Source organism: Gopherus flavomarginatus, chromosome 6, assembly GCF_025201925.1.
Source record: "Gopherus flavomarginatus isolate rGopFla2 chromosome 6, rGopFla2.mat.asm, whole genome shotgun sequence".
In the NCBI taxonomy this organism is placed as follows: Eukaryota; Metazoa; Chordata; order Testudines; family Testudinidae; genus Gopherus; species Gopherus flavomarginatus.
The window spans coordinates 45,277,269-45,547,209 of NC_066622.1; the positions used below are offsets into that span (position 1 = coordinate 45,277,269).

Consider the following 269,941-nt stretch of genomic DNA (forward strand, 5'->3'; position numbering starts at 1 on the left):
ATAAACTTGAGGAAGCACGAAATTAACAAATGAACAGCAAATATTAACTAAGATTCCCCACTCTCTGAAGTTTCTTAGCCATTCAAAACTGTGGGAAGACTGAAGGTTAAGATTATTGCCAATACATTCTAGCCACTTTCCTCCCCACCCTCTGGCTCCCCACTCATGGTTGTCCAGGATTGGCAGAGTCTGGGGGAGGGGTGAAAAATCCAGCAAGTCCATCTCCAGCCCATAAGGGCTGCCTCAGCAACTCCAGAAGCTCTTCCACCCTGACGCAGCTGAAGTAAGTTCAGCTTTGATTGTTGAGTGGGGAGGCCTACCCTGTAGTCCCTCAATGGCTATTCTCTGCCACTTCAGGCCAAAACACCCGCCTCGGTACTGCCTCTGGGCCATGTACCACCTTAAAGTTGCTTCAGCTTTATACTACATCTTCAGAGCAAAAAAAAAAAATCAGCAGTACATAAAATCCTGAGGATAACAGCATTGTATTGCCCCATAACTGAAAACTTAACTGTTCACCAAAAGATGCTAGCAGACAGACCCCTCTCCTGTGGAGTTCCTGCCCATTGTGAGTTCTCAGACAGCTCTGGGCTGCTCTTCTCCTTGGTCACTAACAGTTGTCAATAGTGAGTTCCCTACTCTCTAGGGCTTCAGGCTTCAGGGCTTTGATAAGAGAGTCCAGGGTTTTGCTATTACTTGTAATTACACTGCATTAAAGTGTACAGGCAAATAACAGAAAACCCAATATGAAAAAAATGTACCATGTACCCTTAATAGCTGACACCCTGTAGATGACTCTTCTCAGTCAATTGATAACAACGTGGGTTTAAAATGGACAATATTTACATAGAAATAAGTATGTCCAAACTTGACAGACAATGATTTTCATTTATGAACACATATGTCAAAGATGGTAACAGCCATTTTTATGCTGATAGACTTGGTGCTTGTAAATGCAGGAGAGAAATCTGAGACAGACAAGCCACAATAGAGATGAAATCTGCAGAAAAATGTCATGACTGGTGAATGTGAAGAACTGCAAATAGCATGCTGAAGAACAGGAAGGATCAACTTTCTTTGAGACAAAAAGGAGAATAAATAAATATAAATATCATTGTTCCTGTGCAAACAAAGCTTGGAAAATAAGGTTGCATAAAAGAGGTTATATAATTCATTAGTTTGGTTTACAAATACATGGGGAAACTAATTGGAAAGCTATTAAATTACCAGGCTAAAAAGCCCCAGGAAGGAACAGATGTTAGGGAGCGTGTTTAAATGAACTTTGGGAATGTCAATGCAACAAACAACCCCCTCTGTCTCTCTTAAGTAGTTAAACTTTAAGAAACAAAAACAAGTAGAGGTGCAGGAACAAAAACTGAATGCATGTGAAAAAACACACACTCTACATCCCACTGGAAAAAGGAATTTGCTTTATGTAAACAAAAAATAATTAGCAATGCATTATTGACCCTAGGTAGCACAGATAGGTTGCTTAAGTGGATACCACAAAGTTAAGTAACAGTAATAAGAGGGAAGGAGAGGGAGGAAGATTAGCCATAGAAGACACAAAGGAGGAAAGTGGCTGAGCAGAGATGCGGATTTGTAGGTGGACCGTGATGCAGCCGTACCTTGATTCATGGTCTTGCAGAAAGCCACAGAAGAAAAGAACCCATCCCGACTCTTGATTCTGGAGAGGGTATTTGTCTCACTAGGTGTTGAGTTGTGTTCTTCATGAAGGATGATTTGGGCTGTTTCAACAGCTTTCTCTTGAAAACGGTTATCACTGCTGAGGCTGATTTTCTAAGGTGGACTGGAAGAGGGATGTCTACTAGCCACAATTTGGCTGATAGGGTGACAGTTTGTTTAGGATTTGAAAAGCAAGGTGACAGGTTGTACCAGAGGAGGTAATTTTGTTCCAGGACAAGCGTATCGGTGATGTAGATGCCTTGGAGTGCTGACATCTCCACCGAATAGCTGAGCAGATTCTTACTGGATCCCAACAATATCAATGTAAGCTTTTGTTTTGGGATAAGCCAAGATCAGGTGATGGAGAGATTAGGTTGGCATTTTGCTATAACTGAGGCCTTGTCTACATGGAAAGGTTGTACTGGTATAACTTAAGGTGTGAATTTAAAGCTCATTAACCAATGCAATTCCATGAGTGGACACAATTATTTCAGTAGGAGTTGTTTTTTTGTGGTTTAGGTTAAGTCAATTGGGAACAGATTTAAAATACACTTTAAAAAGAATGGCCACATATAGGGTTGCATTGGTCTAGCTATACTGGTTCATAAACAGATTTAATTTAAACAGGTGCAACTTTCTCATGCAGAGAAAGCTTTAGTCCCAGTTTTCATCCAGCAGGATAAGATCAAGTTCTTCCTCCCGTTTTTTCCTTAGTAAAAGCATATTTGATTACAGGCATTTGTAATAATTGCCAGCAAGCTGAGGCACTCATGTCTTCTAAAGGCAACAAGCTGACATCTATGTTTCCGGTGACAACAGTCTGTGCACAGATGTAGCCAAAAGGGGAGACATGAGCCCAGGAGTTAGTATTTTTTCTTAACTTAGGAGAAGGTTATTTTTGGAGGCACGTCTCCTATACAATGAATACGATGAGTTTTCCGGTCCCATGGTCCTGTTTATAAAGTGGCCTTAGAAGAAGTGTGTTGGATTCCTCTTGGGTTAGGGCAGAAAATGAGAAGGTTCTTCCTTCATTGTACCTCTGAGAGAAGCTATGCATAGCAACTGACTGAGGATCTGCCATGTCTAAATGTCACTGTGTCGCAGGCTTTGCGTGAGTCACATTATTTCTGGTCTCAATCCAAGCCATCATTCATGTAGGCATATGCTACATGCAGTCACTCATCCAGGAGAGACTCGGTGTGTTTATGTTCCCTATTCTTGTGGTCAGCTCTTGGAGAAAAATTTCTCCCTGCATGAGGGGCCGTCGGAGAATCAAATGGGGAAGCAGTAGATGTGATATATCTCAATTTTAGTAAAGCTTTTGACATAGTCCCACATGACATTCTCATAAGCAATCTAGGGAAGAGTGGTCTACATGAAATTACAGTGAAGAGGTGCAAAACTTGTTGAAGACTGACTTAAACAGTAACTATCAATGGTTTGCTGTGAAACTGGGGGGGACAGATCTAGTGGGGTCCTGCAGGGGTCAGTCCTGGGTCAAGTACTATTCAATATTTTCACTAATGACTTGGATACTGGAGTGGAGAGTGTGCTTATAAAATCTGTGGATGACACCAAACTGGGAGCAGATACAAGCACTTCGGAGGACAGGATTAGAATTCAAAACAACCTTGAAAAAACGGAGAATTGGTCTGAAATCAACAAGATGAAATTCCGTAAAGACAAAAGTGCAAAGTACTTCACTTAGGAAGAAAAAGAAATCAAATGCACAACTACCAAATGAGAATGCCGAGGCAGCAGTACTGCAGAAAGGGATCTGGGTGTTACAGTGGATCACAAATGGAATACAAGTCCACTATGTGATGAAGTTGGGAAAAAGGCGAATATCATTCTGGGGTGTATTAACAGGAGTGTTGTATGCAAGACATGGGAGGCAGTTGTCCTGCTCTATCCTGCACTGGTGAGGCCCCAGCTGGAGTATTGTGACCAGCTCTGGGTGCCACACTTTAAGAAAGATGTGGAAAATCTAGAGGAGAGCAATAAAAATTATAACAGCTTTATAAAATCTGATCTATGAGGAAAAGTTTAAAAAAATGGCATGTTTAGTTCTGAGAAAAGACAACTGAGTGGGGACCTGATAGTCTTCAAATATGTTAAGGGAGGATGGTGATCAATTGTTCTCTATATCCACTGGAAGTAAGACAAGCAATATTGGGCTTAATCTGCAGCAAAGGGAAATTAGTTCGGATATGAGGAAAATGTTTTTAAATATAAGGATAGTTAAGCACTGCAATAGGCTTCCAAGAGGGGTGTGGAATCCCTGTCATTGAAGGTTTTTAAGAACAGGTTGGACAAACACTGTCACGGGCAGCCTAGGAATACTTGGCTCTTCCTCAGCACCATGGGCTGAACTACACAACTTCTTGAGGTCCCTTCCAGCCCTGCATTTTATGGTTCTATAAAAGCTTGTGCTTTAGTCACTCATTGACTTAATAAATGATACTACAGCACCAGGAATATAGAGGACCGTGTCTGCTTCCAATTGCCTCTGGTGCAGGTACAGTGGGGAAAAGTGAAGCTTCAGGGAGGTCTCATCTGTCTCTTCAACATTTGGTTGCAATGAGGCAGCACAACCTAATTTTGTATCAGATGCAGTACAGTGATAGTTCTGTGTGGGGCCACCCCATCCAACCCATCTCTGCTCTTCTGTCCTCTCCCTGTCACGCGCTACTTGCCAGTTCTGCCTTCTGGCTCGAAGCTGCAAGGACCAGGATGTCCTAATTTCAGATTGACCAGGAAGGCTGGAAGAAGTGCTATATATGAGACAATGTATTTCTAGACAAAGAGATGCAGTGGCTCCTAGGGAAAGGCAAAGACTTGCAATCAATCAGTCAGAAGTTTGTGCTTCACTTTCCTTTCTCACTCTCTGTCTTTTCTGGTCTTCAGACAAAAAGGTGGGAAACCAGACATGGTCTGACAGTTAGAACAGGGAGCAGGGGCCAGGATGGCCAGGTTCTACCCCAGCCTCTGGCACTGATTCAGCAAGTTATTTCACCCTTCTGTACTTCAGTTCCCATAGCTGTAAAATGAGTACAGTAATTCTTACCTACCTCTTGCAAGTATGTGGAGCGAGTCTCAATTAATGTCTGAAAGCACTTCAAGCTCCTTCAGGTGAAGGGTGATATAAGAGTACAAATCACAACTTTTAGTATGAATAACAAAAAGTTACTGTTAGAATTCCAAGTAAATCTGGAAACTTGAAGCTGTTTACCTTGGTATGTCATTCTAAGAATGGATCCAGTGACTGACAAGCACTTTGAGCCATGTGGAATTTGTCCACTGCATTTAAGTGGTTGATTAAATGTAGCTTTTTAGCGTGTCCTCTTGTAGATGGCAGTTATAGTGCTGAAAAAGTGAAAACGTTAATGAGACCACTAGTGAGGGACTCCTATGTAGAATACAGCAAACAGATGGTTTAATAGTGCACCACAATGCTATGCAACTGCCTCTGGCAACACCCAAAAGAGAATACCCTACCTGATCAAAGCTGCAGGACGAATTTGGCTGGGACACAGGGGTTAATGGATGCATTTCCCTTCTCCCCCGCCCCCTTCCTCACTCAAATGGCCAAGTCTGAAAGAAATCGAGGTGACATATTCACTGTCTAGCCCATGGTTCACAACAATGCGGTGGTAGAATGAACTTAGAATAGACAGTGTTGAGAACGACAATATGCTCTGTTGCTAATTTAGAGGTTGCCTTTACATACAGTGCAGCATAGGGAAAGTGGAGAGCACTTACAGATATTTTCAGCAATGTCTGTCTTCGTGCGTCATTACCTTCTATTGTGTATACAGCTTGGTAACCGTCTGGAACCACACAATCTAAACAAGCCGGGCTTCGTGCTCAGGCCTCCCACATAAAATGGGTGGTGCCGCTGATCTTATCCAGGCTTGTCTTCACAGCAGTTTTAACCTGGTGGGAAAGCGTGTTATAGCCCAACAGTCCCCAGAGCGTGTTCTACCACAGTCAAGTCTTGTATGTGTAGATGACACCAACACATGATTTAATCAGCTTACAGAAACATGTTCCTGTAATGCCCGAAGCTGCTGTAGGTTTGGTGACATGGTTTATAACAAGGGATGTGTCCTATCGACACAGGCAAGACCAACCTGTGTTAGATAACTTGAGTGGCCTGATGGAGAGCTAAAGTGGATTGGCTCCAACCCCAAGTGTATACGAGGCCAGAGTCAAACACGGACAACAAATGGTTAGGCAACTGGTGTGCTTCTGCAGCACCTATCCCACTGGGTCCTGGTCCTTGACAGGGTCTCCTAAGGGCTATAAATAACAACAACAAACAACACAGAAGGTTCCAGAGGAAAGAACGAGAGATGAAACTGTCTCTAAGACTGACGAAGTGTCAAGTTCATGGAAGTCAGTGGCGTGTCAGTAATCAGAATGTCGCCTGGAGCACACACAACACACTGAGAGGGTGTTCAATGGAAAAAACCCTATCCATAGCTTTGAGAGCAGGTGACCAAGGCACCGTGCACCATTTCTGATTTTATCCTCTGGTGTGGCACTCTTATGGCTCAGTGTTAAAACCTCCATGCTGTTAATAACAGGACTGGGTCCCTTTAGCTATCCAAGAGCTGCAATGTGGCCCTGACTGTGACCACTCCAGTTTTAAACCAGCAAGACTCTACTGCTTTCCAGATTCACACTAGTGCAAGTGACTGGAGAATCAGGACCTTTAGATATTGCTTCTGTATTTTTAAAGCAATAGGAATTTGAAGCAAGCACTCAAGAAGTAATTAGGTCATGTTTAGGTAATAATTGCTGGGTTAGTGTGCCATTCCCTTCAGTACAAGAAAAGCAATGCAGCTGTGTTGAGAGTAGCAAGAAGGTGCCTGTCAGAATTACCCAACAGCCTGAGATTGAAAATCAGCGCCAGATGCATGTGTTTCCCTTTATGCATTATTATGCAAGGGCCTGGTGAGGTGACTGTTAATGATCTGCATCTTTGCTATTGATTAACTTATCACCATCCAGTGTTCCACTTCCTCACTGCAACAGGAAGCCAAAATGTCACTTTAAGCTTGGCTAATGCTGTTTTTTTCTGGGAAGAAGAAAGCGCCATTGAGCGACTATTGAAAGGCCGTCATGTGACCAGAGAGCAGAGCAGAAACTGCATGAAGCAGAGGCTGCCTAAACAGAGTCAGCTGGGGTTTGTTTATAATCCATTAAATGTCAGCTCAGCTGGTCTTTACAGCTGACATGCAAGGGGATCAAAATGTCATTGAGAGAGAGCAAGTCTTGTGGCTAAAGCACAGGGCATCTAAGGTCTATTTCCAACTCTGCCACAGACTTTATTGCGTTACCTTGGCTGAGTCACTTAATCTCTCTGTGGTTCTGTTCCTCATCTCTAAAATAAGGTTAATAACATTTCCTTTTTCTGTCTTCTCCTGTCCTGATTGGGGGAGGGGGGCAACCGGGTGATTAGTTAACCCTTCCTATTCCTCTGGGCGGAGACTAAAATTATGCTCTCTCTTTCACTTAAAGGAAATATTTATGAAAAGAAAAATATGCCCAGGCTGTGTAGGTTGCAGAGAGGAGACTAGCACCATCTGCAGCAAAGGAAATGTGCCAGACATGGTGCCCAACAGGACAAAGGGGTGATGCCAAGGGATATGGTGCCCAAAGGGCCAGAGCAAAATACAGGACTGAGTCAAAAATAAAACAGAAAAATATTCTGAGAAGTCACTTGGATCTCCCCTTCCTCTCTGGGTACTCCCCTTATTTGCTGTTGCCCTGGCATAATGGCACTGTATTGCTTCCCTGGCGAACGTGTCACCAACCAGCTCCGGTGTTAATGGGGCTATTCAGCAATATAACCATGCCAAAGCGCTTTCCTGCTGGCATAAGGTCACTACAGGACAATGTGTTTTCCACAACATGAGACAGCGGGCCAGATTCAGTCTTCTCCATCCGGAGCCATCCTTCACAACTCAGAATGAGCCTGTAGACCAATGTCCCATCCCCATGATCACACCCCTCTATATACGATGAACTTTCAGAGACTGAAGAGTCTTTGGGGTAATTTTGTGTGCATGTCCCCTTCCACCCACCCCCACATGTTCAGCCCACCACCAGCACCTTCATTACTGAAGTGGAGTCCACCTGTTTGTGCTGTGCAATGTCATCAGTATTTCAAAACAACAATCCAAGGGCCAGTTCTCCATGTAAGGGTTGGAGGCTGCAAGGTTTTTATGTGCAATCTGATAAATGGTCTCTGACCTTTCCACCAGTTATTTAACTACAGAGCCCAGAGAAGCCAGCAATATTAAGAGGGGTTAAAATAACACAATAAGATGAGCAATCTAGAGGGAAGGAAGCAATCCCCTGGTTACTTATTGACCATGTGAGCCCAGGTCTTATGATAACCAGCAAGAGATGGACTTCAACAATTCCATTGTGTCTGGCACTGTCTTCAAGTGATGTTGCAGCTCTCAGCTCCTCCTCTGCATCTGGTTAATACTTTGCAGAAGGAGAGAGGAGACTGCAATGGCAGCTGGACTAAGGTTTCTGGGAATGTCCAGTTGTTCTGGGCCTCCTTCCAGACTCCTCCACTTACCCAAGCATAGCAGGAGTGCCTACCTTCTCAGGAGGCAGAAAAAAACTGGGCCTCGTGCCTCACCCTTCACTTGAGGCATGTGTGATATAGTGCTGCAAACCTCTTGTGCTGAGCCTGCATTCCTTGAGCTCCCTACACTCCTACTGACGGCTAGGGGAGTTTTATGTAAGTCAGGCAAGCATGATTTGGCCGCATACATATTTATTGCAGCCATAGAGGGCAGGGCTGTATTCTGTCCTGGACAGGGCCCACAGAACTCCCCCTGAACTCAATAGGTTGTATTCTGCCCCTAGTTACAGCACTGGAACCCTAGTGAAATCAGTGGGGCTGCATGCATGTAAAAGGATTTAGCCTACATGGTGTTGTACAGACTTTTTGAGAGGAGGGTGGGCAGAGTATGTGGCTCCCCCCAAGGCGGGTAGTGTAGTCCAATGGAGAGAGCATGCATGAGAGGCAGGAGAAATGGGTTAGATCCCCAGTTCCATCAATGACTCAGCATGGCCTTGAGTAAGTCATTTAAAGCAAGGTAGTGATACCGAGCACCAGCCCCTTGGGGCAGTGACTGCCTGTTGTTTGCAAAGTGCTTTGCCAGCTGTGGACTAAGCATTATGAGGTTAAATCTAGTCTACAATATAGAGGGGCTGATTCTGGTCTCCCACTGAGCCAGAGGGTGTATAAAACATGGCTTGCAGGGGAGTCAGTCCTGATCTACCCTGGGGTGAAAGCACACAGTATGAGAACAAACATTTCCAAAAAGGAGGGCCACCCGGGGGGGGGTAAGTGGGGCAATTTGCCCCAGGCCCTGGAGGGGCCCCACAAGCCCTGGCCCAGTGGCAGTCCAGGTCTTCGGCGGCGGGGGGCCCTTCAGTGCTGCCGAAGACACGGAGTGACTGAAAGGCCCCCCACTGCCAAAATGCTGCCAAAGACCCAGACCACTGCCGGGTGAGTACAAGCACCGCAGCTCCCCTGCTTTGCCCCAGGCCCCCTGAATCCTCTGGGCGACCCTGCCAAAAACTCCTATATAACCACCAGGATTACAAAAAGCCCAAACCTGTATTTGATCCCAGTGTGGAGTGGGAGCCGTAATCATGCTTTTTAGATGATGGAACGGCAACAAGACTTTTAAAATTAAATTGCAAATAGGACTTGACCTCATGTTTAGAGAAAACAACATTTTACTACACGAAAGGAAGGACGGGCTTGTGGCTAATAGAGTGGGTTCAACCCCAGGTTCTGACACAGATATCTCATGTGACCTCAGACAAGTCAGTTAATCCTTCCGTGCCTCTGTTTCCCATCTGTACAATGAGGACACCAACCCTTCCTTTGTCTGTCTCATCTATTACAATGGTAAGCTCTTTAGGGCAGTGTCTGCACAGCACCCAGCACAATGGGGCCCTGATAGTGGTTATGGCCTCTAGGTGACACTGTCACACACATCTGTTTTAAAACAAAGCCTCCTATTAGCAGCAGTGTCATTTCCATTGCTGCTGTTTTCAGGCTACTGTAACTATCAGATTAAAAAAAAAGAAAACTCTTTGGGATGAACTCGCTCCTGCACATTGCCATCCCAAAGATCATTAACTCAAATACCCTGCAGCTTTTTTGATTTACCACAGCAAGTAGGAAATTGGTGTTTTTCATTCATTAAGAAACTTTTCAGGTTCATCAAGTTGTCTTGGGTAGCTCAATAGAAAGTGTCATCTTTAAAAACAAATTCACAATAGCCTTGGTCATCATTTGGGTCTGCAGCCTTTGACTGTTAAAAGTGACTGCATGTTGCATTGTGGCCTAAACGCTGCGGTGATGGGCACAACAGACATACAGATAAGATCAATGGGTAGCAGTGTCATTTTCTGTGAGAGACAAGGTGGGTGAGGTAATGTTTTTTATTGGACCAATGTCTGTTGGTGAGTGAGAGAAGCTTTTGAGCTGCACAGAGCTCTTCTTCAGGGCTGGGAAAAGTACTGAGAATGACAATGCTAGATTCAAGAATCCTTTATTTCAGGGTGTGCTGCTTTAGCTGTCTTCCCTCTTACGAATTGCACCTCGCTATGTGAAAATAAGTAGTCAGCACAGTGATATTCAGACCTCAGTGGTTCAGGAACCAAATGAGCAATCAGTATTGCCCAAAAGAGCCCCAATAGTGTGAATTCAGTGTTTCATTTACTATAGTACTAAATATTCATATTTAAACAGTATGATGGGAAATATTTAGTGTATATATATTATTCTCACAGCAAAATGACTGACCAAATATTATTATTTAATCAACTACAATTGGTTAATAACATAGTAATAGCCTCCTGACTGGTTAATAATTAAAATCACACAGTATTTTAAATGCTGCAAACAGCTGCAGGACACATTAAAGAGTCACTTGCAGCTCACAAACCTCAATCTATCACTGAGTTAGCATATATTCTAAAGGACCATTCAAGATGAAGTGACCTGTTAGCACCTCTGCAGTCAGTCATCGGACAAAAAGCAGGTTACCGCTTTCCAGGTTGTTGTAATAAGTCATAAATCCTAGTGTTGAGCAAAGTTATGAATTTAAGTGCCCAGGCTCGTTGTTTGAAAGCGTTGCATGGGTTACCTTTGAGGATCTATCACTCGATGTCTGACCCCTTTGGGATCACTTCTTCTCTTTGGCATTTTAAAGCACACAGATTAAACATAGCAAGATGCAATTCATAAGAGGGCAGCCCGCTAGAGCGCCACACCTGCAGTAAAGGAATGCTGCTTATTTCTAAAACTGCAGAGTCACTGCAAGTGCTTACTTTGAATGTAAATCAGTTTAAGGACTTGCTAGGCAAACAGAATGGTTCTCTTTTTGGTGCTGTCCCTTCCTATTCCTAGGTGAGGGAGCCACCTGGTGGCTATATTCCTCTCTTGATTTCCAGCTGCACTATTTTTATATAAATAAAAGTGTCTCTTGAGTGTTTACAACGTCCCTTATAGGTGTTGGGACCAGATTTCTCAGGTGAAAAGCCAGGACCACTGGACAGGGTGCGAGCGTGTGCGAGGGAGTTGAACCAGTTTTTATCTATGCAGCCCACTCACCATTTCAATGTCCCCCTTCTCTCAAACCCATGCTGCCCTCTCCTCCAAACTAGTCCCCATCTCCCTCAAAACATGTTGTTCCCCTACCTGGTTGCAGATAGTATCAGTGCTGCTGCTGGCCCATCCGTGCTCCTCCTTCCTTGGTCTCCCAGCCCCTCCAGGGAGAACAGTCTCTCCAAACCAGCACAGGCCCACTAACAGGGACAGCTGAGGGCTCTAGGCATGTGACAATGGAAAGCAATCACAAAGGGCATGGCTTTCTTCTAGTACTGAACAAGGAACTTTGTTACAATAAGGGAAACACCCTGATCCCTAAAGCTACCCTGTCTGGCTCTCCTTCAGTGCAAAACTTCAGCCTAGAACCTTTCCCGGCCCCTCTCTTGCCTGGCCTCCTGCTGCAGATTTAAAGGGCCAGGACACAGGGTTCTCACAGCTGTGTCTATATTTCACTGGGCCATTCAGAGAACAGGTTCCTTGCTCTGGGAACACACCAGATTCATTTTGCTATTTCTTCACAGATGACATGATTTTGGCTGGGGCTAGTGACTGTCTGATGATGACAGGAGACGCTCCATCTCTCCCCCAAATTCCAGCCAGGGAAGAGCTGAAGAGAGGGAGGGGAAAGGAGACAATTGTACCAGGGTCCAGAGCTCTGGGTGGGTCCACAAAGTCTATGTAAATAAAGTGAAATGGGAGTGGGGACCCAAACAAACATGTTGTACTGGGGCCCCAAATTTCTCTTGACTGGCCTGCCCGGGGGGATCCCCTCTCTGACTTGCCCACCTCCTGGGGAAGAGCAGCCATCCCAGGATGCTTTGGGAGGCAGGCAGGCAGGCAGCACATTCCCCACAGAGTGAGATCAAGACAGCTGATGTTATAAATCTGGGCCCTGTCTCAGGGACTTTACTTATGTTCTTTTCTGCTGTTATTACTCTAAGGCCCTGTTTATTGACCTACGGAAGAGGAATAAGCTATAGTGGGGTAAGACCCCCTTATATTGGTAGGTATATCTCCCCCTGAAGCAAAAGGACAGCGCTCTCCCATGGAGTAGAAGGGGCGGGCAGACCCTTAGCTGATCCCTGTGGTGCTGGGCTGTAGTCAATGGGGCACACTGGCAAGTGAGGAGGAAGTTTGCTCTCCTCATACCATTAGGGATACACAAAGGAATCTGTCCCGAGGGGCTGCTCACCCAGTGCAGGGCTTTGCAGTCCCTGTGCACCTATCCCAACCTGTGCACACCCTAAAAGGACAGGGCTGTGTCACAACCACTGCCACAGCCAATTCTCACTAGAGCACAGATTCCTCTCAGTGAAATCGCCAACAAAACACCCAGCTCGCACCTCAGTGAGATGAGGGATCCACAGAGACTCTAGTCCTCCTCAAAGGGATTGTTCGCCCCTGAAACTCAAGCTTGCAGGGTCAGGAAGAGGCCCCCACAACCCAAGGCTCAAAGAGGTGGAAGGGTTGTGAGCTGCTGGGGTGGCTGTGAGGGGGAGAGGGAAAAAGAGGGTGAAGGGTGGTGGAAGGTGGGTGGAGGAGTCTGGAGGGAAGGTGAAGGTCAGTGGGGCATGGGCACGGGCTGAAGACCTGTGAGGGGGAAAGATTGCGGAGGTTATGGTGTAGCTGGAGGGGGATGGGCTGTGAGGGGGGCATTAGAGTGACTGGAAGGCTGCGGGGGGGGTGCTATTATGAAAGAGGATGGGGGAAGCACCAGAAAGTTTTTCCCCAAGCAGTGAGAATTGAGATTCAAAGGGCACAACTCCCCCGGGGAGGAGAGATGAGAGAAACTCCGGCCCGGGACAGGGAGAGAGATGGGCAGGGCTGGATTACAGGGCTGGCAGCGCTTGTGATGTTATTGGGAGTCTCATGATCTTGGGGGGTTGCTTTGTTTTTTCGTCAAGGCCCCAGATCATGGAGTCATGCAATTATGTGAGACTCTGCTTTCATTTCAAACAAAGTTAATTGCTAGCCCTTTGGTGGCAGAAAAAAGCTGGCAGCATCAGACTTGCTTTATATACAGTAAAGCAGCCTTTCAAGTGCTAGCATCATCTGGGGGTATTGCTAAACCACCCTTGGTGAGGCATGGCTTATCTCCTGACTCATACAGTTGCTTCTGTAGACCCATTATCTCCTCTTTGGAATGCAGCAGACACCGGGGATGTCTAGAAGGCTGAGCCTGAGTCCCCTCATCCATTGCAATGGCTTCACTCCACATACATCCCCTCCACACACACGCACTTCCACTGGAAGTTATTCATGGGGATACTAAAAATATCAATTTGCAGGAGTCTTCAGTTGCCTGAAAGCACATTACAATCCTGAACTGGTAAAGGCTCCAAAGCAACAATCAGCGAGTCAGCAACATGCTCGAGTTTAGCACAGTTAGAATAAAGCTGGACGGAGAAGAAATATTTCCATTTTTTCCCCTGAGTTTTAAGCATTCTTCTTAATGCTCACTACATAATATTTCCCAATGCACAAAACCCCCAGGAGGAGATCAGCACCACAGCAGCTTGAGCTTGGGTCTTTTTTTAACTGATCTTTTTCATGCTTTAAAATATGTATCTACAAAGGCAATTAAAATGCACAGGCATCGTTACACACTGTTTGACTTGAAAGGAAGTTGTGGCGTTGATATGAGGTATGTGAGAGACGGGTGAGAGCCATTCATCCCGCTATACTGTACAAATCGGTAAGGATGATATGGAAGGGTTAAAATGAACCAACCTAAACCAGGAAATGTAGAGTGAAGGACAGAGTTTCTTCCTTGGCTCAGCACATACTCCAGTACACATGGTATGGAAAAGTGGTTTCCTGTACTGATCTGAGATCCTCTAAGACACCAAGGCACAGAAATTAGAGTTATGAATGGAGCAGCAGTCTTACCTCTATGCACTTCATTATGTCAGGCTTTTAGCATTAGAGTAGCAAAAGAGTACTTTGTATTTAACGGTCTCTTCATCCAGCAGAGATTCAGGTGCCCCAAGCTTTACAGCACCACGTACACATCAGATGCCTCATATTCTTAGTATCTGAACCCTACTGAAGCCTCAAAGCATGGAATCAAAAGGATTTCCACCCTCACTCTCTAGTCTTTTCCCCCGTGAAAACTGGTACCACCCAGGTAGGACTCCATGGGACAATGGAGGCCCTTGTTCTACCAATGGGGATATGTAATATGGTACCAGCCACTGTTCTTTTACCCTCAACACCTGCAGACATGTAGCATTGCTGCTTCCCCTACTCACCTTAGCCAAACATCATTAATGAATCATTCTCCTATACCAAAGTCAAGTATCTCTCTGCTGCTTCCCACTATTGCAGCTCAGAATCATTCACAGAGCCAAGTGCCATTGACCCATCCCCTTACTGGAGCACAGTAATACTGCTGCCTCCCTGCACTCAACCAGAGTCCAAAATCTCAAGCATTCCCCAACCTTGAACCCATACAACTCTCACTGTGGTATAGTAACCTCTGCTTCCCCAGCCCTGGCTATAATCCAGTAGAGTTGGTGTGTTTATTGTTTTGATGGCAGTCTGGCATTTTTGCACTCTTCCCAGCACAATAGTGTATGCGGAGACACAGCATCTCATTAATATTAGCAGTCAGGTGTGCCAGTCCTGGTTCTCGTCAGTAGGTAGACAGTTCTCCTCAATAAATACTAAATTCCCTCAGATCGGGTTTGAAATCTTAACTAAATGATCAATATCATCTTTCTGTGCAAGATCTTTTGATGGTCATATGTGGGACAACATATATTTTATGACTCTGTTGATAGGATCCAACAAAGAGGACTTTTCCCCCACTCCAAAAAAAATTAAATTCTATTTGTCCATCTTAAAAGCTCCAACTGAATTATATGCTGTACAACCTGATTATCCTTGCCCAAGACTGTTCATAACTTGCCCCAAAAATACTGCTGCCCACAGGGCTTCTCAGGCCAGAACAAGACTGTCCTCCTACAGAGACATTTCTGAAGCTGAAGATACTTGGATTTCTTTTGCATCTTCTCCAGCAGAATTAACACCACTACATCCTTTTTGTCCTCCAACAACCGTTGCTGCGCCAGGTGAAAGGTAATTCTCAGGATGCTACTCATGGACTGGAACTTGGAAAGCACAAAAATTATTTTCTTGCTCTTGTGGACTGAATCCCACAAGTTTTCCATCAAGGATCTTCCTGGAATCCAGTCTCTTTCTTCAAGACAAAATTTGAACAGAGCGAGGCCTCTCTCTTCCATTCTGACTTGGAGTTTGTTATAGACCCAGTCGGCTACAGCTTTCTGATCTTTGTTGAAAGCCATAAAGGCATCATATTCCACCTCTTCTGCACTACTTTTCTTCACTGAGCATGCCCGGAAATGTGCCAGCACAGATAGAAGGTGTGCCAGAGGTCCCAGCCAAAGAGGCATTCCATGGTAGGCACAGCCAAGAATGCCAAGGTGAAAAGCACAGAAAACCCAAACTGGCAGAGTGAGACAGAGTCTTCAGAGCAGAAAAACAGTTCATGGGTGAAGATGCTCTTGCCCTTTACCTCGCATGGAGAGCCAAAGGTGACTTCATTAGTCAGGCTGGGTATTGTGGTGTTCATAATGATGATGAATTCAAACAGTAAATCGATGTGCAGCACAGTGGGTTAAATCTGAGGTCCACTTCCATCAGGTTTGGGAGACACTCTGAACTGATTCTTATCAATATTTTGGAGCAAATTGTAGCTTAAGTCCAAATGAGTGAGCATGGTCACATTGCAAATACTTCTTTGACGGATACTGTCTATCTTTTTTTTGCTCAGAAACAGCTTTCTAAGCTTGGCCTTCCTGGGAATGCTGCGGCAGGACAAGAAGGGGAGATCATTCCCAGTCCAGCACCTCCAGGTTAGGCAGGAGCTGCAAGTTGGTCCAGTTGAAAAAAAAAAGTGATGTGATTGCTCCTAACACACAAAGATCTTTACAGTCTTGGGCAGGTTTTCAAGAATCTGTAAAGGGAGGCCCGTCAAGTGATTACTGGAGATATCTAACTTGATTAAATTGGTCAGATTCTGGAAAAACCTAAGGTAGATGTCTTCATACCCTCACATCATCTCTTATTGGTTTCCATTGAACATCAGAGCCTTTAAAGGAGGTGCTGCTGATAACCAAATTACGAATAGAATAAAACAGAGCTATGAGCCAAACTAAGGTACCACAGAGATTTGAGGTGGGCTATGAAATTTGGGTTGTGACCAATACCCTGCATCAAGAAGTGGTAACCGTTGTAACGGAGATCCAAGGCCTCCAGGAGGGGGAGCTCAGTAAAGGCAGTTTCAAAAGTACAAACTGATTTTATTGTAGGAAAGATCCAGCATGAGGCAGTTGTTCAAGTGGGTGAACTGCAAGCCATTTATAGATTGACTTATGTTATTTTTGTGATAGGTCAAGGCACTTAATGCAAATCAAGTTCTTAAACATCACTGCTTTCACAGCCACAAGATTGTTTCCTTCTAAATTGAGAATCTTGCTGTAAATTCTGGTAACTGGGTTTAAAATTTTCCAGACTGGTGGAGTTCATAGCAAACTTTGCATTTGTTCTGCCTCTTCAAAGTCACTTTCTGTGTCTATTGACACAAGCAATTGCCTGCTTAAGCCCAGGAGATGTGGTTCCCCAGATGTCCTGAACTCATTCCTATTGTTCGGTTCTGTGATACTATTCTTTGACAGATCAATGTAGTTTAGTCTAGGGAAGTGGCTAAAAATTGACATCTCAATATGGCTGATAAAGTTCAAGCTGAGGTGTAACTTAGTGAAATTCTTTAGCCCCATAAAGGTTGCATGTCCTCTTCAGTGAGCAATTGGAAGAAAAACCCATTGATCTCCAGTTCTTGCAATGACTCCAAGTATTGGAGGATTGGGTCAGGTTGAGCATTGTAAAGGTGTACTTCTTTCGGTAATTAAAAGATAACAAAAGCTTTTGGAGCCTGGTGAGCCATTTGAATGTGGTGCTGCTTGTGATGGTGTTATAGGGATAGTTATCAGTCAGGTTGAGCGTCTTTAAGTTCCCCAAAGACTGAAATAACCAAGAATCTAGTTCATGCAAGGAATTGTCCAACAGCACCAACTCCTCCAGGGACCTCAGGGGAAGAAAGGAATCGGGGTCTATTTGGAAGGAACCATTGCACTCTGTACACAAGTTCAGCACGTGGTCACATCTGCAGTTCCCTTTCACATCCAATGTCTGGAGATTGGCGAGGTTTCCAAAATCACCTTTTGAGATGTGAGTAAAGGACAGAAAGATTTTCCAGCCGGCTGGAAGGTTCTGTGGCATGCAGGTCAGTTTGTTATAGTTGAGAGAGAGCAGGATCAGGTTATCCCAGGTGGGACAGGACTCCTTCAGGAACAGCCACCTATGTGCTACAGGGTTTTTTGTAGTAGCAGCTCATCCATGCTGAGCATGCTCAGGCTGAGCAGATTAGTAACCTCCTTGGGTTCCAGCCTCAGAATACTGTGCGTAACAAGTTCAGATACTGCAGGGTTGGAGGTAGAAGTGGAATGCATTCTAAATTGTGTTTGGACAGATCCAGCTGTTTCCAATGAAGGCTCCCAGCTGGATGGTCATGCAACACAGGACAAGTGAGATGCTCTGCCCTGGGGGTAGACAGTCCACTCTCAGATTCAGTTTGACCAGGTTGGGGAGATGAGAGAAGGAATCATTATGCACATTTTTAATCTGGTTGTCCATTAGCAACAGGATAATGATGTTAGCCACACAAGAAGAGGCAAAGGATGGGACGCCCTCCTGTGCTTTCTGCAGTCTCTCTTATTTGGGCCTGTAGTGAAGGGACAACTCACTGCTGTGGCGCCTCCTGCTGGTTGTCTTTGGAATTAGCTCAACTCCAGCTCTGGAGCACCTCTGCTGGCCAATGTCTCGCCTGCCTCAGGCCCTGTGTCCCTCCCGGACCCCAGCGCCCTTTTACCTCAGGGTTCTGCCCCAGTAGTACCCCCACACTCTGGGTCTCCCCTCCCAGGGGAACCCCCAATCCTCTAAGCCCACCTTGCCTCAGGGACCACTGCCAGTCATCACCTAGCCCCATCACTGGGGTAGACTGCAGTCTGTAATGGCCACTCATCATTGGCAAGGGGATCAGACCAGCTGCCTCTGCATAACCCTGGGCTGCACCTCTGTAGCCCCAGTACCCACATAGGCCTTTATCAAGGCCTCCCTGGGTAGTTGCCAGGTCCTCTTGCCCTTCCCCAGCACTGCTCTGCTCCAGGTACCCTATTCCCCAGCAGCTAGGTCCTTCCCACTCCAGGGCTAGAGTGAGATTCCTCAGTGCCTGGCTCACAGCCCCTTTATAGGGCCAGCTGTGGCCTGATGGGGCTGGCCACACCTGTGGTCAGCTACTTCCTCAGCTGCTCTCACTCCTTTAATCACAGCCACAGCCGTCTCCAGGGCTGTTTTTAACGCCTGTTCTGCAGGAGTTGGACAGCCACCCCACTACAAGGCCATTGTAGCTGCAAGGCAAGAATTCTGAGAAGCCACATCTAGCAACGTTACAGGGTCACTGCTCCAGAATAAAAGTGTTCACACAGAGCTAAATCAGGAACAACTCCATGTGTAGACAAGTCCTTAGATTTGTTAATGCAGAACTGTCCCTTATGGAAAGTTTACAGCTTCCTCTGCAGTGACTAGTACTGGTTACCCTCAGTATCCATGAGTGGAGGAGATGGAGCAATGATCAGATCGACAACAGTCCTATGTTCCTACAACCGAGAAAGAGGAATGTAGGCAATACCATTACTGTCCTGAAATGCAGAAAATCTATCCAGCAGACAGCTTTTCCAGCACTGGGTCCTCCAGAGAGCTCCTACATACAGGCAAGTGAGAGCAGGTACCAGCAGGCAGATGTTTCCCACACTGGGCTGCTGGCTCTCATCATTGGGGCTCTCTCTCATGAGACATGGCAAAAATAAAATCTATATCCATTCAAGAGGCTGCATGTCACCCCTCTTCAGTCCAAGTTAATCACAGCTTTATTTGACTTGGTTCATCACCGCTACCTATGCATGGATGTTGCACTTCTCCCCATACACCTCCTGCGCCGTTCAATGCAAATTTCTCCCTCTCCTCCCCCACAAACTACTGGTCACACTTCTCCTTCCACACTCTTTTTCTTGGTATGGTTTGTAATGCTTGGGAGAAGGGGCTTAACCCTTTGGTGAATGCTGGAAGGCACAGCAACAGTTTTCAAACAACGTGATTCATTTGACTGACACGCCACAAGAAAGTGCCTGGCTACATCAGGCCACACTGGAAGTCAGCAGTGGTACATTTCTGGCCACATAAGAGCCCCCTTTCCCTGTAAGATATTTCCTGCCTTGAGGATGGGTGCATTCCACTGAACAACATGGAGTTCTAGTACGAGGAGGGCCTCTGAATGGACAGGACTGCTCCTGGTCTATCATTCACACTTGAGATTAAATCCCAAAGACTGTAACCTTCTTTATTCCCAGACAAGGTGCAAGGAGAATGGCCATACACTCCTCAGCACACAGTTACAGTTTCAAAGCCTCCTCAAAGCTAACAAGTACCTTTATCCAATGCTCACATTCTCTCTTTCCAGGTGCATCATCCAGGGCCTTTCCCAGCACTGCCTAGGTATGTCCAGACGTTCTTGTTTTCCAGATATGCCAACTATGTTCTACTACCCTGAAGGATCTCATTTTCCAGGTCTACCTGGCCTTTCTGGATGTAAGGGAAGAGCGTCTTTCTAGGCTGAACCTTATTCATCATGAGTGGGGTCAGCCTGTTCTATTAATGCAAGGCCAGGAATAGGATGAACTATCTCATTGTCAAACAGTGATGATGAGCCCATGTTAATAAATGAGCCCGCCAGGATGGAAATGCATGTCTGGGATGGTAAATGTTGTCCCACGGGCCTGTGATCTAGCCCAGCTGCAGCAGCCCCACCCTGCCTGGTCCCAAGAGGATGGAGGGGGTCCTGCAGTTATCTGTCTCTGTTCCTTTTTTAGAACTCTGCTCTTCAGTAAATTCCCCCCTAAAAGGGCTGTTCTAAGCTGCTTGAAATTTTTGTAACAATTGCTCATCTGAATGTCACCCTGAGCTGAGCACATCAATGGATCCATCCAGGTTCTGTTCAGACAGGTGTGCTGCAATAAACAGTCGGTCCACAAGCAGCCTGCTAGGCACCATGACAGCACATGCAATCCCTCTCTTCCATGATGTGAAGAGACAGGAATAATTCTAAACACAATCTTTTTAAAATGTAACAGAACACGGCCAAAACCACGAATAGATCATTGTACTGTCTGCAGTGCTTGTGTCAGCAGGTGTCGCCATAGAACTGTTTTCCATGAAAACCTGCTGTTGTGTCCTGCTCGAGAATTTCAAAGCTCTCTACTGAGGTGTAGGGCTGCCAACATTGTATTTCAAAATCATTATTAAGAATAATAAGCAGCACTCACCTACATTAGCCAGAGATATTTCTTGCTGCTTTTTGAAGCCCTCAGCAACTCCCAGTCTTGTTGTACAGAGATGAAAAAAAAAAAAAGAGATGTCCCTTGTAATAAGGGACGGTGGGCAACCCAACCCAGTGTGATAAATCAGAGACCCAACAACCAGGCAGCTAGAGGCTGTGGCCATTTTACAGATGTGGAAATGGAGCCATGGAGAGATTAGAGATCAAATTTTCAAAAGCAGGTTCTAATTTTAGGTGCCTCAAGTGTTGGATGCCCAATGCATAAGTACAGATTTTCAGAAGTGGACAGAATGTTGAAAGCCTTGAGACACGTTAACATAGATAGCTGTTTTATATAGTAAAATGTGAAAGTTCCTCTTTAAAGACTTGTGGACTCCTGACGGAAAAAAGTGGTAAGAAACAGAAACAATCCTGCTGACTCAGTCTCGTTTTTCTTCTCTTTTTAATTTTTGTTCAACCTTTGCATGAAAACAGGATCCTTTCTTTTATGAGAGTTTCATATGCTGCAGCTCTTTATTCTCCTTATAATATCATGATCCTACACTTGTGACATCATAATCACCATAGCAATTAACTATAGTATTAACTGTAGTAAATAGATTGCGGTAACTTCAGCTGGGACATATGCATCTGAAGCAGGGAAACTTTTATTGATCCAAAGTCCTGGGCTCAATTCACCAGTGCCTTGACCTTTGTGCAGCCACTGACACCAGAACAACCAATCAGAATGGTAACACTTTTACACCCACTTTGCACTAGTAGGAGTGTCTATGCAATAGGCAGAGCAATGTGGAATTACTGTCTCTTTTGCATGCAAATCTTAACAGATGGTAAGTGAGAAATAAATACAGAGAAATATAGTTGTCCCTAAAAGGGATGTGTATAAAGGGTGAGCTGCACTGAAGTCAATTGAAGGTATGCCCATTTACAACAGATGCAGATTTGGCTCAATGCTTGTTGAGAAGTTCCATAAAGTCCTATTGACTCTTTAATTCAGGGATGTTGTTCCCAAGCCACCTCTTTGGAGCATGGACTGGGACCGTCTTTTTGTTCTGCTTTGGTACAATGCCTGGCACAATGGGTCCTGGCCCATACCTGGGGTTCTCAGGTACTACGGTAACACAACAATAAGCAGTCTGGAGAAGGAGAGGCAGTAAGGATACTTTGAAGTGAGGGTGGTGGACAATGATATCATTAGGAAATCCTTAGAGACAGGAGTGGGAAGAACATTAGGTGAATGTTATATCCAAACCCCACCAAAATTAGATTCCATCTTTCAAATGATGTGTAGTTAGGGCAGTTCCCAACCTTAAAACTACAGCACTTTAGCTGTGAGTGCTCAAGTGATCAGTTGCTGATTAAAATCACAGTTCCTTTTCTGTGTTGCTTTGTTTTCTGGACCCAGTGATGTGCCTTGAGAATGGCTAAAATGTCTTTTAATTTAATTCACTTGGCATCTTTTCTCCTTACTACTCTCAGCATTTTACAAACGTTAATTACTCCTCCCAACAGCCTTTTGAAGTATTACTCCCCATTCACAGATGGGGAAATCAAGGCAGGAGTTCAATGACTTGCTGAAGGTCAGAGAGTTAAGCCTGGCCTTCACCTACAAATTAGATCGATCTAGCTACATTGCTCAGGGCAGTGACAGATTCTGTGCATTGTGCAACATAGTTAGGTTGGCCTCACCCCCACTGTAGATGCAGCTCCATCAGTGGAAGAATTATTCTATTGACCTGCCTCTCAGAGAGGTGGATTAACCAGGTCCTGGTCTACACTACAGGGAATAAGAGTGGGGAAAACAGGACAGATCAGGAGCTAGGAGAAAGTGAAGTGACTCTGCTGGGTGACCCAAGAACCTACCCAGGACAATGATCAGAGGGGTAACCGTGTTAGTCTGGATCTGTAAAAGCAGCAAAGAATCCCGTGGCATCTTATAGACTAACAGACATTTTGGAGCATGAGCTTTCGTGGGTGAATACCCACTTCGTCAGATGCATGTCATGCATCTGATGAAGTGAGTATTCACCCACGAAAGCTCATGCTCCAAAATGTCTGTTAGTCTATAAGGTGCCACAGGATTCTTTGCTGCTTTTCCAGGACAATGAGTTTCTCCTCAGCCAGTTGGATACTTTCCACTCCCCTCCAACTGCCCACTTTGTTCTTGGAAGCAGGGAGATGACTCAGATAGGTAGAAAGCCTGTTCTGTGAAGTGTTTATAGTCAGTGCCACTCAGCTGAAAGCGCACCACCCAACATCTGGCCAGGCCCTTTACTCACACAATTAAATTGTTCAAAACAGGTTTCCAGCCCCACTGATGGAAGAGGATAGCTTTGTACAACCCAAGTGTCATTTCGCAGACTTTACCTTAAGGAATTAGCGGGTGGCAACAGGCCATTATCTTTAAGAACCAGCTATTAAAGAGAGGCAACACACTCTGAATGAGCAGGTGACACTCCCATCCAATTTAATTCCCAGAAGGATTCATACAAGCTCTTCTCAAAACAGTATCAATGTTGTTCAAGGTCATTCAAACAATGCTTTGCCAGTGAGGTGACCAATCACACAGCATGGACTAGAAAGTCTCAGAAGAACAGTCCTGGCTGGCAATTTGTGAGCAATCTACAGGCCACACCTTCCTTGAATTGTGAATCCCACTTGTTTGTAACAACATTGCATCCCTGCCTACAAAGTCAGCTGTTTCCACCAGATCACAAGCAGAGAAAGTTGACTGAATGGCTACAATTCCTTTGCTCTGCTCTGCACTGAAGTGGGTAGGCCAGCTTGTGTGTGTATGAGTGTGCAAAACACGCTCAGCCTTTTCTGCACCCACTTTGCTACCTTTTCATTCCCTCCCCCGTCGCTGCTCTCTGCCTAAGGAGAGCTACTTCCCTCTCCCTCTAAACTCCCTGGTCACACGACCGTCCTCTCTGCAGCCCTCCCTGCCCCCGGGAGCCCCCCATACCCCTTCAGGAGCAGGCTCTCCCATTTGCCATGGGCTCTATTGCAGGTGTCAGGTGGAGGCGCCGCAGAGCACTCCCTCCACCCCCAGGAAAAGGAAGGCGAGGCACCAGTTCACAGGCAGGTGAGGGCTAGAAGTGGGCGTGTCTTGGGGCGCGTGGGCGTGGCCGGCAGGTGAGGGGCCGGCCGCAGGTAGCCGAGGCCGGCATGAATGGCAGCGAGAGGGGAGCGCGCAGTCCTGCTCCGCCGAGCACCGGAGCCGGAGGAAGAGATGGGGCAGCGGCAGAGGTAACGTGTGCTTGCTCCGGCCCCGATCCTGCCCCCGGGGGTGGGAGCGATGTTCGAGCCCTTCGCAGAGGCCGGCTGGGGGCGCGGATCCGTTTCTCTCCGAGCCTTGGCCCGGGTCCTTTGTCTGGGGGAGCAGCGACCCCCCGTTCCAAAGCCTTAAACCCCAGAAACTGCAGCGGGGGACCCCCGCCAGAACAGACACAAAACCCAGCGAGCCTCAGCTTGGGAGTTTGTGTTAGTTTCTGTGGAAGGTGCAATAGCCAGACACTCAGCTGCCACCTCCGGGGGGGTCCTCCTTTATTCCCCATTGTCACCGCTCCCCCTCCCCTTCCCCAGCCTCTCCCGGAGCCCTTTGTTGGGTGGGGGGATGGATCCATCCTCACTCGGGGGAGGGGGGTTTCTGTGTTCCAGGATGGAAGGGGGTAAGTCCATTGCAACTTGCTGTTGAGTTGGGGCTATATTGGAAACCCTTTAAGCGGCTTCCCCTCAATCCTGCCAGGAATGTCTCAGCTAAGGCCCCGATCCAGCATGTGGAGCCACTGACCTCTATGGGGTTTGGAGGTTGGTCCAAACATGGAGAATCCATAGGTGCTGGAGCTGGGGGTGCTACTGCACCCCCTGGCTTGAAGTGGTTTCCAGTAGATAGGGTTTTACAGTTTGGTTCAATGACTCTCAGCATCCCCACTGTACCAATAGTGCCAGTATCCCTGGCAGTCAGTGACACAGACCCTGATCCTAACACCTCACACCAAAGTCAACTTTGTGGCAGAAAATCCCTGAGCTGTCTCGCAGCCCCAGGCTAGCCCTGCCCCAGTGAAGAATTAGTGGTGGGGCATGTTAGCCTTTCTCAAACACCTTCAACAGAAATGGAATCTATTAAAGAACAGCTGGTTCTAGAGGAGAACCTGCTGGAGCTGTGAGAGTTCTCACTGGTACTCACTGCTGGAGGACCTATGGCTGGTCTGGATGGTTATATGAAGCCAAGATACTGATTGCATGTCCAGTCAGTGCTGGCCCATGCAGTTGTTGAGGCAGGCTGCATAGAGAAGCAGAAGGCATGTTTTGTCTGTAGGTACAGGACACAGAGGATGGGCAATAAGGCATCACAGGATCTGGTTAGCCACAGCTGGACAGGGCCAAATGGCAGAAGTCAGATCAGGCTCTGGAACGCCCCACAGGTCAGGCACTGCTTTCCAGCTCCCTGGTTTCAATTAAGCCCATTTTAAAGATAAGGGCCAGCTGCAAACTGTGTTCCCAACCTCATCCCATACACTAGGGGGGCCTGGCCATCCCTGGTTGCCGCAGGTGCTGAGGCCCTGAGTCGTGCTGCAGTTCCTGTGCCCAGTTCAAAACCGATCTGGGTCTCACCACCATGGTTAGGGCAGATTTCATCCAGAAGTGAACAGCTACTGAGACAATTTCTGCCCTCACGGCTGCTTGGAGTTCAGCAGCAGTGGGACTGAGTGCAGAACTCAGTCCAGGAGTTCTCTGTAGTTAATGATGGTCCTGGTGCTGTTCTAACTCATGGCAGTAGCCAAGACGTCATTCTAAATCCATCCACTTCTTGGTCGCTCTGCTCCCTTTCTCCAGGTGCTTTTAAACCTGGCTCCAAAATCAGGCGCCATCAAAAGCAGAGGAGTTTCATCTGATCTTCCAGATGAGGCCCACCCCTAGTAACCTGGCTGGTAAATCACTGGAGTCTTGTACATGGGTGTACTGGTGATTCTGGAGAGCGATCACTGTGCTCGCAACAAGAGCAAGGGGAGTAATACAATGAAGTGTAAGGAAATGTTCCCCTGGAAAAGAATACTCTTCAGAGAAATAAGACGAGCAATAAATAACCAAACCCCAATGTGACAGCTACATTCCTTCAGGTTTCAGAGTGGTAGTCGTGTTAGTCTGTATCAGCAAAAGGAATGAGGAGTTCTTGTGGCACCTCAGAGACTAACAAATTTATTTAAGCACAAGCTTTCGTGGGCTAAAACCCACTTCATCGGATGCATGCAGTGGAGAATACAGTAGGAAAATATATATATATATACACACACACACACACACACACAGAGAGAACATGAAAAAATGGGTGTTGCCATACTAACTATAATGAGAGTGATCACTTAAGGTGGGCTATTATCAGCAGGAGGAAAAGAAAACTTTTGTAGTGATAATCAGGATACAAAAGTTTTTTTTTCTCCTGCTGATAACAACCCACCTTAAGTGATCACTCTCATTATAGTTAGTATGGCAACACCCATTTTTTCATGTTCTCTGTGTAAATATATATATCTTCCTACTGTATTCTCCACTGCATGCATCCGATGAAGTGGATTTTAGCCCATGAAAGCTTGTGCTCAAATAAATTTGTTAGTCTCTGAGGTGCCACAAGGACTCATTCTTTTTACATTCTTTCAGTCACTCAGACCCTAAACCTTTGGAAATGCTTGAGTGCTTTTAAGACCCTGCTGGAATTCTGCCAGAGGCCTGGGTCCCTACAGTTCAAGGGGCAGCCTCAGTGCCTGCTATAAAAGTATCCTTGACTGTGTCCAGAGCCCTTCAGCTATTCAGGCCCAGACCTGCCTGTGATCAATTGTCAGAATCTTCCTCTGACAGCCGCCTGTATTCTCTAATCCTAGCCACCAAGCAGGAGTGAGGTGAGTAAGAGGGGATGCTAGATAGAATGAAACTTTATGAGTGCATCTATTTTGTTTCCCTTGCCAGAGTGTTTGAGGAAGGCTACCTGCAGCCAAAATAGCTTGGGACAGATATTTTGCAAGAATGGTCCAGAATATTAAAAATACTAGGTGGAAAAAACCAAAATGCAGTAGGGAGTGGGGTTTTTTTCTGGTTAAGGTATTTTACAGTTTTGCATAGGTCCTCTGCACATGGGGTGAAATCCACTTCACCCACACTGAGCCTGAGTAATTGCTCTGGCTTTATAGTTGTTGAAGTGTAGGGAGCTGGGGAAGTGAAAGCCATCCCCTCTCTAATCCAGAGCCAAGTGCCGAGGTCCCATTCTAGAGTTCTGTCCGCTGGCTCCTTAATAAGAGTCTTGCATTTTTCAGCAGCCATCCCATGCATGTTTAAAGGCCCATGAGTAGCAGAGTCAGGAACCGAAGCCAGATTTCCTGGCTTCTGATCCAGTCACAGAAGCAGCTACTCTAGCTCAGCACACACTAGATAAGAATTTTATCACAGATATTTGAGAGATTCAGGAAAATATCATTACCAAAGAAGTCAGGGCTTGTGGCAAAGGGAAAAAAAAACAAAACAAAACAAAAAAGCAGTAGTAATGAATTTTACATTACAGAGCTAGCATCTACTCCAAACATGAAAGTGATTCCTTGCTGAATTTCTAGATAATAAGCATCTGTTTAATTTTGAATTAAAAGGAATTACGGTAAAGGATAGGGAAACTGAAAAGGGTACCAGAGTGTCTAAATAAGATTAAATCTATAAAAAAAAAAATCAGGGTAGCATTATACTAGAGAGAGAGAACAATGCTGCACGCACACACACACACACCCCCATCAGTGCAGCATTGTTCTCTCTCTCTAGTACAATGCTACACTGATTCTTTCTTATACACACACACACACACACACACACACACACACACACGTGTGTGCTGTTAGGGCAGGTGCTACCAAATTTTAGAGTCAGTATTAGAAATGCCAGAAGGTGGAGGTAATATTGGGCTACATACGTGCAGTGATGGACCGACTCCCATTCTCTGCACACATGATTCAATAGGAGAAGTTAAGTGGGGCCATAAGCCTGCATTTGGATCCACTGAAGCCAGCTGGGCTCTGCAGGTGCATAGGGGTCTGGCCACCTGGACCAATTGCAGCCTCAAGGCGTAAAGAAAGAGTCAATTCTTCTACACTATTTCAGCCTGGGCTGCGTTTTGGGTCAAAACACTGTGGAGCTTGGCAGATTCAGGGTTAATCTAGGTGAAATGATGATTTGGGCTGAGTTTGGCATTGGCCTTTGGGGTTTGTTTAAAGCTGAAACTCAAAAGGGGCCATAGGACCTTGTTGGTAGCACCATGGTTAGAGATGTATGCCAGCAGCATCACACTGCTTAGTTAAGTTTAAGGTGGAAAATAAGAACCTAGCTGCAGGTTTTGTTACATAAATTACTATTTTTGATTTATTAAACTGGGATTGGCTTTTCTTTGGGTCTTTTGTGGAATTTGCTTTAATGTTTCTATATTACTGAGATTTGCATCTAAAGGCTGTGCATGCTGATAAGCATTTTTTAAAAGGCTAGTGTGCATGCTGGAGAGAGAGATATCTTTAAAGGGCCATTTCTGTAGTTTAGGTTTTGAGATTATCACCTAGGGAGGCGGAGGAAGCTGAATCTGGTTTGAATTAGATCCACATGGCCAAATTTTGGTCCCTGACTAGATCCACATTAGAAACTTTTGCCCATATAATAATGTCGCCAGTGTCTTTTTGTATGACATCACGATGCTGGCAAAAGCCTCAGTGTATAGGCAGTGATAGCAGCTAGAGTGCTTTTGCTGGTATAGCTTATTTCATTCAGGGACTGGTATAAACTGCAGAGGCAAAAGCACTCCTTTTCAATATAAACTGTACCTACAGTGGGCAGGTTTGCCAGTATATTGCAAAACTGTACCTGCAATGCTTTTCTAGTGTAGACTAGACTCAGTTGAACAGGTGTAAATCCAGAATAACTCTGAAGTCAGTGGAACTATTCCTGGTTTAAGGCCCATTGCTTTAACATCTCTTTTAAAATTGCTCAGCCAGCAGTGGCTTTTCCTCTGTGTCTTTTATGGTTGTTTACTTCCTTGTATGTCAAAAGGATCTTGTGAGGCAATCAGAGATGTCAAAACTGTTCTGGTGACAGGGTTCATTACCATGGCTGCCTTTGCAGCAGAGCACAAAGCTTGCTGTCATCTAGTATAAATACAACTTCTTATTTCTCAGTGAGACACCAGAAGATTAAAAGTTAGGTGATTGCATATGAAATTTTGAATTAGCTCAGATGCAAAACTTGTCAAGGTCTCCCAGCTGTTCCTCTCTGCACAGAACGCTTTGTTGTAGCCTATGCATGATGAGAAATAATTACTCATTCGATAGCTGGATGTATGTTTATATGCACCTCACTGACCAGATTCTAAATCAGTTCTTAACCAACAATTGTAAGTCAAAGGTAGTGCTTATATTTAAGTTGCTACTAAGCTTACCTGCAATGCTTTTCTAGTGTAGACTTGACTCAGGGTGACCAGATGTCCTGATTTTATAGGGACAGTCCCGATTTTGGGACTTTGGGATTTTTCTTATATAGGTTCCTATTACCCCCCACCCCCATCCCAATTTTTCACATTTGCTGTCTGGTCAGCCTAGACTCAGTTGAACGGGTGTAAATCCAGAATAACTCTGACGTCAGTGGAGCTGGGAGGATGCTTTCAGTACAAACCTGTAACTTGGGGCAGGTTTGCCAAGGTCTCAGGACCTGTCGTGAATGCATGTGGCCTGACTTGCAGGAGAAGCCTGGCCCATTTGTGGGTCAGCATGAATCTGGGTGGTTTCAGTCAAGTTTTGCTTTGTTTGAAAAAAACAAACCAATTTTTTCTGTGCCACTTCTCTGTGCTGGGCTCAGTTTCCAAGGGTTTGACTCACCCCTTGTTCTGCAAACACTGGCTCCTGAATTTATTTTAGGGGTGGGGACATAGCATTGTTGCTTAATGATATGTCATCATGAGATATTACTTTGGCACATAGTAAAGAAAAATAGGTGGGAACTGTCCTGTAAGTGCCTCTTTGATACTAAACACTTGGACATACAATAGCCAAAACCATTTAAGAAACCTAATGCCCACCTAAGTCAAGCCTGTTTCATATCTATTTCTATTGACTTCAGCCAGTGCTGGATCAGACCCTCATCTTGTACTATTATGACCACATTGTGGGGAGAGCCTCCCACTTCACAAGGTCCTAAAGCCTGGGCTCCTGCTGAGCCCAGATGTCTATACTGAAACGAAACAGCCCCGCAGCCCGAGTCAGCTGGCATGGGCCAGATGCAGATGACTAATTGCAACTATAAGATACCTTTAGCATCTATAGAATGGAGAACGTCAAGATGTGAATGAACCTGAAAACTTCTCCAGTTATAACTACCCCAAACCTCAAAGGTTACTGTAGCTGGAAAAGCTGGATTTAAATCCAACTCAATAAACCAGAGCACAGTGCCATGCACAAAGATCCTTCCAGGAAAGGTTCTTCTAGGAATTGGCATTGACCTGCGATAAGTGCCCCTCTTTGCCACAGGGTTAGGTTCAAGAATCTCTCTCTATTGGCTGAGTGGCTATGGGGACTGTGCAGATTTGGCCTGGATCATTAGTCACCAAAAGTAGTTACTATGTGGCAGCTGCTAAAAGACTTTTTGAACTCTTTTTTTCCCCTGCCACTCCCCGCAAACACATATAATCTATCACTCTCCTAGCTATCAACTCTTTAAAAAAACCCAGTTGCATCTATTACCCTATGTCCACCCTCTGATAGTTAAACCACCACCACATCACTGACATATTTAATGGAGGAGTACTAAGGGCCACCCAGACTCTGGAAAAAATAAAAAACGAACAACAATGATAAGTAAATAAAAAGATTTTAGAGTCTGTTTAACAGCATCAAACAGTCCAGATTTGGCCCACAGACTATCGACTATCTCTGTCCATTCATGCACCTCACATTGAACATAGAAGTATGTTGGCAGCTAATAAGTAGCACAAAGTCCTGGGAGTTTATACTCATGCCAGTCTGCCCAGGTAAGAAGGGATGGCATTTGCCTAAGCTTCCAGGATCTAGCCAAATACAGCTTACGACCAGAATCCACCCTGGCGGTGACAAAGGCTGAGACCTATATGGGAGAGGATAAAGGCAGGTAAATCTGTTGCTGAATTTAGCACAGCTCAGCTAGCTGGACCCAGTTCCCAGCTAACACCAGCTGATTTATGGCTTTACATCTCTACAATACATTGACTGTTTCCATAGGCAGGCCGCTGACATGAGATTGTGGATTCATTGGAAACCAAACTTCAAGGGACACCTAAGAGGGGAGGGGAGCGAATCCTTGAGGCCTGAAATCAAAGGCAACATTCAGACAGAAAAGCTGCATTTGTCACCGCAATTAGCCCCACAGTGCTGCTGGTGAAACTAAGGCACTGCAAGGGGAAGAGCAGCAAGACGATGGCAGAGCTGGGAAGACAACCCAGAGGTCCTGACTCTACTTGACATGCCTCTTCTTTGCTGGGTGCTTTCCTTGTTCTGCTGCAGCCTGATCACCTGGCAGATTTATGCCTCACTCCTGGCAGAGAGCACTTGGCTACAGTCTTGCTCTGCTATTATGTGAAACTAACTCCCTAGACAGCTGCATTTCCAGACATCTGTTAAGAGATCTCCATTACAAAGGGAATCGCTGGCTCACAAAGGCAGCAGAATATTGTTGGCTGCAATTGACTGAGGAAATTACTCTCTCCCTCTAGAAATGTTTTGCATAACTGTGCTCTCCAAGATCTGCTTTAATATCAGAAAACGGCCCATGGTTCAGAGTTCCTAGTAAGTCTCCATCCCTCCCCAGTCCTGGGGAGACAAGAGAACCACAACTGGACTGGAAGTTCTCCTTCCTGAAGCCACATCTCCCACCCCCAGCCCTGCCGGGGGGAGAGTGGGGGTCCACTCCCATGGAAATGCATTGCCATTCATGCACCTACATATTTATTATCTGGCTCATCATTAGGGGCCCAAAAATTGCTTTCTAGTGAAGTACAAAGCAGTTACAGGAGGATTCAAAAGTTTGAGAAGCAGATCAGTCACCCCTTCCCCAAAATCATGAGTGACTTAAAAACCAGATTCCCCTCTTTTTATTTGTCTCCTGCTTTCTCATCCTACATCTATGGCACTGGAGCTGTGCTGCTTCCTACAGCAGCCACAGGGTTTTCCCATTCGCTGTAGTTAACCCACCTCTCCAGGAGGTAGTCGCTAAATCAGTTTCAAAGTGATCAAAACGAACGTTCACTTCCCCAAGCCATGGTTTTATGCAGAGTTTTGGTGGACCAGCTGGGCCTTGTAGCAACTAGGCTAATGGGACCTGTGCCCTGGGGCCATGGCCAATTAGGGGGGGGCCTGGAAAAATGGATGCACCCCAACCCACTCCACTCAGCACTCCTCCTGGGCAGCAGGGTCGGGGCACGGAGGCTTGCCTTGTTCTGCTCGCCCAGCATGCCTGCCAGCGAGCAGGGCAAGCCCCCAGACCCCAACCCCACCCCTGGGCAGGAGCAACAAGGGGGTGAAGAGGGGACTGCAGATGGAAGGGGTGAGGAGGGGGCTCCCACTTGCTCCGGCCCAGGGCCCCATAAACCCATAATCCATCTCATAGCCTTCCAGCACATCAAGTGCACCTATACTCAAACCTCCAAAAGCCAGGAAATAGAGTTGTAGGAGGCTGGCCTGTACTGTAACTGGGGTCTAGAGCAATCTGTGGGTAAAAATCAGCTGCTCACTGGGGAGCTGAATCTGAGGACACGCTTGCCCAAATGACTACAAGTTTGCCCCTGTTAGGCACAGCAGTCTCCAAGGTGATCTTATGACAGATGTGAATTACAGAGCCATTAGAAAATTAAAAGATGCTCAAATGTGGGGAACTGAGTAATGAGAACCCTTTGATTTAATGACCCCAAATTTTCACCCCAAACACTATCCCAGCCCCAGCTGTGGCATACCAGTTTTCAAGACAATCTTCCTCTGTATGTGGATTTTATAGCACTATCTTTATTTAATTTAATGGGGGGAGGGCTTGCATCTTGGGAACCCTTTGACTAAAGGGCTTCAGCTTGCATCCCTAACCTTACCCCTTACCCCAGTGTTACACATCAATGTTATGTGGGGCAGTAGCATACCCCAGTTAAAATGGAAATTTGGGTGTAACCTTAACAGGGGTGAAAAATTCTCCAGCAATCCAGTCTTTTGGGTCAAAGTATATTTAAGGTTTAGTGCAGCTTGTGCACAGCTTGATTTTTCTGTGGCTGTTTGCGGGGGCTGGGCAGAGGGCTGTGTCTAATTATTTGCTGTTTGCTATGACTGCTTTAAAAAGGCCACACAACTAACAAAAAATACAGTACTTTGAAGAGTGAAATTGATAGTTGTGAACACTTACATCAAAGGGCATGCCTGCCCTGTAGCACCCCCTTCTGGCCAGTATGGTTCTGCCAAGGCTGGCTTCAGTTTCCCCTTCACTCAGGGACCCTTACAAAGGCCAAACAGTCCAGATATTCAGACTATTCCCCTGCTGGCATCCACTTGATTAAGTCCTGCACAGTCTTGCAAAATAAATCTCAAACTTACCAAGTCTTCATCCCAGTCTCAGCTGGTCCCAGCCCCTCCTCCCTGAGGGTCTGTCTTTCTCCCGACACCACTTGCCTGGAGCATGGCCTTCTCCATAGGCTTTCCCCCTTGATGTCTTTCCTCTGCTGCCTCAGGGCCCTGCAGGAATCTTCTTACTCCCCACAGTTTCTCCCCCTTTAAAAGGCTCAGGTGCTGTCCCTTAGGCCTAGTAGGGCAGCAGGTAATAAGCCCAGGTGCACTAGCATGCCCTTCCTCTAAAAGATGCCAATCACTAAGACACCTTGGTTTGTGTGGACTGGATGAATTGCTCCAGAAACCTATTTACTTTTCATGATGAACATGTTAGTGTTTTGACTGACAACAGTCAATATTGCCCACATACCCACCCCTAGAATAGGTCTTTCATTATGGGTGCCTTTCTTGATGCTCAGCAACCCCTTTGATCATGCAGATATTGATGAGAATCACAACTACTTGCTTTTCTTTGATCACACCCAGTCCCACTGTTCAGGACAGGAGTGAGGAGCAGGCAGCATGATTACATTGCCCTAATGCTGCTGCTCGCTAGAGCCTTTCATCTTCTATCTATTTAATTAATGCTGTTTTCCCTAACAGTATTTCCAAAATGAAATTTGAATAATAATGTGGCTTGCAGGGCACTTTGAGATATCAGGTCTCAATAGAAGCTTTGACCTTAGGGCTAAACTTGCAAGAGGCAAGTTTTGTAGAAGGCAGGTACAGAGCAACTAATGTTCACAATGTTCTCAGAGAGCTGCTAAGGGCAGGGCTCAGACTCAGAGCACATGGATACTGGGTGGGTTCAAAACCACAGCACATCACCTTGAGCCAACCACTTATTCTGATGTCAGGCAACTGGCAAACACACTGGCTTGTACCAGAGCGCCAGTCCTGCTGTAAGCACCAAGTGACTTTCTTTGGCTCATCAGCTTGGCTCAAGCCATCTGCTAGAATAATCTTTTAAATGTTGCTTCTTCAAAGGGGCAGTGGGTGCCAGACCTGAGCTGAGATCGGTCACCACAGGGTGCTGCTATCCAAGTTTTGAGAGTGAGGCAGCAGAGCCATGATTGGATGTGAACCAAAAATGTTAAGAACCATAAACATTTGTTTGACATGTTTTAAGGTTCTGTTTTGGGAACCCCTTACTCAAGTTACCTTGAGTTCTGAACACTCTCCCTACCCTCGCTCCCCAGAGGGTACAGCAACTGACAGGACACTGACTGAGCACGTGGAGCGCTTTGAAATAGCATCTGTTAAACAGTAAGCGAGTCTCAGCCTTACTGATGGTGGGACAGTAGCACCCCTCTGATAACACTGCTGGTCAAATCCCCATCCAAGTCAACAGAGAGACTCCCATGGACTTCAATGGGCTGATACAGCTGATATTCCACTGTGAAATCCCCCCAGGTATAAGGGAGGATGATGGTGCAGAGCGCAGCCAACCCTCATGTCTGGCCTTTGCAAGCCCTCTCCACACCCTAACCTGCAAGCAGTCAGAGTGAGAACAGAGGGGCTGCTGCTGGACCAAGATGTGGGGATGGAAGCATGCTGCAGAGCTGCTCTGAGACCAACGGCTGGGTTTTGCAAGACATTGCTCCTCTCTGTTCTCCATGGTGGAGAGGCTATGCAGAGCAGGCCATCATTTTTAATTGGCATGAACTGGGGTCTGTCTGGGGCTGCTGTCAGCCTCTGGTAGCCCCTTGTTGTTGAGCATGGTGATGGCCGAGTTTCCCCTTTATTTAGCCAATCACTATTTAATCCATGGCTGGTAGTTCTTTGCTATGCCTCCAACCAGGTGGTTAATACTGTAGTCTCTGTCTTCCAACTCAGGGCAGCAAAGAGTCTGGTAGGTCAGGAGCCCAGTAACCTTAGCAAAAGGTCAATAGACTCCACCTCTTGGGGTTCGGGCCCCACTACTCTGCTGGGGAACCCAGGCTCAACCACTCCTTGGGGACCCTGCATGAAGAAGTTGGAACCAGTTTTTCCCAGTGCCTGCCTGCCTCTGACCACACCTGTCCAGCAGGCTGTTTCCCAGACTTACTCTGTGAGCATCCGCCTCTGAAGGTCCAGTTCCCTGGTTAGCTTCCCATAGTTCATTGCTAAAGGGCCCTGATTTCAGTAGTTCCTCAGCCACTGCTGCCCTGCAGCCTTTTTAATGATCCCAGCTGTTGCAGAGCCACTACTCAGCCCCAGTGGAAGAGGCAGCTCATCTCCCTGTTAACCCTTTAGCAACTGGGACAGCATGACAGGGTTTAGGCCAAACTGGGTCTGACAATAATCAAAGGGCTTCAGTTCTGCTGCCCACATTTCAGTCAGAGCTATCTTTAAATCAAATAGAGCTGAACTTACTTGCTTCCCTCCCTTAACTCCTTAAGGCCAGGAAGATATTTGAATTTTAGTAGGTTAAACCATCAGAGGCCATCGGGTAAAGTGCAGTGGGTTGTTCATGCACTGTCTATGTCAGGGGGGATTTGCAGGGTTAGCATTATAGGTGGGTCAGACATTGGAGACACTAAGGGGTGCATGGGCCTAGTGCTCTTACCATACGTTCCTCCCAGAAAAAGCTTGTTAGATTTTGTTTTGTTTAATTAACATGAGGGCACCCTGGTGCCCAGGGGAGAGAGCAAATCGCTCTTGTTTGGATGGCGCTAGATTGTGAAATGAAGCCCAGCAGGTGGGGCTGTCCTGTGTGAGTTTCAAGAGATGGCTTCCCACAGATGTGGTGTAGATCTCTTCTTTCTTGCTTCTGAGGCTACATCTACAGCTTCCCACCTCCCACTCCCTTTCCTTTTCCCCCACTAAACTGTGAAGGCTTTCTGGACAAAGGTGTTATTGTCTCTCTTACAGTGGGAACCCCGACATGCTGGAGGGCAGGACCGATGGATGATGTGCATCACTCATACATTGGTAGATAACTGTACAATTGAACACAGCTTATGCTAATGGTGTTAATTCCTGGCTTGCTCCTCTTGGGGTCTGATTTTCCTGGAAGCGTTGTCATTGCCTTGCCCTCAAGTAGCTGAAGACTTGGGGGATATTAATGCTGGAGCCGCCGTCAGCTTATGGACATTCTCCTTTGGCTCAACACTGGATCCACAGTTCAACTCCCAGCAGGGACAAATTCTTTCCCACCTCACTGACCAACATTATCCTGCGCTGCTGACTTCCAGCGAATGCCCCTCTTGGCACAATGAAGATTCTGACTTAGTGGCTGGCAAACTACTGTAACCCACAAAAGCCAACCCATTCCATGCCATTGTTGGTGATGGGCACGCCATGTGTCACTGGATGAAGCTAGTTGGAGAGACCCTGTAGAGTGGTTGCCTCTCTGATCATCATCAGAGTTTAGGTGGATGTTGTCGGGAACCACCAGAGACAGTTATCCTCTGCCTTGTCATTTCACAGCATTTCCTTGGCAGGGAGGGAGAAGGCCATACTATACAAAGACACTCATGTAAGCTAAATAGAGCACTTCATTATTTAAACTTGTGTCAAGTGGCAGCAACTCATGCTCTCATCTGGCACAGCGCTGATGAACATGGCATAGTTATATATTCCCGGGACTTCCATTTAAGAGACAGTGCCAGCTCAATTTAGGCCCCAGATTTAGGGGCAGTAAAAGCAAAGTATGACGTGGCTTAAGTCCAGCAGAAATGCTTCCAATCATTTATATTTTTAGAAGAAGCAGATTTATTTGGTGTGGACTGAAATGTTCCCCTGCAGCGGTCGCAACCTGAATGCAATGTTGTGCTAGTGTGTGAGAGCCAGATCATCACACTGAACCTGACTGGGAACAAACACGCGTGTCAAACTAGTCTATTTGCACTGCCCAGCCCCACCGAGGAGCACAAAGTAACTCACCCGTGTCCATGGGGGAAAGCAAGTGAGAGTCTGTAACGTTTGGGTCATAACCCAGCTAAGCACTTCTTTGTTTCAAACATGATGTAAAACCCAAGTGTCCCTGTTCAGAAAGGGGGCGTTAAGTCATGGCCAGCAAACACAGGGGCATCTGTGAGGATGGCAGTCCAGCATGGGGGAAGGACAATGCCTGGCCCATAGGAGGCCATGCAGCTGGAGGCTCCAGGAGGCATAAGAGCCCAGATCCTCAAAGGAATTTAGTCTCCTCACTTCCATTAAGTTCACTGGAATACTTTTCAGGCTCTGGGCCAAGGAGCTTTCCCCTCACACCCTGTGTGAGTCTTGGGAGGGCTAAGGGTAACTGCACAGTGGGGAGAGCAGGGGCCACAGCCGCTGCATGGTGCCTCAAATAGATCAGATGGCAGTGCAGCTATGGCCTCCCCACCCCTGCATGGCACCCTGGAGTAAGATGTTGCACCCCTACTGGATCCCCTGCTCCTTCCCCTTATGTGCTGGGAAGTTCTGAGAGGCATCCTGAAAAATATCTGCCAGGGATCCTACAACATAGCTCTGTGCCATGGACTGTGCCTTAAAGAGCAGGGTACGTCCTTCAGCTTGATGGCTCAAGAGATTGGCAATGGGCTACCGAGGATTTCATCACTAGGCCACATTTCAAATCCAGCCCAGTTCTGTAGCAACTGATGGTTGTTACCAGCCTGCTGTGCTTCAAGGGCCTCTCTGAAATCCCTCAATAGCAAGGAGAGTTAACGGACTGGCACAAACAAAATAGGCCAGTGCTGAGGTGTCAGCACTCCAGTCCACTAGACCCTCACACCAACTCCCTGCAGCATAAAGGGAGGGAATGGGCAGGAGCTCATTAGCAGGGTGTGTGAATGAACATGTAGCATCAATGGGCAAGCCAGGAGCATGTGAGCCCCAGCCACGCACAGAGTCATTCACAAAGAACCAGCTTAGCTGTTATCCCCTGGCTTGAAGGGATCTGCACACTCTGGAGACAATGCAGAGAAAAGCCCCAGATTCCCTAGCTAGAGCAGCTCAGCTTTAAATGATCTCATACACTTTGTTCTGACAGTGCCTGGTTCTACGCTGAAAAGGGACTGTGTCCAAACAGAACCGTCCTACTGAAATATCAGCTCCCCAGGTGAGCCTGGAGTCAGCTCCACCAGTGTCAGCAGAGACAGAAATGCAATGTCACTGCTTTTCATTCCTGTTAGTGGGGCTGGCTGGCTCATCATTAGAAATAAACTTGGAAACAGAGCCCATTTGATCTGGGGTCCCTGGGAGCCGATATCCAGAGACCCAGGCCAGTCAGAATCACTTATCACGGTCAAGCCAGACTATTTGAAACCCCCTTACCATCTAGAATGTGTCCAAAACCTGCCAAGCACCTAGAGCAGGAGTGGCCAACCTGTGGCTCCAGAACCACATGTGGCTTTTCAGAAGTTAATATGTGGCTTCTTGTGTAGGCACCGACTCCGGGGCTGGAGCTACAGGCGCCAACTTTCCAATGTGCTGTGAGATGCTCACTGCTCAACCCCTGGCTCTGCCACAGGCCCTGCCCCCACTCCACCCCTTCCTGCCCCCTCCCCTGAGCCTCCCGTGCCCTCGCTCCTCTCCCCCCACTGCCCTGAACCTCCTGCATGCCACGAAACAGCTGATCAAGAGGTGCCAGAGGGGCTGCCAGTGGGTGGGAGGCGCTGGGAGTGGGGCGGGGGAGCTGATGTGGGGCTGCTGACATATTACTGTGGCTCTTTGGCAATGTACTTTGGTAAATTCTGGCTCAGGTTGGCCACCCTGACCTAGAGTGTATAGACTGAGCATTGGTTCCCTCTGTTTTTTAACCTATCAAGACTCTTGCGTACCAACCTAATCTCAGTCCCAGGCATGCGAGTGGGAGGGTCTCTTCCAACAGTCTTCTTTCCCCGTCTGCCAACCAGGGCCTGAATGAGTTGATCGTAGTGGAGTCTCTATGCAACTGAATGAGCACACACACCACAGTCAAACATGAGGATAGCCTGGAGAAGGTACTCATAAACATAGCTGTTCCAGCAAGCACACAGACATGGATTGTACCACTTCAAAGGCAGGGGTGGGCAGCCACAGGTAGACCCCCTCCCCTGCAGTTCTGATGGTCTTAGCATCACCTACTTAGTGGCTCTCAGCGCAAAACTCATCTGCAAATGCATCTGAAAGTGGTGCAGGCGAGAGGCACTGAACTACCTTGGGCAGCCTGGGAGCTGGGAAATCAATGCAAGCCAGAGTGGACCCACCCTGGAAGCTGGGTTAGCAGGTGCCCTGATATTCCAGGTCTCAGCCTTAAAAAAAAAAAAAAAAAAAAACTAAAAAAAATTGAAGGGCAGCACATTAAAGTGGTCAGGGCACTGCTGGGAGGAAAAAGAGGGCGAAGGGACAAGCTCACGGCCATGGCTGCAAAACCCCTCTGGTAGGTGAATCCATCTCTCTCTCTTTCTTTCTCTCCGTTCATTTTCCTGCTAGGTTATTTTATTACATTGCTTTTCTTCGAAGGCAAGGGAGTGAAGGCTGTGCTTAAAACCTTCAGGATTCACCTGTCGGAGCTCGCACAGCAGCAGCAGTTCTCTTCCAGCTCCTGGACCCAGGGCAGCTGAGAATAAGATGGGAGAGGGATATTACCCCATCCATCAGCTGGGGGCGAGGAAGGGTGAGAAAGAGGTGCAAGTTTTGCAATGACCCAGGATGTTTCTGCGACTCTCTCTCTCTTTCTCATATGCACACACATCCGGCAGGTAGAGGCAATTTCCACGCTGCCACTGCTCTCTGTACAAGTGCAGTGCACAGTAAGTGAGTTTAAGAGCCAGGAGAAATTGAAAATAAGATATACAGTGTAGCGAGAAGGGGCTGGGGAAATTAGCTGCATAGATCAGTGGTGGAGTAAGCAGTGATCTAGAGCGCAAAGGGGGAGCCAGGGAGATTACCATCCTCTCCTCTAAACTGTCTCTTTCTCTTCCCTGGTTTTGAACATGCCATAAGTTCCTGGACTAGGCAATGCATTTTCCGTTCCTCTATAGATTTTTCCCCCCTCCCAGTGCGGTTTCCATTATCATTTGCTAAATATATGATGACACTCTGGCCATAGCTTCCTGACCTATGTATGACTTCCTCCCCCATAGGAATTGCAGATACATTTCTGGCTACAAACAGCTTTTTATTGATCACCAAAGTGACGGCATAGCAAAAAATCAGGGACAACTGTTTTTTAAAAAATTATTACTTGATGTGCAAATAATGTTGTTTTCTTGCTACATTTAAGCAACTTATGCTTAAACATGTGTCTTCTGGGGACCAGATTCTGATCTGATTCCCATTTTATATCCATGTAACTCCATTAATTTCTGTGCCCTTTCTCCTGATTCACACCAGGTTTTAAATAAGCTCAGATTCTGGTCCTGAATATCTTTCACGGACACAAGAAATATTTAATGTTGATTTTTTTTTAAACCAGGAAAATCATACGTCCCTCTAAACTTGAGCAATTATTGTTAAAACAACAGCTCTGTAGTTTTGTTTTTTCATACAATAATCTAATTAGCAGATAGCAATTTTCTTTTGAATCATTTTTGTTCTTTCCACCCTGTATGGAAGAAGCTGGGGAGTAGGTGTACAGTAAAGGGCAGGAAAGGAAAGGCGTGAAATAAGAATGAAAGAGAAATAATTTTTAAAGGGATGAGATATTTGTGGTTTCCTTTGTACACTTGCATGGAACAAAATTCTGCGGAGTAGTGCAGGACCTGGCTGTTCATGCTGGTGTGTAGAGCATGTGTAGTATTCAAATCTGTGTTTTTCCCTGGGAAAAACGTCTAAAGAAGCTCATCCAGAGGGATGGATGTGGTGGTGAAAAGCACAGAGGTTGTTAGTGGATGATGGTATTCCAGAGTTTTCGTGCAGCTGTCTCCTTAAAAACCATACACCAATGGCCCCAAACGCTTCAGCTGCCGCTGCTGTTAGGTTGAGGTTGGAGCTATTCCTGTAAGAGATGTGCATGGAGCAATGGCAGAGGAGTTGGGAATTTCCCACTGGAAAATGGGAGAGTTTGAGGGTCATTTTGTGCATTTGTAATATAATCCCAGGCAAAAATCTTTTATGTCTGGCCTTTAGGGGGAAAGAATCTGTTCCTGCATCCAAAATGCCCTTTAGAGAACACTGTTCTCTTCTCAAACTCACATGTGTGAGATGAGTGCCTTGAGAATCCAAGAGAAGAGCTTGCTTTACAACATTCCAAAGTACAGGCCTGCAGTCACCCAAACAACCCTAACTCTGCTCCCCCAGAAGCACCATACTAATAACATAAACACCCAGAAAGAGACAGCAGTATCCATCCATCACATAGGTCCATCTCATTCGTGACCCCAAAAGTACTGATATCTTAATGAGCCCATGTGATCGATGGGTGAGGTTGGATCACACCAACCCACTACCGTGGCCAGACACCTCTGGCCATGGACACTTTACAAAGTGATAGTGATGCCTAGATAAGCATGCATCAAAGTGATGAGTGTATATAATACAGGTGTTCTGGAATGTATGGATATGTCTTACCCAGGTGTTGCCCTTCAACCCCACCTCCTGACACAAAAAAACTCACCTGAGTTTAGTGGTGCTTTCAACCCTGACTAGCTAGCACAGCTGGGGTATGGGTTAGAGCCTGGGTTCTTTTTCCACTTGGGCAGGTAGTCCACCAGCATTGCAACGAGGAAGCAGGCTAAATTACGTGAGTGCTGATCGTCTTCCAAAATTTCCCCCATGTACCCAGAAGGACAGACAAGTTCTCCCACAATTCACTGGGAAAGACTCATGCAGCAGTTCAGATTTCTGCAGCACACAGAACCCTGGGGGTGTATCCCATAAGACCTAGCAGTGCACAGAGGGGAGTGGGGACCAGTGAGTAGAGCTGGGTCAGGAATTTTTTTATAAAAAGAAATTGTGTCAAAAATGCAAATTCATCAAAACTGAAACTTCTCGCAGGATCATGCTATTTTCAATGATTTATTTGATAAGGGAAGGTAGATTGGGGAATGTCAAAATAGCCCATGTCAACAGTTTTGGAAGGAAACATTCTGACTTTGGGTTCAAAAAGACATACCTTTTGAACTTTTAGTTAATTTTAGTTATATTTTTAACTGAAACAAAACATTTCAAAGTTATCAAAATGAAACATTTTAAAAGACCCAAACCAACATTTTTTTCAGGGTTTCTGTTCAGGAACATTTTCAAGATTTTGACTTCCTGTCCCAGTTCAGAAGGGGAATATTTTTCAAATTCTTGTGAATCAGGAAAACCATTTCCCACCCAGCTCTATCAGTGAGAGCATAATATACAGAACACAGTAATTCAGATTCAACTTTGCAGTGTGGCTGCTCACACCTGGGCTAGGCTAACTTAGGTGCTCAGTCTACCTGGGGGCCAGACACCTAGGCTAACTCTGCAGTGAAGACACCTGTCACAGCTGGGTCATGTGCAGCCAGACCTAGTGGTCAGAGCTGGAGTCCACAGTCATGAGACAGGAGTCAAGAGTCTGCTGATTCAGGCTACCAGCAGGTCAGAAGTAGGAGACAAACTTGAGATCAGAACCACAGGTCGGTAACCGGAGTTGGGCTAGGGTGGGATGTCAGGAAGTCAAGCTCAGGGAGCAGGAGCAGGGTGGACCCTAGTTGTTCAGACAGATTCCTGTTCCTGCTTCTGACTTAAGTAGGGCCAGCAGGCCAATCAACTGCTCAGGGACTCTGCCAATAGGATCTCGGGGTGGAGCCTCAGACTCGGGTTGATGAGTCCTAAGTAAGCAGTTATCAGCAGGCTGCCAAGTGGAGGGGTGGAGAGGGCTGATCCTGCATACCAAGGTTTGAGGCCCAGGGTTCATGACAACACTCTATGTGATAGCGCCAAAATAATTGTTACCTCCCCCGCAAAACCAGTCCAAAGCATTTCTCCTAACAAAGGACATCGGACTAAATCCAGTCTGATGGTTGTACATTGAGAGAGACAATGAGACACAAAGCCATTGGAAAAATGTTCTGAATGGTGAAATCTGTAGTCTCAGCATCTCAAAAATGTCTTGTCTGAGTTTTGTCCCAACCTTTCCAGATATAGTCTCCCTCAGGATGAATTGTGGTATATAAAATTTTGGGTGGTTTGGATTGTTTTAAAGGCAGTTTGTTTGTTCATATTAAATTGGACTTATAGTTGGGAAGGAATGAAGAGAAAGGAAGAAGAGAAAACCATATATGAGTCATGTCACTTAATGCACTACTGGAAGGGCTCAGACACTTTGGTGATGAGGGAACATTAAGGAATAGAATAGAATCTCTCCAAAAATACAGCTTTACTGTAGCAACCTTCCATTTGAGCATCTCCACCTATCAAAGGTGAGGATCTAAATCTTTTATAACTGATTTGGGATCCTCTGGCATATTCCAAAACCCTGGTCTAGCACCACTTGTCACTGAGTCAAGCAAAACCAAGAGAGAGATCTTTGCCTCCTTTGAGGGGTATGTGAAGCCTTCCCAGACTGCTTGGGTTTCTGCCGGTAGCCACGCCTGAAAGCTAGTTGCTGAAATTGCTCCTTGTGGCCTTCCTTTGAGGAGATGATTGAACCTCCTTTAACGCTGTAGTTCTTGGGGTCTTTAACTTCTCTAAGACCTCGTCTGTCTTAGCACCAAAGACGGCAGTTCCTTCCAGAGGCAAATCCAGTATTTTTTCTTGAACCTCTGTGAAAAGATCTGAACTCCTGAGCCACAGATTTCACCACAGATTAAAGGATGCTTCAGATTCAAAGGGCACGCAGGTGAGTCTTAGCCTGTATCCCTCCATGTGGGGCCAGATAACCATTCCTGTGGGAGTGTATGCCTCCTCTTTGTACCTCTCCCCACTTTGTACCCTCTCCTGCACTTCTCAGGGAAGAAGGTTCTGTGCCACCCCCCTCGTCCCCTGTCGAATCCCCCTGGCATTACAGTTACTGCTCCTGGAGCTCCTGCCCCAGGCGCAGCTGAGAGCAGCTTTTCCTCCTTGACTGCTGCTCGTTCCACTCCTGGGCAGGTGTTTAGAAGCAGTGAGTGTATGGCTGAGGGTGCTGAGCTCCCTGTTTTGCTCCTGGCTTTGCTGAGCATTGAGGTTGCTGGAGGACACCCAGCACCTCACAGAATCAGGCCTTTCACTTTACAGTAGAATAAAACAGGAAAGAACAGGGCCCTGACTATCGGTATCCCGCACCTCAGAGCACTACTGGTCACAGAGCAGTTCATTCTCCCCAGCTAACTTACATTTCCACAAAGCTTTTCTAAGGGGGGCGGGCTGGAGAGGGGGAAGAAGGTGGTTGCCATGGTTAGTCTGCTATCATTAACTCAACCAGAAACCTGCCAGGGGTTCTGGGTCTCATCTGCAGGAGTCGCCGCTGCTCCATTACAGTTTGCATGCTGTAATTAAGCGGCAAGGGGGTCGTGCCTGCTGACACAGTGGCAGGAACCTCCGGCTGCTCATGGAGTAGTGAGGCTGCTCAAGAACCATGGGCCTGTCACATGCAGAGAGTGCTATCCATGGCCAAAGTGTCGGGCTACCAGTCCCCCTCTGCTGGGAGACAAAATAATCCGGGAGAGGGTGGGGCGGAGGTCACACAGGCAGACTGTGCCTGGAATAAACGGATGGCTCTTTGATGTCCTGCACATGCAGCTAGGAATCCTGGTCCAGGGAAAAACAGGACAGTCCTTCCAACTTTTGCACAAGCATTATCCGGGTAAGGCAAAGTCTCTCTGCTGATACGGGCACTGAGCATGTGGCTTGAGGATGCTGGCTCAGACTCTGCTATATTTACATGTATTCACTACACGAGTCTATTTCAGGGAGAGCTGGTAGCTCTGAGGATTGGCAGATAACTGGCTTATAGAATCTTTCACCTCTAGGGTGCTAGTTCGAATACAAGCCAATAGTGACTGTCACTCATCACCAGCTGATGTCTGTTTATTGGCGTGGGCAAAATGAATTCAGTGACCGCAGGACAGATCCCAGCGGATAAGTGTCCCCTGTGTTGGGCTGGTTCATGCCATCTTTGTGCTTTGCGAATCCCAGGGGCCAGCAAGGAGGAACTTTCACATTTGTAAACTCTGACAACTGCCATCCACAGCAGCTGGAGCTCAGAACACCCCCTCCCCCCCAACTTCACCCTCTCCCAGTCCCTGCAGCTCATCTTCTTCTGCCTCACTGTTCTATGCAGAACACTGTGCCTGCCCCACTGCCTTCTATCTTTGCTGCTCTGCTGCATTGTTAGCTTCTTCCCAAGGCATTTTGATAGCTTTCAATTCTGCTTCTATTGGGTGTTTCCATGTTATCCTTGGTCTAGTCATCTCTTGATCTGGGGGTTCTAGTCCAACGTCTGTCTAGGTATGTTGTTCTGCTCTTTCCTCCATGTATGTCCTAACCATCTCCATTTTCAGTCTGGAATTTTCTGCCTATCGGTTTCTGTTTCCTCCTCCTCTGGAGTGATTTTTTCTGACCAGCTGATACTGAGATTTGTCTACAGAATCTTGTTTTGGAAAAGCTGGAGTTTAGATCGTAAGAGCTTACTAGGTTTCTTGAATACACGTATGTTATATGGGCCCCACACCACCCGTGCAAGGGGAATTCCCAGCCCAGAACTGGAGGGTCAGAATCTCCTTGCTCCCCAGCTGTTTTATTCTAATTAAGGCAGCTGCTCACTCTGTTCTCCCTGAGCCAATCATCTCTGCTGCTCTGCTGAGTAAATCCTGCCTCGTGGGAGCCAGGCAGGTTCCTCCTCAGTTCAGCTAATTGCCTTCAGAACTGCAAAGTATATTAAACCTGCCCTCAATTGCCTCTCTCTTTGAGAACAAACTTCAGGACAGTTTCTCCCTCCTGCCCCCTAACCACCCTCCCTGCAGAGATAATCTTAGAGAAGGCTCACAGGAAAAGGCAGGAATGGAGCAGCCCTGGGTGCATTGGCACACTCAGGTCCCAAGGACCAACACTAGGGGGATGGAGGAGAGCTGATGGATGACGTATTAAAATAAAAGGCTACCACTAGTAGAATATGAACTTGCTACCCCTGCAGAACAAGGCAGAGGCTTCCACCACCAGGCTGCACAATCTGTGCTAACAAGGCTTAAATTAGATACAGGTGAGCTCAGATTTTCTTCTCTAAGGTCCTGCTCCTAAAAGGCCTTCTCCTCTACCATTGACTGGGGTGAGAGCTGAGGACCCTCAGAGCCTGCTGGAGGGGCTCTTGGCACCTTGCACAGGGGGTGGAGGTTTGTAAAGAACACAGATCAATGGGGTTTGCAAAGTACATTGTGAATCATCCCAGCGGGACCCACTCCACTAACCCCTTTGCTTTACGGGGCTGGTGTGCCCCTGTGTCTAGTGATCTAATCGGAGCCTTGGCGATACAGGGCTATGCTCAGCAAGCACCTGAATGCTGGTAGGGTGGCAGGCACCAGCACTCTGGTCGGCGGGTGGTTTGACTGCTGCTCTAGTAGATCAGCAAGGCCTTAATAGCGTGGAGGCAGGCAGGGCAGAGACAGCCTAGTACAGGGTAGGCAAAGGCGGCACATGAGTTGATTTTCAGTGGCACTCACGCTGCCCGGGTCCTGGCCACCGGTCTGGGGGGCTCTGCATTTTAATTTAATTGTAAATGAAGCTTCTTAAACATTTTAAAAACCTTATTTACTTTACATACAACTATAGTTTAGTTATATATTATAGACTTACAGAAAAAAAACCTTCTAAAAATGTTAAAATGTATTACTGCACCCGAAACCTTAAATTAGAGTGAATAAATGAAGACTCAGCACCCCACTAAGGTTGCCAACCCCTGGCCTAGCGCTTAGCAGCCTGCGTGAATTGCACTGAAAGCTGATCAATGACCCCAGCGCCAGAAGAAGAGCATCCCTCACTCATCCATGCACATCTAAATTGAATTGCTCTGCAAATTAGCAAATTAGGAGGGCAGCCTGTGGTGCAGAGGCAATTTGCAAACATAAGGGTTCTCCTGGGGAGCCCTTTTTCCACTCCAGGCCCAGGAGAACAGTAATGCTTGAGATTAGACAGATGCTTTGCCACTAGCCCCCCGTGCTCCCACCCCCGCGAAGAGAAACGACACACAGAAACATGAGAGCCAACCCAGAGCAGGATTGTATTGTGCTTTTGATAATACTGTCCCCATCTGCAGGGCTTTACAAGCACTCAGAGAGGTAGCCTTTGCCCTGGGATGCTGACGCTAAATCAGAGTGAAAGATTAGGGTCAGGCATGGGTGCAGCTGGCATCAAAGAGGAGACAGGGGTGGTGAGGCAAAGGGAGAGTGTGTGTGCCTCAAGAGGGAGAGATGGGGCAGTTAGGGCAGCAGATGGGGAGTAAGGTAATAAAGGCGGAAGGGCCCATGGGAATTCGTCACCTAAATGTCTATGAGGATCTGGGCCAAGGTCCATTTGTGGGAGGAGGAGCTAAAGGGAGCACTTCAGAAGGGGACTGGGGAGGGAGCACAGGGGACAGAAGGTGGAAAGCAGAGATGTAAGGGTCATACATTTGTACAGCTCCTCAAAGGGGAGGAAGAGCAGCAGAAGCAGATGACTGCGAGGGCTGGGATGGCATCCCCATCCACCCATGAGCTAATGTGCTGTCATTAGCTAAGTGCCTGGTGGTGGGGAAGAAAGGAGACCTGGCTGGAGGTAGGGATGGTTTGCTGAAGTATAGATTGCCTGGCCTTCTCTTCCCTGGCTGGGCCCAGCCCGGGGTGAGCTGTCGGATTCCTGCCCACGTTCCTGGACTGACTGACTGTCTCTTCCACCCTTCCTACAGCAGAGTGGAGCAAACTGCAGTGAGGCCCAGCTCAGGCAGGCTCCTAGCATGGAGCTTACTGTCCTTCAGGCTACACAGGTGCCCCCTCCACCGCACCATCTTGCTGCTTCTGGTCCTGTGCCCCGAGCTGCCCAGAAGTCATAACCTGAAGCCATCCTTGCCCCCCATTGTGACAGACAGGCCCTTTCTGGTGGCCTGGAATGCGCCAACGGCTCGATGCTGGACTTCCTATGAGGTGCCCCTTAGTGTGGCCTCCTTCAGCCTCCTGGCGAACGCGCAGGAAGACTTCACAGGCGGGAACATCACCATCTTCTACTATGATCAGCTGGGTCTATACCCCTACTACCTGAACAAAACCACACCGCCTGTAGCTATCAACGGTGGCTGCCCCCAGAACACCAGCCTGCTGGACCACCTGGACAAGATGGCCAGCGACATTGCTACAGCCATGCCCTCGGCGTCCTTCGCTGGCCTGTCTGTGATCGATTGGGAGAACTGGAGGCCCCAGTGGATCCGAAACTGGGACAAGAAAAATGTCTACCGGACCATGTCCACCCAGCTGGTGAGGCTAAGGAACCCACGCTGGCCTGATGAGCAGGTGGAGCTGGAGGCTAAGTGGGAGTTCGAGACGGCTGCGGCCAGGTTCATGGCGGAGACCCTCAAGCTGGCGCAGTTGCTGCGCCCTGGCGGCTGGTGGGGCTACTACCTCTTCCCCGAATGCTATAACTACCATTACTGGGATGACTTTGAGAACTTCACTGGGGGCTGCCCCCAGGTGGAGGTGCAGCGTAACAACAAGCTGCTGTGGCTGTGGGAGCAGAGCAAGGCGCTCTACCCCTCCATCTACATGGAGGAGGTGTTGAAAGCCTCCCCGCAGGGCAAGAAGTTTGTGCAGGCCAAGCTAAGCGAAGCTCTGCGCGTGGCTCAGCTGCCCTCTGTCAACCACTCCCTGCCTGTCTTTGCTTATGCCCGGCCCTTCTACAGCTACACCCTGAAGGAGCTAACCCAGGTGAGATACTGCCCCTCCTCCTCCCCACTCTCTAGGCGTAGCAACCGCTGAGACTAGTCAACAGCAGGGACTGAACCCAGGACCTTCGGCCCTGACAGCGCTGGGAGCTGGGAAGGAGCAGGTGACTCTGCTTTGTGCATCAGGCAGGCCTGAGAGGGTGGGAGGGGGACCGTCAGGCATTTAATTCTGTATGAACAGTTTAGCTTCATGTGATGGGGACAGGGGAATGGCTGGGGGGAAACCTCATCACAGCTGATCCCACATTAAATGCCAGCCACTGTCCACAATGGGGTCAGGAATACTTTTTAAATTCTGCTATTCCCACTAATGATTAACTCCCAGTCTTGGCTTGGGCATGAATCCCTACTCGACTCCAACTAGCAAAACACCAGTTGCTAGCAGGATTTCAGCCATCCCATGAGCCTGGCCTAAGCCTTTGCATAACTGAACTAACAAAGGCAAATCCTTCCCTCCAGAGGAGCAGGATTTCCTCAATGCTCCTTTTATCTCATGCTTCATAGCACCTCATCTGCACGGCGCAAAGGATCAGTGTGAAGCTGGCAGGATTGGGGGTAACCACTGCTCTCTGCCTGTTAGGAACTTGAGAATGCAGAAGCCTGAGCTGCTGCCTAAATAAGGGCTAGTCTACACTGGCACCATTACAGCGCTCAATGAGGGGCGTAGCTACCAGCGCTGGGGCACGGTTTACACTGGCACTTTACAGCACTGCAATTTGCTGTGCTTGGGGGGGGGAGGGGGAGAGGGGTTTCACACCACTGAGTGAGAAAGTTGCAGCGCTGTTAAGTGCCAGTATAGACAAGCTCTTAGTTTTTCTGCTTGCATTAGAGAAATTCACCAGAAATTCCCATGGTTCAGCTGGTGGCTGGGACTGTTTCTACCACTCTTTTGCTTAGCTTTGCTTCTCTGCATTTTTTTTTTTTACTCAAATAGTGTTAAAAGTGGTTCCAGGCTTGTTTACACTGCAGTTTTGCCACAAGTCCAGGTGAGCATTGGTGAAAATGTTTGATTAAATACAGTAGCCTCTGTGTAGACCCAGCCTGTCCATCTAGGATTCTCCATTCGCTCCCCCACAATCCCTGTTCATTTGCTGTCTCACAGACACTGCAGACAGTCAGTCCTTCAGAGCTGAGGAGGGAGGGAGTATAAAGATGGATGGTCAAAGCGAGGCAGTTAACATAAGATCCCCTGCTCTGCCAGCCATCACCCCACTCTTCCACCAAGCCTCTCTTGCTGTTTGATGCCTTTAAGCACTGTTAGATTCATGTTAACTTTCATGCATCTCTCTGCTGTTGGTGTCTGGCTGGGACCAAGAGTGGAAAAGCCAAAACCAGGCTTTCCAAGGCTCACAAGATTTCCAGCTGAATCTGGCAAGCCCCATGCGTTGGACAAACAGCTATCTGCATGGAAGCTCTGAATGGTTCAAGGTATTGCTAATTACACCAGCCAAAAGAACATGCTCATGGGGATTAGCAGATTACTGGTTCAAATCTGGTGCAGATAGGGACCAACCGAAAGCTGTTTCTAGTTTTCCCCCCCCTTCAGCCCAGGCCTTAGTCAGAACCTCTGGTGGCAGTGCCACAGGAACTCCACAGAGCGAGTGGGCTATGGAAGCTATTCTCCCCCTTCCCTACTCATAGCCCCTTCAAATCATGGCTCAGGCACAGCTGCAGGATGCTATAGGAAGCCTTGTGCACCTCTGCTGCCCCCTCTGTCCCTGTCCTGTGGAAAACCAGCTCCTGTTTCCAGCACTGTTGCTCACTCATCCTCCATAAATTCACGTTAAGTACTTGTCCTGCCCCTCCCCCCCCCATAGAGTGTTCTGCACACAGAGTCAATGCTAGGCGCCTATTACCCCATGCTCCATTTCCCAGCACTTTACCCGGACCCTGGCTCAGCCCCGTTGTGTTTTCATGGTGCTGTGGGGGCTCTATATAGAATACAGCCGGCTGTGCCACCGGAGCAGTTCTACACTGTACAGCAGCCCAGTCCCACAGCAGCACCATTAGTAACCCCCGTTCTTCAGCAGCAACTGGCACTGGGTTGCAAAAACTCACTGCGGGCTGCAACCTGGTGTATTCTGCCTTTCCCTCCCCTGAGGGCCCAGCGTGGTTTGGACTCACACTCAGAACCATGAAAGGGAAGAGGCCGAGCTGATAGCCTGCCCTCAAGGGGGCTATCACAACCACAGGGAGGGCCTGCACTGAGCACCTGCTGGGCAGCAACCCCACTGCATAGGCTGTTGTTGCTGTTTGGCAACATAACAGGGAAAGGAACTGAGTCAGCTGGATGCTCACAGGCCTGGCTTTACCAGACTCTCTCAGCTGCCCAGCCAGCTCTTCTGTGCTTGGTGTTCTCACTGTGCTGCTGGTTTCTCTTGTTACAGACAGACCTTGTGCACACGATCGGGCAGGCAGCAGCCATGGGGGCTCACGGCATCGTTCTCTGGGGAGGTGTGGAATATTCTCGCAACCGGGTAATAAAGGCTACTCATGGAGTTACCATTGTTCGCGTGAGTGTGTGTGTGTGTGTGTGTGGGGGGGGGGAACAGAGGGCATGCATGCACACCTGCATCTGGGATTGGGGCCCCCCAAATGAACACCCCTGAGCTCCTCCCTGCCTTAGCAGCAAGGGGCTAGGTACACCGCCCCCTGAGCACTGCTGTTACATACTGCTGAGCTGGCCCTAGGGGTTCTTGAGGGGGGACATGGGACAGATCCAGCAGTAGCAGCAAACTAGCCAAGGACTGAGCAGGCTGGTGAAAGTGCACTCCCTGCACCAATGATCCCTACACTTAAAGGCTGAGGTGGGACCCAGCAGCTGCCAGCTAAATACCAGTTGTTGCTAGAGGGCAGGTGACATTTTTTCACTAGAGTATTGTTTAGAGCCCCTGCCAGCTCATCATAGGGGCAAGCAAACGGCTCTCGGAGGTTAACTGCAGCCTGGCACACTGGCCTGGAATTGGAGCAGACAGCGTGCCGTGAAGGGAGCCACAGCCCATTAAGGGAAAGCTGATGTTCTGCTTAATCCACTGAACTAGGCCTCAGGAGAGCTGGCTTCAACTTCCAGGGCAGTTACAGAGATCTCGTGTGACTTTGGGCAAGTCACTTGATCTCCTTGCCTCAATTTCCCCTCTGCAACATGAGGAAAGCAGCACTGCCTTTAGCTATCTTGTCTGTTAAAATCTTCAGAGCAGGGCCTGGCAAGTTAGCTTGGGATGATCTATTTGCCATAAGCCCATGCTGATCCCCTCTTTAATTCTTTATTATGAAAGTACACAATGGCCATTCCCCCATTTTGCCCAGGATCAAAGTCAGGCTGACAGGTCTACACTAACTCAGATCATCCAATTAACTCTTCTTAAATACAGGCACAACAGTAGCTTTCTTCCAGTCCCGTGGAGCTTGGCCCTGTTCCAAGATTTATTAAAAATCAACAATAGATGCAAATGATCAAGAGCTGCTGGTTTAAAGATGTCTAACTTAGTAGTTGCTGTTTAACATCCTCCTTAATGGTTTGTTATTGATTTTCCAGTAGCAACAAGAGGCTTCAGCTGGGATCGCTAGGGGCTCCTGATCCCAGCTGAGATCTTTTACCTACTACTAGCAGACTAACAACAACCCAGGGGAGAGAGATTAAAAGTAATTTACATTTTTCAAATGGGATTACTCAATCCCACAATTGAGAGGATACACTGCTTTAAAAAAAAAAAGAGATCTAATATAACAAATAGAAAAAAAAGAAGGGATGTTGATAGCAATTAATGTAAATTAGAAGCCAGACATTTTAGAAAATTGATAAGAGAATCAAAAAAATGAGAGGAAATGTATCGCCAGTAGAGTTAAGGACAGTAAGGAGATTTTTAAATATATCAGAAACAAAAGAAATCTTAACAATGGTATTCAGCTATTACTAGGTGGAAATGATAGAACTGTCAATATTAATGCAGGAAAAGCACAACTATTCAAAAATATGTCTGTTCGGTATTTGAGAAAAAGCCAGATGATGTATTGATATCAGATGATTATGGAATACTTTCCATTCCAAACGAAGGCGGCTATTAAACAGCAGCTCCTAAAGCTAGACATCTTTAAAATCAGCAGGCCCAGCCCATTTGCACCCAATATTTTTAAAAAGAGCTGGCCCAGGATCTCTCTGGACCCTTAATGTTGATTTTCAATAACTCTTATAATACCGGAGAAGTTCCAGAAGACTGGACAGAAGCTAACATTGTTTCTCTATTTCAGGGTAAAACAGGGTGACCTAAGTAATTATAGGCTTGTCACCCTGAATTTGATCCCAATCAAAATACACCTCTACCTCGATATCACACTGTCCTTGGGAGCCAAAAAAAAAATCTTACCACGTTATAGGTGAAACTGTGTTATACTGAACTTGCTTTGATCCACCGGAGTGCGCAGCCCCGCCCCTGCCAGAGCACTCCTTTACTGTGTTATATCCAAACTCGTGTTATATCGGGTGGCATTATACTGAGGTAGCGGTGTACTGGAACAACTGATAAGGGACTCAAAGAATTTAAAGGAGGGTAATATAACCACTGCCAAGCAACATGGTTTATGGAAAATGGCTCTTGTCATACTAACTGGATATTAACTTGATACTGTATTACAAGTTTGGCTGATAAATAGAGTTGATGTTCTATACTTAGACTTCTGTAAGGCATTTGACATGGTACCACATAGTATTTTGATTAAGAAATCAGAACGATACAAAATCAGCATGGCACATGTTAAATGGATTAAAAGCTGGGTGGCTGCTGATTCCCAAGTTCCAAAATGTATTTATCATCAAGCATGTATGTATGTAATGAGGTCCTGCAGAGAGTGGTTCTTGACCCTACACGATTTAATATTTTTATCAATGACCTGGAAGAAAACAAAATCATCACTGATGAAGGGTTAGGAATAGGTGGTTATATTACCTTTCTATTTGGCAATGAAGTAATCTCAGTGGGACAGCTACTGGAATCCTGTGCCCAGTTCTAGTCTCCTGAGTTCAAGCCAGACGTTGATTAATTGGAGAGGGTTTAGAGAAGAGCTGCAAGAATGATTGCAGGAGTGGAAAATATGCCTTATAGTGACTGAGCTCCTGGACTCAAGTCTATTGACCTCATCACAGAGAAGGTTAAGGAGTGACTTGATCACAGTCTATAAGTACCTACGTGGGCAACAGAAATTTGATAGAGGGTTCTTCAACATAGCAGACAAAATGAGAACAAGATCCAATGGTTGAAAATTGATGCCAGACAAATTCACACTAGAAATAGGGCACTATTTTTTAATAGGAGGGTAATTAAACATATCAAAAGGTTGAAGTGGATTCTCCAGCACTGGAAGTTTTAAAGTCAAGCCGGGATGCTTTTTCTAAAAGATCTCGTCTAGTTCAGTCATAGCTTTTGGACTTGAAGCAAGAATTAATTCAGGGAAGTCCTATGGCCTGTGTTACGTGGGTGGTCAGACCAGCTAATCACAATGGTCTCTTTTGGCCTTGGAATCTAGAATAGCACAGCCTGGCTGTGGTGAGTAACTGCTTTAATTTTCCTTCTCCAGCCCAACTGTGTAAAGATCCAGAAATATCTGACTGGCACCTTGGGCCCTTACATCATCAACGTGACCACAGCAACCAAACTCTGCAGCCAGTTTGTCTGCAACAACCATGGCCGCTGCCTTCGCAGGAAGATGGATTTGGACAGCTACCTGCACCTGGATGCGAGCTCCTTCCAGATCCGAGTGGACAAAGCCGCCCATGGACCGCGTGTGTCCGTGAAAGGAGCCCTCACCACGCAGCAGAGGGATAGGATGAGACAAGAGTTCACATGTCACTGCTACCAGGGCTGGAGGGGGGAACACTGCAATTCCCGGGGTCACAGCAACCAGCTCTGGGCATGGGACTTGTGCATCCCCATGATGGTGATGTCTGCAATGTGGATGTGGGGCATGTGACCCACTTTTGCAACCAATTATTTTCAATGTGAATTTGTGAAGCCTGTGATGTGACATGAACCCCAGAAAGAGGAATGACAAGGAAGAAGGAAAAACCAGCAGCAGGTTCTGTGTGGTGGCAAGAGATCTGGAAAGTTTCCAGACATTTGTGAATCCCACCAGCTCCTATGACCCCCAGTACCTGACCCCTCCCTCCCCAACGGGGGTCACGTAGTGTGGATTTTCCCCAGCTTTCTTTGCAATATTTGTAGGGTGCTATTACATTCCTCACTTAGTTCAGTGACTTTCTACAGCACAGAACCAGCTTTAAAAATACGTATGGTGCAGATCTTCCTTAATCACAGCCAGTCATAGGACAGTTTTATATTGCTCCTTTTTAAAATATCACATTGGTCAGGATTAGTTGTTTACAATAGAGTTACAAATGGACACACTTTTGCCTCTTCAAGAACCAGAAACATTTAAAGTCCTTCCTATTTATATGCAGAGTGGACTTATCCTACTCAGATTGTTTTTAGGTGCATTCCCAATGTGACCGGTGCTATTTTAACTCCTGGATGTGTGTGTTGTGCTGCATTCCCTCTCTTTAAGAGTCTGGGTTGATTATTTTGAATTAAATATTTTCCATGCGAATATCATGTTTGTGGCGTATAGGCCTGGCCCCTGGCTGCTCCACCTAGCCTGGAAGTGCAAGCTGCCTAGGAATGATTTCCAGCCTAACTTGGAGCAATCCCCTTGGTGATGGGCAGGGAAGCTGCTAACTGACGAGGACTCCTGTCCACTAGGAACTGCCATGAGACTAGGGAGGAGACTTTCCAAGGGCAGTCAGCCACCCAACTCCCTTTGAATTTCAAGGGAACTTGGGCATTTACCTCCCTTAGGCACCTTTGAACAGCCGAGCCTAAACTCTCTTCCCACAAAGTACCTCCCAACTAGCAAAGGCTGAGGTGGTCTGAGTCGTATGAATTCTTTACTCACCTAACCAGGAGATTGCCTCTGACTCTATTCTACGCAGTCCAACATCAGAAGATGCTTAGGCCATGTCTACACTACTAAGTTCTATAAGCGTAACTACATCAGTTGGGGGTATGAAAAAAACCACTCCCCCCAGCCGACATAGCTATGTCAGCAAACCCCTCAGCATGGACACAGCTATGCCAGCAGAGAAGAGAGGTGCTGCTGTCATAGCTAATGTCATTTGGAGAGGTGGTGTTCCAACACTGGCAGAAACCCCCCTTCTCTTACCATCCATTACATCCACACTAGGGGCTCCCTCAGTATAGCTATGCCAGTAAAGCATTTACAGCATAGACAAGGCCACAGTTGCTCCCCTCCCCTCAACCTGCAAACAACAGCACTTCCAGACTGAGAATGCAAGACTTCCTTTACCTTTGCAGACTGCCCTGGAGCTATCACCCCCACGGAGAGACAATGAAAACATTCCACAGAGTTAGCCACAGCTGGCATGTTTACACCTTCTGTCACACCATGGTATCAGGGTGTGCTCAACATAGGCCAGTCCAAGAGACATTAGGATGCATCGAGGGGGGGACAGGGCAGAAGACATGAGATCCAGGCATTTGTCCTTACAACAAAAGAATGGAGGTATCATTTCCCACCGTGCTTTAAATTTTCAGCAGAGACTCAACCGAGCACATTGAATAAAGCGACTCCTCCACATTATCCTGGACACAGGCAGCCAGGCTTGGCCCTTAAGCCAGTCTCTTGCTACCTCTGCATCTTGTCTGCACCGGGGGAATTGCTAATTAGCAGCAATTGGCATAGCTGCACCAGACCTGAGCCTTAAAGGTTGAAAAAGGCAAGCTGGAGATACTACACCTGTTGCGCTAATCAGTTTATTCCTGCTTGAAAAAGGGGTAAACACCAAATTGGTGCAAACTCTGCCTTGCCCTTGTCTACACTTAAGAGTTCATCTGGACTCAGATTTAAAAGTGGGGAGTTAGACATGTTAGCAGACATTCTATAACTCTAGAGTAGAAGAGACAGCACAGACTTTAATGTGAGTTAATTGGTAGAGAGGAACCCAAGCCTATAGCCTAGGATTCAGCTCCATCAGTTTAGAGCATGTTAAAATCGACAGGGCCTCATCTACACTAGTTTTAGAACACGCTAACCAGCACCTTTGAAAGACACACCTTCAAACTCTAATTGGCTTGTCAACAGCCAGCTGCTCAAACTTGGCTCTTCCTGAGGGTAAACCCAGTCAGCTCAAATGGCTATATTTTAGTCACCCTGGCCACGCCCTTTAAAAGCATGGAGAACTGTGAGTGGAGGGGCAGGTCTGAGCCACCCCTGGGAACTAACAGGCCCAAGTTCGAGAGGGAATTTGGAAACCCACTGCAGAGGGGGTCCTGCCTCTACCACGAGCTGGGATCTGCTCCCTCTCTGTGCACTGGTGCTCACACTTCTAGTCCCAGGCCTTCCAGGAAACTGGAGCAGGGTTAATAATGCATTGACATGTTTAGAGTGATTAGTTTGATCCTCCTGGTGTTTTGCTGCCTGAATGCCCAGCCTCCTTTTTACAAGGATTTCAAATACCCGTTTGACAAGGGGAACATGGTTTTACTACTCACCCATCTGCTCTGTCCTCTCATCCACACCAGGCACCGCCTTCCTCTGCCACAGGACAATATTCTCTGCTGCAGGCGGCTGAGCCCCGCGGAAAAGCCTGTCCACACTGGCACACTGACTTTGCTGGAGGATTGTGTGGGAACCAGAGCACACCCCAACTGTGTTACAGCGTGGCGTGGGAGTGGAGTGAATGAGTGGTCACAGCCACGCTACTGATGAGTTACACATCCTGGCCCCGGGAAGCTACGAGTTAAACAAGCTCCATCCACAACACTGTTACGTATAAGGTGACGGTGGGTCTACCTAGGTCTGTATATACAGTGACAGCGAGTTTCCAGGTTTTCCTCCCAGTGTGGGTGCCATATTAGTGTCCTTTTGGTCCTTACAGTATCAACAACAGAGCTTCCTCAGAACTAAGTGGACAACAGGTGAGCTAGAACAGACTCCAGCTCAGCTACCCATCACTACACAGCACAGCTAATGAGTCAGGCTAGTCCAGCAGCGCCTCAAGCAGATCTGTTATGAAAATGCCATTTATAGCCTGAGTCTCTTAAGCATTCTGCTGTATGGGAACTACAGCAGGGTCAGAACTAGCCCAGTTCAATTTGAATGGCTATAGCCTTTGGGATGAGGCTCATTTAAGAACAGTTGTCCAGACCCTGAGATGGACCAAGGGTCCTTGCAGTCTTGGTATCACAAAGCAGATCCTCAGCCTGCCTTTTAAAATGTTATCCAGTTGTTAAAGGACAGCTTTGTACAGCCCTCTGCCCCAGGGGGATTGTTCTGTTACAGGAGTCCAAGAGGAAGTCCTCCATGAATCACCAGCGCAATAGCGGTACAGCATCTGGTCTAGAGAGATGACTGCCATGAAAGTCAGAGATGACTGGGTAAGGAAGGTGTCAATTAGTGCAGGGAGCTGGGTAGCTGACATTAGCCTAGTTCAGGAAATAAGTGGACGGACAGAGGAGCTGTAAAAGCCAGCAGATCCTTGACAGAGCATGCTGACTTGAAGCTGCAGATACCCTTGGGGAAGGGAATATATCCTCATATACATTTGTTCAGGGTCTATCACAACAGAGACCTAGTCTTGAGGGCGGCTTTGGTCATTAGTGTAATAGAAAATATTGAACAAGAGTATCCACACAGAGACTATGACCTGTTAGAGAAGAGTCCAACAACATAGTAGTGAAGGAAATTGAGTTTTAAATCAACCCACAGAATCCTACAGCAGGGACGATTAAAAAAAATCAAGTTCTATAGAGCAATTTTAAAACTGTTGAAAAGACTCAAGTCCCATGGGTTTCTTAGGTAATTTCCACCTGGAAACTAGCCACTTTCTTATAGATTAGGTAGATTTTTAGAGAGGATGTAGAACAGACATGAATTATCCTGCTTCAACACTGCTAGCAGCTAAAAGTTACCCTGACTGGGAGAGAGAGTTAACGATGATTTAAGAGGTGCAGAGGAGAAGGAACAAGGATTTCCAGAAGTCAGTCTGGTTTGGTTTCTCCCCTCCCACCCCAAAGTTTTCTACCGAGGAATTCAGCTCTGGCAAATGTTTTGAAGAAATGTAACTAAATCCATGTTTTTACAGCGACTTGGAAGATGATGGCAAATAAACTAGCAAATCTGAGTGATGAAGCTGTTAAGGGGAGAGAAGAGAGGGTTTATATTACAAATTGCAGCATGACAGTGTAGACTTCATAACTTTCATTTCATCCCTGGGTTACCGTCACTGCACCTAGGGCTTTTGCCAGGTGAATTATGGCCCAATCTGGTACCTGTCAAGTGGAGGTGCACCAGGCCCTTCACGGGAAGGAGTGTGTTAGCACGAGATAAGGTGCGATAGCTAGAGAACTTCCACTCAAACCACAAGCAGTCAAATTGTTTTAAAAATATTTTATTCTTTAGAAAATACAGTGTTGAATACAGTGTGTTCTGCTTCTCCTTGCCTCAAGCTCAAACCCACACTGCCACCCAGCCTGCTCCCTCTCTCCCCCACAGGCTGTCTGCCACACAGCTATCACTGATTCAGCTGCGCAGCGGCAGCTCTTGTGCACATAAGGCAAAGGCTGCTTCCAGCACATGACCTGGCAATTTTATCACCATGACCTAGTGGTAAAATCTCCAGAAGCTGCCAGAGTCTTGCCTAGGGCTGCCCCTGCTGCAGCTGTAGAGGCCGATAGCACCAGTAGGGAATTTCCCCCCTAAAAGTCCTTAGTGTAGTCAAGCTCACAGTACTATCGGTGTGTGCCTTTTGGAGTTTGGGTAGGCACTGGAGGACTTGAGGGCTGCTGGGAGCCCCAAGAAATCCCCCATCCTCCTACAGAGGTGGCTCATATCCAACTGCCCTTAACCATGCAGTCGGCAGCTGAGATAGGCCCCAGATCAAAATCAATTCAATTTGGTGCTGGTTGTACCAAGTAATTCCTTGGCTTTCACCATTCGGCAACACCTGGATGGCCTATGCAACTCCCAGGACAGACTGGAGACCAGGTCTTTGTAGATGTGGTGTCCACAGGACAGACGCCAGCCTGGTAAGTGTCCTAGCAGGAGGAATGGGCACCTTAGTCCATTGCTCGCACACATGCCAGCTCTAAGTAGGCCTGGCTAACCTCAAGAATGTTCAGGCTGGTGTAGAAGGGGACTCAAAGGGCTGGGGGCTACAAAGCTGCCCCATGGTAGGGACTGATGGAGCTATTCAGAGGGCAGAGTTCATGCAATGAGCTCTGTGGTCCCACTCTCTCCCCCATCCCTCTCTCTAGGGAAGGATCAGAGAATGTGACTCCAAGGCTGCTGTGACATATACACAGTAGCCTAGGGAGCGGAGGACAGATCCATCAATGTGCCCTCCCTAAAAAAAAGCAACTTGAGGGCAGAGTGGGGGTAGGTGGTTCTTCCTCCAACTCACCCAAGAAAATGGGGGTGAGGAAGCAAACTACTGCAGACAGCACCATTGGGGAAGTGGCAGATCTTCAGGCTACACGACTCCTTTAAGTTCCTCAATGAGCCTCCAAAGATCCCAGCCACTCTCCATGCCCAAGGCCTGCCAGACATCATTCCCAAACGTCTGGTGGTCAGTCACCAACTCCAACCCAGGTACAAATTTAGAGTGGGGAGAAGAGTGGCTACATAGCTACCCCTTCATCCCACATGATTCCAGCTACTCCAGGACCAGAATTTGCCTTAAGCACGGGGTTACTTTATGGAATAATTGGGCGAGGAGTACTAATGCTGGCTATGGGTTTTCTCTTCCTTTACTGAAGTTCTGATAGGTCCTATAGCTACATTTGATCATGTATTAGGAGAGTATCAATTGGACCTTCGCCGTTATTATATGGCTACTTTTTGCATCAATAGAGCACAACAGTGGGATCAAAACTAACTGACGAGCCAAACAACATATGTTCTAGAGACAGTCTGAGTGACCTAGTTTACATTGTAGACTTTTTTCTAAAGTGGATTAACTTTTTTCTAAATGGGGGAAGAGACTTGGGAGACAGAAGTCAGTGAACAGGTCAACAGCTACCACCACCCTAGATACTTAATGCCTACAAGATGACCAGGTCTCCATGTCTTTTCCTGGGATCAAGGGTGGCCAGAAGCATGTGATCAAACGATTCCCATGAACCCTCCATGTCCAGATGAGGATGTGGAAATCAATTCCTCGCCCAGAGAAAGAGACTAGAACTCTCCTAACACAGCTGTTCCAGCACTTGCTATCCTGGCCAATTATACACTCCTGAAAAGTGGCCTGTGCGCACATTCCTGATGGAATGGGATAACATGAGGCACCAGCTTGACAAATTAACCCTCTGCCTTGATAGAACTAATACAGATCACTTATTCACTGGATCTCACCATAGCAGAGGGATGCCCCGGCAGGTGTTAGTGTCCCACAGCACAATATAAAACATGGGTTGAATAGGTCCTTGCATGCATAGGATACCCACCCTGTATGTGGACCCTTTCACGTAACTTTCCCAAAAGGTATAGATGAACGGACAGTTCAGCAACATCCAGAAATGTCAGCAATGGCTGTGCAATTAGAATAGGAGCCACAGAAGATGCAATTACATCACTCCACGAAGAAAGAAGGTGTCCAGGTCCGTAAAGCCATTGACTTCTAGAGAGTGGGGAGGAAGGGATACTCCCCTCCCCCACATGGCTAGATATTTCACGGTTTGGTCACAAGAGAATCCCGCTGACTAGTTCCCATTACTATTGGCAGGAAATGCAAGAGTTCTACTGAAAAGCCAGGGAGGTGAAAACCCAGCTCAGACTGGGACCTCTTGGATAGTCTGTGCTAGGGAAGATGAGCAAGGCCCCTAAGCTAAAATCCCCGGCAATGACTGCTTATGTCTCCTGCCAGGTCAAGACTTACCCCTAACTTGCTGGCAGGCATCAGGAAGTCAGCTGCCCCAGCGCTGCCACGATCAGTTCCAGGCGGTAAGGCCAGCAGCCAAACTCTTGGGGGTTAAAGGACTGCTGAAAACCTCGCAACAAGGAGACAGATGGGCTGAGCTGGGAGCTGGTAAAATCCCTTCCTCACCACCTCCCTGTCTTGTGCTGTAGACCCAAGTCACCATTTCCTGCCTGGAAGGGACGAGTTGACCTCAATCCAGACTCTTCCTCCTCAGAGACTGGGACAATCCCTGCTGCAGAAAATCAACCTGGCTGAAACCTCCTTTAAAGTTTCCATGGCAGCCAAGAGAACAAAACAATGGCTTCGAGTCTAATGGAACACCACACAGTTCTAATATATACAGAAGGCTGAGTCCCCTCAGATGTGGTACAAACAGACAAGTCAGAGGCCGCCCAGGGGCTGGAATGACGTGTGCATTAAATACTGTGACCCACGGCAACAAACATCTACTAGGTGGATTTTCAAAAGCCACAACTCTCCCCCGTTCGCGGCAGTGGTCCTGATGCTCTAATGTATGTGGGCCCAGACAGCACATGCTTTTTCCCCATCACCACCACAGCTCACCTCACCTTTCCTCATGGGCCACAGATCTCATCTGTGTCCCTGGGAAACATTCTTACATAGACACTTCTTTGCCCACCTGGTTTACGTGGATCTACAACAGTCTTTTTCAAGCACCAAGCATTCCCGGTCAGGGTGAACGGACAGCCCTGCTAACCAGAGTGCAGAATGCAACAGATAAACCTGCTGATGTTAATGTTTTCCCAAACCATCAAAGCTGCACCGATAATGATCAGTGTGACCGTGTACTGTACCCCACAGCTATAAGTTGCTACCCCCACTGCCCTGGTAGACGAGTGCAGCGCTGGAATGAAAGATGGGGATGCAACTACTGGGTATACTGAAGGGTTAAACAATCATGTGAGGATGAATGAAGTTACGGGTTGACTCGGATCCACAATGCACACCTGGTTGGCTGTGGGTTGCTACCCGATGTTCAGAAATCCCTGTGGCTTTGGATGGTGGATTCAGGACTGAATGGGTGTCAGAGGCTCAGGAATGGATCTTGGTGAGTCACGGCAGGATGCTAAATGCAGCCGTAGGCTGGGAGTGAGTGTCATGAGATATGTTCCTGCACTGATGCAATATGGTGAGGCAGCCCAGAGCCAGGTACTGGAGATCATGGGTCCAGTGGATCTGCCTGGGTTCAGATCCACTGGACCCATGATCTAGGGAGGTGGCTGGAGCTGCAAGAGGATCAAATCCCAGGCAAAGAAGAGCTGCCAGCAGGAATTGATGGCTCAGGGCTAGCCTCCCTTGTCCTCTCAACTCAGCTGTCATGAAGCAAACCTGCGACAAAGGGAAAACTGCACCTGGTTTAACTGCCTGCCAGAGAATTTCATGTATCACAGGTAGGATACGGCTTGAAATTCCTTTAGTAGATCAGAATCAAGTGCCACAGACATAGGGCTTCTCCTGGGCTGCTCTGTAAGCCAGAGAAGCCAATGGGTGTAAATGGAGGTGACTAGAGGAGCCTTTACACCTGGATACACAAATCTAAGCCAAAACATGGACTGTGAAATATACAGAACAGCTCTCCAAAAGCCACTGCCTTTCCACATGAGGTGAGGAACTGCCTGGCTTTCACTCACTGAGAAAGCATGCCATTGTTCTTGGGGAGGTGGTGGTGGGGAGTCACTGATCACAGACCACCTGCCCATTGACTGCGTTCATGCCAAGCCTGCCAGCCTCAGGGTGAAGTTGCCCTGCCGTGGCTGGGAATGCCAGGGCAGCATTCCTGCCCCATGCTCCCCAGATCCCACACACCAGCAGAGCTGCTGGCCCCCTTCCTCGGGGAGGCAGCTGTTTGGCACGTATGTACCAGGGCACTGGCCAGCTGAGGAGACCATTCCATAGAGGGGAGTTTTCAAGATTTAGGGACTTGGACACAGATAGCGGAGGTCTGTAGCAACACATTTAAGGGGAGGGGGAAAGCTTTTGGTTTTCACCATCAGATCAACCCCAACCAGGATTTCATTCCAAGGCCACTGCATAACACGGCTTATTGGTAAGTGAGCCCTTCAGTCAGTGCAGGCACCAGGTAAACCAGGTCACAAGGCAGGTGAAGTCGCAAGAGCATCAGTTTAAATCTCATTTCAGACTAGAACAATCATTCTGCTCAGGAGTTACACAACAAAAGAGCGAGGGGGAACAGAAAATAAACACACGCACAGATCCCTCCCCTGCCCCAGATTCTTTGCCCCCTGCCCCCCGAATGAAGCCAGGTGTTCATGATTTTACTAAAGAGGAGAGGGAGGGAAAGCCTCTCCGGGCTCAGTGGGCAGGCTCAGAAGTGGAGACATGGATCCTGTTGACACGGCCCTTCTGGGCGCCATTCGAAGTTCACAGTCCTATTCCTGACCCGGCTTCCTGCCCTTTGGGATCTAACTGTCCTCGCCGTTCTCCCCCGGCCCTTTGATCAGTCGCTTCTGTCCCCGTTTCCCTACGGGGCCCTTGGGCTTGGCGAATGCCTGCTTGAAGGCGTGCTGCTTAGGGTGGACCTCGTCATACAGGAACTCTGCAGTCAGCTCGGCTCCATCATCAATCTCGATCTGGCACACAAAGGGCACAGGAGGGGGGGTTAACACCACAATGCCGGTTCCTGACGCCCTCGAGCCACTGTGGGGAGAGAACGGGGGCCTCTCCCCCACAGCTCTGAGACAAGAGCCCCTCACCGCTGCCCTCTGCGCCTCAATCACCCCTGGAGAAAATCGACTCCCTCCCTTCCGCCCACAGCATTCTCTCCACTCTCACATCCGACTGGGCTCAGGGAACCGAGACTTCCTGTTCTTCAGAGCTACATGGCTTCCTGGGGTGTCACTGGCACAATCACCATGCTCCAGGCAGCCCTTGGTGGGAAGCAATTACCTTGGCCCCATGCCACCAGCCAGCCTCTCCACCAGCCATTCAAAATGCTTGCTCTGCGGCCGCCCTTGGGACTGTGGCAGCTGATGTGACAGACAACATCCCTAACACTCACACATCAGTGCAGGTGAACACTAGTTCAGATTTGCACCCGCTGTGAGGAGATGGATCAAAGGGCACCAGAGCCTTGCAGTGAAAGGCTGTGAAACGCAGGAGGAAGGACAGGGGCAGCTGACAGCCTCACATGGCTGAGCTGGTGCCTGACCCCATTTGAGACGAGATTTCAGGCCACACAGAAAACCATCTCAGACCCAAAAATAAGCCCAACCTCCATTGATTTGATGCTGGTTTTTAAATCAGACATTTGAGATGGGAAGAGACTTAGGAGATCCTCTAGTCCAGCGTTTCTCAACAACTGGTCTGTGGACCAGCATCGGTCCCTGACATCTCCCTGATGCAGCAAGCTAGTCTCTGGGATCAAAAAGGCTGAGAAGCACTGCCCTAGCCTACCCCTGAGTAAACAGTCCTGCATTGGCCCCTTTAGTATGTTCTCCTAGATGCTCCGCAGGTCACTCTGAAATGACTGAAGGGATGGGGATTTCACTACTTCTCTTAGACATCAGTAGGTCTGTGCCCTTGGATGTTCACCTTAAATGTTCCCTTGCTCAGCTCTCAGGTGGGTTCCCTTTGGAACACCCGACAATTCCACTCCCTCTTTTTTTACGCCCTCCAGAGACTGGCAGAAAGGTGTGCATCTGCTCTCTCCATTGTCCAGTTGGGGGGCATGACGTGCTGGCCAAGTGTTAGGAGACAAGGCAGGAAACACGGATTTACCTTCTTTATAATCTCCAGGGAGAACTCCTGCTCCACAGTGTCGAGCAGCCGGCTCTTGCAGCTGGAGTACAGCATACGCTCCTTAATGCCGCACTTGTACCCAGGCATGGAATAGATGAACACTGCAAGAGAGTGCAAGACAGTCAACATCACCTCAGACTTAAAAGTTGAGGAACATCTGCAAACTGAGATCCAGCAGTGAGAATTCAGTCCTAGACCCTGCCCAACTCGCCCCTGCATGCCCACAAGAGTGCCACACATGCAGTCCCATGCCAAGCTTGCTACCATAGACAGGACTGAGACAGTAAAACCACCATGGAGAAGAAACCCCCCCCCCCCCCCCCAAAAAAAAAAAAATCAAGAGAAAAAGCCTCCTGCAGCCAAATAGTGTCCTCCTCCTAGGACTAAACGTTCTGGTGCCTGCAACTGGACTGCCCCAGATACTCGTTGGCATTGGCTTCCACAGCACTTCTTCAGCAGTAGTGTGGGTCAGGGGCCCTCTGCTGGCATCCGAGGCGCTGGTGGCAGGTGAGTGAGCAAACACCCTTTCATGCTCTTCCGCTGAAGAGAACTGGTTCAAGATCCCAAAACAACTGAGGATAAGAACAGCATGGCAAGAACAAAACAAATAGCCGTCTGCCTACCAGAACGACAGCAGGCCAGCAAAGGCATCTGCCTACTGACTCATTCACTGGAATAGTAGTAGCCCGTGTGGAGGGGAAGGTAGGCCTGGCTCCAGCCAGAGATTACACAGGAACATTGCACACTTGAGCAGAACGCAGAACACCACCACATCTGCCTAGGGCAGGGGGAACCCATCTGACCCAAGCATTCTCTCTCCTAGGGGGTACAGGTCGAGAAGGCTGAGCTTACCCACAGACTCCAGGTAGTCTCCCTCATGAGAGTGCTTGTACAGGAAGAAATGATAGCGACCAGAGTCCTGGGGGATCCTTTTGGGGAGGTCTGCTAGCTCCGTGGCATTTGTATGGACCAGTTCTATAGTCTCCCGCTCAAGATCCAGTTTCTGGTTAAAGGGGAAGGGAGAAAGAATTCAGCGTAAAACACTGAAATCAACGCTCAGAGGCTCAGCAGACACAGGGAGAGCTCGAGGGCAGGGGCAGGAGCTGGGGGAACTGAAAAGCGCAAGGGTGACTGCCACTGCCTCCTTACCAGCTGGATGTAATTGATTTTCTTCTGCTTTAACAACTGGATGGCCTGCTGCGCATCAGGCTGCAGTGGGAAAGCCAGGCCCTGCAGAGTCTGGTGTTTACTCTCCACGCTGATCTCAGTCTTTACCTGGAAACAGAGACCCCAATGTCAGACTGGTCCGAGACAAAGCCAGTGAGGAGGAAAAGGAGGAGGGGGGTGGCATAAAGGGAACAAAATCAAAACACAAATTGTGCTACTCTAACCCAGCCAGAATGGGTCACTCACAGCTCACTGAGCAACAGGATCTCCTGGGCAGCCCTCACCAGGAGAGCAGCACCTGCCAGGATGGCATGCCCACAGGGATACCCACATGCCAGCTGCAGTGCTTTCCAGGATGATCAAAGCTAAGGGAACACCCTTTGCCTTGCCTCACTGAGAACCTTAACCCCAGGGAGCAGGGTCATAGCCTACCTGCCATGGGAGACAAGTGCATGTTGTGTGAGAAACCAGTCCCCACACCCCAGAGAACATAGGGGGCCAGGGCTGCAGTGAGGAGTGATCCTGAGCAGCACACAGACACCCAGTCAGCAGAAGCACTCCAGAATCCATGCAACTGGCCAAGAGATTGTACACTCCCATCCCAGACAAACAGGCATCCACGTGCCGTGGCCCCTTGAGGCTGCACTATTGCAATATGCTGCCCCTGGGGAGGACTCTGAAGGCCACCTGGAAACCAACAGCTCATGCAACATGGAGCATCCCACCTGCATAGTGCAGCGAACCATCTGGAGATCACGCTAACTCTGCCGGACCAGGTACATCTCAGAGTCCTGCCACTTATCTCTCAGGTCCTAAATGGAGTTGGGCAGAACTTGGACATTAGGCACTCATGCCCTGCGGCAACTAAATTCAAAAGGGACAAGCAGGCTCATTCCCACTGGTGCCCGGGACAGGGCACTCTCCAAAGAGGGCCCTCAGTTATGGGATTCACCACTGATGGAGATCACATTGAGCCTGGATCTCGTCACTGTTAACACAAGCAGGAAGACAGGCCGCTTTCAGCACCTCTGCTCTTAAATTTAAGGGGATGACCCTGCTAAGGGTTGAGGAACTAATCTCAGAGATTGCACCAGTAAGGAAGCTGCTGAGAAGCAAAGGGAGAAGGGATAGAAGATTTCTCTTCCCCATCCTTAGGATTCACTGGAACGTTAAAGCTAAGCAACAACTCAGACACCACCATCACAAGCACCTTAAGACATACTATGTAATAAAGTAGGTGGGTTATTGACCTAGACACCCCTCATGTCCCTTATTCTCATTTGAACGACTTCAGAAATCAGTAGCACCAGCCTGTTGCCCAGGATCGAGAGAGAGGCAGGAGAGATTCCAAGCCTGCTGCACCATTCAAATCAATACATTTACATGGACATACAGGGGAGAGTCCTAGCAAAAGTCACAGATGCCACGACAACAAAATTCATTAGTCGTCTAACTTCACCAAAATTCTCAGTTTTCTAATAAAACTACAGCTGTCAGACAGCCAACACTAAACCAAACACTGGGCACTGGACTGCTTGGCCCCTTTAAGACTTCCCAAGGCAGGGGGATTCTTTGGTATCAAGCAGCCCTGCTGTTCATTCTGGAGGGCTGGTCCAGAGATTTATGTGGCCATGCGAAGTGAGAGGCAAGGACCACAGAGAATCTACTCTGAGTGCCACCTGGGAGCACCATCTTCCCACAGACTTCCAGGGCATCTTGTTCACGTGGGCTGCTGTGTGTTTAGAGAAAAATCTCAATGATGAGGTTTTCCCCACAGCTAATCTCTGCCTAAGTGGATGAGTGGTGAGGAAAGTTTTCACTGGCAGAAGATGCCCTCAGCTTGTCATTTTGCGTGGCCAGTTATAAATAACTGGGTGCATGAGAGAGACAATCAAGCACATGGGATGCTGCAGCTGTCATTGGGGGACTTCAAATGAAACAGGAATGGGAAGAGACCATGGTATTTTCTTGATCAAACTGTACTTCCATTCTCTAGCATTTGGGGGTTTGGGGCCCACATTTCTCAGCCACAAAAACCCCTTGTTGCACAATGGCTTTAGCCAGTTTTGCCATGCGAGGCCATCTTCAGTAGAGCTCTGAGGAGAATCTGCTTAGGGTCTCGTGAGACGGCAACATCTCTGGTTGCCAGGTCCTCCAGTGCCATCCCAGGACTTGCTCTGCAACTCTCCAGCTTTGTTCTGTGTTTGTACAGCACCTAACACAATAGGGTCCTGGTCTTGACTGGGGTTCCCAGATGCTACTGTAATAAATAATCTCTCCTCCAAACACCCACTGTTTTTCAAATTTTGGGGTGTTATGACATAGCAAGATTTTGTTTGCAATTTTTAATTCTCAATACAGCCTTCCAATAAAAAAATCAACTGTAGCATTTGTGCACCATTAGCTCTGGATAAAAAGTGGTAGTGCAAACCCATCTCCCAGACTCCCACTGAGAATGCCACAGGTGATGGGAAAAATCCATCAGAGCAAGCCCTGGAAAGTGGAGGTAAGCCACAGGCACGTGACCCTTTAGGTTAAAGGCTTACAGTGGACCACCCTAAGAAGGAATACTCTGCATCAACAAATCCACTCTCCAGTGCACCCAAATCCACTTCAAAGGGGGTGGGGGGAGGAGAGGAGGGAAGCAAAAGAATCAGATTTTTTTTCCATTCGAAATTTAACTTCTCCCACCAGGTAAGCTTACTCTTCACATCTCTCTCAGCACCGTGAGAGGCGCTGCTCAGAGTACAGCTTCCGTGTGCAAGTGTTTAAAAAGAAGAGACAAAAATCCCACTCAGAAGAGGAGGTGAAGAATGAGAGGAGAAAGAATCCCTCAGACACAGCCTAAAGCACAACACATGGCAGGCAACACAGCGTACCTCCTCAGGGCTGGGGAATTCTACCAGCGCGGGGCAGCACCAACAGCCCACTACTATCTGTCATATGGAATACAGGGAAACGGGAGCCACATCAGTGACAGAGAAGGCAGAGGAGAGAATGGCTCTCTGAAAAGCCTCACACACTCGTTTCAGCTTGGTGACTAGAGGTTGCTAAGCACTGAGAGTACCGAATGTGCTCTAAAAGCCACGTGTGGAAAGGCTACCTCCCATTGGGGCTGTTCCACTTTAGCTGGTGCTGGTTGTAAAGTGATTTCCATTGTGACACCCAGATTCAGCTGCTCGCAGCTTTCTGAGAACACCCATCTTTCAGGTTCAGGCTCTGCTTCCAGGGGAAGGTATTTTACTTGAGGAAAGATGGTTCAGCCATTTTTGAGTGAGGAAAAAAACTCCTCACTTTCCCTTAAAAAAAACAATGACTTTTTAAAATAAGTGACAGTATAGCCAAAATGGCTTCGAATCTACAGATGAAAAGTGCCATGGAAATAGTCACCTCTGAGTACCAGCGCACAGCCAGATCTCACAGGGACATGGGTTCGATTTGCTGCAGTTATCCACATTTGCAAATTGCATAACGAGCAGCCAGAGTGACTTTTGTATGTGCTAATCTTAATAGTGCTGCAAAACCAGCGAGATTGTGTGCACCGCTATCTGTTATGGATAGCGCTGTTAAGCACTTTTCACCCATAGTGCTTTATACAAGGGAGGCAAGTAGTATTATCTCTTTTATACAGATGGGGAAACTAAGGCACTCGAAAGATGAAGTGACGTGTCCCTGACTCCAGTGTGACTGTGGGCAAAGCAGGAACTGGAACTCAGGTTTCTCAACCACACACTGAACGTACTGCCCTGAATTACTCAAAAGTGACCAGGAACCCTTCACAAATGTTTCAGTAATAAAGTATCTGGCAAAATGACAATCCCCCTCCCCACACACACACACACCTGCTTTCCACCCCAAACATGGCCCCCTTGGGAAAATATGCACAGCAGGGCTGGAAGCATGAGGTCCCACTTCTTCCTCCCCTAAAATGATTCTCTGGCCTTCACCACCTTTATTTAGTGACACCTCAGAGAAAGAGGAACAGGTGCAGAAAAGAGCTACGAGGACGATCAGGGGAATGGTGGGCCTATTCTACAAGAGGCTCATTCAGGCTAGCAAAAAGAAGATTGAGAGGCGATATTGCTGCGCTCTATAAATACATTGGGGTAAATATCAGCGAGGGTGAAGAGCTATTTAAACTAAAGGACAAAAGTTGGCACAAGAACAAATGGATATTAACTGGCCATCAGCAAACTCAGGCTGGAAATTAGAAAATTTCTAACCATAAAGGGGGTGAGGTACAGCAGCCCTGGAGCTCACTTCCAGTTTGTGTCTTATGGTTTTAAAAGCTCATGCTTCAGAACTTCAGCAGGAGGGGTCAGACTAACCCACTCCACTCAATGAATTGTTTTTTATATCTCCTTTCTCTGAAGCATCAGGGATGGCCATGGCTGGAGATGGCACCCTGGGCAGGGAGGGCCAGGGCTCTGCGGTGACACAAAGATTCTATGTCTCAGGTGCTGGGCTGGCTGGTTCTTGTCCACATGCTCAGTGTCTAACTGATGGCCATGTGTGGGTTTGGAAAGGAATTTCCCTCCAGGTCAGATTGGCAGTGACTTTGGGTGTCTTTCCCCTTTGCAGAGTGTGGGGTGCAGGTCAGTTGCCGCGATTATCGGAGAATAACTCACTTCATCTCCCTGCCGCAGCGGGGATCTTGGTCCCTCCTATTCTCTACCTGTGGCATACAACAGTCTAGTCTCCCACAGGCTGTAATACTTTTGTCTAATTTGGGTTGCCGGGTTTGGTAGGCGGGTGGTTGGGTGGTTTTTAATGGTCTGTGAGATGCAGTAGGTCAGACAGATGCTTTGGCGATCCCTCTGGCCTTAAACTCTGACACCCCAAGGTTAGGAGGTAGCAAATATGACCATGAAGTGACTTGCCCGGGGTGGGTTAGCAGCTCATTCCCTATAGATAATAATCCAGAAGGAATTGGGAGCATAGAACTGAGTAAAGTAGGCACAAAATGAGATTCCTGAGTAAGACAGAGGCATGGGGAGAATGCACAAAATGTCCAGAGGCCAGCCTACCATCTCAGTGCTAGAGTCCTGCAAGCAGGCATCCTGGGAGCATGGGGAGAGGAGAAATCAGATCAGCAACTCGGAATAAAACAGAGGGTAGCTCCCCATACATTTCTCAAACTAACGAAGGGGGTGGAGAACACTGACTAAGGAAGGGGGGTATCTGGACAAAGTACGGCACACAGAGGAGATTGTTTTAAAGGAGAGGAGGGGAATGGACACACCGGAGGAGAGAGGCCTACCATCTCACTGCTGGAAGCCAGGGAGCGCAGATCCTGGGAGCACAACAAAAAACAAGCACAAGGAAAACATCAGCACCAAGCAACCCACCTCCAGAAGGAAGAATCCATTCACACCTGCTAATGGGATTATGCATGGGTCGGGTGGGGGCTGACAAAGCTAATGCAGAGGGAGAAGGAGGATGATGACGACTAGAAGAGGACTCTGGACACCTTCAGCAACTCTGTTGTGGCCCTCTCGGCTCTTCAGTCACCACTGACCCCTCACACATTTTGGATGGATTCTCTCTAGAGCAGTGGATCCCAAATTGCAGTCCATGGCTCAGCTGTGGTCCAGAGCACCTTCCAGTGTTCAGGGGAATTAATCAAAGCCAAGAAATAGGCGACTAGGGAGTTAAAAAGGGAGGTGGCTCTCTTCTGGAAGTAGCTCTCTTCTGGAAAAAAGTGTTTCAGGAGCAGTGATCTAGAGGCTTTGAAGAATCAAAGACCAAACATACCACAGTGCCACAGAAGGCAGATGATCTTCAGGCCAGGCTGAGATTTGTATAGTGGAGCAGTGTTAGGTTCTCCATAAATAAATACTATTGGGGGTCTGAGTACCATCTCCTGCCCAGATAGACGCTCACACTAAAGGGTGGCATCTCCACAGGCAGGACTAGCATGAATAGAGAGCTAAGGATTCAGCATAAGCTGTAGAAATCAGTATTAAAAAAACTAATGCCCTTTGATTAATCAGCCCATTGCTCTCTCAAGAGCTACCCAGAGTATCACCATCCGAGACCTAGATCCAGGTACATTAAAATGGGGTGAATATCTTAATCCAGGACATCAACACCCCACAAATGTTACCACCAGAAAGCTCTTTTGCTACTAACTGCAAACAAAGGCTTGAGGCATGTGCAATGTGTTGTAACAAACTGTCTAGTGCAGGGGTGGGCAAACTTTGTGGCCCGAGGGCCACATCTGGGTATGGAAATTGTATAGTGGGCCATGGATGCTCACGGAATTAGGGATTGGGGTGTAGGGGAGGTGAAGGTTCCAGCTGGGGGTACAGGCTCTGGGGTGGGGCAAGAAATGAGGAGTTCTGGGTGCGGGAAGGGGCTCCAGGCTGGGGGTGAGGGGTTGGGGATGCAGGAGGGTAAGCCGGGCTGGGATCGAGGGGTTCAGAGGGTGGGGGGGGGAAATCAGGGCTGGGGCATGGGGGGGGGGGGTCAGGCGTGCAGGCTCCGGCCAGTGCTTACCTCACGCAGCTCCCAGAAGCAGCAGCATGTCCACCCTCTGGCTCCTATGCTGCGACCTGGCCAGGCAGCACTGCACACTGCCCTGTCCGCAGGCGCCGCCCCACAGCTCCCATGAACTATGATTACTGGCCAATGGGAGCTGCAGGGACAGTGCTTGGGGCAGGGGAAGCATGCGGAGCCCCCTGGCGGCCCTATGCGTAGGAGCCAGAGAGGGGACAAGCCATTGCTTCTGGGAGCCACACGGAGCAAGTCAAGCCCCCGCCCTGCTCCCCGGCTGGAGCTCGAGGATCAGATTAAAACATCTGGAGGGCCAGATGCAGCCCCCAGGCCATAGTTTGCTCACCCCTGGTCTAGTGTGTGCATATCACTGCCCCCTACTGAACGGAATGGGCACTGACTGTGTTTCATAAGCTCGACCATGCTAAAAGAGATGCACTCTCACAGGAACAGCAGGGATAAACCCAGATCCTTCTGCTGTTCCTGTGATGTTTCAAGTGATGTTCCTGTGATGTTTCATAGCATACAGCAAATTGGCAGCTTCAGTGGCCATGGATGTTAAAATATTATAGAACCTAGGAAACTTTCAGTTTCCAGCCACTAACTCAAAAGTGTTGGGCTGAAATTTTCCATTGCTGGTCTCTGCCTGAAGGTGAGAGAGTTGCAACAAACTTTTATCAAGAGATTTTGAGTGGAGGGAAAATAAATACACTTCTTCCATTTAAAAATATTCCAAAATAAATCATTTAAAAACAACTTTTAGACAGGGCTACAAGACAAATGTCTGAAGTTTGAGGTCTATGACCATGCCACATTTCATGGAGCTAGTGCTTACCTTAGTTAAAAATGGTTTGAATGTAAACACTACATTAGTGTTTGAAAATTAACTGCATGTTAGGTAAGGTGCATAATTCTAGATAAGTGCACTTCAAACAGAGGCAGTGAAGTTAGGGAAGTGGGCATGTTGATTCAAAGAGCATACATGCTTGTCTGGCAAAACTAGTGGAGCTATAAGCTTCAGAAAGCAAACTGGTGGGGAAAAGGAAATTCACTAGCACAATACCTCCAGATTCTAATTTTCCCTTTAAATGCGTAGGAAATTAAACCAAGGTGAAGGGGATCAACATTAATACAACAGTAAGGCTGAAAGATTGAATGCTCAAACGTCAGAAAATCCCAAAAGGTTTAAGGTTGCTCTGGCAACGTTAAATCTACCACATACTATAATCACAGTATTCTCTCCTCCTTTCCCTTGTTAAACGTAAGCCGTAATCTATTATCTATAGACACCATTAAACATACAGGATGTGCAGTGAGGCTGAGTTAACTTTATATTTTGGAATTCCTGACTTGGAGTCTTTGCATCAATGCCACAAAGTTTGCAAGATCGATGGTTTTTGCATTTAAATTATCAGCTGATTAGATCCATTCCCAACTAATGCAGCTCTGGCTGGTTTTGAATCCATACACAAAGCTGGTATTCCAGAGAGACATTGGCTGTGGTGTCATTAAAAACAAACAGGTGTGGGGTTTTAAACTACAGGATAACAAATGTGCATTAGTTATCACACTGTAAAACTGTAGCGGAAACACAAGGCACCTGTAGTTTTTACCATGGGACCAACCCTACACCCCTCACCTTTGGTTCATCTCACCTAGCAACCTCACAGTAAAAACTACACCACACTTATTTTGGCAGTGAAAACCAGGCCTCCATTCACCTGTTCTCTACCACAATACCCAGTAACTGACAGGTGTGCTCTAATAAATCAAACAGCCCATCCTCACTGCTGCACCTTCTACATTCAGACCCCAACCAGTTTTGGTTTGAATTCTTTTGCCTTGTTCCCACGGCTCTTAAGCTATTTTTATTGCTTATGGGATACCACAGATGCCTCAAATTCCAGGTATATTATAACAGCAAAGAGTGCAGGATTCCTACCCTGTAAAGATGGGATGTATGCTGACTCTTGTTACAGACCTAGCAGCAGATCCATTAGCAAACAGCTATATAATATTTGTTTCCTGCATGTCCGAGATATAATTTGACCCAAGCTTAAGGCCACCACTGGCCTGCAAGCTGCATGGTATTTCAAACTCTAAAAATGAAATCCTATTTTGTGACTGTGTAAGCAGTGTTCAAACCCCCAAATGCTTTCACTTTTTTTAGTCTCCCCACTGCATTTAAAAAGCAACCTAATAGCAGCTTCTTATGGACAAAAGGAAATTAGCTGTTTCCATGTATTTCACATGAGCAACAGAATAGTCACGTAAGATGCATGAAAACATTTGAGGTCTCACACCTTATAAGAAGTTTTCCACGCTTTCTGCAAAGCAAACATGCACAGAACTCATCCTGTCAACATGAAACCCATGGATATTTTGCTTCTATGAATTCTACAAAGCACAATTATATCTACAGTTCTCATTTCTTTTTGCCTACATCCTCTTCTGGGCTGTGTGCTTTACACTTTCTCAGGCTGAAGCCTTCAGTCTTACCTTCTGCTGATTCAGCCTGATTTTTTTTTTTTTTTTTAAATCCCTGCTCCTTGCAGAGTGGTTTGATGTGTTCCAGACATTTTTTATATAGATAGTCTTGTACAGACAATTTTTGTAGAAATGTTTTAAAATAGCATGCAAATTGAGCACGGATTTGAAAGTTAACATGTCTGGCCTTAGCAGCAAGAGACTCAAACTGTAGTTTATCCTACTGGAAAACCTACTTTGGCTTGGGCAGCAAACTATACTATCGCTTGCCTTTCTGATGAGAAAACGGTCACTGAACTATCTGAGAAGCCCACACAATCTCTCACCTCTGCTGTCACCAGAGATCTCTATCAATGCATTAACACATTCAACTAAGCCCTGGTCTACACTGGGGAGGGGATCGACCTAAGATACGCAACTTCAGCTAGGAGAATGGCATAGCTGAAGTTGACGTATCTTAGGTTGACCTACCTCGTGTCCTCATGGTGCGGGGTCGACTGCTTCCGCCTCTCACCGCAGTAGAGTACAGGAGTCAATGGCAGAGCGATCAGGGATCGATTTATTGCGTCTACACTAGACATGATAAATCGATCCCCCAATAGATTGATCACTACCTGCCAATCCAGTGGGTAGTGTAGATGTACCTTTAGGCTCAGCCTCTGGCTTGTTCACCTGTTCCACGGCCCAATCTCTTGTCCTAGGGCGTTATTTCTGTGGCTGACATCCTCCCCTTTGACTAGCAGCTCTGTTGCTTTGCTCACTCCCTTCACCAGCCACTGCCTTTGAAGAGATTCTGTTCTCTTTGCTCAGCAGCCTGAGCTCCTACTTCTTTGACAAGCAGCTACGTGCTGTGTCTGAGGTCATTGTCACTAGACAGGGTTACTTGCTTATCCAGCACTTCTCCTTGCCCTAGGTTTCTGGGCAACAAGACTTTCCCAGTCTGAACCAATGAACCAGAGCTATGAATGACACTGCTGATGCTGGTTTGAAATTATTTCAGTGACACAGGAGGACTTATGAACAACAGGTGGGGTCCCAGAAGACTGGAGAAGGGCAAATATACCTATCTTTAAAAAGGGGAACAAAGAGGGCTTGGGGAATTACAGACCATAGGCTTAACTTTGGAACCTGGAAAGATACTGATCAAGTTATTAAACATTCCATTTGCAATCACCTACAGGATAACAAGGCGATAAGGAATAGCCAGCATGGATTTGTCAAGAACAAATCATGCCAAACCAACCTAGTTTACTTCTTTGACAGGGTTACTTGCTTGTGGGTGGGAGACGAAGCAGTAGACATGATGTATCATGATTTTAGTAAGGCCTCTGACACAATCCCACATGACATTCTCAAAAGCAAATTAGAGAAATGCCAGCTAGATGAAATTACTATTAGGCGGGTGCACAACTGGTTGAAAGACCAAACTCAAAGAGTAGTTATCAACAGTTCACTGTCAAACTGGAAGGACATACCTAGTGGGTTCAGACAGGGTTCAGTCCTGAGTTCAGAACCATTTGATATTTCATTAATGATTTGGAAAATGGAGTGAAGCATACGCTCCAAACATTTGCAGACCAAGCTGGAAGGGGTTGCTAGCACCTTGGAAGACAGGACTAGAATTCAAAATTGGTCTGAAATCAGCAAGTTGTAATTCATTAAAGACACCTGTAAAGTACTTCCCTTAGAAAGGAAAAATTAAATGCACAACTACAAAAGGTAATAACTGGCTAGGCAGTAGTACTGCTGCAAAGGATCTGGGGGTTCTAGAGGAACATAAATTGAATATGAAACAACAATGTGATGTAGTTGTGAAAATACACCCCAGAATATGAGCCTTAACTGGACTATCATTATGTAAGACATGGGAGGTAATTATCCTGCTCTACTCAGCACTGGTGAGGCCTCAGCTACAGTACTGTGTCCAGTTCTGGGTGTCACGCTTTAAGAGGCAGACAACTTGGAGAGAGTCCAGGCAGCAGCAACAAAAATGATTAAAGGTTTAGAAAACCTGCCTATGAGGAAAGGGGCATGTTTAGTCAGGAGAAAACAAGACTAGAGGGGACTTGATAAAAGTCTTCAAATATGTTTTAAAGATTCTCTTATAAAGAGGATGGTGAACAATTGTTCTCTGTATCTAGTGATGATAGGACAAGAAGTAACTGGCTTAATCTGCAGCAAAGGAGATTCAGGTTAAGTATTAGGATGCTTTTTAACAATAAGGATCGTTAAGCACAGGAAAAAGCTTCAAAGGAAGGTTGTGGAATTCCCATCTTTGGAGGTGTTCAAGAACAGGTTGGACAAAAACACCTGTCAGGGTTGGTCTAGGTTTTCTTGGTCCTTCCTCAGTAAAGGCGCTGGACTAGAGGTCAATTCTAGCCCTACATTTCTGATTCTAGGAAGCTGAACACCAAACCCCACTCCTGGCACCTACACCACCCTTCTATTTATGGAAGTTCGTCTAATTGTGAAGGATCCTCAAGAATGAGAGTTTTTTCCAAACAGATTAATGTAAGAATCACTTGAACCCCCCTCCACCCCTGAGAAATATAGCCACCTCTGAGGTGGAAGGCAACAGCAACACTACACAACAGATTCGGATCAGATATTATTCAGTCAGTCACACATGCATTGGAACAGAACGTGAACAGAACAGAGATGCATTTGAAATTGTATCTACAGGAAGAAGGAAGAAACACATGGGAAACAGTGTGGGTCACAACACACCCCAAATCCCCTCCCCCTTTTTTTTTTATGATAACAGTGCCCCTTGTCACTTACAGAATTCTAAAGAGTTTAGAAATTAAGTTTTGTGGAATTTGTAGTCGACTTTTTCCTGGTGGACTGTACAATCAAGTCCCAGCTACTACTTATAGCTGCCAGCCTTGATCTTTAATTTACACATTTTCTTTGTGCTCCAGGATCAAGAAATTCTCCATGCCTAAGTCCAGCCCAGCTAGCGCTCATGAGCAACCTGACATAGCAGTGGTACATGTGATAAAGACAAATGAAGGGAATGATTCACCATCAGGATTGCAAATTACTAATGAGTAAAACCAGATACATGTAAATGCAATGCAATAAGTGCAGTTACCTGGCATTATGATCAGTGTTCCCTCAAAGGACATTGTTTTTTAAATTTGTGTGGGTGGAGGAAGTCAGGAAATTGAAGTTCTGGGTCCCAAAGCAAGTGTAACTAAGTCACATTGTATGTGGATACACACTACACATCTGTTCCCCTAACATCTCAAAATGCTTTACAAATATTACATAATTCAGACTGACCCCCATGTGGGACAGAGTATTAGGCCTTTTTTAGTAACAGATAAAATGAGGCTCAGAGGTAAAGTCAAGTGTTCAAGCACACAGAGAAGAAGTGAGTGACAGCTGGAAATCAGGAGGCAGATCCTGTGCTAACCACTAGACTACCCTTCCTCTCTAAAGAGAGAACGGTATCTAGATCAATGAGCCAAGGTACAAGTGCTTTGGGAGCCATCATTTAATTTCCTGGGGTTTGTGTCTTTAAAAACCCCAACCAAAACACCGCAGTGACTACTTACATTCATGCAGACGGCATTTTTTGCTGCTGTTCTAATATTTCAGTGGTTCAACTTTAGAATTCTACACAAGGGACATTGTATCCTTAGAACGTGAGTTGTGACACACCATGCACCTAGCAGGACACTTATTGAATACATGCCCCATTATTCAATGGGGGAGGGCAAACACCAAAGTCAGCAATCAGAAGACGAGAATCAACAGGAGGCACTTACCTGGGCAGCTTTATCCTGCAAGACACACCCAAAAAGCACTTAATCCAACAACATTGAGCGAGCCAGTCGGGCAAGCATGACAGAGGCCAGAAGGAGAGGGCGCTACATGCAAAGCTGCAGAGCCAATACTAGCTTGATGCTCTCGGAACACACTAGCAGCAGGACGCGCTCTCGTTTGCCTCCGCATTTAGCTACAAAGCTAATGCTGATCCAATTCTCTCACTAAACTATATTTGCTTCTAATCAGCTTCTCTTCTATGTATTTAATGAGAGATTTCTGCTTCCCTGATGGAACCCCTTGTCCCTACCTGTTTGTCTATTACACATCATCTGCAGGGTGTCTTGATGCCATTTACTGCACATAAAGTCACATGTTCGGAACACCTTTGGCATCAGCTCCCATCACCCAATACAGCTGTCCCCTAACCCCCAAGAACAGAAACCAGACCTAGAGAGACCAATAATTAAGGGGCTCCCAGCATCCTCAGACTAGGAAAATGGAGCACAAGCACCATGCTCTAAGAGCTACAAAACCTGGGCTACGCTGAACTCCCAATGGGAAGGATTACCAGTGTCACGGCCCCCCAGAGAATGCCACGCTACTGCCTCCTGATAAGCTCCAGGCTGTGGATCAAAAGCTACTGTGAAAGGGGCAAGTCAGAGATTATTTAGGGCTTTATAGATGGAAATCAACATTCTGAACTGCATCCAGAACCGACATCCTGTTCACTCCCTCCACATTTCAGCACCAGGTTACAGGGAGCAGTGGCCTGACTCAGGAGATAGGATTCTCTTTGGAGCATGTCAGCATCACCAACCCATCAAAGGCAGGCTGTAGCAGAGCTGGGAGCCTGATGTCAGGAGTAGGGGAAGAAAAATCAGAAACACTGATAGGTACATTTTAGCACCAAGAGTACTACTGTAATAGATCTTATCTGACAGATGGGCTAGAATCTCAAGTGCTTTAACTGAACAACTCGGTGAGGGTAAAGCAAGGTCTCTTCTGGAGACTGTACCACAGACTGATGTGCTGAGTGAAAGAGCATGATGCTCAGGGGGGACAAGAGGTCAGACACCCTCTCAAACTAAGGATTACAATACAAAATGTGTGTGTGGTGCTGAAACATAACTATAGTTCTGGCGCCAATCCTACTGGAGTGCTAGAGGGGAAAGGAGAAAATTACTCCAGGGGAAGAGGTGATAAGTGTGTGTATCTGGAGAAAGGAATAGAAATGGGGGAGGTCATCAGGATTTGTATAAGTTCTGGAATTTTACCTGGGCTGAGCTCCCCAGTCTCAGCAGCACCCCAGAACCTCAAGATGCCTTCAACATGCCCTGCAAAGCTCAGGCAGCTGAATTCAAACCCTGCCTGGTCCACCAATGACCTTGAGGGAAGAGGCACAAACATTTGAGTTTTCAGAGGACACAAATTTAAGGGAGCAGCAAATGTGGAGGAACACAGCGAACAAATCCAGACTGATCTGGAGAGATTAGGTTTATGGGCTGCGGGAAGCAACAGGGAAGGGAACAATGGGACCAGAAGCCGATTAGCGACTGCAAATCTGTAACACTGATGTCACCACTCTAACAGAGACTGGTTTGAAATAAAAATCTGAAGGGAAGACAGACAGGTGAAGTGAAAAGCAGAAAAGTCAGAAGGCTTCTCCCCACAGTGAATTGGTACAGACTGAAGAGGTAAATATCTGAGTATGACAAGATAGACTGGCTGAGAGATCACTGGCAGAAGAAATCGCCAGCCTTGCATCCAACACAAATACTGGAATCGGATCATGTTGTTTTCTGCACCTCTTATATAGGGCAGGCTTCAGAAATACAGACAAGTAGTTCTTATGCTCCCTACTTATCCAACCCTGCCTCTCAGATCAGCCCTCCAATAATGCCATTGTTTATGGCCTGCTTGTCTCTCTCTGTTAAGTCTTGGTGCTATTTTTATGCTGCCTCCTATACATGGAATGTTCCACTTATCCCACAAGCCGCTATCCACTGAATGAAATTCCTCCTGAAATCTCACTCTACCCAGGATGTCCTCCATAACTGCATCAATAACATTCGCTGTCTCCTCCCTACATTATCTGCATGCACATGCCCACACACAGAACCACCACGAAGTACAGAGACCAGGAAAGTATCCACTTGATCGTACTGCTGTCATCCCATTCCTCCTCGGCCCAGTCCCTCCTTTTGTTTCACATCCCTGCCCATCATGTCACACCTAAAAGTTTCAAACCGAAGCCCCTTGTGACAGGACTGTCTTTTCAGGAGGTGCCTAGTACATTTCTGGGTGCTAAAAGAGAATGGTGTCAAGCACATTTCAGAAAAAACATGGCTGAAAATCGTTTCTTCCTGCCCTTCCCCTGAAGTACAAGTTCTGGGTTCTGCTTGATAACAGTGCTAATGTCTACAGCAGTGTTCAGAATGCAGCTTCCTGTTCTGCTTTGGATGTTAAACCATCATTTGCCAACCAACTACAGCAGGGGAAATGAAACAGAACTGTGAGCAAACGTGTAAGCATATAAAAGGCTTCAGTGAGTTTATTTCGTGCATTAGTTTTAAAGAACACAGATGGCAAATTTTGCTTTCAGAGATTTAGCTAAACATAAAATGGCAGTTGTAGCTTTAAAAATAAAGGCACAAAATAATTTAAAGTGAAACTGGCTCAATTACAAGGTAGCTTTGCCATGTTTTGCTTGGACCTTTCTGCTTTGGCTACTGGTATTTTTTGTTTGAGTCTTTCCTGTCTGTCTCCCTGCACTGGCTGGGTGTGGCTCCCACGCCAAGGCCCACACAGAATCAGAGTGTCACATACAGTCCATCTCTCTGCCAACACAGGTCTAATTCCCACAATACGTTTGCTGGCATTTTGTAGAGTCTAGTTGTGTATATTCCAAGTGAGGAGTAAGCCAGTCTTTCCCTGGAGAGGCTACTTCACAGCTTAATGCATCTTGCTGTCTGGAAGCAACAGCTCCCAGCTTTAACTGTTTTGCACCCATTGCTGATACAAATCCTTTTCCCATCTCTCAAACCCAGCCTCTCACCTCATTAATGCGGATTTGCTGGAGCTCCTGTTCAGCTGCAGTCAGCGGGGCTGGGGCAGAGCAGGACGACACATGCTTCTGATAGCCGCTTAGTGAGATGTCTTCCTGCAGCCACCAGACAGAAGCAAGAGTAAATGTCATTAGCATAATTATTACAGAATGAAGATTGCTCCCTCCCCTGACCACAATGTTCACCAATGCATGAAATGGTGATGGCTTGAATCTGATGCCAGAGTTGCCTTCTCTTGTGAATGTCTGAGGCTGGTAATTGCAAAGAGGATCCTCCCTGTTCTTGGAATGTTTTCGATTTGGCCTTTGCAGTAAGGGGCAGCTCTTCGAAGTACTGCTATAGGATAGGTGTCAGCCAGCTCAGGACAGGCTACAAACAGCCAGCTAGTAATGGCCCGTTGGTACCAGATTAGACTAATTCAGGATGCCCACACTGTCCAGAACGGAGTGACTGGTGATGCCACAGAAACCCTGACCTTATTTTCGGTTGTGATCCTTTTGGTCCACTCATGGTTTTCCTCATTACATGCTGTATGAAAAGATGAACAGATATGGAGAATCTTTACTAAGTGCCAGGCTGGCTTAGTGGAAAATCATTTTTCCAGTGCTTATCTCAGCCCTTGTGTCTTCAGCTCTCCTTTTTGGGGACTCCAGCATTCAGGGATTCAGGCACCACCTTTACCTGCCCTGTTGCCTAGTCCCAGATTCATAGGCATGACTTTTCAATCTGGCAGGACACAGCAGTTTGTTACAGGAGTGGGTGGGTGAGATTGTGGCCTGCGTTGTGCAAGAGGTCAGACTAGATGATCACAATGGTCCCTTCTGACCTTGAGTCTATGAGAGAGGAAGAGAATGCTCTTCTGGAAGTTCTATACTACCTCTGCTTTAGACTCTGACCACACAATCCACTACAATATGATCTCACATGGTTCCCCAGATTTCTCAAGGAAGCACAGCACAGCCTGTAAACAGGCATTATAGGGGCTCCACATTTTTGGCTACTATAACAGGGGGGCTAATTGATACAACAACAAAAATCACAGAATGAGGCTCACCTATCGGTCTCTCAAAAGGGTCAAATCTTTGAGTGCTCAGGGAGTTCTCACTCTTCCCAGGAGAACATGACAAAAGGACAGTGATCCAGTCAACATGGGGTATCTTTACAGAAATGGCATATGTGTACACACTACTGCAAGCTGTGTCCACACCTCAACTAACCCATTATTACTATTAGCTCCATATAGCAGGGTAACACATTGTGTAGAGTAGAGTAGCACATCCATTGTGGCACTATGACCTATATGAAGATGTAGATTTGATCCCCGCTCAGGAGAACTTACAGTCTACACCAGTTGTAAGGGTTTGTCTACACTGGGAAACGTTACCAAACAGTTATTCTGGAATAATTAATAGGATATGAATAGCTACTTCACTGAAGTGTCCAAGCATAGACAAGCCCTAAGTCTTCTAGAAGTTAAACAAAAATCTTAACTAACTTTCTCCACATTTCAAATAATCCCCCATCTGGAAGTGGTTTCTCCTTCCAGCTATCTGACTGCAACAGAGTTTACAATCTGAGCAAATCTGTGGCAGCTGGAGATATTCCATCTGTAACAGGTCCTTATCCCAAGCTCTAGCCACAGAAACAGCTGACCCACAGAATGCAGGTTGGCCGATGCCAGCAATTGCAGATATTCCCAGCTCACTAAAAAGTGAGCTCCATCCCCCATCACGCCCCTTTGGGAAAAAATCCTTGAAAAATAAGCCATGTTGGAGCATGGTCTGAAAGTCAGAAAAACGTGGGCTATGTTGGACCATGATGGGTGGTGGCTATTAGCGCAGGTGGCTGCAGTTAGCAAACAAGTTCTACTGTATAGCAGGCCTGCACAACATGTGGCCCGCGGAGGCTCACTGTGCAGCCCACGGCAGGGAATCAAAGGACTATCGGCTGGGATTCAAGAGGCTCTGAGCTGCCCGCAGCAGCGGGGAGCCCAGAGCCCTTTAAATCTCAGCCGCAGCCGGGATTCACAATGCTCTGAGCTGCTGACAAGAGCTCTGGGCCCTTTAAATCCCTACCCCAGCCCCGCAAAGCTCCAGGTTTCCCCAGCCGCAGGAGCCCCGGGGCCCTTTAATTTGCCCCCGACAGCTCCAAGTCACCTCTTCAGCTGGGAACCCCTGGCTGGTTTAAAATCAAGTATCACCTCCGCATCGCAAACCTTCCTTTTTTGGCCCACAGCTGTTTTGGTGGGGTGGTGCTGGGGAAGGAGGATTTGTTACCACAGGGCTGGGCAGCCCTGGGGTGGGGTGTTTCCGCGGGGCCCAGAGGTCCGTGGGGCTGGGAGTTTCGGCCCTCAGCTGTTTTCTTTGTAGTAATGTGGCCCTCGCCGTTTTACGAGTTGTGCAGGCCTGCTGTATAACAACCTGGTTTCATTTATTGAGACAAGCTGCCACCTTGTGGCATTATTTAAAACAGCACCTTTATAAAACATCCTGTACATCCCCCCCACCCATCTCTTCTATAAATGTAATAATCGGTTTTCTTTGATGTTCCATTAGATTAGCAGAAAAGAAACCTTCTCTTCTGCTTAGTGCCAAGGGGCAATATGATTAATCGTTTTATAAATGATTTCTTCATTCAAACAGAACAAGGGCTAAGGAAATTGCCAGGATAACCCTGAATGGATAAAGATACAGCCTGTAGGCAGTGAAGAGGTTAAAGGAACCAGCTCTCTCATGAGTGAGCAGAGTGAAAGCAGCCTGTTCCCCAGCTGCCAAGGTAGTGACCCACACAAATCACAGCACCCGCTGATGAGCTGAACAGGGAAGGTCAAAGATCTGAATCAATTTCACCTGTGTGCAAGCACTTCAAGAACAGAGTGCCTGCAGGCGCTCCCTTCAACCTTAAAAGAGCAAAGACAGACTCTAAAGAAACAAGGACAGAGAGCAGTAACAAAGGTGGGAAAAACCCAGTAGTGATCCAGGAATATTTTAACCCCCACTTGCGGTATCCCAGGCAGTTTTGGCACTGGTTATTGCATCTAGCCTGATCTACACCTAAAACTAAGCTCAACCTAGCTACAGTTGCTAAGAGGTGTGAAAAATTCACACCCAAGAGACACAGTTAAACCAACCTAAGCCCTGGTATAGGCCCAGCTAGGCCATCAACCTAGCTACCACCTCTCAACGGGGGGGATTTACTCCAGTGATGGAAAAACCTCTTCCTGCTGCTGTGTAGCCATACCCTGAGATGTTAACCAGAAGGTGCTGTGGGCTTGCAGTCCATGGCATGAGCAGGTGTCCATACCTTAACTGTTCCAAACAGCTCATCCTTTATGTGTCCTCCTCCAAATTCTTTTTTCACTGTTGCTCGGGTCGCTGCATACAGCATCTTCAGCCTAACCTGGAAAAGTAGAGAGTGAACAAGATCTATTCAGTGAGGTAGAAAGTTTAACAGGATCGGAATCTGGGCTCCTGCCCTCTGCTAATTCAAGGGCATCAGTTCTGCAGCTGCTGCAGTGCTAAACTTCTACCATTGGTGATACTACAAGGCATCGGAGAAGACAGAACTTCTCTCATAAACAGGAATCCACCCCTATCTGTCAGCAACTGCACCATCAGGGCTAGGCAGGCACATTCACTGTCTTATGATGCATTCCAACAGACTGCCCTATCAGTCCAGGGTTTCACTTCCACACAGCTATAGAATTAGTAATGACAGCTGAGACTGACAAGACATCGAGATGCTAGTCAACCCAGTTCAAGAACTTTACTGGCATAACAAGCCATACAAATGTTTCCCCTACCTTTAAAGGGCTAATCTCTACACACAGATCATTTCTAATAAGTGCTCCAAAATTGTAGCTTGCAGTTGGATTTCAGTACCCCACTAAACTGGATCTTTTATTTGATTGATCTCCCTGTTTAAAATTCCACTTTAAAGCAACAGGCTTGGTTTTAATTGAAGCTCATTGTTCATAATCTTACCACATCTAACTCCAGAGAATAATTTCTCCAGGCTGTTTTGGTTGCCTCTTGTCTTGCACTTCGAACCAGAAACAAATTGCCTTCCTCCCCAAGCCTACACACACACCATCACAACAAACTTGATTTCTTCTGTCCATCCCACATAAGACTGCTTTACTAGCCTTTCCCTCCCCACCTCACCCCCCCCAAAAAAAACCTGCCATTAGTCAATGGCCCCCATTACAGAAGAATTTTGGATAGTGCTCTGGACATCCCAGAATGGCTTAAATGCAGCCAGTAGTCATCTTACCACAAAGCAGAACCTGACTCAGTAGCCAGTGGCTATAACAGAAGTAGGATCCTGGCACTCCTGGGGGAGAAGGGTTCTGTAGTGAATTTAGTTCTGGCCAGCACAGGCAACAGCAGTGACAGCTTTAATAATACCATGTAGCCTCTACACTGTTCTTTTCACCAGTAGATCTCAGAGCACTTTACAAAAGGAGGTCAGCATCATTATCCCTATTTTACTGACGGGGAAGCAGAGGCCAGCGTGGTGAAGTGACTTGCTCAAGGTCAGCCAGCAGAGCTGGGAATAGATCCCATATCTCTCGGGTACCGTCCAAGTGCTCTACCCCCTAGGCCACGCTGCCTCCCAGAGCAATCTGCTACTGTGATTCAATCTTATTTCATTCTAATTCTCTACAGCTGGCTTGAGATGACCTTGGGTTAAGTCACCAGCTGTCACTTTCCCTCCTCTGAAAAGTGGGAATGAGAATACTTATCTTACGGGGAGGGGGGCGTAGGGGGGAGAGATTTGGGCTTCAAAAAATGTTAGGTGCAACAGGGTCAAGTACAAACATTAATATCTTGACTGACCACCAGGCGTCACTGTAGCACTAGAGTAAAGTTTTATTTCTTGTGGCATTTGATGTGTGTTCATAGAGTAATACAGACTGGTAATTGGAGAGGGTGTACAGGAGAAGGAGTCTGGCCCACACGCTTAGGGTCTAACTGATCGCCATATTTAGGGTCAGGAAGGAATTTTCCCCCAGGTCAGATTGGCAGAGATCCTGTGGGGTTTTCACCTTCCTCTGCAGCGTGGATCATGGGACACTTGCAGATTTAAACTAGTGTAAATGGTGGATTATCTGTCACTTGAAGTCTTTAAACCATTATTTGAGGGTTTCAGGAGCTCAGCCAGAGGTTAGGTGTCTGTTACAGGAGGGGATAGGTTAGGTTCTGGGGCCTGCAATGTGCAGGAGGTCAGAATAGATGATCATGATGGTCCCTGCTAGCCCTGAAAGCTGAGTCAATCCTGCTGTAAAACTCTGCCTGCATGTGGTTACATGTCAGATCTCCAGTAAAGCAGGACTGGGCTGGGTCGTGACTTGAGTGGCCAGAGGATTCTGCAGGTAGCTCTCTTCCCTCGAATCAGTACCGGATCGACCTGAGCAAGCTGGGAGGAGGCATTGCTGACAGGAACAGCTTGCAAATGACACCTAAAACTTGGGTCTTGACCCCTCATGCTGGCACTTTTTGCCAAAGTAGGAGTGTAAAATCTTGGCCAAATTTCCTCATGGATAATTACATTCCATTCCCTACATTCTCCCTACAGGCTGGATTCACTCCTTGCCTGTATCTGCCATGTAGTTTACAGTAGTCTGTTGAACAGTAGCCAAGCTTTCCCCCAGAGGAGAACTGATGCGCACAGCTTTACACACGCACGCTACAGAACAGAGCATTTGCAGAGCATGTTAGGGTCCATCTGGCTAACCAGTGCTACATGGAAGTTAGATGATTAGCTCTGCTAAGCAAGTCTTCAGAAAAATGATACACTAACCTTTGAACAATTCCAATAATTAGTCCTTAAATACAGCTTTCCACTCTCTACCCACCACACAAACATTCTTGCGAGTGCCAGGAAAATTACAACCCTGCAAAGAGGAATTTAGAGAGACCAAAGGCTTACAGGAGAACTGTCAGGGGACCAGGAGATGAAGAGCCACTCAAAGCCCTGTGCATTCTGGGTGTCCAGCCGGTAGAGGATATAACATGGCTGTTGTTCATCCAGCAGCGGCAGCACGAAGGAGTTATAGTCTTTATCCCAATGGTGAGACAGTTCTTTGTAGGCTCCCAGCACTAGCTGCTCTGAAAGCAAGAAAAGAAGAACTATGAATTACAAAGCAAAGATTAGCACAGGCCATGAGGCTGCATGACTCATTGCTTTGCACAAGATCTCACAGGTGGGAGAGCAGAGAATAGGGCTGCAGCATCTGAGCTCTCAGGAGTGCAAGGCATTAGAGCAATCTAGAAGCTATTCCCGTATGTGCTTTAAAACGTGGGGTGACCGTGTGCTCTCAGAGCCTCTGGGGGAGCAGAGTGCATAATACCACTTCCATAAACATGTGCAGATGTTTCAAAAGTCCCACCCACTAGGAGGTAAAGGGGAGGAGCAACGTTACATGGGATGGCAAAGGGGCTTGGTCTACCCCATGCCACGATTTCTGAACACAAAATTAACACTGGAATATGAAGCTTTTACCATATCAGGAGAGCAGGGCTCAGGAGTTGCAGCTCCGAACAGCTGGACTAGCTACCTGTTGCATTAGAACAGGCACCAACATGCTCAGGTTTTAAATTAATCCAAATGGCAACTGCTCCGCATCACCTTCTGCATCCATGGTGTCTGCTGTGCTGGAACATGCTCGGTGGCTGCCTCCTCCCAGAGACCTTCCCCACAGCGAGATACAGCCTCACCCAGTCTCTCAATGAGCGCACATTACAGCAGGCATTACCAGGGAGGAAGACAAGTGGGCGATGCTGCCATCACCAGGGCTGAGGAGTGGGCACACAGGCCAGTGTCAGCTCCTCAGGGAGGGTGGAAAGGCTAGGATACCGCAGCCTCACTATAGGCACTGTGGGTGTGTGGCCAGCACAGACCAACACAACTTGTGCGCCTCCCAGCTACAGGAGGCCACTGCATGCTGCAAGGAACTGATCTGTCAGCAATCGCACCAGCTGCTTCTCCACATTGCAGAGCAGTTGATTTCCAGGAGGCCCAAAGGCAGGCTGGAATCCCATGCTCAGCTAAGCTCCTCTGGACTCTCCCCTCTTCCAGCTACTCCTCTTACCCATACAGCCTCCCTGGCAGACGTGATGAGTGAGGCTCTCACGGGATCCCCCCTGTGTGATGCTACCAGCGTTCCTCAGCTCTGCAGACTAATCAATGTGTGGATAGCTTCCTTCTCCCCACAGCCACCCGGAACCCTTCCTGCCCGCTATCCCCACTCCCATCCAAGCTCAGGTTCCCCACCCCTCCTCTAGGGTCCTGTGGTCACTGGTCCAGACTCTAGGTTTTCGGCTGAACAACTATGGACGTGACAGAGGAAGGCAGCAAAGAGTCTGGGGCTTGTCCCTATCACAAGCCAGGGCTGGCAACACATTCTCAGAAACCTCAACATCCCCTACGATGCAAAAAGGGGAGAGAAAACACCACTGAAATACGATTGCCAACATCAGCCACTTCCTGCCCTTAGCCTGCTGCTGTGGCTTTGTCCAAGCACACGTACTACCATCTAGGGGCAAAGGAAGTTATGGGCACATCTCGCTGACGCAAAGGGCCCTGATCTCGCCGTCACCATTTTGATGGTGCCATGGTGCCACGCAGGGCAACAAGCCGCCCCTCCTGCGCTTCCTCTTCCTGCTGAGCTTGTCATCAAGGCTGATGCCACACCACACAAAAGGCATCCAAGGTGCCTGGGAAGGAAAGCACTGAGCATGCAGGGGAGGAGGAGCAGGGCAAAGCACCATTCAGGAGTGAGAGCCAATGAGATGCTAGCTCGTAGAACTGGTGTTTCCCTTCCCCTTTCAAACACCTTTCTGCTGCACTGCAAGGAGGGTGACCCGGGGGCCATGCTCAGGGCAGGTAATACTGGGGAATCAATGTAAAGGAAGGGTTGGAGTGTGCAGGAACACACTGTCCCCTTGTGCTCACAGCATGACCACATCTTCACATGAGCAAGGCACAGATTGAGGAGAGGTGCTGGGAAGAAAGGCAGGCTGGAACCCACAGATCAGCTTTCATGTAGTACCTACAAGTCAGACCCCAACATGCACCACTAGGGCCTTCCGAAGCAGCAGGGCTTCTGCAAACAGCCCCAGCCAGAGCCCTTAGGGAAAGGGCTCACATGCAGCTAGGGAGCATTCCTGAGCCCTGCAGCCATCCCTGGAGAGAGGTGACGCTGCCAGTGTGTAACAATACAGTGCGTGCGAAGAAAGCAGGGACTGTCTTCTCAGGGCCACAGCTGCCCCAAGGGGCAGAGCAGTCTCACCTGGCAAGCTGCAGCCATTCAGTCCCTAGGATAACCCAACCCCATCAGACTCACAAGTCGAGGAGCCTTTGTGTTCCAAAACAAACGATATGCTTGTGGCTAAACACAGTCCACTAAGTACAGGGTACTGGCAGGTGGTGAGCCAGAGCGCGAACGGGAGCACAGAGCCTGCAATTTGCACTTCACTCATGCCCAGACCTTCCAAGAGAGGCCACAGTTTCCTTCTTTCTTCCGGCTTCTTGCCGCATCCCAGGACAGTTCCCATTGGTTTCAATGGGAATCTCAAGTCAGTACTGGCTGAGGGAAGATTTCTAGGGATTTCCATTGCTCCTTCACCCCGGGCTCCAGTCACTTAGTGACGTGCCAGGGCATTGTAAGGTTCCCACTCATGCTGTGATAACCCTGGAGACGGGTTTCCCAGAAGCTGAAAGCAAAGCAGCCTCTGCAGGGTTGTCAGGAAGCTGGGAGTTGGATGAACACAGCTCCAGGTGGAGCAGCCTACCTGCTCTGCCCCCAATATCCTTCCAGCGCTTTCCCAAATAACCACCATTGATATCCCCTGGGGTGGGGAAACATGGCCACAGGCATCTCCCCTGTGTCTTGGGATTCCCCAGGAGGATCTTCAGAAAGCCACCAAGGAAGAAGGTGGAGTGCACCTCCTGAACACCACAAGGGTAGCTGGTGAGGGAAACACACTCGGGTCCACCCAGAAGTGCCTCCTAATCCCTGGTTTCAGAACACTGGGGCACTCAAACAGCCATCCTCTAGGAATTATGGTGCACTGCTGCTAGGGGACCTAAGTATGCTCCCAAGCTACTGCCTGAGCAATTGTGGGGAACCTCTCCATGTAGGGGTTTGGGAGACAGTAGCCTATGCCAGGTGGGACATGGATGAGCCTGCTGGATTGAAGAATGGACCCACAGAAGGGAGCCACCAAGTCCAGAAGGATTAGCAGGAGCCCTGAGGCTCCCACCACCTTTGAAGATGCCCTTTCTAAAGCGACAGTTAAAGGCTATGCTTGTATAGGGTTTGTGCTTCTCCCCCACTCCCTGTCCCACTGTACAAACATTCAGCCCCCGCATGTGCACTGTCAAACTCAACGGGACTGGGTTTGAGGATAACTAGGGGTTTCATACAGCCCTAATTTCCACCTACCCTCTTCACAGCTGCATCCTTCGGCATATAACCCCATCCCACATATCCACTGCACTTGACACTCCAAGGGACCTAGCAATTACAGTTTTTCTCTTGAAATCACAGGAATTCAAATCCAGCAAAATGTATTCCATTTCTATCATGCACCTCAGAAAAACCAAGTCCAGATTTCCAGAGCCATTTACAGACACACACACACACACAAATAATTTCTGCACACATATACTAAAACTGCTTGCAAAACAGCAGTCGTGCACTACACACTCCTTTGGCCTGTGAGTTTAGCAGTCCTGGACTCTCAGTAAGTTACAAGTGGCACCATGACACAGCACTGTTAACACATGTGTGTGGGGGCGAGGGAGAGAATATTAAGTGAACAGTTACCCCTGCAGCTTGGCCCACATCCAGTGACCTTCAGCTCATCTCCAATACATCACTTGATTCAAAACAAACATGCTCACAGTATAGTTGGCTCTTGCTTCTAATCAGGAAAAAGAAGCTTTCAGGTTTGCAATCAGCTCTGCTGTACTTCTCCAGCAGGATTCATGCAGGGCCGCCAAGAGCGGGTTCGGGCCCCGGTGGAAAAAAAGGCGGACCAGCTAAACAGAGCCGACAAAGCCAGGCCCTAGACCCCCATCTGGACAGCTGGGCCCCAGTAATTTGTACCGGCTTTCTGCCCCCACCCCCCACCTCGTCAGCCCTGGGTTCATGTGATCTGTAGGGTCAGGTCGGCAGATTCCCAGATTTCTTTTGCTTGCAGGGGGCAGGGACATGTGTTCCTCAGCCTTTAGCCTCCTCATCCACGTCTCTGGTACCAGGCCATCCTCAAACCGCTTTCCACCACAGCTGAATTAATCACGCACACACAAACCAGCAATCTGTTCTGCTGCAGTCGCAACTTAACCTGTTTGTTCCCAGCTGGCAGATCAGTGGGAAGATCTCAGGAGAGCTGAACGTTTCCCTGAGGAATGGCACTACAGCAGGCCTGCACAACATACGGACCGCAGGCCACATGTGGCCTGCGTGGGCTCACTGTGCAGCCTGCAGGGGGTGAGTAGGCAAGCAGTGGGGTGGGGCAAGCCAATGGCTGGCGGCCAGCTGGTGGGTGGGGCAGTGAAGAAGCCAGTGGCAGGCTGGGGAGTGAGGGTGAATCGCCGACAGGGCCAGTGGCAGGGGGAGCAGGCAAGCCGGCGGTGGACAGGTAGGTGAGCTGGCAGCGGGGGGGAGGGGTGAGTAGGCGAGCCGGCGGGCGGGGGGGGTGGCAGGTGAGGTGGCAGAGGAGGCAGGCTGAGGAGGTGAGTGGGCAGTAGTGGGGGGGCTGAGGAAGCAAGCAGGCGGGCAGTGGTAAGCTGAGGAGGTGAGCGGGCGGGGGAGTGAGTAGGCAAGCTGGGTGGGTGGGGGGCTGAGCAGACAGGCAGTGGTGGGGTGGGGTGGCTTTATACTGGGGGCTGAGGCTGCGAGTGGCGAGTCGGTGGCTGACCTGTTCTACTGATCTTGTCTCTCATAAAAATTGATCTTTTGCTGCTTTTCTCTGGGCTGGGGGTTGTCCCAGTGCTGCAAAGAGGGTGTTCCAAAAGGAAGGTGCTTGCTTCTAACCCCCGCCCCCACCCCCCAGGTCATCAGTATGTCTGGTCTCCTCTAGTCAGCCCACTTGACAAGCTTAGTTGCTCTTGGTCTGGCTCCCAGCCCCTTTCCAAGGGTTGCAGCTGTCTGGAGGTGCTGCCTTCCACACCTTCCTCAGTCACACTTCATTCATTCAACAGGGCAATTGATTACAAAGTGGGGGGAAAGATCTTATTCTACTTCTAGCAAAAAGACATTTTTCTTTTATCTTAATTATACTACCTTAGGGGCCTGCTATAACATTACCACCAAGGTTCAATACCGCTGTTTCGGCGGGGCGGCCCTGGGGAAGGAGGGTTTGTTTCCACAGGGTGGGCGGCGGTGAGGGGGGTTGTTTCAGGGGGGCTGGGCAGCACTGGGTGGGGGCGGGGGTGTTTTGGGAGGGCGGTGGGTTTCAGCCCTCAGCTGTTTTCTTTGAAGTAATATGGCCCTCGCTGCTTTACGAGTTGTGCAGGCCTGCACTACAGCAATAAAGAAGTCAGACTGGGGAGAACTACTAGGGCATCTATCCATTCACCCACCCCCTTCCGTCAACACAAAATTGTTCCCCACAGTAGCGTACCATCCAGTGCTTTGTCCAGCCTCATGGCAAATGACTCAAACAATGGCCAGCCCCGTTATCTCCTCCAGGAGACTATTCCTCAGTCCGGCAGAGCTACCCGCTACATCCTCTCCGATATTCAACCTCACTTAATTTCAGTCTGCTACCCCAACACCCCTCCTGGGTATCAACACCCTTTGCCCTACTGACAGATGCGCAGTTCCCACTTCGTCCTGCACCCAGGCCGTTTGGTTCCTTCCTCCCGAATAATCCCTTCACGCTCTAATCATCTGTGCTGCTAAGACATCCAGAGTCTCTGGAGGTGCTCGCAAGCTCACACACACACACACACACACACACACCCCTCAAGTCTCTAAAGTACATCTTTCCCCACAGCAACGAAGTACACAACTATCAATAGTACAAGATAGAGGGAACACGCTTCACATGCAGACCTGTCTATCTGAGCAACTGTCTCTATCCCCAGATAACCAGGTTCTTGTGTTAACACAGCTCCACCCAATTCGTATGAATGAAGAGAGCGGGGATGGGGAGGGGTCCGGCAGGATGTTCTCAGAGAGGGGTCCTGGCTTTGGCATTTGTTTCCTTTCCCTTGCTTTGCTAGAACCTGGATCAGGGAAGCATTAGAACATACTGCCAGACCCACCTGTATTGCCCTTAAAGGTGGGGTGCTGATGACTGGGGGCTGGGTGAAGGAGAAGGGAGTGTTTGGAGTTGAAGAAGGTCTCACCCTTTAAGTTTTACTAGCATTGCTCTCTCTGTGAGAGAGTTTGCTTAATAATGGTGTTGTGGGTTTTATTTAATTTGACTCCAAAACAGACAAGTGCACCCCACCACCCCATAAGGAGCTGATGGATTTTACTGGTTACACTAATACTGACCCTAACATAAAGGGGAGAACAATTCTGGATGCCAGGTCAGGCAACCAAGAAGATACAGCAGGGAACGGAAACCATAAGCAAGTACAGGCCAGAGAGCCACTGCCAATTTCAAATCAATGGAAATTAGTCCACTAAAAAAAAAAAAATCAGGTGTGGCTCATTTGGGTGCTGAAATTTTAAATATTCTTTCAAGTTCCATTTTTAGACTTCCTAAAGGGCTTTCTGCCCCTTTGGAAGGGACTGAATGCAGGTCAGTATACTCAAGTCCAGGCCTTCCTTGGTCCCCATGAGATGGGGGGCTCTCTCCCAGAAGCAATTGTCCACAGCCTCAGACAAAGTAAACAAAAAGACACATACTGACAGCACTCACACCCTGTAACAGCAACCAAGAAAACGACCTAGGCACATGAGACTAGATCAGACACAGAAGATCACCAGTGCTAGGCAGTGTGCTGTATGGGTCTCTCAGGTTAAAGACTGTCCTGTCATAGAGCCTGATCAAGAGCCCACTGAAATCCATGGGAGTGCAGCCGTTTGGGTAGCGAGTGAACCTGAAGCGAGGCTAGAGACTTCAGCCAGTGGGAGAAGCAGCAGCCAAAGCAAGGTCCTCTGGACAGTCATAGAACTTTCTCTGCCAGGTGCTCATTGGCTGTTTGTTCTGACCTTCTCCCTCCCTCCTTGTCCTTTCACCTCTGCATCACATCTCCTGCCCTTACCTACAGGACAGTGACAGCAGATAAGAGGCACCTGCTGTTTGGTCTACAGGGAGCACCTCCAAACTCCAGACGCGCAGAGGTGAAGGGACAGACACCCATCGGGCAGCACAGGATTTGGAGGGCTGTGGTGGGGACTGAGTATGTAGGATCCCTTGTCTACCTTTCTCTCGCCAGAAAAATGGGTTGTACAGGGCAATTTTTTCCCTTTAATTTGAAGACCAGCTCTCCGGACAGGTAGCTCCATCAGTCGAGTGAGACCCTGCTGGCTCTGCAAGTGCGAATAGGCAGGAACATGATTAGAAGTTGTACAGTGGCTAGGACTTAACGATGGACTTCTGTCTGATTCCAGGGACACCTCAGTCCCATCTACACTGCCATTTTCACCATTTAGTAACCGGTCAGGGACAACAATGTTGGAATTGAGTCTCCTGGTTTGGTTACAGATGTAGCGTAGACTAGCCTGAAGCTCCAAGTGTTTAGGCAGCAGAAACAATCCTGAAGAAGAAGCTGACGGGAGCTATTCCCAGGCACCTGTCAAACAAACATGGGTGTTTCCAGGCTTGAAAGGAAACTAAGCCACAGGAAATCTGGTCAGGGAGAACAGTGTATTACAAGTCAATTTCCTTAGGAGTCCTGATCTCACCAAAAACACAATTGCCAGTGTCAATAAGAGAAGACATTTCAGGCGCAATTCTCTAAAGTGCTCAGCATTGGCCTAACTCTGCTCTCATTGAAGTCAATGGTAAAACTCCCATCAATTTCTAGGGCAACAGAGCTACATGGATGCTGAGTGTTTCCTAAAACCTCAGCCTCTGTTTCCATTAATCCTTGTTTCTACTGGATGGATTTTGGGGGCAAACAAGACAGCACCGACTTCCAACTATTCAGAAGTCACGCTGTCCCTGATCCTTGTCTCACCTTTAGGAATTGCCAGCGAGCATTTAAACAAGCTGTTGAAACAGACAGATAAGAAAAAACTGGTAAACCGATAAGTATTTTAGCTTCAAACTAGCACAGCATATAGGCCTGAGATGCACAAGATCTGAACTGTACAAAAAAAAAGTACCAATCCTTATGTCACTGGTCAGCAAGTAGCTACTGCCGTTACTAATAAACTGTTTATTCTACAGGTGTTACTCTGGAGAAGTATTTTAGTAGGAAAAGGAGAGATTAATTTATCAACCTGAAATGGCCTACAATAAATCGTCTGCTACAGCAGCATTTTAATTTCTCTGCAAAATTAACCGACAGTAGGTGGGATTTTCTAAACTCTGCACATGCAACCATCCACCCAATGTGCACTGCACAATTGTCACAGATAGATATGTAAATTGAGTCGCTTAGCATGCAAGCAGCCAGAGAGATGCATTTGAGTATCATCTGCACACTTGATAAGATTAGTCCATAGGTGTGACTGTTGGCAGAAACCTCAGTTTCCTCTGAGCTCTCTCTCTGCTTTGATGTTTTAATGATGCCCATGCTAATTTCAGTCCCTGCTGTATCAGTTTGCCTTTCCTGCTGCTGCTGGAGGAGTCTCTACCACTGCTGCAGTCAGATGCATCACTTATCTTCCACTATTTACCATGCTTCCTTCAATTGCTACAGTAACTAATGTGATGATTTGCCATGCAAATCCATACTATTGTCTTTGTTCCTTTCTCAGCTTTAAAAGCTTCCTTCTTCTCTTAAGATCGCTCCAGTCTAAAGAGAGAGACCAAAAAATGAGAGCAGACTCTTAGGGCTGGGACACTGCATGTTTTTATGATTCACTTGGCCTCAGACTTAAATAGCTACTTCTACCTCCCAGACTGGCAGCTCCCCATCTCCTTCCTTCCAACCCTTAACTGCAGAAAAGCTCTGCTATTGAGCTAAAGGCTGCGTGATTCCACCCGGGGCCCATGGCATGGCAAAGGCAGGCAATTAATCGTGCCGATTCCTACAGAGAAGATTTGAATCATCCCCTCAGTATAATGTTCACTACTAGAACCCAGCCTGGAAACCAATAGGTGGGTATTAACTAGGGTTGCCAACTCTGACTAAAGCTATTCCAGGACATTCCTTCTCCCACCCCCCACCCCCCCCATGACAATCTCATTTTCTTAAAATATCCTATCAAAATCTCCCAGATTGCTTTCAATAGTCACAGGGAGGGCTATGCAGATTTTGGGGTTGGCAACACTACTATTAAATACCAAACAGCAGTGGAATGCCCTGTTCCCACCTCCATAAACAACGGGTTATAGATGGGAGGGAAGAAACCAAATGGGACTGGGTCAGTGGAGCAAGTGAAGGTCAGGAAAAACTTTTCAGACAACAGGAGCAACCCGTGGGTAGACAGCAAACCCCAGGGAAGCAGTGAAAGTCCGACGGCATTAAAAAAAATGAAGCCAGGACACTTGTTGGCACATTTGCTAGGGTCAAGAAGCCGAAATTCACTCACTCTTCCCCCAGTGCCATTAATGCCAGCTTCTGCCTCAAGCAGGTCAGAGAGCAGAGGGTTTTTCTGCCCAGTAACTGCGTGCTGTGAACGGAAGAGTAACGGTGCAGCTGAAGACTAAGCAGAACAGTTCTGGTCATGTGTACATTCACTGTTCCTTTTGCCTTTTCACTCCTAAACATTCAGTGCATTCGCTGTGATGCTCCACAGCATTGTTCGCACCCAGGGAACACAGAGCACATGCTACCACCACAAGAAGGCAATTTGAATCAAAGCAGTTAAAGAGCTCTACCTACCTAATGGTAAACCCACATTTATCTTGCACTTCCTACTTCTCGTCTACACAAAGCAGCACACCTCAGCGTGTTTCCATTGAGGAACTGAGTTTTAAACACATCCTTCCACTTTCTATCACTGCAGTCAGGTAACCCGAACAAACATTTCGAACGTTGAAATGAAAATCTGGGGCCCTGCAGGGAAAACCAGGCAGATGTCTCTTTATGTGGTTTGTTACATTTAAAACTGGACTGGATAAGCAAGATGATGTGCCTTTGAGAGCAATGCTGCATTGGACGCTGGCGAGCAGGTTCCATGAAACAAGAGGAATTAGAGATAGAGAATTAAACCATCACTCAATTACCATGAGAAACAATCAATGTCCCCTGGCAGAGCAGAGATCTCTGCGGGTGTCCTAAGATGGGAAGCAGCCATTTGTTAACATTTTACAAGAGGCATACACAGCTGAGCAGCAGTGGCTCTGCCCCCTATCACTGGGCGCTGGCTCTCACCACTCCAGCACAGTACATTCCTCTCACACATTGTTCCTGGCTCCAAGAACAGAGTCTGGCTGCTTAAATGCTGATCATTCCTTCCCCTCAACCCATACATGCACACAGGCCGCAGGCGAAGGGCTTGGCTACACTGGAGAGTTGCAGCGCTGTAAACCCACCACCAGCGCTGCAACTTACTCACCGTCCACACTTGCAAGGCACATACAGCGCTGCATCTCCCTGGCTGCAGCGCTGGTTGTACTCCTGCTCTGCCTCGGGTATAAGGATTGCAGCGCTGGTGATGCAGCACTGCTCTGCAAGTGTGGCCATCAAAAGCACTGTAATTACCTCTGAATACCTCGGAGGCCATTCCAGAATGCCTGTTCAGCCACTCTGCTCATCAGTTTGCACTCTACAGCCCTGGCTTCAGGTGACCCGCCCTTTAAATGCCCCAGGAATTTTAAAAATCCCCTTCCTGTTTGCTCAGCCAGGTGTGGAGTGCAATCAATCAATCAGTGAATCTTTCCAGGTGACCACGCCTCCACGCGGCAAACGAGCCCCAGCATGGAGCAATGGCGAGTTGATGGACCTCAGTGTTTGGGGGGGAGGAAGCTGTACAGCCACAGCTGCGCTCCAGCCATAGGAATTATGATACCTATGGGCAGATCTCAAGGGCCATGCTGGAAAGGGGCCATGACCGGGACGCGGTGCAGTGCAGGGTTAAAGTAAAGGAGCTGCGGAGTGCCTATTGCAAAGCCTGCGAGGGAAACCGCAGGTGCTGCTCCCCACAACCTGCCGTTTTTACAAGGAGCTGGACACAATACTTGGGGGTGACCCCACTGCCAATCCGCCGACCATGATGGACACTTCAGAGCGGGGAAAGGAGGGGGGGGAGGAAATCAAGAGTGAGGGTACTGGGGTGCGGGGAGACACCCCGGAGTCCCAGGAGGCATGCAGCCAGGAGCTTTTCTCAAGCCAGGAGGAAGCTAGTCAGTCACAGCAGCTGGAACTAGTTGGAGAAGGACAAGCAGAGGAGTGGGTTCCCGGTAAGCAGCTTTTAGTTTCAGGATGGAAATATTTTGGGAGAGGAGGTGGGGTTATGGCTGCATGCATGGCTAGATGTGGAATAGCCCATTGATGTGGTCTATCACGTCGCGGTAATCGGCCTCGGTAATCTCTTCAAAAGTGTCTGCCAGAGCGTGGGCAATGCACTTGTGCAAGTTTATAGGGAGAGGGAGAGCCACTGTGGTCCTTGTCCCAGTCAGGCTAACTTGTCCGCACCACTGTGCCGCGACGGGAGGGGGTGGGGGGGACCATTACTGCACACAGGCAAGCTGCATGGGGGCCAGGGCGGAATCCGCATTGCTGTAGAAGACCCTCCCTTGCTTCCCAGGAGACCCGCAGCAGCGAGATATCTTCCAGGATAAACTCCTGTGGAAAATGTTGGGATAGTGTTCAGTGTAGGTCCCCTTGCAGCTGTTTGCTTTCCCCAATGCACAGAAACCCCAATACAACCCTGAACCAATCAGTCCCCCTTCCCAGGTGACCTGCAGCAGCAAGATATCTTCCAGGATTAATTAACACCTGCACCCATTCCCCTTACTCACCATTTCTTCGTTGCTGTGGGTTCTGTGTGCTCTGTTTGGTATGTGGGAAGTATGCTAAAGAGACTGTAAACTCCTTCACTGTGATTATACACAATGCTGCCTTTCTGTTAAAGGTTTCAATTTTTGTCTTTCTAATAACAGTGTCCTTGAATTCTCGACTGGCCGTATCAGAGACTGCTGAGAGGCTACAAAACCTGAGGAAGAAGTCACGGAAAAGCAAAGAAGATATGGTGAAAGCAGTTATGAATCAGTCTGCCAGAGAGAGTAAAAAACTGCAGGAATGGAGGGAAAAAATGCAGCAGTGGAGGGAAAGAGAAAGCCGAGAAAGGCAGTGGCTAAGAAGAAAAGCACGAAGCAGCTGATAAGAATCCTGGCGCGTCAAACGGACTGTATCCAGTCACTTGTAGCCATGCAGGCAGAGCACTACCGTGCCGCCTCCCAGTCCCAAAGCTCTTTCCCTTGTGCCCCAATGTCAACTCAAAACCCCTTCTCCAGCATCCAGGTTCTTACCACCACCAGCTGCCCCCAACATCTGTACGTTCACCTACCAGCCCTGAGAACTACGTCTCTTACCCTCTGCACTCAACCCCCACCATCATGCAGTATTTTCATCCTGAAGTGCAGCAGTCATTGCACAGCACTCCAGGCAAGACATATTCAAACCTCTGACTGTACAGTTCACCACCACACCCCCCTGCCCTTTTAGTTATTTTCTTTTCAATAAATGAATTATTGGCTTTTAAAACAGTTTTTTTTTATTGCAGAAAGTGAAAGATATCGTAGCCCCAGAAAAAAACAGGCACTGCAAATCATTGTAACCATTGCACTTCACTCCCGTGCAAGGCACCAAACATTACTGTCGGTATTCAGCCTCAAATTCCTCCCTCAAAGCATCCCTGATCCTTGTAGCCCTGTGCTGGGCCTCTCTAGTAGCCCTACTCTCTGGCTGTGCAAATTCAGCCTCCAGGCGTTGAACCTCGGAGGTCCATTCCTGACTGAATGTTTCACCCTTCCCTTCACAAATATTATGGAGGGTACAGCACGCGGATATAACCGCAGGGATGCTGCTTTCCCCCAAGTCTAGCTTCCCATAAAGAGATCTTCAGCATCCTTTTAAACAGCCAGAAGCACACTCCACAGTCATTCGGCACCGGCTCAGCCTGTAGTTGAACCAATCCTTGCTCCTGTCAAGCTTCCCTGAATACGGTTTCATGAGCCAAGGCATTAATGGGTAAGCGAGGTCTCCAAGGATCATAATGGGCATTTTGACCTCCCCTACTGTGATCTTCCGGTCTGGGAAAAAAGTCCCAGCCTGCAGCTTCCTGAACAGGCCACTGTTCCGAAAGATGTGTGCATCATGCACCTTTCCAGGCCAGCCTGTGTAAATGTCAATGAAACGCCCACGGTGATCCACAAGCACCTGGAGAACCACAGAGAAATACCCCTTCCGATTAATGTACTCGGATGCTAGGTGGGGTGGTGCCAGAATAGGAATGTGTGTCCCATCTATCGCCCCTCCACAGTTAGGGAAACCCATTTTTGCAAACCCATCCAGAATGTCCTGCACATTCCCCAGAGTCACAGTTCTTCTTAGCAGGATGTGATTAATGGCCCTGCAAACTTGCATCGACATGATTCCAACAGTCAACTTTCCCACTCCAAACTGGTTCGCGACCGATCGGTAGCTGTCTGGAGTTGCCAGTTTCCAGACTGCAATAGCCACCAGCTTCTCCACTGGCAGGGCAGCTCTCAATCTTGTGTCCTTGCGCCACACGGTGGGGGCGAGCTCCTCACACAATCCCATGAAAGTGGTTTTTCTCATCCGAAAGTTCTGCAGCCATTGCTCGTCATCCCAGACTTCCATGATGATGTGATCCCACCACTCAGTGCTTGTTTCCCGAGCCCAAAAGTGGCGTTCCACGGTGCTGAGCATTTCCGTGAATGCCACAAGGAATTTAGTGTCATACGCGTCAGGCGACTCGATATCATCGTCTGACTCCTCACTGTCACTTTGAAGCTGAAGGAATAGCTCAACTGCCAAACGTGATGTGCTGGTGACACTCAAAGTCCTCAGCAGTTCGGGCTCCATTTCCCACAGAAATCGCGCAGCACAGACACCGCTGGGAGACTCACAATGGCGCCAAATGTGGACAGAAAAACAGTGACTGCTGGGATGTGAAGCGATGCACCATGGGGCGTTGGGACAGGAAGCGGAATGACCCGCACCCTTCCGTCCCCTTCCCACAACCGACGGTGCCAAAATGGGACGAGGTGCTCTGTGGGATAGCTGCCCACAATGCACTACTCCCAACAGCGCTGCAAATGCTGCAAATGTGGCCACACTGCAGCGCTGATAGCTGTCAGTGTGGCCACACTGCAGCGCTGATAGCTGTCAGTGTGGCCACACTGCAGCACTTTCCCTAAACAGCTGTACGAAGACAGCGGTAACTCCCAGCGCTGCACACCTGCAAGTGTAGCCAAGCCCTAAGTCACCAAGCACAAGCTAGTCTGTCTGCAGCCAAGAGAGCTGCACTGCAGTAGCTGTGGATGGAGAGAAACAAACCACTTAGCTTTAGGCAATATCGCCGACTCTCTCAGCATAAGTTTAGAGTTAAGGCCTCATTATGCATCCTCTTGCTACAATTACTTGCGTCTTGGACTTGCATCTTGAACTGATGCTAAGCATTTTAACCCTTGGGAGGACAGGCACAGAATTCAGCAGTGATAGCAGTGACATGCTGCCCCACTGGCTGGCAGGCAGGTAAAGGAACAGACAAAGTATTTAAAAATAAAAAACTGTGGGGGAACGGGGGACCATGTGCTCCCACAAAGACTAAAGTAATAGGGCACAATGGATTCCTCCAGCTAGGATTCATGGGTGGCTGACAGTTGCTTTGCCTCATTTGCTGGGTCTCCTGTGATCTCACACACATTCCAGTTCATTCTGTGGTGATGCTGATCTACTCAGAGTTCCTTAAGAATCAAACTGAAACACAGAGCTTGAAACAACCCAGATTCCTTAGCATTTTTGTCCAGAACTTCCAGGTCCAGATCTCAAGTAGGCTGGAAGATCTGCTTCCTTTCTCCCTGGACAAGGTTCTGCCAGGCCCAGCATGGATGGTCAAGGAAGCAAGGAACCTTCATGAGCAGGAACTGAAAGTTAGCTTGAATTTCTGTCAAGGTCACAGGCTTGTCTGATCTCAAAGCTAAGTGAGTTTTGCAATCGATGTATCTATTCTAAAAAGAAACAGGGAGACTGACCGCCAGTCATTTCAAACCTAGCAGGACTGCCTCTATTGTGCTGGCTTCCTCCTAGTCTTCCTACTTTCAGTGTGCGCTGGAGTTCTGTGTTCAATGACCACTAACAGTCATGACTGTGCCAAGTGGTGCTTCAAGAGAAACTTTGCTTCCTTAAAAAACATGCAAGGGTTTGCCCTGGGGAAGAGGAGGGTTCTCCCTTTGCTCACTGCCTTCACCACCACTTGCTTCCCTCCCCCTAACCGTCACTTCTCAACTTCACATGCTCCCCACTGCTTCATACACAAGCTCATCCCCGGATTTCCTTCCCTAGTCCTGCTTCCTTGGGCTTGTCATTTTGCTACACCTGGTCTCTAGTGACAAGGATTCTGTTATTTTGGCCAACCAGTTCTGCAGTGACAGCTCTCAAAATACATCACAAGTGACTGTTCAAATGGAGCAGTGCAACATTCAGACAGATTTCAAAACTTCCAACAGATCGGGCTCTGGGGAATGATAAAACTTTGATCAAGAAGCACAGCAATGGAACTAGAAGGCGGATGGAACAAGAACAGGAGACAAGTATCAGAGGGGTAGCCATGTTAGTCTGGATCTGAAAAAGCAGCAAAGAGTCCTGTGGCACCTTATATAGGCTAACAGACGTATTGGAGCATGAGCTCTTGTGGGTGAATACCCACTTCGTCGGACATGCATACAACGAAGTGGGTATTCACCCACGAAAGCTCATGCTCCAATACGTCTGTTAGTCTATATAAGGTGCCACAGGACTCTCTGCTGCAAGAACAGGAGACACAGCTGGGATAGAATTGAACCGCGCCAGGCTTAAAGCCCAGGATCTGTGGAGATGTGAGAAATAATAAAGATGCCTCCCCGACTACTGCATGACTCAACTGCGGAGAGGGTTGCACAGCCTAAGCCTTTTTCAGAACGCCTAATCCATTACACAGCATACTATTTACATTTGGGAGAATGCTTTGCTTCCTGACCCCTTTTAGATTTGCTCACCAAATACCCATCAGCAGGCTGATTCACTTTTAATTACCTTAAAAGGCAGGCAGTCCACAGCTTCAGTGTCCTGCATACCGAGCTGGGCAGCTGTTCTGCAGTGATGTCTGCAGGAGGAAGGACAGACCTCAGAACAGTGGCAGGAGAACACTATAAAGCAGGTGTCAGCAACCTTTCAGAAGTGCTGTGCCGAGTCTTCATTTATTCACTCTAATTTAAGGTTTCATGTGCCAGTAATGCATTTTAACGTTTTTAGAGGGTCTCTTTCTACAAGTCTACAATATATAATTAAACTATTGTTGTATGTAAAGTAAATAAGGTTTTTTAAATGTTTAAGAAGCTCCATTTAAAATTAAATTAAAATGAAGAGCCCCCCGGACTGGTAGCCAGGACCCAGGCAATGTGAGTGCCACTGAAAACCAGCTCATGCCATAGGTTGCCTACCCCTGCTATAAAGAGAAGTCATCAGACTCAAGATTGCCTCTGGAGCCATCCTGCCTGTTTTTCCAAGCAAAGTCCCAGGACGCAGGTACTCCCAAACTCTAGTCCAGGATCTGACAGACGCTGGGCAAATCACAACCTCTCTACCTCAGACTTCCCATTTCCGAAAAAGCACAGAATTGTCCAAGAAGCAGGGAGTGGAGAGCTCTTTGGGGCATTACTAGTGTTATCCAATACTGCTGTGTTCAGAGCTACTGTGGTTAGTGGCTAACTTAAACCTACCTTCTGCACAGGGTGCTGGGCACTCCTTGAAGATGAGAAGTGCCAGGTAAACACTAAGTATTATTATACCCTGAACAGGACAGCCAGTGTCAGGGTAAGACTTTGGTAGAAATCCAAACTCTGCCTAACACCTAGAAGCAATCAAGCAGAACCCATAGGTGCATGATACAAAAATGCTTTGCAATAAAATTAACTTTCATAAAGTTAGCATCTTCCATCTAGCCCAGTGGTTCTCAATCCACAGGCCGCTTGAGGCCTAATCAGCACACAGCTGTGGCCCATGGGACATCCTCAGGGCCATACAGGTAGTATATATAATCAGGGGTCTCAAACTCAAATGATCACGAGGGCCACATGAGGGCTAGTTCATTGGCCCAAGGGCCGCATCACTGAAAACCCCTCACTTGCTGCTCTCGGCCCTGCCCCCCCCACCCCTTCCATGAGGCCCCATCTCTTCCCTGCCCCCATTCCAACCCCTTCCCTGAAGTCCCCACCCCAACTCCTCCCCTTCCCTGCCCCCAGAGGGTACATGAGAGGTGTGGCGGGGTTCAGGGCAGGGAGCTGAAGTGCAGCAGGAGGTCAGGGTGAAGACAGGGGGTTCAGGGTGCAGGAGGGATGTGGGATGCAGCAGAGGGCTCAGGGCACAGGGTTGGGGTGCAGAAGAGGTGTGGGGTGCAGGGAGGGGGCTCAGGGCAGGGGGTTGGGGGCGGGGTGCAGGAGGGCTGCCGGCCCCGGCCCGGCAGCAGCACACATCAGGGCCAGGGCAGGCTGATGGCCCCGGCCCGAGAAGTTGCTGAAACCATGTCCCTGCAGCCTCTGGGAGAGGAAGGGAGGGATGTAGGGCTCTGCTGCTTTCCCAGCCTACAGGTACCTCCCTCAAAGCTCCCATTTGGCCGTGGTTCCCTGTTCCCGGCCAATGGGAGCTGACGGGGGACGGTGCCTGGAAGCTAGGGCAACACACAGATGGAGCTCTCTGTTTCTCCCACCCCCCACCCCCCCAACCACAGGCTTGTGATGCCAGCTGCCTCAGGAAGTGGCACGGGGCTCGAGGGGGGCAATCCTGCGGCTGGATGGTGGACGCATGCAGGCAGGGTCAGCCTGGCACCATATCAATCCATTTCTCAGCTAATGTGTCCATTAAATTTCAGGCCATTTTAGCAATGCCAGCCTATGACAGAATAGCTGAACATGCATGCTTTCATTACTCATTTGCTGAGCTTGCTAACCAAATATGAACGGAGCATATATATTTTTAAATAAGCGTCACTGCACTGGATGTGCTCAGGACAGCAATGGGTTGGTTTTCTAATACGCTCCTTTCTCCCTAATCAGGTAACTCAGACGCCATTCCTGATGCAGACACACTTGGAATGGTATTGCAACAAAAGATGGAATGCCCCATCCTCAGCCTCCTCCCTTCCCCATTCCCCTATGCCAACTCCCATTTAGGCCCCCAACTCTCCTCTCAGATCCACACAGATCTCAATCCTCCTATTCTGCTCTCCCTACATATGCAGAACGGGAAAGCAGAATACTGGAATACGACCTCCAGTTATCTCGTAAGTATCACTTTCAAAAAGGGGAAATCTAGACTGAAGACTACCCTAGTTATCCTAGACCTCCAGCACCTCACCATTTAATTTTTTATCCTAAAGAGTCCCCTGTGAGGCAGCGCAGTGCTGCTAGCCCATTATGCCCCAGTTCCCCCCATGGATAGACAGAGGAAGTGATTTGCCGTAAGGTCAGACAGGGAGTCAGTGGCAGAGCAGCAATTCAATCTAGGTCTTCCACGACCCAGGGAAGCATCTCAACCACGAGCTCCTCTTCATTGCAGGAGCTCCCCCTTCCTGACTCCTTAAGAGAATTGAAGAAGCAATCCTCAGCCCAAGAGTCAAAACCAGTATCAGAGCACTGGCTCACTAGATGGACTCAATTGGCAGCAATCATACCTTGATCACTGGGTCTTGCCGCTTTGTGCGTGATAGATAGAGCCAACTGCTATTATCCCTCAACTCACCTTCTAGCCCAACAACTCCTAGTAAACTGGGTGAAATAGGTCTCTCCATTTCATGTGACCATCCTGCTCAGATACGGTCAGGTATTTCTGATGGGTAAAAAGCCATTTGCCAATTTTCTCTGCTGTACTACAAGAGCTATGCACAATTTAAGGACTGATGATGATTCCAGGTTAGCTGCTAGCAATTCTACACAATCTCTGTTGATCAGATGCTACGTCCCATGGTCTACACCTATTCCCCTCTCTACTGTCAGGAGCTTGGGCTATACACAGTCCCCCACAAAAATCATTCTAGGAAGATTCACACAGGAAAACCAGAACTCCTGCCCTGCAGATAAGGGGAGCTCACAGTTGAGGACCCCATAGGGAACTGCATGGGAGGATTTAAGTTCTACAGCAACACATCATGCAGATAAAGATATCCCATTCAGTTTCTGCAGTGATGACATGAGTACGGCTCTCATAAGTGGTGACAAATGTATCCTCACTGAGATCACCAGTTGCAAATAATCCAACACTGAATCAGCTGCACTGAGGGGAAAGAGTGAGCACCCTGCTTATGCATAAACCTTACTGAACTGATCTTACCAAGAGCCCCATGAGCCAGGGAAGGGTTCTCTCTTGACACAGAGGAGGAAATTGCAGCGCAGAGAGATTAAGAGCTTTATTTTCAAAGATGCCGAGAACACTCAGCTCCCATTAATTACTCTGAAGGGGTGGGCGATCAGAACTTCTGAAAATCAGGCCCCAGGTGACTCTGCCCAAGGTCACAGTGAGTCAGTGACAGAGCTGGGAATAGAACTTGGAACGCCTTACTTCAACCCATGGTTTAGTCACAAGACCGTCCTTGTGGTTCCCAACATCCAGCCTCTACCTGGAAAATCCCTGGGTATTGCAACACGCCAGGGCACTCAGAAGCAGGCAGAATCTGCTCAACATTAGCAGCATGACTTGCACTAGTTCCTCACTCAGCATGGAAAGGATACAAAACTAACACCGAGCAGAGAGAGAGACTGACCCCCATATGAGAGGTTGAAGGGGACAATGGAACATCCTGGTATATCTGGGTATAATAATCCTTGCAAGAGAAAGCAAAACAGCTGATTGGTCTTAAATTCATTACGCCTCCTGCTCCATGGTAGCAATAACTAGTCAGTTTCCTATTATGCACTCCGGGTCAAACACTGTGCAGCACCTCTGCCAGGTACCCCAGCGAAGGCCTCAGAACGGGTCTTAGGGTCTGATGTGGGAAAGAAAGTAGCCCCTTGTGTGAGTGAGTACACCCTAGCTGCTTTGACTTACGCAGCGCAACTCATATAGCACCAAGAGCTATATGCCTGCTTTCTCCTGACCCCTGCACATCCCCTTATGCTGGGGTCGGCACAGAGGACAGCATAGGGCTGTTTTTAGTGGCTCTCTGCAGTATGTACACCACAAGAGCCAGTCGCAGCTCCTTTTCAGCCCCTCTATACAGATAGAGAAGTATGTAGGGGCTGAGGTGAGGCACAGAATCGGTCTCTAACATGTACCCCCACAAATTCATTGAGAGCTACAGTGCAGATTTCATGCATTTCCACATGCCCTGGCAGTACTGCAGAGAACACACCCTTGCGATGCTGAGGGATCGAGCGTACAAAGCCCTGGCCAGAAGAGAACACAGATACAGTGCACACTGCTGTATTCTATTACAGAATAAACAGACATCATCTTTCGCCAGCTGATTTTGAAGTCTCCACCTGATGGAGCCAAAGACAAGCCTGCCCGTCACCCCAAAGAGAAACATGCCATGAACCCTTCTGCCCTAGCAAGAAGCTAATGGGCTGGCACGGATTAACGTCTACAGTGGAGATTTTACAATGGTCAGCTAGCTAATCAGTAATGCAGCCTGCTGTGGGACATATTGCAGTTAGGGCTATGGAAAACCTACCAAAAAGTAGTAAGTTAGCAGGCAAATCAATGCCTTGTTCCATTTATTTATTTGATAAATATGAGCTACCGAAAGTTACCTTTTGATCTCTCAAAACCAAAACATGCCACAGATTGATTTGCTCCACTCAATTTTAACCCAAAATAGAAAGAACAGAAACTGGAAAAAATTTTAAAAGGACAAGAAACTGGGGATGTGAAAGCCATAGAACACATTGCAACCAGAAGAAACGCAGACTAGGATCTGGTCCAAGTGAACACCTTCACTTACTCTCTACACATCTGGGGCCAGTTCCCAAGCAGCTGTAAGTCGCAGTCCTCCACTGACTAAGTGAAGCTGAGCCCGTTTACACTAGTAGAGGATCTGGCTCCAGCATTTTGCTCACCCTATCCTATGCTGCTGTTAGGTAACGGAAGGAGAAAGCAGCCATTTGACTGACTCAGCCCTGGCCCACGCTACAAACATATGTATAAAGATGCCGCTCAGAGATGTGGACAAGGCAGTTATACCAACCAAACTCCAGAATAGATAGCGCTATGTCGAGAGGGCTTCTCCCATCAGCTGAGCTGCCACATCTCGGGAAGCTCTCCCTTTTCAGCACAGCGCGACAGCAGCGCAGCTGCACCGCTAAGTGTAAACAAGCCTTCAGGGATGTTGCTCTTCTGAGGTTATGTCTACACTACAGCTTATGTTGGCATAACTTCTGTGTCGGGGGCGGGGGGGGGGGGAAATAAATCACCCCCAAGTGACATAAGTTGCACTGACGTAAGCACCAGTGTGGACAGCGCTTTGTTGGCGGGAGAGCTCCTCCCGTTGACATAGCTACTGCCACTGGCGGGGGGCTGGAGTAGTTAAACCAACGGAGCGCTCTCTCCCAGTGGCTTAGAACAGCTACATTTGAGAGCTTACAATGGCGCTGCCGCATTGATGCAGGTCCACTGCTGTAAGCTCTCTAGAGACTAAAGGCACAGCTACACTAAAGAGACTGCTGAGGAAAAGCTCAAGCACCAGAATAAGGAACAAACTCCTAGACTGGGAACAATCCTATACCCACTCACCGCCTCATTGAAAAAGGCTACGTTAACAGTCCAAAGCACTGCCATTTACAAGTATTACTGCCACATCTGGGGCAGTTATCCTGCTCTTGGATGTTTCTATAGCACCCATCACCCAGTGGGGGTCTCCTTCCTGTAGGATTCTTTCAACGGCAGTTGGCAAACAGCCTCAGGGAAGCAGAACAGTCTACACCAGCAAAGCCATATTGTCAGGACGCAGCCGCAACATCCAAGAGACCTGACAGAGAACAGCAAACCAGATACCAGCACTGTATCAGGCCAGACTGACTGTGAACCCCTTCCTGCCACTGCGAAGCGGTTACTGGCTGCCTGCACAAGTGACTGCTCCCCAACGGAAACAAGTGGGTCCCATAGAGATACTACTGAAGAAAATAAAAGGCATCAGAACTCTGCTCCTTTAAAATGTCAGCTGTGTTCACTCCGCACCCGGCAGTCTATTCTGAGCAGCTGCATTCCAGGAGCCCCTAGCAGGATTTTCCATCTGCAGCAGCACGGTCTTGTCCGTTATAGCAGGATCGGCCACAGCCCTGAAGAAAAGACGCCGACAAGGGAGGGAAACAAGGCAGTGCAAAGAAATGGAATTAAATAGAACTTACCATCCTCAATGACGACTTTGATGAGACGGATCGAGCCATTCCGGGCCTTGGCAAAAAAGTCCTTTAATTCTGTGGTGGCTAAAAGAACCAGAAACATCGTGATCAGACTTAGTAGACAAACCAAATGTTATTCTGCTCTTCAAATCAAGTAAGGGGGAAGTGGGAGGGGACAAAAACTAAAAAGAACTAAATGGGGGAGAGTAAAAAAAATCCCTGATAGTAAAAATGGACAGAATAAAAACAAAGCAGCTGATTTCACTTGCTGTATGACCTACACTGTGGAGGATACGAAGTCCTGTCTCTCAGAGGTTCAGAGTTAAATACTGGCTGGGAGCACATGTGATCCAGAGAACTTGATACTTGGACCGGGTGAACATAATCGCCCAAATTTAGATGATAGTTTGGCTGGGGCAGGGTGGACAGGATCAAGTGTCAGTTTATTAAGTGCGCAGCGTATCCCAGTTTGCATGTGGGGCAGGGGAGGAGGGTGGCTGGAAGGTGTGATGATGGGCAGAGGCAGCTCTCTTGCGTTCAGACACTTGCCTTGGTTACGTTTTGCTTTGGATGCTGTATGCCAGAGCGTGTGACCTCCAGCGGGAAGGCTGCATAATACAGAAGCTGCCAGAATGTTACAGGAATCAGAACTGTAGCCACTTTGAATTTCACTCTCTGCTTGTCCCAACGTGACCCCTCAAGGATGAGCCGTGATAAACCTTGGGAATTGAAGACTCAGATTCTGCAGAACGGAGACCTGTTTGTGTGTTAGGCTTTCCCCCAGGGCCTGAGCAGCTTTAGTTATAAGAGAATAATGCAGGCCAGTTTGGCCTAATTAATTGGTAGCAGGTTTAAAACAAACACAAAAAAGTATTTTTTTCATGCAATGCACTGTCAACCTCTGGAACTCTTTGCCAGAGGGTGTTGTGAAGGCCAATACTATAACAGGGTCCAAAAGGGAGCTAGATAGGATTCATGGAAGATAGGTCCATCAATGGCTATTAGCCAGGATGGGTAGGAATTGTGTCCCTAGCCTCCATTTGCCAGAAGCTGGGATTGGGTGACGGGGAATGGATCATTTGATGAATTCCTAGGACGCCTTCCCTTCCTCCCACCAACCAAGGTTACCGGTGACTGTGGATACTTATCTAGTTAGAATCAAAATTCTAGGGATGCTAGCAGACAACCCCAGTCATTCATCCCAGAGGATCCTCTAGCACTTTATATGCTCTCAGACATACTAAGGATCGCTTCACCCCAGGCCTCACTGAGAGGAAGCCATCTCTAAGTTAAACTCACCAGCTGTTTAACAGCATCCAGCAACATTTGTAACAACAGCTTAGGGCAGGAAGTGGAGAAGAGTCCCAGCCCAGTAATGACCAGAACTAGTATTTAAGCTAGGAATCTGGGGCTGGTATCCCTATTCTTGCTTGATATCTTAATAAAAATGAGCAATCACAGCTTTAGTTACATCTAACCTGCAAGAAAGCATTTCCAGCAGACAGCGCCCCAGACTACCTAACACAAGGGTTTTCTGCTGGCCTTTGAAATGCTACATGTTGGTTTCCAGGTAAAGAAGCCACCATAAATATTCAGAGAGGGGAAAGACTTGGGTTAGAAAAGGAAGTGCACCATACAGCAGTAACCTGGTTGGTACCACATCACTACTGCATGTGGCCAGTCATCCCTAGTGCACAGAGGGAACCTGGCTGCTCTGTGGAGTGACAAGACATGCCAGATGGATAGCTGGGATCAAAGGCTACCTCAATACTGCAAAACACACCACAAACCAGGGCAGTGAGTCTCTAAGTCTGGGTCAACTGACTCAGGCTCAGACTACAGAGCTAAAAACAGCAGTGTAGACATTCCCGCTGGGGTTGCAGCCTGGGCTGTGAGACACACTCACCCACGGCCCTACACCAGGTTCCAGAGCCCAGGCTTCAGCCCCAGCAGAAACATCTACACTGCTATTTTTATCCCCAGAGCACAAATCTGAGTCAGTTGACCTGGCCCAGACTTGCTGCTGTGGTGTGTTTCTGTGTTGGTTTTTTTTGGCACAGTGTAGACATATTCTAAGGAACTTAATGAAGTATTAATACATGCCTAGAGTTTGCAATTTTACTGAGGACAGATTGACAAAAGGGTCAGGGAATACCACCAACTCTGACTTCCCATTATATTTACATATAGAAATGTAACAACGGACTAAAGCCTGCAGCCAAATGGAGCATTAGACTCGCTCAATGAGATTTTTAATAATGTCAGTGGACAGTCACGGTTACAGGCTGCCTTTCCCAGCCCATTCAGTTTGATTGGACGAGGAGGAGAAGGAAGAAGAGGTTACTTTAAGTTCAAATATTGACTTTTCTGGACTTCTGTTCCAGCTGAGGTTTCATTTGTCACCAATCACAGGAAGTGCCTACAAGGCTTACTTGTCTGCATTAGAGAGACTGACCACTCTGCTTTGCTCTGCTCTCTTACAGCCCAGGGTCAGAACTGCAAAGGCAGCTTCCCTTGAACTCCACAGTTAACCTCAGAGGCACTTCTTAAACCTGAACAACATGCAAACTGGATGTCTGCAAAGTCTGGCCCCACACCTACAGTGTTTCTAGGCTTTTTTGAGGGTGCCGTGTCTCAGAGCTGGGACCAAACAGAAAGGGATATTTTGGACAATAGTGGGAGGTGAAAGGAAAGGCCATTACTGTTCCAAGCATCAGGTCTTTCTAAGCACCATCCGGTCTTCCCCGGCTTAATCTTTCACTAAACATGCCAGCCAGATGGTCACAAGCCCAGCTCTGTATTTTATAGCACAGGTCCAGACTGCTTGATTATGATGTGGAGCACATGTTCTTTCCCTCCATGCTTCCAAGGGCAAGGAACTCTCTCGAATGAAGTCTTCAAACCACTGGGAATCAGCAGCAACAACAATGGTTCTAGCTGGGGAGGACTTGCTTCGTTTCTCAGGGACAAGCAAAGATCTCTGGAGCTCACCTTTCAACCAAGTGCCTATGGTATCTACACCAATATTGGGAAGGGCCTTTAAAATTTCTTCCTCCCACCCCTCTTCACTGAAGATGCACCTCTCATGTTAGTTATGGGGTATATCACAGTCCTTGCAATGGACAGCCCTTTCAAGCAGCCCAGTTAGTGTCTATATTACTCAAGTGCATCCTGTTTGGTGATTTGGATGCTGTGCACAAACACATTTCTAAGCATTGCCTTGGTAGTCAGCCAAGAACACACCAGTGCTGTAAGTGTCAATTATATGATTCTCCACCAGTAGGCCGTGCTGATAAATCTCCATTTTGTTCCTCATGAGCCACCTCGATATCAACACTTTGATTTGTCAAGACCAAATTTTCCCCTTCTCTTGCCTCCCCTCCCAGGGTCACAGTACAAGTGCTCATTACAAACCTCCTTGCGAAAGACAGATTTTAATCAGACTTTGTAACAAAAAGGACTTGCAAAGCAGCTGCAGAGGTGGCCAACAAATGCTTCAATATCCACAGGTAAGTAGCATTACAAAGGAAGCTGTCACAATCTCACTTGTTAGCAAAGAGCTGCACTGAAAGGCTGCTGGTCATGCTGAGTGCTGGCTCCAGTTCCCTTCCAGCAGGGGCCATCTCTCTTCCACTTGGTCCTGTTCACATCACAGGACCATCAGACACCTGGGTTTTAACATAGAAACACTGCAACAAACTTCAATCCATTCCCACAAGCCTTCTTCCAAAACCTCAGGGGCAAGGCACCGCTTTTGAAGTACAGTGGGAACTGGTGCAAAGGATTTTGGGGCACATCTGAGAACCATTTACAAGGGAACACATGGAAAGAGGTTGAGAACTCATTTGGAAATGAAATATTCACAGAAAAGCTCTCTTAGTACAGGATCTTCCTTGTAGCTGCCCATCAAACATGCCAGGGCTTCTCTTCTCTCTAATCCACAGGCAGAACTCTTTGTTAAAGCAAATGCTAATTACATGCCCACGTGGACAGGCAATGACAGCCTAAAGCACTAAAATGTTACTTTTTACGTAAATTCATAACAGCGACAGTTTTCAGATGCCACAGATTAATTAATAGAAATTTCTCAGAGGCCACTAACTTCTCTCTCCCTTCACTTCCCAGTTGGAGGGAATGGGAGAGAATTGTCCATCAGGCTGGGACGCTGTGAATTACAGCAGTTATAAGCCCCTTAGAAATGTATGGATTTGAAATAAACTCCAGAGACTTAATGCTTGCAGGTTGGGGTGTGTGACTTAGGCCATGTCTACATCTAAAATTTTGCAGCGCTGGTTGTTACAGCTGTATTAGTACAGCTGTATAGGGCCAGCGCTGCAGAGTGGCCACACTTACAGCAACCAGCGCTGCAAGTGGTGTTAGATGTGGCCACACTGCAGCGCTGTTGGGCGGCTTCAAGGGGTTTTGGGGAAGGCGAGAGCAAACCGGGGAAGGAGACCAGCTTCGCCGCGGTTTGCTCTCGCGTTCCGCGAACCACCCTGCAAACCGCAGGGAAGGAGACCTGCTTGCTCGGGGGTTCGGCGAACGCGAGAGCAAACCGGGGAAGGAGACCAGCTTCGCCGCGGTTTGCTCTCGCGTTCCCCGAACAAGCAGGTCTCCTTCCCTGCGGTTTGCAGGGTGGTCCGCGGAACGCGAGAGCAAACCGCGGCGAAGCTGGTCTCCTTCCCCGGTTTGCTCTCGCGTTCGCCGAACCCCCGAGCAAGCAGGTCTCCTTCCCTGCGGTTTGCAGGGTGGTTCGCGGAACGCGAGAGCAAACCGCGGCGAAGCTGGTCTCCTTCCCCGGTTTGCTCTCGCCTTCCCGGAACCACCCAGCAAACCTCAGGGAAGGAGACCTGCTTGCTCGGGGTTCGGGGAACGCGAGAGCAAGCCGGGGAAGGAGACCAGCTTGATTACCAGAGGCTTCCTCAGGTATGCTGGGATACCTGCTTATTCCACGGAGGTCAAGAAAAGCGCTGGTAAGTGACTATACTTGATTACCAGCGCTGGATCACCAGCGCTGGATCCTCTACACCTGAGACAAAACGGGAGTACGGCCAGCGCTGCAAACAGGGAGTTGCAGCGCTGGTGGTGCCCTGCAGATGTGTACACCTCCTAAGTTGCAGCGCTGTAACTCCCTCACCAGCGCTGCAACTTTCTGATGTAGACAAGCCCTCAGTGGGGAGAGCCCCATAATTAAGATCCGTTGAGATGAAATAGCAATGCAGGCAGTGTGACTGGGGGCAGACCCGTGAAATTAAGGTATTTTAGGGGAGACAGGAACGCTATAAGCCAAAATGGTATTACAGCCAGAAAACTGCCCAAAGAAACTGGAAACGTGCTCTGTATAGCTGCAAGATGATCTTTCCGTTTCAAGAAGACTGCTCACACTTTCAACCTATCCCAGCACCAGCTCTGCTGCCAGAGACACGCTAGTTTTAACATATTCACCACATGAGCTTCCTCTGATATTTTTATCACCTTTCCCATACCTGAGCAGGCTGTTTCCTTCCTACTCTGTTTGTGGCAATCAACCACTCAACAAGATCCTCTGAGGGGATTAAAAAAAAAAAAAAAAAAAAAAAAAGATATAGATAGTTGTACTCACTGGAACCCATGAAAATGAACAAGACACCCCAGTAAGTCTTTTCTGACCCAAATTTCTATCACACTGGTAAAGCAAAGAGACAGTAGTGTCTAGCTTAGGTATTTATACAGCTCTAATCACTGAATCACCAGGAGAGCTCTAATGCAGAAAAACAGGTTTTTCTTCATTCTTCACCCTAAATAAACCTTACAGTTGGGTAAAAGGTGCTGACAGCCCTCAGAATTTATCCATTCTATTTAGCCGCAGATCAGGAACTTAAAGTAGAGAGTATTATTTTGCTGGTAAAAACTGTGGGAGAGCTTTCCAAAAGCACAAGAGTGACTTTGGAGCACAAATCCCATTGCAAGTCACTGGGGCAAGTCACTGGGGCAATTTTCAAAATCTCATCATGGCTCCGAGGAAGGTCAAATAGCAAATAAACCAGAGGGGAAAGGGAAAATGTTAGTAAGAGCATTTTCAGTATGAGCGCAGAGTGCCTGAACTTGCCCACTTCTCTTAGCAGCCTGTAATAAAACTTGACAAGTGTTGGAGGTTGTCCCACTCATCTCACTTCCTAATAAGTAGGGCCCTACCAAATTCACGGTCAGAGGATTTTAAAAATTGTAAATTTTGTGATTTCAACTATTTAAATCTGAAATTTCACAGTGTTGTAATCGTAGGGGTCCTGACCCAAAAAGGAATAGTGGGGAGGGGGGTCAGAAGGTTATTGTAAGGGGGGGGTTGCGGTACTGCTATCACCACTTTTGTGCTGCTGCTGGCAGCAGCGCTGCCTTCAGAGCTGGGCAGCTGGAGAGCGGTGGATGCTAGACAGGAGCCCAGTTCTGAAGGCAGAGCCATCGCCAGAAGCAGCGCAGAAGTAAGGGTGGCATGGTATGATATTTCCACCCTTACATCTGTTCTGCTGTTGGCAGGGGGCTGCTTTCAGAGCTGGGTGCCTGGCCACCAGCCGCTGCTCTCCAGCCACCCAGCTCTGAAGACAGCACAGAAGTAAGGGTGACAATACCACAACCCCCCTAAAATAACTTTGTGAACCCCCTGCAACTCCCTTTTGGGTCAGGACTCCCAATCTGAGAAACACTGGTCTTCCCTATGAAATCTGTATAGTATAGGGTAAAACCACACAAGAGACCAAATGTAATGGGGAGAGACCAGATTTCACAGTCCATGATGTGTTTCTTCATGGCAGCAAATGCGGTAAGGTCCTACTGAGGCCATGGCTACACTGGCACTTTACAGCGCTGCAACTTTCGCGCTCAGGGGTGTGAAAAAACATCCCCATGAGCGCTGCAGGATACAGCGCTGTAAAGCCTCAATGTAATCAGCGCTGCAAGCTACACCCGTAGGGGATGTGGTTTACGTGCAGCACTGGGAGAGCTCTCTCCCAGCGCTGGCGCTCCGACTACACTCACACTTCAAAGCGCTGCCGTGGCAGCACTTTGAAATTTCAAGTGTAGCCATACCCTAAGAAAACATTCCTGAAAACCTGCTAGGACATTACCATATTCACCTAAAGTTCTGGATGAATTTTGTGCAGAGCAGTGACTGCTTTAAATAATAGGATGTGTGAACTACAGTGCCTCGTATTAAGTGACAATATTGATATAATAGGCACCACAGAAACTTGCTGGAATGAGGATAATCAGTGGGACATAGTAATATCAGGGTACAAAATGTATCGGAAGGACAGAACAGGTTGTGCTGCTGGGGGAGTGGAACTATATGTGAAAGAAAGTGTAGACTCAAATGAAGTAAAAAATCTTTAATGAACCAAACTGTACCATAAAATCTCTATGGATAGTAATTCCATGCTTGAATAATAAGAATATAGCACTAAGGATATATTACTGAGCACCTGACCAGGATGGTGATAGCAACTGTGAAATGCTCAGGGAAATTAAACTAAAAATAACTCAATAATAATGGGGGATTTCAACTATCCCCATATTGACTGAGTACATATCACCTCAGGACGGGATGCAAAGAAAGTTTCTTGACACTTTAGATGACTGCTTCTTGGAGAAGCTGGTCCTGGAACCCACAAGATAAGAGACAATTCTTGATTTAGTCCTAAGTGGAGCACAGGATCAGGTCCAAGAGGTAAATATAGCTCGACCACTTGGTAACAGTGACCATAATATAATTAAATTTAACATCCCCGTGGCGGGAAAAACACCAGTGGCCAAACACTGTAGCATTTAATTGCAGAAAGGGAAACTACACAAAAATGAGGATGTTAGTGAAACAGAAATTAAAAGGTACAGCACAAAAAGTAAAAACCTTGCAAGCTGCATGGAAACTTTTTAAGGACACCATAACAGACGCTCAACTTAAATGTATACTCCAAATTAAAAAACATAGCAAGAGAACCAAAAGAGAGCCACCATGGCTAAACAAATTAAAAGAAGCAGTGAGAGGCAAAAAGGCATCCTTTAAAAAGTGGAAGTTAACTTCTAGTGAGGAAAATAGAAAGGAGCATAAACTCCAGCATATGAAGCATAAAAATATAATTAAGAAGGCCAAAAAAGAATGAGGAACAGCTAACCAAAGACTCAGAAAGTAATAGCAAAAAAGATTTGACGTATATCAGAAGCAGGAAGCCTGTTAAACAACCAGTAGGGCCACTGGACGATCGAGATGCTAAAGGAGCACTCAAGGACAATAAGGCCATTGCGGAGAAACTAAATGAATTCTTTGCATCGGTCTTCACAGCTGAGGCTGTGAGGGAGATTCTCAAACCTGAGCCATTCTTTATCGCTGACAAATGTGAGGAACTGTCCCAGATTGAGGTGTCATTAGAGGAGGTTCTGGAACAAACTGATAAATGAAACAGTAATAAGTCACCAGGACCAGATGGTATTCACCCAAGAGTTCTGAAGCAACTCAGTTATGAAACTGCAGGACTACTAACTGTAGTCTGTAACCTATCATTTAAATCAGCTTCTGTACCAAAAGACTGGAGGATGGCTAATGTGATGCCAATTTTTAAAAAGTGACCCAGAGGTGACCCCAGCAATTAAAGGCCAGTAAGCCTGGCTTCGATACCGGGCAAACTGGTTGAAACTATAGTAAAGAACAAAATTGTCAGACACATAGATTAACCTAATTTGTCGGGGAATGGTCAACATGGTTTTTGTAAAGGGAAAATCATGCATCACCAATCTAATAGAATTCTTTAAGGGGGGGGTCAACAAGCATGTGGACATAGTGTATTTAGATTTTCATAAAGCCTTTGACAAGGTCCCTCATCAAAGGCTCTTGAGCAAAGTAAGAAGTCATGGGATAAGAGGAAAGACTCTCTCAAATTGGTAACTGGTTAAAAGATAGGAAACACAGGCTAGGAATAAATGATCAGTTTCAGAATGGAGAGAGGTGTCCCCCAGGAGTCTGTACTGGGCCCAGTCCTATTTAACGTATTTATAAATGATCTGGAAAAAGGAGTAAGTAGTGAGGAAGCAAAATTTGCAGATGATACAAAACTATTCAAGATAGTTCAGTCCCAGGCAGACTGCAAAGAGCTACAAAAGGATCTCTCAAAACTGGGTGACTGGGAAACAAAATGGCAGATGAAATTCAAATGTTGATAAATGCAAAGTAATGCACATTGGAAAAGATAATCCCAACTATACATATAAAATGATGGGGTCTAATTTAGCAGTTACTACTCAAGAAAGATCTTGGAGTCACTGGGGATAGTTCTCTGAAAATATCCACTCAATGTGCAGTGGCAGTCAAAAAACCTAACAGAATGTTGGGAATCATTAAGAAAGGGATAGATACAAGATAAAAAATATCATATTGCCTCTACATAAATCCATGGTAGGCCCACATCTTGAATACTGCGTGTTGATGTGGTTACCCAATCTCAAAAAAGAGAGACTGAAATTGGAAAAAGGTTCAGAAAAGGGCAACAAAAAATGAGTAGGGATATGGAACGGCTGCCACGTGAGGAGAAATTAATAAGACTGGGACTTTTCAGTCTGGAAAAGAGGCGACTAAGTGCAGACATGACAGACAAAATAGACTGACAAAATCATGACTGGTGTGGAAAAAGTAAACAAGGATGTGTTATTTATTCCTTCTCACAAACAAGAGGTAGGGGCCACCAAATGAAATTAATAGGGAGCAGATTTAAATAAACAAAACAAAAGGAAGTATGTTTTCACACAACGTACAGTCAACCTGTGGAACTCCTTGCCAGAGGATGTTATGAAGGCCAAGACTATAACACGGTTCAAAAAAAGAACTAGATCAATTAATGGAGGATAGGTCCATCAATGGTCATTAGGTAGGATGGGCAGGGATGGTGTCCCTAGCCTCTGTTTGCGAGAAGCTGGGAATGGGCGACAGGAGATGGATCATTTGATGATTACCTGTTCTGTTCATTCCCTCTTAGGGTAACCAGAGAACAAATGTGAAAAATCGGGATGGGAGTGGGGGAGTAATAGGAGTCTATATAAGAAAAAGACACAAAAATCAGGACTGAATTAATAAGGATCAATCAGCGAATAAACAGGGCAGCCATTTCCAGACAGTAATACTAAACTGAGAGGCTTGAGATGAATCAGGAACCAGAGCCATGGGCCTGAATGCTTCTAATGAAGGGCCACTACAAGAACAAGGAAGAGCCCAAGGGACAGAGGGCTACAAGTAAAATGCACAACACAGATTCCCAGGAGGTACCTCTGGCAAATCTATTTGCAGCCATTAGAAGCTGGGCAAAAAGTCTGTTTTTCAAAAGCCTTCTAGACAACCCACTGTTCCAGTCTGAGCACTAACACACGTCGAATGTAGTCAGAAGAACAGATACAACTTAGATAATGTTTTCACCCCTCTTAACATGAGGCCAAGGGGCAAATGATAACATGATTGCACTAACCAGAGAATGACATCAGAGCACATCGAGCCCTGCTGAAAGGGTCACGTCTACACTGGGAAGTGTGATTCCCCAAATGGGTAGACAGACACGCTAGCTCACCTCTGCTCCAGCTAGTGTGCAAAAAATAACAGTGTGGACGTTGTAGTATAGACAATGGCTCGGGTTAGCCTGCCTGACTCCCTCGGTCTAAACTCAAGTGGCTAGCCCAAGCGGCTGCCCATGCCACAACGTACACACTGCTCCTGAGCTAGCGCAAGTCTGTCTATCCAGGCTGGGAATCACACCTCCCAGCTACAGTGCAGACATACTCTTGGAGTGGGCAGAAGGTCTCACTGCCTCAGGATGCAGGCGCCAAGGCATAAACAACCTGGAGACCTTAGAACTAGAGCCACTGTGATCAGTGGCTAGAGTGTCCCACTACAAGAACACAATAAGGGCTCAGTAAAAGTGAAAGCCCCAGACCTCCAGCTACCTGAGGGACAGAGATGCTGTGCATGTTCCATGGGTGAGATGCTTATTAGTCCAAGTGCAGACAGACGGCAAGCTTGTTCTGCTCAGAGCACAGAGAGAGACAACTCCCTCATTTTGCACTGATCTCTACATTCCAGAGAGGATTAGAGGCCATGACCAGCTCCATTTGTATTTCATTTGCCACCCAGACCCATTGGATGGTTAAAAAAAAAAAAAAGAACAAATAATTGCTCAGTAAGTGGAAAGCTGCACCTACAACACAGAATCCTTTTCCCAAAAGCTGATACACCTTCCCTCTATCATTTAATACCAAAGGAGCCCTTTCATAGACGGCTTCTCTCTCATATAGACTACCAAGGCTTTGTTTATCAGTCCACTTAGATGCCATTTTACTCCGTTCATTAGATATCTGAGCTTGGAAACACCTTCCTCCCTCACAACTCACCTAGCCTATTTGATGGTAAAGATATAATCTCTCATTTATGACACCCTCATTTTGATGACAACAGACCAGTCTCCCAGTGTAACCGGTACCAGCGATGAGGACTACTTAGAAATGCCTGTATTACCATAGTAAGAACACAGGTTGAAGCATAGGCCATGCCCAATGTTCACCCCACCACCAAGTGGGGACACTCACTGATACAAAGATGCCCCAAGCCACTATGTGCCCCTTCAGAGGAGGACACAGGTCCTGGTGTCCCCAGACCCACACCAAAGCCCCATGGCACACAGGTAGATTGGTGCCCAGAGCTCAGCACTCCAAGAAGAGCAAACATAATAATAAATGCCCCAAACTGCCCAGATACATGTACCAGTAAAGTACAAGCTCCCTGCCTGCTCTGGTTACATTCCTTCTAGACTCACTCTTCTCACACATATGCCTACTGGGGAGAAAGGGAGCTCAGTTTTGTTTGTGCAAGCTTCACCATCAACCCCTGTCCCAGTGACAGCTCAATGCTTCTGGATCAATAATACATGCCCCCTGAAATGGATGCCTTTCTGAATGCGTCAAGTCACTCTGTCCTCTGACAGGTAACTTAAGCCTCCCGCCATCAATCTTTCATTTACTGGACATAATCCTCACATTAGAGTGATTCCAGGCAGCTGCTTTCATTTCACTTTCACAAACCCCGAGTTCAGGGTCAGAGATACACTGCTCCCGTGCTGCTGCAAAAACAAGGCCTGGAAGGACAAGAGGCAACAATGCACTGAAGACAAATTAAGTCTTGTACCACATCTTTTCCCAGGGTATGTTTACACTGCAATAAGGCATGACTGTGGCGGGGCCAGCTGACTCAGGCTCACGGGGCTTGGGCTGCAGGCCTATAAAACTGTGGTGTAGACATTCGAGCTCAGGCTGGAGTGGGGGTCCTAGCAAGGTGCCAATATGCTGTTTGGTGTCTCAAACTGTGAGCACTCCCAGTGTACAGGGTCAAGAATGGAAGCAGCTGTTGGGTTGTCAGGGTGTTATCAGCGCAGTTACTGCAGTAGCCATAAGTAGACCTAACATAGGTCGACTTAAGGTTGTAATGTAAACCTGCCTTCGATAGCCATTCCCATATGGAGATCACATACAGCAAACAGTGAAAACATTCCAAAGCTACTGACTGCTCCGCTGTACGCAGAACAGGAAACTGCACGTAGTTGCACAAACTGATTTACCACAAGAGGTTTTAGGAACGTAAGGTTAGTCAGCCCCAACTTACCTGCCTGATTTTTGTTACTCTGAATCCAGTCCCCCTATTTTTCACCCTATCCCTTACTCCTCTCCTTTCCTAAAAGGAAACCCATCTATGTCTTTGCTTTGGTCCCCTTCCTTGGTGAGATATAATTGCATTTTGCATTATTCCTTGGATAGGTCTTCTCTGCAGAATAAACTCGAGTAACTGGCAGCCAAGTCTCAACACCAGTTAGCCTAGCCTGGGTGTGAGCAGCCACACTGCCAAGGCTTATCCAAGTTACTGTGTCCTCATGGCTGCTGCACTTATCTGTGTGTGTGTTACTTGGACTGCTGAGGCCGTATCCCATGGGGTTGTGTGTTGCAGTATGCCAAGCCACTCTGATTTTTTTCACCGTGAACTGTGTGAGAACTGTAGGGTAACCATACATCCCATTTTGGCCGGGCCAGTCCCTTTTTAAAGCCCATTCCCAGCAATCCCAACTTTTCTTCCCCCAAAAGGAATCATTTGTCCCATTTGCTCGTACTGACTTGCTCAGTTGGCAACAGCAAACAGGACAAATGTTCACTTTTGTCAAAAAAGTGGGGTGTGGTATGGAGGGGGCGAGTGGAGATGCCAGTCCCCTGCAGGGGGATGGGGGGAGCAGACAGGAAGCAGTGTTCCAGCATGTGGGGCACCAGCAGGGTTTCAGCAACCTGGCAACAGCCTCCTGCGGGGGCACTACGGGATTCAAGGGACTGGGCAACAGCCTTGCGGGTGGGGATGGGGGAGGTGGCAGTGGCGCAGGATTCCAGCAAGGGGTAACAGCCTGCCAAGGTGGGGGGGGGGAGGAAGAGGAAGAGGGGGCATGGTTCCAGCGATCAGCAACAGCACTGAGAGGGAGACCTCTCAGACGAGTGGCTCGGGGTGTTCTGTTTTCTCCTTGGGAAAAATGGTCACCCTAGAGAATTGTCTATCCTTCTAGGCACACGGCAAATTATGCGAGGGCACTGGAGGACTAGCAGCACTGGAGTGATTTAGCCTGCATCCTCACTGCAAAGGGAGTGAAAGCAGAACCCAAGTTCTAGCCCAAACCCGCAACTGGACCAGCTAGCCTGGGCGTAAAGCACCACTTATCTAAGATGAGAGGGGTGAGCGTACGGGAACAGGGGTAGGGGCAATACCTGGGTAAGGGCTCATGCTAACTCCACGGTGAAGTCACACCCTGTGTGTGAACAGTTCTGCCCAAGTTTAACATTTACTAATGCTCGTCAACATTTTTTGAAAGAAAAATACTTTCCTCAAGAAGGGCCTTTTTTCCAAAACTAAGGTTTTTGCAAGTTTTCCATTTTCCAAAATTTTGCAAAGTAACTCGTTAACAGAAGTATTGCCTGTTCACTCTGCAAAATGCTATTTCATTTGAGTGCTTTCATATTGACAGTTTGGATTGAAAAAAATCCCATTTGATGTTTATGACCAAAGTCAAAAATGTTTTCCTTTTAGAAAACTGATTTTGAAAACAAACAAAAAATACAGCAGCAAATGGGAAAAAAATCTGTGATGAAGAAAAGAATGAAAACTTTTTTGAATTTTCCATGAAGTCTGGTCCTATTTTTTTCCTATAAGCTCAAATACGTATAGCTCCTTTCCTGACTTACAAATCACACCCCTAATTCGCAACAGGTGACTGGTTTAGGAACTATTTACCACTAAATGACTAGCTTTCCCTTGCATAAATTCTGATAGCCTTGCCACCTCAACTCATCCTCGTCACCTCAACTCATCCTCTTTTCCAATCAGAATTAGTTCTACCTTTCCTCAGTTGCCTGACACAAGACTAGTCTGGCCCACACAACCTTCATCAGGGCTCAGTCACACTCACTATAGCATCTGTATTGTGTTTGCTGGGGAATGGAGAGAGATTACAAGACAGACCCATGCTGTTTCAAACACAGGCCTAATGAGACAGTTTCGGAGAAGAGCAAAGAAGTCACCCCAGTATATATATTACTGCCAGTACTACAACCCTGTAAAACATTCTCCCTCCCAAATCTCCCGATAGTCAAGCAATGACTGGGAGCTCTGGATGAGGTGTCAGACACCCAGGACCCAAAGGACAGACTCAAGTTGTGATCGCATTTCACTTAAAGGTTCTCAGCACACTCTTTCCAGCGGATTTCCTCTCCTCTGGTGCCTGTACGTGCCTTCATAGGGTTTTAATTATTTACACATCTACAAAATTACAGCTCGATATCAAGTGAAACTCTTCTTTGGTTTAAAAACTTCTCTCAGTTTCTGAACCATTTGTGTATTATCTGTCCACGCTAAATGGTGCGCACAGCCACCTCTAGGTGCCCAATGTACAAAATAAGAGCTGCACGTGGTACAGTCTTGGTGTGGACAGAAAAAAAAATGGACCTACCTGTCAAACAGGTCCATTACAGACTGCATTTCTGCATTTGCACAGAAAGAGACCCATTAGAATGCCTGAGATGGGAGCACATACTGCTGTTAGGTTTGAGATTAATCCATGGTAGGACCTATTGCAAAGTTACCCACTGTGAAATTCTCTCATTTACGAGCTCCACAAATGTAAATGTTTCACATCCTGTGGCTAGGAGGCGGCAGCTGCGGCTTATTGAGGAAGGAGTTTCTATTTAAACCAAACACAAAAAGGGGACTAGAGGGCTCAAGAGACAGGTAAAATTGGGCTACAGAGCCTTTTACAGCTTTGGTTCACCCCACTCTAAATCTAGCCTAAGTCACTGAAAGTCGTGGCTGTCAGACCCCATGGGCTATGTCAGACATGGTCTCAGACTAATTCCTTGTGGACAGATGTCTACATCATAACTGGTCCTCTTGCTAGTAGTCTCAGCAGAAAGGCCAAGAACTGGATGTAGCACTGAAGCTGACCTATCCTATGTGAGGTCAGAGCAAGCCACACTGGCAGGGTATGGGTGGCAGAAGACAGCGCTGCTGCTCTTGTTATCCCTACTCTGTGGGAAGGGAGGGACCTCTAGCTTCAGAGCTATCAACATGGGACCTTTCCCTAGCAACAAGTCAGCTTCACATTTGAAGACCACAGCAGCCCTATTTGTATGTTCTGACCACAAGGAGCACCTGTCACAGCTCCTGCCACGTGAACTAGATGAGAACATCCTTCCATGTCACCAGCCATTCTTGTGTTTTTCTAACTCACACTAAGGAGGTCCATAAACAAAACTGTTCTTTGCAATACACTGGGCTTGCAAGCTATGATGAGATATCATCCTCCAGACTTCTCTGAAGAGATGGTCTCACTTTCAACTTGCAGCGATTTAGAGCTTGGATTAAGAACGACTGAGAAGAGCAGACACTTCATTGCGCTGAAGGAACTGTGCAAGTTTTCCACACAGATATGTCAATGCCTCAGAGACTGTAGGGATATTAAAGAAGGTACTAACAGTGATTCCCCCAAGTGATAGTGACCCCCCAGTTTCACCAAGTACAAAAATATTTTAGTTCTGTTAAAACTTTAAGCTCCTGTCTGCAGAAAACATTGACTGTATCTGTCCTGTGAAAGATACTCTATTACTAAGTAAAACTTACAAACAAGTTAATTGACTTTGTTCTTGAAGTGAACACTGTTTCCACCCCTGCTGTGAGCCTTAAGCCGTTAACTGATTCTGCCTAAGATATGGAATGTATGTTGATGAATGCTTAATGTACGTGAATGGTTAGGGAGGTGCCAGCCTAGAAAGGATCCATCGGCCGAAGAATGTGTCAAGTGGACCACCAGACAACCCCAGGAGGGTAAACTGGGATCCAACCCAAACACCTGGAAGGAATGTGCCACTTTAGACATTGTGGAGCCACCAGAAATTAGTATATAGCTCCCATAGACTAAAATAGGAATTAATTCCTATAAGAATCACCTCCAAAAACTGAGGACTGAGTCTCTGGTTCTGCTGCCAGCCTCCAGAAGCATCAGGTGCTACTGACACAGACTCGGCTCCATCCTCATGACCAAGATACCTGGCCAGTAACTTGGCATGAGCAACTTCTAGGCTGGTAACTATAACACCTATACAGAACCTGAATGAATGATTGTGTGAAGGAATATATATGTGTGTGTGTGTATAAGAAATAAGTAGTAATAGGAATAAGTGGTCAAACAACGTTGTTTATTTTTATCTTTTGTCTTATTATATTTACAATAAATGTGGCATCTTTGCCTTATCCCTCTTAATAAGTTCCTGCTGGTTTTTATTATATTGGTATAACAAGACAACTTGCAACTCACCCTCTATGATACACCACATCAACTCCTTCCACACACAGATCTGTCAATATACCTCAATCCCAAACAGTAGCCGCGTTCTACATTTTGTGTCTTAACTAAGGATAACCTAGATCTCAAGTCTATTTTCAAAAAAGAAGATATAGATGACCCAGATTTATTCTGTAGCCAACACAAGTTGTGTTGTATATCTGCCGTATTTCTGATCCACAAAGAGAAGCTGGTATCCTGATTTATGCTTTGCACCTTCAATGCACAGCACATGCATTTTTTCAGCTAAAGTTAAAAAATTAGCCTCCTGCCTCAGTTTCCTTGTAACCAAGCCCACATTGCATTATGGGGAGCACTGACAAATAATTAGCCCCAGGCATGATTCCTGAAAGGCAGGAGCTGTCAGATGAGGAATGTGGTAAAGTAACTGGCTGGACACATGAATGACTCCTTACTTCTGCCACTTGGTGATGTTTACAAGAGGAAAGCAAGGGACTAATTTTCATTTGCTGCCTCAAGTCACACACTGCTTGGAAATCATAATAAGGATTTTAAAGTGCTGATCAGCAACTTGTCTGGCAGGCAGTAAGCAATTGTTTCACTTGTTTAGACTGGCTTTCCTAGGATTTTTCCTAATTTGCCTGAAGCAACCTGTTATAATCCTGAGTCCATACACAGATCTGTCATTGCACTGTCCACCCCCACCACAGGGAACAGCGGACTCTATTCTATCACCTGATGAGAACACCCCCTTCCCCCAAACCCAGCAAACTCCTATGGCTGAGAATAGAGGAAGCATAAGATACTACTATACATGACCAAAAGAAGAGTGCTTTGACTAGACTGGAAAGCTGAAGTCAATCAACTTCTCCTTTTCACTATGAGCAGACAAGAGGAAGTGTTCTCCACTCCATCTTGACTATGACTGACTGCTCCACCATCAGAGGGTGCTTCAGAGTACAGTTTATACCAGACAGGCTGGTCCTTCTTTATAGCCCTCCAGTATATCCATCATGACCTCTTGAAAGCAGAAGCCCAGCACTGAACATACACGGACACGCCATGCTCTTAAGTGAGGGAAAGGATGTGCCAGTCATGTTACATTTATAGCAAGCAAGGGGAGGAGAGATTCCTGGGAGGCACCTTTCTGCAACAGAGTGTTTTGTGGAGTTTTCAAGGCCCATGAGTAGAAGTCTCTGATCCGAGCATGAGCACAGAGTTTTGGTACAATGAAATGGGAAACAAAGTCTGCGATATTCTCAGCAGTGCACAAGCAGTTGGCATAGACTCAGACTAAGTCCAGAAGGGACCATGGTGATCATTTAATCTGCCCTTCTGCACATTGCAGGCCACAGAACTTCACGCACCCACTCCTGTAATAGGCCAAAAAGCCTCTGGCTGAGTTACTGAAGTGCTCAAATCTTGAAGACTTCAAGTTACAGAGAATCCATCATTTACTCTAATTCAAACCAGGAAGTGACTCATGCCCAACAGTGCAGAAGAAGGCAAAAGAGCCCATGGTCTCTGCCAACCAGATGTAGACAAAAATTCCTTCCTGACCTCAAATACCTGTAGAAACTCAGAGCCCTCCCCATCTGGTGTCCCATCTCCAGCCATTAGAGATGTTTATAATAGTAGTCACAGATGGGCCACATGCCACTGTCGGCAATCTCATCATACCATCCCCTCCATAAACTTATCAACCTGAGACTTGAAACAAGTTAGATTTTTTTGCCCACATTGCTCCTCTGGGAAGGCTGTTCCAGAGCTTCACTCCTTTGATGGTTACAAAACTTTGCCTAATTTCAAGCCTAAACTTATTGGTGACCAGCTCTATCTATTTGTCTTTGTGCCCACACTGGCCCTTAATTTAAATAATTCCTCTTCCTCCCTGGTGTTTACCCCTCTGAGGTATTTATAGAGAGCAACCAGATGATGGCTGGTCTAAAATACAGTATGGTCTTTGTTCCTTTATTCCCTCTTGGTTTCTTCCATTCTTTTCCTTCACTTTGTTTCCCTAGCCTACTCTTTGGTGGGTTTGTTGTTTTTAGTTTTTCTTTTTCCTCCCTCCCAACAAAGAAACCAGGGTTGGAGCTCAGAGCTTTACAATATTTTCTTGCAGCCATGTATATAAACAGAGCCAGGTGTCAATGCTGGACTTAGTTCACATGTAGTCTTTCAGCTTACTAGTCCTGGGGCCCTATACTCCTATCCTAGTGAGAGAGAAAGTCCCACTGACATCCATGGGAATCACTTAAATCTACGGGTGGAGAACATGGCCATCGGAATTTCTTATGCATTAAAGAGCTCTATAGTCACTTCTAATTGCCAGGCGGTGGATGTCAGTGGACGTGAAGAGCCACTTGAAATTGCAAGTCCTCTCAGCATCTATCAGGGCTGGTGTCAGGGCCTGGCCATGAGTGGCCTGCGTGCACGGGTCAGTTACCAAGTTGCAATCAGGAGAGGAGTTGCAGAGTTAAGGGTTCATGGCAAGGAAAGGTCTGGAGCAGAAGCAAGCAGGCAGTCTGCATCATTGCTCAGACAGCTCCCTGAGATGGCTTCCTGGTTTGTATACTGCCATGGGCCAATCAGTGGGCTGCAGGGGCCCACTACAGAGGCTCCACTGGGTGGTACTTCCAGCAGTATCTAGCCTCACAGCATCCCCCAGCAGAAACCCAGTTTGAGGTTCTGGTGGCAACACAGAAGTGCTGGCAGTCCGGAATGTCCACAGTCCCAAGTTTTAGTCCTGCAGACTCGTACAGTGTCTATGAAAGCTACTGTTTAGATCGGGGTCTCCAACGCAGTGCCGCAGGCGCCATGGCGCCCAAAGGGGGCATCTAACTACCCCCGCCTCCTGGCCGGCGGTCAAGCATCCGCCGAAATGCCGCCGAATTTCGGCGCGACACCTCTCGATGAGGTGTCATCAAGAGGCATCACCGCCGAAATGCCGCAGAAATTCGGCAGCATTTCGGCGGATGCTCGACCACCGCCATGGTCCTTCATCAGGCGCTCGCCAGACGAAAAGGTTGGGGAGCGCTGGTTTAGATGGACAGCAGTGAGGTGGTGGAGAGGGGGATTGACACAGGAACAGGAACCAGCAGCCACGGGGGAGGCCATCTAATTCGCTCTGCTTGCTTTCTTTTCACATCCATTGGTCTTTCACCGCAAAACTGGAAACATGCCACAGTTGTAGCAATTTCTAGGGAAGTGTGTTCACTCTGGGATTAAATCTGCATTTTCAGTTTCCCTTAAAGAGTAAAAATTGGGGGAGGGAAAATATTCTGTGTTCAGGTCAGAGTATGTTAGAGCCTCTTTCAAAACCCAGTGATGCTGATGAAAAGCCTCCCAGGACATCAGTAGGCTTTGGATCAGGTCCTATATGAAAGCCATCGTCTCTTTTAGTAAGATATATAAGATCCACAGATTTTAAAGCATAAAAGAACATCTAGTCTGAGCTTCCTGCATAGCACAGACCACAGAATTTCTCCTAGTAATTTCTGCATCAAGCCCATAACTTCTGTCTGCACTTTTAAGAAAGACATCTCATCTGGATTTAAGAATTGCCATGATGGAGAATCTACCACATCCCTTGACAAGCTATTCCAGTGGTTACATATCTCACTCTTTAAAGTTTGCATGTGATTTCTAACCTGATGAGAAGCTGGACACTCCAAGTAGGTCATTTTAATAACCAGCAGATTCCCATTAACAAGGGACAATTAAAGTGAGACAAACCTTATCTAGCCACAGCTTCATAAAACCAGAAAGGTAGCCTCAGATTCAAAATGAGGTCAAACTTCTTGAAAAGTCAGCAATGGAAAACTCAAAGGATTCTTTCTTCCAGGACACCCAGCTAGGCTGCTTTTACTTCAAACTGACCACCCAGTCAGCCTGTATTTAATTGTCACTTCCTCCTCAAGCCCTCATGTGGAATTTCCATAAGACAAGTCACAAATGAAGTCTAATGGATTATCTGAATCCTGTAATAAGAGATCTTTTCTTATTTACTCTGTGCCATCTGGCAGCCCAACCCTGTCCTCTAATGTCGTAGGCATTGACTGTGGAGTAAACAAAGTAGCATCTATTGTTTCAGCAAAGCAGGTACTGCAAGAGCAAGCACTAGAGAAAGGTCACTGTGAAACCCAATGGGATCAGAGGAGGAAAGTTATCCTCAGCTACAAAGAAAAAAATATCTACAGAATAATTTGCAGGTCCTACCTAAGTTATTCTTGGGAACAATTTGTTTTGCTGTGTTCAGCTTCCACAGCAGAGCGGGAGGGGGAGGCGTGCAAGTCAGAGCAGTCTGGGGGCTGCTCTAACTTATGCCAGCGCATACAGTTCCCTAGTGACTATATGCCATCTGAAGATAAACACAGTCCAGTCACTCCCTCTCCATCATCATGCCCATCCCATGCACTGGGGGCTATGGGGAAGGAGGCATAGTAGCCAGCTCTATGCCTGCTGGCAACTCCTCCCCCAGCAAGGGACTTAGGGGAGCATATTTGGGCCAAGGTTCCATGCCATTATTTCTGCAGCCTTCCTTATACGCAAGCATGTCTCTCTGCTCTCCTTCCTTGCAGACACAAAATTTAGAACAGTCTCACACAAGCCTGCTGAGCTGGCACCTTGTATCAGTGTCGATTTTTAGATATTAGACATGCTGAATCAGGGAACAGAGGCCCTGAAAAGTTTTACCTACCTTGAAGAAATTATTTTCACATCACTTCATGCTTTCTGTTCTGCTAGTATTTGACCCTGGCTCAGGGCCTTGCCCCAACTGTTGTGTCCTGCCAGATTGAAAAGTCATGCCCACAAATCTGGGACTAGGCAACAAGGCAGGTAAAGGTGGCGCCTGAATCCCTGAATGCTGGAGTCCCCAAAAAGGAGAGCTGAAGACAAGTGCTGAGATCAGCACTGGAAAAATGATTTTCCACTAAGCCAGCCTGGCACTTAGTAAAGATTCTCCATATCTTTTCATACAGCATGTAATGAGGAAAACCATGAGTGGACCAAAGGGATCACAATGGAAAATAAGGTCAGGATTTCTGTGGCATCAGTTACTCCGTTCTAGACAGTGTGGGCATCCTGAATTAGTCTAATCTGGTACCAACGGGCCATTGCTAGCTGGCTGTTTGTAGCCCGTCCTGAGCTGGCTGACACCTATCCTATAGCAGTACTTCAAAGAGCTGCCCCTTACTGCAAAGGCCAAACCGAAAACATTTCAAGAACAGGGAGGATCTCGAAAATTCCTCTCTCTTTGCAATTACCAGCCTCAGATATTCACAAGAGAGGGCAACACTGGCATCAGATTCAAGCCATCACCATTTCTGATATGATATTATCCATTCTTTACAGGAGGAAAAAGACAACAATAATAGTACCATGATGGGAAATCTCTCCACAGCAGTAGAGGACAAAAAGATATGAAACACACTCAGCAGATTTCCTTAAAGAACTGTCACAGCCTGAGCTCGGTGTCTCAGGCATTTGATAGACAGTTTCTTTTTAAATATAAATCTGCTTATCTCCTGGAAGCTTTAACATGAAGCACTGAATGTGCGTGGATCCATCTGTAATTTACTACCTCCCAAAGGACAGATGAAGGCTCAGGTCAAATAGCACTGGGTGCTTTAGCCTGCAATGGACAGAGCGCACGCTAAGACTTTCCCCCTCTGCCACCTTCTACACTGGGGTGAAGAATGCCATTGGAAGTTCAGTAGCACAGTTTGCATCCACATGATTCAGTTTTGAAACCACACTACAAGATTGTCCCACAGTAACATCTGAGACTTGTTAAGGGAGATAGTTTCAAACATGATTCTGATTTGGTTCCTGGCGGGACAATCTGGAAGAACTAACCCAGATTTCACTCTCACAGCTAAATCCTACCAGAGGAAACTTTAAACCGGGTTAGCTTTCCCCAGGCCACACAGTGCTAGAGGCAGGCAGCTGCACCACTATATGCTACTGACTAGACAAGGTCAAACTTGGTGAGATACAAAGGGGTTCTACCTTGATCTCCTCTGTCATTGTGGTGCTAATCTGCAATTACTTAAAAAGAAATTCAAACCTCCTTCCTGTTAACTTGTAGGTTGAAGAGGGAAAGGGTGTGTAACTGGGTTGTAAGGAAGACAGGAAGTGATGATGTGCATTGCCCTGGAGAGAGATCAAAACAGCGTCAGGTTCATGGCTGACTGTAAGGGCGGGCACTATGAGTCACTTCTCAGGAACGCTACTGGCTGACCACACCAATGCCTGAGAGATTTCAAGGGGTGGGGGGAGAAATAAGATGGACTAACTTTGGAATTAACTCTATTCTGCACAATGAAGAATGCACCTGGTCTGAGAGTTGAAAGAATAAGAGAAGGGGGGGAGATGCTAGGCTTAATCTACTCTCGTATTTTTCTTTATTTCTGTGACCTACTGGGCTACATTACAATGCTGTGCACATGACATGGGATATGGAGCTTCTCCTCCCCCTCCTCACCCAGGCCATCAGCTCAAATTCAGCCCATAATGACTGCAACTTATTACTGTCTGATAAACTTCAGTTTCTGGTAGCAGGGATCCAGCATCTAAATTCACACTAGGGTTGGCAGCCTTAGCAGAGATATATAAGACTGGATTGGCCATGGACTCCCCTTATTCCAGATGAAGGAGGCAGCACTCCGGCAAAGCACCATGGATAGCCCAAGACAAAGAGGAGCGTCCTAGCCACTGGATAAGAACATTGATGGTTATGCCAGAATGCTGAGATCCAATATAATGAGTCACAGATCATTGCATCAGGAGAGCTAGAGTAACAAATATGTAATACCCTCAATAACTATTTCTCAATACAGCTCTTTCTGGAGCATACAAAGGGAGAGACTATTCTTGGCTTTGTCCTTGAGTAACAGAAGTTTATACAGGAAGAAAGCGGTTGAGCCACTAAGTAACAGCAACCATAAATTCAACACACTTGCAAAAAGATCATGCCAATGTGTTTAATATAAGGAAACATTCAGTATTACTGAGATCTATTATATTGCCCAGTCTATCCAGGGTAGTGGAAGAAGCATCACCGCTTGATTCATTAAAATCAGACTGGACAAAACACTGAAGTATATACTTTAGAGAACTGTGCCTTGTCCAAGGGGATGAGCAAGATGACCCCAGAGGTTGCATCTCTAACTTCTATGCTCTCATATTGACGATGTTGCTTAAATTATGCAACCTTTTAAGTCTTGATTAATATTATAAGTTAGTTGCCAGGTAGAAAAACAATATAAAGTAATGAAAAGCTTCATACAGTTAGGACTCTTAAATCTGAGTACAATTACCATCACCTCCCATGGCTCATTTAGCCACGCCCCCTCAATTGTCTGGCTATTCTTTCTGAAGCTGCCTTCTTCATTCAAGAAGAGTCAGCTGCCTCCAAAGAGTTCTAGAGGACATTAAAAAGATGATTCTTACTAATTTCCAATAAACAGCTGCACCCTCAGGCTACTCAGGGCTTGGAGATGCTTCCAAGGAAATTCTAGGGGACATGGGGGTGATACTTAGAATGCTTGAAGTAAATATGGCACCAGGGCTCCACAGCCATATTAGGGGGCATGGTGGTAGTGGAGGGGAGACACAAAACCAATACCCTGACCACACATGCTAATTAAAGATCCATGGCACTTTGTGCTAGAGTATGGCTGGTAGCTCCAACGTGATGACCAAATTCTAAGTTAAGGAACTATATTCTGACTACTGAAATTCCCCCAACTGAACCCCCAAGGGAAGGCATTCCTTCCTCTTGCTAAAACAAACAAAAAGCTGTGGAAGTTTGCTGGTGCAGATTGGTGGTCATGTCCTCCCCCCACCCCCCAAGAGGCACCTGCAAATCTGTAAAAGGTGAACACACAATTGGCACTTAAACAGTAGTGTAAAGAACTTTGGAACAAAGTTTCTAGAATATCTGGTTGGGACCTTTGTTCTATCAACTGGGATGGGACTTATCAAAGGACTGGGAGTACACCTGAAGTCCAGAAGGTTAACTCTGGCTGGTCGCATGGAACGTTTGGTTGGCCATAAGACAGATAGCCTCAGCAACCAGGGACACAGTGACACAGCCACAAACATATCTTTTGATTGCATTCTCAGTTGTTAATGCCCATTCAGAACTTGGACCTGCTTTGGAAGGACGTGATTTGCCCAAACTTGTACAGCTGAATAGCTGAGCTAAGGGCTTCTTGTAGATTACATAACCACCATACCAATGCACTTCTCTCTGCCATCGAGAGGTGTCCATGCTAGAATATTTGTATTAGTAGCATAGACAACCAATACAGGGATTGTTCCCAACAGTAATAACAATGGTCTGATTTAGCCAAGTTTTTAAAACACTCAAGGACGCACTACCATGGACACAAGAATGGCCATACTGGGTCTGACCAAAGGTCCATCTAGCCCACTATCCTGTCTTCTGACAGTGGCCAATGCCAGATGCCCCACAGGGAATGAACAGAACAAGTAATTATCAATTGATCCACTCCATCACCCATTCACAACTTCTGGCAAACAGAAGCTAGAGACACCATCACTGCCCATCCTAGCTAATAGCCATTGATGGACCTATCCTCCATGAATTTATCTAGTTCTTTTTTGAACCCTGTTACAGTCTTGGCCTTTACAATATCCTCTGGCAAAGAGTTCCATAGGTTGACTGTGGAACAGATGTATAGCTGGGCCAAACCAGAGCAGTGTGGGGTCATGTGAGTACCAGGCAGGCAATGTGAGTGAGCAGAGCTAGGCATCCAAAATTGGGAGGAGCTCCCCCAGTCTGGGAGGGCTGCAGAGTGCTGAGCATGAAAGACCCCGATGAATCCCAGACACAAGATGGGAGTGTTGGAGCCTGCGGCTGGTGAGCTGAGGAACTGGGGGAAGCAGTGAGTCGGATGTACGTCAGAGCTGCTGGGATGTGAGTGAGAGCAGTCAGAAGGCTGTTTGGGTATATGTGGACAGCAAGGGGCATCTGGGGGTCTGTGAGAGTTGGACAAAAGGGCATTCTGGGGTGTCTATGAGGTGGTGTCACTTTAAGGAAGATGCCCCTCCTCAATTTCCACAGCACATAGGACCCCAAAATTCTTTAATCTTGGCCTGATTAGATATTAGTGGATCTTTAAGTGACCCTGCTGGGACAGTGTCTCATGCAGTTTTGAGAGATGTAACGCATTTTATCATCAAGTCTGGCTTTGTGTGCCTGTCTGCTCCCTGGAAGTTCTTTGTAAAATGTTACAAATAAGAAAACAATAAAAGGTATGGGAGATTAATATTTCAAACTCTTCCCCTGCCCTCCAACCCAACATTAGCAAAGCACTGCTGCCTTTAGTTCTGGATCAAACCCTGCCCTCTCTTCTAACTTTCACAGCCATGACACATCTAGAGTTGAAATGAGACCCAAGTAAATCTAAACACATGGATACTATTTAAGCTTCAACTACACTTTTGAGGGACCACGTTAAAAAAAAAAAAAAAAAAAAAAGACACACACACACACACACACACACACACACACACACAAATCAAGCAGCCGCCTGCTTTGCAGAAAGGGAAATGGTTCCCAAGATTATGATTCACACTGCAGAGCTAAACATGTTGTTATGAGATAATGGAGCAGCAAAGGAAAAGCAAGAACATTTCAGATGGACAAAAGTTACTGATAAACAGCTTACTAAGCACAAAGACAGGACACTAAGATATCTATAGGATGCATTTGCACCCATTTTCTATAGAACCAAATATTGGCAGGGAATATTTATAGAAACCATAGGAGAGAAGATCCTGCAGCCATACCAAGCTCAGTGCTGTAGAAGGGAAGATACTGAAGACTTAGTGAGAGGCATGATGTTTAAGCCATCAAGGACTGATGCCCCAGCAAGTCTATAAGCTTTATAGCCAAGATACTACTACATACACACGTCCAAGAATATAAAAACAAGATGCCAGTGCAAACAGCACAGCACGTACAGGCTCTGTACTTGGGCTTGTAAGTGCTTTGAGGGAAGGACTCTCTTTGGTCTGTATCTGTACAGCAACTGGCACAGGGGGTTCCTGGTCTACATCTGAGGCTCCTAGGCACTACCGCAATACAACTACTAAACAGCAGAAACGTGACTGCCTGCAGGAGGACCGAGTGGGATATACAGCCTCCCCAAGGTCATCTGTTGCTGTGAGTCTACGGGCTGTATAGGGCCAAGATCTGGAGAAGGGGCGCTGCTGTGGGTTGGGCAGTACACAGGACACATGGGGAGCCAGGTGCGCCGAGGAGACATGCAACCCCCCCTAGGGCAGAGATCCCGCTCCAGAGTCCCGCTAAAAGGGCATTAGCAAGGGAGAGAGTGGGCTGGGCGCAGCCCGGACCCCCAGGGAGCCGCGGCAGCCCAGCAGGGCAGATCCGGGCGGGGCGGGTATTGCGGCCCCGCCGCCCTTACCGTGGATGCCGGTCTGGTGAGCCATGGCTGCGCTCCCGCCCTGGCCGCTGCGTCCCGGGCAGGAAACAGCTCTGGCAGAAACACCGCCCGCTTCCGGGTTCCGCCGCCTCCGCGGGGCGGGGCCTGGCTGGGCTCCGCCCCCGGGTAGGGCAGAGCGGGGCGGGGCCGCGAGGGGCCCGGCCTTCGCGCAGCCCAGAGAGCAGGGGAGCTGTTGGGGTCGCGAGGGCTGCTCGCTGGCAGGGCCGCTATGAGCGGAGCACCCGGCCTCGCTTAGCCAGCTGGGTGTGGGCCCTGTGGGGCCCCGGTACACGGGGAACGGCCTCGTGCCAGCTGGGGGGGGGGGTGGGCTGGGCTGTGCTGGGCGCTGTACACACAGCTCGTCGCAGCTCCTGCCCTGCCCAGTGTTGGATGCTGCACATGCACCGTGTCCCAGCTAGCCCGCTGCACACTGTGCTAGGCACTGTACACACACCTTGTCCCAACTAGCCTCCTCCATGCTGTGCTAGGTGCTGTACACACACCTGTCCCAGAAAGCCCCTGCCTCACGCTGTGCTACATGCTGTACACCTTGTGACACAGCCTTCGCCCCACCCTGTGCTAGGTGCTGTATGCATCTTGGCCCAGCCCCTCCCCCACACTCTGCTAGGGTCTGTACGCACACGTCATCATAGCCTCTGCCCCAGGCTGTGCTGGGCGTTGCACACACCCCTTGTCACATCCCCTGCCCCACACTGTGCTGGGCACTGTACACACATCTTGTCACATCCAGCCCCTGTCCCACACTCACCCGAGAATAGAGACCAACACTGCAGCTGGCACATGCCTGGCAGAGCCAGGAATAGATCCCCGGGTTCTCAAGTCCCAGGTGGGTGCCCTACACACTAGGCTATGCTACTGCTCAGACCCTGCCCCATGCCTGCTCGAGTGAAGGGCCACTGGGAGGCTGAAGCCAGGCCCAATAGGCTGTACCCCAGATCGGTGCCCACTGAACTTAGATATCTGCAGCATTGACAGGAGAGCTTCACTATGGTGGGACCAGTAGAAAAAGTGAACCAACATCTCAGCCTTATTATACCCTCAATAGACCCTGCTGGGAGCTGCCTAATAATACAGAAACCTTGACCCTCAGGGCCAGTCCCAAAGGTGCCCCTTCAAGTCCAGCCCTCTCTCAGAGAGCAAACAAACTGGCCTCAGAGGCCTGGACTGAGGAGCAGCCCTAGCTGAATTGCTGACCAGGGTGAAAAACGTTTTCAGCGCTGCCCCCTCAGCCAAGCAAAAAAACCCAAACCTACCAGCCAGGCAACCAGCGAGAAAAATAAGAAGGGTGGCCAATCAGAGCAGAGGAAAAAGAAAAAGCCCAAAGCACTGCACCCAGTGCAAGTCAGTGTCCCGCCTGCCTACTCTCATCTCAGTGCTGCTTGGGCTGATCTCTTCCTCTAACCACTTGTGACTGCACATCCTGCCAGCTGGGGTTACTTCAGTGCCAGTTTTCTCTGCAGGCTCCTAAACAGACTTTCCTGACCCTACCACCACATCCTTGACTTTGACTTCTCCAGATCCACTGGGCGGTTACACAGCTGAGCTGCTCTTCTTCCCTTCTCAGTCTTGCTGTGGGCCAGCTCATGACCACTCCTGGCTCTGACCCTTTAGGGTTCTAGCTGCTGCTGCCTCATGGAGATTGTTCCTTGATCATCCCTTTGCAGCCTCTATCCGGATGCTCACTATAACCCTTCCTGATCATGATTGCTGAATGTCACACTGGGCCCTCTACTGACCAGATGCCGATCTGGGTGTCTTTCTCCTTCCTTAGATAACTTATGGCTTGATTCATCTCCTCCAGCTCATCACAGGGTTGAGGACACCTACTTATGAGAACTGAGTCAATCCTTCACACCTGTGGCTCCAGGGAACCTAAGCATTTCAATCCTGATGCCTGGCATGCTTACACATCCCCTCCTACCTAACCTCTAGCCTTGCAGCCTCTTATGCCTCTGCTCCAACTTTTATAGCTGGCTGCCAGAAGGGGCATGGCTTGATCCATCTGTCACGCCTTCCTCTGCCAGCCAGGGGAAAGGAAGGTGCTATGGGGATACTAGGCAGCATTGCTAGCTTTGGGAGGGAAATTGATTAAGTTGTGGGGCATACTGGCAGATGTCTGTGCATGTTCCATACATATTTCATCCTTAAGTGGAGGTTGTGGAGAAAGAGGAGCAGCAGCAGAAGGGGAATAGGGGCACAAGAGGGGAAGGAGGGCAGAGTAAAGGGAGATTAGAGGGCAGAGTAGCAGTAGGAGATGTTGACTCAAGCTTCTCCCCCAAGTGGGTGACCTAAGGGCAGTGATGGAGAGTTGGGATGGAATTGAGAGGAGCTGTTGGATTTTGATAGGGAGACGGGTCCAGTAGGACACTCCCTTTGACATGTATGCATATTGCATGCAGATTTAATCTGTATTGTAGCCACATTTTTCAGGCTTTTTGCCTTACCAGCCTGGTCTCTGGTCTAGATAAGGACATGAGGAGTCTGAGGAGAGACCTTAAGATTCCTACGGAGAGGAGGCTGGGAACAGATGGCAAAAGAGAGAGTGTATGGGGGAGGCAGAGAAGGGCAGTTGAGTAATCCTGCCAGGGCAACATGGTATCAAGAGATGTTGTAGGAAGACATAAGACAAGGACCACACTGGAAAAAAAGGGGACATAAGAACAGCCATACTGGGTCAGAACGATGATCCAGGTAAACCAGTTTCCTGTCTTCTGACAGTGGCCCATGCCAGGTGCTTCAGAGGGAATGAACAGAATAGGCAATCATCAAGTGATCCATCCCTTGTTGCTCACTCCCAGCTTGCGGAAATCAGAGGCTAGGGACACACAGAACATGGGGTTGCATCCCTGACCATCTTAGCTAATAGCCATTGATGGACTTATCCTCCATGAACTTATCTAGTTCTTTTTTGAATCCTGTTATAATCTTGGCCTTCACAGCATCCCCTGGCAATGAGTTCCACAGGTTGACTGTACATTTTGTGAAGAAGTACTTCCTTTTGTTTGTTTTAAACCTGCTGCCTGTTAATTTCATTGGGTGAGCCCTGGTTCTTGTGTTACGTGAAAGAGTAAATAACCCTTCCTTATTCACTCTGTTCACAAAAGTCATGATTTTACAGACCTCTATCATATCCTACCTTAGTCATCTCTTTTCCAACCTGAGATGTTCCAGTCTCTTTAATCTCTCTTCATATGGAAGCTGTTCCATACCCCTAATTATTTTTTTTTGCCCCTTTCCGTACCCTTTTCCAATTCTAATGTATCTTTTTTGAGATGGGGTGACCGGAACTGCATAATATGGGTGTACCAAGGAGAGTCTCTCTTCCCTAAAATTTAGCAAGGCCAAATCTTAGAGCACAGCATGCAGTTTGCTGCTTCTCTCCCACTCCCTTCATCTTCATCTCCAGAAAATCCCCACTGCAGGCAGAGCAGGTTCTTTGCTCTCCCTGAATGAACAGCACAAAGATGCTCAAATCAGCTAGCACCACCTACTGGCAGTGACACCAGCTTTGCTGCTTAAGGAACAGGTTGTAAGTCACAAGACATATTACTCTCTTCCATGAAAGAATGTGTAGGAGGGGACATGGGAAAGAAGAGGAACTTCACAGAGGCCTTGTCTGTATTCAAAAACTTCCACTAGTGGAACAAAATGGATCTGACAGAGATTCAGTTAAACCGCTGAAACCGCACTGTAGTTGCACTTAAACCATTTTAAGCCCTTGCCTTTATACCAGTTTAGCTTAATTCAGTAAGTTACCAAATTAATACAAGGTGAGATAATACCTTTTATTAGACCAACTTTGGTTGGTGAGAGACACAAGCTTTCCAGCTTACACAGCTCTTCTGACCTCATCAACAGAAGCTGGTCCAATAAAAGATATTATCTCACCATCCTGTCTCTCTAATATCCTTGGACCAACACAGCAACACCTACACTGCATATAAATGAATACTTATACAAGCGACAAAAACAAAGGAACAGGGATTATCTTTGTATTGTGTGCCTGTACAGTGCCTAGCTCTCTGGCACTCACTGGGGTATCTGTACGCTGCCTCTGCCTCACTACCATAGCCAAACAAGCATCCTTCTCTGCTGCATTACCACCAACACCTGGAAGAAGTCAAACAGAAAGAATCTGTATAATCCAATGTGCTTTTCACCACTTGTTTTCTGCTCTTGACTCAACTTGACAGTGAAAAGAGTTTCCCTTTTTGCCAATAGTCACTTTCACTTCCTGGTCCTAGCAGAGTGGTTATTTGGGGGTTGTGAGAGGAAATGTCAAGCTAAACAAGAGGATGTTTGACTTCCAAATAGGAAAATGTTTGCAAGAGCTGATGGCAGCATTTAGCTCAAACCCCACATGCGGGTGCAAAATTATCTGACATGTGTCTTTAAGTGAATCTTTTTATTTTGGTAGGCTTTCATGCACCTCTAGGAACAATGCAAATATAAACTGCAAGCCTCTGTGTTTCATCATTCTCTCCCCGGCCCTCACAAGTTTCACTTCTGCTTTTAAGTTTCATCAGAATAATTATTTTTAGTATATGTTTCACAGCAACACCCAGAGCAGCCCTTGCTCTCCCACAATCTTGGACTGGTCTGGTCCCAGTCCCATTCTCCGGTGTAGCCCAATCATTTACATTGGCCTCTTGGAGATGTCTTTTCGGGGGCACAGAGACGTTGGTAAACACACAAAAGGGGAGAGAAAGGAACAGCAGGGATAGAAAATCCATTTCTGTCTTTGATGTTGATATTCCTTTGCAATCTTACTGCTGAACAGTTTGGGCCCAGCACCCAGTCTCATTAGCCACTGCAAGACCTGGCAAGCTGGTACCAGCATCTGGCTGTTGGAATCATTGCATTGAGCTGCCTTTCTGGTCACAAGCTTACATCAGTGCTGCAAAATATACAGTTTTGGCTGGCTAAGACAGACTTGGATTAGATAGAAGGAAAAAGGAGACGGATAGGAAAGAGAAGAAATAAGGTGGGAAGAAAAGGGACATACGGGGGAGACAAAGTCTCATGTCCCAGGTGGCAGTTGGGATTTAGTAAGAGCCAGTGGAGGTGATAATGTCACCTGAGTCCCTCTGTCTGGCCTGCTCTGCTCAGGACAGCTCCCAGGATTAGGACAAAGAAGGCACAATGGTGTTATGCCATATCCTGGGGTCCCTCGTGTGTAGCTCACTCTTTCTCTTGTCTCTATCACTCAGCACTGCAGTAGCCAGATTTCCACAAAAAGTCCTTCTTGGGGACCCCAAATGGGAGTGATGGGTGGAATAGCTCAGCCTCTCATTACTTTGTTCACCAAGTAGGCCTAATTTCGGACACAGCAATTTTGCTTTATTGATTTCCGGTCTCACACTGTTCTTGTTTACCAGGCATGATCTTAACACGGCTTGAATTATATCTGTCAGCCTTTGGTTTGGTCTAATTCAGTTCTTCTGTCTCTTTTTTAGCACTTTTCCCCATCTACATTTGTTATTATAGGTTATTGTGATCTCGTATGAACGTTCACTTACTTTTTACAGCTCACAGGGTACTTTGGAGGCCCAGGATGAGTGTGATCATCTAGGCTGTTCCTTCACTCAGGAAAAGGGGTATTTTTAACCAATGTCACAATCCTAGTGCAGACAAGGCAGTTGTAGTTTTAAGTTGCATGGTGTTAAGGCAAACTCTCAGCAATACAACTTCTGAGTGAAGACAATGCCAAATTCCTTGTTTTCAGCTGTTTCTCCTTGAAGCCTGGAAAAGCAGCAAGAAGCAAGGGATAAAATCCTAGTGGAACTGAAGTCAATGGCAAAACTCCCATTGACTTTATGGGGGCCAGGACTCCACCCCAGGAGATGGATTGGGCTCGAAAGAAGAACTACCGAGTGAAGTTCTATGGTCTGTATTGCACAGGAAGTCATGCATGGGGATATGTCTACACTAGCCTTCACAAGTGGGATAAGTATCTCACGTTAATCAGCACTCAATAAACTCTAGGTGAAAATAGGCTAGTGATGAAGACAAAACCAAGGAGGAGATGAGCCACTGCCACATCACCAGCCAGTTTTCCATAGGCCATTATTGAGTGCTCTGGGGGCCACAGGTGGGGACTGCTGGTCTAGTAGGTAATGAAAATGCACAACCCCAAATGTGTATTAACTGCCCCATTTTCCATGGTGGAAATCATAACAAATGCTCTTGGGAAACATGGGCATTCAACAGCCAGGGGAGGCATCTATGTCAGATCTGGTGATAATACTTAGCACTTAGATAACTTTACAGACACGACTTAATCCCCACAACCTTCCAGTCCCCTAAGGTAGGATGGTAAATATTAGCTCAAAGGGGGCGGCACAGACAGGACAATGCAACAGATTCAGAGCTGGAACAGAGTCCTGCAATGCAGCAGGATTGGGCGCTAAGAGATCCAGGCCTGGAAATCTGCTTGGAACTCATACAGCCATGAGTTAGTGAGAAACCAATATGCTCTCTGGGCTGGGGAAGGAAAGACTGTAGATGTGGGGTGGAAAGATTTGTGTAGGAGCCCGGAAAAGAGCAAGCAGTGTGGGAGTGGAAGAAATTGCTCAGTGTTTCGGGGGGATCCAGTAGTTTTGGAGGGTCAGAGGCCTATTTAATTTTAATTTGCCCCTTTATTAAATGACTTACCCAAGCCCACAGACATAGTCAGTGTCAGAGCTAGCAGGAGCCTCAGGAGTTGCTGACTCACAGTCCTGTGATCAGACCACTACCCTTTTCTAACCTACATCAAGGACCTCTTTCATTCTGGTTTTGTCCTTCAGTGGTTGCTCAAGTTTGTACAGTGCCTTAAATGTGTCACTTTGACATCATCTTTACTAGCCATGAGGAAAACAGCTGTTCTACTGTTCCCTGTAGTGTCAAATATCACCAGGACCAAGGAAGTCTTCTCAATGGTTAGAGCACTAGCCTAGGACTCAAGAGATTCAGGTTTGATTCTTGGGTGGGCAAGTTACTTCCTTTCTCTCAGGGCCTCAGTTCCCCACCTGCATAATGGCCATAACACCACTCCCCATTTTTTAGTCTCTAATAGGGTGACCAGATGTCCAGATTTTATAGGGACAGTCCCAATTTTTGAGTCTTTTTCTTATCTAGGTTTCTATTACCCCCCCCCCCCACCCCCGTCCCGATTTTTCACATTTGCTGTCTGGTCACCCTAGTCTCTAAGGTGCTACAAGGGACTCCTCGTTGTTTTTGCTGATAGAGACTAACATAGCTACCACTGAAAACACTCCCCTGTCTGTCCTGTTTAGATTGTAAACCCTTTAGGTAGGGACTGCCCCTCCCCATGTTTGTACAGAACCCAGCATAATAGGGCTGCATTCTTGCCAATGCAAATGACCAAAGACTTCCGTTAAATAACAACGGGAACAGCCTGTGTGCGGTTCTGGGTATTGCGGGGGCTTGTGCAGAGCGGGGGGAGAAGCAGGGGGCGGAGTTCTTGTGCAGTCAGCGCGTGTGGCTGACTCTCAGGCACTGAGGTCACTGATTGCACAGCGCCTTGTACTAGCATTTATGACGCGTCCCACAGCAGGCAACTTCTGTGTTGGTCCCTGAGCTGTAGAGAGCAGTCGCGGGCAGAGCACGAAGCTGACGTGGTTTCCTCCTCGCGCTCCTTTTTAATGTCTTCAGTCTGGTTCAAGAAGCATTTTCTGAAAAGCGGATCCTCAACAAACCCAGGGAACGCCGAGTCCCTCGGGCGGGGGGCGGAGCAGCAGCTGCCAGCTGCCTCCCTGTACAGGCGGCCCAAGTTCCTGCGCGGAGTCTGCTCCGGGGAGAGGCTTCCGGGCAGGCGGCCTATTTACTGTCCCCCCCGGGACAGGCCGCTGCAGTGGGGGACGGGCTACGCGGAGTGAGTACCCTTTGCTCGGGGTTCCTGGGGGAGAATCCGGTGCTGGCGGAGCCTGGAAAACGCGTGTGTAAGAATTTGGGTCTGCTTGCAGCTGGGCGGGGGAGCAGGAGCAAAACTGATGGAATCAGCAGCTTTAATGCCACAGCAGCTTTATACTGAGTATTCTGAAATCCCAGCCTGAAGCTCAGGGGAAATGCAAATGCCGGCTCTTCATCCTATACTACAGCTTACGTCCCCTCCCCTGCCCCTCCTTGTGTCTGTTGTTGACCCTGCCAGCAGATCTAATGTCTAACTGGCTATAGCCACCAGTCACAGTTCTAGTAACTAGGGTTTGGGGCTAGAAGTGCTGAGAGTCCTGACCCCTGTGGGAACGCACCAGGCTGTGCTAGGGACACGAAAGCAGGACGTCAGGACGGGGTTAGAAAGATCTGCAAGTTTACTGCACCATGGTGAAATAGGAGCTTTCTGAAAACGTGCAGAGCAGTCAAGTCAGATCTTCCCCCCATTGCTGCAGAGTAGGGGAGAGAGAGGGTTCTCCTGTCAGGGGGTGTGAGCATGTCAACAGAAACAGTGCCTGCATGCTGCTGCTCGCACAGCCCCTGGGGCCAGGAGATGGACTCCCCGACCTCCCTTACAGCTGCAAAAAGTGCAGCAGAGGCATAGATGATCAGAGAACGACTGCCCAGTTAGGAGCTGCTTGGAGACAACCAGTGTTGTCTTCTAGGACTGCCACACGGCAGGGCATCAGCAGCTGGTGCCAGGCCAAAGACTTCTACCCTGAAGGCTCCAGATCTTCCTGACTGCTAGAAAGGAAGCAAGAGAATTAGGATGCCATAGTATTTCCATTTCTCTCCTGCCTGTCCTCCCAAAGGACTCAAAGCCCTTTCCAGGGATCCCATCTCCGGTGAAGCTCGGCTGCTTAGCAGCACCATACAGCTGCTCAGGCAGGAAGGGAAGAAAAAGAAAGGCACAATCACTTGAAACTGCAGGGAGAAGTTTACAGGCAGAATGTAACTATCACTGTTGGAGTTTGGCCAGGGTACCAGTGCAAGAGAGATGGCACCTTCTGGCAGCAGACAGCTCCTTAGCCCAGGAGCGGGCAAACTATTTGGCCTGAGGGCCACATCGGGTTTCTGAAATTGTATGGAGGGCCGGTTAGAGGAGACTGTGCGTCCCCAAACAGCCAGGTGTGGCCCTACCCTCCACTTCTCCTCTCCTGACGGCCCCCTGGGGACCCCTGTCCCATCTGGCCCCCTGCTCTCTGTCCCCTGACTGCCCCCGGACCCTCCACCTCTAACTGCCTCCCACTGCCCCATCCAACCCCCCCCCCCCGACTGCCCCCCCCAGGACCCTTGCTCCCATTCAGTCCCCCTGTTCCCTGTCCACTGACTGCCCCAGCCCCTGTCCACCCCCCAAACTCCCCTGCCTTCTATCCAACCCCTTACTGTGCTGCCTGGAGTGGCAGCCGCGCAGCACAGAGCACCGGATCAGGCCTTGGCTCTGCAGCTGCGCTGCCCAGGAGCTCACTGATCCACTGCCCAGAGCATTGCACTGGTGGTGAGGTGAGCTGAGGCTGTGGGAGAGGGGGAACAGCAGGGGAGGAGCCAGGGCTAGCCTCCCGGGCTAGGAGCTCAGGGGCCGGACAGGAGGGTACCGCGGCCGGATGTGGCCTGTGGGCTGTAGTTTGCCCACCTCTGCCTTAGCCTGTACTGGGGCAATGGCTCAGGTGGGCGGGGAAGAGTGCCCCTAGTGAATCAGTAGCATTGCTTTGTGTAGCACACAGGAGATTTCCCAGCCAAGTGCTCTCCACACCCAGTGCTGCTTAGCTGGGGAGATTTGACATGATTATAGGCAAAGGTTCCATGGCTGTAAGTAAGAGCAAAGGCAAGGGTTTAGCCCACCTTGCAACGGTGTCCTGTAAAGCCAGCCAAACCAGGCACAGGTGAATGGGGAGACAGACAGCCTCTCAGGTGCCAGGATCCAAGCTCATCACAGAGCAATGTCAGCACCCCTGCAATTGCACTCAAATTAAGAGGGAGCCACTGTGGTCTTTGGAGGATCCACCCCCCAGCTTTATTCATTCACGCATTTCCAACAGGCCTCAGCCTCAGTTCCTGTGCTGCCATCACTCTTCGACTCTTGGAGACAAACCTTGAGCTGCTGTAAATCCATTGGTGTAAATCCACACTACTTCAGTGAAGCTACGCCTGCTTCCTTCAGCTGAGGAGCTGGCCCTTCCTTTTGAATGTTCCTCCTATCTTCTGTGGTGACTTTGTTTATATTGAGTTGCACAGGTCTACTAGAAACCTCAAAACTGCAGAGAACTGGTCAAATGAGGCTCTTCAGAGTAATTCCTAGCATTGGAATAGGCAGGCCGGCCTGCGCTGAGGTGTTGTCAGCCAGACTTGCAGGCAGGAGGAGGAGACATTAGTTCTTTGCTCCAAGGAAAACAGCAGAATTATTCCGATCATGCAAATGCCAACTTGAGGAAATAAATCAATGAGGTGCTCGCTGTGCTCAGCCCCCCCAAGAAGAGCAAAGCGACTGTTTGGGCTTTGGCTGCTTTTTAGGGGTAACAATACTGCTGGTTGCAGAAGCTGTTCACTTCATCCCTGGCCAAGGAAGGGCCAGGTTCTCTGGCTTACTCTACAGTGCAAAGGAAGCGGAAACCTACCTTGAGTCCCCTGCTGAGGATTCCCCTGGGGGTGTGGGCTGAGTCCCCAGCAGGTGAAGAGCGGATGGAACTGGCTCCTGTGCCCCTTTCTCAGTGTAGGAGGTGTGTTTGGGGTGGGGGGGCTTGGCTACACTAGAGAGTTGCAGCGCTGGTGAGGGGGTTACAGCGCTGCAACTTAGGATGCGGCCACACTTGCAAAGCACAGCCAGCGCTGCAACTCCCTGGTTGCAGTGCTGGCTGTACACCCGGTCGAGCCTCGGGTGTAGGGATTCCAGCGCTGGTGATCCAGTGCTGGTCAGCAAGTGTGGACGCCCACTAGCGCTTTTATTGACCTCCGGGGTATAAGGAGGTATCCCAGAATTCCTGTCCACAACAAACCGGAAGAAAGGGAGAGCTCGGAGTTCAGCCAAACTGCTTATTTAAAAAACAAACACAGCTCCTGTTTGCTGAGCCAGCTGAGGCAGGCAGGGGAATTACTTTGGAATGTTCACAGCTGTTTGCTTGAAGAGGGAAACAGCACGCTCACACGGCAGGGGGGGAGGGGGAAGTCCGTGTTCAGCAGTTGCTGATCTTGTCTGATGAGTATTTAGCAGTACATAATTTGCATTTAGTGAATGAGAGCAGTGGGGGAAGGGAGTTAGAACTTTTAAAATGATTGAAGGTAGGCACAGTCCTTAGAACTTGCAAGGAAGGGAGCTGAGAACAGTGTCAACTCCAAAAATCCATCTGTCTGTCTCCTCCAGGCTCCCTGTCACATTCCACCCCACCCCCCTCTTTTGAAAAGCACGTTGCAGCCACTTGAATGCTGGGATAGCTGCCCACAATGCACCACTCCCAACAGCACTGCAAGTGCTGCAAATGTGGCCACACTGCAGCGCTGGTAGCTGTCAGTGTGGCCACACTGCAGCGCTGGCCCTACACAGCTGTATGAACACAGCTGTAATTACCAGCGCTGCAAAACTGTAAGTGTAGCCATACCCTCAGGCAGATAAGGGGAATGGCTGGAGCACAAAGCTTCTTAGGGCCCCAGCCAATTAACATAATTCAGAGCAGCTCCCAGGCAGCTGTAAAGTGTGCTAGAGCCAGGACCAGAACTAAAAATCAAGGGTGTGTTTTGGCTCCTTGCCATCTCCCCCTCTGCTGTGCCAGGAGTAAGCAGACAATCGCTTGAAGCATCTGGATGGTAATGACTGCCTGTTCTACTCTGTAGAAGAGCAATGAGGGTTTAAAAGCAGTAAGACTGGCTGGACAACTCACAGATAATGAGACTCCAGTAGTCCTGTGCTGCGACTTTAATGGGCTTTATCGTTGGGCCACATGCTCCCGTGGCTGTGTAGAGCAACTTACAAAAACCGTCTCCAAATCCTTACCTGATCGGGTTCATCTTGACGCTCAACACGAACAGCCCTGCACCACCCAGGGAATCCTTTAGGGGTCAGTTATACTGGCATTACAGCTGCTTTGTACTGCCAGGGTGGTGCAAGGCAGTGTAGCAAAAGCACGAGTCTGGCCCTGCTGGTGTTAGGATGTGAATACCAGACAGACCATGGAGAGAGAGGCCTTTAAAGAGGGCACACTGGGACAGATGCAGGCAACCACAATGACCATGCAGGGACATAGACGCAGCACAAGTCCTGGCATAGGTACTAGTACCATGCCTGCCAGAAATGCCAGTGCTCCCGGAGCCAAGGTCACAGAGAACTAACACAGACACTCCATGCTGTACACATAATAGATTATCACACTAAAATTGTCCGTATCTCCAATCACTTGCTGACATTTATGCTCTTAATAAAAAGCTTTCTCCCTCCCAGTTCAGCTCCTTCCTTGTTTGTGCAGTGACTGCATAATGGCCCCGTTTGTTAGATCACTGTCACATGACACAGAGATGACTGAGGTTGAAAAGGGAACGAGCGTGGTCTAGTGGTCAGAGCACAGGACGGGGGGGGGGGGGAATCAGGAGATCTGGATTCCATTCCTTGCTCCACCTTCGCTGTGTGACCTCGAGCAACGCCTACGTTTCCAAAAGCCTGCACTGATTTGGGTGCCTCTGGTTTAGGGTGGCCAACTTGAGACATGGTGAACTGGTTTTCAGAGGTGCTGAGCACCCACAATTGCAACTGACTTTAAAGAGAGCTGGGGGTGCTCAGCACCCTGAAAGTCAGACCTTATGGATCTCAAGTGGGGCCCCTTTGGAAATGGAGACCTTAAACTTTGTGCCTCAGTTTCCCCATCTGTAAAGGGTGTGTGTGTATCTAATGATACACACGCCTCTGAGGTGGGACAGTGAAGCTAAACTCACTGAAAGTTTATAAAGCATTTTGGAATTTTGAATGGAGGGTGCTAGAGAATTGCAAAGTACGATAATTATCCATATAATCATTCAGGCTTTGCACCAGAATGGATCTGGAACCCATACCTACGTACACACCTGCACTACCAAAAAGGGCAGTGACTGTGTGCAATGACTGACATCACTGACTCCTAATGCCCAGGACACCTCCATCTCCAATAAATGACTTGAGGCTCTTCCTGGTAATTAGTTATCTGTATTTGCTCAGACTCCTAGGAGATCCATCCCTAGAATTGACTTGCCCTTGTGTGCTTCACAAAGCATTTCAGAATCATGATTCACTGTCCCCCCAAAACATGAGACTAACTTTAAAATCATGAGATTTTAAAAAGCTAAGTGTTGGATTCTTTGTATTTGCCTTCTGGCATTTGAGCTATTGGGGGTCATGTTTCCCAGTTTTTCTCTGCAGCCAGGAGGGCCAGAAATACAGTTTTTTAAACAAATGCAAGCTGAGATTCTCACAATCCCATGACTCCAGGAGCTGGGGTTTGAAGAACAGCAAATGCCATCAGACTCATGATAAAATCACAAGAGTTGGCAACATAGCAATACTATAATATTCCCCAGAGGCTCTTTACACAAGTGTCTTGGACCTCGCATAATGCCACATGTGTATGTCATTTCCCAGTTAATTGGAGTGTCTGTCTCCTCAGAGTCATCAATGCAGAGAAATCGGAGTTCAATGAGGACCAGGCGACATGTTGTCAGATATCTGTCAGGAGGAGGGAGATAGGCATGGAGGAGGAGCAGGATTGGTTGATTCTTTGCTCCAGTCAGGTGATTCCTTATGTTCTGTCTAATCTACCTGTATCACATGTATGGATGTATGTCTAGTTCCCCACTCACCATGGAACCTAGCTGAGTTGTCTGATCCTTCATATGCTTCTGTTTGGATGATGAGCACCCTTGCCTTGGGGTTCGGCTCAGGGAGCCTGTTCCAGTCCCCATGGGAGGCAATGGAAAGCCTCCCCTTCTGTGGGTTTTGGGTTAGGCACTGAAAGAGAATATCTGAAGAAGCATGGCAGTGCCCTGGGGTGGAAGCAGCCACAGGCCACATAGTATAGGTTCCACCATCTCTGGCTATCTAGATGGTGCAAGGACCACCTGCTCTGACTGTACAGATGGTATGAGTCTACCTGCTGCTGCCTTTCAAGAGTCCCATTGTGGGAGACAAGCTGTTCTCAGTGTATATCGCATTGCTGTCATGTGATCAGTTGCTAGTAAACAAATATCCTTGATATCCCTAACTATGTGGCTTTCATTAACTACTCCAACCTGTTTTGCCATGTCATTTACCATCATTGGGCTGCTGTCAGTGGACTGTTTGTGTCTGCATTGTAGCCATGAGGGGAAAGGCAATTGTGGATGGCAAAGGATGACCAGCTTCAGCTGTGAGTGAGAAATGCTGCCTCACGGTTTTTAGCCATGCAGTGAAAGCGTTAATGGTTTTGTTAATGTCCTGAATTTCCCATGAAACACTACAGGAAGCATGAACTCAGCATTATCCCTGCAGAGCACCACTGCGATTCTGTGCCAGGAGTAAAACAAGAATGTTAAGAAAACTTCCCGGGGCTCAGCACAGTCTGTATGTTGGGGAGGCCAAATGATGCGCTAGTGAATCTGAAAAAGACATGGGTTATGTATATGCCATGCTGGCAGGACACATATATATGTATATATAAAACCTGTCATCAAAAGTTCCAGGCTGTGCTACTGTCTGCACACAACCCCTCTCACCTTCACTCTTCTTCTCCCACTAGTATCTGATTGGTTATTACTGGGCCCTGTTTGATGGCCACGGTGGCCCAGATGCAGCAATAATCGCCTCCAACTACCTGCATTACTGCATCAAGCAGAAGCTGGAGGAGGTGGTGGAAGGCATCACTGAAGCTCAGCCCCCCATGCATCTGAGTGGCTGCTGCATTTGCCCCAGCGACTCCCAGTTCGTGGAGGAAAAGCAAATCCAGCAGGAAGATGTGGTCATTGGAGCACTGGAGAACGCCTTCCAGGAATGTGTGAGTGATCCTTCCATTGGTACCCAGAGAATTGCACCACTGCTGCTCCTCCCATGCCCAGTGTCAGGGATGGCCACAAACAATGAAGGCAACTGCTCAGGCCCCAGTGATACTCAAACTGGCCCCGTTTCTCCCTGCATCGCTGCCGCTGGAGGATAGTGAGGCAATTCTCCTCATCTAGCACAGTGAGGCCCAACTCTTATCTGGTGTCCCACAAACCAGTCTGCAGTCACACTCCCCAAACTTGAATCTGAAGCCTCCTGCAGGCCAAACACCTCCCTTCTTGCTTGATCTCTCTGATGCCACCCAAACACGCAGCGGTTTAGGCAACCCCTCTATTCACACTCTTAGTTTGGTTTAAGAGCAGCTTATTGTAGTTTAGCTTAAACCTGATCCTAACTGACATAAACTAATCTGAAGTAAACCTGGTCCAGACCAGACTGTCCACACAACTGTTTTCACTGGGTTAACTGAGTCTGTGTACATCCTGCCTGAACTAGTGCAACTGCACATATTTACAAGCCCTCAACTGGCCTCTGTTGAGACGTTAAGGGGAGACATTCAAGGGTATAGAGGAGATAGGTGCACAATTCCCATGGACTTTCAACTTTGAAAATCTTCCCCTCAACTTGCTACAAGACATTCAGGTGTCCAGCGGTTCTGAGATCTGTCACGTACTAGGGTCCTGCAATGCTCTGGCAGCCAGAGCAATATCTTCATACCCCACTATTGTTTTATCAATTCTGTAGTTACCATCCTGGATTTAGTCTGTTGCCTTTCCTGAGAGCCACACTGCCACAGATCAGGTCACTAAGTGGAGTTGTTCACATCAACAGGATGAAGTGATTGGTCAAGAGATGGAAGCTACTAATCAGTCAGGCGGCTGCACTGCTCTGGCTGCCCTCTACCTGCAGGGAAAGCTCTATGTGGCTAATGCTGGGGACAGCAGGTGAGTTCAGACCCCAGCTCATGGTGCATTTTTGCAGGAGGCTCAGTGAGTGGGTACAGCATGCTGGCTTACGGGGTGCTGAGCACATGGATATGGCACACTGGGTTACCCCATCAAGATATATTCCTTCAGGCAGTGTGCAGCCCCTACAGAATTCCCTTACATCCACAACGTGACAGGTTTACAGACAGACTGGCAGGGCTATTTCTAACTGGCAATGTGCAGATAGCATTGGGCTATTGAATATGAAAGGAGCTACCAAGCCAAGGGGCCCCAATGGCTTTGTTGGTTCTAGATCCATTAAGCTGCAGCTAATACCACGTTCAGCTGCGCCAGTGTGCACAAGCATTGTATATGTCCCTTCTTCCTGATCCTGGCCTGTGGGTGCATTCAAATACAGAGCAGGGGAGGATTTTAGAGACTCCTTATCAGTTGTGAGTCCATTGCTTCCTCCAACAAAGTTGTGTCATTCTTAAACTGACTAGGCCAAACTCTGCTCTAGTGTAAGAATGCAATTGCAATGAAATTATGGAAGTTACATCAACACTGAATAAGGCCAGCTGTGTCCATCTGCCCATACACCAAATTCATTCCCGGTGTAACTTTGACCTCAGTGGACTTTCACCTTCTGACACCAGTGATGAATTGGGCCCCAGGTGTTTTGGTGTGTACCTGACCCTGGGGAACAAAACACTCAGTAGGGATATAAGGGAGGAGGGAGCAGAGAGCGACTGTACTGCAGTTACTGACTCAGAGGAGGAGTACTGTAAATGAAGATTAAATTCAAGGTAAGAAAGCATTTTCCTGATGGCTATAAGCTTAGAACCTCCTCTTTTCCATGCAGGGCAATCCTTGTTCAGAAACAGAGTGTCATGCCCCTGAGCAGTGAGTTCACCCCAGAGACAGAGCGGCAGAGAATCCAGCAACTGGTGAGTGGTGCCTTCTTTTAGCTGCCTGCATGTATTGTAATGATGAATGTGTGTGCCTGTGAGATTGTACAGGTGAGCATGTGCCCTTCACCAGCCACTCCCTAGTCAGTGCCCCCAGCATCAAAGCTCCTCCAAACGTCATGGATCTTGTCCAGGCTGTCAAGAGCATCATTGTGGTGCACTGCCTCTTTGGTGCTGGGGAATTGGTAAATGCAGTATGGCCAAATTAAGAAGGAGATCACCCCCTAACACCAGCTTGAGTGGGTGGTAAATGGAGCTCAGAAAATACAGGTTCTGTCAGCCTGCACTTCAGCCATAGTAAATGCTGGAAGGTAAGGGGATCAAGCCCCCAAGAAGGAGAAATGATGGCTAAGCCACAGCAGATCATAGCGCATAATACCACTACTTAGCTCTTACATCGCATATTCAATATGTAGATCTCAAGCATCTTAAACTTAAGTGTCATTATTTCTGTTCTACTGATGGGGAAACTGAGGCACCGAGCGATGACAAGACTTGTCTAAAAATCACATGGCACATCAGCGAAAGAGCAAGGAACAGAGCATAACCCCACTGCTGACTTCCAGCCCTGGGCTCCATCCAGGAGTCCGGGGAGAACGTTGTCCTTAACCCTTGAGATGACAATTCCATTTTGATTGCTTTTCTAGGCCTTTCTCTGCCCCAAGCTCCTGGCAGACGAGTTCACGCGATTTGAGTTTCCTAGGAGACTGAAAGGCAATGACGTAGGCCAGAAGATCCTGTACCGGGATTACTCCATGGCTGGTTGGTGAGTCTCCAACGTGTAGAGATACCCTTATAATTGCACTCCCTTCCCCGGGTGTCTCAGTGAGCTAACTTTTGGCAGTGAGGAGGTGTGCAAAGAAAGGGGAGGTGCTGGCCTGAACCCTCTGATCCTGAATGCTACTTGTGAGGGGACAAGTGAATTTAACACTGATGACAGGAGTTGGACTGATGCACTGTTGTGATGGAGAGGGGACGTCAGGCTCCAGGGTAAGCTGCCCTGCCAGTGGGCCTCAACATTTGCCCAGGGGCAACTAGCCTTGAGGAGGGAGTTTACATTAAATTCTGGACTCCTCTACTGCAAGTGCCAACAAGAGAGACTTGAGTGAGGCAGAATCCCAGCCACCAATTTGTTTTGTCACTGCATAGCTGTCAGATGGCAACCAGTGCAAAATGCTTATAGCCAGCTGATTCCCACATTCCTTCCCCCAGCCCCTTTCCTTGCACAGAGTAGGTTGGTGTGTTTGTACTGGCCACATGCAGTGCAAGCAGTAAGGATAGAGAGACACACCTGAGTTCAGTCTCCCTGGGCAATGCTGTTGCCTCACAGGAGGCTGCTTGCCAGCCATTAGCAAGCCCCCTGTTCTCGTCTATCTACGAGGAAGGGCAACGATGGATTCAGGACAGAGAAATGACCGTTTACAGCATAAAAGCCATTCTGCACCTCATCTCTCTAGATATATGGCCAGGAAGCCCAGTCTTGGTGCACCAGCAGGGTGCAGATGGTGAGAAATGAGAGGGGAAGGGTCTGGTCTTGTCACTGAGGAACTGGAGCAAGCCTCAAGAGAGCTGGGGTCAAATGCCAGCTTTGTCAGAGTTCTTGTGTAAGCTCAGCTGTATCACTTAGTCTCTGTGCCTGTGTCACAGGCAGTGTTGCAAGGCCGAGTTCACTGTTGTTGAGAGGCTCACACACTGGGTGATGGGCCCCAAAGAAAAGCCTTTAAGTAAATGAAATGCAAGCTGATGACATATTTATTCTAGGGGATACAAGACAGTGGAAAAAGCTGACCTCAAGTACCCTCTTATCCATGGCCATGGGAAGCAGGTAACTGAATTCGCTACAGACATCTACCCACGGGGAGGGCAAGAGCCTTACAGAGAGCAGGATGAGACCCTAGGCCTGAAGAAGAGCCTTGAACCCAGCCCTGCCTCCTGAAGACTGCATCTCCATAGCACCCCATGACGTTTGGTCCAAACCAAGGTCTAGTGGATGGGTGTATTCATGTCAATGAAAACATGCCACAGGCATTTGGCCCCTCTGACTTTTTGCTCATATTGGGCCAGGCAGAATCAGACTCTGTCTCAAGGTTTCTCTTCTCTCCCATCAGTCCCATGCTCTGTGCCAAGCGGCATGGCCTATGGCCTTTCTGCAGTTCTGCCTGGGAAGGGGCACTGACACCCAAAGTCACAGAACTCCTTCAGAGCACTGAGTTGCTCTGACACATGGCTTTGTTCCGTTCCAGACGCGCTTGCTGGGGACCCTGGCTGTGTCACGAGGGCTGGGGGATCATCAGCTGAAAGTTATTGACACAGACATTGAAGTCAAGCCATTCCTCTCCTGCATCCCCCAGGTAAGTGACTAGGGGGAAGTGAGGATTGCGATGGTGAACATAAGAGTCTAGCTGCCAGAATTAGGGATCCCAATTTAGTAGAACTGGGTCATGGAACCTCCCTTCTGAAGCAGCAGGACTCAGCATAACTTGGTATTGGTTTGCATACTGCACAGCTTCCAGCAGGTGGTATTAATCCAACAGCACAGGCTGGGGCGGAGAGGACGGGGATAGGGAAAGTTTCACATATATTGGTCTGTTTTCATAGCCCAGGATTCTTTCAAAGGAGCAATCCCTTGCTCATTCTAAGATTACCCATTCAGTGGTGCAGTCACCAGCCTTTTATAACAATCCCCTAAAATGGTGCTAGTGTCTCAGCTTGTTATAAACCATGACGACTCATTTAGTTTGCGATTCAAATGCTCCTCAGGTTTCCTGACTATGGCAGAATAGGCCCACCCAAATGGACATATCCTAGCCATCTGCCTTTAAGAAGTTCATTAAGCATGACCACCCTTAAACAGTGAAATCAAAAAGATAGAATTTGCTTACATTTTTGAGGCCAAACGTACTAGAAGAAACATGGATACCATTTGCTATGAACTAGAGCTGATAGTGATTTACTTAGGTTTCCCCCAACTGTTCTCTAGGTGAAAGTGTTTGACTTTGCTTCACGTAACATTAAAGAAGATGATGTCCTTGTCCTGGCAACTGATGGCCTTTGGGACATTCTGTCCAATGAAGATGTGGCCCAGATTGTCAGGAGCTTTCTTAAGGAAAACAGAACAGACCCATACAGGTAGTACTGATCTTTTCTAGCTGTTACTACCCCATGCAGCTGGCATGGAGATGAGAGGGCCTCTCTCTCCCCTTGCTTTGGCTGTGGGACTACTCATGTTCATAGTGAAGACAGTTTTGAAGTCACAAGTCACTCCACTCTCTGGCTAACTTGTCTTGCCCCTGTGTGTTAAATTCAACTCCTGTAGCATTAGCTGCTCTACTCAGACCACACTGGCTTATCCTCCCCCTCTCTTATGGAACATTGTGGCCCTTCTGTACCATTAGTCAGTGTAGTCTGGTCAGATGTTCATCAGCATTCCTGTAACTATCTCAACTCGCTGCTTATTCCCAAACCCATACACCAGTCACGCTTCTGGAGACTGTAGATATAGACACATGGGGAGGTAGCATAGCTCAATGGACAGAGCATGGGCCTGGAACCAGGGGACCCAAGGATTCCTGGCTCGGTCAGTCAGTGGCTTACTGACTGACCTTGGGCAAGTCATGTCACCACTTTGTGCCTCAGTTTTCTCATCTGTAAAATGAGAATGATACTGACCTCCTTTATAATTATGATTAGCATCTGTGACAAAGCTCTGTCCTTGTCTCTGTGGGTCCCCCTTTTTCTGGCAGATTTCACTAGCCTCAGTGGCTCACTGTGACCCTCCATGTAGCCCTTCTCTCTCTCTAGAGGCAAGGGTCACAGCCCATGAAGCTATTTTCATCATAAGCCAGTGCGGGAGGTGAGGAGAAGCTATCCTCCCTTGCACACACTCTGTTGGCTCCCAGTCTCAGTGATTAATTGGAGGGGGCAAATGGATGAGCCTGGACCCACCCTCTACTCTGGGCTCCAGCCCAAGGACCCTAATAGTATCAGCCAGAGTAGCTGACCTTTTAGAAACAGGATGCGTACAATTCCCTGGGCTACTTCCCCCCAGCAGCCCCCACTTCACCCTTACCTCAGGGCCTCCTTCCTTGTGCCTGATATAGTGTGTATTGCTCAGTCTCTCCACCAGGGCAACTTCCTCCCACAGCTCCTGACATACATGCATGCCTACCTGACTGAGAGGTTTTTACTAGTTTCAGCCAGCCCGATTAGCTTCAAGTGTCCCAATAACCTAGCTGTCTCCACTGTTTTCTGGAAGGATCTTAATTGGCCCCAGGTGTCTTGATTAACCTGCAGCAACTGCTATTTGGTTACCATGGTAACAGATTTGTTTAGCCTAGGGCTAACATACCTGTTTCTCACTACTTTCCTATAGCCATCTAGCCGAGCCCTGTCACACATCATTTGTGGCCCCAGTGACATGAAAAAGAGGGGGTTGGTCTGAGCAAGTGTGTGGGAGCTAAAAGCACTTAACTTCTACCTCTGCGTTGGAAGACCTTTCAGCGGGCTGGGGAAAGCCATAACTTCTTTTTGCCCCTCTGTGAAATAGGGAGAATGATGCCTCCTTCATGGAGATGGTAAGAGGGTGTCTCTCAGGCTCCAGGTCATGCTTTGAACAATAGCAGTGCCATGTATTAAGTCCTTGAGAGAGAGATCCATTGTAAACCCAAACTAACCTGGTTTTCTTGTTGCAGGTTTTCAGAACTAGCCAGGTGCTTAGTTCACACAGCAAGGGGGAAGAAGAATGGCCATCAGTGGATTTTGGATGACAACAGCCCAGCATCCTATGATGATATCTCTGTGTTTTTGATCCCACTATACAACAGGGATGAGGACTGTTAGTGTTGTGAGATATGAGAGAGTCATATATCCATGTAATATTATAGGTCTTTGAGGCCTGGTATTAATGACACGTGCTTGACATGAATGCATGCATTTCAAGTTAGCAACCGAAGCAAGGACTTACGGTGAAGGTCTATTAGAACTCTGTGCAAAAACAATCTTATGTTCCAAGAAAAATACAGAAAGTCATCAAAAAAAAAAAAAAGAAAACAGCAGATATAAAATTGTATAAGAATTGGAGGAAATTCAAATGCCTTGAATTATGGCAGCCTTCCCAAGATTCTCTCTTTTGAATTGTGCAAGTAGAAGGCCTAGTAAACAAAGGCAAAGAACGGATGACACAAGGGAATGGACTATAAGTGGATGCTTATGATTTCTGCAGATCAGAATAATTTATTGATCCAGAGTTCTGTATGGATATAGATGTGGTTTTGCCAGCTCCCTACGTCTTACCATTTTATCCTGATGGAAGGAAACTTGACTAGCCCTTGGGCCCATTCTGACCTTTGCTCTCTGGTATAGTATGTTTAGGGTGTGAATGTGGACTGAGTAAAGATTTGTTTTGTAATCAAAGAGCATTTAGAGTATTATATACGAACTCTGTGTCTGGTACGTGCTTGCTCCCCATCCCGTAGGGAGACCTCTGTTGCGGGTCTAACATTAGCATCATACAGAAGCTCTAGAACTCTTGCATAATGGGGTTTTATGACTAAGTAGCACTAAAGGAGACAGGTGTACTTCAAAGAACACTGTATGCACACTTAGTAAGAGGAAGTGTTACTCTATAATCAAGTACTGGAACTGTGCCAGCTTGAGGGGAAGAGAACTTTCCTTTTGCTCAACCCACCGACAAAACAAAACTGATACTGGCCCACTCTACCATTTCTGGCACTCTGCTTCTGTGTTACATCCCCTCATTCCCTTCCAACCTCACAAGAATGGACAAGATCTGAGGGGTAGTACTGAATATCCAAGAACATGAATTGTCCTTTTCTGAGGCTAACCCAATGTATGATTTAACTACACCACAGCAGGGTCAAGCTAAAATGGGGATTGGCTCACTGAGAAACACCAATGAACAGGGTGAGCATTACCACAGCCTCTGAAAGAAGTTAGGCACAGTTAAAACTTGCCCTTAAGCTGAGTCTTTGAACAATAGTAAGACATCTCTAAAGGAGAAACAACCAGCTTATGGTGCCACTAATTTCCTGACTGTACCTGTATTTAATCCTTTCCAGAGAAGCCAGTCACTTACTAGAATTGCCTTTGTTCTTTAATTCACATGGATTCTTTCTTTTATGCACAGTTCTCATAGCTTGTCTACAGTTGAAACGCTACAGCTGTGCCACTAGTGCTTCAGTATATCTCCCCCTTTGGCACAGGGTGGGTAGGGAGCTCATAAGTTATTTCTGTAAATCGGGGGCTCAAGCAGACTACAGTAGCTGAGTGTTTTTTGGGAAGGTTTGTATACATTACAAGCCCTCACAGAATGCAGCAGTCAGCTAGAGCCAAGTTCATGCCTCATGGATCAGGCATTGCTGGAGTTGGGGATTTACAGTTCACTGGAAGTGCAGGGGAAGCTGCAAGGAAGGACTGTAGTGCTAGGTCTGGGACCCATGCATATCTGAGCAACAGCATCAAGGTCCTCCATATCAGTAGGGGGCCTCCACAGCCAATGCCATTTTAAATAGAAGATGCTGTTTGGTAAAGGAGCCCTGAATAATCCAAAACAACAAACTGAACTTCAAAAGATGCACAAGAAGTTTTTTGTATAAAAACACATATGTTCTTCAGTTATAAGAATTTGAATGGTATATTTTGCAATTTAATTTACATAATTGCTATAATAAAAAAATTATCTATATGCAAGTCCATAACACTTGCTTAAAACAAAGAGCATTGTTCATGAACCCAGGCCTGTATAACCTCAGGGCCTTGAGCTGTCATCAGATGCAAGTGGCTCAGCTGGTTCAGTTAATACATAAATTGAAAAACCTCAAGAGAGGACTCAGGCTGCTTGGAGTAGAGCTGATGATTGAGGTGGTGGTATTTTGTCACTGAATCAATGCAGAGACCAATTCCCCACGATGGTAGGAAGGCAGACTATGGTGCTGAAAGTACCATCTTTCAGAGGTGACAGTACTGCTTTTTTAGGTTCTACATCTAGGATTCAGCTCAGATTTGGGCAACTATTTGTCTTGTTGAATTCCCTCAGCTGTTTTAGGATTATCTAGCCTAAATGTCTGCATACTCTTAAATAGATGGTGCATTTCACAACCGCAACTGCCAGATTTCTGTGACAATAAAGAGTCTCATATACTTTGTAGAGTGCTTTAAGCTCCACAGGGATAAGAGGAGCTAACTGAAAAAATATCATTTCTGAACAGATTCCTTCCACCTAAAAAACCTGTTACTGCATCACTTCCAGTCAGATGATCCCTCCTCCTTTTCATATCTTTTAACAGCCCTTTCAGATGTAGAGCAGGACATTGGAGAATTGCACAAGCAGTGTTAGGGGTTTTCCCATTAGCAGACATGCCTTACTTTTGCTACAATCTGTTAACAGCTTTCAGGTGAATTCAGTAGGGAAATTTATCTTGACAAGTTGTTCTTTCCGGCCTGCTTATGGACAGCCATTACCATAGCACCATATTTACATAACATTGTATGAGCAAAATGTAATAGATTGGCAGGTTAGATAAGTTAAAGAATCTTATTCCTGACCATCTGAACAACATGTTAGGATAGATAAGAGGCTCAGGGTATGTCTACATCTACAATTTTGCAGCGCTGGTTGTTACAGCTGTATTAGTACAGCTGTATAGGGCCAGCGCTGCAGAGTGGCCACACTTACAGCAACCAGCGCTGCAAGTGGTGTTAGATGTGGCCACACTGCAGCGCTGTTGGGCGGCTTCAAGGGGGGTTTGGGGAATGCGAGAGCAAACCGGGGAAGGAGACCAGCTTCGCCGCGGTTTGCTATCGCGTTCCCGGAACCACCCAGCAAACCACAGGGAAGGAGACCTGCTTGCTCAGGGGTTCGGGGAACGCGAGAGCAAACCGGGGAAGGAGACCAGCTTCGCCGCGGTTTGCTCTCGCGTTCCCCGAACCACCCTGCAAACCGCAGGGAAGGAGACCTGCTTGCTCGGGGTTCGGGGAACGCGAGAGCAAACCGGGGAAGGAGACCAGCTTGATTACCAGAGGCTTCCTCAGGTATGCTGGGATACCTGCTTATTCCACGGAGGTCAAGAAAAGCACTGGTAAGTGTCTACACTTGATTACCAGCGCTGGATCCTCTACACCCGAGACAAAACGGGAGTACGGCCAGCGCTGCAAACAGGGAGTTGCAGCGCTGGTGATGCCCTGCAGATGTGTACACCTCCTAAGTTGCAGCGCTGTAACCCCCTCACCAGCGCTGCAACTTTGTGATGTAGACAAGCCCTCAGAGTAGCCACACTTTAGGGGGAGAACTTTAGTAGAACTCATTTCCCAGATTCTGTTTTTTCCAGTTTCTCAAGGTAAAACAATAGAATTCACCTAATGGTTTAACTACTCAGATTTAACCCACATTAGCTTAAAACAGGTCTTTGTCCTTCTCTAGCAGCCAAACCATGTTAAGAGGTTTGTGTCTCCCATTAAAATTCAAGCCAGTAGACCTTTTGTCAATAGAGAAAGCAGCTGGGGCTCATGCTTTTAAATCCAGAGATCACAGGTTCAATCCTAAACAATCACCTGACCAGGGGTGCAATCACACACAGATGAGAAAAGAAGTCCTAGTACAAAACTCATGTCTAGTTATTCACAGTACTGGTATATTAAAAGGCAAGAAAATCATCTTAGTACAGCAATAGCTTAAGATGTCGGTTTCCATTACAAACCCTTATAAGTGGGTAGAACAAACTCTTCAGAAGCAGGGAGCATTTTTAATGTAATAAAATAAATCAGTTTTCCCCATCCCCTCCAAGCAGTAAATAAATATGCACTGTAAAACTAATCAAGTAGTAAACGCAGAATCTACATTACTCAAAAAATCAGACTACAAAATATTTGATAACAGCCACAACACTGAATTTTCCACATCTGCAGTATTTTATGGCATCTCATAATTTGACATTAATGTATTTACACTCCTCCAATAGATGGTCACCACCTAAAAATTAAATTCACAAAACCAAGCTCACAACCAAGAATATAGTCAATAGGACAGCAGTTGCAATGGACAGCCTCTCTCAAAGGCAAACAGGATCCCAGCCTGCTACCCAGAAATCCTGTTGCAGCTTGTTAAAGTGCAAATATAGCCAGAACTGTGATCAGAAAAGAGATTGTAGCTTCCCTATTTATTCTCAGTTGCTTATCAAATCTGATTAGATTATAAATCAATGCCACAATCCTGCAAACTTTTGTACACATGCATCAACGGCATTATTCACATACTTAAAGTTAAGCACCTGTGTAATATTTGCAGGATTGGGGTACAGACAGGATTTTTTTTTTAAAATAAATATAAACTGCCTCCTTTGCAATCTCATATATGGATCTGAGAAGAGGTCAAGCTGGGCCCCTTTCTACTACTATTACTGACACCACCAGTAATGAAGATTTGGAATCAGAACTTCCATTGATTAGTGCCTGAAGCAAAACAGAATCCAGCTCCCTCTCCAGTATTTAACACTGCTGGGCCAACGAGAGTCAAAGTGACAGGGTATAGCCACAGAGCTCTCACACAGTAGGCTGGGTAAGGTGGTGCTATTTTTAGAGGAACTTTTCTGATTATATCCAGTTTCACCTAAAAGTACTGAAGTGTCACTCCTAATATTCTTTAGTTTTCAAACCCTGCATATTCCTTAAAAGCCTTTTCCCCTGTCTTTCAGTTTGCTCTATGAAAGCTAATGAATGCAACTGAATTTGCTTTTTTAAAGGTTTCCAGGTAATTGTTCTGGCAACACAGTCAGTTCTCTTTCAGTTTTTTCCTAAAACCCTGTCAGAAACCCATTAAGATTGTGAGAGACTCATGCAACAAAGAAAATCAGTCAGGGAAAAATATCTAGTTCCCTAGAGACAAAATACTACCAATTTTACACTGACAATCAGTGCCGCCTTGCGTATGATCCTGCAAACTTCTCTTGACCTGAAAACGTTTGTTTCTGATGTGCAAATTCTTCTATCAACATTTCAGCCCTCTATAGTGTTAAACATTCCATGCAGCAAATACACATTGAAAGGGTTACAATGCGGAGGGGGATACCTAACACAGCCTTATGAAAAGTGTTTATAGCAGGTTTGCAAGTGGCACTTCTCAGAAGAAAAATCTTCCGAGTCTCTTCCCTGCCTAAGTAATATCTGGTGGGGACTAACTGTTGATTTCACTCATCTAAAAGCACCGTTGCAAAATCCTGAATGAGTTTGCTTCAGGTTATCATTGTTCCAACCTCAATTTTTTTTTAATTTTAAACTCACCACCAACATAAACATGCTAAGTTATAAACCTCTGCAAAATATGGCTGCTCACAGAAAAACTAAATGGCAGCTATAGCACCAAACAGCCCAGAATGCAACAAGAACAGGCTGAAAAAGAAACAGTTGCAGAAGCCTAGTCCTGTGAGAACAGATGTCCATCTCCCTTTGCCCTTGGCTTTTTGAGGTGAAATCAGCACAGTATTAGCCAGTAGGAGGAATGCTGGTGCAGCCATACAAAGGAATCTCTGATCTGGAACTCCTGCAGCCTAAGTGTTTGGCGAGATCAAAAGAGAGTCAGTCTGTCATCCCCACCAAGTGAGTATAATTAGCACAGAGGCACATCACAGAGTCTAAACAGCATTTTTAGTCACAGCATAGGTTCAAACAATTAACTTCTCAGACTGTCTCATGCACAGCAGCCCTTTTGATGACGTACAGTGTCTGTCATAGATAAAGCGGCAGCACAACATGCACTAATACCTCAAAGGAGACTGGCAGTGATGAGAAACCCATTCTACACCCCTAGCCCTTGCTTATGGAAGTGTGTGTTATGCTAACAGTTTTAACAAGCAAGAGTGGAGCAGAGAAAGGGGTGGGCTGTACCACAAACCCATATATTATTCCAGTGGAACATGCTCTGCGTTAGATGCAAGGCCCTACAGTGGAGATGGAAACTACACAACACGGAGCATCAAGATCACTATTACCAGAGGTGTAACAAATTATTTTCAGATATGAGAGAACACTAAAATGGCATCCAGGATCAGCCTATTCCCTGTTTAGACTGCCACCTTGACAGTCTCTTGCATTTTTGGGAGGTTGAGGTCAGCAGCAGGAGACAAAGAATGGATTTTCCAAGCAAATGTACCTAGGGTGTATGCTCAGCCTCTAGGTTGCAAGTATTTGGTTAAGATGAGAGCACAGTGCATAGCTCCATGTACATTGTACTTTTCCCATCATGCTAATGGAGATGCAGCAGACCAATTTTACAATGTGATGACTTAGGAAAAGAAAGAAAAAGTGGAACAATACCAGCTGGTAGGCTTGGTTTATTTTTTGCATTGCCCAAAAATGGACAGCAGAGTGCAGTATATCCAACAGAGGTATAAGACTTCTGCAAGGGCATTCTTTACAGAAATGCCAGGGCAAAATACAAGAAAAAAGGGATATCAGACATCTCAAATTCTCCATTTGGCTTTGGATAACACCCATGCAACTTAGGGGAGCCACAGTCTTTTAAGCAATTGTGAGAACTTGCACAATGTGTGAGTAAATGTATAATGGAATAAAATCTTGTGTGTGGAAGTATTACTAATAAAAGGGATACGGGCCTGGACCCAGTTTGGAGAGAATTTAATGGAACTTATTTACAGAACAGGAGGAGAAAGCTGCATCAATGGAAGGTAAACAGCCTGAACTCATCCCACAATACTGGCCCACATCATACTCTTTAATACCTAAAAGTAAAAAAATATGACCCTTCCCTATTATCCTCCCTGCAAAATATTTACAAGTAAGATCAGCAAAGATGATACAGAAGGAAGATGTATTGGAGACTACTGCAGTTTCAGTCTTTGTTTTAATTGTTTTCCTGCTGACAGACTCCTTTATTGCTTGAGATGCCCACCGGACCTCTTCAGTACTCTGTGTGCCTTGGATGATGAATGGCACAGAGGCTGCTTCAAGCTTTCTCGGCCAGCAGGCAAAACCTGTATGGTCTTCCAGACACTAGACCACCAGAAATTGATGATGGATGCCATGATGCGAATATGCAGCCTTTGCCTAAGTGTTCAATAGCAAAAGAAATCTCTGTGCATCTGACATTTGGGTTAAAAACAGTCAGTCTGCTTGTATTTGGCACAAATGAAGTTTGTATTTGTAGAATTCAACAGTGACGCTGTAGAGATCCCAGGCGTGATAAACATGCAGGTGTGGGACAGAACTGTACGTCCCACTCACCCACCGCAGTTTGTCTGTAGCCTTGTGTGTTTATAGTAAGAGAACAAAACACAATTACACCTTAGAGACTGCAGCAAACTTCATAAAAATCAGACTTTCCGTTATTTCTCCACCACGTTCTCAAAAGTAACACTGTGCCAGTTACAAGTTCTGCTGGAACCTATTGGACTTTGACTGGAAAGTAGCTACCTGCTGCACCCAGCTTCTGGGTACAGCATGATCAGACTCTCGGAAGTCAAATGAAGGAGTCCTCCTGAAGGAATGCAGAAAAAAAAAAAAAAGACGACATACAGGAACGTATGGGGTATGATGGATGAGAACATATAGTCCAGGAGGAGTAGGCAGCTCCGACACCATCTTCGCAAGAACACGCTGCTATTAACAGTATGGAAGCCACCCAGCGGGCATTGTGGTTTCAGAATTAGTCATCTATGGTTGGCAACCAAAAGGCCTAAAAGAAGAAGAAAATGTAAGCATAGTGCTAGAACAGGCGTCTGAAATTCCTCACCCAGTAAGCTCCAAAGCTAGCCAAGGAATCTGATACATGCTACCAGCAGTTTAGGATTAGTATCCCTGCTTGGACTGGTTTGGTTTGGGAGGCATGTCACGTTGATGCTGCCAAAGGCAGCTGCTCATTCTATATCTTACACACAATACATGGGCAAGCTCAGGCCTAGCAGTCCTCCCATACCTTCCTAGACTGTTAAGAACTCTACTGCCTAGCAAGACCCTAAGACTGAACCTGAACAGGACCTTAAAGCTTGCAGTGTTTATGATAGAGGTTCATGAAATGTCAGCCATATTACGGTGGTGTGAAAAAGCCCATCTTTCTGTGTGCATGCACATGCACTGCTTGTTCTCAGTGCGTCCATATACATTGTTCCTTTTTGTCCCCAATGTACTGCCACACTTCCATCCACCTGCCAGGCTGTGGGAATCACAGGGAGGGCAGGATGCAAGTTGGACTGGCTCTTCCTGAGCTTAGAGAAGGACCTAGCAAAGGATGACTACCCTCTCCCACACAGTCATCCAGGGCAGCCCAGGAGACAAGAATTAGAAAATTCTGAAAACCAGCCACTTCCCCAATGCCCCCGGCCTGAAGCACAACCTCTGCACCAGGGGCTGTGAGAAGGGAAGCATATGCATGGCTGGGCACTCCCCCAGCAGGGGCCTTGTGGGTGGTTTCCACTTCTTTGGCACTGAGCAGCGCAAAGGAAATAGATTCTCTGCCCTATTCTACTTTAATATTAAATTCTGGCCCACTGACCTACCAGAAATAAGGTGTTGGAACCTCAGGCTGAAAAGGATGGACTTGTGTTCTTACCATGTTTGAACACGCACTGGCAAAGGTCATGAATTTGGGATTGAACTGCAGACAGGTTATAGGACCTGTGTGTTTCCCATCCAACACAGCCACCTTCATCCCACTCTCTCCATTCCAGACATGAATTTTTCCATCCTCTGAACCTGTGGGTTGGAGAAGACATAACAAAAGAGCCCAACACAGCTGACAGAAAGTCAAAGTATCACTGGTAAACTGTAGTTGAGGCACCAGAAGAGAGTTATCAGACCTACAGGAATCAATCTCCAATTGCCAGCTTTTTAAAAAGGTTGCAGAGCCAAATGCTGCCCATACAGAGTGCCACTCAAAGTCAGCAGAATTTGTACCTGCAAGTCTGAAGGGAAAATTTACCCCAACTTGTTGTGGGGGGCATACTCCTTCTTGGTAGCTATATGGATTTGATCAGAATAACTCTTTATATACTCAAGTCTGATGCAGCCTAACAAACCATCTTATTCCGCAGAAGATGACAGTTGGCATTAGCAGAGTGAAATCTTGCCTACACTTAAAATGCTAGTGGTACAGTAGCAGCTGCACCAATGTAGTGCTTCAGTTTAAATGCTACGTATGACGACAAGAGGATTCTCCCATGGGCGTAGGTAATCCACTTCTCCGAGAGGCGGTAGCTAGGTCGACAGTGCTGTCTACGCAGGGATTTAGGTCGGCCTAATGATGTTGATCAGGTGTGTGGATTTTTTCACACCCCTGAGCAACATAGCAAGATTGACCTAATTTTCTAGCGTAGACCAGCACTGTGAAGGATAGAGTTTTGCTATGCACATTAATGGCTTGAAGACCAATATCAGAGGATAAAAGGCATTGTTAAAAGGTAGCTGTAGTGCTAAATAAAACTCAATGGCATCCTAAAAGCCATCTGATTACAATCCTGCAATTTGCAGATCAAAGGCCTGGTTTTCAGCAAGCTGTGCACATATCTATGCATCTACTTGGAAGATGGAACACAGTATCCATCTGCACAAATTCTCAGTTCACACACAGAGCAAGGTAAGCATCTTACTAGTTACATGCAGAATCAAATCAAGGATTCACACACGTGCACAGCAGCTTGCTGAAAATCAGGCAACAGAAGTGCAATCAAGTCACTGAAAATTGTGCAGTCTGCAAATAATCAAAGGGTATGATAAACCAGATTTCAGTGAGTTACACTAAACGTGACTGGCCAAGCTTTTTAAAGACGTTTCAACTCTCATGATCACTAAATACATGTTTTTATAGCAGAAGTCTACAAATTTCCATTTTAATGGGACACGTTGAATTTTTAAAACTAACCTCTTTTCAAAAATATTTTAGTCTTTGATATAACCCCCTTTACATAAGATATCCTGATTGTTTAACAAAATCCCTAAAAAGAAGGTGGTTTTTTCTGTTTCCTTTTTGTCTACATGGGCTTTTCAGGAAAGAAACCAAGTGGACACCCAGGGTAAATTAGTCAACCTGCACAAAGTAAAAATGGGAAAAAATGCATTATTCTGGAGTTAAGCAGTTGTAGGGACAAAGTTGAGAAAGAAGTGAATCTGTTCAACAGCAAGAGGACTGAGGATACCAAAGAGTTAGAGAAGGGATACGTTTCCTGGCAAGAAGGGTAAAACATGCAGAACTGAGATGTCCAGGAGGATAAAATGAGGGTCTGTAGGATCAGAAGGGAAAAAGAAAACATTCACTAGAATAAAGAACCACTACCAGAATGGTCTTTCCTGAGAGACCGAAATACCGTCCTAGATTTAACTTTAGTTATTAAGGAGAATTTATGGACAGGTTACTGATGACCAGCTAGATTTCAACAATTAGCACAGTATACAGGATAGTTTCATGTATATATGAAGAATTGAAAGAAAGTAATGGGGGAGGCAGTACAATATATAGAGAGAGATAGAGATGGTAATTGGCAATGTTGGGTAGTAAGTTAATAATGCAGTGTTATAACTGTGCGTATAGTATATAGATTATCCAGAACTGCCTACAATCTAGCCATAAATCAACCAGTTAGTTTCTTGTAATCATGACTATAAGGAGGATCTTTAGGAGGAATATGAATGTGGAGACAGTGGACTTGTTTTGCAGATCAGCTTACATTCACTGAGGGCAGTGTATCCTAGGATATCCCAGCTGATACTGTGCAGATTACCCTACACAGGTAGCCCAAAAAGGTAAAGAATGTAGTCTGCAGGTAGAATGGAGGGAGGCTGCAACATTCTAAACTACTTCAGCTGCTTTTTCCTACTACACAACTTTACCCATGCTGCTCTGCCGATCCATCTCAACAGCAGCCTGAGGGGACCAACTCTTGGGGTGACAGTAAGAAGGAAGTTCAGTCAGTAGCCCTTTCTATTCTTCCTCTTGGCTGAGATTGCCAGTCAAGCTATCAATTAGCATCAGCTGTAGTGGTAATATATGATGCAAAACACTTGGCCAGCAGGAAACATGGACAGACCTACCTACTAAATTAAACATTGAAGTACATTGTATTGAAATGACAGAATTTTGAGAGTGTTAAGTGTCTCCCACAGCATACTGAGGAAAGCATTTTGTAAGTTCTAAAATAGCCTGTTGCAGCCTTTAAACCAACTTTCAGTTTAATTATATGAATACCCAGTTTCACAGCACTGAAATTGCCTTGTAATAAGACCGACAATGGCAGGCTACAAGGGGGTAAGGATATCTTACCAATCATTATGAACTGGGAATCTGGTGTAAATGATGCCTCCAACGTGACAGCCTTACTGTTGTTATAACCCTACAATACAAAAGAGGTTAAATGCCTTCAAGCCTGTGGCAAGGGGGACATGTCAAACCATTCTTCTAGCTGAAGAACAGGAGTCCCTACCCCAAGCATTACAGACTGCACTATGCAAAGCCCTCCAAGTACTACAGGAGGGGACCGAGCACAGATGTAAGGATTAGGAGTGGGCAATAATTTATCAAGTACTAAACCAAACACTTTCCCCTCATTAGCAGAGCTTTAAAAGCTCGTTAAAAGGAGTTAAATATCACAAGTAATTTCTAAAAGGGAAGAAGGAGAGAAGTTTTCAAGTGAGCCAAGATTAAGGGCTTGTCTATACTACAAAGTTAAGTTGACATAAGGCAGATTACATCAACCTAACTCTGGAGGTGTACACACTACAATGCTCCTCCCACCGCTTCAACACACCTGCTATGCCAACCTAATACCACCTTGATGAGAGACTTAAAGCTTAGGGCGATGTAGTTAGAGTGACGCAGTGTCAGTGTAGACTCTGCATTGCTTACTTCTACCTAAGTGACCTCCAAGACATGTCCCACAACCCCTGCTATGGGTGGTCTAGTCACCATTTTGAACTCTGCTGCCCTGCAGCCAGGTATACAGACACACACTTCCTCCCCTTTTAAAGCCCCAGGAAGTTTTGAACTTGTTCGTTCTATGAGAGCTTGCCAACAGGAACTGCCCAGTTCACCATGCTGGCTCCACACAGCAAACGCGCCCCTTCCTGGGGTACACAGGAGGTCCTGGATCTCCTGGGTCTGTGGGGAAAGGACGCCATGCAGTCACAGCTCCACCCTAGCCTTAGAAACTTTGACATCTGCAGGCACATTGCTTGGGGCATGGAGGAGAAGGGCTTGTAAAAATCAAAGACCTGTGGCAGGCATACCAGAAGCAAGGGAGGCAAACAGTTGCTCTGATGCAGAGCTGCTTCTATACATGCTCCATATATCTTCCAGGATTACAGCAGTATCCAAGGCACACTACCCCGCAGGAGATTAAACACAATAACAGCCTCACAGTCACGCAGCTGCGAGAGCCTCATTGGTGTATGTGCTTGTGAATCCCCGTTCCCCAGCCTTTAAAGATACTTTCCCCAGCATGTATGAAGTTTACCTCAGCATTACATAGATAGGTTAGCATGGGTGTGGAATAAAAATCACTCTCTCTTATAGCCTTGTATTCATAACACACAGCACAATACCGAACAGCAGTGCAGGTTCGTGCTTTCTGATAGAGATGGCTGGCATGCAGGTTACCAGGGCAATTGAATACCCATGGAATGACAGGATTGGAAAACCTGCATCACGTAATGCTGAACCTGCCCCCAAGAGGCAAACCCTTCCCCAAGACACCCTGTGACCAGTTGTACAGTGGGATAGCTGCCCATGGTGCACTGCTCTCTGTGTCAATAGAAGAGTTGCTACTGCAAATGTGCTCCACTGACACAAGGAGTATAGGGTGGACATGCAACAGTGGTTTAATTACAGAAATGGTTGTACATCCATGTAATTTAAGTCGACTTAACTTTGTAGTGTAACTTTGTAGTGTAAACAAGGCCCAAGATAAATCAATGGATCAATAAGCACCAAATTAGTAAAGAAGCCCTCTCCTTAACACTTGTCTCATCCACAGGGCATCAGCTATCTGTATTACTGAAGCTTGAAGGGAGCTCCAAGAGACCTGCCCCTGGAATACATGGAACTGGGGTGTTTTATCTTCCAAGCTAATAATCCCACATCATCCCATCCCTTACAAGGACGTAGCAAAGACAGAGCAATTTCCAAGAAGGCAACCAAGATAGCATGCTTACCCCAAACGTATGCAGTACAGCTCCCTTGAAGGCATCAATCAGTCGAAGGAACCCTCCGTTGGTTGATATGAGGATAAGCTTCCCATCGTTACTGAACTTCAAGCCTGTCCACTCACAGGTTCGATCGTACTGCATCTTGAATGTAGCAAATGGACCCTTCCAAAAATAAACAAAAGTAAGTGGTGGTGGTGGGAAATGATTTGTATGCATGCGCACCCAAACATTTACTTTGTTGGTAAAAAATAATAATAAAAAAAATCTCCAGCACAGGAAAACATTTTAGATTCCTAAAAGGAAACAAATCAGACTAATATTGAACAATCTAGTACTAGCTGCCACGCAAAGGATGGCACGGGAGAGTAGCAACAACCTGTCAAATTGTGATGCAGCAGTGTTCTGACATGCTACGATTCTGTCATCTCCAATAGCAACCAAACCACAACAGGAAGTTTAGGAAACTTGTGGTTTCACCACCATAAAGGAAATGTCAGTGAACAAACATCTGGTTCACCACTACAGTCACCAGAGAGAACAATCAATTCTCACATTACATCTGATTGTAGAGAGACAGATTTAATGTACAGTATAGTGGCCATTTGCTAACAAGGCCCCCAAACATAATTTAAACTAAGGGCTGGAGCATCAGCACTGTTGCTCTCATCTAAAAACAGAGCTGTTCTCCACCTATTTGCAACTACTGTCGTCCAGTTACAGTTTTCCTTCTCTCTCTGATGTTGCTGCTAGGTCCACCTGACCTAGATGTTCTTCCAGCACAGCCAGCAAGGAGGAAGAAACATTAACTGCTGCTTCCCACGTGTTACAGGAAGCCTGAAAAATGGGTTGAAGTTCCCACCTGACTCCTATCAGCCTCCCTACACCCAGAGGCATCACCAGCATAAGGTAGCAATGCCATTCAGCTCCTCAGTGATGATACCCCATAGGCTTGCTCCCAAGCCCTCTGTCTAATCTCTGATACCAGTTCTCCTGGGGCAGAAGACAGAGAACAAGTGGATTGTGCACTGGTATATTGTGCTTCAGACCCCACTCTGTGTAGCAATGTGCCTGGCCTCTGAGGCAACAGCTCAGCCTGAACCTCAGAAGGTGGACCAGATTCATAACCAGTCTTGGAGATACTTTTATCAAAGACCCTAAATGATGCAGGAAAGCGAGGCTAAAGAAATTGAGTATAGTTCAGTACTGAGTATGTTGGTGGGGGAACACGAGGATGCAAAGGCATATGATAGGGGACAAAACGTGTTGGGAGAGCAAGTGTCTGAGAGGAAGAGATAGGAAGGTGAGAAGTGGTTGGGTCAGGAGACGGGGCATAACCCAGGACAAATGCTTTTTATTGCTCTTAAGTTGACCTGGGGACTCGATTTTAATAATTCTCTGGCTCTGGGGTTAACTAGAATGAATTTAGAGGCAAGTCCAAAATGGGATTTAAGGATCTGGTGGTGGCACCCACTTGTACAAGAAACCCTTATACAAAGCTCTCTTCATATAAGAAGTATTAACTCCTTGGTGCTGCTGGCTGTAGCACATGGTAAGATGTTTCAGGGGATGCTCCAAGTCCAGGGTTGACATGCTGTTTCTTGTAAGCTATGAAGTGTCAGAAATGCATCTAGCTTGTCTCTTACCTTGTCAAAAGAGCGGAGATCATAGAGCTTCACCATTTCAGAATTGACTCCAGCAGCAAAGATCAGGCCCTCTGGGTCAAAGGAGCATACAGGCTTCCCCTGAAGATGCATTAAACCCTAGAATATGGAAAACAGTTAAATACGAATTCAAGTTGGGAATACAGGCGTATGCATTTAAGTCCATTCCTGACAGCTCCCTCAGCCGTGCACAGATCCAGCAGGGCAGTCTGCTGGTAGAACAGCTGGGTTTTCAGTTGTCAGTCTTTGTTCTTATTAAGAATCTTTCAAAAGGTGGCTTCTCATGTCCCACACTGGCACTAGCCTCTCAATTCTGTACATAGAGTATCAAAGAGTTTGGAGAAGTGGCTAAGTGGCCATCCATCCAGAAAGGGTATGAGGAACTAAATATATGGCCTCAACTCATCCTTAGTGGCAAGTGATGATCATGGGACACCGTGAAAAGGACAATCCTAAGAGGTTAGTCAATTTAATGCATTCTAAAGTTAGAAGGTTTAGAACAGAGATGAAAAAGACTTTACATTAACTTCACTATTTAGGTGAAATAATCCAATTGCTTCTGCGAGGAAGGAATTGACTGGTCTAAATTACTGCTGAAGAAGTGTAGGAAAACAATTCAGATACACCCCCTGCTCAACACCCATCTACATCTCTTATAGAAAAGAAACTTGCATCACAAGAACAAAAAGTAACCAACCAGAACAAGAAGTGCTGCAGAGGCAACATACTGCAATTCTGTGGGGAAGGGAGACTCATCTTGTATTGGTAACAACTATCACATCTGAAAGTTTCACAGAGCACTCCTGCTGGAAGTGATGGCAACACATGGCTGGAGGTTGTGGCGCTAAAACACTGACCATTCAGGAAGATGAGCACCCACGTGCAGCTCTGACAAACACTGTCACTGCCTACCTATGCTGATTTAATACAAAAAACCAAACCTTCCAAACGCTACAGGCAAAAACTGTCAAACTAAAAAGATCAGATTCCACACAAAGGTTAGCATAACAGTAATGGACAAATTCTCTCACACTGCACAAACTTTGCACTGGTTTGACTACAGGTGTTACATTAAATAACTTAGATAACCTAGTGCAGCTTTGTTTAGTGACAGGTTTCAGAGGCACAGCCGTGTTATTCTTTTTGAGGATACAGACTAAGTACTTGTGGCACCCTAGAGAAATTTATTTGAGCAGAAGCTTTTGTGGGCTACAGCCCACTTCGGGCTGCAGCCCATGAAAGCTTATGCTCAAGTAAATTTGTTAGTCTCTAAAGGTGCCACAAGTATTCTTGTTCTTTTTGTTTAGTGGACACTCTTACATCGATTAAGTTAAACTGATGCAACATTGTGTTTAGACAAGCCCTCTGCATGAACCTGCAAAGCAGGGGAAATTAGACATTTAAAGAGAGCATCTTAGGGAAGACTGGTAAATTAAGATTTTTACAATGTCAAAATTACATAAAGTCGCACACAGAATGGAAGTGAGATGTGGAGAACAATGTCATGTCAGCTACATCTGCTGACTTCCCATGAAGACCAAGTTAAAGTTTAGAAAGTAAGAGGCTCTTACCAATATGCACACTACCAAAGAAAAAAAGTGAGGTTTCTGATTTAAAGGGCTTATTTCTTAAGCAGGTATAACTATGTTGTGAGTAAAATTTAAAAAAAAAAGAAAGTTTTCAATTTGTGCTTTACAGCTGATCCTCATGAATCAGTGACTGTCTCTCTTTGTGCTCCCAGTGAGAATGGAGGACCTGCCAGCCTCTTCCACAAACATTTTTCAACACCACAAACACTACAAGAGTCAAGCTGTGTGAATGCCAGGTACTTTCAGTGTCCATTTTATGAGAAGGCCTATTCAAGTTTCTACTTTGGAGGGATTTTACTATGAAACCAGAAATACTAAGTACAACATAATGGAGTTAACTGGTAATAACCAGAGATGTTAATAAATATAAAAATGTTATGGTAAGCTTTAGACAGCATTTTGGAGAATTGTCAAATTAATTATAACTTGCTCAGCACTTGAAACAGTAAGGGCTTATTCTCAAAGTTGCAGTGTTAAGACAGGGTGAATCTTCCAGCTTCATTAAGTTTAACATAGCTGGGAAACCCTGGAATCCTCGTGGCTCTAAGTCTGCCTGTGTATTTAACTGCTTAATGTTTTTCATTTTAAAAACAAACAAAGTCAGAGCACTCAAGGGGTTCATTCTGTCACCACTGATTCCAAGGTACATGGGAGACTTCTAGAGAAGACTGAAGACTGTTTGAGGCTACAGTGTCATTAACATGCTAACAACATCCAACCAGCATCTTGTTTCATCAGCTCCAGAAGTTGCTGTTTTCTTGCATTTTCCAGCACTTCCCCAAGATAGGACCCTGGAGGAAAGTGAGTGAGGACACAATGTATGCACAAAATGAATATCAAAAGGGGGATTCTGCCTGAGATGACTTCTTTTAAATTCCAGGAGGTGCTGATGGGAACCAATAAATACTTCATGATAATATAAAAACCAGACCACCTATTTAATCTACAACCCATTTTTCATCATTTCAAACTAGAAACTCTTTCTTGCACATTTCATGACAACTGTTAGCAGATAGGCAAGTGAATTTGGTATCCCACCTGGCAGTTTGGAGACCGGAGATCCCAAAGTCGGATGGTTTTATCAAGTGATCCAGAAATAAAGGTATCATCCACTGGAGACATGGACAGGGCAACCACTCTGCAATACAGAAGATTAGCTGTATCAAGTATTACACAGGTATGCAAGAAAGTTAGCAATGTAACTATTATCCTCTTCACTTCACACAAGTTCAAAATACTTAACATTTTTTATGGCATGAGAAGTAAAGTGAATTAAGTCTAACATGGTTTAGGTTCATTACAACACTGCTTTAGCCTCTCTTGTTCTGTTTTATAGCCACCAAGATCTTGATCACTGAAATGTCCCCTTGTCACATCTCTTACCTCTTGCTGTGCCCTGGAAAATATCGGATGTATTTATTATCATGTAGGGAGAGGTAACGGATTGTATCTGCAAGAAAATATAAGAGAAACATAAGCATGTATCATATAAAAACACCTTCTCCAACAGATAGCAACAATGGTCTGCTGTGTCTTCAAGAGGGATGTTAAAATGGGATCAACTGAATGAGAGACTGAAATGAAGTAGTCTGGAAGAAAAACAAACAGTAGAACTAGTGAGGATGTTCCCAATGGTCTGGAGATAATACGAATACTTCACATAGTGTAAATGAATTGCCATGAGACATGTACAGTTTTCTGCTCCAAAGTTACTGAAGCAAAATAAAAAATCAAGTAACTGTCAAGTTTTTACTCAAGCATTTCTCACTAAACTACAGCTTTCTAAAAGTTGGTGCCAGCATTTCTGTTAGAAAGTGAGTACAGATTTATCAAGCAAATGCCATAGTCCTGTTAATGCAGCCATGCAGGAAGAACTGTCTCCAGTTAAATAACCACTGCAAAGGTGTGAACTCTGCCACTCAAAGCGACAATGAGGCCATGTCTATACATACAGCATCTGGTTAAGACGCTCTATGCCAATAGGAGAGAGCTCTCCCGTCGGCATAAAAAAAAGCGCCTATCTCCATGAGTGTCATAGACTCTAGGCCTGGAAGGGACCTCGAGAGGTCATCGAGTCCAGTCCCCTGCCCTCATGGCAGGACCAAATACTGTAGACCATCCCTGATAGACATTTATCTAACCTACTCTTCAGTGTCATAACCTACGTCAGTGGGAGAAGCTCTCCCTCCAACATAGTGCTGTGCACATTAGCTCTTTACGGTGGTATAACGTATGTCACTCAGGGGTGTGGAATATTCACACCACCGAGTGACATAAGTTTTGCTGGCATAGGCTGTAGTGTAGACATAGCTTGAGATGTGAACGTCAAAGCCAGGCTGGGACCATTTAAATATTAACTGCTAAGCACAGGCATTAAAAACCAAACTCCTCAGATGGAGAGGTTTTGTTTTTTTTTTTGTTTTTTTTTAAAAGCCAAACACTTGTTGCCTTTATGCTTTCTTTGCACCTCTTCCAGACTGGAAAAAGCTTTGGGGGTAAAGGAGGAATACGTGATGAGAACAGAAGAAAGGACCCTTTTAATCTAACAGCAATTTCTTTACAAAAACATAATATAGCACAGGACAGAACTGATCACAGTATTTTGAAATCAGTAATTCTTTTAAGTGGCCTTCACTGAATATAGATTGCTGTACTAACAGCATTTTTTCTTTTGGAAGATTCTATGGAGATTTTTCACCACAGAACAAAAGAATTCTGTAGAACATAAGCCACTTGAGTACAAGTGTTGAGAATATGAACCACTTTTACTTGCACATACATTTGTGACTAGAGACATGCAAATAAGACCAAATTAAGCCTCCAGCATCAGCAGGTAACTTTTACTGGGGGAGACAAAAAGAAAGAACGAGGGAAAAATAAAAGCATCTAACTCCCTCCCAATTTCTCTCTTACATACACCCTGTTTTAGAAATACAGATGGACAAAAAGACTGATATTATAGGAAACCAAAGCCCCTTTTTTGTTGTTTGTTTTTTTAAGCTTTGACACTTGTTGAGTGTTTATTCAGGTTGACATGTTCAATACTGTTACATTGACAAGTGGTGCTGAGACTGCAACATTAATAACTAATTAAAGGTGGAAAATTCTGTTTTCACCTTTGTTATTGCAATACTAGCTGGTGGGCTAAATGACTCTTCTGCAAGGCAGGGCGAGGATAATGAATTTGTCATCTGTAGGGAACATTCTTGACATCTGGAAGGCTAGAATATTTTTCTAAACGCCTTTTTCAGTAGAATACATGTTACGTGGAAAATCCCTCAAATCCATCAATTTTTGACAAAGGTTTTCCATTGAGTCAGCTGAGGTCAGAGTTCTGCACGGTCCCCCAGAGTTTGGCAAGAGAAATGTAAGGGTAACTTTGTGACCAAGCATGAATAGGTCAGACTGAGGCACCATTCTGAAAGGCTTCTTCTCCTTTGAGTACCTCCAGATGATCATCAAATGACGTAAGTCAATCCACCAAAATCAGCAGTTTTACATCCCATTATTGTTACTACTTACCTGTTTTTACACAGCAAATTTAGTGCATATTCCTAGTTTTTCTGCTAAAAACTGCAGTTACCTGTTTCAGAAGAATGCAGGTGGAATCTCACCTTCTTCTGCTAAATACAAACCATCTGTGAAGCATGAGTGGGTGATCCTTTTAGCCGACAGTGCTCTGTCCCAAGCAAGGCAGTGGCCTGTACAGTTATCTCCTGTACCGGGTGGTATCATAGACCCTCAAACTGTACAAACTACTACCTCAGCCTGGAATTAGGCAAGAACAACCAGGTTTGAAGCTCCTGAGGAACCCTTCAGAAAGAACTGGATCAGAAGCATATGTGTACTTGTGTGCAAATACCAGTATTTGTACAGTAAAGGAATGGCTTCATTTCACCCTTCTTTCTGTAAATGCAACATCCTGAAAAGTTAACATCCTGTACACTTGCCCATAGTTTCATTCATTAGGGACTATGCAGAGTATGGACCAGCATATGGACCACCACAGGAGGGAAGCATACCAGTTCTCTCAGGCCAGTTTACAATTACTTGCAGTACAAATACCAGTAATATATTTTTCTCATCCATTTTTATCACCAGTATATTTGCTTTAAAAGCTAATCAAAGGGAAAATTACAAAATGATCATCAACTTCAAACCATCAAATTACAAATACCACCTTAATAAAATGGATTTAAAGAAACTACAATATTGTACCAACTCAGAGCTTATCTCAATGAATGATACCACAGTGGGGATTGATGCAAAATTAAAACACTATCATTACTATGAGACAGTCAGTAAGTGCACAAAATAAACTGTAACCATGAGAGAAAGCTATAGGAGGATCAGAAAACTGAATGGGAATTTCACCAAGAATGAAGTTCTCTAAGGATTCCTGACATTGCAGCACAGCCATTTACACCAGCTGTTTCTGACACAGAAGAATCCCCACTTTGCTGAGGAAAGAATGTGTACCTGTGGGAGTTGATGAATTAAATCAAGTCAAAGATTTTAACACCCAACTAATCCTTTCACCCCAGGCTCTGAAAGCAACTTTTTAATTCATTGAAGATTATGAAGTGCAGTTATGATGAAAAATGACTATGAAAAAAATGACACTTTGAAACAGATGGGTTGCCCATGTATATTATACTGGGAAAGCAGAGGGGCTAATGGACAAAGCCAAGATTGGACACAGAAGAGATGTGTTCTGCACCAGGCTTGCTTAGTGATTTGCTATGTCACCTCAGTTTCCTGCCCTCCATTCTGTACGAATAAGGAGAATACATCCCTATCTTTGTAAGGCACTTTGAGATAGAGGTGAAAGATACTATAGAAATGCTACCTATTGTTTTGAGTCATCTACTTGCTTTGACAATTTTTTTCTTAAGCTACTCTTTACTCCTGCTGGTACTGCAAAGCCAACACAGCCATAAGAGCACACCTGCATGAGCTGGAATGGAACCCACAGAATTGTTAACTAAGTTCCAGATACTGAATCTTAATCAGCAATGAAGCACTAGCCAGAACAAAGTTTGCCTCCTCATCTCAAATTGAATTTGAAAGGCTGTCAGAAAAGAAAAACAAACAAAGTTTTTAAAATGTTAGCTTGAGCATCATTTGCTGTGGAGTCACTGAAGGGGTGGGGGGGAATCTTCACAATGGCAATTTTCAAGGCATAACTATTCAAAATTCACTAATAAAGGTAGTAAATATGCTTATTTGAAACAGTCACAGAGAAGCTAAATGACTGGACCAATACGAAACAGCCAGTCAACAACAGAATCAAGAATAGAACTCATCTTCCTTCAACTATCAAATCATATTAACTCTGGTTATTATAGCAAAGGGGAACAGTAATTAGCAACAATAGGTCATTATATGTTAGGGAATGACTGAGTTATACTTTAAAGATGAACATGTCTGTTTGCCACCATTCTGGAGGTTGCTAAGAATGAGCCATTCGTGTCAGTCAAGACCAAAGCATTCCCGGCACTCCACTACGGTTTATCTGGGTGTGCCATCTAAGTGCAGAAAGATTAAACATGGTCACTTACCGTCTATTTTGTTGGAGCTGTACACCACAGTGTTGGCAGCATGTGTGTATCTGATTAGGTCCACTCCATACTTTTTACTATACAGTGTTCTCTTTGGTCTGTCAAAAGAAAATACAGAAATAATTATGTCTACTTCAACACACAAGAGCTCAAGCTGCAACCTACCAACTATTAGTTTACTTTTTAGTAACACTAAGTCCTTTGAGATATCCAGGTCCTTTTATACGAGGAAGGAAAAAACTGTTGAGATCTTTAAAACCAAAAAAGAGAACCATAAGGGACCTTGTCACATAGTGCACTAATGGATTAGCCTCCAACCCCTAGGGACCTATATTAAAAATCTAAGATAATTAATAGGACTCATTTTAGTCTCTAGTGAACAAGATATCACCACAACAGTCACTGTAGAATTTGACATGCTCATGCCAGCTCAGGAAACATGTGGAACTGCAACTGCAGGGGTGTTTTAAAATAGGAATGGGCAACAGTTGACAAAGTTGTGTGGTATAAGCTACTGCATGAGACACTAAACCTAGTACAAGTTATGGCAGTCTGTTCCTTGCTTTCATTAGTGCTACATTCATGCACACACCCCCTAAAGAAGTGTAACTTGGATTCTTTTCCAATACCTTAAAAGAACCCAAAGCTCTCTTTTTCATTCGTTCTTAAGCAGTCGAAGACTATCTGCTTTAGGAAACGTTTTGGGAACATCTTTAACATTTCTTCCACAAGTTAAAAGGCCAATACACAAATGCAGCAAACAGTCCTGCAGCATCTTACAGACTAACAGACGTATTGGAGCATGTGCTTTAGTGGGTGAATACCCACTTCATCGGATGCATATATTCACCCATGAAAGCTCATGCTCCAATATGTCTGTTAGTCTATAAGGTGCCACAGGACTCTTTGCTGCCTTTACAAATCCAGACTAACATGGCTACCCCTCTGATACAATACACAAATGTTATGGGGGGCGGGGGAGGAGAACCCACACATACTATTTGCTTTTAGCACTCCCAAATTTTAGTAACCTCTATCTAAATTTTCTCTGATAGCCTAAAAGTCAAATTCTGACATGTCAAGAGCCTCAGTAAATGTCTGAATATGCTACAGGAAGTTTTTCCATTACAGATTAATTTGTTTTGTTTTCAGAATACAAATGGACAAACTAACTGCAACATATTACAGTGGAAGGTTTCAGTTTCTGCCTACAACCAGAGGGAACTCACGGAGGTAGACTGTCTGAAACGGAACAATCTGACAACCACCACATTTTATGTATAAACAAGTATTCATTCAAAGTTTCCATAGATACTGAGTGAGACTTCATATTAAAACTCCCAATTCCAGTAATCAAACCTGTTACTAGCCCACTAAATCTTCTCCCAATTCCATGTCCCTCTAATTTACCTTGGCTGCACCACTGATCAAATTCTCAAGCATTTTTTTTCCAAGTGTTTGACGTTTAGCCTCTCCACTGGCTCCTCTTCCCCATCACATCAAATGAAGATGTTTTGTCCACTCTTTAGAATACCAATTCAACTCAAGCCAGGCTGGGAAAAATCATATTGCTCAGAGACCTAGAACAAGTACAAGCCGGAAGGTTGAATGACTTCAGGCACAGTAGCATAGAGCTGCTAGAGGGAGAGTGACCAAAGGAGCTAAACTGGAGTGCAGCAAAGAGTTGAGCTGCTGCACAGACAAGGAGACCCAAAATTACTAAGCAGCGAAGAGTCCTGTGGCACTTTATAGACTAAAAGATGTACTGGAGCATGAGCTTTTGTGGGTGAATACCCACTTCGTCAGATGCATGTGAATATGACTAAGCAGAGCAATAAAACTGAGCTGCCAGGCAGAGGAGAGGAAATGGGCCTAGTTGATGTTAGCTATACAAGTAGTGCCTTGGGAGAATGGGTGGGAGGAGTGAAATACTTGAGCATGCCCAAGACTATGGACTGGTCTTCACTGCAGGCATAATTTGAAGGCATTTTACCACAAGGTTAAGTGTTAGGTTAGCTTGCCCACCAAGCCAGTGTAGGCTTTGAAGTAAAATAAACTTGACTATTTGCTGCTGCAAAACAATTCAATTTGTTTTAGGAGGGAAATGGCTGCTCTAATATTTTGTTACAACTTGGTAATCAAACTTCACTGCTGTTCCCAGAATCAGCCAGTTTAATTTGCAAGTTAATAAACCCTGGCTGCCACACGATTTTATACATACATTTGTATTAAAAAATATACACAAACTGTCAATTTGAAAAATGCCTGGATCACACTTTTTTAAATAAAAAAACTCAAAAAAGCAGCCTGGATCTGCAGATGGTAATACTAAGTCCCTGAGCCAATTAAATGGAACGCTTAATATCCATAGGGTTTCTTGTAAAAAAGATGAATATTTTGTGTAACTTGCACAAAGCATGAGAATCTGATAAGGGCTGTCCTCTTGTAAATTGGGGCATGACCTCTAGAATTAATTCACTGAACACATTCAACTTTCCTTCTTATACTTGTATCAGGTCTCTAAGCAATACGATTCATGTTCGTATGACTACTCTTTGGCTTATGAAATGTACGGAAACAGAAATTGGCATTTTGTCCATAAGAAATGCCTATTATTAGATTACTCCATAGAAACCCAACAAGGAGATCCAAAAGTTTGTCTTTTAAAAACAAACAAACCTGGATTATAGTCACGGAAAGTAATTTCAATTCTTAGAGATTCTGAAATATCCTGCCTCTTGCAAGCCAAAAGTGGCCTTAATCCTGAACCAAACAATACAAACACCCACGAAGTAAAATACTTTAGAAAGCAGTTACAGTGTGTCCTAGGGATATTCTCAGAACGAATATATTAGTGCTACTGATTGAGCTACTGACAAGCCTGTACCTGAGCAAGAGTCAATGCACATCAGTTCTGTACAGGTTGGGTAACTTAGTACTATCTTCTGGATGCAGCAATATATATAGCAAAAATAATGAGACATCCTTGTGGCACCTTAGAGACTAACAAATTTATCTGGGCATAAGTTTTCGTGGACTAAAACCCACTTCGTCAGATACATGGAATGAAAAATACAGTAAGCAGTATAAATATTACAGCACATGAAAAGATGGAAGTTGCCTTACGGGGGGTGTGTTTGTGTGTGTGTGTCAGTGCTAACAAGGCCAATTCAATTAAGGTGGAAATGGCCTATTCTCAACAGTTGACAAGAAGGGATGAATATCAAGAGAGGGAAAAGTACTTTTGTAGTACTAACAAGGCCAATGCAACCAAGGTGGACAAAGCCCATTTTCAACAGTTGACAAGAAAGTGTGAGTATCAGCAGATGAAAAATTACTTTATAGTGACCCATCCACTCCCAGTCTTTATTCAGGCCTAATTTGATGGTGTCCAGTTTGCAAATTAATTCCAGTTCCGCTGTTTCTCACTGAAGTCTGTTTTTGGAGCTTTTTTGTTGAATGGCCACTTTTAAGTCTGTTATTGAGTGTCTAGGGAGACTAAAGTATTCTCCTACTGGTTTTTGAATATTACAAATTCTTGATGCCTGATGTGTGTCCATTTTATTCTTTTGCGTACTATCCGGTTTGGCCAATGTACATGGTAGAGGGGCATTTTGCTGGCACATGATGGTATATATCACATTGGTACATGTGCAAGTGAATGAGCCCCTGATGGTGTGGCTGATGTGGTTCCTGTGATGGTGTCCCTTGACTAGATATGCGGACAGAGTTGGCAAATAAATGCGCTAATATCTAAGGTGCCACAAGGACTCCTCATTGATTTCGCTGATACAGATAACACAGCTACCACTCTGAAACCAATTAATATAGGTTATTCTTGAGATTCAATTGTTATGCACCTTTATACCTCTAAGTGATGCTGCATTCTTGATCACCTACTAACTTGTGCTTGCTAACCTGGATCTCAAAAAACATTGTCCATATCTTAAAGTGTGAATTTGTTTTGAAAGAATTTCACATTTTACAGTTTAAGTAAAAAAATAGCTAACTAAGCTAAACTGATGCCTTTCAGGCAACTGTAAGCAATTTTGGAGGTATCCATCCAGGGATGCTGAGTTGTGAGTCAAACCACTGCAACAAAGGTAATGATCAGTCATTTGAGTTGTTACCCATTTGGGCCATGCAACAGAAACCGAGACAGGGGCTAATATAGCCCAATTTAGGTGCATTTATGGGAACAGGCAAATATGCAGACACATTGTTTACCACGACTACTTGCCATTTCTCACATTTCAAGGAGACTCTCCCCTTTGGAGACTTTGACATTGCTGACCCTTAAAAGCTTTGTTGCTTTAATTATGCTGGCATAAAATTGCAAAAGAATCCTAGTGCAGAAGCAGTTATACTAAAATGAAAAGATATACACTTGTAGAGCTTACTGCGGTCTGTCAAAGTGAAATAAGCTACACAGGTATAAAGCACCTCATACCAATAGTTATGCGGATAAAAGCAGTAGTATATGCCAGTTAAAATAAAAGCAATCCCCTCACCAACAGTAATGATGGTAGAACTTAGTGAGTTTAGACACAGCATCTGCAAAAGCTAGGCAGCACTATGTTGGAACACAGCAATGAAAGAGAATCTTGTCCTTATTTTCAAAAACATATTATTAGGGATAAAAACTTTGAAAGGAAAGAGGAGTACTTGTGGCACCTTAAAGACTAACTAATTTATTTGGGCATAAGCTTTCGTGGGCTAAAACCCACTTAATCGGATGCATGCAGTGGAAAATACAGTAGGAAGATATATATATATATATATATATATATATATATATATATATATATATATATATATATATATATATATATATATACACACACACACACACACACACACACACAGAGCATGAAAAAAATGGGTGTTGCCCACCTTAATTGATTAGTCTTGTTAGAGTTGGTATGGCAATTATCAGCAGGAGAAAAAACAATTGTAGTGACAATCAGGATGGCCAATTTCAAACAGCTGACAAGAAGGCGTGAGTAACAGTAGGGGAAAAATTAGCATGGGGAAGCATTTCTGGCTCCTTGGAGGCAAAACTGTAGGGAAAAAAAAAACTCAGCAACAGGCCTGATGCTGTCAAGTTTCACCATGGTACAGCAACCACCACAGTTTCTAGTGCTCTGAGTCCACACTATGGCCTAGTGATAAGAGAAATAATCCAATATAGCAATGTACAAATTATGTATCGTCAAGGCCACTTTACAAAAACAAGTAAGGAGATAAGCGGTTTACAATCAATAGATGCCTTTAAAATTGCACATACTTTCAAATTCACAAATGACAGTGGATATGCAGGTTTTAAAAAAAAAAAATCCTGTAATCACCAGGCAACCTATACTTCCAGATACATTTATTTTGACAAAACGTTAATTACCTTTCAGCACTGCAATATCAAGCTGTGGACTTATTTAGATTAACGTAATTGTAGAAAATCCACATCAGGTCATGACACGGACAGAAACTAATGACCCAAATGTAGATGCATTCCAGGCCCATCAAGCTACTGTCTACCGATTTGAAGTATACTCCTGGGGGAATTCTGTGCCAATAATTAATATATTTATATATTTTATACCCAATATTTTAAAATTCTGCAAAATCTATTTATCAAAAACACTATATAATCATGTCAATTTCAATTATTTTGGTAATTTATTTCAAAGTACCTGTCAGCATGGATGCCTAACAATACAGAAACACACAAAAATTTCCCCAGAAGTAGACGGTTAAAGAAACCCCTAAGACAGGATGGGAAAACTTTTTGGCCCAAGGATAACATCTGAGTATGGAAATTGTATGGTGGGCCATGAATGCTCACCAAATTGGGGGTGAGGGTGTGGTGGTGGGCTCTGGGGTGGAGCTGGGGATGAGGGGTTGGGGGTGTAAGAGAGTGCTCCAGACTGGGACTGAGGGGTTAGGAGGGCAGGAGGAAGATCAGGGCTGGGGCAGGGGTGCAGCCTCTGGGCAGCACTTACCTCAAGCAGCTCCCAGAAGCAGCGGCGTCCTTCCCCTCTGGCTCCTATGCGGAGGCGCGGCCAGGCAGTTCTACACAGCCAATGGGAGCTACAGGAGTGGCACTTGGGGCAGCGTGGGGAGCTTCCTGGCAAGCTGTGGAACCCGCTCCCCAACTGGAGCATCAGAGTGGGGCAAGCCCTGGACCCCACTCGAGGGTCTGGGGGACCAGATGTGGCCCCCAGGCCATAGTTTGCCCACCGCTGTCCTAAGACAATCCAATTGCTGTTTCTCTGCCCCCTACCCCCACGCCACTGCCCTCCTTGGCTCAGACACTCACACCCGCTACTCCCCAGAGTTCAAGGATCCAGGGGAAAAAACAGCCTGATGCTGGGTCCTGGGTTTGCATGGAGTTTCCTGCACAACATCATCTCCTCCTTTCAGGGCATGCTGGCAACTGCAGCGCCAGGAACGCTCCAGCTCCTCCCCGCTGCTCCCCACAACAGTATCTCCCGGGTCCAGTGGCGCTTAGCGGTGGACCCGGGAGAGGAGGTGGGGGGGGGGAGGAAATTCTGCACACACAACATTAATTTCGGAAAATTCTGCATTGCACCGTGGTGCAGAATTCCCCCAGGAGTAGAAGTGGGACAAGGAACAGTACAATCATGGACAGTAACTGCTCATCAGCACCAGCATTAGTGGAGGATGTTCAATTAAGATGTAGATTTCAAAGCTAGTGGACACCATCCATGTTACTAAGGTATTCGATTTTTACTTGAATTTGAAAGAACTTATAGTCTTAGTTTAGGCTCAGACAGGCCATGACAGTAACAGTTTAATTTGTATGAAAGCAAAGACATACTACACATAAAACCAAGTGATATACTAAACCAGGGGTCTCAAACATGCAGTCTGTGGAGTTATTTGCTGCAGCCTGCCAAGCTCCCCACTCCCCCAGAATTATTTCTTGCGACTGACAAGCTCCCGTCACCTGCTGCTCCCACAGCACGCTGCGTCCTCGCTCCTCTGCCTACCTCCAGGCACTTCTCGCTGCCAAATAGCTGTTTAGCAGCGCTTTCCGGGGGGGGGGGGGGCGAAACGGGGAGTCATGCGCTCAGAAGAAGAGGCAGGACAGGGGTAGGAATTTGGGGAAGAGGTTGGAATAGGGACAGGAAGGGGGCAGAGTTGGGGTGGGAACTTTGAGGAAGGGGTGGAAAGAGGCAGGGCAGGGGCTCATGGAATTGATGGAGTGGGGGCAGTGCCAGGGATGGGAGGGGGGGGGACTTTTGTATCTTTATATGAAAAGGTGTCAGTGACGCGGCCCTCGGGCCAATGTACTAGTCCTCATGTGGTCCCCATGTTTAGTACAGGGATCTCAAACTTAAATCACCACAAAGTATAAAAAGAATCCACACAAAGTAGTCCAAAATAGAATAACCAGAATGCAGAGAGATGCCATTCTACAATCACAGCAGTGACAATAGTTCATTTTAATTTCCTTGACAGAATAAAAGCACAGCCAAGTAACTGGGACTATCATATACTACCTTTCCCTACTCATATGGAGTAGCATTTTATTGGACAGTCTCACACCTCCACTCTGCTATTATTGCCCTCTTCATCCACTTCCCCTACAAGGAGGTGTATTTTTTCCTCTAATCAATTTATGTATGCCTTGCAGCCAGCTTGGTCATTCATGCCACTCCACTCCTTCCATCACTGAATTCCTAAAAACTCACCTCTACATTAAGCTGCACAGCATATGATTTGAGAAAATTCTTTAAAAAAAAAAATTAAACAACACTGGAGACAACCAAGATGGGCTCATGCTTAAACTGAGCAAACACATGATGATATATGTAACCCTAGTCATTCCCTGTCCCATCCACACCCTACTTTTGGTCACCCTTTTGTGTCGCATCAAAATATCGAATTAGGGATCACATCTTTGTCTTCTGTAATGCTCCATGCTCAATTCTGGGCCCTATAACAACAATGAACACTATCTTTGGTACACTGCTCATATTAGCAGAAAACCCATATCAGAAAGAGGCATTTTTTGAGAAATACTGAGTAAGTGCACAAAGCGGTTTACCTTTTCTTGAAATAATTATATTTGGGACTTATGGTTTGGCTCACTTTGATCTGAGTCTTATAGTACATGACTCATGTTTTCCATCTACAGATGTTCTGTTCCTAAAACACATTTTTTATATATTTTTTGTCTTATACCAAATCAGAAAGCACATTTTTCAAGAGTTCTGTGAATTTGTTATTTATTCCCATGATGGATGTTCTACTGCATGCTCCAAGGAAGATTACAAGATGAATTTTACTCATTTCTGTTAATGAATAAAAATGACTATTCTCATTGTCTACATCCATATTTGCTCAGTTTCTGAAAACATCTCCATTCACTCAATCATAGAACTGGAAGGGACAGGACTAAGCACTGTATTATCTAGACCATCCCTGGCAGGCATTTGTCCAGCCTGCTCTTAACGATCCCCAATGATGGAGATTCCACAACCTCTGTAGGCAATTTATTCCAGTGCTTAACCACCTTGACAGTTAGGAAGTTCTTCCTAACCGTCAACCTAAACCGCCCTTGCTGCAATTTAAGCCACTGATTCTTGTCCTATCCCCAGAGGTTAAGAACAACAATTTTGCTCTCTCCTCCTCGTAACAGTTTCAAATACAAAAAAAATTATGTCTCCTCTTCGTCTTCTCTTCTCCATACCGAACAAACCCAATTTTTTCAGGTTTCAGAGTGGTAGTCGTGTTAGTCTGTATCAGCAAAAACAACAAGGAGTTCTTGTGGCACCTTAGAGACTAACATTTATTTGGGCATAAGCTGTCGGTTCTCCCACAAAAGCTTATGCCCAAATAAATGTGTTAGTCTCTAAGGTACCACAAGGACTCCTCATTGAAAAATTGGCAAAAACAATCTTCCCTCATAGGTCATGTTTTCTAGAACTTTTGATCATTTTTGTTGCTATTCTATGGACTTTCTCCAATTTCTCCACATATTTCCTGAAATGTGGCACCCAGAACTGGACACAATACTCCAATTGAGGCCTAATCAGCACAGAGCAGAGCAGAAGAATTACTTTGTGTCTTGCTTACAATACTCCTGCTCATACATCCCATAATGATGTTTTCTTTTTTTCCAACAGCATTACACCAACTCATATTTAGCTTGTGATCCACTATGATCCCTAGATCCCATTCCGCAGTACTCCTTCCTAGGCAATCATTTCCCATTTTGTATGTGTGCAACTAATTGTTCCTTCCTAAGTGGAGTACTCTGCATTTGTCCTTCTTGAAGTTCATCCTATTTACTTCAAACTGTTTCTCCAGTTTGTCCAGATCATTTTGAATTTTAATCCTATCTTCCAAAGCACTTAAAACCCCTCTCAACTTGGTATCGTCCGCAAAATTTACAGGTGTACTCTCTATGCCATTATCCAAATCATTGAAGAAGATATTGAACAGAACTGGACCCAGCTCCGATCCCTGCGGAACCCCACTTGTTATGCCCTTCCAGCATGACTGTGAACCACTGGTAACTACTCTCTGGGAACGATTTTCCAACCAGTTATGCACCCATCTTATTAGTAGCTCCATCTAGGTTGTATTTCCCTAGTTTGTTTATGACACAGTCACGCGAGACAGTACCAAAAGCAGTACTAAAGTCAAGAAATACCATATCTACCACCTCCCCCCATCCACAAGGCTTGTTACCCTGACAAAGGAAGCTAATAGGTTAGTTTGACATGATTTGTTCTTGACAAATCCATGCAGACTGTTATTCATCAGCTTATTTTCTAGGTGTTTGCAAACTGATTGCTTCATTATTTGCTCCATTATCCTTCCACGTACAGAAATTAAGTTGACTGATCTGTAATTCCCCAGGTTGTCCTTATTTCCCTTTCTAAGGATGGGCACCATATTTGCCGTTTTCCAGTCATCTGGAATGTCTCCCATCTTCCCAGGGCCGGTGCAACCATTTAGGCAACCTAGGCGGTCGCCTAGGGCACTGGCATTTGGGAGGCGCCATTTTCTTTGGAAGCAACCGCAGCATCCGGATCTTCGGCCACCCCGGTCACCGCCAGCATTTAGGCAGAGAGAGCTGGGGCAGGGGATCGCGGGGAGGGCCGCCTGCAGCAAGAAAGGGGGGAGGGGCATGCAGGGGAACTCCCTGCACCAGCTCACCCCTGCCCCGCCTCCTCCTCCCCAAGCACGCCATGGCTGCTTCACTTCTCCCACCTCCCAGGCTTGCGGTGCCTAAGTTGATTGGCACCGCAAGCCTGGGAGGCGGGAGAAGTGAAGCAGCCACAGCGTGCTCGGGGAGGAGGCAGGGCTGCTTCACTTCTCCCACCTCCCAGGCTTGCGGTGCCTAAGTTGATTGGCACCGCAAGCCTGGGAGGCGGGAGAAGTGAAGCAGCCACGGCGTGCTCGGGGAGGAGGCGGCGCAGGGGTGAGCTGCTTCACTTCGGTGTGCTCGGGGTGCTCGTGCACGGAGCAGGGGTGAGCTGGGGCAGGGGAGTGCCTCAGAGCAGAGGGAAGAAGCTGCCGTGGGGAGGCGCCTCAGGGCGGGGGGGGAAGGGCGCAAAGTGGAAGTTTCGCCTATGGCGCGAAACATCCTTGCACTGGTCCTGCATCTCCCATCACTCTTCAAAGTGAATTGCTAACTGGCTCACATATCTCCTCAGTCAGCTCCTTAAGTATTCAAGGATGCATTTAATCAGGCTCTGATGATCTGAAGACATTTAACTCATCTAAATAATTTTTGGCTTGTACTTTCCCTATTTCAGACTCTGACCCTACCTCATTTTCACTGGCATTCACTATGTTAGACGTCCAATCGCCACCAACTTTCTTGATGAAAACCGAAGCAAAGAAATCATCAAGCACCCCTGCCATTTCTACCTTTTCTGTTATTGTCTCCAACAATGAGTAACGGCCCTACTCTGTCCTTGGTTTTCCTCTTGCTTCTAATGTATTTGAAAATGTTTTCTTGTTTCCTTTTATGTCCCTAGCTAGTTTGATCTCGTTTTGTGCCTTAGCTTTCTCTAATTTTCGTCCCTACATACTTGTGTTATTTGTTTATATTCACCGTTTGTAATTTGACCGAGTTTCCACTTTTTGGAAGACTTTTTTTAGTTTCAGATCATTGAAGATCTCCTGGTTAAGGCAGGGTGGGCTCTTACCATACTTCCTCCTATGGAGTGGGATAGTTTGCTCTTGTGCCCTCAATAAGGTCTCTTTGAAAAACTGCCAGCTGTCTTCAATTGTTTTTTCCTTTCAACTTGCTTCCCAAGGGATTGTACCTACCAACTCCCTGAGTTTGCTGAAGTCCGCCTTCTTGAAATCCATTGTCTTTATTCTGCTGGTCTCCCTCCTACCATTCCTTAGAACAGGTGTAGGCAACCTATGGCACAGGTGCCAAAGGCAGCACGCGAGCTGATTTTCAGTGGCACTCGCACTGCTTGGGTCCTGGCTACTGGTCCGGAGGGCTCTGCATTTTTTTTAATTTTAAATTAAGCTTCTTAAACATTTTAAAAACCTAATTTACTTTACATACAACAATAGCTTAGTTATATATTATAGACTTATAGAAAGAGACCTTCTAAGAACGTTAAAATGTATTACTGGCACACAAAACCTTAAATTAGAGTGAATAAATAAAGACTCAGCACACCACTTCTGAAAGGTTGCCGACCCCTGCCTTAGAATCATGAACTCTACCATTTCATGATCACTTTAGTCCAATTTGCCTTCCCCTTTCAAATTCTCAACCAGTTCTAGATTTGATGTTGACAAATAGGGAAGAACAGCCTCCCCACAGCAGCTTTCTCCACCTTCTAAAATAAAAAATCGTCTCCAATACATTCCAAGAACTTGTTGGATAACCTGTTCCCTGCTGGGTTATTTTCCCAACAGTGTCTTGGTAACCGAAGTCCCCCACCAGCACCAAGTCCTGTGCTTTGGATGATTTTGTTATTTGTTTTAAAAAAGCCTCATCCACCTCTTCCTCCTGGTTTGGTGGTCTGTAGTAGATCCCTACCATGACAATTTTTTTATCCCTTGTTTTTTACCCCTTTTATACTTACCCAGAGACTTTCAACAAATCAGTCTCTTATTTCTATCTCAACCTCAGTCCAAGTGTATACATTTTTAGTATACAAGGCAACACCTCCTCCCTTTTCTCCATCTTGCTCTATAGCAGAATCATACACATTTTAATTCTAGTTTGTAGGTAAAGATGCTAACTACTCAAAAGGGATCACAAAAAGCACAGTATAATCCCTTCTGCCTAAATAATACTGGCAATGTATTCTAGTGGAATGTCACCCTATTTTTTAACTGCATCCAAAGAAGTGGGTTTTTTAGCCACAAGAGCCTATGCCCAAATGAATCTGTTGTCTTTAAGGTGCCACCGGGCTCCTCGTTGCTTTTACAGATTTTTAAAGTTATTGTGCATGTACAGTATGCCATCTTCAATTATGAAATGAAAATATATTTAAAAAGTTATCTTTTAAAATGGCAAACTGTTCTAGATGTATGTCAAAATGGTTTCTTATTTCATCCCATTCATTTAAACCCAAACAGGGTATTTAACATGCCCAAATTCATTTCTTTCTCTCTGGCTTAGATTTTCAACAGAAAGACTCCTCAAGAAATGAGTCTGCAGCAACGTGTAGTCAACAGTAGGCATATTTCTCAAAGGAAAATGCAAGGCCACTCCACTGACTTCAAAGTTGGACCCATATACATAACTTATCTGTAAGCATAGCTATCCATCAATTTTACTAACTAAATCTAAGATATGAGAGCTTGAAAAACCATTCATTTACTCACCAGTGAAAGTAAAGATTTCTGTGGTCAGTGAAAAGTCCTGGGCCATCAATTAATAAATAATTTTAGCTCTTGTAAAACAAAATTCTAGCCCCCATAGGTGTGAAAATCACATTTGTAACCTTCCAAATATGAAGCAAAAATGTCTTCCAGTCTATATCTACAATGCTACATTTAGGACCTGCGAATCACCTGTTTCAGCTCCACTGCAGATAGTAACAGTGAAGGCTGTAGTGTAGATGGGAATCAAGTGCTTTATCACAGTGCCATGACAGAATCGAATAAAAAGTAATCTTACTGCTGCTGTTGCACCTCCATTTTCAAGTTCTAATTTTTCTGGGTTTTTTTAGTTTTATACACTCATTCTATTTAAAAAACAAAAACCAAAAACCAACACCACCTATCCCAGGGCAGAGAAGGTTCTCTAATCTCCAGACACACAATTACAATATTTTCAGCTACTGCTCAGAGCTCTGCCAAGCAGCAGCACAGCCAAGCACATCGGAATCTCTGATCAAGTTTACTGTTGCAATAAAGAAAATTATGGACAGCAGCAAAGCTAACAAAGAATGTCAATTTCACTCAGCAGCTTCTACCTGGGGGAAACCTGAGCATCAGCAACACTGGGTTGCTGTCTTCCCCACCCTGGGTCTTTCACATCAGCCTTTAGCTGGTAGCTTTAGCACTCTGGCTAGTAGGTATACATTAAACCCATGCTAGTCTCCGCCCTTCCTGAACCCGCCTTTTCTCCCCGACAGACTCCTCACCTGGGACAGCCGATAATCCCAGGGGATCGATCCCTCTTGTTCCACCCGCCCAGTCCCCCAGGGCAACACCCCACCAGGCAGCGCTACGGCGAGGCTAAGAACCACCCACGGGCACGGGGGGTCCCGCAGTTGCGCCTTCGCACCACCACCATCACTCACCGGCCACGCTCCCCACTCCGCTCACCCCCCTCCCGCGGGCAGCCCGCCACTCACTTGCCCTCCTGGCAGTCGTAGAGCACGATGGAGTCGTCGTCGCTGCTGGAGATGACGGTCTCGCCGTTGGGGCTGAAGTCGAAGCAGTTGATCTTGTCCGAGTTCTCGCGGAAGACCTTGGCCACGCGGAAGCTCCGCAGCACGTTGTCCGTTAGCTTCATGCCGCGAGGGATAGGGCGGCGCGAGTGGGGTCTAAGGAGCCAGCCGGGGCCCAGCGGGAGCAGGGCACGGAGGACGCCGGTGAACGTGAGGAGCCGGGCGGCGGCCTAGAGGCCGCGGGGCCTGCGAAGCAGCGGGAAAGGGAAGCCGGGCGGGAGCCTGACGCGCGCGGGTCTCGGGCAGGGGCCGCGCGTCGCTGGCAGGCGGCTTCGGCACGGGCGGGCAGCGCTCTCAGGCGGGGTCGGCTCAGGCTGCGGAGCGGCGGCTTCTGCTCATTGTGTCCGCCATCTTCCCGCTACAGGGACAGACCCCGCCGCTCACGGGGGAGGAAGGAGGCCGGCAGCAGGGCATTGTGGGGCGGACGAGGGGGGGTCTTGTGGGAGAGTGGAGAAGCAGCGCATTGTGGGATTGGCGAAGCGCGAGGGCAGGAGAGGGGCAGAGCATTGTGGGATGCCGAAGGGGAGGGCGGCACTTAGAGAGAGAAGTAAAGGTGCAGTGCATTGTGGGATAGCGAAAGGGGACGTCAGCCACCGCCGGCTTGCCCCGGCGGCCATTTTGTGTGTGGCAGCGGGCCCTGCTCCTTCCCCGACAGCTGCTGGGCCCGGGCCACTAAGCCCCCTTTTGGCCCATAAACTAAGCTACTAAGCGCCCCCCCACTCACCTTACAGCTAGCCTATCAAGCTTGGCCTCCGTCTCAGCTGCTCAGCCCCCTTCCTGCCCCATAAGCTAGGCTCCAAGCCTCTGCCCCAGGCACACTACAAACTAGGCCACCAAAGTCCCAACCCTGGGCCACTAAGCCCCCTTCCTTCCCCATAAACTCGGCCACCAACCCCCCCCCCAAATTGGACCATGAAGGCCAACTACCACCCCACAAGCCTGGGCCACAGAGCTCCTGTCCCCCGCCAAGGCCCTCAAACCAGTCACCTCACAGCCCCATCCACCAAGCTTCCCATGGCTCTCACCAGCAGGAGTTGGTTCAATAGAGGCTATTACTTCAGCCATCTTGTCTCTGGAACTCAGGAGTCAGACATGTTTGCTGCCTTGGAAAAGACACTTGCGCTTCCATATTCAGATGTAGCCACTGATTTGGGGGAGGAGGGGGCTGGATGAAGACAGTGGGAGCTGTGGAGGCTTAGCACCACTAGAAATTAATGCCCTGGGGCCTAAAATCACTGAGGTGGGATGGTTCAGTGGTTTGAGCATTGGCCTGCTAAATCCAGGGTTCTGAGCTCAATCCTTGAGAGGACCATTTAGGGATCTGGGGCAAACTCAGTACTTGGTCCTGCCAGTAAATGCAGGGGGCTGGACTTGATCCAGTTCTATGAGATAGGTATATCTCCATATATTAAACACATAGACATCCTTCTTTAGGAAAAATTGGCTAGTTCTGTACCTCAGTTTCCATCTCTGTAAAATGGGCCTAATGATAGCAATTCACCTTTGTAAAGCACTGTGAGATCTACAGCTGAAAAGGACAAGAGGTTATACTTTAAATTAGTGCTCAGTTTAATTTGTAATCTACCCTAGTTACAGTGGATTTTTATGCCTGGTAATTTGGTAAAATTCAGACATATCAGTCTGCTTTTATTTTCCAACTAACAATTTAAGGGGAGCGGGGGAAAGAGACTTCAAACTACTGTCCTGATTTCATTATTGCTTACCTTAGGATAACGGATAAAGGAAAGGAGGCTTCATAGAACTGGCATGATGTCATTTCCAGCCACCATGTTGGAAGCTGGCAAAACTGCAGCAGGAGGTTTCTTCTGAGGATAGGATGTTCCCTATAGTTAACTTATATGTACAGAATCTTCTGGGCTATTGTATCTCTGTGATCTTCACAGACTAATGGCTTGATTCACTCTATTCACCTTCCTTCTCCTTTACAAAAAATATATAGAGCATTTGCCTCTTTCCAAGGCCTGATCCAAAGCCCATTGTGGACTTGGATAATGCTCCTAGTGCTTCCATGACAGATATCACAGTTATGATGCAACATAGTGATACCATGGAAAAACAAAATCACTTCTAAATGTAATGTGTTCATAATGTGACATACTCAAGATGTGATGACGCTTTTCTGGCCTGACACACTTTTTAGGACAGGCAAAATGGTGTTGCAATCAGGATGTGTGATTGTGTGGGTAAAATAGCTGCAAAATTAGAACTGTTTGCACTGGCAACTCCAAACACTGAAAGAGCCACTCAAACTGTCCAGAAAACCACAAAGAAATCTACAGAATGTCTGCAGAAGTGGTTCCCAAACTTTAACAGCCTGTGAACCCCTTTCACTAAAATGTCAAGTCTCGTAAACCCCCTCCTAAAATGAATATTTCCAGATATTTTCTCCTTTACCTGAGTATAAATTATAAAAGCAGTGATCTTGGAAATACAAAATTTGTTTTTATGACATGCTTATGACACACTATTATTCATTATTATTTATCATTACAGTATTTTTATTACATTATGAAAACGGCAACATTCTTCCAACATCTCACTTTCATAGCTTTGAATAAGCCTGTTATAAGACAAGGCTCCTATGTTTCATCAAGGAGTATCAGACATGAAACAAGCTTGAAGGAATTTAAGAAGCCAACTCAAAGAGTTCCTCCTACACAAGCATTCAGGTCTTGAGCAGTCCAGGCAAACAATGCACGTTACAACAAAGCTTAAACTTGTTCTTCATAATAATTTTAAAAACAATACCAGCTGCCTATTTAATTTTAAAAACAGCAAAAAATATCCACCTCCCTTTCCATTTCTTATAAGGAGTCTTGAAGTTTAATTTTCCTCAGTGTGATAGATATGCTTGCTTTGATCTGCTTAGCTCTTGGAAGTCCAGGGGCTCTGGGCTGCTGGCCCTATGGTGCCTGGGCTCCCTAGGGACAGCTCTGTCCGCCATTAGGGAATTTTTTCCTGAGAACCCCCTGTAACATTTCACAAACCCCCAGGAGTTCACAAACCCCAGTTTGGGAACTACTGGACAGAAAACACATATTCTGAGTTTTAGGAATTTCATCCCGATCGCTTTCTTGACTGTGGTCATTTGTATGAAATCAGGCAGTTGCAGTGTGATTCAGACGCACAACCTTTATCACACTCTCAGCAGGGCTATTTAAACATAGTTACAAACTTGGGCTGCTTCCTCTTCCAGTCTTCTTCCATCATCTCTAAAATAAGTAGAACCTCATTCTAATCTCTTCCCAGGTCTATGTTAATGGAAGTCCATTGATTTCAGGAGTTACTCCTGGTTTTTACCAGCATGAGACCAGAATCAAGCTTTTAGAAAAATATAAAATAGAAACAGTACAACTTTCTAATCCCAAACATTGGAAGCAGGAAATAGAAGAGGAGTCTTTTTGATCACATTAAATACTCTTATTGTGTTGACTTCAGCTAGAAGTTTCAGAGTGGAGTGTATTAGGAGTTTCAAAGGGAGAGAGTTGAGTAGAAGTCTAAAAGAGAATTATTATTTATTGTTTGTATTGCAGTACCAAGTAGGGGCCTTGGTCATGGATTAGGTTCCCACTGTGCTTGGCACTGTACAAATAACAAAGAGGCCCCATCCCAAAGAGCTTACAATGAAAGTGTAAAGAGGACACTGTGTCAGCCGAGACAGTATTTATTTACCATCTGCAGCCCTTTTATTACAATATTGTCAGTTAACTAATGTAGAAGCGATGGTGATGTCGCAGAGATTTATGACTATAGGAGGATGAGCAGCAGGAGCAAAAAAGGAAACTTTAAGAAGCACAAATCTAAGCTTCATGTAAATATCCCTATAAACAGTATGCCGGAAGATACATGTCAGCAGGAGAATGGTTTCAAGTGGAATGTTTTTTCAGAGATTTCCGCAAGGCAGCAGCACTTTAACAGCAAATCCTCTATGAGTTTGCAATAGGACTGTGTATTTAAAGCCCATAATACAGCCAATTAGTTTGGGGTTTGTATGTGTTTTATGTTCTTTTGATATTTTGGGAAGATATTCAGGGGGCATAACAATAGGTCATAGGTTCTCAGCTTTTGTCTTTCTGAGCCCCTCCCTCCTCCCACATGCTATTAAAGCTCTGGGGCTGGGGGCCCTCAGGGCTTCATCTGCAGAGGGGCCTTGGGGTTCTGGGCTTCAGCTGCGGGGAGTGGGGGGAACTCAGGCTTCAGCCACAGGGTACCAGGGCTCTGAACTTTCTGCCCTGGTTTGCAGACCCCCGCTTGAAAACCACTGTGTAACAGGGTTCACGATCCACCCCTCTTCCTGGGGCTTGCTTATTCTCCACAATAAGGCACAGAGAGTCTTCAGAGTTGTGCAACACCCGTGTCTTTATTTACTTAAGGTGTTCCCAAGCTTTACAGACAGAGTCAGCCTTCAGCTAGGAGGTGTCCAGCTTCCTGACTGATTGACTTTTCCCTTACAGCCTCTTGCCTTTATAGCCCTTGGCTTGTCAGGCCAGCATGTGCTGCCAGTCCTCAGGCTGGCATCAGGCCTTTTCCATCAGCCCCAATCTGCTTCCCTTGATTGGAGCTGACTGGGCAGGGGCTAATTAGGTGCTTTTGCACCAGCACTCTGCTACATACCTCCTGGCGTAAGATGATGCTGGGCCTGATCTTGCTCGGCCCCTCTTTTCTCGGCCTCGGGTTTTACTCTGGGGATGGGCTCCTGCCCATCTGAGTAGTCCCCAGGCTCAACCCCATGGGGTTTTGGCATGCCCCACCCACAAAACGTGCATTGGGTAGGGGGTGGGCCACCCCAAAAGTCCACTTCCGCCAAAGGTTGTCATACCAGTCGCAACCTTGGGCAAGTCACCCTGGGCGTTCTCTTTCCTTCCCTGGTGAGGGAAACGGATTGGCACCAACTGCCCCGAGGCTGCCCTGTGTCTCCAGTTTGGGGCCTCTGCCTATTGGAGTTTGAGCCTCCCCCTTTTGGGTTCCTACACTTTCAACTTTCTTTGGCTTCTCTTCCTCTATGATGGGGATTCCCTCCCCTGGGTGGTCCCGTCCTGGGACCTCCGTTCCCTCTTTGGTCCCTCCCATAGGGTTCCTATCCTGGCTGTGTTGTCTAGGATTGCTATAATTTTCCTCTTGAGGGAGTGGGGGATCCCCTTTCTCAGGGTTTTACTCTTGCCCTTTCCCTCCATGTCCTCTTCTCTTGCTTTCTCTGTTGGTCTCCTCCCCATGCCCTCTTTCCCTTTTGGGTCGGAGTTCCAATCCAGCCATGGGGTAGGGCAGCCTCTCTATTACCCCAACCCGCTTCCAGGCAAACCTTCCCTGCACCTCCAGGGGTACCAGGGCCATGGGACAATACTCCCCATCCCCGTGGATGCATTCCACCAGCATCCTTTCTCCAGGGACAAGCCAATGCGGTTTCACCAAGCGCTGCTGTATGAGGGAGTGGGCTGAGGCCGTATCCACTAGACCCCTCTGGGGCTTTCTCCCAACCCACACGGGGATGGTGGCTATTCCACGCCTCTTCTTCCACTCCCCAACCTTGGTTCAACTGCAGAATACAGCAGCCCCACAGTTCATCACCAGACAGTCCTGGCTCTTATGCCCCGGGTGTCCACAGCGCCAGCATACAAGCTGTCTCAGGGTGGCTAGGGGTTCCCTTGTGCTCCTCCCGTCACTTGTCTACCGGCTTCCGAGCGGGATGCTTAGAGAGTTTCTTGCCTCCCTCTGTGTCTCGCAGGGTCCAGTGCTCCCTCGGGGGGAAAACTGCCTCTGCATATTCCTCCGTCCTTTTGACCGTGGCTTCTACAGTGCCAGGCTGATGTCACCGCACCCAGACCCGCATGCTACCAGGGAGGAACTGCACGAACAGTTCGAGGATCACCTGATCCATAATCTGCCCCATTGTTTGGACATCGGGCCTGAACCACTGCGTCACCCAGTCCGTCAATTTCTGGGTGAAGGCCCGGAGGAGGGAAATGAACACACACACAAAGAAATGTAAATACAAGCAGAACCCCATTTATCTGCTCTAATTAAGACCAGGGCCAGATCAGATAATCAAACATTTGGATAAGTCAGAGAATGAGAAAGTATGAGGCTGCAGCACCATCTAGCGGCCACAGGTGAGATCTCCCTCTTCTGGACTCGCATGCTACTAAATCTCCTCAAACACCCCTACCACACATATTTTCCTTTAACATCCTCTTCTTGGCACATGGTGTTGTTTCACCTTTAGAGCATTATTACCCCCCATGGCCAAAGTATTGCCAAAGGACTATTAATTATTTAGCATCCAAAAACACAAAACATGCCCTGAAGATCTTACAATCTAAGGCAAGGGCGGGCAAACTTTTTGGCCCAAGGGCCACATCTGGGAATAGAAATTGTATGGCAGGCCATGAATGCTCACAAAATTGGAGTTGGGCTGTGTGAGGGAGTGAGGGCTCTGGTTGGGGGCACGGGCTCTGGGGTGGGGCTGGGGATGAGGAGTTTGGGGTGTAGGAGGATGCTCCGGGCTGGGACTGACGGGTTTGGGGGTTAGGAGGGGGATCAGGGTTGGGGCAGGGGGTTGGGGAGTAGGGGGAAGCTCAGGGGTGCAGGGTCCGGGTAGCACTTATCTCCTGGAAGTAGCGGCATGTCCCTTCTCCAGATCCTACGCGGAGATGCAGCTAGGTGGCTCTGCACACTGCCCCATCCGCAGGCACCGCCCGTGCAGCTCCCATTGGCCATGGTTCCCAGCCAATGGGAGCTGCAAGGGTGGTGCTTGGGGTAGAGGCAGCATGCACTACATGTAGGAGCCAGAGGGGAGCCATGCCGCTGCTTCTGGGAGCCACATATAGCGGCCACCAACCCTGCTCCCTGGCTGGAGTAACGCATATGACATGACTTTGCTTGTGGCATTCACAGACATTCTCATCACTGTGGAACGCTGCTTTGGGGCTCAGGAAACAAGCACTGAGTGGTGGGATCACATCGTCCTGCAAGTCTGGGATGACAAGCAGTGGCTGCAGAACTTCTGGATGAGAAAAGCCACTTTCGTGGGACTGTGTGAGGAGCTCACCCCCACCCTGCAGCACAAGGACACAAGACTGAGAGCTGCCCTGACGGTGGAGATGTGGGTGGCTATTGCAGTCTGGAAGCTGACAACTCCAGACAGCTACCAATCGGTCGCTAACCAGTTTGGAGTGGGAAAGTCAACCATTGGAATCGTGTTGATGCAAGTTTGCAGGGCCACTAATCGCATCCTGCTCAGAAGAACCGTGACTCTGGGTAACATGTATGACATTGTGGCTGGCTTTGCACAAATGGGTTTCCCTAACTGTGGAGGGGTGATAGATGGGATGCATATTCCAATTCTGGCACCAGCCCACCTAGCCTCCGAGTACATTAATCAGAAGGGGTATTTCTCTATGGTTCTCCAAGCGCTTGTGGATCACCGTGGGTGTTTCATTGACATTAACGCAGGCTGGCCCGGAAAGGTGCATGACGCATGCATCTTTCGGAACACTGGCATCTTCAGGAAGCTGCAAGCTGGGACTTTTTTCCCCAAACCAGAGGATCACTGCAGGGGAAGTCGAAATGCTCATTGTGATCCTTGGAGACCCTGCTTACCCTTTAATGCCATGGCTTATGAAACCCTGCACAGGGAGCCTTGACAGCAGCAAGGAGCAGTTCAACAACAAGCTGAGCCCGTGCAGAATGACTGTGGGGTGTGCTTTTGGTCATTTAAAGGGCCGCTGGCACTCTCTGTATGGGAAGCTGGACCTGGCCGATGACAGCATCCCTGTGGTTATATCCGCGTGCTGTACCCTCCATAACATTTGTGAAGGAAAGGATCAACGATTCACTCAGGCATGGAACTCGGAGATTCAACACCTGGAGGCTGAATTTGAACAGCCAGAGGACAGGGCTATTAGAGGGGCCCAGCATGGGGCTGCAAGGATTAGGGATGCTTTGAGGGAGCAATTTGAGGCTGAAAGCTACCAGTAATGTCTGGTGCCCTGCACGGAAGTGAAGTGCAGTGGTTCCAATGTTAGTAGGAATCTGTGTTTGCTACATGTGATACACTGACTTGCAATGCCTCTTTCTTTCATGGGCTAAGGTATCTTTTACTTTATGCAATAGTAAAGAATGTTTTCAAAGCCAAAAAATTCATTTATTGAAAAGAAACACAACTGCTTGGGAAACAGAAAAGGCAAGGGGGTGGAGTGGGGAACTGTACAGTCACAGATTTGAGTATGTCTTGTCTGGAGTGCTGAGCAATGAGTTCTGCACTACAGGATGGCAATACTGCATGATGATTGGGGTTGAGTGCAGTGGGTAAGGGTCATAGTTTTCAGGGTGGGTGGTGAAGCTATAGGTGTTGGAGACAGCTGGTGGTGCTAAGAAGCCAGATGTTGGGGAAAGTGGTTGGAGGTGAAATGGGGGCACAAGGAAAAGAGTTTTGGGACAAGGCCTGGGGGATGGAGGGAGGCGCGGTAGTGCTCCACCTGCATGTCTATAAGTGCCTGGATAGAGTCTGTTTGGTGCTCCATTATGCTTATCAGTCGATCCGTGCTTTGCTGCTGGAGCTCCGCGCTTTTGTGCCAGCATTCCTCGTTCTGCTGGCGGATCCTCCTTTCACTCTCCTGCCACTCCTGCACTTCTTGATTTTCATTACTTGAATGTTGCATTATTTCATGCAACATGTCTTCCTTGCTTCTACGTGGCCTCTTTCTGATTCTTTGGAGTCTTCCAGCCGGTGATAACACGGATGGCTGAGATCTCAAGATTGCATCTGTAAAGGCAAAATGCAACACTTAACAGAGGCAGCATTGTTCACACCAGACAGAGCAATGATTCCCCCATACTTAAGGGCAAGCACAGTCTACACAATAGCATAATTCGCCCATCCCAAAGCAAGCGCACATAATCCACGGGAGCCCCAAAATGGTGAGTAAGCACAGGGTCAGGCATGACGGATTGTTTCACAGACATACTGTCCTCTGGGTTTCTGTGCCATGGGGAGAGCCAACAGTGGCAGGGGTCGCTATACTGAACGCTGTCCCCACATTTTCCACAGGAGTTCATTCTGGAAGATATCTCACTGCTGAGGGTGACCTGAAAAGCAAAGGAGGGTCTTCTACTACAATGTAGCTTCTGCCATGGCCCATATGCAGTTTGCCTGTGTACAGCAATGGTCCCTCTGCCCCTCATGGCACAGTGGCTCGGACATGTTAGCCTTACTGGGACAAGAACCACAGTGGCTCTCCCAAGAAACCTGCGAAAGCACATTGCCCAAGTTCTGGATGAGACCTTTGAGGAGATCACTGAGGCTGATTACTGCGATGTGAGATGGCACATCAACGCCCTATCTAAGCATGCATGCAGCCCTAATCCTCCTCACCCCAGGAGTCCACACTGAATAACTTCCTTCCCAAAATAAAAGCCGCTTACCGGGAACCTTCTCTGATGTTTGTCCTTCCCCAAGCACCAGCCGCCATGACTGGCTACCTTCCTCCTCTCTTCTGGCTTGAGAACAGCTCCTGGCTGAATGCATCTAGGGATTCCTGGGTGTTTTCTTCCTCCTCAGCACTCTTGCTCCCACTTTCCTCCTCCTCCTCCTGCCTTGTTGAACTGGGCTTTGAAGTGTCCATGGTGGTACTCGAAGTGGAGGTGCGGTCACCCCCAAATATCGCGTCCAGCTCTTTATAGAAACAGCTGGTCGGGGAGGCGGTGGGTGCAGCACCAGAGCAGTTGTTCACCTTGCGGGTTTTGCTGTAGGCATTCTGCAGCTCCTTCACTTTAACCCTGAACTGCAGAACATCCTGGTCATGGCCCCTTTCCATCATGTCCCTTGATATCTGCCCAAAGGTATCGTAATTCCTATGGCTGGAGCGCAGCTGGGACTGGACAGCTTCCTCCCCCCAAACACTAATGAGGTTCAGCACCTCGCCATTGCTCCATACTGGGGATCGCCTGGCATGTGGAGGCGTGGTCACCTGGAAAGATTCGCTGACAGCACTCCACGCCTGGCTGAGCAAACAGGAAGAGGATTTTCAAAATTCCCAGAGAATTTAAAGGGCAGGGCTGACGGTTTCTCACCTGAGGGCAGGGCAGTAGAGATCAAAGTGATGACCAGAGTGGCTAGAACAGGCATTGTGGTACACTTCTGGAGGCCAATCAGAGTGCATTAACAGACCAAGGCATCTGCACTGGTGCCACAGCGCTCCAGCGGGGGCACATCAAATGTTACTCCACTCACTGAGGTGGAGTACTGGGAGTGCTCTAGCCGTGGAGTCAGAACGCTCTACGTGCCTTGCCAGTGTGGACGGGGAGTGAGTAGTGTGCACGGGGCTCCTTTATTGTGTACTAACTCACAAGTATAGCCAAGCCCTTAGTCTAAGCCTTCTTCCTAAGCTTGGCTGTTTATAGGGTTTCTTTCCATTACTTTCTCTAGCCTAGGTTTTTAGTTCACATATAGGGCATGGCTACACTTGCAGATGTAGAGCGCTTTGAGTTAAACCAGCCTTCTTAGAACACAGTAGAGAAAGTGCTGCAGTCTGTCCACAATGACAGCTTCAAGCGCACTGGCGTGGCCACATTTGTGGCACTTGCAGCAGCATTGAGAATGGTGCATTATGGGCAGCTATTCCAGCATGCAAGTGACTGCTACATGCTTTTCAAATGGAGGTGAGTGGGGTGGAGTGTGACAGGGAATGTGTTGTGTGTATGTGATGTGGGGAGAGAGTGGGTTTTAGGGGGGCTGAGAGCATGTCAGCATGTTTTCTTGTAAGTTCAGACAGCAACAGACCCCCCTTCTCCTCCTCCGCCTCTCTCTCTCTCACACACAGCATTTCACAGAAGTGGTTGCTTTGTCTTGTAGCAGATAAGCAGTCAGCTGTCAGAAACAGAGCTTTCAAAGGGCACTTCCGCATATTCAATTCAAAACAATGACAAGAGTGGCCACTTGACTTAAGGGGATTATGGGACGTTTCCAGAGGCTGATCAGAGTGCAGTAATGCAACACCTCGTTCACACTGGCACCGCAGCGCTCCAGCAGGGGTGCAGCAAATGTTATTCCACTCGCCAAGGTGGAGTACCAGGAGCACGTTAGCCGCAGAGTCAGAGCACTCCACATGCCTTGCCAGTGTGGATGGGGAGTTAGTGTGCATGGGGCTCCTTTATTGCGCACTGACTGACAAATATAGCCAAGCCCATAGTCGTGTTCTCCTCATTTATATCCTGTTTGGAGATAACTGTACTTGCCTGCCAGCAGGTCTCAGCAGTATTTACCCTGAATTGTAATACAGGGTTTAAACACTTGAGCCTAGTGTGAGGCAACAAAAGAGCCCCTGCATTTCTGTAGAGTGTCTTAGGACTTGTCTACACATACAGCACCACAAGGACACAGCTGCAGTGCTTTAAGTGAAGCTGCTACTATGCTGACTGGAGAGCTTCTCCTGTCAGCATAGTGAATCCAGCGCCACAAGAGGCAGTAGTTATGTCAGCAGGAGAAGCTCCCCCATCGATATAGCGCTGTTACACCTGGGATTAGGTCGCTAGAACTACGTTGCTCGGGGGTGTGGATGTTTCACATCCCCATGCAATGTAGTTATACCAATGTATGTTTGCAGTATAGATCTGGCCTAAATCAGGCACCTTATTAAAAGCCCATTGAAAAACCTGAAATAATTAAATGATGAAAACCTGCTCTTACATTTTAAGGCCCAGATCCTCAAAGGCATGTAGGTTCCTAACTTCCATTGAAATCAAGTTTTTAACAGGGCACAGGAAAATGATTCTCGTGGCATGTTTTAATTTGCAGGACCCAGGCCCTAATTATCTCCTGTTGGCCCAAAAGGATGATTTATCAATATCATCAGAAGGTGATTTACTTAAATACCTACAATATTTAGCCAGGTTTCAGAGTTATGTAACACTGTGGGTCATGGAGTGACATTTTGTCACTCCCTTTTTATCTCTCCTTTCTGATAGTTGGAACTCAATCTGTCAGTTTACACAATGTTGGAATTTATCTGGCAAAATGACAGCTTTAGATTATGGACAATGCCTTTACAAAATTGGCTAATTGATAGTAACAAAGGTTTAATTACTGCTGCTTGTGTAATACTGATCAAATGCAGTTGGTGCCTCTATTGCACTTATATAGGCTCAGATCCTCAGAAGTATTTAGAACTTTACCGTAGATCTTAAATACCTTTGAGGATCATTCTATGCCACTGTTGTGGCATCTAAGATGCAAATTGGCACATACTGAAGTTTACTCAGATGAGTAGTCCCATGGACTTCAATGGGACTATGTAGCGGGTCAGTTACCCTGCTCCTGGGATAAAAGGAGTGAGAGCAGCTGAGGGAGGCTGGCTGAATAGTTAGTCACAATAAGAGGGCTGTGAGTAAGGAGCTGTGAGAGTCTCACTTCAATCCTGGAGTGAGAAGGACCTTGCTGCCTGGGAGAGACAGGATACCTTTGACAGAGCAGTGCTGTGGAAGAGGCAGGATGAGTGGGGAGCTCAGGCCTGACTACCTCCCAGGCTGAGGCCTGGCAGTAAGGCCTCAGGAGGTACTGGAGCTGCGGGAAAGGCAGCAGGTCCAACCCCCTAGCCAATGATGAGTGGCCATTGTAGACTGCAGTTTGCTTCTGAGTAAAGGGGCTAGATGCAGTAACCACTGAGGCAAGGTGGGCATAGGGGATCTTGGGGTTCCCCTGAGGAAGACAGCACCCCAAAGTAAGGGGCACTGGGGTCTGGGAGGGACATAGGGCCAGAGGTGCTGGAGATGAGGAAGCAGGTACAAGTAGGGAGAAACTGGCCAGCAGGAGGCACTCTGAGGCTGGAAAGAACTAATTCCTAGATTGACCAGGAGAAGGCACCATGAGGGTGAGTGCATGCTGTGCTATAGACTTTACATACATATATTCTAGCGTGTAAAGTTTCTCATGTGCATAAGTATTTGGAGGATGAGGGCCTTGGTGATTTTTCACCATGTGTTTTCCTTATCCCATCACTTCGTAACTAAAGGCTTGTGTGAAAAACCTGAACACTAGGACTCAACCTCTTGATTTTTCTTCATGAATCCTAAATAAGAACAAATATTTTTTTAAAAAAACCCAACAACTTGCCACTTCTGCAGTATGGCTGTGGTTTAACAATATTTCTAAAGTTTATAGAAATCCCTCACTGGAAAGTGCCAGTGAAGTGCTAAATAGTAAAGTATGTTATTACGATCTAGTAGGCTCTGGGTTTCTGTCTCACTGGGGAAAGGATCTCTCTCTCTCTCTCTCTCTCTCTCTCTCCTATCCCAGTCTGATTTTTTTGTTCTCTTTATCGATCTTCGGCTTTCTACTTATGACTGCTATCGCAAGAGGTATTTAAGATTTGAATATAAATAGAAAGATTTGAATATAAAAACAGGATCCTCTTTCAGCAACATGAAGGGTAGTAACCACTCTGCCTTTGAACAGGTAGTGCTTATTACTCATTAGGGCCCTACCAAATTCATGGTCCATTTTGGTCAATTTCATTGTCATAGAATTTTAAAAACTGTAAATTTCACGATTTCCGCTATTTAAATATGAAATTTCACAGTATTGTAAGGGTCCTGACCCAAACAGGAGTTTGGGGGGGGGCAGTGTTGCAAGAGGCGTTGCAGTTCTGCTACCGTTACTTTTGTGCTGCTGCTGGCAGGGTGCTGCCTTCAGAGCTAGGCACTCAGCCAACAGCTGCTGCTCTCTGGCCACCCAGCTCTGAAGGCAGTGTAGAAGTAAGGGTAGCAATACCACAACCCCCCTAAAATAACTTTGTGACCTCCTGCAACTTCCTTTTGGGTCAGGACTCCCAATCTGAGAAACACTGGTCTCCCCCATGAACTCTATATAGTATAGGATAAAAGCACACAAGATTAGATTTCATGGGGGCATACCAGATTTCATGGTCCGTGATGTGTGTTTTGTGCTCATGAGTTTGGTAGGGTCCTATTAATCATCATGTAACCCTTCTGCCAGGTGGAGCCAGTAGCAACAAGAGCTCAATATCTAGAGGGTTCTTCTTAAGAATACAACACAGAACTGGCTCAAGCCCCCACCCAGTTTTCTGGGAAAATGAAACACCACCCTGGGCACCTTTAAGAGGTAATACTTCCCCTCTTGCAAGCACTGAGTCAGGGTATAGCAAAGAACTTTTTTTTTTTTTTAATTTAAAGGGGAAGGAACTAGGCATTAATTTGGGGAAATGCTGCTAGCATGATTCACAAGCATATGACCATAAGAAAGACATTTATCCCAAAGTACGGGGAAAAGGCATGGTGGGAGCAGTGCCTAGGGGAAAAGAGGCATGACAGAGGAGGGCCATGGTTCAGACCCCAGTGGCCCACACACTCTTCTAGGGAGCTTCTGATGCTCCTGGTTGCGGGGAAGGAATCAAGCAATGCCTCTGCTGCCCCATTCTCTGCCATGCTGCCTGCTGCTGCCACCATGCCGTCGTCCACTCTGCTGCTAGCCACCACACAGATCTTGGGAGACAGGCCAGTCCTCACTTATAGACAGCCTCCCAACCTGAAGCAAATACTCACCAGCAACCGCATAACATAAACACTAACCCAGGAAAGAGACTGAGCAGCCCACACTACTAGCAAGGCCCCCACAATAACGGCTGACATCACTGAGAGCTGCGTTAAGTGGTGGGACTTCAAGGCAGCACAGAGGTTACAGTAGAGTGATGCAGTGACAGAGTGGGTGATGGCACAGTGATGGAGTGACTGACTGTGTGGTGGCTCATCCCCAGCTCATCACTAGATGTCAGAGGAGAGCTCATTCAGAGGAGAGCTCATTCATAAAAAAACTTAGTAGTCTGAAGGCATCTTTCATCCTAGGATCGGAGAGTGCTTTGCAAAGGTGGCTGAGTTTTGCTAACTTCGTATAGTTAGGTAAATGGAGGCACAGAGGGGTTTCAATGATTTGCTTCAGACAAGATAGTGGCAGAGTCAAGACTAGATCTGGCAGCTCCTTGCTCTACTGGGAAACACTGCCTCCTTCTTTAGAACACTAGAAACATGTGGCTCTTAAATGATCGTTAGTCCTAGTTGAGATGTAGTTGAGAACCCAGGGAGTCACAGAAAGGAGGGAGAGAAAGATGGTACAGGTCTGTTGTGCAGCATTGGTCTGGGGAGCTTGGGGAAGGATTATACCACACAATCCCTCCATGAAATCCCCAGCACTCTGAAAAAGCACTTGCAAGGAATGCACAGAGAGGGAAGGTGAGGTGATCCCCAAAGAAACTATAGGGTATGTGTGTCAAATCGAGCTATTGTACACAAAACCGATGCTGATGCCTGGGAAATGCTGCAAACATCAGTTCTCACCTCCTCTGGGACTCTAGTTGACATTAGTCTGCATTCTCTGTGGAAGGCAAGGAGACAACTGTAACCCCTTACAGCGCAGAGAGCACTCAGGAGAGCTGCATTGTTTCCTTCCTTCACTACATACAAGGAAGGTGTTCGTGGAAATCCAAAGGTGTTATAAGAATTGGGGCTTCCAAGATCTGAGTGAAATGCTGCTGACATGAGCATACATCCCCTCCAGCCTACTCACATGTTTGCCTAGCAAGTACATCTTCTGTCAGTCACCATGTGTTCTGGGCTGCATTTGTCTCACAGGTCCAGCTCCTCAGAGGTATTTAGGCACCTAAATTGCAATGAGAGTTAGGACATCTTTGAGGATTTGGACTACAGGGACCAGGGCCAGCTCCAGGCCCCAGCACGCCAAGCACGTGCTTGGGGCGGCATGCCACGGGGGGCGCTCTTCCGGTTGCCAGGAGGGCAGTAGGCGGCTTCGGTGGACCTCCTGCAGGCATGCCTGTGGAAGGTCCGCTGGTCCCTCAGCTCCGGAGGAGCATCTGCAGGCACGCCTGTGGGAGGTCCACCGGAGCCGCAGGACCGGCGAGCGGCAGAGCGCCCCCCACGATGTGCCGCTGTGCTTGGGGCTCCGAAATGGCTAGAGCCGGCCCTGACAGGGACCATTGCAGTAGCCACTAGGTGAGCAGGGAAGACAAAGTATCTGTACCCCCTTGTGCATCTTACTCTTAAATCTGCCTGCTGTCCGCTAGGTCTGTCACGCCCTCAAACCACAACTGCAGATATTTTTCCTGTTATAAAGTGTATGGTAGTTTGATGTAAATTAATATACATTTTACAAGAAATAATTACATATAATTTTTTCATTTAAAGGAGATTAGTCTTTTAAAAATCTAACACTCCTGCAATAGTGCTGGGTTCTTTCTAGGACCAATACTGGGGCCAGTACTGGGGTCTGTATTGAGACTAGTGCTGCAATCTTACTGGGTCTAGTATTGGGATCTTACAGGACTGGTACTGGGACCAATACTAGGACCAGTGCTCAGGACTCTACTGGGGTGTCTATTGGAGCAAATGCTGGGGTCTTGCTGGGACCAGGTCTAGAACTAATACTGAGAGTCCCCTGTACTGGTCCTAGTAAGACTCCAGCACTGGTCTGAAGACAGTCTCTAGTACTGTTCCCAGTACAAACTCCAATACTGGTTCCAGTAGTGGTCCCATACAGACCCCAGCACTGATCCCAGTACAGACCCGCCCCCCCACTGGTCCCAGTGATACTCCAGTAGTGGTCCCAGTACAAACCCCACACTGGTTCCAGTATAGAGCCCAGTAATACTCTGGTACTCATCTCCATACTTATCCCAGTAAGACACCAGTACTGGTCCTTGTATAGACCCCTGTGCTGGTTCCAGTAAGACTCTTTCTAATCTTGCAGCTGCACTTTGCTTTCCTGCAGTGAAGGTGTCCTCCCGACATGCCCCCTACTCTTATCTGCCCTGCATTAACCGTCTCCTTCTGGGGAGTGTGAAATGTGGCCATAAATCATCGTGTGCAGCTGGAGCCAGGAAACTCTCACTGTTCTAGCACAGGCTGCACAGGATGGAAATCCTGTCCCACCAGGCCACTGATTTATGCTAAGGATGTGAGACCAACCGAACCCATATTGCCATTGAAAGAGGCTGTCTAACATGGCTTTTCACTGAGATAAATTGTTTCCTGTCTCTGTTATTCTGAGCTGCTTTCCCTGCACCTTTTGGCTCATGCCTGGTTATGTTTATGCTGTTCTTAGTTCACCAGGATTCACCCCTCTTCCAAAGGGGCCAAATTCTGCCATTGGATCCATGGCGCCGATCTCAGATAACTACCTTGGCAGCAGCACTTTGGGACTGAAACACGGGTATAGCCACTCTGAATCAGGATGGATCTCCTGCCTGGCGCACTGGGGCAAGTAAATCCCAAAGGGGATGTTTAATGCAAATCACCACTCAGCTAGTTCTGCTCCCTTAAGGCTTGCTGCAATGGAGATAAGTTCAGAACTGAAATTAGTTTTGAATTGAAGTGAAAGTTATTTCAGTCTTTAAGTAGAAGCAGGCCATGTTGATTTTCACAGTACCCTCAATAGAGATACTACTACCAGTCAGATGAATCGATTCCATGATCTGGTGGGAATTACAAATGAGAGGAAAGCACCCTATTTGATCATATGGTCCATTGCAGAACTATTCTCTACCTGATCGATCTCTGCCATCCCTGGCCACTTCCCCATATTTATATTCAGCAACAAACAGTTTTGTTTCATGTTGTGACAAAGTGGGACTATTCTTAATGTTTCCTCTGAATACTGTGTGGGTGCCTCAGTTTCTGGCCAACATTCTGTCTCCTGGCAACTAATGGCCCGGGCTCTTCCCTGCTGCAAGGGGATGCTAAAGGTGTGGGAGAACAAAGAGGTCAGGTGATGTCCTGGCCTGGGAAAGAGACAAATGCCAGAAAGGAGGGGCTGGAGGGGGTTTCAGTTTGGAGCTGGCTGGGGATGGGAAGTGAGGGCAGATGGAGTTGTCTGGCTTGCTGGGCCCCAAAATGGACCTGGCTGAGGTGTCCCATTCTCTGTACCTACAAGCTCTGTTTTACACCGTGTACCTATCATCTAATAAACCTCTGTTTTACTGGCTGGCTAAGAGTCATGTCTGACTGCGAAGTGGAGGTGCATGCAGGACCCTGTGGCTTCCCCAGACTTCACCTGGGTGGACTTGCTGTGGGAAGCACACGGAGGGGCAAAAGATGCTGAATGCTCCAAGGTCAGAGCCAGGAAGGTGAAGCCGTGTGAGCTTCTTGCCCTGAAGACAGTCTGCTCCAAGGGAGAGGAGGCTCCCCAAAGTCCTGACTGGCTTTGTGGGGAGCAGTTCCAGAGCATCGCCTGGGGACTCTGTGGCACATGACACTTGTGGCTGCTGTCCATCAAACAATAAAAGATTAGGAAATCCAAAATTAAGGATTACACTTGAACTACAAATAGGGCATGATAAATGTTTTATCTTTACAAAATCTGACTCATCCTTCATTCCAAACAAAATATTCAATAACAGTATTTCTGGATTCCGAACACTGAATCAATTATTGTGAAACTATCATTTTTATTCCACTTCATAAGAGATACCAAGATTGTGCACATGAGAGGTCCTAATGGCATTGTGGTACCTGTGAATGAAGCCACCCTCATATCTATATGTCTATTGCTGCCCCATAGATGTCAGTTACATCCCAGTAAATCTGTGATGGGTGTTCTGTGAAGTGTATTGTAGCAAACAGTGGTCTCCAATCTACTAGCAAAAATGAACAAGGAGTAAGAATGCAGACAGGGATTTACATTGCATTGTGGGAAAATCTGGATCCTTCCTAAAAGGAGTTAGTGACCATCTTATAATTACAAGACAACCCTTATAAGGCATTGCCTTCCTCAGTACGTATGCCCCTAGCACAGTGGTTCTCAAACTTTTGTACTGGTGACTCCTTTCACATAGCAAGCCTCTGAGTGTGACCCCCCCCTTATAAATTAAAAACACTTTTTTAAGTATATTTAACACCATTATAAATGCTGGAGGCAAAGTGGGGCTTGGGGTGGAAGCTGACAGCTCGCGACCCCCCAAGTAATAACCTTGTGACCCCCTGAAGGGTCCTGACCCAGTTTGAGAACCCCTGCCCTAGCATGACATAGGATGATCACAGCAGTTTGCAATTTTGTCAAAGCCTAATCAATTTCATCCTGTAAGTGTGGTACTCTGGATCTCAGGAGAGGAGGAATACCTCCCTGCTCTGCTGACTCAACAAGCTGGTTCTTATCTCCAGTGCCCTGGGCTTGTGGACCACACTTGCCAGAGGGAGCTAGCCCCAGGGCTGCCCAGAGGATTCAGGGGGCCTGAGGTCTTCAGCGGCAGGGTCTCCTGCCGCCGAATTGCCACCAAAGACCCAGCACTTTGGTGGCAGGTCCCAGAGCAGAAGGAGCCTCCGCTGCCGAATTGCTGCTGAAGACCTGGAGCAGAAGCAGCTCCGGGGGCCTGGGCCCCATGAGAGTTTTCCGGGGCCTTCAGAGCAAGTGAAGGACCCCACTCCAGAGGCCCCGAAAAACTCTTGTGGGGGTCTGGGGCAAATTGCCCCACTTGCCCCCACCCCCGGGCAGCCCTGGCTTGCCCCAGGTTGCTTTGTTTACATGAAGCAGCAGGAGCCTGGCCTCACAACAAAAAGAAAGGAATTCCAAAATAAAAATGTCATCCCCTTGCAGTGAAAGTGGCTTGCTGCAGCCAAGGAAAGGTGCAGTGTCAAACACCTTGATGGAAAACCCAGCCCTATGGAAAGCACAAGCGAGAGTTACACCTGCCTTATAGTTCAGTTCATGCGCATATACTACTACTCCAGAAACCATCTCAGTGATCAGCACCCAAACAGTCGGAACTCAGTCCCTACTTATAAGGTCCAATTCAATTATTTTGGGGCTGGCTCCATCTTCCGTTGAAGTCAGTAGTAGTCCTTCCTTTGACTTTAACGTTAACGGGTTTTTATATGTCTTATTACAGGCTAGACTGGTAGCTCCTCTGCTTAGTATTAAGGTTGCCTGATACTTCCCATTAGAAAACCCTGTTTTTAGTTGCTTGTAACTTTGACAAGCTTTAACTCTCCAGGTGAAATTTCCATGCTAGCTGTCTGCCTCAGCCTGGCATGGTTCTGAAAATTTCAGCCAAAACAGGCATTCCCACAGAACATTTAGATTCCATCAAATCAGCATTTTCAGATGGAAACCTGTTCCATCAGACAACTTTTGACCACCTCTACTTTTGACCCTAACCTCTGTGCCTCAGGTTGCCATCTGTAAAATGGAGATGCCAGCCCCACCCTCTCCCCCAGGCATGTTGTGAGAATAGATTAATCAATGTTTGTGAAGCGCCATAAAACAGCCCACACAGAATGTCACAGGGTGGCTGGCCCCTCAAGAGGAGATTGGCCCTGCCCACCTGTGACACAGGCTATTTGCCTCCCCAGATGGAGGAAATGAATTGAGATGTGCGACAGACGGTTATGTGACTAAACCAAGCCTTGGGGGTGGAGGGAGTGTTAGAGAAGGAGAGGCTTGTGGACAATCTTGGGGGAGAGGCTGAGAGCTGGAGCAAAGAACAGGCTCCTCAGGAAGGAGAAGCTAAGTCAGTTGGAAATTGGTGGAAAGATGCTGCAGGTACCCTGAGAAACCAGGAAAGCAGCAGAGGCTGGTGGGACGACTCCAGGTAGGAGGAGCCTAGGAAAGGCCACTTAAATTATTTTGGGGCTTTGAGGATGGTTTGAATTATTTTAAACTTTTTGTTAATAAACCCAGACCCTAAGGAGGGGTATTACTGGACTTGTGAAAGCTTTTTTTGAGCTATTGAGGAGTCCAAACAAAGGGAAACTGAGGCAGGGTGCATTGGAGCCACTCCTGGCCATGAGGAGGTGCTTGGGAAGTGGCCAGCTCTGTTACAAGGAAATTAATAATTCTGTCTTCAGAAGAGGGTTTCAATAGTGGGCAGTAAACAAGGCCTGGGCCATACATTGAACTAGAAGGATAAAACGAAGTTCGACTAGCTGATCATTCACTGAGCACCATCCACCCTGTGCTCTGAATGATGCAAGGGTCCTGTGGAAAAACAACAATGCAAAGCAGTGGGAAAGAGGGCTAATGCAATCCTTGAATGTGTAAACAGGGGAGCAGTGAGGAGGAGGACAGAGCTGATTTCATCTCTGTTTACAGCATTTATGAGACCAATATTGGAATCCTGCTGATAGTTCTCATGGCCACATTTCAAAAAAGATGTTGAAAAACTGGAGAGGCTGCAGAAAGACTCAACACTGATTTGAGGGCTGGGGAATGCCTTACAGCGGGAGACTTGAAGAGCTTATTCTGATTAGTTTATCAAAAAAGAAGACTGAGAGCATTAAAGTGCATTAGTTCTTTCATGGAGAGAAAATACCAGGTTCTAAAGGACTCTCTAATCTAGAGGGAAAAGGCAGAACAAGAGCCAGTGGCTGAAAGCTGAAGCCAGTCAATTTTAAATGAAAAATTAGGCACATATTTTTAACAGTGAGGGTGATTAACCATTGGAATGTACTACTGAAGGAAGTGCTAGATCCTCCATCTCTTGATGTCCTCCAAGAGGTTATCTTGATGTCATCTCTGGATGGCTTTGTGGAAGATAACTTGAGCTTGGCTAAAGCCTATCTAGCTTAATAAGGAGATAACTGGGTGAAAATGAATTGCCTCTGATACACAGGAGGTCAGACTAGATGATCTATGGTCCCTTCTTGCAATAAACTGTGAAACTACAAAGTACGTGATCATGGAATTACAGACTGTCTCATAATGTGTACACACAAGAGAACTGAACTAAGATTGTATTTGCTAACCTGGTAACTCTCATTTCCTAACTTTTGAGGGCTTGAATTTACAACATTAATAATGTTCTAACAACATAGTTCTTTTGTGTTTAACTAATGTTTATAAAGCAGAATAATGAACTGTGTATTATATTTCTTTTGTCTGATGGTTTGCTGTATCATGAAGAGTTCCTGATTTAATATAATGGGTGTCATTTTATGTTCTGGCCCACACACTACGGTTATTCTATGTTTGCATCTCTAATGGTATTTATCTAATTAAGAGCACATGTAATTATTTTGCTTCTTAAAAAGATTACAGTTTGGGTATATAAGCAATTTGAGTGTTGGGTGCTATGAGCAATTTCTAATTAGTTAGATTCTGGTAGCCTTAAACTCAAAGTATTTTTGATTTTGTGGATGACTACGGTTGCACAAAAGATCAATCTTTTTATAACATATGTATTATTATTATTTTGATTATATTAGCATCTAGTGGCCCCAGCCAGGATCAGGGCCCCATTGTGCTATAAGGTTGGCACCTCTGACCTACAAAAAAACAGGACATCTGGGATGCTCCTGAGCCCATAAAACTGGACAGCTGGCAATGCGTACTGAGCACGCTTGCAGGACAGCTGCCTCCAAAAAGGAATAATCCTGGGAAAACATGGACAGGTGGCAATCCTACTGTGCTAAGCACTGTGCAAATGCTTAGTGAGAGATGGTCTCTGCCCCAAAGAGTTTACAGGATAAATAGGCAAGGCAGACAAAAGAAGTATTATTATCCTCATTTTACAGATGGAGAATGTGATTTGCCCCAGGTCACACCGAAAGGTTTGTAATCATCAGAGGAGTGAGGTTCTGGAACAGACTCCCGCTAAGAGTTGTGGGGGCAAACAACCTAATTGATTTTAGGCTAGAGCTTGATACATGTCTGAGTGGAACTGTATGTATCACTGAACATGGCAGCCATGGGATCCCTTCCAGTTCATATCTTAAGATCCTAAAATCTCATGCTTCAGGTGGTCACCTGTAAAGTCTAGAAGGGATTTTCCTGCCCCCCCAATGTATTATGGTGTGTCATTGTTCTGGTTTAATTGTTGTCTGCTTCCTCTGAAGCAGCAGAGAGGCCACAGCTGAAGATGGGACACAAGACAGAGTGGGCAGTACTCGGAGGTGGCACTGAGAATTCTTTCTTGGGCACTGTCTGGTGTATTTTGCTCACGTGCTTAGTGTCTAACTGGTCACCAGATGTAGGAAGGAATTTTCATCTAGGTCAGATTGGCAGAGATCTTGGGCATTGACACACCTCTGTCCCTCCTGTTCTCTGCCTGCGGCACACCATAGTTTAGTGTCCTGAGGACTGTAATGCTTTGCACTAATTTTGGTGGTTAGCCTTAGTGTGGAGGTGGCTGGGGTGGCCTGTGCTATACTGGAGGTCAGACTAGAGCAGCGGTTCTCAAATTGTGGGTTAGGACCCCAAAGTGGGTCACAACCCAATTTTAATGGGGTCACCAGGGCTGGCATTAGACTTGCTGGAACCCGCGGGCTGAAGCCCAAGCCCCACCACCCTGGGCTGAAGCCCGAGTCTGACCCCCACCACCTGGGGCTGAAGCCCTGGGGCTTTGGCTCCCTGCCCAGGCTGGTGGGGCTTAGGCTTAGGCTTTGGCTTTGCCCCACCTAGAGCAGCAGGGCACAGATGGGCTTAGGCTTTGGTTATCCCTCCTGGGGTCATGTAGTAATTTTTGTTGTCAGAAGGGGGTCACAGTGCAATGATATTTGAGAACCCCTGGACTAGATGATCTGATGGTCCTTCCAGCCTTAAACTCCATATGGCAGAGGCAAGAACTGAACGCAGATCTTCTGAATCCTAGTCTAGTGCCTTAATCACCAGGCCAATTTTCCTGTACAAATAAATTCAAGGGTAACATTTTCAAGAAGAAACTAAGTTCCATTTTCAAAGCAACTCAGGAATCTAAGTCTCAAGGAAAGTCCTTATGCACCATTCTGAGAGAGAGTTATTAGGCTGCTGGTTCATTTCAATGTATTGTTTGTGTAGGTTACTACTTGCCTTGAGAGTACCAGAGTCTGTCTCTTAGGTACCTCAGTTGGGTTACACAGGGTGTGGAGTGCAGGTAGAATTTAAATAAATAAAATATAGATATAGGCTCTTACTCAAACTCCCTGTTTTAACTGATGCTGAAATACACACCAGTATGCCAGAAACCAAACCATGCATGTTAAAAGTCTGTATTCTCCTCTGCAAAATACTCACAGCAGCCACGATTAACACTCACATCAATATGATACGTACACAGCAAGAAAATATCACTTTTTTAAACTCCATCAAAGCACACCTAACCCTAACCTGGGCCACTTTCCAACCCTGGGTGTTAACTATGGCTCATGGCAAAAGTCCTTAAAATTATTTTGTACCCAGCATGGTAACCACTTTGTCTCATCTCAAGCCAGACTGATGCTACACTTTTTTTTTTCTTCTCTAACGGTCGTAAAATAAAGTCAGAGTAAATATAACCCACCCCTGTTGGAAGTGGGGAATTTGTGAAGTGATCTGTCCCTTCTATTCTTATTTTTAGTAAGCAGGGCAGTTTTAAGGGCTGCCTGGCTCAGTGGTTTAGTTGGGGACTTTTTTTTTTTTTGGTCAATTTACTGCAAGATTCCAGCTGAGTTAAAGTGAACTTTTTTTCAGTTTCACTTGCTGTCACTACTCAGGACTGCCATCAGAAGGAGATCACAGGCAACGCTTGCACTCCTTTCCATATCACTAACAGGGAGTGAAATAAATAGCGCGCAGCTCATTGTAAGGCTCCTGAAATGAATGTGTGCAGAGACCTAAGCTAGGTCCCTCTCCCCAGTGCAGGAGGAATGTCAGTCACTGGAGATCTCAGTCTCTTTCTCCCCGGTTTTCACCATTAGCTCTACTGGGGCCAGGTCAAGAGGAGCTGTCCAAGTTCTTGACAGGTAATTTTGCTTCTTTCTTATCGCTTTACTGAGCCTGCATTTGAAATGCATTTGCACAGCTCATCTGTTAGAAATGGGGAGATCACCTAGATCTGGGAAAGCAATGATTGTTAATTGCATCTTGAGAACCAGAAAGCCCTGCATAGAAATAGGTCATGGAGCAACATTTGGTCCTAGTCCATCCCTCTGCCTGGTCCCTGAGACATCTTTGCTCACTGGCCGTGCAGAAGACCTTCTCCTGGGTGAGTGCATGAGGACACCACATAGTAAATGCCAGTTACTGGATTTGGGTGCCCCAGTGACTGCTGAGGGTTGGAGCTTTGCATAGGGGCTGGATGCTATTTGGGATAAGAGAAGCATAGGATTTTTTTAGTTTGTGCTAATAGGCTTCTCTTTATTCTTTTATTTCTCTCCTGGTTCTGGATTATTCCCACTGGGTCTGCTCTGGATTTCCATGGGTAGAGGTGGATTTGGGGGCGAGGTGTCCAAGCAGGGAAATTAGGACTAAGAACTGGGGAAGGAGGTTAGTAGGGGAATCTGGGACCTGGGACAAAGATCTTGAAAAGGATCTGCTGATTGGATTAGGGCTTCTGCAACCTGGGAGGCACTTCAGGTATCTTGGATCCAGACATGGACCTTGGTACTTTTGGTGGGAGGGTGCTGGGAGAATCTGGGACCTAGGACCATACCCTCAACCTCAGGACCACCCGTGTATGTGAATCTCCCTGAGCTGGGCTCTGGCCGCACCTTTCCTCTCTGGCTTGGGGCTGGACATGGCTCAGACACCTTGATTAGCTGAGCATTTCAGCAATACCTTGCAGCTCCCAGCAGTCCCAGCCTGTACTCAAGCTGCTGCTGTGGCCCCAGGATTTCAGCGGGGGACTCTAACTCATGACTTCGTGCCAACATATCTCCTGCTGACCTGGCCCCTTGGAAGGAACAAGGCTGCCTTCACCGCACAGCAGGGTGTAGAAAGCAATCCCTACATATGCCCACAAATCCTGGGCTGTAGCACACTCTTCCTTGGTGCCTCCTCATCATCTCCTAAGCCAGCGCTTGCCCTTGTGCTCACTAACACAGCAAGTGCAGTGAGCTATCAGGTATAACCACAGTCCCCTTCTTTAGCTCCTTCGCCCTGAGGATCCCAAAGTGCTTTATAAACTGTAGTGAATTAAACCTCCATTTCCCCCACCCTCTGGAGGTGGATGACTATTAATATCTGAATTATTACTTATGCCATAATTTTAGACAGGGAAACTGAGGCACGAAGCAGCTACAGAGGCTGTGGGAGAGCCACAGGAATAGATCCCAGATCTTCTGAGCACCTTTCCCCATTCTAACCACTGGGCAGAGCTCCCTTGTGTGAGTACTGACATCTGACCTCTGTTCATATCCATCACTCAGCAGTACTACTCAAGGTTCCTCCATGCTCTGCCTTGTCATAGTCCTGATTGTGAAGGCTCCAGGACCCTGGTAGATGTTGAAGGCGGTACTGTTGGAGCCTACCAATCACTGTAAGAAATGTGGCCATCCACACTCCAGGAAATTAACAATTCCATGTGATGGCACATGCCCTCCTGTGCCCATACTCCTAGGAAGACACCCTGGGGACTTATAGCTGCTAGGAACTAAAGGCTGAATGCGCAAAAGGAGTTAGACACCTAACTTCCATTGACTTCATTAGAAGTCAGGCTCCTAAGTTTTATTTAGGCTAGTAACTATTTTTGAATAGTCAGTCCTAAATACCACCAGTCTTCCTGTGTACAGAATCCTGAGGGCCAGGGACAGCTCCTACTGCAAGACACTGTGAGAGATGACAGTGCACACCTGGCAGCACGCACTCAGCCCCTGGTGTGTGGGGAGAGGGGAGAAGACAGAGGCTGAGGCAATGGAAGAATAAAAAGGAAAAAAGTTTGTGCTTCCAATTCCACCACCCCATGTCAGCTTTCAGATTAATGGCACCTCCCTGCTACACACAGGGTTGGGTTGATAGGCAGTGCAACCTGGGATGTTAACCTGCCCCAAAGTACCTTTCCTAGGCAAATTCACTGGAAAAGTGGCAATGACCAGGCTGCAGCAGTCCCATTCCTTTCAGATGAAAGCCTAGCACCCGTGACCCATATGCTCATCTCCACAAGACTGTGCTACTGTAACCCCTGCTGCCTAAGGCAGCCAGCCAAGGCCTGTCAGACTCCAGCCTGTGAGCTGTGGTGTGAATGTGACTGGCAGCTGTGAGCACATCAGACCAGTTCTGCATGTTTTCCACCAGTTCCCTGATTGCTTCTAAATCATCTAGTTCAAGGATTTGGTCCTAATCTTCAAGGCACCAGATTTTCAAAGGTATTTAGGAGCCTAAACATTCAGAGGGGTGTTTGGAAAAAACTAAGTCCCACTGATTTCAGTCAGAGTTAGGTGCCTAGGCACTTTTGAGTATCAGAGGGGTAGCTATGTTAGTCTGGATCTGTAAAAGCAGCAAAGAGTCCTGTGGCACCTTAAAGACTCCACTGGCCATCACATACAGTCCCCAGCTAAAACCCCTCCAATGCATCATCAGTGATCTACAACCCATCCTGGACAATGACTCCTCACTTTCACAGGCCTTGAGTGTCAGGCCAGTCCTCACCCACAGACAACCTGCCAACCTGAAGCATAGTCTCACCAGTAACTGCACACTGCACCATAGTAACTCTAACTCAGGAACCAATCCATGCAACAAACCTCGATGCCAGCTCTGCCCACATATCTACACCAGCGACACCATCACAGGACCTAACCAGATCAGCCACACCACCACCGGTTCATTCACCTGCACGTCCACCAATGTAATATATGCCATCATATGCCAGCAATGCCCCTCTGCTATGTACATCGGCCAAACTGGACAGTCCCTACAGAAAAGGATAAATGGACACAAATCAGATATTAGGAATGGCAATATACAAAAATCTGTTGGAGAACACTTCAGTCTCCCTGGATGCACAATAGCAGATTTAAAGGTAGCCATCCTGCAGCAAAAAAACTTCAGGACCAGAGTTCAAAGAGAAACTGCTGAACTTCAGTTCACCTGCAAATTTGACACCATCAGCCCAGGCTTAAACAAACACTGTGAATGGCTTGCCAACTACAAAAGCAGTTTCTCCTCCCTTGGTGTTCACACCTCAACTGCTAGAAGAGGGCCTCATCCTCCCTGACTGAACTAACCTTGTTATCTCTAGCCCGATTCTTGCCTGCATATTTATACCTGCCCCTGGAAATTTCCACTACATGCATCCGACAAAGTGGGTATTCACCCACGAAAGCTCATGCTCCAATACGTCTGTTAGTCTATATGGTGCCACAGGACTCTTTGCTACTTAGGCACCTTTGAAAATCACATTTGGGGCCTATCTGTATCTTTAGGTGCCTAATGCCTTTGAAAATCTGCTCTAAGTCCTCCATGGTCTTGGATCAGGGTATGTCAGGGACCTCTTCTCGCTATACGCTCCACCAAGACAGTGGTGCTCACTGGGAATACAAACTAGAAGGGGCTACGGTGAAAGTGGCACAAGTTGGAGTCAAGGCATTCTTAATGCTGGGTCCTGTGGAACCTCCTGCTGGAAGAGTTCTAGGGTAAATCCTGGTGCTACTGAAGTCAGTGGCAAAACTTCCATTGGCTTTAGTGGAGCCAGGATTTCGCACCTAGTCTGTCTATTTTTAGAGGCAAGGGGAAAACCTGCCCTTTCCCAGGAGCAGGGTAGGGAGAGAGGGAGAATTCGAGACTGAGTGACTGGACTCTGAGATAGCAAGAGCAGAACCCACTGTGATGATTTATATGATTATCTTCATGGATTTTGCACCTGGACACTACTCTCATTGGCACCCAGGCGGCTGGGCAGACAAATAGATTGACTGGAATGGCACTAAACATGAGTTTTCTGTCTAGAAATCCCTCTTACAAGGGATTGAAATTGGATGATTCAGGAGCTGGGTAAGGGGAAATAGAGACATTTACACCTACATCACTGGTTGAAACCCAGCCAAGGTCAGTAGTAAATAGCCCTTTTGTGGAGGTAGCTGTCTGGTGGCCCCTATGTGAAATGAGCTGGTGGCACTAGTCTGTTTCTTAGCAGACAGACCTTTGATCCTGAAAGCCGCCATCACAGCTGGCAGGACTCAGCAGCCTTGCTGGCTATGGAGGGACTGAATGGACAGTGTAAAACTTTTCCCCCCTGGCTTATTCAGATACTTACCCCATGCCCATCACCATGATCTCTGAGCACCTAACGGATTATTCCCATTTTCTGGTTGGGGAACTGAAGCACGGAGAGAGACTAAGTGACTTTCCCGGGGATGCACAGGAGAATCTATGGTACTGTCAAGAACTGAACCCTCAGAACCCAAATAGAGCTTCTTCCTTAGCCCCTCAGTACAGATATGAAGCAGGGAAGCTTGCACACCCGCTGTCTCTGTACCTTATGGGGCTAAAGAGAAGATTCCAGTTTCCTGGACTGTGAGTTGGGAACCTTTCACCACCACTATAAAATACCTGGTCAATAGTTTGCTTTAGAAGCAGCCCATCTCTCCCTCCCCTGAAAGCGAAGGGTTCTGCTGTCAATGATGGGCACAGAAAACACAGAACTGGTACCCATCTCTGCAGGTTCCTGGGGCACTGGGTATACACACTTGGAAACTCGCCTCCCTCGTTAACATTTCACAAGAGTGGAATTTTTCCAGGTGATTTCGTGCTGCGCTGCTTCTGCAAGCATATTTCTCCGACATGTCAGGGACAAGCTAGGCAGGATGCCTTCATTTACATATAGGAATCTTCCAGGGAGGGGATGTTTTCCAAACTCTTGCCACTGTCCCCTTCTCCTAAAGAACATTTAACTTCCCAGACAGCCTAGTGCACTGGCTGAAGAGTTCATAGGAAATGACAGTGAGCTCCGATATCTCTTGATCTGCCAGCAGTCTCTGTAGAGACATGAGTGTTTGGTTTCTCGGAAAGTAAAAGTAATTTCCTATAAGGTGAAAACAGATTATTGTTGCTACGGTTATTAAAATGAAAGGTTTCTCTTTGCCTTGCCTTCTCAGTCCCTGTGTATTCAGTATTCTATCCTCCTCAGTTTGATGCAGGGCTTGGGTCAAATTCTGCTCTCACAGCTACCGGTGTGAATCATACCTGACCATATTAATGTCAATGGAGTTACTCTGGATTTATATCATCATAAATGAGAGTGGAATATGGCTTTTTTTTTTATGGAACGAGAGTTTTGCTCTGTGAATGTTTCCTTTTAAAGAGACAGCCGCAGTTCTATAGTCAAGGCTATAACAAGGGCTCCATTATCTACCCCCTTGATAGTCCTTTAAAAAAAGGTTGTGTGCACCTTGCAAAATTCATCACAGGTCCACAAGGTCTCTTGTGGCATTTATAAATCCCATGTTGTAGTGGCTAGAGTGCTGTCTTGGGACTCCAGACAACGGGGTTCTAGTCCCATGTGTACCAGTGGCATACTGGGTGACCTTGAGCAAGTCACTTTGCTTATCCATGCCTCAGTTTCCCCACCAATATAACATGAATGAGGATACCCATTTGTAAATCCCGGAGATCTACCGATGAAAAGTGCTATGTAAGAACTATGACTGTTACAAGTGCTGCTGTCTTGTACAGGCCTAGCATCAACTCCCATGGTGTTTAGAAGCCACCCCCATCCCTCTAAGGACTTTTGCTTGCAAGTCTCTTCTAATCCCCATGCCCCAACAAATACACACCTCTGGGGAAAAAAATGTATGAACACACTGTCAGCTCCAGCTTCATACATTTTTCTGCAGGCCTGATAGACTTTTTAAAGCTTGCCAGACACTATAAAGTTTGCCATTGGTCTGGTAGGATTTAGAAAGTGGTCCCCGTACAGGGACTAGGCCTCTCTGAGTCTGTACAAAGGAAAACACTTGAGTTCTGCTGCTGTGCCTGCTGAGCTTGAACATTTACACCCAACACACAAAGTCTGGGGTTAGTCCACCCCTATGCTACTCATCGGAGAAAGGGTACAATCAGGGGGATAGTTTCCCTGCATGCACACATCCCCTGGGATGATTGCTAGAACTCCGCGGGAAAGCTGGAGGGATTTGTAAGTTTCATTGGCAGATCCAGCACAAGACCCAGAGCTCCAGTTTCAGGGGTTTGTCAAGTCCTTTGTTGGATCCCGCACTCATTACAACCTTCATTAGACTCAAAGTTCTGGTTGCAACCGCAAGGTGTGTCAGATCAATCCATGCAAATAAAGAGCGGGCTGTGGCAGAGGGGGATGGAAATTCCCCATGCAAAAGCTTGGTTGAGCTAGGATTAAGGTTGAAAGATCATATCAATACACAAGATAAAATCCTATGAGGTCATTGTAGTTTTACAATAAACAAATGTTCGAAGGTCACAACATTCTAAGTTAAGTCAGCACAATTTAAAAATAAAATGCAAACAATTAAAAATATGAACCTGCAGAATTAAAGTACCATAACAACCTTAATTCTGCCCCTTTTCCCTGCACACTCCCCCTCCAAATACATCCTTTACATTGTATTCCCAGTCTGGCGAATGGCCTGCTAGGTGACCTTGGGCAAATCATTTCACTGCTCTGGATCTCAGTTTGCCCATCTGTGAAATGCAGATAATGACACTGATCTCCTTTGTAAAGCCCTTTGACAGCTACTGATGAAAAGAGCAATATAAAGGCTAGGAATTATGATTATGTCATTGGCAATGTCAGCCATGCCCCATCAGTAATGCTCTCCTTCTGCATTAGAGGTGGTCCAAAAATGTCCATCGAAACGAAATTGTTTTCATTGTCTGAGTAGCATTTCTCCAAATACATTAGGTACCCACTCTCCACAGGCTACCTGCAGTTTCTTCACCACTGCTTTGCTCAGCAAGCTGGCTTCACTAACATCTTGTCATGCACTTCACATATACACACTATAGCCATGTCTATTCTACCTGCTTACTCATCTTCTCTTCTATGTATGCCACAAGGAGCCTCCACAACCCATTCTCCACCACTATTCTAGAAGTCTCAAAGCCACAGGAAACTGAGGGAACTACTAGGCCCTCCAGGACACCTGTGTAACCCAGTTTCCAAAGGTGCAGCTGGGTAGAATTTAACAAACACTGCTGTTCAGGTGTGAACAGGAACTGGATCCAGTGTATTCCCTCTAGGCATTATTTTAGAATAATACAGAAAATCTTATGCTATTCTATAAATCGACAGTGCACCATCCCCTGGGATACCGTGTTCCGCTTTAGTCACCTCAAGTAAAATCTTCTACAATGATTCAAGCACTCAGCAGCCTAAATCTCATTGAAAGCCAGTGGGACGTCGGCTCCTAAGTACCTACATCACTTTTGAAAATGGGATTCACCTAAGTGACTTAGGAGCATTCTTTAAAAAATGTTACCCCTGTGATGAGGGGAACCCCATTGTGGGTGAGAAAAGGTTAAAGGTCACTTAGGAACATTCACTTCACCTGGGTGGTGGTTAGATAGCTACTTGTCAGCCAGCCAAAAGGAGCAGGATTTAAAGACAGATCAAGTGCTAGCAGATACTTTGGCCTTAAATAAGTTGAGAGTGTGCAGACTCATGGAGAGGCAATGGGCTGGCTTGCTCCTGTGAAGGGATGAAGGATCAGAGGCTGATGGCGGATAGAGCCCTCAAGAAGATGAAGGTGGGGTGGAACAGTGTGGGATACCAGAGCTCTGGGGAAAGCAGTGGAACCCTAGGCAAGGGCTGAGCACGGGATGGGGTATTACCTCCAAAAGGGTTTGGACTAGCCTGTTCTCAGCTGGAGAGCTGAGTGGTGTGCAAAGACAGACAACCTGATCGGCATGCTGGAGACGAAAACCCCTGCAACATCACACCCTGATGCAAGGGAGCATGCTGGTGGTGAGTACTCATCATTCCAACCCCTCATTCAGGAAAGGGAGAAAGAAGTTGGCCCTGAAAAGGGAAATAATGATCCTTGGTTGAGGCGGGGATGGAGCTTCCACAGGAGGAGAGATTAAATGGACTAGGAGTCTTGAGATTGGCAAGAAGAGGAGAAAGAGCTAAGTGCTCTATGCAGGGGGGAGAGGGACACATTGTCCATGCATATTCAGTGCTGTGATTCCTGAGCAGAGAATGGTTTTGGTTCCCTGGCCATGCTATTATTGACTATTTATTTTGTGATCAGAATTCCTGCCCAAAGGGGATTCAGTTGAGGCTGCAATCTCCATCTGCCTAGTCACTCCGGCAGGGCTCAGTTCACTAGGCTTAGCATAGTCTTCTAGATGCTTTCTGTATTCAGTGCAGTAAGAAATGAAGAGCAGAGATCTGACAGGTCAGACAGCAAGTATAGTAAGCGTCCTTCCCAGGCAGAGGAGCAAACTGAACCTGTGCTGAGAACCAGGCAGGCACTTGCTGCTCAGTCCTCCACCAGGGATGGTCTGACACATAACCAGCACAAGTAACTGCTGGGGGCTCCACCTATCTGCCTCAGCTCAAGGCCGGATTTATTCCACTTCCACCACCCTCTTCTGACAACAGAACCCAAGGAGAAGGTCCATTGACCCAATCTCCCATCACCAGCACTGGGGTCAGAGAGTGAGGAGCTTCACTGTCTGACTTCCTTCTTCTCCCTGGCAACAGCACTGGAGGAGACCAAGCATGAGCAAGAAAAATAACTGGCTCCCCCTGTGCTCTCAACAGCTCCTGGCCTGAGTTACTTCTTGGAACCATACACGTCCTAAGACCAGAGCTGATTCCAATCAAAGAGGGCTCTCAGTGGGACTTGGGGAGAGAAGGGGCAGATGGGAAGGGATGGAGTAGACATTAAACTGTTCTGCTATTCTGACATCTTTCCGTCGATGTTAGTTTGTCTAAAGCAGTTATACAGGAGCCAAACAAAATAATGTGTTGAAATGAAAACCCACCAGAGAGAGACCTGGCCCTGAGTTGTACATCCTTGCTGGGTCCTTCAAAGGCTACACCATCCTACTGGAAACAGTAACGCTGATACAGCACCTGTCATCCATAGGAGTTAAATGTTCTACAGTCCCTGGGCTGAATCTACCCCACTGCTGTCGCTGTCCATATGATACCCATTGCATGAATAATTAAAGAACTTCTGCCTAAGGGCTAACACCAGCACCACATTCACCTCCTAAAAATAAATAGCAGCACAAGGCTTTCATGTCAGAGTAGAAGGTGGGGAGAACAAATAACTGCTCATGAAATGTTCTTGTGCTTCTAGAAGGCAGCTGTGTCCTCAGACTCTCCTCATGAGCAGCCATGGTGACATGCTGTTGTGACTGACTCTATCTTCACTTCAGTCCCTGCAGGTGGAGACAGGCTCTGCTTGCAACAGAAGAGAAAGAGAGCGAGGAGGTGCGATTTTCTCAGCATCAGCTGCCCATGGAAAAATAGTCTGTCAGGCCATCATCTGGAAGACGTGGCAAGAGGCACCATGAGCAGCAATGAGAAGCAAATAGACCCTGACTCATCCCCTCTGCCTGAGCCACCAAAGAGGAAGAGGGGAAGACCAAAGAAGCAGCCACAGGTGAGTGCCCAAAGCCTTAAGAAGACAATGGAGAATGCTGTGTTGTTAGACTAATAAGTACCATGCTGCTCAAGAAAGGGACAGCATGGTACACTACATGTTATCTGCCACCAATGGCAAGTACCTAGGTGTCTCACTCATGTCTCCAAATTGGCAGCCCACACCCACCTGGGCCATGGAGCCTCATCAGGAGAGTTAATCACTGCCCTATTCTAGCTCTCAAGAGAGCTAGATGCTATTTTTTTGGTGAATAGTTTATTCATTGAACAATGCAAATTGGGGTAGACTGAAATTATTTGCAAATCAGGTTGAATATGGTGAATTGTTTCGGCTGCAGAAAAAGGGAAGGAACTTCCAAACAAATTGAAATGTTTTGTTTTTAAAAAGAGTTTAAACAAAATATTTTGACTCTTTGTTTCAAAATTCAGCTATCTTTACTAAAAAAACACACAAAAGGGTGAAAAACATTTGAAAATGAAATGATGTGTTTCCTTTCAGATGGAACAAAATATTTATTTGACTCAAAACTAATTTCAGGGTGGATTTTTTTGGTTCACCCACTGAACTGAAAAATCAGTTATTCCCCAGGCTCTATTACTGTTTTGCTTCTGTGTGAGTAACTTGGGGATGAGGGGAAGAGGTTATATGCTCTTTCACTCCTCATTCCATGCATCACAGCTGGAATCAACAGAATTTTGTCCTATATGGATATACAGTGTACTCACGTTCGTATGCCTACAAAACCAAATATATGTATTTGTGTTTATATATGCACCAATGTATAGATAGAGTGCAGATTAATAAATATATGCATCAGCATATGCACCTCCATGTAATGAAACGTGTGTAAAGCAACACACGGACATATCCACTGTGATGAAGTGGAGGATTTTCTTAGTGTTTTGCATGAATACTGGGTGGGTCTTAGTTTCCCTGTGTGCTGTATGTTTAATGAGGTGGTGGGAGAGGGAGTTTGTTGCTACAGAGGACCAGGTGTGGCCTCGCCTAACAGCCAGAACCCCAGACAATTGCCTAGATATGGGGGACCCTAGCAACTGGTGACCTGGTGACCAAGAGGCCCACCCCAGCTTGGCAGTCAGCCACTTCTGGCCAGTGGGAGGACAAAGGGCTGAGGAGAGAGGACCCCAGTGACCTGACCAGCCAGATCCAGCCAGTGGGAACAAAGGACAGAAGAGAGATGGCCCAGAAGACATGTTTACCTGGGACCAAAGACAAAGGACAGGGGAGGAGCTGTTGCAGGAGATGATATAGGATGACTATCTGGAAGGAGGGGGCTTCTGGACTGGGAAAGAGAGCAGCCAGAACCCACCTGGATGCAGAAGAGACCTAGATGTATTGTGCTGAGGTTAGCTAGGCCCGAGGGCCCAGAGAGTTTCCTGTGCTGGGTTCAGATGCTCAATAAACCCTTCTGTTTTACGCTGGCTGAGAGTCACTCCAGTCTAGAGATCAGGGTTGCATTATTCCCTCTGAGCGTGGAGGCCCTGGGGGTCCAGAGTGAGTGGACTCCCAGGGGGGGCACACGGTGAGAGACAGGCTTGCTGAAGGTTCAGAGAAGTGCAGTTCCAGGAGGCAGAGAGGCCTACGCCTTAAGCCCTGAGAGAGAGAGTGGAACCCCCGAGAATGGCTGTCACACGGAAAGGGGTTCCTCTCAGGAACTGTATGGAGCCGAGAGATAGCATGAGTCCTGTGAGTCTGTGACACCCACATATGCTAAGGCATCCTTCTGGCTATGCACACACCTATATGTAGGCTTGGAAGGATTAGATATTTATTTAATGTCAGTAAATATTGATTTCACCCTACGCACACAAATCAATGAAAAAATATTTCCATCAATCTTTGAAATTTACAGATAGGCAAAGTAAGAAAAATGCTGCTCAAGAACTTATTAGTGTTTGACTTAAGGATATTTACTTGGTATAGTTTGCCATGCAAATGTGTTTGAATGGTTATAAAGCTTTAACTTTTTGAATCTCAACATTGATGGTCATTAAATAATTATGGTCAGACCCCCCATTATTTTCCACAACTATGAAAATTTAAATCAATTAAAAAATTCTTAAAACAGATAAATTTATGCAACTGTGAAAATTTAAAATCTATACAAATAGAAAAAATGCTTAAAAATAAACCTTGATGTAACCATCAAAATTACATACACAAAAAGAATTCTACCAAGTCTACGTATATGCAGCCTGTGTCCCCACCTCACAAGCTGTACACTCTGTTAAGCTCATAGTGTGCTCTCAGAATAACCCTGATGAAGCAGATACAGAGAAATATCAACCCATGCAACCCTCCAAAAATAGGAGTGTCTCAGGTATAATGGAAAAATCAAAGGTAAAATCTGGTGCAGCACCATTATGAATTTGAAAGTCACTTTTTTGAGTGCACAAGTTAAGAATAGGACCCTCAGTGTGTTCAGATAGTGGGTAAGGTTCCAGAACATTGACAACTGAGAACATGGAACTGTAATCAACACATGCCTTCTGATAGCATCTTCATTATCTTTATTTGTGTCACTTTCCTATTGGTCTCTTTCCTGATAGCTCTTGTATTTATTTTCCTTTGTCCCTTTCCTTCCCCTTTAAAAAAAAAAAGTCCTCATCATGGCAGGATAAACTTATCATCCCTCATTTGTGAGCCCCGTATACAAACTGATATTATACTTAGGCATGAATGAGACACATTTTTTTTTAAGACTAGGAATCCAACAATAGGTCAGAAAGACAAACATCTGATATTTTTGTAAATTTTATACACAGGGAGAATTCCGGAGAGAGATGTTAGTGAGTCAGGCCACAGGGGCAGGACTTCAGTTTCACATACCCAAACAATGAAATTCTTGAAAAGGATTGGTTTAAGTTTATGACTGAGCTGACACATTGTGAATTCCCTATACCTATCTCTGTAGGCAGGTGGCTCCTAGAAGACTCAGAATGAGATACGTATAGATCCTTTCATTTCTTGGTCATGACGGTTCCAACTGAGATCAGGTCAGGAGTGATGGAAAGCCAGTAGCACCTAGTGGCCATTTGGTAGCTTTTGTGAAATGAAACTGAGGCCTAAATCCACTTCTTAGTGGACCATAACGTAAGTGGGTATTCACCCAAGAAAGCTCATGCTCCAAAACGTCTGTTAGTCTATAAGGTGCCACAGGACTCTTTGCTGCATAACATCATCATGCATCATATTACATAGCTGAATTGCTTTCTCTCTATAGAGGTTGGCCTTTCAGGGCAGGACCAAGGCATGTTAGTAGGGAGGGGAAGAGAGCGCTTGTACAGCTTCTGTCCTATGGATAAACAGAGGACTTCTGCCTCCTGGGCTTTCAACATAACACATTTCTCACTCTCCTCATTTACAAACTTAAAACAAAGAACTCTGCTTGTGTCAATAACCTAGTCCCAGATTTGGACCTTAGCGTCCAAAATATGAGGGTTAGCATGAAAACCTCCAAGCTTAGTTACCAGCTTGGACCTGGTACTGCTGCCACCACCCAAAAAATTAGAGTGTTTTGGGGCACTCTGGTCCCCCCAAAAACCTTCCCTGGGGACCCCAAGACCCAAATCCTTTGAGTCTCTCAACAAAGGGAAATAAACCTTTTCCCTTCCCCCCCCTCCAGGTGTTCCTGGAGAGATACACAGAAGCAACCTCCGTGAATCTAAACAGAGGGATTCCACCCTCCCCGTTCCCAGCCTGGAGAACAGAATTACCGAGAGTCAATCTCTCTTCCCCCCTCACCCAGAGTGAATGCAAAGTCAGGCTAGTACATCTAACACACACAGGTTTTTCCCTGACTTCTTCATCCCACCAATTCCCTGGTGAGCTGCAGACGCCGACGGGCATGATACGGGGTTATCCCCATTCTGTATCTGGCCTTGGTTTGAAAAAGTTTATAGTCGTTCATGTTCTCCTTAGGCATTTCAGCTGCCACCTCTGCTAAAGGTCCACTGAGCTGTGGCCTCAATTCTACCATGTACTAGTCTTCAGGGATGCGGTACCCAAGACAGGCTCTTTCAAAATTTTCCAAGAAGGCCTCGGTGTCATCACCTGCCTTGTAGGTGGGAAATTTCCTGTGCTGTGGAACAATCATTGGCGCAGGGTTGTTAGGGTTGGCTGTGTTTTGCTTAGCCTTTTCTAATTCCATGGCCTGTCGGTGGGCTTCCCTCTGGAGTTCCAGCTGTTTTTGGTGGTCTGCATCTTTGGCTGCTTGCTCTCTTTTGTAGGCTGCCTCTCTTTCTCTTTCTCTCAGCTCCATCTCTTGTAGTCTTTTTTCCAGTTCTCGCCTGTGTTCAGCTTCTTTGATTTGTTCTTCAGCCTCCATTTTTGTCTTGGTAGGCATGGTTCCTGTTTTCTTGTGTTGGGGTGCCCTCCAGTGTTTATTTTCTGAACTGCAGGCTCTGTTGCCTCCTGGGGTCTGCCTAGCAACAGTGCCTTTTTCCCTTTCTTCCTAGCTAATTTTTTTATTTGCATGTATATAGTGCTGGTATTTGCCTCCTAATGGGAGTGCTATTGTGACAAAAGACCCTTAACAGTCTCTTAATGGTTGCTTGCTTAATATGCAAGCCACAGCTGCCAGAGAGAGCAGAGAAAAAAAATTCTCTCTGGTTCCCTTTGAAAACCAAACTGTTTCTCTCTGCTAAAAAGCCCCTAGCAGAGAAAAGAAAAATATAATATTCCTACTGGCTTCTGGATTCTATCCCACCTCTGCCACCATGTCAGTAACCTAGTCCCAGATTTGGACCTTAGCGTCCAAAATATGAGGGTTAGCATGAAAACCTCCAAGCTTAGTTACCAGCTTGGACCTGGTACTGCTGCCACCACCCAAAAAATTAGAGTGTTTTGGGGCACTCTGGTCCCCCCAAAAACCTTCCCTGGGCACCCCAAGACCCAAATCCCTTGAGTCTCACAACAAAGGGAAATAAACCTTTTCCCTTCCCCACCCTCCAGGTGTTCCTGGAGAGATACACAGAAGCAACCTCCATGAATCTAAACAGAGGGATTCCACCCTCCCCGTTCCCAGCCTGGAGAACAGAATTACCGAGAGTCAATCTCTCTTACCCCCTCACCCAGAGTGAATGCAAAGTCAGGCTAGTACATCTAACACACACAGGTTTTTCCCTGACTTCTTCCTCCCACCAATTCCCTGGTGAGCTGCAGACCCAATTCCCTGGAGTTCCTCACTAAAGAAAAACTCCAACAGGTTTTAAAAGAAAGCTTTATATAAAAAAGATAGAAAAATACATACAAATGGTCTTTCTGTATTAAGGTGACAAATACAGGGTCAATTGCTTAAAAGAAAAATGAATAAACAGCCTTATTCAAAAGAATACAATTTAAAGCACTTCAGCAACTATAGACATGTAAATACAAAACAAAAAACCAACTTTGTACTTACAACTTGGAAACAGAAGATTAGAAAGCAGGAAATAGAAAAAATTCTTTTCTAGCTGAGAGAGATTTAGGCAGAAGACAAAGAACTCAGACACAAACTTCCCTCCACCCAGAGTTGAAAAAAGTCTGGTTTCCTGATTGGTCCTCTGGTCAGGTGTTTCAGGATACTTTTTTTTCAGGTGAAAGAGACATTAACCCTTAGCTATCTGTTTATGACAGCTTGTTTTTACTTTTTTCCCCATCAGAGTTTAAATAAGGAACTCCCAGAATGTGAGCCAATGTGCATGCGCCAATTCATATAGGTTTGCTTTATGCCACCAAATACTTTTTCTCCCTTCTTCCTTTTCTATGCTTCTATAAAGCTTTATTCTCCTGTGGGTACTGATCCATTGAAAGCAAGATTCCTTCTGAGTCAGCACTGAATAGGTGGCACTGTGCTGCTTAGATACCCCGTCTCTCAGAGGTGACATAAAATCAAGGGCTTTCTAACCACTTGTGGTCTTTTGGTACTTTCAGCAAGAGTTGAGGTGTTAACCCTGGTGTGTTGGCAAAATTCCAGTTCAGGTAATTATTTGCTGAACTCCCTAGGCAGATTAAACTGGAGCAGGTGTTCTTTGCTTGCTATCCTGCACTGTTCTGAGTGCTGCTGTGTTCCATACCCAGCAGCGGCTGCATTTTGGTTCTAGAATGCGCGATTCCTAGCAGCCGGTATAATCTGTATACTTTCCTAGGAACTTTTAGGGGTTACATCAGGAGTTCTATCATGTTTTCACAGCGGGACCACAACGGACACCTCCTATTCCCAGGGGCATAACATCCCTTTAGCAATTATTAGCACAGAAAGGATGTATCTATCTTGGGAATGTCTCGATCTCCCATTGCTGTAGTATTGGAGCACCTCACAACCACCATGTGAGGTAGGATGGGGAACTGGGGCACAGAGAGACTGTGTCTTGCCCAAGGCCAGTGGTAGAGCAGGGAATTGAACCCCTGTGGTCAGGTCCTAGGCTAACACCTCACTACTGGGCCCTCCTTCCTCTCTCGATAATGTATGTTCTGCCAACATACTTTAGCTGTCTTCTGACGCAGTTTAGCCACCAGAAACAAGTGGCACAGAGCCAGTGCCATGTGACTAGCAAGTGTGTTGGGTGCCACTCTTGGTCCACAGGCCACAGCAGGAAATACACTGAGCTACATACTTGGAAGTTATCGTTTGACTGGTAGGTGTTTGGGGTGTCAGAGTAACAGTTACCCTCTTTTGTCCAAGCAGGAGCTTCTGGGACCTTTGCCCCTAAAGAAACCGCGAGGAAGGCCAAAAGGAAGCAAAAAACTGAGTGCCAGCAGTGGGAAGATGGTAAGAGACTGTGGCACATGCTCAGCTTATGGGAGGATGCGGAGCTCACTGGCAAGCAGACCCTCCTCTCCTCCACGCTTTTGCTGGGGGAACATGAGAGAGGCCCTCTCTCATTTAAAGACAGGCAGTTTGTGTCATCTCCTTTTTAACTTTTGTTTAAGTCTTTAAGCCCTGACAAACTTTACACTCCTCTCCCACTCAGGGCAGCCCAGAGAGGGGGGCAAGTGGGGCAATTTGCCCCAGGCCCTGGGCCCCGCAGGGGCCCCCAGGAGAGTTTTTCGGGGGCCCTGGAGCAGGGTCCTTCACTCGCTCCGGAGGCCCCGGAAAACTCTCATGGGGCCTGGGTCCCTGGAGCTTCTTCCGCTCCGGGTCTTCAGCAGCAGGGGGTCCTTCCACTCCGGGGCAGAAGGACCCCCTGCAGCCGAATTACTGCCCAAGCGGGACCCGCCGCAGAAGTGCAGCCCAGTTTTCAGCGGTAATTCGGCAGCGAGGGGTCCTTCCGTTCTGGGACCCGCCACTGAAGGGCCCCAAAGACCAGCAGCGGAGACCCCCCTCGCTGCCGAATTACCTCCAAAGACCAGGCTGCACTTCGGCAGCGGGACCCACTTCGGCGGTAATTCGGTGGTGGGGGGCCCCCGCCGGGAGTCTTCAGGGCACTTCGACGGCAGGTCCCAGAGCGGAAGGACCACCCGCCACCGAATTACCCCAGGCCCCTGGAATCCTCTGGGCGGCCCTGCTCCCACTGTTACAATTACATCATCACCCTCTGTCTGCCACCACTGATTGTCCTCTATCATCTGCTGCTGCTTAGTCACCTTCATCTTTCTTCCTCATTATCAGCCCTGCCTAGTCCTCTTTGTAGTCATCCTAAGCCTTTTCACACTAAGCCTCTGGCACCTAAAGGGCTACCTCCTTCTCTTCTTTGTCCTGCCCATCATCCTAGTCATCGTCAGCCTCAGCATCATGTTCCTCCTCATTCTAATTGTCCTCCTAGTCATAGTTCTCCTCCTCCTCACGCTACTCCTCCTAGTAATGGTCCTCCTCCTCATCCTTCTCCTCCTCTTCCACTGTGTCTTTCCTCCTCCTAGTGCTTCTCCTTTACCATCATCATATAATCCCGATCTGGCACTCTCTGCCTCCTAATCATGTTCCTCCTTTCCTCAGCCCACTGCCTCTGCTTCCTCTGCCCAGTCCTTCTCCTCAGGGGCAGCTCTAGGTATTTTGCCGCACCAAGCATGGCAGGCAGGCTGCCTTCAGTGGCTTGCCTGTGGGAGGTCCCTGGTCCCGCGAATTCGGCGGCAGCCTGTGGGAGGTCCGCTGAAGCCACGGGACCAGCGGACCCTCCGCAGGCATGCCGCCAAAGACAGCCTGTCTGCCACCCTCGCGGCAACCGACAGAGCGCCCCCCCCCCCGTGGCTTGCCACCCCAGGCACGCGCTTGGCGTGCTGGTGCCTGGAGTCGCCCCTGCTTCTCCTAAATCTCCACCTCCTGGTTCCTCCTCCTCCTACTTGTTTTTGTTTTCATCCCAAACCTACTCCTCCTCTGACATCCTCCAATTCTGCCTGGTTGATATCCTCCTCTAGGCTGCCTCCATCTTCTGCTTCATCTGTTTAGTCATCTCCCAAGTCCTCCTTCCAGCTGTCCTAGTCTTAATCCTAATTTGCTTGCTCCTAATCCACATCTGCCTGTCCTTCTCCTCTCTGATGCTTGGCCAGCAACCTCCTCTTCTTCCTCTGCCTCTACCAGGTCATCACCACTCTTTGCCTACTCCTCTTCCTCCTAAGACCCTGCCACCTCCTCCTAGTTGTTATACTCTTAATCATAATCCACGGTCACACAGGAAGACCTTAAAATGAAGCCACCCTGACCAAGTTTAGACCTGGCCTACACTAAAAGTTAGGGCAAAATAGTTACAGTGTATGGAATGTAAAAAAAATTCACATATCTGAGCACTGTCACTATGAAAAATTCACACACACACCCAAGTGCCGCACTCATGCTGATGTAATGCATGGTGTAGATGCAGCTAGATCAACTGAAGAATGCTTCTGTCGACCCAACTACCATCACTTGGGGAGGTGGGGTTCCGACAGTGATGGAGGAAGTTGCTGTAGGAAGCATCTACACAATGGCACTACAATGTTGTAGCTGTGCCACTGTAATGCGGACATAGCTTTAGTGTGTTGATCACAAGTGCAATAAGTTATGAAAGAGGACTAGAGCATGTCTTTTGTTTTAACTAAAGGTAGAATCTTCAGCTGAGAAAAGACCAAGAGGGAGACCCCGAAAGTGGGTAAGTACAATGACATCAAAATCCTCTTTTGTTCCCTCTCTTTGAGTTCCTTCTCTCAAAGCCCAGAGAATCCCCCATCTTTCTGGTCTGCTCCTCTTCTCAAGATCCTTAGCTGTGCTGATGCTCTTTCAGCCTAGGAAGCCTGGATGCAACCTTCTTTGGGTCTTGAGCACTGATCTGGCCAGACAGGAGAGCAAGATTCTTCCTCCTTCCTTCCCTCCCGCCCACCCCCAGGGCTGAGCATTCTGCAAAAACACTCTCTTATCCAAGAACCTCTGGCAATATGTTACACTTAATTCAGGAAGCAACTCTCTTCTACTCCCTAATCCCAACACTTTAAAAGCAAAGATTCCTGAGCTTCTCAGCAAGAGTGGTGGTTTCCTTGGGAATTCTGATGGAGGGATTCCTAGATCTCAGGTTCATTTCAAAAGGAGAATTTTACAATTCAAGGAAAAGAGAAGGTCACTGGAGTGAGAAACCTAGAACTCTGACAGCAGAGGGCTCATTAATGTAGCAAACAAAGACATAAAGAGATCCAAGGGCTGGAAGATGAAGCTAGATGCCTTATTTCTAGCCCGAAGGTGTGTCTTTTTAACAGAGAAGGTAATTAGCTGTTGGAACAATTTACCAAGGAATGTGGTGAATTCTCTGTCACTTTAATTCTTTAAGTGAAGATTAGGTGTCTTTGTAAAGAGAATAATCTAGCTTAACCATAAGATATGGGCTAGTTGCCGGAATCTGTGAGTGAAATTCTGTTACCTGTTATGCAGGAGGTCAGACTAGATCAGTGGTCACCAACCAGTTGATCATGATCGACTGGTCGATCCTAGAGTACCTCCCACTCAATCTTGATCTCTGGCAGCACAGTGTGGCTGCCGCTAAGACAGGATCCCTGCCTTCCCTGGGCCCACACTGCTCCCAGAAGCAGCCAGCGCACCCCACGGCCTTGGGGGTGGTGAGGCAGAGATCTCTCTCCACATGCTGCTCCTGCCTGCAAGCACCAGCCCTGCAGCTCCCATTGGCCATGAACAGGGAGCTGTGGCCAATGAGAGCTACAGCGGTGGTTCTTGCAGACAGGAGCAGTGCTCTGAGCCACATGCTCCCCCACCACTCCAGAGGCCACAGGGGTACGTTGGCCCCTTCCAGGAGGGGTGTGGCTCCAGGGTAGGCAGGGAGCCTGCCTTAGCCTCACTGCACCCACCACCAACCGGGAGTCACCAGAGGTAAGTGCTGCCCGACAGGAGGCTGCACCCCAACCCCCATCCCTGACCCCCCTCCCAGAGCCAGGACCCCATACCCCCTCCTACATCCCAACCCCCTGCCCCAGCCCTGACCCCCTTCCCAGTGCCAGCAGCCTGTACCCTTTCCTGCACCTCAACACTCTGCCCCAGTCCAGAGCCCCCTCCTGCACCCAAGCTCCCTCCCAGAGCTTGCACTTCTCACCCTTTCCTGAACCCCAACCCCCTGCTCCAGGTTCAGCCCAGAGCCCTCTCCCACACTGCAAACCCCTAGGCCCCAGCCCAGAGTGTGCACCCCCTCCCAAAGCCCTACCCCAGCCCAGTGAAAGTGAGGGAGGGAGGGGGAGAGCAAGTGATGGAGATGAGGGGGAATGGAGTGAGTGGGGCAGAGCTTTGGAGAAGGGGTGGGGCTTTCATTGAAAAAGTGATCTTGGGCGTAAAAAGTTTGGAGACCACTGAACTAGATGATCACAGTGCATCCATCCGGCCTTAAAATCTATGAACTCAGAAGATGATGCCCATGGAATTCCTCTCTTAAGAAAGAAGGCTGTGGGAGATGGGAGTTGGGGCTCAGGGAACCCACAGGCATCAGTGGGAACTTGTGTCAGAAACTAATGCTGCGTTCAATCAGTTCTGCAAGCTTTCCACTCCAAGCCTTCTGATGGCTTTGACCAGACTGGTCCAAGTTGAGATCCTTTCTGCGACAGATGATCTGATTCATCAATAATATATATTTATAACCTAGGAAGATAAGTATAGAGGGGAGGATAGGATTAAAATACTCCACCCAAGCCAGACTGAAGTCATGCTCTGATACTTATCCCCAGAACAAGGGATAGACCCATGATAAACCTATCAGCCAGATAGGTTCATTGGCTTTTCTCAGAGCAACCAATGAAGGGCTGCACTTGAGGCTTGGAGGGACAGAATTCCCATGGGGGAAGTGCCACGACTTGGAGGGGTTGCAAGGCGAGATCCCCTAATACAGTACTCCTAGGAGCGAGCACTTGACAAACAGTTGGTGAGGGGGGAATGTCCTCTGGACACAGCTCAGGATTGAATCTCCCACAGGGAAGGCCAGAGAACAGAAATGCTGTTTACATATCAAATGGCCTTTTCTTCTCTGGCATCCAGCTGAGAAAAGGCCACATCTAGTTCCGCTTGTGAGAAGTGTAAATCCAGAGGTAATACTTTAAACACATCTTCTGTTTTAACTCTATTTTCTCTCTTTTTACTTTCAATGCCTCTAATTCTAAGGAAATCCACTGTTGCATGGTGGTTTTAAGCAGTCCGGCCCTGAAGGGAACAATCTCTAAGGAGAGTACAGAAGGCGAAAGGAGCTCTGCTCCCAGTCTTGGTCAAGGGCCATGGACAAAGGTGTCCTATCCCAGTGAGTTGTGTGGCCATCAGGCTATGGCAGACAAACACAAGGGGTGCGGCTGAAGGACCTAGGAGATGGGAGTTGGTGGTGGTGTTTGGTTTGCAGTGCTAGCAGCATATTGGGTCTGGCTGTGGTAAAAACTCATAAGAATCAACCATTGGAAAAACAAGAATTAGAGAGGAGAAAAAAGATAAAATCTGTTCTATACTTATTTTCTTTTGGGTTAAGATTAGGAAAAGGCAGGAGGAGGAGGTGAGCTATGAGATGTTAAAGGAGGAGTAGCAATAGAGCTGTGTGGGGAAAGAAAACTACTTTAGCAACTTCAACAATCAACAAAAGCAAGTGTTGTATTCATGGGATCATGACCAGCAAGGTCACATGCAGCCAAATGGGGGCTCAAGAACTGCAAAGAGTGGAGAAACCTCACAAGGGAGGAACCAGGCACAGCCAGTGCCAGGAGCTGGGTTGGGGCCTGAGGAAGTTGAGGGAGACCAGGGCCACAGCAGGAGAAGCTGGAGAATTCAAGGTGGAGGATGAGACCTCAGCGGGGAGCTTGGAGGATGAATGGAATGTCTGCAGTGGCAGGAAGAACAGCAGAGCATCGTCTGGGCAGAGTGCCATGGGCAAATGGGTCTGGGAGTGGAAGAAACACCAGCTGGAGACAAAGAGACTGCAGCTGCAGGAAAGATAATGTGTTGAGTAGGAATTAAAATGCCAACATAAGAAGGGAGAGCATGACAGACAGCATTATCATGAAGTGGGCACTGAGTGGTTGCACAGCCAGAGGCTAAGCTATTGGGTAAGTGGAGATAGAAATCACACATCTAATTCCACAGGCAATATAGCTCTTGAACTGTTTCCTATACATAAAGAAGGTGGTACCATCTATGTTTTCTAAAGGCTTGTGAATGGAGGCGCACACGGAACTGGGTAGCTGCTGTAGATAAGATGTAGTTTCTAGCTCCCTTACTGAATGGTCAATATTAACAGCATGATCTCAATGGCCAGTGAAGAATGTTTGAATGACAAGTTTAAAATCACTTCACACAGAAAGAAATTTCAGGGAGCTTGGAAGCAGGGTATTGAGGGTTATTCCGAAGTTGCTGCTTAGCTTGGAGGAGATGGGTATATGGGAGAGGAGACTTCACAACAGAAGAGGCCTTTGGGCTGATGGGAATGGGACAGTTTTATATGCTGTGCACTCAGGAGTTGAAGGTGTGACTCATGGATCCAAATCCTAAAACACTGTACGTGGTGAGCAGATTAGCTGAAGAGTACACCCACAGTCCTTCTGGAACAGATGAAAGGTCTGAAGGGCGGGTGGGAGGTGATCACTGTAGTGCTTAGGAGTCCTAGTCATGGACCTGGTTCCCTTTTTGCTAGGTGCTGTACAAACACGGTTAGGTAGGAACTTCAGAATGATCTGTGAGCTGCTGAACTTGAAGCTTGGGAAGAGAGAGATTCCCCTGGGGGTTAACCTGGCTGGGGAGGCTGGCAGAAAAAAATGGTTTGGGGGAGAGAGGGAAGGGGAGATGACGTCAGGGTACTTGATAAACAGGGTGGTAGGAAATTCTTTTTCTGGGTCCAGCATGACAGGGGAGGCCAGAGAAGATAATTGCTCTTTAAACACATGGGAGTGCCTTTTCTTGTCTGTAAATGAGCTGAGAAAGCAGCTTTTGGGAAGTGTAAATTGAAGGTTGTTAAGCAAAACACTTCTTTTGCTTAAATTCCATTTTTCTCTGTTCTTATTCTCACCACTTGTAGTTTTAAGGAGATCTGCTGTCATATGGGTGTTCCAAGCAGTCTGGCCTTGAAAGGCAGCAAACTTGAACTTCTAAGAGGTATAGGAGGCAAAAGGGGGCTCAGTCACTTGTCTCAGTCAAGGGGGATAGACAAAGAGGTCCTATTCCAGTGAATTGTGTTACCATCAAGCTACAGTAGGTGTATGCAAAGGGAGAAGCTGCCAATCCTCGATAAGAGTTGGCAGTGGTGGTTGGTTTATACTCCTGATAAATTTACCCAATGGTCTATAATAATCTGAGTTTGTTCATCTCTAGTTATTGCCGCAAGACTCATCTTTTCTCCCAGGCCAGTAAGGAGATGGGTGAGGCCGGATACTTGTGTGAGTGGAGCTTTGGTGGGGGTCTCTGTTGGGATGAGTGCATGAAACATTGTCATCGTGGCAGTGATGCCTCTGTTTATCTGAGCAATGAGTTTAGCAGCAGTTGGAAGGCCTAGGTTGGGTGCACTATTATTATAGAGCTGCAGAAATCTAAGCAAGTAAATATACAGAAAACTGAGGTTCCCTAAAGAGCATGACTGGGAGGTGGGTAGGGGGGAATGCTGTGCTACATTCAGAGCACTTACCAGCTGTCAAACACCTGCTGGCATAGTCTGCCCTGTGGTTAAACTGACACTAACATGTAGGAAGGAGACTGGCTCAGCCATGACTCTCAGCCCACTTCGCAAATGTTCAGTGTGCCTGACATGGGTAGAGACCAGGATCACCCCAGGTGGCATTTGAAGTGCAATGTGGGGGGGAGGGGGCGGGGGAGCAGCCAGGCATGAATGTAAAGGCATGCAGATACCTCCCTGGGGCTCTAAAGAGGAAGTGAGATGAGGAGAAGTAGGAAGAACTGAGAGAGAAGAACTAAGAGATTCTCCCAACTATTCTCCCAACAATTGAGCTAGGCAGAAAAGGCTGTTCCACCAGAGAAAGTATTATCCAGTGGTTAGGGCACTAGTCTGGGGCTTGATCTCTCTGCTCTGCCACAAACTTCCTGTGTGACTTTGGGTAAGTCAGTCCGTCTCTCTGTGCCTCAGTTTCCCTATCTATACAATGGAGATAACAGCCCTGCCCTGCCTTCCAGGGGTGTTATAAGGATAAATATATTAAAGATTGTGAGATACTAAGATACTATGTTAATGAGGACCATATAACTAACTACCTCAGACAGAAAAGGCATCAAAAGGCAGCGAGTATCCAAATACAATTACCAAGGGTTCTTGAACACAAAACCAAGTAAAATAAGAATTGTCCCTATGTGGCATAGCCTTGCACTGTCCTTTCACAGCTAAAACATCCTGTCACATTTTTATATATTACATCCCAAAAAACAACATTAAAAAGTAGAGCTGGTTGGGAATTTTCCATCAATGTTTTTTCATTGGAAATTGTAGTTTTCACAAAAATTAAAATTTTTCCCACGGGATTTTTTTTTTCTATTTCCCATCAGAAAAATCTAAACAAAGTAGATCATTTTGGGTTGGGCTGACCCAAATCAGAACATTTTCAGCTCAAATTGAATCACAAAGTTTTGTTTCAGAGCAGTTTGATGTTAGTCTGTGTCCACCTGAGCTGATGCAGTGCCTCATGGGAGATGGTAGTTCAGGTGCTTCCTGCCCGTATTCTTCTCTATGGTCCAGACTCCCAGACTAGATTGCATCTCCCATTATGCACCATGGTCTCCTCTCTGGTTGAAATTATGTGATGCATCATGGGAGTTAACATAATCATGCATCTGCATCATGAAGATGTGGTCCTGCCAGGGAGCACCAGCCCGCAGAGGAGAATAGGAGGACCTTGAATTGAAACTTCTATGAGACACCATAGTGACTTTTGCAAGCACAGATTAATGCTGAACCAGGCTGAAACAAAACATTTCAATGGGCTCAACAAACCAAAATGAAAGAGTTTGATTCAGCAATGTTGAAATGAAAGGTTTTCAATCTTTTTTTGTGGGGGTTTTTTTTGTACTTATTGTTCTGTGAACAATATTGACTTTTCTGTCCCAATTCAGGCTGAAACCAAATGTCACAGTATCACCATGTCCACAGGACAGAAATTCTGATTTTAACCAACTCTAGTTAAAAGAACATTAAAGCTGCAAAGTCAAACACTCAAAACTTAGGAATGCCAGCATTAAGGATGCCTGTGCAACTATAATTTCGTTCCTTTGTGCCGATGCATTATGATACAGTCTTAAATTATATGATCCCATACTCTTTTTTTCTACAGGACTCCTGCCTCTTTCAATGCCTATGATGAGGCTGGGTGGAAAAGAGCGGGTATTTAACAGAACACAGCAACATTACACAAGAGTTTTAGGAGAGGAGAAAATGAAAGACATTTTATGCATATGAAATTACAAGGGCAATCCAGGGAGGTAAACTATAATTTCCCAAGATAGAATTTGTGGCTTACACCACTGCTCTTGAAAAAAGTGCCATGGGATGTTTAATGACCACAATTGGCCAGGACCTCAATTTTACATCTTATCCTGCAGTGCAGCTTTCCCTGGTGCCAGACGGGGCCACTGGCTTATTATTGACAGAAATCCTTACTGAGCCACCAATACTCCTTCCTGCATCTTCTGTTTCTTCCTTGGAGGTCACCTTTCCACGTACTGTTCTGGCCCAAATCTTCCTTAGTTTATGAAAACAGATTAAATTACAGCCCAGATGGGTAAAGCGCAATGCTTTTTGGTGTTTAACATACACCTGTAAAACGCTAATAGGACTCCAGGAGCTGGGGTTAGACTGATGTTTTGACTTAAGCCGCTGACATAGGAGTATCTAGGAACCCTCTTTCCATGAAGCATCCTTAGTAGTTAGAGTACCATGGCGCACAGAAGAACCAGCAAGGGAGGAAACTAGAGCACAAGTGCAAGTCAACCAATTCATAAGAGAATATTATGGGGGTGACTTGATCACTCCATAAGTACCTACATGGGGAACAAATATTTGATAATGGGCTCTATAATCTATAAAGGTATAACATAATCCAATGGTGGAAATTGAAGCTAGAAATAAGGTATACAATTTTAACTGAGGGTAATTGGAACAATGTGCCAAATGTCATGGTGGATTCTCCATCACTGGCAATTTTTAAATCAAGATTGGGATGCTAAAAAGACCAAACAGGATATGTTCTAGTTCAAAAGGGATTATTTTGGGGAAGCTCCGTGGCCTATGTTGTTCAGAAGGTCAAAGTTGATCAGAGGTAGGCAATGTACGGCCCACGGGCTGTGTCCAGTCTGTCAGACCTTTTAATCTGGCTCTCAAGCTCCTGCCAGGGAGCAGGTTTGGGGATTTGCCCCGCTCTGCATGTGCCGTGGCTCCATGCGGCTCCTGGAAGCAGCAGCATGTCCCCACTCAGGCTCCTAAGTGTAGGGGCAGCCAGGGGGTGCCGCACACTTCCCCCACCACAAGCACCAGCTCTGCCACTCCCATTGGCCAAGGTTCCCTGTCAATGGGAGCTGCGGGGGTGGCACCCACAGACTGGGCAGCACACAGAGCTGCCTGGCTGCACCTCCACATAGAAGCCGGAGGGGAGACATACCACTGCATCCTGTAAACGCCACCTAGGGCCTGCACCTCTGACCCCCTCCCATGCCCCAACCCTGATTCCTCCTCTCACCCTCTGGACCCTTTGATCCCAGCCCAAAGCACCCTCCTGCACCTCAAACCCCTCATCCCCAACCCCACCCCAGAACCTGCACTCCCAGCCGGAGCCCTCACCGCCCCCCCAGATCCCAACCCCATCCTGGAGCCCCCTCTTGCACTCCAAACCCCTCAGCCCCAGTCCAGAGCTCCCTCCCCTGCCCCCTAACTCCCTGTCCCAGCCCAGAGCCCCCTCCTGCACCATGACCCCTCATTTCTGGCCCCATCCTGGAACCTACACCCCCAGCCCAGAGCCTGTGCCCTCTCCCACATCCCAACCCCCTGCCTCATCCTGGAGCCCCCTCCCATTCTCTGAACCCCTCTGCTCCACCCCCAGCCTACAGCCCCCTCCTGGATCCCAAACCCTCATAGCTGGCCCTACTCCAGAGCCTGGACCTCCAGCCAGAGTCCTCACTCCCTCCTAACCCCCCATCTCAATCCAGAGACCCTTCCGCACCCTGAACTCCTCATTTCTGGCCCCATCCCATAGCCAACACCCCCAGCCAGAGCCCTCACTCCCTCCTGCATCCCAACCCCCAATTTCATGAACATTCATGGCCCGCCATACAATCTCCATACCCTGATGTGGCCCTCAAGCCAAAAAGTTTGCCCACCCCTGGACTAGATGATCACAATGGTCCCTTCTGGCCTTGGAATCTGTGTATACCGATGGTGAAATCTGACAAGTGGCTTGTGTCCCATTGTGATGCCATCCTTTATTCCTCCTTGATGCTTTTATATCACATTGAGGATAGTAGACCAACGGGTTTATCCTGATAGTTTCAGAACCTATGGCAAATTGATATGAGTATCAAACTTTCTGTATATCAAGCACACTGGTGCACATAAGAGCCTCTTTATTTTCCATCTGCAAATGGGTTAAATGGGCTAGAAATTAGACGAGAGCAGAGCCGAATGGCTACCCATTTCATAGACTGCAATCGATTTCTATTTTTGATATTCCACAGGCATGCTATGGGATTTCCTAGATAAATTGACAGATTGCTGTCTTGTGCACCTACATCATAGGAGATAGTGTTCCCCATTAAGCCAAGATTGCCAGGGCCGCCCAGAGGATTCCGGGGGCTTAGGGTCTTCGGCAGTGGAGGGCCCCCGCTTCGGCGGTAATTCGGCAGCGGGGGGCCCTTCCGCTGGAGAGGAAGGACCCCCCGCCAGCGAAGACCAGAGCGGAAGAAGCTCCGGGGGCCAGGGCCCAGTGACAGTTTTCAGGGGCCTCTGGAGCTAGTGAAGGACCCCACTCCAGGGGCTCTGAAAAACTCTCATGGGGGCCCCTGTGGGGTCCGGGGCTTGGGGCAAATTGCCCCTTCCCCTCCCCTCCACTCCTGGGCGGCCCTGCGGGGCTGCCTCCTTCACAAATATCATAATAACTGAACGCCTTCAACAACTATTTCCACACTCTCACACATCACATACACATACACCACAGGAACACATCCAAACACCACACACAGTACAAATTGAGTACATGCGCACATACAGCCAACATGGGTGCAGGCTGAGAAGATGGGCCTGTCCTCACTCCTGCACAGCTAATCGTTTAAAAGGCACTAATTAAAGATTTTTTTTTGTTCGACTAATTTGCTTGGTTGGATTGATTTGTATTTTATCTTCTCTGACATGATTTCTGTGTTTGTTGGTGTTTTTTTTTTCTTTACAGCCTCAGCTACTGATCCAGGAGAAAGAAACCCAGGAAGGATATCTCCAAGACAGCAATGACCTGAATTCTATGTCACCGCCTGCCACAGGAGGTTTGGGATTAGATAAACAGAATTATATAGGGTTAAAATATACAGCCATCCTTACAGTAAACCATGCATATATCCCAGCATCTATAACACCAAATGCTAGGACTCTGCTGGATCTTAAAAACTAAGCAGTGTTGGGTGTGTCAGTACTTGAATGCGAGACCTCCAAGGAACACTACATCATGTAGGGTTAGCAAGCCAGTATGATACTTCCCTCTGTATCAGTACTGAATATTCCAGGATGCTGTTACAGGCAGAAAGAGGAAGCATTGTACTTCTGGTTTTCCAACAAGTTATGAGACTGAGGTTTTGGCCACTTTGGAAGTACTTAAGATTAACCAGAAATTATGGGCTTGATGCATGAATCACTGGATAAAATTCTCTGGGCTGTGTTATGCAAGAAGTCAGACTAGATTAAGTCCCTTCTGGCTTTAAAAATAGGAGTGAAGGCTCGTCTGCTCTTTTCAGGAGAGCGTGGAAGTTGTTATTGTCATGGATAAATTTCATTCTGGATAATTCCATGCTGCTTCCAATACGCTATTCCTCTCATCTTCCAGTCCTAAACTCTAGGTTAGTATTGTATGCTGTTAAAAGGTTGCTGGGATTTCACCAGAGATGCTAACGTTTTAGTGGTGGATGAAATGACAACAGCATATGGTGTGTATATCTGATTGTAAAGTGCTTTGAGATTCTCCAGGATGAATGGTGCTAGGTAAAAGTAATACCATTGTCATAAAAAACTAGAGATGGGAAACAGCTAAAACCCTGGTTCTGAATACACCAGACCCTTGGAAAAATTTGAATCCAGATTTGACCTTTCCATCTTGAGCCCATGTCTCTCACAAAGACTTGTGCAGAATGAAGTTTGCAGGAAACTGGTCCTTTAATGCTTTCCCTTGAGTGGATAGGGAAAGGGAACCAGCAAGAGGTAGCAGTTGTCATTAACACTGACATGCGGTCAGCACAGCTGCACCCTCATCCCTTTACCGTTGGTGGCATTTAACCTGGCGTGCAAAGCAAGCTAACTGACATCAGGGAGCCAAACCCAATCTTGGTTTCTTAGAAAGTCCCTGGAGATGCCACATGATGAATGCCAAGTTTGTTAACCTCAGTTGTTTGATTTGGTTTCCTCTTTGACTCCTGCTCCCATATCACTTCCTGCCACCAAGTTGCATGATGACATCAGCGCAGCCACAGGCTTATAAGTGATGACCTCACTTCCTGCCCAATTCTCTGTCTTATTTCTGCTTTTCATAGAGCTGTTAGCATCACCAAAAACCGCACCCTAGGTGGGTACTTTCCTCTTCCTTTCAACTTGAGCAGGACTGAGGACAGTGGCATGTGGAATACATTTCCCTCCTGTTACACAGACAGGCAGGCACAGATGTGTTAGGATAAGCAGATGCTGCAATGAGTGTGAGATGGCAATGTAGCACATGGTACTGTAACACAGCCAGCTAGTTAAATTCTGTACTTTCTGCTACAGAAATGGGGATGCTTTCTTCTAGTGTGTGTTTCACTTCCTGGAAGTGCAGAGATTTGTAGCACTGGAGACAGGAAAGCTGCTGGGTCCTGGAGTGAAGTGTGGAAGGTAATACAAAAGCACACAAAGTATGGAATCTAATACCCCTCCTCTCTGGAGTAATTCATAACAATTTTAATTCAAACAATAGCCTGAAAATGAATTTAGGATGCAGTCTTGTATGTGGAACCTTTAAGCTGGTGATTGGAAAAGTTACCAGCTCTGCCTTGCTGGAGACTTTATAGATTCCAGATTCATTCAGGAGTGTGATGCAGCTATAGCTGCTTCCAAACCGTTAATTTCTGAATGTGAGCCAGTTCCACACACCTACAACTAACTTAAAAACTGGATGCTGTGCTGCTGACAGGATTTGCACTCTTCACACACAGTGTGACAGCTCTAGGGCAGCTCTGCGCTCTGTGATTTGTCACAGAAAAGATTACAATTACCTATATGTCTATTGTCTTTACTGGGCTTTTGCAGGATGGGACTGAGATGCTGTGATAGGAATGTGTCAGGAAGCTTGCACCTTCTAGGAACTGCCCTATGCACAACTCTAACTGGGGCTGATGGTCCCTTGTGTCATGATCACTGTATTAATACACAAATTAGAAAAACAAACCTGGAAATATCCAAATGGATGTGGTCTGACCTGACTCCTTGCTGGCCTCCTTAATGAGAGCTTGGAGGAGGGAGAGGGAAGTGGAAGGGGAGAATCAGAGAAGAGGGGCTCCTGCAAAAGTGCTGTGGATGAGGCACTGGCAAAGAGTTGGGAGAACTGTTCCAGAAACAGCAATTTGTTTCCTGGCCCTGTGCAGCCTGAACCCCTTCTTTCTGTGATATTCCCAGGGTGCTGATTCGGGGGTTTCCTAACAGTTCATAGACTTTACTTTGCGTAGATTTCATTACTTTTCAGTTGCCTATTTCCTGTGGTGACACCAACTGCAGCTCAACCACTGAAGTTTCTCTAGTTGCCCAGGCTGGGTGTTTCTGCCACACCCCTAATGACAGAGTGCTGCTGCCAATGCATGATTAATGAGTCTGACATCACCTACTTCCCCAAAACCACAGAGGAAGCCTTGACTTTCTTTTTTTTTTTTTAATTTCAATAATAAATCATCCTTTCTAGTGAAACATGGGGAGCAAGAGAAACCCCCAACTCCGCAATCAGTGCTGCCACAAGCAGGAGGGAAATTTGTATTTTGTTTCCTCCTTGCCCTTCTCCCACCATTCGCCTCCTCCCTTCAGTCTGGCTGGTGCTATGAGAGTTCAGCCCACTGGCAAACTTCTGGGCTACTCCTTTCCCAGGACCAAGCCCAACAGTCATCCCAGCTTTTCCTGAAGTCGGGAGCCAGATACAGATCGGGGGAGCTCCCTAATCATGCAAGAGATTAGACCAGATAACACCAGACAGAAAACTTCACCCAAGGACTCCTGCATCCATCTCATAACCTCTGGCCTTTCTGAGCACACATTCAAGTAACCACTGCAAGGTTTACGTGGACCCTGGGCCTGATCCGCTACCCACTGCAGTCACTAAGCGTGCTGCCATTAACTACACTGAGCTGGGAATCGAGCCCTTTATGAGTTCCCCTCAACCCACTGCCTCACAATCCTCCATTCACTTTCTGACTCCCCCTTTCCATCCTCCCCTCCTCCTCAGCAACCTCAAACAGCTGTGCGACTCCCACTCCATACTCCCGCTACACCCTCCCAGTCCTTCCAATCTCTCCTGCTGTCCCTGCAGTGAAAGCCTGGCACAGGCCACTGAAACTACCCCTGAGCATTGCTGCCCAGGTGCACCTAACTACTGTAGTTCAGGTCTTTGTGCATTGGGGATCTGGAAGGAGCCCCTCAAGGCTGCATGATGCTCAGGGTCCACCCCTATCACACATGGTGCTCGGAATTCTTTAACCTAGTGCTGTCGCTGTAACAGGGAAGTGTGTGGGACTCCAGAGCTCTAACCCCCTTTTTCTCATGCTATCTCCCTTTAGGCGCTCCTGGAAAAGATTCTCATAGGACGGGCAGGACTACAGGCCTCAGGAGATCTCTGAGCACCGCCCCCACTGCACCACAGTAGCACCCTGCCTGCTGATGTCATACTGAAGCCACAAGGATTAGGAAAACAAACCAACCAACCAATCTTAATTTCACACTTAAAATTCTCCCCCCACCATAACTTTGGCAAAGTCAGAGCCCCTGCTACCCTCCTGCTCCCCCCAGACAGCAATCTCCGGTATGACAGCCAGAAAGCTATATTACAGGGGTGGCCAGCCTGAGCCTGAGAAGGCGCCAGAATTTACCAATGTACATTGCCAAGGAGCCACAGTCATACATCATCAGCCCCTCATCAGCTCCCTGCCCCCAGCACCTCCTGCCCACTGGCAGCCCTGCCAATCAGCACCTCCCCCTCCCTCCTGATCAGCTGTGGGGGGCAGGAGCAAGGGCATGGCAGGCTCAGGGGTGGGGGCTGGAAGGGGTGGAGTGGAGCGGAGCAGGGCCTTTGGCAGAGCCAGGGGTTGAGCAGAGAGCACCTCTCGGCACATTGGAAAGTCAGTGCCTATTCAAGGAGCCACATATGGCTACTCCTGTTGTATTGAAAAACCAGCTGCCTTCTTGTGAAGGGGATTCCCTCACCTGGTTTGTATTAGACCTTTGCAAGGAATTAGGGTTACATTAAACTCTTTAAAAGCCTTTACAACTTGTAACTTGTGCTGTCAGGAATAGCCATAGTCCTACAGGGAAGGGAAGCTGACTTAATACCTGCAGACACAGTGCAGGTGACCTAATCACACTGCCACTTTTTGAGCTCATCTAGTAACATCATCGGGGAATGGGGAATAAACTTCTATTTTCAGGAGAGCAGCGAGAAAGTCCTTGGGGACCAGTTCCTGGATTAGGTTGCTGCTCATTTTCTTGGGCAGTGAAGAATCCTTTCTCCCACTCTCCCCAAATAGAAAGAACAATGGGAATTTCTGTACTGTCATGGCCCAGTGCTTCATCTAGTCAGTCATCCTTGCTTCAGCAGTCTAGAGACCTTGGAGGAAAGTGTAAGATTTGAAAAAGCTGGACAGCTGGGTGGGGGAGGAGGTCTTCCTCCCCTGTTGATAATCTTGCTCCCTGAGGCATTTGGGCTGATTAACCTTATTCTTTATCCTAGCTAGTGTCAGTCCAGGGATTATTTGATTATCCCCACAATCAGTCCACACCCAGGAACAACTCTCAGTGAAGTCAATGAGAATATTTCCTGAGTGAGCACTAGATAAACACAGAGTAAAGACCCCTGGATTCTTAACAGGCTTGTCTGCAAGAAAAGGGTTGCTTCTTTACTGAGCCTCATGACTGGTATTATCAACTCCAAAACTACCTTGTAAATTCAGTCACCCACTGGTGTGTCTGCCTGTTTAGAAACTAAATGTGTGGCATCCTCTGGTGTTGCAATTGTGCATATGAAAATATCTTAATACACTCTAATTGCAGGAGTTCCTTGGGACATAATGATAGCTAATCAGTTTGGGGTTATTGCAAGTGGCTGTTGATCTCATGCTTCTGTGCCAGATTTGATCTAATTCTTGGGGTTCAGGGTGTTTTTAATATCCAGTCCCACCCAGTGGAAACCCACTGGTATTGTCCATCACTTGGAATAGATGCCTATCTCATAAAATAGGCGGAGTAGATATTTTCAATTATATGGGACAAGATATAAAACTGGACAGCTTTTACACTCGTTAAAATATTTAATAGGACAAAATTGGCAATACATGTAGGGAAGCAACAGCAGAAACCTGTGAAATGGCTGGATTTATTGAGCTCAAATGTTAATCTTTTACCAAAGATCTGTTCCTTTAGCAGGTAATTATTTCACATAGGAAAATCCCTGTAGCCTTTTAGGAGGAATGGATAACAGACTGTGGGGTATTTCACCTCTAGGGCCTGAGATCAAATCCAATCCAACATAATAGTGACTAAGAATTTTAGACCCCTAACTTCCATTTATTTTAATGGAAGTTTGGCATTTAAATACCTTTGGAACTGGGCCTAAGACCCTGATCCTGCAGTTGACTCCCTGCAGATAGACTTCTTGCTCCAATAGTTGTTTCTGTTTAATGGCTGCTTTATGGTAGTCTGTTTGAAATGAGTTAGATGGACTCAGCTGAGTTCCTAGTGGAACACCACAGAACATTTCCACTCTTCTAACTATCTTATGAGAGCAGGCAAGGCTGAAGTGGTACAGATACTGAATGACTTTATCAATGCAGTGGTCATCCCCTAGTCAAGAATGAGGTGTGAGGGTTGGGAAAGATTGCACTGCTACTTATGCTATCCCTATTCTATAGATAAGTAGAGGAATTCAGCTCCTAGGGCTAATAGTGTGATGTCTTTCCTAAACTATAAATCTACTCCCAGATTTACAGAGAGAAAATTTTAGCCTTGCAAAGTTGCCATGAAAGTTTATCAGCACAGGCACAAAAACTGCCCCAGACTATGATGCTGATGTAAACTGATGAGAAAGGAAGGAATAATATTTCACTCACCCATACTTTTCTTGTAAGTATTCTTGCTGAAATAGTCCATCTTCCCCAGCTGGACAAAATAACATTTGGGATTTCTACCATCCCTCTCCCTTACTGCAATGATGGGGCTTTGGAAGGGGAAGGGTGAGCATGTTTCCTGCTGCATTTTCCTTAATTTTTTTCAGATATCTCCACTGCTTACCACTTTTAACTATTCCCAAACCTGGCTGCAGTGGCATAATGGGCGAGGTTCATATTTTTGGTACATTCCATTTTCTTCTGAGTTCAGGTACTGGAGCTGGACTTCTTATCAGGTGGATACAACCATCCAGTTGTGGTTCATCTCACAATTCAAAGGCTGTGCTGGATAGACACAGAAATCCATTTCAAGTTCTTGACTACAAGTGAATTAACAGACTGTAGAGTTCTCGGTCTGCCAGACTCTAAATGCTCATTTAGCTAATATTTTTCATCTGTGAGTGTGACAGGCAAAATACCAGACTGGGATTTTCTCTTCACCTGAAATGGATTTGGGGTAAGAACTTGTACAACATGTGGTCTGGTTAATTATTGTATCATGATTGATGTTTAGGCATTTCTCAGTACACTATCTAGCTCTTTCTCAGTTAGTGGGCATGCACAAAGACAAGGAAAGGAGACTGGCTTTTGTTCTAACACAAATGACTGAGAAATCTGGTTAGTTTCAGGTGGGGAAGGCAGCTCCCCTTGGGCCACATCAGTGTTCTCTGTTTTGTAAAACGGGTCAATCTTTGCTACCTCTTGCTGTCTCACTCAGCAACCACAACTGAAAAAGTCACCATAAAAGCATGGCTATATTGAGAAATACAAACAGAATTCTATATTTTTGGGAGATAATCTGTGTCTGCTCCTTTTAAGAGTTGAGTGCTGTGAAAAACCTACCTGTACTTTTTGTTTCAATGTTCATGTAGAGACTGGGGGTGAAAACCTGGCCCAGCTGAAGTTAATAACACAATTGCTGTTGCCTTTAATGGAGCCAGATTTCACCCCATAGCTTTATTAGTTCTTAGAAAAAAAATAGAATGCTTTTTATTCCCCATGCTTGACTTTTCAGTCTATGCAAAACAATGGGCCTGAACCAAAACCCTGCATCTAAACCTATGAATTTGTAATCTTTGCAATGCAATCAGATCAAATATATGAAGTGTTGCAATCAAACCAAAATAACTACAAGAAAGACAGGTTCATTTTGTAAAATCTCATTAGCCAGGTTATGATTTTGCAGAATAAAAATTGAGAATAAAAAATCTATATCCCATTTTATCTGTGCTTTGAAGTTTAGTAGGATCAGATAAATGGTTCTGGTTTTGGCCCATGGATAAAGATAATGTTAATTTGGGATTAGCTTTTAATTTTGTTAATAAAGATGTAAGTCTCACAGTACCTCTGGGTTCAGTTTTCTTGTTCTTTGTGCTTTCTCTGTGAGTGATAAACCCAGTGACAGTGCATGGCATTTGCAAACCACAGGACATCTGAGTTTTCCTTCCTTCACCTTAAACAAAGATTATAAAATAATAATTGGTTTGCATGGCACAAACCCTCAGGTCTACACAAAAATGATAGCTAATGAACTCCAAGGAATGCAGCATAAGAATGAATATGCAAGTCACTGAAGCCAAATTTTCAAACTTGGGTGCCTCAGGTTGGATCCCTAAATCCTTATTTATCAGCATCTTCTGATAAAAAGACAGTAAACTTAAAGGTGCATAAACTGGAATTGGTTTAATCAGAGTAACAATTAATTCTGCTTTCCCCTGAACAAATGCATACTTCCCACAATTTACTGCATACGGCACACATCCCACAATACAAATAATTCTGTAGCTCTTTGTACAACTAATTCTGCTCACATACACACACAGGCTCCCCAGTTAATTCCACAGCCTGCTGATCAGTCCTTCACCCCCATGAAACTCCCCAACAAAGCATGTGTCCACAATCAGTCCTACTTCTCCATCAATTCTGCCCCCATACAGTATCCTTCATCCTAATCAATCCTGTTCCCATACACATCTCTTTACAGGATCTGTGGTTGACGAAGTGGCAGCAGCCCTGGACGGGCTGGTCTGCTTGGGGTATAACGATTGCAGTGCTGGTGATGCAGCACTGCTTGTCAAGTGTGGCCACGAAAAGCACTGTAATTGGCCTCCAGGCTATTAGGAGGTATCCCAGAATACCTGCTCAGCCACTCTGCTCATCAGTTTGCACTCTACTGCCCTGGCCTCAGGTGACCCGCCCTTTAAATGCCCCAGGAATTTTAAATATCCCCTTCCTGTTTGCTCAGCCAGGTGTGGAGTGCAATCAGTGACCATGCCTCCAAGCTCCAAACAAGCCCCAGCATGGAGCAATGGTGAGTTGCTGGACCTCATCAGTGTTTGGGGGGGAGGAAGCTGTGCAGTCACAGCTGAGCTCCAGCTGTAGGAATTACGATACCTATGGGCAGATATCAAAGGCCATGCTGGAAAGGGGCCATGACCGGGATGCGGTGCAGTGCCTATTGCAAAGCCTGTGAGGGAAACCGCTGCTCAGGTGCTGCCCCCATAACCTGCTGTTTTTACAAGGAGCTGGATGTGATACTTGGGGGTGACCCCACTGCCAATCCGACAACCACGATAGACATTTCAGAGCGGGGGGGGAGGAAACCGAGAATGAGGGTACTGGGGTGGGGGAGACACCCCGCAGTCCCAGGAGGCATGCAGCCAGGAGCTCTTCTCAAGCCAGGAGGAAGCTAGCCAGTCGCAGCAGCTGGAACTTGGTGAAGAAGAAGCAGAGGAGCGGGTTCCCGGTGTAAGCAGAGTCAGGATAAACTCTACCCTGACATCTGGTGGAAAGAATGTCAGAGAGTGTATTTGCATAGACACGCCTACCCTATCCCAGACTGCCAAGCTGTGGGACTGCTTGGTGACAAATGACTCACCCTCAGTTGGGTGGTACTTGCTAGACAAGGGACATGGGTTCCAAACCCAGTGAATTGGGGTGGGGGCTCCTTGTGGAGCCAGAAGCACCAGTTCCACCCCCCCTTCTCTCCACTGTGGAATGTCAGAGTTGATTTTTTTTTTTTATTCCCTCAAGAATCTAAATACAGGTTACTGAGCTGAACTCAACTCACTTTGGGCTAATGGTGCACTAGCACTGGGGCTCCCCCACTAAGAGCTGAGATCACTAAAGAGCTGAGATTATTGAGCTGAGAGCACTGAATACTGTGCTAACTAGTGGGAGAGCCTGAAGATATGCTGTGGAACAGAGCGGCTGGTGGAGTGGAGCAGTTGTGGGGACAGCTGGAGCGGATCACGGGACAGCTGGTGGCAGCAGAGCGGAGTAGCTGTGGGATGGGTGGAGCGTCCCATAGAGCGAGCGGAGCCGAGCAGTTTGCAGAGAGAACTGGAGCAGCTCATGGAGCAGAGCAGCTGGTGGAGCGGAGCAGTTTCTGAGGATGGCTGGAGGAGCAGCGTGGAGCAGCTGGTAAAGCGGAGCAGTTCGTGGAGAAGGCGGAAGCAGAACCCACGGAGAGGCAGGGCAGTTGGCCCTGGACCACGTAAGGTGCCCCTTTCTACCCAGGCTGGGGGGAGGGACCTCTACAGATAAACTCTCGAACTCTGGGGTGGCATTGACCAGAGACTTTTGGGTTGTTGGACTTTGGGGTGATTGGACTTAAAACCCTAAGGGGAAAAAGGACAGTGCCAAACGTACTTGGAGGTGGGTTTTTGTTTATGGTTTGTGTTATAACCCTGTTTGTGGTGTTTCTCCAATGGGATGCCACATTAATTCCTTCCTTTATTAAAAAGATTTTGCTACACTCAGACTCCGTGCTTGCGAGAGGGGAAGTATTGCCTCCTAGAGGTGCCCAGGGGGGTGTGGTATGTGAGTGTCCCAGGTCACTGGGTGGGGGCTCGAGCCGGTTATGCATTGTGTTACTGAAACGGAACCCCTGGATACTGAACCCGGCCCTTGTTGCTGCCAACTCAGAGGGGCAGAAGGGTTACACCGGTAAGCACCTTTTAGTTTCAGGATGGAAATGTTTCGGGAGAGGAGGTGGGGTTATGGCTGCATGCATGCATGGCTAGATATGGAATAGCCCATTGATGTGGTCTATCACGTCACGGTAATCGGCCTTGGTAATCTCTTCAAAAGTTTCTGCCAGAGCATGGGTAATGCGCTTGCGCAAGTTTATAGGGAGAACCACTGTGGTCCTTGTCCCAGTCAGGCTAACGCGTCCACGCCACTGTGCCGCGAGGGGTGGGGGGACCATTGCTGCACACAGGCAAGCTGCATAGGGGCCAGGGTGGAATCCACATTGCTGTAGAAGACTCTCCCTTGCTTCCCAGGTAACCCGCAGCAGTGAGATATCTTCCAGGATTAACTCCTGTGGAAAATGTAGGGATAGCATTCAGTGCAGGTCCTCCCGCAGCTCTCTGCTTTCCCCAACACACAGAAACCCCAGGGCAGCCCTGAACCAATCAGTTCCCCTTCCCAGGGAGCCGCGGCAGCGACATGGCTTCCAGGATTAATTAACTCCTGCACTCATTAACCCTTACTCACCATGTCTTCGCTGCTGTGGGCTGTCTGTGCTGTGTTTGGTATGTGGAAAGTATGCTGAAGTGATACTGTGAACTCCTTCACTGTGATGATACACAATGCTGCCTTTCTGTTAAATGTTTCAATTTTTGTCTTTTTTCTAATATCAGTGTCCTTGACTACTGCTAGAAATGGACTGGCCTTATCACAGACTGCTGAAAAGCTACAAAACCTGAGGAAAAAGCCACGAAAAAGCAAAGAAGATATGGTGAAACCAGTTATGAATCAGTCTGCCAGAGAGAGTAAGAAGCTGCAGGACTGGAGAGAGAAAATGCAGCACTGGAGGGAAAGAGAAAGCAGGAGAAAGGAATTGGCTAAGACGAAAAGCACAAAGCAGCTGATAAGCCTCCTGGCGCGCCAAACGGACTGTTTCCAGTCACTCGTAGCCACGCAGGCAGAGCACTACCGTGCTGCCCCCCCCCTTCACAAAGCTCTCTCCCTTGTGCCCCAATGTCAGCTCCAAACCCCCGTCTCCAGCATCCAGGTTCTTACCACCACCAGCTGCCCCCAACACCTGTATGTTCACCAACCAGCCCTGAGAACTACAATCTTTACCCTCTGCACTCAACCCCCATCACCATGCAGTATTTTCATCCTGAAGTGCAGCAGTCATTGCACAGCACTCCAGACAAGACATATTCAAACCTCTGACTGTACAGTTCACCACCCTACCCCCCTGCCCTTTTATTTACTTTCTTTTCAATAAATGATTTCTTGGCTTTTACAACAGTTTTTATTATTGCTGAAAGTGAAAGATACCATACCCCAAGGAAAAAACAGGCACTACAAGTCATTGTAACCATTACACTTCACTCCCGTACAAGGCACCAAATATTACTGTTGGCTTTCAGCCTCAAATTCCTCCCTCAAGGCATCCCTAATCCTTGTAGCCCTGTGCTGGGCCTCTCTAGTAGCCCTGCTCTCTGGCTGTGCAAATTCGGCCTCCAGGCGTTGAACTCGGAGGTCCATTCCTGACTGAATGTTTCACCCTTCCCTTCACAAATATTATGGAGAGTACAGCATGCGGATATAACCGCAGGGATGCTGCTTTCCCCCAAGTCTAGCTTCCCATAAAGAGAACGCCAGGGCCCTTTTAAACGGCCAAAAGCACACTATACAGTCAGTCTGCACCGGCTCAGCCTGTAGTTGAACCGGTCCTCGCTCCTGTCAAGCTTCCCTGTATACGGTTTCATGAGCCAAGGCATTAACGGGTAAGTGGAGTCTCCAAGGATCAAAATGGGCATTTCAACGTCCCCTACTGTGATCTTCCGGTCTGGGAAAAAAGTTCCGGCCTGCAGCTTCCTGAACAGGCCAGTGTTCCGAAAGATGCATGTATCATGCACCTTTCCAGGCCAGCCTGTGTTAATGTCAATGAAGTGCCCACGGTGATCCACAAGCACCTGGAGAACCATAGAGAAATACCCCTTCCAATTAATGTACTCGGATGCCAGGTGGGGTGGTGCCAGAATAGGAATATGCGTCCCATCTATTGCCTATCCACAGTTAGGGAAACCCATTTGTGCAAACCCATCCAGAATGTCCTGCACGTTCCCGAGAGTCACAGTTCTTCTTAGCAGGATGCGATTAATGGCCCTGCAAACTTGCATCAACACGATTCCAATGGTCAGCTTTCCCACTCCAAACTGGTTCCCGACCGATCGGTAGCTGTGTGGAGTTGCCAACTTCCAGATTGCAATAGCCACCCGCTTCTCCACTGGCAGGGCAGCTCTCAATATCGTGTTCTTGCACAACAGGGTGGGGCGAGCTCCTCACACAGTCGCATGAAAGTGGCTTTTCTTATCCGAAAGTTCTGCAGCCACTGCTCGTCATCCCAGACTTCCATGACGATGTGATCCCACCACTCGGTGCTTGTTTCCCGAGCCCAAAAGCGGCGTTCCATGGTGCTGAGCATGTCCGTGAATGCCACAAGCAATTTAGTGTCACAAGTGTCAGGCGACTCAATATCATCTTCGGACTCCTCACTGTCACTTTGTAGCTGAAGGAATAGCTCAACTGCCAAACGTGATGTGCTGGCGACACTCATCAGCAAAGTCCTCAGCAGCTTGGGCTCCATTTCCCACAGAAATCGCGCTGCACACAAACCGTTGGGAGACTCACGATGGCGCCAAACATGGACAGAAAAACAGTGACTGATGGGATGTGAAGTGTTGCACCATGGGGCTTTGGGACAGGAAGCGGAATGACCGGCACCCTTCCGTCCCCTTCCCACAACCCATGGAGCCAAAATGGGATGAGGTGCTCTGTGGGATAGCTGCCCACAATGCACCACTCCCAACAGTGCTGCAAATGCTTCAAATGTGGCCACACTGCAGCGCTAGTAGCTGTCAGTGTGGCCACACTGCAGCGCTGTCCCTACACAGCTGTACGAAGACAGCTGTAATTCCCAGCGCTGCACAACTCCAAGTGTAGCCAAACCCTAAGAGAGATTTACAGCCCCGAAAAGAGAGATTCAATGGCCATAGCTACACTTACGGCTGTACAGCACTGGGAGTTACAGCTGTCTTCGTACAGCTATGTAGGGAAAGCTCTGCAGTGTGGCCACACTGATAGCTACCAGCTATCCCATAGAGCACCTCGTCCCATTTTGGCTCCGTGGGTTGTGGGAAGGGGACAGAAGGGTGCGGGTCATTCCGCTTCCTGTCCTAACACCCCATGGTGCATCGCTTCACATCCCAGCAGTCACACTTTTTCCATCCACATTTGGCGCCATTGTGAGTCTCGCAATGGTTTGTGTGCAGCATGATTTCTGTGGGAAATGGAGCTCAAGCTGCTGAGGACTTTGCTGATGAGTGTCGCCAGCACATCATGTTTGGCAGTTGAGCTATTCCTTCAGCTACAAAGTGACAGTGAGGTGTCCGAAGATGATATCGAGTTGCCTGACGCGTGTGACACTAAATTGCTTGTGGCATTCACGGACATGCTCAGCACCATGGAACGCCGCTTTTGGGCTCGGGAAACAAGTACTGAGTGGTGGGATCACATCGTCATGGAAGTCTGGGATGACGAGCAATGGCTGCAGAACTTTCGGATAAGAAAAGTCACTTTCATGGGACTGTGTGAGGAGCTCACTCCCACCCTGCAGCGCAAGGACACGAGATTGAGAGCTGCCCTGCTGGTGGAGAAGAGGGTAACTATTGCAATCTAGAAGTTGGCAACTCCAGACAGCTATCGATCAGTCGGGAACCAGTTTGGAGTGGGAAAGTCGACCGTTGGAATCGTGTTGATGCAAGTTTGCAGGGCCATTAATAGCATCCTGCTAAGAAGAACTGTGACTCTGGGGAACGTGCAGGACATTCTGGATGGGTTTGCACAAATGGGTTTCCCTAACTGTGAATAGGCGATACATGGGATGCATATTCCTATTCTGGCACCACCCCACCTGGCATCCGAGTACATTAATTGGAAGGGGTATTTCTCTATGGTTCTCCAGGTGCTTGTGGATCACTGTGGGCATTTCATTGACATTAACACAGGCTGGCCTGGAAAGGTGCATGATACATGCATCTTTCGGAACACTGGCCTGTTCAGGAAGCTGCAGGCCGGAACTTTTTTCCCAGACCGGAAGATCACAGTAGGGGACGTTGAAATGCCCATTTTGATCCTTGGAGAACCCGCTTACCCGTTAATGCCTTGGCTCATGAAACCGTATACAGGGAAGCTTGACAGGAGCGAGGACCGGTTCAACTACAGGCTGAGCCGGTGCAGACTGACTGTATAGTGTGCTTTTGGCCGTTTAAAAGGGCCCTGGCGCTCTCTTTATGGGAAGCTAGACTTGGGGGAAAGCAGCATCCCTGCGGTTATATTCGCGTGCTGTACCCTCCATAATATTTGTGAAGGGAAGGATGAAATATTCAGTCAGGAATGGACCTCCGAGGTTTAGCGCCTGGAGGCTGGATTTGCACAGCCAGAGAGCAGGGCTACTAGAGAGGCCCAGCACAGGGCTACAAGGATTAGGGATGCCTTGAGGGAGGAATTTGAGGCTGAAAACCAACAGTAATATTTGGTGCCTTGCACGGGAGTGAAGTGCAGTGGTTACAATGTTAGTAGGAATCTGTTTTTCCTAAAATGATTTGCAGTGCATGTTTCTTTCCTGGGCTATGGTATTTTTCACTTTCTGCAATAATAAAGACTGTTTTCAAAGACAAGAATTCATTTATGGAAAAGAAAATAACTTTCTTGACAGACATACAACATTTTGGGAACCTAAAAGGGCAGGGCGGTTGAGTGGTGAACTGTACAGTCACAGGTTTGAATATGTCCTGTCTGGAGTGCTGTGCAATGACTGCTGCACTTCAGGATGAAAATACTGCATTGTGATGGGGGTTGAGTGCAGAGGGTAAGGGTCATAGTTCTCAGGGCTGGTTGATGAACGTATAGGTGTTGGGGGCAGCTGGTGGTGGTAAGAACCTGGATGCTGGGGAAGGAGGTTTGGAGCTGACATTGGGGCACAAGGGAAAGAGTTTTGGGAGGGGGGGGAAGGCTGGCAGAGTAGTGCTCTGCCTGCATGCCTACGAGTGACTGGATACAGTCCGTTTGGCGTGCCAGAATGCTTAGCTGATTTGTGCTTTTCTTCTTAGCCGCTGCATTTCTCTGGCGGAGCCTTCTTTCCCTTTGTCTCCAGTCTTGCAGTTTTTTACTCTCTCTGGCAGAGTGATCCATAACTGCTTTAAGCATGTCTTCTTTGCTTTTTCGCGGTTCTTCCAGAGGTTTTGTAGCCTCTGCCCAGTGGATGATACGGGCAGTCCAGTAGTCAAGGACACTGTTCGAAAGACAAAAATGGCAACAGTTAAAACAGGACACAGGTTGCATTGTTTATAATCTCACCCAGACAGTTATTCCCACACAGTGAAGGAGTTTACAGTCTTCACTTTAGCATACTTTTCCCATACCAAACAGAACACACTTAACCCACAGGAGGCAGGAAATTGCGAGTAAGGGGGAATGATTGCTTCAGGAATGTGCAGGGGTTTCTGTGCGTTGGGGAAAGCAAAATGCTGCAGGGGGCACCTACACTGAACACTCTCCCAACATTTTCCACAGGAGTTAATCCTGAAAGATATCTCACTGCTGCGGGTCACTTGGGAAGCAAGGGAGGATCTTCTACAGCAATGTGGATTCCGCCCTGGCCCCTATGCAGCTTGCCTGTGTGCAGCAATGGTCCCCCCACCCCTCACGGCACAATGGTGCGGACATGTTAGCCTGACTGGGATAAGGACCACAGTGGCTCTCCCTATAAACTTGCGCAAGCACATTGCCCACGCTCTGGCAGAAACTTTTGAAGAGATTACCAAGGCCGATTACCGCGACGTGATAGACCACATCAATGGGCTATTCCACATCTAGGCATGCATGCATGCATGCAGCCATAATCCCACCTCCTCTCCCGAAACATTTCCATCCTGAAACTAAAAGGTGCTTACCGGGAACCCGCTCCTCTGCTTCTTCTTCACCAACAAGTTCCAGCTGCTGCAACTGGCTAGCTTCCTCCTGGCTTGAGAAGAGCTCCTGGCTGCAGGCCTCCTGGGACTCCGGGGTGTCTCCCCCCACCCCAGTACACTCATTCTCGGTTTCCTCCCCCCCGCTCCTCTTCCCCTTCCCCCTCCTCTAACCCACCCTCCCCGCCACCCACTCTGAAGTGTCCATCGTGGTCGTCGGATTCGCAGTGGGGTCACCCCCAAGTATTGCGTCCAGCTCCTTGTAAAAACAGCAGGTTGTGGGGAGCAGCACCTGAGTGGCGGTTTCCCTCGCAGGCTTTGCAATAGGCACTCCGCAGCTCCTTTACTTTAACCCTGCACTGCACCGCATCCCGGTCATGGCCCCTTTCCAGCATGGCCTTTGAGATCTGCTCATAGGTATCGTAATTCCTATGGTTGGAGTGCAGCTGTGACTGCACAGCTTCCTCCCTCCAAACACTGATGAGGTCCAGCAACTCGCCATTGCTCCATGCTGGGGCTCGTTTGACGCGCGGAGGCATGGTCACCTGGAAAGATTCACTGATTGATTGCACTCCACACCTGGCTGAGCAAACAGGGAGGGGATTTTTAAAATTCCCGGGGCATTTAAGGGCGGGTCACCTGAGGCCAGGGCAGTAGAGTGCGAACTAATGAGCAGAGTGACTGAACAGGCATTATGGGATACCTCCGAATACCTCGGAGGCCAATTACAGCACTTTTGGTGGCCACACTTGCGGAGCAGTGCTGCATCACCAGCACTGCAATCCTTATACCCCAAGCAGAGCAGGAGTACAGCCAGTGCTGGAGTCAGGGAGATGCAGCACTGTATGTGCCTTGCAAGTGTGGACGATGAGTAAGTTGCAGCACTGGTGGTGGGTTTACAGCACTGCAACTCTCCAGTGTAGCTATGGCCTCAGTAATGCTCACATGACAGGGGGCAAAGCCAAGAGGGAAGAAAGGACATGATAAAAGAGGGAGACATTTGACACGCTCTCTCTTTCTCTCTTCCACCTATATCTACAGAAACCACAACAAGCAACTGAAGTGCTGATCAAAGGGGAGAGCCTGGCTGAAGAGCAACCGGTGGTGAAAAGAATCTAAGTTTGTAAGGGCACTGAAAGTGTTAAGATCAGTGTGGAATGTGTTTTGGTTTTATTTCATTTAATAAAGTCTGACTTGTTGTGCTTTGACTTATAATATATCTTAACAAATCGTGTCAAACTAATCTGATAACATTCTTTGATAGGATAACGAGCCTTGTGGATAAGGGAGAAGCCGTGGATGTGATATACCTAGACTTTAGTAAGGCATTTGATACGGTCTCGCATGATATTCTTATAGATAAACTAGGAAAGTACAATTTAGATGGGGCTACTATAAGGTGGGTGCATAACTGGCTGGATAACTGTACTCAAAGAGTAGTTATTAATGGCTCCCAATCCTGCTGGAAAGGTATAACAAGTGGGGTTCCGCAGGGGTCTGTTTTGGGACCGGCTCTGTTCAATATCTTCATCAACGATTTAGATGTTGGCATAGAAAGTACGCTTATTAAGTTTGTGGACGATACCAAACTGGGAGGGGTTGCAACTGCTTTGGAGGACAGGGTCAAAATTCAAAATGATCTGGACAAATTGGAGAAATGGTCTGAGGTAAACAGGATGAAGTTCAATAAAGATAAATGCAAAGTGCTCCACTTATGAAGGAACAATCAGTTTCACACATACAGAATGGGAAGAGACTGTCTAGGAAGGAGTATGGCAGAAAGAGATCTAGGGGTCATAGTGGACCACAAGCTTAATATGAGTCAACAGTGTGATACTGTTGCAAAAAAAGCAAACGTGATTCTGGGATGCATTAACAGGTGTGTTGTAAACAAGACACGAGAAGTCATTTTTCTGCTTTACTCTGCGCTGATTAGGCCTCAACTGGAGTATTGTGTCCAGTTCTGGGCACCGCATTTCAAGAAAGATGTGGAGAAATTGGAGAGGGTCCAGAGAAGAGCAACAAGAATGATTAAAGGTCTTGAGAACATGACCTATGAAGGAAGGCTGAAGGAATTGGGTTTGTTTAGTTTGGAAAAGAGAAGACTGAGAGGGGACATGATAGCAGTTTTCAGGTATCTAAAAGGGTGTCATCAGGAGAAGGGAGAAAACTTGTTCACCTTAGCCTCCAATTTTAGAACAAGAAGCAATGGGCTTAAACTGCAGCAAGGGAGATTTAGGTTGGACATTAGGAAAAAGTTCCTAACTGTCAGGGTAGTTAAACACTGGAATAGATTGCCTAGGGAAGTTGTGGAATCTCCATCTCTGGAGCTATTTAAGAGTAGGTTAGATAAATGTCTATTAGGGATGGTCTAGACAGTATTTGGTCCTGCCATGAGGGCAGGGGACTGGACTCGATGACCTCTCGAGGTCCCTTCCAGTCCTAGAGTCTATGAGTTTATAGTTAATTTGTTTACCTGAAGCAGTGTGTTTGGTTTGAAGCATGTCAGAGGCTCCCCTTAGGATAACAAGCCTGGTATATATTAATTTCTTTGTTAATTGATAAACTTATATAAGCTTGCAGTGCCCAGGGGGCATAACTGGACACTGCAAGATGGAGGTTCCTAGGGTTGTTTCTGGGACTGGAGATATTGGCTAGCATCATTTGGTTGCAAGTAGCTGGGAGCAGCTTACATGCTCCTAGAGGCTGTGTGTGGACAGTCCAGGAGTGGGTGTTCATAGAATCATAGAATATCAGAGTTGGAAGGGACCTCAGGAGGTCATCCAGTCCAACCCCCTCCTCAAAGCAGGACCAAACCCCAGACAGAATTTTGCCCCAGATCCCTAAATGGTCCCCTCGAGGATTGAACTCACAACCCTGAGTTTAGCAGGCCTATGCTCAAACCTGTACTATCCCTCCCTCCAAAAAAATATGGAACGCATCCCAAATTTGTGTGTCATTCTTGCACAAGGGCTATGCTAATCTTCTCTGTGTAGCTCCAATTTTAGTATATGTGCTGCTGTTCTCACAGCAGAGCAGGGTAAGTCTTGCTCCCAGAGTCAAGGATTGGAGTGACCTAGCAGATCACCGGTCTGGATAACGCCAGAGGGGAACGTCACACTGGAACAATTTGTTCTGGGAAGACTTTGTTACTCCCCACACCTGCAAGGGGAAATACATGTGGTGACCTGGCCGCAGGGCCAAGTCACAAAAAGGGAGCTCTCTGAGGGGCAGATGGCGAGAGAACACTGGGAGAGACACCATGGGAGGAGGGCACAATGCCTGGCCAGAGCTAATTCCCAGGACGGCCAGGAGGAGGTGCCACCAGCAGTGAGTGGACCCTGTGACACACCTGTTTATGCACCCAATGATTGCATTAGTCCTTTTAATCATAGCATTGCACTGGGAGAACATATTCAGTGATTCTCCACCACAATCCCCAAATCTTTTTCAGAGTCACTGCATGCCAGGATAGGGTCCATCATCCTGTAAGTATGGCCTACATTTATTGTATCTAGATCAGGGGTTCTCAGACTGCATTGCACTGTGACCCCCTTCTGACAACAAAAATTACTCCACAATCCCAGGAGTGGAGGCTGAAGCCTGAGCCTGCCCAGGGTTAGGGGGCCAAGCTAAAGCCTGAGCCCTGCTGCCCCAGGCAGGAAATCTAAGGCCAAAGTCAAAGCCCAAAGGCTTCAGCCTCAGGCAGGGGGCCTGTAACCTGAGCCCCACCACCCAGGGCTGAAGCTGAAGCTGTTGGGCTTGGGTTTTGGCCCTGGGCAGTGGGGCTCAGACTTCAGCCCCAGCCCCAGCAAGTCTAGTGCCAGCCCTGGCGACCCCATTAAAACAAGATCCTGATCCACAGTTTGAGAATCACTGTCCTAGATGTATACATTTATATTCAGCCACATTAAACCACATATTGTTTTCTTGCGCAATGCTTACCAAGAAAATCAGCTGACTATGCATCAGTGACCTGTTCTCTTCATTA

The 269,941-nt window shown here is 46.9% G+C and overlaps 7 protein-coding genes and 1 non-coding gene across 12 annotated transcripts in view; 5 read left to right on the forward strand and 3 right to left on the reverse strand.

The window, feature by feature from the left end:
* ALAS1 (5'-aminolevulinate synthase 1) overlaps positions 1-7,344 on the forward strand; it is a 20,157-nt gene extending 12,813 nt beyond the window's left edge. Inside the window, exon 11 of one of the 3 annotated variants that reach the window (XM_050957803.1) lies at positions 7,213-7,344. In XM_050957803.1, the coding sequence (XP_050813760.1) occupies positions 7,213-7,329 (117 nt within the window). In that variant the 3' untranslated portion in view covers positions 7,330-7,344. Of the gene's footprint in view, positions 1-938; positions 1,290-7,212 lie in introns of those variants that run through there. The other 2 variants (XM_050957805.1, XM_050957806.1) reach the window with 2 other exon arrangements.
* Positions 7,345-23,976: 16,632 nt separating this feature from the next.
* Positions 23,977-55,725, forward strand: LOC127053309 (hyaluronidase-4-like). Its single transcript, XM_050957822.1, has 4 exons — positions 23,977-24,068; positions 48,168-49,176; positions 51,581-51,670; positions 54,765-55,725. The coding sequence occupies exons 1-4, from the start codon at positions 23,992-23,994 to the stop codon at positions 55,155-55,157; spliced, it is 1,569 nt and encodes a 522-aa protein (XP_050813779.1). The 5' UTR covers positions 23,977-23,991; the 3' UTR covers positions 55,158-55,725.
* Positions 55,726-59,633: 3,908 nt separating this feature from the next.
* TWF2 (twinfilin actin binding protein 2) lies at positions 59,634-139,014 on the reverse strand. The gene is made up of 9 exons (XM_050957881.1): positions 138,924-139,014; positions 111,590-111,667; positions 88,875-89,053; positions 86,247-86,342; positions 82,934-83,038; positions 67,105-67,230; positions 66,808-66,958; positions 65,935-66,056; positions 59,634-64,787 (listed from the first exon to the last, which is right to left on the reverse strand). The coding sequence occupies exons 1-9, from the start codon at positions 138,946-138,948 to the stop codon at positions 64,620-64,622; spliced, it is 1,050 nt and encodes a 349-aa protein (XP_050813838.1). The 5' UTR covers positions 138,949-139,014; the 3' UTR covers positions 59,634-64,619.
* A 7,472-nt stretch (positions 139,015-146,486) lies between these two features.
* PPM1M (protein phosphatase, Mg2+/Mn2+ dependent 1M) lies at positions 146,487-161,191 on the forward strand. 2 transcript variants are annotated; one of them, XM_050957848.1, is made up of 10 exons: positions 146,487-146,838; positions 152,519-152,642; positions 153,626-153,880; positions 154,717-154,829; positions 155,674-155,758; positions 156,427-156,545; positions 157,541-157,604; positions 158,023-158,130; positions 158,760-158,908; positions 160,471-161,191. In XM_050957848.1, the coding sequence occupies exons 1-10, from the start codon at positions 146,609-146,611 to the stop codon at positions 160,616-160,618; spliced, it is 1,395 nt and encodes a 464-aa protein (XP_050813805.1). In that variant the 5' UTR covers positions 146,487-146,608; the 3' UTR covers positions 160,619-161,191. The 2 variants fall into 2 exon arrangements, with proteins under 2 accessions (XP_050813805.1, XP_050813806.1); XM_050957849.1 differs by having other exon boundaries at positions 146,645-146,905.
* A 6,217-nt stretch (positions 161,192-167,408) lies between these two features.
* Positions 167,409-197,184, reverse strand: WDR82 (WD repeat domain 82). Its single transcript, XM_050957890.1, has 9 exons — positions 196,567-197,184; positions 182,750-182,847; positions 178,572-178,638; positions 178,227-178,326; positions 175,582-175,698; positions 173,945-174,100; positions 172,059-172,128; positions 169,356-169,498; positions 167,409-168,482 (listed from the first exon to the last, which is right to left on the reverse strand). Exons 1-9 carry the CDS (start codon positions 196,725-196,727, stop codon positions 168,453-168,455), a joined length of 942 nt encoding a protein of 313 aa, XP_050813847.1. The 5' UTR covers positions 196,728-197,184; the 3' UTR covers positions 167,409-168,452.
* Positions 197,185-201,729: 4,545 nt separating this feature from the next.
* Positions 201,730-204,769, forward strand: LOC127053340 (uncharacterized). Of its 2 annotated transcripts, none has more exons than XM_050957908.1 (2): positions 201,730-202,790; positions 203,575-204,769. In XM_050957908.1, the coding sequence occupies exons 1-2, from the start codon at positions 202,760-202,762 to the stop codon at positions 204,321-204,323; spliced, it is 780 nt and encodes a 259-aa protein (XP_050813865.1). In that variant the 5' UTR covers positions 201,730-202,759; the 3' UTR covers positions 204,324-204,769. The 2 variants fall into 2 exon arrangements, with proteins under 2 accessions (XP_050813865.1, XP_050813866.1); XM_050957909.1 differs by having other exon boundaries at positions 201,730-202,665.
* A 16,543-nt stretch (positions 204,770-221,312) lies between these two features.
* Positions 221,313-253,446, forward strand: LOC127053357 (high mobility group protein HMGI-C-like). The gene is made up of 6 exons (XM_050957937.1): positions 221,313-221,391; positions 230,726-230,952; positions 237,641-237,724; positions 239,970-240,017; positions 249,757-249,847; positions 253,361-253,446. The coding sequence occupies exons 2-6, from the start codon at positions 230,860-230,862 to the stop codon at positions 253,444-253,446; spliced, it is 402 nt and encodes a 133-aa protein (XP_050813894.1). The 5' UTR covers positions 221,313-221,391; positions 230,726-230,859.
* Positions 253,447-268,875: 15,429 nt separating this feature from the next.
* Positions 268,876-268,979, reverse strand: LOC127054626 (U6 spliceosomal RNA). Its single transcript, XR_007775302.1, has one exon. It is a non-coding gene; the product is annotated as a U6 spliceosomal RNA (small nuclear RNA).
* Between the last annotated feature and the right edge of the window lie 962 nt (positions 268,980-269,941).

Excerpts from the sequence above, each read along its gene's own strand:
- LOC127053340 (XM_050957908.1), top strand. The coding sequence starts at position 202,760 with ATGAGGCTGCAGCACCATCTAGCGGCCACAG. Across the intron at positions 202,791-203,574 it reads GCACCATCTAGCGGCCACAG|ACATTCTCATCACTGTGGAA; the intron begins GTGAGATCTCCC and ends TGGCATTCACAG.
- WDR82 (XM_050957890.1), bottom strand. The coding sequence starts at position 196,727 with ATGAAGCTAACGGACAACGTGCTGCGGAGCTTCCGCGTGGCCAAGGTC. Across the intron at positions 174,101-175,581 it reads ATCTCCGCTCTTTTGACAAG|GGTCCATTTGCTACATTCAA; the intron begins GTAAGAGACAAG and ends TATTTTTGGAAG. Across the intron at positions 168,483-169,355 it reads CCAGTGCGTGTTCAAACATG|GCCTTTTGGTTGCCAACCAT; the intron begins GTAAGAACACAA and ends TTCTTCTTTTAG.
- LOC127053309 (XM_050957822.1), top strand. The coding sequence starts at position 23,992 with ATGGCAGCGAGAGGGGAGCGCGCAGTCCTGCTCCGCCGAGCACCGGAG. Across the intron at positions 24,069-48,167 it reads GAGATGGGGCAGCGGCAGAG|CAGAGTGGAGCAAACTGCAG; the intron begins GTAACGTGTGCT and ends CCCTTCCTACAG. Across the intron at positions 51,671-54,764 it reads TGGAATATTCTCGCAACCGG|CCCAACTGTGTAAAGATCCA; the intron begins GTAATAAAGGCT and ends TTCCTTCTCCAG.
- PPM1M (XM_050957848.1), top strand. The coding sequence starts at position 146,609 with ATGTCTTCAGTCTGGTTCAAGAAGCATTTTCTGAAAAGCGGATCCTCA. Across the intron at positions 154,830-155,673 it reads GCTAATGCTGGGGACAGCAG|GGCAATCCTTGTTCAGAAAC; the intron begins GTGAGTTCAGAC and ends TTTTCCATGCAG. Across the intron at positions 156,546-157,540 it reads GATTACTCCATGGCTGGTTG|GGGATACAAGACAGTGGAAA; the intron begins GTGAGTCTCCAA and ends TATTTATTCTAG.
- TWF2 (XM_050957881.1), bottom strand. The coding sequence starts at position 138,948 with ATGGCTCACCAGACCGGCATCCACG. Across the intron at positions 111,668-138,923 it reads TCACCAGACCGGCATCCACG|CCACCACAGAATTAAAGGAC; the intron begins GTAAGGGCGGCG and ends TGGTTCTTTTAG. Across the intron at positions 66,057-66,807 it reads AGACTACCTGGAGTCTGTGG|TGTTCATCTATTCCATGCCT; the intron begins GTAAGCTCAGCC and ends ACTCTCTTGCAG.
- LOC127053357 (XM_050957937.1), top strand. The coding sequence starts at position 230,860 with ATGAGCAGCAATGAGAAGCAAATAGACCCTGACTCATCCCCTCTGCCT. Across the intron at positions 230,953-237,640 it reads GACCAAAGAAGCAGCCACAG|GAGCTTCTGGGACCTTTGCC; the intron begins GTGAGTGCCCAA and ends TTGTCCAAGCAG. Across the intron at positions 249,848-253,360 it reads GTCACCGCCTGCCACAGGAG|GCGCTCCTGGAAAAGATTCT; the intron begins GTTTGGGATTAG and ends ATCTCCCTTTAG.